Consider the following 288358-nt stretch of genomic DNA (forward strand, 5'->3'; position numbering starts at 1 on the left):
ATGAAGATATAAAAATGAAGCACAGATAATTTTAGAAAGAAAACTCATACATATTGCAATAGATGAGCAAAACAACAAGTTAGATGTATCTAAAAATAGATGTAGTAAAGTAGAAGATAGATCTGAGGAACCTACCCAGAATGCAATACTGAAAGACAAAGATAACTAAAAATGAATCTATATAAAGGATAGAGTGAGATATTCTAACATACCTCTAATCAGACTCTTAGAAAAAAAAATTAGAGAAAATGTAAGATATCCAATATTTAAAGAGAATAAAATTGTTTATACTCCAAAATGTTGAAAGACATGAATTCACAGACAGAAAAGTATAAGATATACAAAGCTGGGTGAAAAACAAAACAAAACCACATCTGTGTAAATTAGAGAACATTAAACATGAAGAGATTACCCCTAAAATAAACTAGAGGAAATGGGCTAGATAAACATGAAGAAATGGCTATCACATGGGAATCAGACTTTCTATCAGACACAAAGCAAACTGGAAGACTCAGGAATAATTTTCAAAAGGTTGAGATAATTTATTTTTATTTTTTAGGAAAAAGTATACTACAAGTACAGGGTCAAGTGAATTTATTTTGAAACAGTTAACAGCAGAATTATATTAAAGAGTTTAGAAAATGAAGAAATTAACTGGGAGGAAAGATCTGAGATAACTGAAGAGAACAGGTACTCACTAAAATAACAGATAGAATGCATAACAAAATAAAATGTATAATGTATTTTGTAGAAAAAAGGGAAAAATAGAATAAGAAAGATGATGCCTTTAGGCAATGCCAAAAGGGAAGAGCAGAATAGAGAAAATAGAAGTATAAAAAGAAAAGACATATGGGAATCAAAAGAGAATAAAAATAGAAATAAATCAAAATATATTGTCAAAAGAAACAAAGTAACCAGCATAATCAAAGCTGCAGGCTTATCAAAGGAGAAATTGCTCTAGCAGGGAGATTTCAAACCAGGGTTGCCAGAGTGAGAGTCTCAATAGCCATCTGATCAAGCTGCTTGTAAAGGCATTTAGGGAATTACCAAGCACGGGATTACAAAGAGTACCTGACATTAAAGTTCCACATAAAATGAGGGGAAAAGGAGGAGGAGGCTTTTACAAAGCAAGGAGAAAATATATGTTCATTACTATGGTTCCTTGTGCATGCTGATGAATGATCCCTACTGGAAGGAAGCCATCCCCTGCAGGAACAGAGGGGGATGTGGCACAATTCTGATCTGATGGTTGGCCAGCAAGATTGATCCTCTGGATCCTGCACTCTAGGCCCTTTCCAGACAGGAGCAAAAGGCATGGCTCCATTGATTCTAAAGGCAAAGAAACAGTGATGGAAGAAATGTGCTGAGTGACTTAGTTGACCTTGGGGTCCTGAAGACTTAAGTCTTTCTGGATAGGCACTCACAGCACTGTGGCATCATTATTTCCACCCACTTCAGAAGCAGAGGGGACAGAGGGAAAAATAAAATAAAATAAAATAAAATATTATCTTTGTAGGGCCGTGGGATACAGCTTGCCAAAGACCACCATCTGCTGGGAAGGTTGGGAAAGTGCAGTCCTGGGAAGCTGCTTTCCTGACCCTCTCTCAGGGCCTTTGGAACTGGTCTGCACCCCCTATATGGGACCCTGGTCTTGTTTTGGCTGGGAAATACTGATGAACCAAGTACCCAAGAAAGGCTTTAACATGAAACCAATCAAAAATAATATCTTAGACAAGAGAGGGAAAACTGATTTTCAGAATACCATATCAAGATAATCAGATGCCCAGACTTAAACAGAAAATTACAAGACATACTAAGACACAAGAAGATATGGATAAGCCAAAGTATAAAATAAAAAGTCAGAGGAGATACAGAATTTTGAAAAACCAAACAAAGTTATTCAAACAAATCTCCTAAACAAATTCAATGAGATGGGCAAAGAGAAAAAAGATACTAAGAAGACATTGGATGAGCATAAAGAAGAATTTAAAACATACAAAGAAAAATAACAGATCTTATGGGAATGAAAGACACAGTAGATGAAATTAAAAATACACTAGAGACATACAACAGCAGATTTGAAGAAGCAGAAGAAAGGATTGGTGAGCTAGAAGATGGAGCATCTGAATTTGAACAGACAAAAGAACAGATGGAAAAAAGAATGGAAAAATTTGAGCAGGGTCTCATGAAATGATTGACAACAAGAATTGCACAAATACATGCATCATGGGAGTTCCAGAAGGAGAAGAGAAGAGAAAGGAGCCAGAAAGAATATTTTTGGAATTAGTGGCTGAAAATTTCCCAACCATATGAAAGACGTAAGATTATAGATCCAAGAAGCCCAATTAATTTCAAAAAGAATAAAAACTGAATAGACCTACTCCTAACACATACTAATCAGAATGTCAACTGCCAAAGATAAAGAATTCCAAAAGCAGCAGGAGAAAATCAATTCATCATTTACAAGAGAACTGCTATATGGTAAACTGCATTTCTCATCAGAAACTATGGAGGAGAGAAGACAGTGGTATGGTATATTTAAGTTACTGAAAGAGAAAAACTGCCAACTCAAAATACTTTATCCCATAAAACTGTCCTTCAGAATTGAGGAAGAGTTTAAAATACCCACAGATAAACAGAAACTGAGAGAGTTCTGCTCTCTGAGAAATACTAAAAGGAATTCTACAGGCTGAAAATAAAAGACAGGAGAGAGAGGCTTGGAAGAGAGTGTAGAAATGAAGATTATCAGTAAGGGTAACTGAGAGGATAAAAAGAGAGACAAAAATAAGAAATGACATATAAAATTCAAAGGTTAAAATTGTTGAAGTAAGTACTGCCTCTACCATAATAACATTAAACACTAGTGACTAAACTCTCCAATCAAAAGACTTAGATTGTCAGAATGAATAAAAAAATATGATCCATCTGTATGCTGTCTATGAGACCTGACCTTAGATCCAGGATACAAATAGGTTGAAAATGAAAGGCTGAAAAAGATATTCCATGCAAACAGTAACCAAAAAAAAAAAAAAGAGCTGGGGTAGTTATACTAATATCAGGCAAAATAGACTTTAAATACAAAAAATGTTACAAGATAAGGAAGGGCATTATATATTAATAAAAGGTGCAGTCCATCAAGAAGGAAGAACAATCATAAATATTTATGCACCTAACCAGGGTGCTCCAAAATACATGAGGCAAACACTAGCAAAATTGAAGGCAGAAAAAAGACATTTTTACAATAATATTTATAGACTTCAATAAAACACTCTTAGCACTAGATAGAACATCTAGACAGAGGATCAATAATGAAACAAAGAACTTTAATAAAACAATAAATGAACGAGTCCTAACAGACATTTACAGAACATTACTCCCCCAAACAGCAAGAAATACATACTTTTCAATTGCTCATGGATCATTCTCCAGGATGTTGGGTCACCAAACAAGTCTCAATACATTTATAAAGATTGAAATTATACAAAGTACTTTCTCTAATCATAATGGAATGAAGCAGGAAATAAATAACAGAAGGAGAGCTGGAAAAATCACAAATATATGTAGGTTAAACAGCAAAATCTTAATCAGTGGGTCAAAGAAGAAACTGTAAGAGGAATTAGTAAATATCTTGAGATGAATGAAAAGGAGAACACAACATATCAAAACGTATGGGATGCAGTGAAGGTAGTGCTGAGAGGGAAATTTATAGCCCTAAACACCTGCACTACAAAGTAAAAAAGAGCTAAATTAAACAACTAACTGCACACCCAGGGGAACTAGAAGTAGAAGAGCAAACTAAGCCCAAAGCAAGCAGAAGAAAAGAAATAACAGAGATTATAGCATAAATAAATGAAATCAAAACAATAGAACAATAGACTAAACAAAACCAAAAGTTGCTTCTTCAAGAAGATCAATGAAATTGACAAATCCTTACCTACACTGACAAAGAAAAAGAGAAGATGCAAATAATAAAACCAAAAATAAGGGGGGGGGGCATTACTACTGACCCCACAGAAATTTAAATAAAAAGATAATGAGTCTACTATGAACATCTGTATGCCAACAAATTTGACAACTTAGATGAAATGGACAATTTCCTACAAACATATGACCAACCTGTACTGTCTGTAGAAGAAATAGAAGACTTCAAGAAGCCAATCACAAATGAATAGATTGAATTAGTCATCAAATCCTCCTAAAAAAGAAAATCCCAGAACCAGGTGGCTTCATAGGCTAATCCTACCAATCATTCCAAGAAGAACTAATATCAATCCTGCTCAAACTCTTCCAAAACATTGAAGAGAGAACACTACCTAACTCATTCTATGAAGCTAACATCACTTCAATATCAAAGCCAGATAAAGATACTGCAAGAAGGAAAATTTCAGACCAATCTCTCTAAAGAATATAGATGCAAAAATCCTCAAAAAAAAAATACTTAAAAATCGAATCCAACAGCACATTAAAAGAATCATACATCACAATCAAGTGGACTTTATTCCAAATATGCAAGCATGGTTCAACACAAGAAAATCAATGTAATATACCACATTAACAAATCAAGGGGGAAAATCCACATGATCATATCAATTGATGCAGAAAAAGCTTTTGACATAACCCAGCATCCTTTCTTAATGAAAACACTTTGAAAGATAGGAATAGAAGGAGACATCCTCAACATAATAAATGGCATATATGAAAAACCCACAGCTAACAATGTCCCCAATGGGGCAAGAATGAAAGCTTTCCCTATAAGTTTGGGAGCAAGACAAGGATGCCCACTGCCACCACTCTTATTTGGCAACATGTTAGAAGTCCTAGCCAGAGCAATTAGGCAACTAAAAGGAATAAAAAGCATCCAAATAGGAAAGGAAGAAGTAAAACTATCACTATTTGCAGATTACTTGATCCTGTATTTAGAAAGTACTGAAAAATCTATGACAAATCTACTAGAGCTAATGAGTTCATCAAAGTGGCAGGATACAAGATCAACATACGAAATCAGTAGTGTTTTATATACTAGTAATGAGCACCTTCAGGAGGAAATCAAAGAAAAAAATTCTGTTTACAATAGCAACTAAAAGAATTGAATATATAGGAATAAATTTAACCAAGGATGTAAACACTTATATACAGAAGACTATAAGGAATGCTAAAAGAAATCAAAATCTAAATAAATTGAAGGACATGCCGTGTTCATGGAGTAGAAAATTAAATATTGTTAAGACTTCAATTCTACCCAAATGTATTCACAGATTCAACACAATACCAATCCAAATTTCAACAGCCTAGTTTACAAAATTGTAAAAGCAAATTATCTAATTTATTTGGAAGGGTAAGGAGATCCAAATAGACAAAACATCTTGGAAAAAAAAAAGTTGGAGGATTCATGCTGCCTGTCTTTATGGCACATTACAAAGCTACAATGGTCTATGGCACTAGCGTCAAAATAGACATTTGATCAATGGAATTGAATAGAGAGTTCAGAAATAGACCTGCACATTTACAGTCAATTGATTTTCAACAAGGAGGTCAAGTCCACTCAACTGAGAGAGAACAGTCTCTCCAACAAATGGTGCTGTATGAACTGGATATCCATATCCAAAAGAATTAAAGAGGACCCCTGTATCTCACATCTTATGCAAAAATTAACTAAAAATGGATCAAAGAACTAAATATAAAATCCACAACCATAAAACTCCTAGAAAAAAGTGTAGGGAAGCATCTTCAAGATCTTTTGGTAGATGGTGGTTTCTTAGTCTTTACAGCCCAAGCACAAGCAATGAAAGAACATTTAAAGACTTGTGCCAAAGGTCTTTGTGAAGATAGTAAAAAGGCATCCTATTCGATGGGAGAAAATATTTGGAAACACATAGCCAACAGGGGTTTAATATCCAGAATACATAAAGAAATCCTACAACTCAACAATAAAAAAACAAACAACCCAATTAAAAAATGGGCAAAAGACTTGAATAGACATTTTTCCAAAGAGGAAATACAAATGACTAAAAACACATGAAAGATGTTCAACATCACTAGCTATCAGAGAAATCCAAATCAAAACCAAGAGATATCATTTCACACCTACTAGAATCACCATTATGAAACAAACAAACAGAAAAAACAGAGAACTACAAGTGCTGGAGAGGATATGGAGAAATAGGAACACTTACTGCTCATGGGAATGTAAAATGATGCAGCTGCTTTGGAAGGTAGTTTGGAGGTTCCTCAGGAAACTAAGTACAGAACTGCCATATGATCCAGAAATCCTGTTACTAGGTATATAACTCAAAAGAACTGAAAGCAGGGATATGAACAGACATTTGCACACTGGTGTTCATATAGACACTATTCACAATTGTCATAAGATGGAAACAACACGTGTCCATCAACTGATGAATAGTAAAGAAAATGTAGTATATATATATATATGATGGAATATTATTCAGCAGTAGGAAGGAAGTCCTGAAACATGCGACAACATGGCTGAAACTCGAGGACCTTATGTTGAATGAAATGTCAGTTGCAAAAGAGCAAATTTTGTATGATCTCACTATAAGCTAATTATAATAAGTAAACTCATAGAATTAAAACATAGAATATAGGTTAGCAGCAAATAGAATGTGGGTAGAGAATGGAGAGTGGATACTTAACATGTGCAAAATTTTTAACTAGTTTGAATTTAAATGTTTTGAAATTAAGAGAGGTGATAGCATAATATGTTGAGTATAATTAACAGTACTGAATCATGTGTGTGAATGTGGCTGAAAAGGGATGTTTAAAGTAGAGTATGTCACTAGAAGGAAAGCTAGAGGATAAAACAGGGACTGTATGACTCAGTGAATCCTGTGGCAGATGATGATTGTGATTAATAGTATAAATATAAAAATATTCTTTCCTGAATTAGAACAAATGTATGTCACTATTACAGGGAGTTAATAATAGAGTGGTATATGGGGAAAATTGCACCTATTGCAAACTACAGACTATAATAAACAGGATTATTTTAATATTTTTTCATCAACTGTTAAAAATATACCATCCCAATGCTAATAGTCAGTAATTGGGGGTGGGGGTGGGGAGGTGGATAAGGTAAATGGCATGTGTTGAGTATTTCCTTTCTGGAGTAATGAAAATGTTCTAAAATTGATTGTGGTTAGGAATGCAAAACCATATGATGAAACTGTGAACCATTGATTATATACTTTGGATGGGTTGCATGATATGTGAATATATCTTAATAAAACTGCTGAAAAAAAGGTGTATGTTGAATTCTACACTATTTAACGAATGAAGTGCTAAGCTAGAGAGCAAGTACAATGAATTAAAAAGAAATCTGTATCAAAGAGAACACTTTATCTTTCCTCAATTTAATTAAGATAGAAGTCAATAACTTAGACAAATGCAAATATTCCATTCATTTTGAAATTTCAAGAAGAAATGCTTCTTAGTAAATCAGGGGTAAAAGAAGAAATACTAATGGAAATTTAAAACTAATTATCATGGAATAATAATGAAAATGGTACATAAAAGTCTTATGAGATTCAATACAGGCAATATTTTGAAGGAAATATATAGCTGTCAATGCTTGTATTAAAAGAATAGAAAACTGAAAATTAAACATTTCATTATCTAAATGAAAAAGCTGAAAAAGAACAAAATAATCAAACCAGAAAATCAATAGAAAACAAAGATAAAAATAGAAATTAACAAAATAGAAAATTATCTCATTATCCATGTATCTAAATGTATATGTGTATGTGTATATTTAAGAGTATCACCAAAGCCAAAAGCTAGTTCTTGGATAAGACTTCCACTTAGATTTCTGTGGTAACAGAACTTCTAATTTTTAGCTGGGCACATGTTTATCCATTTTCAACCTCTCTGGCAGCTAGTTTTTCCCCTGTGATTAAGTTCTAGTGAATAAGCTGAAAGCAGAATATTCCTTATAAGACAGCTGGCACATGCCAGAGCTCCCTTTTTCTTTGTCCCTTACTCTTTCCTACTGATTGGATACAAACATGATGGCTGGAGATGAAGGCACCATTTTAGTCCACGAAGTACCTTTGGGAGTGGAGGCCAAGAAAGAGTGAGCAATGGGCCAGAGGAGACTGAGTCCCTCTGGACCTGTGGAGCAAAGACATTGTATCAACCCTGAACTGTCTGCCCTCAAACCTTAACAAAAGTAAATTAGTTTTTATCTTACTTAAGCCACTGTTATTTTAATCACTTTAACTTACATCCATAGCTAATCCTATTTGATAAAGATAGAATTTTTGTGGGAAGAGAGTGACTCTCACAAGTGATAACTTCTATTTTTTCAATTAAAAAATAAGTGGGATCATCAATTGAGAATGAATTGGGATGAAGATGAGGTTGAAGTTTGGGTCAGAACAGAGAAATTAAGTAAGAATTTCAGAAAATAAGCTTAGCAGAGAACAAGCTAGCATCCCAAAGAATTCTAAGTGACCCCAGGTGACTGTAGTGACAGTTATTTAAAGTTTCATTTATTTTCAGGTGGTATGACTTTTCTCCTGCAAGGTTCAGATGTTTGTATTCAGTACAGAGAAGGCAGATAGTTGAAATATCCAGATATGGGTTTTGCCAAGTGAATATTAAGGACAGAAATGGTGGCAAAGTTTGCAAGTATTTGCCAGAGGTTTATGATAACAAATCAAGCACAAGACCTAAATCCATCCAGAAGAAAGGAAAGGAAAGGCAGAATTAGGAAATGATAAGGTCAGTAGACCATAGATCTTAATGACATTCAAGAATTTTGTAGTAGAAGTACTTGGGAAAGAGATATGGAAACCTTGAAGAACGTGATTTGAAAGTGGGTTGATTGATGCAAAATTTTCTAATTTCTCCTCATGTGCTCAGCCCGTTTCTGTTTTCTGCCTGTTTTGGTTTGCTAAAGCTGCCAGAATGCAATATACCAGAAATGGACTGGATTTTAACAATGGGGATTTATTAGCTTACTAGTTTACTGCAATTCTAAGGCTGTGAAAATGTCCCAATTAAGGCAACAACAGAATGATACCTTCTCTGAAAACCAGGTACCAGTGAACTTGGGCTCCTCTGTCAGATAGTGTGCCAGTTTGGATGTATTATGTCCCCCAAAATGCCATGTTCTTTGATGCAGTCTTGTGGAGGCAGACGTATTAGTGTTGATGAGGTTGGAATCCATTGATTGAGTGTTTCCATGGAGATGTGACTCAATCAACTGTGAGTGAAATGTTTGGTTGAAAGTTTCCATGGAAATGTGGCCCTGCCCATTCAGGGTGGGTCTTGATGAGTTCACTGAAATCCTATAAAAAGAGCTCACAAGCAGAGGGACCTCATAGCAACTGATAGTGACATTTTGGAGAACAGCTGCAGCCGAGAGAGACATTTTGAAGACAGCTGTTGGAAGCTGACACTGACATTTTGGAACACAAGTGGGAGCAAGTGGATGCCAGCCACGTGCCTTCCCAGCTAACAGAGGTTTATGGACGCCATCGGCCATCCTTCAGTGAAGGTAGCCTATTGTTGACACCTTACCTTGGACACTTTATGGCCTTAAGACTGTAATGGTGTAACCAAATAAACCCCCTTTATAAAAGCCAGTCCATCTCTGGTGTTTTGCATAACGGCAGCATTAGCAAACCGGAACAGACAGCTAGGCACATGGTGGTGTCTGCTGATTCTTCTCTACCAGATGTTTTTGCTTCAGTTTCTGGCTTTTCTGTCTGTGACTTTTTCTCTAAATTTCTCTGGGCGTTTCTCTCTATTTCATCTCTTATCTTCTGTATTTATTTTATCCTCTTACAAAGGACTCCAGTAAGAGGATTAAGACCTTGAATGAGGTGAGTCACATCTCAATTGAAATAACCTAATCAAAAGGTCCCACCCACAGTAGGTCTGCACCCACAGGGATGGATTAAAAGACCATGGCATTTTGGGGGGGATACATAACAGCTTCAAACTACCACACTGCCCTTTGTACAAACAGAACTGGAAGGAAAGTTGGAACAAATTGCTTTATGTCATTACAAATAAAATCAATGTATTTTTAAATGAGAAAATTTTGTATTTCAAAGAAAGAAATAGAATGATCTCTCAAAATGGTCTTTAGAGAGACATATTCCCATTGGCTATACATAATATTTTCAAGAGGTTATTGGAACCATTATTATATGAAAACTCTTCCTATAAATCAGTATAAATATCTACAACTCGAACAAAAATACAGGCATCCCTCACTAAACATACTCTCCTTATGTGAAAAGCCTAGTAGTATTATATATATATATTTTTTTGAAATAGGTTCATTTGGAGAAACTGTATTCCCTGGTATCTGTGCTGTTATTGTCTGAACTCCCTTGATATATGAAATCAGGATCCAAATATACCTGTCTAGTAAGGGAATTCATTTAGGTGTATGTTACAGTTTCTTTCAATCTTCAATCCAACTGATTTTTTTTATTCCAAATGATTTGTACTGTATTAATAAATCTTAGTAAAGAATTTTAACATTTTTCTTCACATTTCTTTCTCACATTTCCATTTGATATATCTGACCTCTTCAGTGATATCCTGCAGGCTTCAGTGTTAAAAGTGTTCTGCCTCTTCAAATGTTTTTAGGCCCATCTTGCTTTGATTCTTCATTTGGCTACTTTTTAAAAGACAATCTTGACAAAAATTCAAAAAAAAAAAAGTGAAAATCTACAATCCTGATTTTTTTTTCATGCAAGTGGCTCTCATGGTTTCAAATATCTCACGTATGTCAGATGTCAGTTTCAAAGAGTGGCGTTCCATGTGCAGATGTGGGTAGCTCTATATCTCTTTAGTATTTCCTATGTAGAGTTCATTAGCATTGCCAAGAGATCTAAATTCGCTAGGTTACAAGCATAATTTTAGATGGTTGAATGTCTACAGACAAAGGAAGATCATAAATTATATATATGATTGTGGGAGTTAATTCCACTCAGAGTAGGCATAGTGTGCTGGGGACAGAAATAAGGTTTAACCTCATTATTTCCCTTAATGATAGAAGTAGAAAAAAAAATCACACCAGTGTAATGTGTACAGCATGAAGAATTAAGGACTTTGGAATTTATGAAAGGGTTGAGTTAAAATGAGCCACCAAAATTACAGGCCTCCATAGGCTATTAGCCTCAGAAACATTGGACATAGCCCAAAAGTTAGATTGTAGTCAGACACAAAATGAGTATCCTCCGCCTGAAGCGTTGTTTAATTTAAAGCTCTAAGAAAACTCAAAGACAAAGATCAAGTCTGGGAAAAATTTTTAAAGACCACAGAAACAGCTACAGGTGAAGCTGTGTCTCAGTGGCTGAGGGTTTCTTCAACAGGCAATGATGGTAGGCAGGACATATGCCAGGGAAAGGGGAAACACAAACAAAGTTACAAGGTATGAACTTATTTGGAAGTGCTCATTGCAGATACTTGAAGATAAGGGCAAAGAAAAATGACAATGAAATGGGGCCTGCTGTTTGTGATGAGCTTTCCATGTTTACTCTGAATTTTATCCTAGTGCAATGGTTAGCTGTTAAGTAGTACCCTATCATGAGAAGATTTGGATTTTAGAAAGAATATTCTAGTAGCACAATGGAGGGTGAATAGGAATGCACAAAGACTAAGGAGGGAGTCATTCAGTAGACAAAGAGAAGGAGATGGGGCCTGAGTATAGGCAGGGGCATTTAGGGGTGAGAAAGGACAGGGTTCGAGAGACACTTCAGAGAAAGTAGCAACAATTTTTTCAACTGGACAGTGCTTGGCACAGCATACTTGTTGCTAATAACAATTGATGAGGGAGGCTTTAGATATTCACTTCAGAAACAATCACAATGACTACAAATGGCTAGAAATATTATAATCTGTGCATACAAGCAATATTTCACACTCCCTAGAGATAATAAGTCAGTGCTGCACACCAGTAAAACAGGTAGTCAGGTAACTTGATTTACCTCTTCCTGTCTGTTTGACACTGGGCAAGTTACTTAACTACACTGTGCCTCAGGCTTCCCCATTGTAAAACAGACAACTTCTTAGTAGCTGTTTCATATTTTCTGTGGTAAATAAATAAATGAGTAGATCCATGCAAAATCCTTTACACATTCCCTGGCAATGTAAATCTAGCTCAATAAATGTTAACCATTATTGATAAGAAATGAACTGTGAAGGAAGGGAGGAGAGGCAGGGAAACAGCTTGAAAAGAAAATAAAAACCAACCTGGATCCTGGGTGGGCTGTAGGGGGAAGCTGATGAGAGTAAAGACTGTTCCATCAAGAAGACTACAGAGCAGAATGGAAGCTGGCTCGGGGACGATCTACTAAAGTAATTCATTCCTAAACCAGAGCCCATGAATCAGGGCTTGGCCAGACCTCAAGTCACCCTCAATAATGACCCATCATCTGTGGACAGCTAATCATCTGATGATCTGTGACACCTCCAAATACGTCTGAATATGTAGATATTGGAACCCTGTAAAGGATCATGGCATGTTGGGTTGGCTTCACCCTGTGATTAAGATGGGACTGGAGATGCACAGGCAGAAATTTCCCTGCAAGCAAGGCCAACAGTAGATACGTCACCCCTGTTACAGGTGACATCTGACAAGCAGGGCCTGACACAACTTCTCCATTTTTAAATTTAAATATCAATAAATTCAAATGGGTAAACATTCATTTGACCTGGTAGTCCCGCAGCTAGGTATATACTCCAAAGAACTTAAAGCAGGGACTTGAACAGATATCAGCACACTGATGTTCACAGTAAAATGTTATTTGCAATTTGCAATTGCCAAAGGGTGGAAGCCAAACAAGAGTTATCAACAGATTAATGGATTGACAAAATGTGGTATATAGATACAATGGAATATTGTTTGGCTGTAAACAAGAATGAAGTTTTGATGCATGTTGCAACATGGATGAACTTTGTAGACATCAGTTCGAGTAAAATATGCTAGCAGCAAAGGAACAAATATTGTATGAACTCACTTATATGAAATAATTTGAATATTCTAGTCAGAAATCAGAATATACGTCACCAGGAGTTTCTGTTGGGGGTGATGAAAATGTTTTGGTAGAGGATGGTGGTAATGGTGGCACAATGTTGTTAACATAACTAACATCACTGAATTGTATATGTGAGAGTGGACAGAATGGGAAATTTAGATTATACATATGTTGCCAGTATAAAAATTAAAATAAACAATGAAACCAAATGTAAAACTATGGACTATAGCTAATAGTATAATTGTAATAATATTGTTTCTCTTATAACAAAGTTATCATACTAATGCAATATGTAAGTAATAGGAAAAAATGTGTGAAGAAGGTTTCAATTAATGATGAATAGATTTCTATGTTGGGGGCAACATACTGAAAGGGAAGATCTTTGAATAACTTTAATCCCATATTACTCTTTTGTAAAGTGGTTAAGACCATTTTTTGGAATTGGACCAAAAATGGTTAAGATCAGTTTTTGGAATGTTTAACTCATGGCTCCATGACCTAACATGACTTTTAACAGGTTTACTTAACTTCTATGTGCTTCAGTTTCCTCATCTTTAAAATGGATTTAATAATATTATCTACTTCCTAGGGTTATAGTGAGGATTATACAAGTAATGAATATATAAAACACATAGCGCTGTGCCTGGCAAACAGTAATGTTCAAAGAATAATAGCATTATTATTAAGAACCTAATTTTGAGTCATCTCTTTCAGTTGGAATAAAGTTTAAAGCAAGGCGCATGAGTGATACATATTCTGAAACTGTGCTAGTCTAAGAATGTTTCTCTGTTGTTATCACTCATTAAAGACAAATTTACTGGGTATAAACATTCTTGGTCATAAATTTAACTTTTAGAATTGTATACATATTACTGCATTATTTTCTGTCATCTAGAGTTACAGTGGAGAAATCTAAGATTATATTGCTATTCGGTCCTTCATTGTTTGGATTCATTGTTGACTGAAACCATCTTCAGTTTCCCTTCCAATCCTACAACCTGAAAATGTGTTTCTTGTGCTGCAAACTACGTACTTTACCCCATAGTACTTTGCAAGGTTTGACTATCACCAAAGTCATTAACTGGTTTTATGCTGTTGAATCCATGCTAATAAAGGCAATTACTTGAAAATAAATATTCATAAAATTATATTAGCTAAATATACTAATATCTTAAGTGTGGTTAATTCAGGAGGCAATATTCAATGTGGCTTTTATTTTCTTCTCCTTTGCTTTCTTTCTTTCATTTACTTTTTCCTTATTTTCAGAGAAAAGCTTGCACTAATTTTATAATCATGAAACAGTCACTTCAAAACTTACCTGTAAACAATTTAGTTTGTAAATTATCACAGGTTAAAAATATACAAGATAAAAATTATATAAGAAACAAGAAAATACGACTAGCCATTATCTTTAAGCAATGAGACTATGGATAATTTTGCCTTTCTCTTTTTTCTTTATTTTTCAATATTCTACAGCATATATTTATGAAAGTTTTCCAATGCAACATCCTTCCATATTGAAGCACCAGGTACATTATACAGTAGGGGCCAAATAGGACACATCCTGCAACATGCTCTAGTTTCTGACAGGCTGACATCAGTCTTTAAAATAAGGATTCTTTTGGCTCTGATAATCAAACTTGTACTGTCTTCATGTGCCAGTTTGAATGTATTGTGTCCCCCAAATGCCATTATCTTTTATGTAATCTTGTGTGGGCGGATGTTATCAGTGTTGATTAGATTGTAATTCTTTGAGTGTTTCTTTGGAATGAGCCCCACCCAGCTGTGGATGATGACTCTGATTGTATAATTTCCATGGACGTGTTGGTCCGCCCATTCAGGGTGGGTCTAAGTTGATCAGTGGAGCCATATAGATGAGCTGACATAACAGAAGAAACTCAGTGCAGCTGAGAGTGATGTTTTGAAGAGGAACTACAGCCAAGAGGGACACTTTAAAGAAAACACAGGAGCTGCAGATGAGAGACAGTTTGAAGACGGTTGTTGAAAGCAGACTGCTGCTCTGGAGAAGCTGAGAGAGGACAAATACCCCAAGTGCAACTAAGAGTGACATTTTTGAGGATCTGCAGCCTAGAGAGGAATGTCCTGGGAGAAAGCCATTTGGAAACCAGAACTTTGAGTAGACGCCAGCCATGTGCCTTCCCAGCTAACAGAGGTTTTTCGGATGCCATTGGCCATCCTCCAGTGAAGGTACCTGATTGTTGATGACTTACCTTGGACACTTTATGGCCTTAAGACTGTAACTGTGTAACCAAATAAACCCCCTTTTATAAAAGCCAATCCAGCTCTAGTGTTTTGCATTCTAGCAGCATTAGCAAACTAGAAGACCTCACAATTGTGCTATCATTCACAACTTATTTCCCTAGCTTATTCATAAGAATTCTATGTATGGATTTTCCACCTGTCTTGCTTAAATTCAGATACATAATATTTACAGCATCTTCCTAATCCAAGCAGTACATGTCGGCTGAGTTAAATCCAAGTTGAGTTTGAAATCAGCTACCCATTTGGTATTAAAAATCTATGACTGATGTTTCTTTTGATGAAACCCCTGCTGATATGATTATACTTGTATATGTATGATTACACTTAATGTCTAGACCTCCCAATAACCAAATATTTATTTTTTTCTTTTATAATTGTCATATAATTTTTGTCTGTTTCTTTTCTCCTTCTCAAGTTTCAACTTTTTGCTATGGATGGTCTCTCGACCACTTAGCATGGTCCTAAAGTACCACTCTCTCTGCAATATAATTCAACAACCTCTCCAAACCAGCCACAGAAACTTGGATAAATAGTGCAAATGGAAACACAACTTTGACCAGTATTTTACTTTCTGGCTTTCTATCCATTAAGGATATAATGACTCACAGGATATAGTCCAGGTCTTCTCAGAGGGAGATCATCAGGAATTCATAGAGTGAAATCTTCATTAAGATTAATAATAGAATGACTGTCACAACACAATAAGATAGAGGCATACCCTGGAATTAGTAATAGCGAACATAATTTTAAAACACTACAAAAATGAGAGAGTATAAATATTGGAGAAAAGAAAAATACCCTGACTGTTAAGAGGCTTAGATACCAATTTGAACCTTAATCACACTTACCCAGTGTGATGATATCAACTCTGATCTGTCAAATTTTAATTTAAAACCTGTGTTAAAAATTCTGCATTTAATAATATGATGAGTAAAAAAAAAAAATGTTCATGTCACTGTCTTTGACTTTGACAAACTTAGTCAAGTCACAGACCAGAAAGAACCCAGGTGAAAATCAGGTAGTATATGATAATGAACACAGACTGCACAAAATACACTGAGGAAAAATAAGAAGAAAATGATTATATGTATTTAATCATAACAATAAGGTGTTATGGGGAAAAAATAAATGTGAATCTTGTCTCCTCTGAATGCAATGATATAGAAGTGGGAAAAGTCCATTAGGCTCTCTGCCAAGAGCTTCTTATGATTCCACCTGTGACTTGGTAAATTTACCTATATCTAATATCTGACTCAGAAACAAGACATGGTCAGCAGACCACTGACAGTTCCTTAATCAAAATGTGAACATGATGTACAAAATCAGAACAATCACAATGCTAACCTACAATAACAAAGAACTGTTAGAGAGGCAAGAACATTCTGAGTCCATATGTCCAACACATTGTCCACTGTAGGAAGACCTAAATAAGAAGCCAAATACTAAGTTTGCTCAGTGTAAGTAAGTAATCAGAAAAAAAGGAATATGATAAATCTAATGTCTAAATTAGGCTTTCTTTGCCTGATACAAACATTTGACAAGAGGGATGAGCTTGCCAGGATCTAGGGAGCAAGAAATTCTGACCTCTTTCCTAAGTCTTCTTCCTTTTGGGTAGAGCTTGTATGGGCACTGAAGATATTTGCTCTAAAGAGCTCCTTTTGATAGATTTCTGTGGCTAACCAACAACACTGCCAATTTAAATTTTCTATTTTGAAATGTTCAAACTTGTAATCAGGTTATAGTCAAGTCCACCTGAACTTTTTTCTGACTTTATAGTTTAATTCTCAGAGAAAAAGTTCATTTCTTTGATTTCCAGTATTTTGGGAAGTGGGGTTTGTTCCAGTTTGCTAATGCTGCCATTATGCAAAACACTAGAAATGGATTGGCTTTTAAAAGGGGGTTTATTTGATTACACAGTTATAGTCTTAAGGCCATAAAGTGTCCAAGGTAAGGCATCAACAATAGGCTACCTTCACTGAAAGACAGCCAGTGATGTCCAAAAACCTCTGTTAGCTGGGAAGGCACGTGGCTGGCATCTGCTTGCTCCCAGGTTGTGTTTCAAAGTGGCATTCTCCAAAATGTCACTGTCAGCTTTCAACAGCCTCTTCGAGATGTCTCTGTAAGCTGCTTCAGCAAGCTCCTTCTGTCTGAGTTCCTTTATAGGGCTTTAGTAAACTAATCAAGGCCTACACTAAATGGGTGGGGCCAGACCTCCATGGAAATTATCTAATTAGAGTTATTACCTACAGTTGGGTGGGCCACATCTCCATGGAAACAACCTAATCCAAAGTTACCAGTCTAATCCACACTAATACATCTGCCTCCACAAGATTGGATCAAAAGATCATGGCTTTTTCTGGGGACATAATATATCCAAACTGGTACAGGGTTTTTACCCCCATTGAACAGCCACATTTTTACATTGAAGTAAAAAGTTCTGGACCTAAACTATAATGTTAAGTCAATCATCTGATTAGTAAAATGCCATTCAGTGGACAAGGTCAATGAGCCATAGGCAAGTTTACTGTGTAATGCTTGGAATGGTCTATGAATGGTAATTGGAATCACAGAAAAAGTAGCCACATGGGCAGCCATGATCTGCTTGTTCAGGAGCTCAGCAAGACAAATCCCATTTTTCTTGACTTTTAGTCTATAATTGTTATGCCTTAAATAACCCTCTTTCTTTGTGTATTAGTTCTAATAGGCATACCCACTCATCCCATTATTCTTCACCTATGTGAACAGCTGAACTCATTACAAAAACAGAACTTTATTTCTCTTTTACAGAGAATGTGATGAGGAAATAATTTAACACATTTACAATGGTATTTGAATGAAATGGAAAAGAGGCAAGTTGTGGGTGTCTTTCAGGGCTTTCTGTTCCACCAACTACTTGCTTTCCAGTTAGCAGAGTGCTTTGAAGCCCAAGTGTTCTGTTTTGTTTGCTCTATAATTTTCTGGACAGCGTGAGCTGTTGCCTGTGCCAAAAGAACTACACACTCCATTATCTTTTCAATAGGCCTGAAAATTATTTGTTTAAAAATCTTTCCCACTGTCACTTCTGGAAGTGTTTGAAAAAGTGATTGTTATAGATTTTCCTCTAATTATAATTTCAGAGTTGCCTCATATTGATTCTCTCCTATATTTCAATAGAAGTGAACTTGAAGTTTAAAAATCAACTGCCTGCTATGGTTCTGTTTCTTTCCCAAGAGTTGTTCCTCCTTTTATTCATCAATATTTGGGACCACAAACTACTCTCTTCTTGTGCATTCAATTATGCCCTTTCATTCTCTTGAGAACAATTCACGGTGCAACTTTTGAGGGACAGATTGCACCATGCCTTTAATTTCTCTCTTCGATACCCATATAATAGTGCTGGAAATTTGTCTAGTGCAGTGTTTCATTGCTGATGTCTTTTGAATTTGAGGAACGCTATAATTCAGGGCTTCTTTTGCTGCCGCATTTGCTCGGTGTACATTTCTAAAGCATTTCATCATCCAGGTCCCTAAACATTTCTACAATTTCAAGAATTTTATAGACATTCAACTGTGATGTGTATAGAGACAATTTGTTCTTGGTTGTTTATTTTTTTTAACTTTAGCCCAGACTTCTCAATCTCCTTCCCGTTCTAGATCTATACAGCTGCTAGTGAAAAAAAACTAATTAGAAATATTATTGATTCCTGACATTATAGTATTGTAATATCTGACACATTATGTTTCTCTCCAAATAGATTCCACTTCCTGTAGTCATCCTTCCTTTCTTAATCTTTCCACAATATGGCAGATGAAAATTCGAGTTCCTGCCTTAAAGAGTTGGCATATACATCATCTCTAATCTCTTTCTCACTCAGGCCAGTTTACATTCATGACCTCAAAATGTAGTTCCACACTGACCTACCTTCATTAAGAGTAGTAGGATGGCATCAAGAAGTAAGTAGAGATCTAAGTAAAATCTTTTTGGTGCTTCTTACCAGCTATTTAATTTTCAAAAAAAAAGCTATTTTCATATAATTATGATTTTAAAAAATTGTCTATTTGAAGCAGATTTTATTTCCACTACATTAGAAATCAAAGTGTGATGAAGAATTTGGTGGATTGGATGTCAACATCGATTTCACCATACTCTGAGCATGCCTTCTTATTCTATGAGATCCAGAAGGTTAAGATTATTTTTCAGACTCTCTTACAACTAGAGTTCTGGATCTGATTTATGCTCATCCTAGCAGATGAACTTCTGTAAAGAAAAAGCAAAGAGAAGGAAGTGCATGTCCTGCTTCTGCTGTTTATTCTAGGGAAGCAGTCTAGCAGATTTTGGGTTATTCTGTAGTAACGTTTCCAGAGGCCCCACCCTCAGCTCCGTAGGACCTGAAAGGCAGAGCATGTCAAACATTTTTCTGACTTGGACTGTGACTAGTTCAGTATTCTTCTGTATTGAGCCATAATAGCTGTTAATTGCTTTTGATAGTTGATTGTTGCAGGGGTGTTAGTTCTGGTACCCACAGCTTCCTGATCATAGAAGAGATCCCAACTCATTTGGTGGCTGTTCTGCAGCGCAGTTTTAGGAGAATTTCCTTAAGCTTTAACCTAGCGCTTCTCTCCATGACCTAGGACCTATGGAAGCAAGCTCTGTATATTATTCATATCCTATAAGAAAACCATTAATGCTTAAAACAGAGTGGATTTTTTGCCTGCCTCTGAATAGTGACTAATAGAATAATTGGTAGCATGAATGTTTACAAGTAATGGATTCTTTAAAAAAAAAATGAGAATTTGGAATTGATTAAGTGATTGAGTTTTTTTTTTTTTGCTTTTTTTTTTTGAAATAAATTTAAAGTTATAGGAACAGTTGCAAAAACAACACTAACCCCATACAAAGAATTCCATCATACCCTGACCCCCCTCCCCCGATAGCTCAATCCACCAAACTTAACATGCTGTCACATCACTATTTCTTTCCCTCCCTCCCTATCTATCATCCATCATCTATTGCTCTGTCTTCTGAACATATGAGAGCTAGCTGCACACATCCTTGAACATACACTATAATCCATGTATACACTTCCCATGAACAAGAACATTCTTTTATGCAATCCCATTAATCGCAGCTAAGAAAGAAGTACAAGAGATTCAACAATGATACAAAGCTTACATTCTATATTTCCTTTACCTTATATCTCAACTGTGTCCCTTTGAGCCACCTGTCCTCTATCCTCCAATCCCATCCAAGTTCATCCTTGGCACTCAATCATCATCTATTTAGACTTTTTTTTTTTTCAGTTGTGGAAACATATATACCACCTAAATCTTCCCATTCCACCCCCTCCCTAGCCTTCCATTAGTGGGATTAATCACATTTAGAATGTTGTAATGCTCTTTCCCACCATCCATTACTAGAAATTTCCCTTCACCTCAAACAGCAACTCCACACTCATTTCTTAACTCCCCATTGCCCCTTCCCCCATTTCTCTTAACCCAAACTCTACAGTTCATCTCTATGGTTATATTCTCCGATAATTTCTTTGTGTTTGCTGTGGGCATTAGAATTAACCTCTTAAATCCATATCTATCTTGTTTTTTTTTGATACCACCTTCACTTCAACAGGACACATAAACTATGTTCCTATACTCCTCCATTCCCCCACCTTTATATAGTTGTCTAAAATTACATATTTTACACTGAGTAAACCACTGATTTGTCATTAGAGTTCATGTAATTTATATCATGTAGGAAGTAAATAGTGGAGTTACAGTTCAAAAATTATTGACTTCTATTTGTATTATATTGTGTTTGGAGAATGTGCTTTGAGTATATTCAATTTTTTTTTTTTTTTTTTTAATTTCTTGAGGATTGTTTTATGTCCCAGCTTATGGTCCCTTCTGGAGAAAGATCCGTGATCACTGGAGAAAAATGAGTGTCCTGGTGATTTGGGATGAAAGGTACTATATATGTCTGTTAAAAGTCTCTATATCTCTACTTTCTTTGTCCTTCTGTTGGTAGGGCTCCCTTTAGAATCTGAAGTAGGGCAGGTCTTTTATTGGCAAAGTCTCTCAGCATTTGTTTGTCTGTGAAAAATTTAAGCTCTCCCTCAAATTTGAAGGAGAGTTTTGCTGGATAAAGTATTCTTGGCTGGAAGTTTTTCTTTCTCAGAATTTTAAATATGTCATGCCACTGCCTTCTCGCCTCCATGGTGGCCACTGAGTAGTCACAACTTAGTCTTATGTTGTTTCCTTTGTATGTGGTGAATTGCTTTTCTCTTGCTGCTTTCAGAACTTTCTCCTTCTCTTCAGTACTTGAGAGTCTGATCAGAATATGTCTCGGAGTGGGTTTATTTGGATTTATTCTATTTGCAGTTCCCTGGGCATTTACGCTTTGTGTATTTATATTGTGTAGAAGGTTGGGGATGTTTTCCCCAACAATTTCTTTGAATACTCTTTCTAGACCTTTATCCTTCTCTTCCCGTTCTGGGACACCAATGAGTCTTAAGTTTGGACATTTTATTTTATCTATCGTATCCCTGAGATCCGTTTCGATTTTTTCAATTTTTTTCTCCATTCTTTCTTTTGTTCTTTCATTTTCTGTTCTGTGGGCTTCTAGGACACTGAGGCGTTGTTCAGCTTTCTCTAATCTTGTATTGTGAATATCCAGAGTCTTTTTAAGTTGGCCAACAGTTTCTTTTATTTCCATAAGATCATCTATTTTTTTATTTACTCTTGCAATGTCTTCTTTATGCTCTTCTAAGGTCTTCTTTATGTCGCTTATGTCCTGGGCCATGGTCTTCTTGATGTCCTTTAAATCCTCTGCCATGTTTTCATTCCTCAATTGTAGTTCTTTGATTAATTTTGCTAAGTACTGTGCTTATTCCGATATTTTGATTTGGAAGTTTGGAGTTGGATTCTCCATATTGTCTGGTTTTATCATATGCATTAAGATTTTCTGTTGTTTTTGGCCTCTTGGCATTTGCTTTGCTTGATAGGGTTCTTTCAAGTTGTAAAAAAAAAGATACCAATCTAATTTTTCAGAAACACAGTTTCTTGGCGTACACTTTCTCTAACTATCCAGCAGATGGCGTCTGCAAGTCACCTATACACCTCCAGTCAGTTCTCCCCAACTCTGTCTCTGTGGTGTGTGGGGAAATGATTCTTGTGGGGTTCAGTTGGTGAACTCAGTTTGGGTGTGTTGCTGGAGCCGTCCACCCTGAATGTGGGGCATGTGTACAGGTGGCCAGAGAAGAAGGGCAGCATTAATATTCAAATCCCCCAGGCTCCTGGAGATTCAAGGCCACAGCAAGAGTCTAAGCCTTCGTTTCAGTTTTGCCCCAGATTTTCTGTCACTGACCCACATACCACTGGCATTGACATAGCATCCCTGGGTTTTCCAAGTGGGCCCCCCTTCTCAGCTGTGATCTTCCAGGACCTCTGCTGAGGGAAGGCTGTGCACGTCATCCCTCAAGCTAAGCGCCGGGCTGCCGGGTCGTGCAGGGAGGCTGTCTGCCTGATGCAAAGATTAGCCTATAATTATTTTTTTTTATTAAATTCAGTTTTATTGAAATACATTCACACACCATACAATCATCCATGGTATACAATCCACTGTTCACAGTATGATAACATAGTTATGTGTTCATCACCACAATCTATCTCTGAACATTTTCCTTACATCAGAAAGAACCAGAACAAGAATAAAAAGTAAAAGTGAAAAAAGAACACCCAAATCATCCCCCCATCCCACCCCATTTGTCCTTTAGTTTTTATCCCCATTTTTCTACTCATCCATACACTAGATAAAGGGGGTGTGATCCACAAGGTCTTCACAATCACACTGTCACCCCTTGTAATCTACATTATTATATAATTGTCTTCAGGAGTCCAGACTGCTGGGTTGGAGTTTGGTAGTTTCAGGTATTTACTTCTAGCTATTCCAATACATTAAAGCCTAAGAGGTGTTATCTATATAGTGCATAAGAACGTCCACCAGAGTGACCTCTCGACTCCATTTGAAATCTCTCAGCCACTGAAACTATTTCATCTCATTTTGCATCCCCCTTTTGGTCAAGAAGATACTCTCAGTCCCACGATGCCAGGTCCACATTCCTCCCCGGGAGTCATATTCTGCATTGCCAGGGAGATTTACACCCCTGGGGGTCGGGTCCCACATAGGGGGGATAGCCTATAATTCTTGACTGGTGTAAGTTCTGAATGAAAGGCAGGCAGAAAAGCTGGGCCCCACCCCTTTCCTCTTTAGAGAAGATGGATGCCTTAGGGGGAGTTCATTAGCATTTCAGTGGTCTCTCTCTGCCTGTGCCACACCCTTGTCTGGGTCACAGAACTGGGAACTGAAAATGGCTGAGGCTTTCTCCACTGAGTTGAAAAAGGAACAGAGCTAGTCCAAGGCGACCCTCCAGCTCTCCAAGGTCAGTCGTCACCCAAAGCCTCTGTCTACTTGTTGGGGATATGCACTTCGTAGTGAGCAGTTCACACTCGCTAATTAAAACCCCAATTGGAGCTCAGCTGAGCTATATTCGCTCGCTGGAAGAAAGCTTCTCTCTGGCACCACGAGGCTTTGTATCTTGGGCTGTGGGGGAGGGGTCTCCCGATTTGGATCCGCAGTTCTTACTTACAGATTTTGTGCTGTGATCTCAGGCATTCCTCCCAAATCAGGTTGTGTATGATGATTGGACATTCACGTCTGTCCTCCTGCAGTTATTCTGGATTGTATACTAGTTGTTTCTGTTTTTTTTTTTTTCAGTTGTTCCAGGGGAACTACTTAGCTTCCACTCCTCTCTGTGCTGCCACCTTAGATCTCCGTGATTGAGTTTTAAGGAGAGAATGTTCCTATTAGCCTTAAAAGATGGATCATGGGTAGTATATGACATATAATAATAAAAGGTTTACTTACATTCTGAGAGGTGGTATATGGCATCGGTTAAAGTCATGGACTCCAGAGATTGAAAGCCTATGTTTGAATCCAGGTTCTATCGCGTATTAGCTGTGTGATCTTTGGAAGTTATTTAATGTATCCATGCTTCAATTTCCTCAAATGTATAATAGTACCTACCTATTTTTGTAGGTAAATTGAATTAAAATATTTAAAGTGCCTAGAAAGATGTGTGACAGGGAGTGCTGTCTTTGTTATTTTAAATATTATCATTATTATTGTTGTTAGTATCTGTCAAGAACTGTGAGTAGTCTAAAATTTTACCCTACTTGTAAGCTAACAAGTAAGCTAGCTGCAGTTCCTCATTTGCTGGGAGAAGACATAAAACTCATAAGTCAGAGACAAAAAATAATTAAATACTCACAGCAGTAGTAGTAGCCAGAATATCATCACTTTTGCCCCGTTTTCCTAGCCCCAATTCTTGCAGGGAAGCACAAAGATATTCAGAATATACCCGCACTCCCAGTAGGTAACATTACAGAAGAGCGCCCTTAAGCTTAGAGAATTAAAATCTTTTGTAATGGGAAGTAAATCTGCCTGAACTTAGCCCCAGAGAGAAACATTATTTTTTTTTATACTGGACTGCAAACAAACTTTACCTTAGCTCCAGAGAGAACAACTCTCTTTATCTTCCAAATCTCCTTGCCCTATAAACATATTTGAAAAGATAGTCTGAAATAAAGACAGCCAGTGTCTCTGCTTAGAAGATAAGAAGAAATGTGAGAGACTCGTGGATATTTTTTTCCAAGCAGTATCTACCCCATGTTTCTAAACCATTATGGCTTCTAGTGCATTTCCCATGAGTGTGGACATTTCATTGTCCTCTCTTATAAATCTGACTGACATAGGCTGAGATCACATCTGTTCAATGTGTGTCATATAGCATTTAATTAAGGTGACTCTCAACAAGACACCAAGAAGCAGGATGAAGCCAACTTGCAATATTGACCTCACCAGTTCTCCCAAACTCAACCAGTTGGACAAATCCCATAAACCACTGGGGTCTTCCTTAGAAAAAAGTTAACTTTCTCATTAAGGTTTATGTATTGACCTTCCCACTTGACCCATAGCATTAATCCAGGTAGAACAGAATGCTTTAAAATCGTACAGCTTCTGCCTTGACTCTCAAGTAGGAAATCTAAGACTTTTCTATCACCCCTAACACCACTGGCCAGTGATTTGAGGATCACCTGAATGGATTTCTGGGCTGAGGTGCTTATCATTTATCATTCCAGCTTAATTCAGGGACACATTTCCTACCCCTTTTCTAACTGGATGAGTTCCACTGTAAGGATAACTGTCTGCAGAGTACATATAAATTTTGAATCCGTTATCTCTCCAGAAAGCTCCTCTGAATAAACAAATGATAGTCTCATTTTGGAAAAGTCTCTATAGTCTGAGGGCTAAATGATCTACTGATGATGTTTTCTTAAATATCAAAAGGTCTCTAAATGCAATTTACCATATTTTCGGGGGGGGAGGCAAGATAATGCCTGGTTTCTACAAAATGTGTATAGTCCTGGAGGAATACATGGTTTCCCTGGAAAGGAAGCATATTTGCAATTGTTGAGGCCCTTCAACTGGGACCTACATAAATCAGGATGGGAGTGGGAAGCATAGACTGACAGAGCCTCCATTACGGCTGAGAATGAATTAGACACAAAATTGTCAGAGGAGGAGGGAAGTGATAATTATCAACCGTAACTTTATCAGCTGGAAAAAAGTGGACAGCATCATTTACTCGTAATTTATTCCTTGCTAATGTATATATACACACACAAATTATACACAAATTATTACCTCATCCTTTTGCCTGGTATTTTATATAAGCTGTAGTTGTGGGGAATCGCTGTACATAGTTACAGAATATCAGCTCAGAGTTATGACTCAGGATTAAGGCTTGAGACTGAATACCTCCCAGAGAAAGATGCTGTAAGTGTTAGAATTTTAGTTTTCCCTTTTGAAGAGTTATTGACTGTATTTTTCCAGTTTCATCATAGTTTCATTACATTTGACATTAGCTGACTGTTGTTCTATTGTTTTTGTTTGTTTGTTTGTTTTGTAAATTAAGTATGGGAAGAAGGGTACGTGCAGAAGTTGAGTAGCCAAATGGGTGAGCTGTGGTGAATGTGTTAGACAGTCAACACACATTCTACCTTCTTTCTAGGGATTCATCCTACAGTTGGGGAGTTTGAATGAAAATGTTATAGACCCAGTATCTGTATGATTTATGTTTGACCAATCAGATGCAGTTCTGTCATATTGGGAAGACTGAAGCAATATGGAGACTCTTCTTTTGACAGATAGAGTGTTAAAGACTTTTGATTTTACTGTGTTAGCAATAGCAGATATTGCCATCTTTACCTTCATAGATGTTAAGAGGCAGGGCACGTAGCATGAATTCATCTGGTATAGTATATGTAGTGTGGTTCTATATGTAGTGTGGTTCTGCATCAGGCAGCACTGTAGGAGCTTCCTGATTATGGTGCTTCTTCAAGTGACAGTGATGGAATAGGTTTAAAACTAATAGCTTCTTATTCATAGAAGAGGGAACAGACTTCTTGGCCTGGTTGTACAGTGGGAACATTGAAAACTTTCCTGAAAATTCATCCCATATTCTATTTAGTTAGCTTATCCAATAATTCTATAGGGGAGTTTTGAAAACCCTGTAAAAAATGTCTTCCTGCTTAAAATAGCTATCGTAGAGTCTGTTCTCTGCATTTGAAATCTGATCAATATAGTGCTATAGGTTTACTCAATAAGATCAATTATTTTCATTTTCGAAGCAGCTACCATTGATGCCCTATAAATTGTGAGCACAGCTCAGAGAAGATCAATACTCTATACATTCCTAAGCCAGTGGAAAAGGGTGAGGTAACATATTTAGCTCCACTATGAAAACTTGCTGGTGTTACAGTAGAACTAACTTCCTCTAGATAAGAATTCCTTAGAAATTAAGACAGGATTGGATCTACGGTTTACTTGTAGGATAGTTGAGGAAGGCAGACAGACAATAAATGGTATGTAGCCTAATTTTGCCCAATAACAGTTTATAAGTTTTTATGACAATTTGTCTATGGTATGGTCAAATCAAATAATAAATGATTAATTATTATCTAGTGTTTTGGTTCCATTGTTATTAAAATCTCAGCTATAGTTCATCAATTTTGGTATAATGCACTAGGAACTGAGTTGCAATATTATTAAATCTATATAATGTATGTTTAATAAGAGCTAGTCATTAATAGTGAAATCCTGTAGAAACAGAACCTTGCTCTTCTAAGTAGAAAGTGATACAAAATCATGCCTTTAGAGTGTTACATTTTACTAACTTGAAATATGCTAATCAAATAAGCTAACATTAAATATATGAAATGTTATCACTATTTCTGTATCAAAATTTCTCATAAGATAATCATTATCATCTTTGTATATGACAATATCAATATATAAAATACACATTTATCTATATAAATTAAGAGTTAATGGCAAATTCTTGCTTTTGTAAACAAGGAAGACCAAGTTTACAAATCATGATCCCTACTTCTCTTTACTCAAATTCCAAGAACATTTAGTCATCAGTTTCTGCTACTTCCAACTAAAATATAAGGGTATTCAATTCTCATGGCCTTTATTTCGCATTGTTTCTTTTATCTGATATTAGTGTGTCCCAGAATGTACCATGAGATTGTTGGATAATGAAGGCAAGGCAAAGATATTCCAGCTCCATTCTTGGTAATCAATCAGGACCCCCTTTTCTTCATTTAGAATACATGTCCCAATTCCATTTCAGTTCTACTCATCTCTTAACCCTCCTGTTCTGGCCTTGTTGTTGTAGTTTGGACCTTCAGTCATTTGTAATTGTCCTGGACTGTTCTGTACCAGAATCATTTCTGTTTGTTACTAAGCTTTCCAGTCCTGGATCCTTTAGGATGGGAAACCCAGTACCAATTCATCCTTCAGGTCCCCACATTCCAAAGCTGACACACTTGCCTGAGACAATAATCTGCCCAATGCTTCTGGAGGGAATATACAGATGGGGACAATTTTGAATTTTGTAAAACAGATGGCTTGTCATCTCAAAGAAAACTAAGCATGCATTTCTTTGATAAAAGAAATGTAAGTAATACAATATATGAAATTTCTTTGTTTTTTGCTGTACTACAAAATTAGTTTATTTTACATTATATCCATTATGCAGGCCCATAAATATTGACATTTCTGTTATAAATTATATCAATCTTAAGTAGATGGTTTGTGTCAACTGGAAAATAATTTTAGGCTATCCATTGATTATATGAATATTGAAAGCAATTGTCTATCTCTTGATTTCATCTTTTTGCATAATTTTTTATTTTATTCTCAGTTTTAAAGTTTTTCAAAGGATAAGATTCTATTTGAGGGTGGTAGAAAACATTTTTACATGTATGACAAACTTGTGCTTCTCTTTAATGGACATTAACTCTGCACTAGAGGGGTGATCAAACACATCTTCTTAAATTGATCTTCTGTTTTAAATCTATATTACCTTTTTAAATCTAGATATTATAGCTGAGTGAAGTCCGTAACCCATTTCCTATCTTTCCTGGGTTCAGGGGATTTAGTGCTTACTTACAATTGAATAAGACATCTGACAACCTTTTCCTGAATTCCTTATGTGCTCAAACTAGTTTGATGTGTCCACTGCTCTTAAGCAATGACACCATCTCTAAGGTATCAACTCTCAGGAAGCAAGGTAACTACCCTACCTTAACTTCAACACCACCTAAAGTTACCCACCAGAGTCATGAAGTTCAGTATAATTACTGGATAGGTGTTGGGGATTGAATCATGTTCCCGACAAGATATGTTCAAGTCCTAACCCCTGGTCCTGTGGGTGTAGACTCATTTCTAAATAAGATCTTTGAAGATCATGTACAAATGAGGCCACAGTCAGAGTGAGCTTTAATGCTGTATGTCTGAAGTCTTTATAACTTAAGGAAACTTGGACACCAAAGTATAAGTCACACGAGGAGACCAAAAGAGACAGATCTCCATGTGATAGAGGTAGAGATTAACTGCCAGCAAGCTGCCACCAGAACACTATAGGCTTAGGAGAAAGCATAGCCTGCTAGTACTTTGTTTTTGGACTTCCAGCCTCCAAAACTGTGAGACAATAAATTCCTGTTGTTAAGCCAATTAGTCTATGACTATATTTGTTATAGTCGCCCTGCCAAACTAAGACAATAGGATACCAGAATGCAAAAAGGAGAATGCCATGAACAATATGTGGTCAAGTTTTTTAGACGTTATTAGAGAGTTTTACATATATATTTCCTCCTCTGGTACAGCTCAGGTGTCTGGAATAGATTGAAATTTGGGATAAGCCTGAGGTTCAGCCCTGTACCTACTCCCTTGAAACCTTTACCTGTGGCAATAGAAATCCTTGTTGAAGTTATGAGTACAAAGGCTTTTAAATATTAATAAACTGTTTCAATTTTCTTCCAGCTAGTATTTCATGAGAAATTCAGTTTGGAAGTGAATATAGCCTTCAAACAGTAAGAGGAAGGGCAGTTATAAACTAATATGCCTCAATTATTAGTTTACATCTTTTTATTATTACACATTTTAAGACATGATTTAGAAATTCTTCATAAGGTAATTTTTATTGCTACATGGAAGGAATGCTATAAAATTTCAAGCACCATTAATGGAATAAGGTGCTCCACAGGAGTGAATTTTCCAGGTAAATGAACCTCATACAATTAAACTCGAAAATGTTCACTGCAATTAATGACGGAGGAAGATTTTCAAAATATAATACTCATTTCCCTGATTTCTTAAACCAAGAATACTGGATATAATTCAGCACTTTTTCAAGGGGCCAATGAAGGATTTTGGGCAACTTCTACTACTTGTATCTGGTTTTTCATTTTTCAAGTTTTCTATCTACATCTGAAATCCTATGAGATTTAATATTGACCATTGGCCTGAACATATAAAACCTTTTCAATTTAGCAGTGCAACCATCTTCACAGTATACTGTTAGTATTCGAATCTTATTGCTTTATTAACAGTCTCCTTAGCTTTAAATTTTAAAGGTGAGACAAAACTTCCTTCATAGAAGCCCTTTGGGACCTTCAGTTGATACCTTTTCAAATTCTTTCAGAACAAAGGTAACAAGAATGATTCTAATATTGCCATGCTTTCTTTTACATGATTTCAAGAAAGGCTGGTCTATAAAATTGGTTGATACTAGGGGAGACAGGCTGAATCTGAAGTATTAAACACTATGGTTGCTATAATTTCAATGAGATGTGAACTTAGAGCTGCTAACTGACACCTTTATTTAATTTGAGCATATTTCTCCCAGGCAATTACTAGCAAAACCATGTTACCATAAGTTTTTTTTTTTTAATATTGGATTTAAAAGTGTAAGCTGCAAATATTTCCATATATATATATATTCAGATTGCTCACAATTAACTACAGGAGTACGGAGTACTAATTAAGAGTAAGATAATTTTAATTGATTAATTAGAGTAAAATTTCAAGAATGATTACTTTGTTACATAAGGATTGATAATATTGTTTAAATTTACTATATGAAAAACTGATCTTGGAAAATTCGTTTAATTTTATGGTTTTTCTTCTATTCTTTAACAATAGACTAAACACAAAGCTATGAACTAGTAAGCAGAGGTATCCAGAAAGAAAGAGAGATTAGAGAGAGCTAATGAAAAGGTTTATTAAATAAAAACAGATATGAAAATAATGATAGATTGGAATTGCTTGGAGGGCTTTTTAAAAAAAAATTCTCATAAACCCTCCTCACTCAAGATACTGATTTACTTGGTCTAGCATAGGACTAATTAAAAAAAAAATACTCAAAGAATTAAAAAATGTGGCTAGGGTTGAGAACGATTGGATAAACAACCTAGCCATGTTGATGGACATTGCTTTTTTACAATAACTTTCTGCCATGTTAAAATATTTAATGTCAGTAATACTAACAATAATCAAAAGAAGAGATTATTTAAATAATATTGTACTAAATTAAGGGACTAGATCCAAAAGGAAAATTTTGCAAGATTTCTGGGTTTACAAATAGAACAATGAACTTGAGTCTATCTAAAGAAAGGAAAATCTTGTTTATTTTATATAATAGTTTCATGTAAATGTGACATTTTTTGATAGGAGGTAGCCAGATTTTTGGATGAACTTATATTTTCCATAGAAACACTTTCTTGAAGTGTTAAAAGTGATCAGTATTAGTAATTAATGATTCCCATTACCAAGAATAGAAAATTTCAGGATGTATTTATACCTTTCTCTTCACCCTATAACTTTGTATTGTAAAAATAATGTTTTAGAAACTAAAAGCACTAAAAATCAGCATTACAAAACATCAGTGTTCTATCCCATTTACATTTATAACATTTACAATAAATTCAATTCTTGTAAGCAAACATGTAATGCTCGGAGTATAAAAAGCACAATTTTCAGATCAAATGTATTTAAATCAATTTTAATAAGTACAAAAAATTAATGTTTAGCATTAATTTGCATGTTGTTAGTTTTTTATTTTAAACAGCAAGCAAAATTACACATTCAATAAAGGTCAAATTGTCTTACATTTGTAAAAAATAGTGATTTTCCCAATTAAAACAAGGTCACAAATTACAAATAATGTTAACTCCTGAATTATTTTCTGAAATCAGAAATCTACCAAATAAGCATACCGTTACCCAGAAAACTTCAAATTTCACATAATGTGAATAATCAAAGTTTAGTGCTGGAGCATTCATCTTGCAGTTCTCTGTGCATGTAATCTTATTAATTTGTAGCAAGGGAAAAGAATTTGTTCCTTTCTGTTCATTCTTTTTCTAATTTAGCAAGAAATATGAAGCATTTTAAGTTTCCTTGCACATTACTTCTAAAAGGGAATTATTTCATGAAAGGTCACATTCCTCAGCACAGAGCATATCCAAACCTGAATTTGTATTTGCTCAAGAAAATCGTAAAAACAAAATAGGATACTGACACAATTGAAATCAGTTATAACCCAAGCACCCCAAATCAATAAACAATCAACGATGAAGCCATGGATGTAAAGCTGAATTCATGAAAAATGTGTCTAAAATGTTCAGCTTCATTTAATCCTTTTTAATCAAACTTGAAGCTTCTACACACATTATGCTGGGTTTCAAGCACAGTTAAATGCTTTAACTACTACATTGAATGTTTAAACAGTAAAATAAATAAATTGGGAACAAATCTACAAGCAATTATTTCTAACGTAATTCTGTATCTGACTTCTTTGTTTTGCTTTCCTAGTACTATCTGTTTTCACAAATAACTACTGTTGGAGGTACTTGTATTTATCCAATAAAAGGCTTGCATTTTGGCAGCATGTTACGGTAAATCTTCTAAAAAAAGTCTAAAAAACTAAAATTTGTACATCAACTTAAGCTTCTTCAACATTTACAGTCCCAATAGTGGTGTTTATGTGGGATCAATTCAGGCTTCTCTCTGTAAATAGTAATTTGCAACAAATTGCTTGATGAAATAAATGCATAATCATTGCAGTTCGATGGGTCTTCTCAAAATACCAAGTTTAAATGTCAGAAAACCAACAATATTGCAAATAAAGACAAAACATCCCAATAACTTCCAAATTTGACAAAATAAGAAAAAAAATAGAGAATAAAGGGAAAAGTGCCAATTACTTTACGTGCATGTCTATACAGTATCATTATCAATGGACCACAAAAGAAAAGCAATATAGCCCAGAATCTAACTTGTAACCAATATTATTGATCAGCTTTGATAAAATGAATAAATGGTTTCTTTAGTGAAGTGTGTTCTTAGTTAGTGTTTATTGGATTTTGTCTTGTAGAAAGGCCTTCTTATTTGGCAGGTGTTCCCCAAAAGGCTTGAGCATAAATTTGAATTAAAGCAAAGAAAAATGTAGTATCTTCCATTTTTACTTTACCTAAAATTTATAAGCTGGTGTTGGTGAACAATATACTGAGGACCGAATGAGCTAATACATGTAAAGGTGTTAGAAGAATGCCTGGCATGTGTTCAGAGAACCATTTCAACTCAAACAGTAAAGTATGAGGGGGACAGATGGTGGCATAAGGAGGTATGGAACTTAGTTAGTCCTCTAGAGCAACAAGGACATAGCCAGGAACAACTAGTAAATTATCTGGGACAACTGTTTGGGGGACATGAATGACCGGACACACATTGTACACCAGTCTAGAATGAGTGGAACGGCTGAAATCTCAGCATGGAATTTAATGAAAATGTTCAAAAATTGATTGTGGTGATGAATGCACAACTATTTGATGATGCTGTGAACAAGTGACTGCACTTTGGATGACCACATGGCATGTGAATATATTTCAATGAAAATGCATAGTAAAGTATGAAACTGAACAGTAATGAACATTTGCAAATGATGAACCAAGTAGTTTTTTAATGACTTTTCACAAACCTTCTTTGAGAAAACTTGGAATTAAAAGATTTTCTAATCCTATCTTACAAAGCAGAAGTGAGAGTTCATTCTGAATTAAATGGCTCAAAAATAAATAACTAGAAATACATTGGAAAAATGGTTAAACCTATATAGGAATGATATTTATAACCGTATGTTAGGGATCAAGACTAAATTCTAACTAAATCTGTTATTTATCTATTTAAAAAGCCATTCTATTGATTAATTTAATTTCAAGTTTAATAAGAGCTATAATTGTGATTGGATCCAATAAATTATTTACATTTAATATATTTATCTGAATTTCTCAGAAAGTTCTTTCACATCTCTCTCTATATATACATATATATGCATATATATGGCTAAGGCCTTATTAAAGCTTCTTTGAGAATATTACTATAAACTGAAACATAATCCTTTTAATTGTTTTTTTTCCTATTGGGCAATATTAGTTTTTATTATGTATTAACTTGGGTATATAATGATCTGTGTAAGAAAGTGTTCTTTATAGAAACAGACAAAAATTAGTATTTCAACTAAATAAGATTGAGGATACAGTGATTTAAATATATTAATATTTAAAAATTTTAAAAAAATGATGGATGCTTCTTATAAGAAATAGATTTTTGAAGACCTTGCTATATTTTCCCTAAACACCTTTCACATGAACCTCATCTATTTTAATATTTTAATCAAAATACTTATTTTGATGGATTTGTGACTCTTAAAATATTTCTATATGTACATACATATTGTAATTTTCTCCCTGTCTTAGGAAAAAGAGAAAATGCTTCTCTTGATTTGATTAGCAATACCCTCTCATTTTCCTTGTAGGTTCTTCCCTTTGAAATTTTTTTCTGTTTTTAAGGAGTTGAATTTGTCTTTGAATTTGATGAAAATATGAGTGCTTAGATACTTATTTGAAAAATATTAGTATGCTTAATCATTTTGATGGCATGAAGATTATGGATGCTAAAGAACTTTATTCAATGCTGACCTTTGTTTTTTAAAGCAAAAATTTGATAGGGAAAAATATGTCATAATAATATTTCTTGGCCACACTATTACTACGGGTTTTGATATACTATCCATGATTTTCAAGCATGCAGATGTTAAACATAATCCCCCAGTTTAAATTCTATGCTTTAATATATATTGGATCAATAAAATGAGGCCCAACATGACTGTGGGGCATAAACTAAAAGGAAAATAAATTTCACTATAGGGTGGTAATGGGTCAGCTCATGATAACCTTGCAATTCTGAGTTTTTCAGATGAAAAATAAAAAAAAAAAAAAGCAACTGCCTCAAAAATATGCAGATGGATTTAGGAGTGGCGAAACTTAATGACAGGAATAACTTGTTTATTAAGGTTTGTTAAATGGTCCCAGATTTCAAATTAATTAATAAACATTTTTATGTTTCATAGACAGTTTCATAAGAGCATCAAGCATTGAGCATGTGAAACAAAAATTCTTAATAGATGCTGGAGACCCATGACAATGCAGAATATGACTTGAGCTACTTCCCTTCCCTTCTCATTGGAAAGCTAACAGGCCATGCCAGAGAAGCAGTATCCATTGCCCTTTGGTGCCCCTCTCCAGTCCATGAGAATATCATAGCAGAGTTCATTTCCCTCACCCAGGAATAAAAAAGAGCTAGCTAAACACATATATAATATAGAGAGAGCTACAAAAGAAAAATATAAGAGTGAAGTAATATATCATATGTGATTTTTTTTTTAATTATTATGAACTGTTTAAGAAAAGAACATTTTTGGAAACGAGGCTCATGGGGATCACTTATCCAACCCTGAGATAAATTGGAGATAGAGGGATCCCTGAAAAGAGTGTTCAACATTAAGTCTGGCACTTAAAAAAATCACTGAATGTTTTAAAAAATTTATTAAATGGTTATATTAATTACATTTTTATATTCAAACACATAGGAACATGGATAGCAGAAAAGAGCAAGACAGCTACCGTCTTAGCACATTAAGGATTACATTTTTCATTTAGTCTTTGAATTAAGTCTTTATAAGAATGAGATGTACTTTAGATGTACTAAATTCTGTAGGTGTCATATGAGTGATATTAACATCAACTGCAGGGCATGGCACATAGTAGGTGGTCAAAAAATTTGTTGAATAAGTATTAGTTGAATCAAAGCAGTAGCTATACAATGATGAGATTATGTTTCTCTCTATATATATCTATTTATCTACATTTTGTACATACCATAAGTCTTTATGTCAATGTACAAGCGCATGAAATAGGTACAACATCTATAGGCCAAAAAGACCCACATAGGATATTAAAAATGTGATTCCTAAAATATTGGTCTTATTTTGGTAAATCAATGTCATTTTTGTTTTTTGTTTTTAATTTGTCTATGGATGGGAGAATAATTGTAAGGAACATGGTTCTATAATTTTAAAAACCTTTTCCCATGAAGCATCCTCTAGCAACAGCAAAAGTCCCCTTTGATTTGTCTAAACTTGTTAAAAGAATAAGAAGTGTGCAAAAATATCCCAATGTTAGAGAAATAATAGAAAATCCTGATACATTATTGGAGCATCTGACCTGTCAGGATGTCATTAGGCTGAAATAAGATTTTAACAATTTAAACTACAAATAAGAATATGAATAAAAATAGTGAAAACTTTCTGTTCAATCTGCCATAAGCTCTGATAAAACTGGTGTCTTCAATATATGTGCAGCCCTTGGCCCAAGGTGGAGATGAGTCTTTTCTGTTGTCTTACAGAAACTGTTATTTACAAGTTTATTTACATATATACATATTTATAAATTTATAATTTATTAGTAAGACATTAAGGGGGCAGAGTAGAACTTAAAGGGAAACATTTTTAAAAATTTCTAATAGATGCATATCATAAAAGCATTTTTATTGCTTGTCTTCAAGCATCACATACTTTCTTAGGCTACTGCACACTTTTGTATACAGAAAAGCAATGCTATGTTTCAATTTATAATAAAATAGAATATCTTCTGTTTTAATGGGTGAATAAAGTTCACATTTTAAAACTGTTTAGATAACAAAGAAGGTGTACTTGGGAGGGAATTAAAGAAATATAGTTATTAGCTCATGCAACAATTTTATTTTATTAAGGATTATAGATTGCCCTCTGTAAGAGAATTTTAATGTCAAGGCTGTCTTCATGGAAAATTCTGTTAATAATATGCATTTGTGACCTTAAGATACAATCATGCAAAGCACATAATAGAATTACACTAAAACAAGTAAAACATGTCAAATTAAAAAAATAAAATAAAATTTAAATGAGGCAAAGGAAAAGCAATGTTTGCTTTGATTTTGGCTATTTCTATAAGATATTCCTTTTATTGAGTTTTTTAAACATACCTGTTTATGCACTAGACTCAAATACTATACAAAACCGCAAGAAATGTCACTGTTTGACTACTTACGTTTTTACAAAGACACCATGATAAAGGTGTATCTATTGTTAAAAGTCAACTAATAACTGCTAATGTGTATGTGAATCAAAAAGATTTTAGAGTTGTCAAAAACTTTGAATCTAGGCATGAAACACAATCATTAACTTTTATCAGTATATTCCAGGGCATAAAGAATATTTTTAAAATATTAAAAGAAAAATGAATTTTACCCATTAATAATTACTAGTTATATAAAATTGAAAATTGTGGCTTCTAATTTAGCTACTTATTTTATGTGCATGTGTGTGTGTGTGTAGGTGCATGTGAAATAATCCACAATCTGTCAGTAATGTTTTAAAGTCTCAGTTTAAAAATGTTCAACTCTTACCAAAACCTTTTCTGATATACAAAGCTGTTGTAAATTCGATTCAGCGAAATTGAAAGTTACAATTTACAAAAGCAGATTTACATTAATTCTTATCTGAAAGAGCTGCTTTCAAGACAGAAAAGTGTGCCAATTAACTGCCCTTTCCTTTTAATTAGTGGCTTCTGAGTCCTAATGAAAAGAAGCCTTAAGGCAGAATTTGCAGTAAACAGGAAAGAAGAGAATCATATAAGTGGTCATTTATATTCTGTGACACCTATGAATTCTCATCAGTGGGAGTTTTGGCACAATTTTCTAATCCAATATGAATGTTGCTTCACAGTAGCCAAACTGGATGCTTTTTTCCAGTCTCCAGCACCAAGAAATTTAGCTGATCAATTTCAATGCAACACATACCTGGAGAGATATATAGATATCTTACCCATATATATATTTAAATTTAGTATCCAACAATTAAAATAATTTGCTTGACTTCACTTATTACTTTCAAATAAACTGTGAAGCTACAAATGTTATGACCATGACATTCCAATATTTATTTAATTCCAGGCATAATTAACATCCTGTAAGTGGTGACTCATAATTTTTGAGTTCATCATGCTGTAATATGTACATGGATCTAGATACTATACAGAGTAATTAAAAGCTGATTTTGAATCTCTAGTTTTTCTTCTTATGTGAGCCAAGATTCACATTGTATTAGCACGGATGCTTAACACTCAGGAAGGGAAATTGGTGTTGCAGATATCAGTTCCTGCTACTTAGGAAAACTGATCTTCGCATGAAAATTTTACCTTACATCATAATTAGGCAATAGTAGAAAATATTTCTAGCTAATACCTAAATCAAAAGCATTCTAAATTCCTCCTCGTTTTCACCTGTCTTAGAAAACAGGAAATAAATCAGAACATCTGAAATCCTCTTTAAACAAGTTCCTATCTTTAAAAAGATAATGGCTCTTTTGGCATGGGGTGCTCTCAGCCCACAGTTTCACGAGTTAGCAAATGCGTGTCTCCATTAATTGGTAAGCTGTATCATTATATACATTCTGTACATTTTAGTTCACAAATTACCAGTTATTAGTCAGACTGTACATAGCAAAACCAGCTCTAATGTTGCTATACATCCCAAAACTAACCCTGTGTCTAGATTCAAGGACTGAACCCTAATACTGGTTCCCTGTTTAAATATGTAGCCCAGTAAACTAAATTAAATGTACCAAACAAAACCGGGAAAACTATCCTAGACATTCTGTCAATTTTGCTAACACTGTTGAATGTTTTCTTGGCTTCCGCTGGCTTGTTTTCCGGCTTCTTGCTGGGTTCTGGCGTGGTTGCGCTCTTGGAGATGGTGGAGAGAACTGGGTCCTTTGATAGATTCGGGGCATAATTCGCTACAGCCACCGCATAAGCATTGTTCTGTATCATGACAGAGGCTTTCTCTTTTTTCTATTGAAAAACACAAGAATTAAAGAATGTGGGTTGAGCCTGCTCCATAACATTTTCCAAACTCTAGTTCAAATTCTGAAGAAAAGCGTCTTGATAAACATCACTATCCTTTAGAACGAGGAATTTAGGGAATTAAAAAGGAAGCAAGTTCTAAAACCAATAGGGTAAGGAAACTGTCAGAGGAAAATCAATTGTTTTTTCCTGGAGAACCACTTTTGTTGTTTACATGGAAAAAAATTAAAAAATACACCTTTAATACATAATAGCAATTTTTGACTCCTAAGAGTCACTCAAATATTTATTGAATGAGTGAATGAATAAGTGAAATGTATAAGTATCTTAACAAGAGGAATGATCACCTATAAAATGAATGATCCCAAATTCTGAATAAAATAAATTTAATTTCTTTAACTTGGTAACAGGATTTTCCTCCCTTCATGCCAGAAATTATACAGCAATTGCTTTACCCAGATGATGAAAATAGTATCCACATATGATGGCAGTGTAATAAATGCAGAAAATGTGAAAGGGAAATAAAATACAAATTTGGATTTTTGTCTCCTTCATTCTTAATCTGTTTCTCCTTATAATCTCCGTTAACTTATTACCAACATTAGTCTGGGTCACCATTAGCTCCTACCTGTACCATGCAATAGCTTTTGTGATCTCCTTGCTTGCCCTGACACAACCCAATCATTGGACCCTCTACAACCACAGGAATCTTTTTAAAACATGAATTGGACAACACCAATCCCTTCCTAAATTTCTTATTCAGCATCTCATGGAACTTAGTACAAAATCAACAATTCTTACCATGACCTCTTTCCTTTGCTTATTATATACCAGTGCTCCTGGATTAATTTTAGTTTTCAGAATACCTTCTTGCTTTGCTGCCTTTGGCCATAGCAGTTCCTCAGCCTGGAATGCCTTCAACAGCCGTTTTTCACATGACCAGTTTTATCTCTCACATTTTGGTTTCAGTTTAAATATCATTTCCTCAGAAAGACTTTCCCTAAACACTCTAAAGAATGTAGCTCCCATTCCCCATTTAAGTCTTCCATAGCACACAATTTGTTTCCATTGTGGCATTTTTCAAAATGTGTGAATTTTTTCTTTATTTGTGTTTTACTTTGACATCTCCCTTTCCCATTAAGATCTAAGTTTAGTGAAGACTGCTGCTACTTCCCTCTTGTCAACTTTGCAATCACAGAATGATGGCTAATATTTCAGAGCGCCTAGACTGTGTCAGGCTCCGAGTTAAGTCTGTTTCAAGTGTCACCTCTCACAAACCTCACCACCAGATAGGAGGTAAGTTTCGTTATTAACCCCAAGTCATTATCTCAGAAATGGTGGGTAAAGAATATGGAACTTGACTGGGTGTCCTGCCCATTAAATGGCTGAGAAAGCACCACAAGCTAGATGCATATGACTTGGAACCTCTGCTTTTCAACATCATGCTATGTGACTTTCTGCGTGAGGAAGCTGTTTGAAATGAGGGAGTACTTTTCTCTAAAATATTCCCATTGAGGTTTATATAACTGCGTAAATTTTTCAAAAAGGACTCTAACCCATAAATTATATAATATCAAGTGTTTATATTGTTATTTCAATTAAACCAACACATCATTTAAAATGATACCAAATTGCATATATAGAGAATTGGGGCCTTGAGAAATTTCCTTAACCTCTTCATGCTTCAGCTTCTAGTTTGCAAAAAAGGGAGATAATGGTACCCAAGCCACATAGAACTGTTATGATGATCAGATGAACGAATGCATATTCTAACCACATTAAGAAACATGTAGTCTCTAAGTGGAGAATAGTGGTACTTATAACTTCACTACAAGCTAGACAATAATTACTGACATACAAGGTATATAGATAACATAACATATCTTTGGAGGAAGGAATAAGTATTTAACATCATGTGGAAGACCTCAAGGAAGGTTTCATGGAAATACTGGAATTATAGGGTAGGATTAAGACATGTGGACAACAAAATACAATGTAAATGCTCTTTGTGGCAACAGGTGGCTACAGATAGAGACTCTCTATAAACTCTTAAAAATATCCCTCCTGCCCCCCACATAAATACCCTTTAATTGTACACATACGTACATGTGATACTAAAAAAAAATATTTGACAAATGCTAGATGAAAGGAACTACCAAATCAGAACAGATACTCTGATCAATCAAGTTGAACACTGACTATAAATAACCAGAAGAGCCATACCAATATGTACCAATCAAATATCAGCTCTGGGTATCTGTATGTTGGCATTTTTGTTTCATCCCATCACTGTGGACTCTATAAAAACAATGTTAAAAATAATTCCAATATATGTTTGTAAATTTTGTTGACTTAGCTGCAAAGGACAAAATCCCATCTTATTTTGCCTTCATTGTTCAAAGAATGACTTCAATTTCTATATAAACTTCAGAAGCAGGCTAGGTATCTTTACAGGGTACTTCTGGTTTTGGCTTACAAAACTCCTTGGGAAATTGGAAAATGTACCATTTGCAAGCAAAGTGAAACCGCCATGAGTCTTATCTTCAGTCAAGAACCCAGTGGTTGGCAGCTATAATTTCTCACTAATTGATTGAGTGAAGGGCAGGGCACATCCACAGGGCTACACTTCTCAATTCCTAGCCACTGCACAGCAAAAGTTTTCTGGCTCAGAATCTTACAAAGTCTTATTTTAAAGAATAAAATAATTCTCTTCAGTACACTTGAAAATAATTATCTCAAATCTATAGTAAAGCAAACTATTCCTATCTATTTAAAATTAAAATCATGTATACAGAGAAAAATATTGAATTCATAGTTGATTTATAATTCTAGGATCTTCTAAAGTAAAATACATAGATTAAGTCCCCATAATCCATTGTTTGCTGTTTGTTATAAGACACTGACCTGCTAGGGTTTGAAAGTAACGTTAAAACCAAATTGAGGAGGGATGGGGGTAAAGAAGGCTAACTAGCACTGCTATTTTTGAGTAGACTGAAATGTGTCTTATGGCTTTTACTTTATACACAGGGACTGACATATATATCTCGAGTCAGATTTCTTAACCACTATGCTTCACTAGACTTCTCCACCTACATGCCCCACAGATACTCATCGTAACCTCACTCTCAGCTCAGAATCTGTAACCCTCCTTATTGCCTGACCTGGGAATGGTGGTACCATGACTGAACCAGGCACTGGTAATTTACTCCACATTGGTAGCTAAGTCAGGAGCATTTTACCTCCTGCCATCCGAGGCTAACACTGACTCAGCTTGGAGTCATGTCTATTGAGGCATCACATCCTACTGCTGCATTTTGTACTCCTTTCCATGTGCTTCCACAGCATGCAGGTCCTGGCCTCTATAACAGCAAACACACACACACACACACACACACACGCACGCACACTCACACACACACACACTCACACACATAGACATATATATATAAAAATATATTTTTTCATTTCTCTCTTTTTTCTTCCACTTATAAAATTATAAGTTTCTTATAGATTATGTACTGCAGCACTCCTAGCATAGTTCCTGCACAAAGAAAGCTCAAAAACTATTTGCTGGATGAATAAATGAATGATGTGTACTAGAATGATTACCTTTATCTATATCTATATCTACATCATCTATATCTATATATCTATGAAACATGAAATATAATGTAAGGAAATAAATTTAATAGAATACCATACTTTGTTAGATTAATAAAGCATAATTAAATATTTTTATTCAATTCTATTATGTAATTATTCTGAATATCCTCAATTTCACCATATATTGATGCAGGAAACTGGGAATTAATAAAATAAGCTCAACCAAAAAAAGCAACGTCTGTGGAATTTGTTTTCCTAGTGTTTGCGAATCATATAATTGGGAAATGGGGGTAAATATGGTGTATAAAAATTGATAAATGATGTATATACATTAAGGAACAGAAGAGTATTATGTTGCTATAGAGTTTGTTGTTGAAGTAGAAAGAAAAGTGAACATAACGCAAGCTAATTTAATTTAATTTTCTATTTGTTAAATGTTTATAGGACTCAGAATATTTTGAGTTTGTTGTGTTACTAGGGTCTTCTGATTACTAAAATCACAATGTCTTATACAATGGGGATGAACCAATCTTGACTTTCTTAAAGTAGTAGAGAAAACAGTGTGCTAATAACTTGAGCACATGCTTTATCTAAGATATAGACACCTATTAGTGAAGTGATCTGACATATGAATGAAAATAACAATCACATTGTTTCAGAATTTGAAGGAGCCTCAGAGGTTGTCCCTTACAATAAGGAAATGGGCTCTCATGTCAAACTCTAAATGTAACAGATGTTGAGGCAAAGAAAGAATAAATAAGTATATATGTATAAATAAAATAACAGTTCTCATATGTTGAAAACTTTTGCTTTTTTCCACCACACCTTGTTGCCTTTTTACAGTCATTGTGGGTATTAGAAAGATGCTCCCTGGTCAGATAATGCTACTGTTAACTGTCTGCTAACCATCCTGACTGAGAAAAGTGATACTTACAGAAGATCGTTTGAAGGTTATACAGTCCATCCACTTCTCTAAGTACTCTAAAGTCTTTCCTTGGATTAAATTGGGCCATGAGAAAGCTATATACTTGGACCATATTAGCTTAGCTCCTTGAAGAATTGCCTTCACTGAGTTGTATGTTAATGTAATGCCTTCAGCTTTTATTGAAGGGGACTACAAGAAACATCAATATGAAATTCATTATTGTGTTTATTGGGTACATGTTCACATTACTCGCAGCATTACCCAGCTTTCCCTAACATAAAGTCTCTATTTTTTTTTTTTTAAAGAGAATTCAATGTAAGCAAAAGTTTTTCTCTGAGGAAATTTATGAGCACATTTCTTGATTGACAAAAATAAGTTTTTCCCACCCATGTTTTACTCTGGTTGCTGAGGAGCTCAGAATTTGAAGCACAGCTACTATAGCTACTGACTATAAGTACTATGCAGTACCAAATGGTGGAAATATTTGCAGTCTACTTTCCTTCATCCTGATTTCCTACCACTATTTCTATTTTATTTTATTTCAAACTGCCTGAAATTCTTTTGGAAAAAGGCAAGCGATTTAAAAATGCAAATAAATGATAAAATGTATTTGAAATGTGATGTTTTCTGTGAATTGCATTGAGTGAACCACAAAACACTGGCATGTTCTATGATAGTCTGGACATTATGTTACTATGCTAGTGTTCTATGCTATTTATTATCTATCTTTTCTTTTTTTCAGAAAATATGCTTTCCTTGGCCATTGCAGGATTCCTGACTCAAATTTGGAAATGGAAGCAATCTCAAACAATTAACATTAATTATCTTTTTATTTAATTCAAATAAACTATGTGCCAGATGCTGTGCTAGATAATGGCAGATACAATGATGAATAAGACAAAATATTACCATTTCAGGTATTCTAACCTCATATTAGAAACAGATTTTTTTAATAAAGAAAGCTATAATTTAATGAGATGATGTAAAATAATTTATGCAAGGATTGCGGAAACATAATGGAGGAGCCAATTTGATTAATCTGGAAAGTTCCAAGATTAAGTAAATTCAGGTAAGTCTTGGGGATAAGCAGGAGTTTGTCATTTAGGGAAGAAAGGCTAGGTCTTCCTAGCCTTGTTAAGAGGCAGGGATGTTTTTGAGAAATTATGGCCTGGGATGACGAGAGGAAGAATATGAGAATGGACTTTGGATCTATGTTCAATCCTGGGTGCACCACTTATTAGATATGTGATCCTGGACAAGTAAGTTTATTTAACCAAGCCTATCTTTCCCCATTTCTAAAGTAGGGATATTCCCATACACTTTTCAGGGTTCTTTTAAGGAGTAAATTAGATAGATAACTAATCATAGTAATACTAATGCATAACAGATAATACAAACAATTGTTTATTCATCATGTAAACAAGTATATGAGAAAGTATACTTAGGCTATGTTACTTAGCTCCTTGAACAACTGTCTTCATCAATTTATTAATGAGATTAAGAATTAAATAACCTGATTTGTTTTATAAATTTAAGTCTGGTAGTAATACAAAGGATGGATTGGAGGGAGACAAAATTAGAGCAAGTGCACTACTAAGATAATGGGAGCTAGTGAGGGCATAGTCCAAGGCGTGTATGAAGGAGAATGGATAAGATATGATGACTGCTTAGCTGTTGAGGTGACACTAGGTGTGCCGATTTGAATGTATTGTGCCCCCCAAATGCCATTACCTTTGTAGTCTTGTGGGGCAGAAGTTTTGGTGCTGGTTAGATTTGCTTGGAATGTGCCCCACCCAGCTGTGGGTAATGATTCTGATGAGATGTTCCCATGGAGGCATGGCCCCGCCCATTCAGGGTGGGCCTTGATCAGTGGAGCTATATAAATGAGCTGACTCAAAGAGGGGAACTGAGTGCAGCTGGGAGTGATGTTTTGAAGAGGAGCAAGCTTGCTAGAGAGGAACGTCCTGGGAGAAAGCCATTTTGAGGCCAGAGCTTTGGAGCAGACGCCAGCTGCCTTCCTAGCTAGCAGAGGTTTTCCGGACGCCATTGGCCATCCTCCCGTGAAGGTACCCGATTGCTGAGGTGTTACCTTGGACGCTTTGTGGCCTTAAGACTGTAACTGTGTAGCAAAACAAACCCCCATTTTATAAAAGCCTATCCATCTCTGGTGTTTTGCATTCTGCAGCATTAGCAAACTAGGACACTAGGTTATACCATTAAATGAAGAATAGACTTCCTATCAATTACTGGTGTGGACTAGAGAAAGATATAAAATAAATTTAGGAGGTTTTATTTTTGTTTCTTGTTTTGTTTCTTTTATTTTTATTTCTTTAAACATGTAGGGATTGAGATGTTATGTTCAGGTAGAAATGTCTGAGGAATAGGTTGGATATATGATTCTGGAAGTAAAAAGAAAGGTCTGGGTTGTAGACTTTGATCTGGTAATTAGTTCATAATTTCATGCAAAATTTACTGAACAACTAATGTGTGCAAAATATTGTGCAAAAGGGAAAGGGATAAATGATTTATGAAAATAACATGATCTTTGTTATCATAATGAAGGAGTTGAATATCTGATTACAAACTCTGATAAGGTCTGTAATGCAAAAGCACAGGGGACTAAGTGCTTACCATGGAAGTCTAATCAGTGATGATAGGGGGAAATCAGACATTTCCTGAGGAGTTGATACTTGAGCTGAGAATGAGGGGAGAACTGTCTTGTTGGGGAGTGGAAGTGGGTGGGGAGTATGCTTAGTGCTGCAGATAATCCTGCAAACATCATCAGTAAAATCCTTAAAACGAGAAACATGCAATGAATAGTAAAAACAAAACCAGCATTAAAAAAAAAAAATTGAAATGAATGTCTTTGGGGATAAACATGAGCAGATGCTAGGGAGGCTAGATTCACTCTGAACTTGGGAAGAAAATCTCAAAGCATAGAATGAATAGTGACAGCTGCCAGGATGTGAGGAAAGGAAGTTGATATTCTTAGGTCTGCTTTAAAGAGGTAAAAGAAGAGAAAATGTTGTTGACCATGGAATTGAAATGGAGTTCTGGAGCATAACAGTGAAAATGTTCAATGGGGGTCCTTTAAGAAAAATAGAAAATTATTATCTGACCTGAAAATATGAAAGTTATTGGTGCCCTTCAGTTATAGGAGAGTAAATGGAAAAGAAATCATATTACACTGGGTTGAGAACTAAATTTCAGGTGAGATGATAGCATTATAGGCCGTGCTATCAAAGAGCATAAATGGAGAGAAATAGGGCAGAATGTGAGATTGGGGAAGACGGTGACATACAAACTGGAGAATTTTGGTTTTGTTTTTATGCTAAATGTTAGTCTTCCTCATAAGCTGAAAGGAAGGAGGCAGTTGAAAGAAGACGAGTTTGAAGACATAAGAGCAAAAATAATAACTGATGGATCAAGACTGATAATGGAAAAAGAAGGAAAAGGATCAAGAGCTGGAGTGGGGGAATTGATCTTGCACAAGATGAGCAGAGTATGAGGGAGGTTCCAGAAGGACTTGAGGATTCATATAAAGAGATGCATTTGTATATGGCAAGGCATAAAAATTTGAGTTAGATGATTTGACCGAACACTACACTTTTAGAGTGAAAAGTTGAGTTGCTCAATTTCACAACTCTGGCAACTGAGGATAAAAGTAGTGTTAAGTCTTGCCCAAGATCAGTCACAAAGCTAGGTAGAAAATGAATGAAGAAAAAAACGAAAAGGCAAAAGCCTTGTCAACTATCTTCTAATATGGACTCAAAAGTAACTTGAATATATTAATGAGAAGATTTTTTTTTTATTTGCAGAAGCTAATCTTAAAGGTCATCAGAGTACAATCTAGATGTACAGTGTATGTTAAATACATATTTTTTTTAAACATATAATCTTGGTATGTATCTCTGAGTGATTATTCTTATGAGACAAATTAATACTTGCTAGTTTAGAAACATCTAAGAACTCTTCAAATCTTTGGATTGACAGAGAATTAACTGCATCTACTCATGTTCCTTAACTTTGAAATCAGAGGAAATCCACCACACCCTACTCTGAAAGGAGACCAATAAGCTCTGTGGATAAGAACTCTGTACTTCAACAAAATAATTGTTTACCACTTAAAAACTAAATCTTGGGAAAATGAAAGCAGAAGTAGACTGCACTGAAATAGCTTTTAGGCAGATAGGTTAGTTTGGGACTTTTCTTGATTTCTTGTAGTTCTTATGACCTAGTTATTTCCAGGGTTGGTACATTCGAATTCATGAAATTGAATTCAGGACCTATTGATAAAGCCACCATATAAAGTTTTAAAAACTTTTAAATGAAGGTAAAGAAGTCCTCTTATTTGTATTCCATTGACAGATTTAGTATCATTTATTCAACAAATATTTACAAGGTGCCTACTAAGTGCCAGGCACACTAGCTATGCAGCAGTGAATGAGAACAGCTTGAAGTTCTCATTTTTTTTTTGCCTAAACTTAACCAAAGGAACTGAAATAACAGAAACAATGTTAGTTGTTATCCTGCAAATTAGGTTGGAGCATCAGTGATTTTGACAAAGATTTATCTTGGCTATGTATGGTTTGACACATTGGTAGATATAAATCAAGTATTTATCAGTATTAGGCTATTAATTTTAGAATGTGTCATCAATTTGCTTTCTCCATTTTCCAAGTTCAAGGGTTAAAGAAGGCATATTATTTGATATATCATATCATGATGCCAATTCAATTGGCACATCACAAAAAAAATAACATAACAGTAAATTTCAGTACACTGTAACAGTAAATTTGGGGCTTTTTTTTTAACCACAAAAGAATTGTGATTTAACTTTATGTGGTATTTTTATAAAAGACCAACTAGCATTTTATCTTCAAAAAATGTAAGTATAAAAGTACAAACATAACTGATACAGCTAAAAAGAAGTAATTGCATAAACAGCAATGAAAAAGCAAAACACTGCATGGGAAACAAAAACATAAATCAACAATAAAATGTAATGGGAATGGTGAAATAGTCTAGAAGTTAAACACAAAATTGATCAGATTCCCTTAAATGTTGACTTGTCAGCTTTGTTAGCAGGCAAAACACAGCTTATAAAATGAAATAAACCAGTGCTCCTATTAAAATTTGTATAGCTTACAAAATTAAGGAGAAAGAGCAAAACTTTTATATGATAGCACTCACTGTATGCTTACACGTCAATATGGACACAGAAATGAGAAAAGCTACTTATATTCTACTAATTTAAAAAGGAATCAAACCAGTAAGGATGTTATTCCAAATTTAATGGAAGAAGCATTTAGGTAGATATATTGTTAAGAGAAACCCTCAGATATAACTTTTTATTATTATAAGAATACTCTATTTCATGGTATGTACAAAGCCTCCTTTTTCAGGCAGATGAATAATAATCTAAAAATAAGAAAGGAAACATCTGTTATATCAATACACAAGACTTCCAAGAGCTTCAGTATTTGAAACCTAAGAATGAACACCAACAATTCCCAGAAACGTTAATCTTAAAAACAAATCACTTTTCCTTATAGACTATGTGAGCAACATAAAATTTCTAGGCTTTCTGGTACTTTCTTATTCCGAACTATATGGGAGAGAGAAATGTGATGCCTGGGCTTTTATATCCAAGCAACAGAGATGAGGATAGATGAAGCATACCCAACACATTCAGAAGGCCTGAAATTCTTTACAGGCAAAGGTAATGTCCTGTTTCTTTTCCCCCAACTTCTTTATTATGATTCAGTGTGATGTTAAAGTGTAATGCATGAACTTAATGGTCCAGAAGAGACAGATCTGGGTTCAAGTATACCTATTATCCAATTGTGTGATCGTTGCACAAGGTACTTTCCTAAAGACTCAGTTTCCTTGTCAAAAAAAGAGAGTTAAGACGAGACCCTACTTAAAAAGTTGCTGTGAGAATTACATGACAGAGTGCATGTAAAAGCTTAGCATACTACCTAATAATAGAGCTCAACTGATGCTAGTAAGTGGTTTAAAAGAAATATTACTTCTATAAGCACTCCTAAAGGATTTCAGGCAAGAAACACACTTTGAAAGAGATCTGTTATTGATTTTAATTCATTTCATACATCTTTTTAAGTTTGAATGCTCTTAATGTTAGCTTTAGAAACATTTCAGTTACAAACTGACTCTGTTAAGAAATTCTCTGAATTATAATGAGAAGAATGGTCTCACTTACCTTGTCATTTACTACACTCTTCCCATCCCAAGCCCATCCTCTTTTGGTGAAGTAATTAACAGTTGCAAATTCAATTAGGGCAGAGAACACAAATGCATAACAGACAGCAATAAACCAGTCCATGGCAGTTGCATAAGCCACTTTGGGGAGAGAATTCCGAGCACTGATGCTTAGAGTTGTCATTGTTAGAACAGTTGTCACTCCTGCAGAAGAAAAGATAGGGACAAAAACATCAGCAGGTACGAGCAGGAGGAGATTGGAAGTAATTTTTTTTTCTTCTAGTGCCACTCTTTTCAAAACTTTTCAATGCTACTCCTATCCACTTAAAACAATTCTGTGTGGAAGAAAACAATGCAGAGTAAATTATCTCAAAGTTATTATACACCCCAGAGTTGTAACTCTTAAAAAAAACTGCCAGGTTTCATATTTGTTCTATATGAATCACTGTTTTTTTCTTCCTTCTTCTTAAATACTGTTAGGTTAAAAAGATTGATGAAACTGAAGTAGAATTTCCTATGAGGAAGACAGCAGGCAGTTTAAACTGACCGATTGCCCATTAACATTAATTTTAAAAAGTCCATCAAAGCCTCATGTTAATTTGTTCATTATATTTGAATCATGTTAAACAATGGCAGTCATCCGCACTGGTGATCACGATGGAATGGTGATTAAACTGTTCTTCGTTCAAAGTATGGCTGTGTAAGTATGAAATAATTCTGGATTGCTTAGCATTGTAGGACATAAATTATTTCTTAGTGAAGCTTACTATCTATAGGAAATAAAACAAATAATTTAAAAATAAAACCTTATAAAAATGTAAATCATTACTTTCGAAGAACTTGTATATATTTGTTGGTTTAAAATACAATCCATTTCCTTTCATTGTATCCCTTTTCTGCCAGCAGTCACCGGAATCATTACCCTCAATTAAAAAGAAGGTAAGTTGCACTATCAGCACCCAAAATGCCTGCCATCACCAGGTTTATCAGAGAGCAAACAGAAGTTTAATTATGTAAATAGGGGGTGAATTAAATTGAAAGAATGTTAATATGTTAAAGAAATGTTCATTCTTACATTGAGATTTTTAATATTTTTTGCTTATTTTTTACTTTCCCTTCAGATAAAGCAGCTTTTTTTCTCACTTTTTTTCTCAATTACTCTATTTAATCATGAGTGAGTACATCTAGGAATATGATGGTAGAAGGAGGAAAAACAGTAGAAAAATAACTTCAGTTAAGCTATTGCTGAGTCAATACTAAAAAATGTTTATAGAAACACATTGCACTTGCATGCATCATACTGTGAAAGGTTTTAGATAGGTAAATTGTTTTCTTTTGAGAATTTGATACAGCAGAATAAATAAATAAATAGAATTCAGATATTTATGTATGCATGTATTAACAATGTAAGAAATGGCAAATGATAAATTAATACATGAAAATATATTCAACTCACTAGCTAGTGAAAGAAATACAAAAGCCACAATTAGATTGCCGTTTTAGACAACATTATCAGCAATTTATGTTAGCAAAACTTAGAGTGACGGTATGGCTGGTGTTGAAGAAGATTGTAGAGGAAATGGACACTCTGATTCAGTAAGAATATAAATTGGTTCCACCACTTTGAAAAGTTATTTGGCAGTATCCCCTAGTATTTCTTAACAGCACTATTAAGGTACAACTGACATGCAATAAACTGCCCATATTTAAAGTTTAAGTTATGACATATGTATACATCCATGAACCATAACATAATCAAGGAAATAAACATATCTATCACTCCCATTATAATCCCTCCTCTCCTCTCCTTCCTGCACCCTCCTTCTCATCCCCAGGCAACTACTGACATGCTATAACTAGAGATGGATATGCATTTCCTAGAATTTTAAATTAAATTAAATTATACAGTATGTGCTCTTTTATTACCGTAGCTTATTTCATTCAGGATAATTATTTTGAGATTCACCCATATTGTACCGTGTATTGATAGTTCAGTCTTTCTTATTTCTGAGTAATATCACATATTGATGTGCCATAGTTTATTTATCCATCTGTTGATAGACATTGTTTTGCATTCAGTTTAGGGCTATTGCAAATAAAGCTTCTCTAAGCATTTATGGTACAAGTCCTATGTACCAAAACAAGCTTTCATTTTTCTTTTCTTTTGCAATTTTAATTGAATTAAATTCACAAAACCTAAATGCACCATTTAAAGTGTATAATTCAGTGGTATTTAGTACATTCACAATGTTGGGCAGCCATCATCACTATCTAATTCCAGAACATTTCTATCACCTCCAAAAGAACAACCCCACACATGTTAGCAGTTACTTCCAATTTCCCCCTTCCCGTCCCCTAAATCACTAATCTATTTTCTGGTCTCTGAATTGAAACCCTATTGGACATTCATAAAACTGACTCATACAGTAAGCTACCTTTTGTGTTGGCTTCTTTCATTTAGCATGCTTTCAAAGTTTATCCATGTTGTAACAGAATTGGAACTTCATTTCTTTATAACGGTTGAATAATAATTCACTGCATGAATATACTAAATGTTGTTTCTCCATTCATCAGCTCATAAACATGTGGGATGTTTCCAATTTTTGGCTATTATAAATAATGCTACTATGCACATTTGTGTACAAGCTTTTTTGTGAATGTATATTTTTCAGATTGTCTTGAGTATATATCTAGAGTGGAACTGCGGCTCATAGGAAAAACTATATATATCTCATTACAGAAGAACTGCAAGATAGGCTGTAGCCAGGTTGTATATTCTTAACAGCAATGCATAAGGGTTCCAATTTCTCTACATACTGGCCAACACTGATATTTTTCTTTTTTTTCTTAATTAAAAAATATAGCTATCCTAGTGGATATGAAGTGATATATCATTGTGGTTTTGATTTGTAGTTCCATCATCACTTCTCATGTGCATCCTGGCCATCTGAGTTTCTTCTTTGGAGAACTGTATATATAAATCTTTTGACCATTTTTAAATTGGGTTATTTGTCTCTTTATTGTTGAATTTAAAGAGTTCTTTATATATTCTGGATACTTTAACACCCTTATCAGATAATATGTTTTACATATATTTGCTCTCATTCGTAGGTTTTTACTTTTTTGAAGCACAGAAGTTTTTAGCTTTGATGAAATCTAATTTATCTATATTTTTTCTTTTGTTGTTTTGTTTTGAAATTATATCTAAAAAGACATTCCTTATCCAAGGTCATGAAGATTGAGACCTGTGTTTCTTAGGAGTCTTATAGTTTTAGCTGTTATATTTAGAACATTAAAGAGAAAGTCACGTGGGAAAGCAAGAAGCTGGAAAGAGGGAGACATGGCCATGAGCTAGAAAAACCAAGGAACCCAAGGATTGCTGGCTAGCAAGAGCACCACTGATGCTGGAAGGAAGCAAGTCTGCTAGCCTCTGAAACTATGGGCCAATATTACCTGTTGTTAAGACAACCCATTACATGGTATTTGTCTTAGTATCCAGGAAAACCAAGACATAGAAACAATTTTACTTCTTTTCCAATCTGGATTTTTTTTCTTGTCTAATCGCTCTGGCTATAACTTCCAGTACTATGCTAGATAGAAGTGATGAAAGTGAACATCCTTGATTCGTTCCTGACCTTAAGGGAAAAACTATCAGATTTTCACATAAGTTTGATGTTAGTTTTGAGTTTGTTATAGAGACAGCTTTTATCAGGTTGAAGAAGTGCCCTTCTGTTCTACATTGGTTGTGTTTTTATCATGAAAGTATCTTGTATTTTGTCAAATGTGTTTTTGTGTCTATTGAGATGATTGTGTGTTTTATTAAATTTTCTATTAATTTGCTGTATTCATTGATTGCTTTCCATATGTAAAACCAGCATTGCATCCCTGGAAGAAATCCTACTTGGTCTTGGTGTATTATCCTTTTTACATGCTGCTGGATTTGATTTGCCAGTCTAATGCTGAGGATATTTGCACTCAAATGTATAATGGATACTGGTCTGTGGTTTTATTTTCTTTGTTGTTTTTGTCTGGTTTTGGTATCTTCATAGTTCCAGCCTTACAGAATGAGTTAGGAACTGTTACTTCCCACCCGATGTTTTAAAAGACTTTGAGAAGAACCAGTATTGATTCTTCTATAAATCTTTGGTAGAATTCACCAGCAAAGCCATCTGGTCTTGGATTTTATTTGTTGGAAGTTTAAATTTTTTATTACATGAAATTTAGGAGGTTTTGGAATTATTTTCTTCAAATATTCTTTTGTCCCTTTCTATCTCTTCTTTCTTTGTGACTCCCATTGCATGTATTGTGGTGTACTTCATGGTGCTGAACACTGACGGATTTTCTTTCCATTCCTCAGACTGGATAATCTCCACTGACCAATCTTCTTTCTTCTGACTGTTTGAATCTGCTATTGAGTCTCTCTAGTGAATTTTTCATTTCAGATATTTAACTTTTCAATTAAAGAATTTTGAATATCCTTTTATAATTTCTATCTCCTTATTGATATTATATGTTTGGTGATATATCATTGTCATACTTTCCTTCAATTCTTTAGACATGGTTCCCTTTGGCTTTTTAAACATATTTAAAATTGATCAATGAAAGTATGTGGCTAGTAAAACCAATGTCTGGTCTTCCTTAGGGAAGTTATTCAATGCTTTCTTCATGTGACGGGACCATATTTTCTTATTTCTTCTTCATATGTATCATAATTTTTGTTGAAACTGGACATTTTGAATATTATAATGCAGCATACTGAAAATCAGATTTTTCTACCTCTCCAGGATTTGTTGTTGCTGATATTTGATTTAGTTGTTGTTTATCAGTGACTTCTCTTAATAAAACATGCAAAGTCTGCAAGCTTTGTTGCCAAATGCTCTACATGTGGGTTGTGGCATGTTTTCAACAGCCATGCACTTCTGCTTTAACAACTCTGCTTTAGCCTTCACTTTCTGCTTGTGTAGAGTCTCAGGTTAACCACAGGTGAGAGCTTAGGGTCTTCTCAGGTCTTTCCTTGGTATGTGTCCACCCTGGGCATACACACAGCCTTCTACATTCCCAAGAATATGTCAGAGCTGTTCAAAGCTTGCATTTATATCTCACTGCCCAGCCTTTACTCCCAAGTTTTTTGTTAAGATTATTTTTGCCCCAAATTTTATCTTCTTTCTCAGGCAGCAGCAAAACCATTTTCCTGTAAATCTGTAATTGTTTTTCAATAAATACCATCTCTCCCATTAATGTCTTTGGCACTAGGCAACTTCTGAGTCAAGAGGAATAAAGACAAGCTTTGTGACAGGGTCTTTCAGGGAGACACAAGGCAGATCAAGAAATGACAATTTTTTTTTGAATGAGCTCCATTTTCCTCCCTGTTGTATGGGAGCATGAGATGCTATTTCAAGCTATCACTTAGCTGGGAAGAAAGGATAGGACAAGGGTAAGTAAAAACACAAGAAGCTCATTGTTCTTACTAAGATTCAGGGATTTTTCTTAAATAGCTCTCCATGGGTTGCTTCAAGCCTTTGGTTAATTTTCAAAGTTGTGAAAAAGTTGATTCTGACTGATTTTGCTAGTATTTTTGTTGCTTTTATGGAGAGACAGAATTCTCCAATTCTTGTGTATGTGTGTGGGTGTGATGTCATTTCTCCTAACATTTTGAGAGGGTATAAACTGGGGCCCACCAGCTTCCACTCTAAAGAAATCAAGGGCTGTGTCCTCAGATGGCCTCAGAATCACACTGCCTGTTTTTGAATCCCAGATCCACTATGTGCCACCACAGTCACCACTTTCCTCGTCAATAAAATAAGAACAGAACTTATCTTCTAGGGATAATGTGAGGGCTAAATATGACAATCTATTTAAAACACTTAGCATAAACCTGGCACATTGTAAGTATTCAGTAAATGTTAATTATTTTAATTATCATTGCTATTACTACAATGATCAGTAATATTACTGAAAAGACAGCAGGAAAATATATACAGATGAATGATATACAACACTGTTCACTTAAGCAATACTTTTAACAGCAAAAAGTGGCAATATCTGGCATACTCATTGATAGGGAAATAGTTTAATAAACTGTGGAATATCTACACTATGTATATCCTGGAAAAAATTATAAGGTATGGAGCAGGGCTATAAGTTGATTGTAAATCTGTCTACAGTGCAGTCTGATTTGATTCAATTTTCATTAAAATAAATATGTCTGGAAATGTATATTGATACAGATAGACATATAAGAACTTAGTAGAAAGCATCAGAAAGGACACTTACCTAACAGTTACACTTTGTGGGAGAAAGCAGTATATGGGTGGGTGGATTAAATAGAAGATGGACTTTTAGATTATTTTTATTGTCTTACATTTTTGGTATTATAAAATTAAATATTAGAAAGAAAACAAAAGGAAAAAAGCATAAGGATCCAAACCAAAACGGGTAGTATTACTTTACCTTTGGGAATTAACATTGAAAGAGTTTTATTATTTATGTTTTTTTCTTCCTGTTTATTTATTTTTTTCTCTGCCATGAGCCTATCTTGCTTTATGATAAGGGAAAAAAAAAAACAAAAAAACACAAAATTTTGAATTTAAACCAGGGAATCACTTTTAATTCAAGTGGGAATTCTGTAGAATGACTGACAGATGCATTAATGCTGCTTAATTAAAAAAAAATAAAAATAAAAAATGTAAATTCAGTGGTGATAAGCAAGAGTTTTATTCTGTTTCTAGGTCTAAACTACTAGTTTAAAATTATATCTGAGATATTTTTATTCAAGCCAATAAAATGTTAAGGAATCTTAACATGAATCTACTTTAAGGCTATTTTTCCCTATATTAAATTAAGGAAGAATATTTTCTCTAAATTTTTTTTTTGTCAAAATTTAGAAACTTCACAATTACATTGTTAATCCATTTGTCTATGTATTCCTTCCTTATTCACTCCCTCTGTCCCTCCCTCCCTCACTTGCTTTTATTCTTTTCGCTGGAAGGATAAGATTCCAGCCACTTTTTCTCCCTGTTGGTCAACCTACTACTGGGTAAGTAGAAGAAGCTAGGCATTAAATAAAGAGGCGATGAATTTACCTGGAAAGCTCACAAACTTCCATGTGACTGGCTTCTAATAAGGGGGTATTTTTCTACACGTAGTGGGACATTTCATAAAGGTTTCCCTTGACATTTCTTTAACAGAATCTTTCTTCCTTTCTTTAATCACCACTATGTGACCTCCGTAACTCATCTCTCTGGGAGATAGTTTCTTTCTCAGTAAAACAAAAAGGGAAGTATCTTAATGTGCTTCCCAGCACTAAAATTATATGCATATGTGTTAAACACATGTGTGACGTTTTTCCCATATACAGAAAATATCTTACAAATAGCTATACCCTTTATATTCTGGTTTTATTTTATATATTATTTATGGTGTAGGTGTTAAGAACCTTACATAATTGATATTTGAATTCATAGTAGTTGAACAAAACGTAACGAAGTGAAAGAATGCTCAGGATTGGCTCAAAATATGCACTGGAAGAAGAAAATCTTAGCAGGATCAAGAAGGTGATTTCAGCACAGAGGCTGATGCTGTGAGCTCAAGGGCCAGATGCCTGAGTTCTATTCTTGTGACCATGGGCAAATTTCCTAACCTCTTTGTACCTCAATTTCCTTATCTGCAAATTGGGGATTAAAAATAATGTTTTCCAATTGCATTGTGTTATGGACCGAATGAGTTCTTGCCTGTAAAGCATTTAGAACAGTGCCTCTATCATAAAAAAAGAATTCAATGCATGCAAGAAACAAATGTAGTGAAAGCAGATTTCAATCATAAAAATAAAATACAATAAACCTCTCCTGTCGACCTTTAGTTCCATCAAACTGTGTTTACTGCTGGGATGCGGGATGTAGAGAGAAGTCAAAACAGGCATGAAAACTGCAATAGAACAGGCATGTAAGATTGTTTGATACCACCTGCTGGTCACTGCTAGAAATGGCAGGAGCAATAGACATGCTGATAAAGTGTTCCTAAATAAATAAACTGTTACAAATATATTTTAAATTCTTGTTTAGACCAATTCATTTTGTGGTATTTGTGATTGCGGTCTACCAAAATTATGACATACCTCTATCATATATCCTTTTTGAATTTTCTGTTGGTTTACATGACTAAATCCCACAATAATTTATATTGATTAGAGCCTACTTGTCTTCTCCTCAAAAAGTAAAAAGGTACCTAGTAAAGGATAAGAGAACATTGAATGTTTTCTAAATGAATGAACAATTATTATTGAAATGACTGCATCATGGATCTATACTTGATAGCATTTAATTCTTATACTAATTGCAAGAAATATCTCTATTTCTTATTTGAAAAAACAAGCATAAATTTAGTCTCTTTTTGTGCCTGGCACTATGAAGCTGGGAACAAACACAGATAAGATATCTAAGAGATGTTAATGAAATAATAGCACAGAATAGCCTAATGTGACAACTGGGCAAGAACTATGAGAATTTATAACAGGGTGATCTGACCTAGACTAGAAATTGGGTAACGCTTCCTTAACAATAAAGGAAAGAGTTGAAGAAGTCACCTGAAAAGGGAAGATAATTCTAAACAAAGAAATTATAGGTATTGGGGACATACAGCATTTAGGAGGAAAGGAAAGAAGCCTACATAGTGGGAAGACAGAAAATAAAGGTTTCATGCAAGGAGATGAAGCGAGAGGGGAACAGGAACCAGACTATCCAGGGCATGTTCAAATACATTAAGGTGACTTAAATTGATTTTAACAACAATGGGAAGGCATGATAGAGTTAAATTTTAAACATGGTAGTGGCATGGTCATATTTATTTTTTAAAAGATCACTCTGGCTATCATTTGGAAATGGATTGCAAGAGAAAAAAAGAAGAGGCAGGATAATTAGCTGAGAGGCTATTGCAATGGTCTGCTAATTTGGACCAGGATGGAAAAACTAAAGATAAGAGAGAAGTGGACAGATGGAAAGATTTTAGGGTGTGAAAACATGATATAGTGATGGATTATGCCTGGGAGTGAAGATGAGGAAACTTTCAAGCATAATTCTTGGTGGAGCTTCAATAATCAAGCTGCATTAAAATGAAAGATAAAAGCTGTAAAATGCAAAACATCTGAAGGTCTGGGCTTCTCTGATATCATGAATCCCTCCAGTAAGGACTATCAAGGCCACCAACTTCAGGCATATCACCATTGAGGGTCGAGAGAGGCATCTGGGAGCCATGATCACCCACATCACCTTGTCTCTTTAAGCTTTGCAGGTTGAGGAGCAAAACTATGTAAAAGTAAACTTGGCTGAGTAAAAATCAACATTTTCTCTGACCCCTGAATGTGGCATGGCTTCTCTACTTTGACCTAGCTCATGAGGGTACAACCAAAGCTTTTAAAAAGAAACCAATTATATTAAAGCTTCAATTCATCCTTTCTCTATCCCTTTAATTCCAGGCTGGCAGAGGTTCTGCTTAGACAAATTTTGCAAAAACTTTGTTATCTTTGTGTGCAGTTCAAGTGAGTCCAAACCATCAGACAACAGAACTTTCCACAAATCCTTCCTGGATAACTGCATTTCCAATCCTGACTTCCACTGAAATGACTAACTAGATCCATGTTCAACCACATGATCTCAGCAAAGAGGGTACAGTTAAATCCTCACGTGGAATCCTGTAGTCTGGGGACTCAGTAGCTGAAAGCTCAGAGATGTCCCTGAGAGATCTACTTTTGCACCTAATATCAGAGTTCACTATCTGGATAGGCTGAGAATTTTCCAAACCATCAGTTTCTGGTCTCTTTAAGCTTCACAGTTCAATCCTCAATTTATCCCTTTCCTCTTGCATTTTACTGTAAGTGCAAGGAAAAGTCAAGCTACACCTTCCACACTTAGCTTGGAATTCTTAACCAAATATCCAAGTTCACTGCTTTCAAGTTACACTTTCAATGTAACATCGCAACACAATTTTGCAAAGTTCTCTTCCACTTTATAACAAGGATTGCCTTTCCTCCAGTTTCTAAACTTACAGTCATCATTGTCTTCTAAAGCCTCATTGGAGTACCCTTAACATTCATTTTTCTACCAACAGTCTCTTGAAAGCAATATAGGATTTTTCTATCAAGCACCTCACAATTGTTTCAGCCTCTACCCATGACATAATTCCAGGCATTTCCACATTTTTAGGTATTTGCAATAGCAGTATCCCACTTTCTAGTGCTAAAAACTGTTTTAGTTTCCCAGTTGCTAAAACAAATATCATATGATGGGTTGGCTCAACCAATGGAAATTTATTAGTTCATGATTTTGAGGCTGGGAAAAGTCCAATACCGAGGCATCAGCAAGATGATACTTTCTCTCCAAAGACTGTGGCATTCCGGGCCTGGCTGCCAGCAATCCTTGATCCTTAGCTTTTCTGCCACATGGCAATGCATACAATAGTGGGATCTTTCCTTTCTCTTCCAGGTTCCACTGACTTCCAGGTTCCACCAACTTCCAGCTTCTTGTTGTTCCCTGTGGCTTCTCTCTCTGTATCCTTATCTATAAGGACACCAGTAATAGGATGAAGATCCCTCCTGATTTAGTTGGGCCATACCTTAACTGATGTAATTCTCATCAAAAAGTCCTATTTACAATGGCGTCACACTCACAGGACTGGATTAAGATTCATAGCATGTTTTTTTCTGGGGTACCTAGCTCCAAGCCACAACACTTAGATCTTCAAACATAAAAAAAGATGGGTACACCGGTACAAACTCTCCTATACAACATTATCTGACTTTCAACAACAACAACAAAAATCACAATGAGCACAAATGGCATAAAAAATTCAGTCTGAAGAGACAGAGCAATCATCAGAACAAAACTCAGATAAGACATAGAAGTTACAAGTCTTAGGGAATTTAAAATAATTTTGATTAATATCTTTAAGCATCTCTTAGAATGGGTAGACTGCACACAAGAGCAGTTAGGCACTATCACTGCAAAGCACATAGTAAAACTGCAGCAGAGAGATATAAACCAAAAGAAAGAATCAAATAGAAATGCCAGGATTAAAAAAAAAAAAAAAAAAAAAAAAAGAAACAAAAGCATGACAGAGATGAGGAATATCTTTCATGGGCTCATCAGTGATTTGACACAGTCAAAGAAACAATCTGAAAACAGGTCAATACAATTACCCAAACAGAAATGCAATGTGAATAGAGAGTGGAAAACAGAAAAGAGCCTCTAAAAGTTATGGGACAATACCAGTTTGTCTAAGAAATACATAATTTGAATTCCAATTGAGAAGAAATATTTGATGAAATTATGTCTGAGAATTTTTCAAAATTATTGACATGAAACCACAGATCCGAGAAGCTCAGAAAATGTCACACCTAGGCATTTCTTGTTTTGACTGCTAAAAAGTAAAGACAAAGAGAAAATCTGAAAGCAAAGAGAAAAAAATGCATTAGCTATGCAAGAAAAAAAGAAAAAAGGTAAGAATTACAGCATACTTCTCATGATAAACCAGACAAGCAGGAAAACAATTGAATGACATCATTAAAGAAAAAAAAATAATAAACTGTCAACCCAAAATTCTATTCCCAACAAAAGTATCCTTCGAAAGGGACAGAGAAATAAAGCCATTCTCATATAAAATAAAAAACTGAGGCAATTCTTGGCAGCAGAACAAGAAACTATTTTAAAAAAAGTTAAAGAATTCTTTGGGAAGAAGTAATATGATACAGTTTAGGAACTTAGAACTACACAAAGAAATGAAAAGCATTAGAAATATAATCAGTAAAAAAAAATTCTTAATTTAAATGCTCTGAAAGAAAACTTTTTAAAGAAAAATAGTAGCTGTATCATGTATTTATAGCATATGTAAAAGTGATGTATGACAACAAAAGCACAAGGGATCGAAGGAAGGAATTGGAAACATATTGTTATAATGTACTTACACTACACATGAAATGGCATAAAATTATTTGATGTTAATCTCAGATTGTTTAAAAACAATTATTGCAAATCTTAGGGCAGCCACTAAAAAAAAAAAAAAAAAAATTCTACGTAGCCCATCCTCTATCACTTAGATTGTCCTCCTCTCAGGAAATAAAACTACTGAGATGTCAGGAAGTGAGTATATTGTAGGTATAGCAATACTTCACCCATTGCATTACTAAAGTACAAGCTATTTCACATGAGTGGATTTTTCGGTCAGAATTCTAAAGTTTTTGGATAGTAGTTTGGATTTTAGTACTGGCAGGAATTTTAGAGAGCCTTTAATTCACTTAATTTCACTATGGCCTCTCAATAAATATTTGTTCAATTTAGTTCAATTACTAAAGAGATCAGAAAGAGTAAGTATTTATCCAAGTAATGCTGCAACTCAAGGATAGAACCACAACCCAAACACAACTCCTCAGTCATTGCACTTTCCATGGCACTTCATTACTTATTTATTGAAGCATCACACTATAGTGTGTGTTTATGTCTCTGATATTTTGTCTGAAATTTGATGAATGTAATTTAAATCTGTTTATTTACTGAGTACTGAAACTTTAACATGTACTGTGCAAAACACCATAGATAACAAAATTAATAAGCCAGTATCTCAGGGGCAGGGCAATGCCCAGTACTGGAAAAGGTACATAGATGATTATGGTATATAATGTTACACACTATTTTCTACTGAATACTTACAGAAATAAACATGACAGAATGGTAAGTTTTATCTATCTACCTACCTATCTATTAAATAGAGTAATTTTTTTTTTTTTTTAAATAATGAAAAAAACACAGCTTTGAAATCGGGTACGCTGGGTCAAATCCCAGTTTGGTCACTTAGTGACCTTAGTTAAGTCGTGTAACTTGTCTGAGCCTCAGTTTTCATATTTGCAGAATGGGAATAACACATGTAAATATCTCAGAGTGCTGTGTGAGCACTAAATGCATATGATTCCCTTAGAAAGTGCTACCTAGTAAACTTTCACTAAAAGGAGTCCTTCATTTCTATGGCTACTCTATGAAGGAGGAAGCACTTAGTTCAAATGTGTATTGATGATTTGGGATACAATGTCACCAATGAGAATATCAGCGTGATGTAATACTGGATACAAAGTGGTTAAAAGCACCACATTAAGCTAAATAAAGTATGAACAGTATGAACTGTTCATGTTTCTTTTCCAGAGGAGATCCAATTTCATCATAGATGTTGATGAGGAAGTTACTCCTTCTCCCCTCTTTTGCCACAGTGCAGGAAAGTTCAGAGAGACTTAATGCCAAATGTGCAAACTCTTCAGGTTAGAGAGAAGCACTGAGCAAAAAGAAAGGAATGCCAAGTCCAAAGTAATAAATAATTAGTGGCAAGCATTTTCATGACTGCATTTGAATGAGTGAAGGCACTTAATCACATCATTTATAAAACTCAGTGCTACCAGTAAACTTTGAAAAAGCCAGGTCTGAGAAAAAGGGAACTGATCGGACATGTCAACACTCCCTCTTAGAGTATGGGATGAAACAAACAGCAAATGAGCAATGTAACATAGATAATCCAAGAGGAAAGAGAATTCTGGAGCTAAAAAGAAAAAAAAAAATTCCTTAAGCCTTGCCTGAATGTGTAATATTGCCAAAGTTTTGGTAAGTGTTGTATCGGAGCTCTACAACTACTGATTATAAATTAAGTGTAATGTGTCTATTCAGTTCTTTTTCCCCAAAGTGGATCCAGGCATTCTCAACAAATCCTTTGCAATGCCATCTTTAAGGCCTGGGAAGCAAGTGGTATACTGGCTAAGAACAAGTACTTTGGAGACACAACTCTGAGAACAACTAGGCATGGTTACCCCCATACCCTCATCTGAGATTAGATTGAATGAGATAACTCATGGAAAGTTATGTGTTTGTGACCCAAGTATTAGCTCTGATACGAGAGAGAGAGAGAGAGAGAGAGAGAGAGAGAGAGAGAGAGAGAGAGAGAGAGAGGAAGGGGGGAAGAGAAGGAGTGAGGGAAGGAGGAAGAGGAGAAAGAAAACAGAAAAGTTATGCATTAAGAAATCCTCCCAAATAAAATAATAGATAAATATTCCAATTGAGTGGCTTCAATATAACAATTGCATTCAATATTTTGAAGGAAGGTAAGCAGCACAATTTCCATATAGCAGTGAGAATCTTGTTGAATTATTCCACATCCTGCTTCAGTTAAACTATAACATAATTGTGTTCTCAAGAACAATGGGTACCTATGGAGTTATTCCTGCAGACTCCAGTACCTTTAAACACAAATATTTTGGGTTTTCTTTTTCTGTTGTCTCCCCTAGAGTTAGGGTGTCACCTATCAGTGTTTCTACTATAAAGCAACATTGCCAATTCCCTTTTAAGTTGGTATTTTTATTGGGATATAATCTGTAAGGCTAGAAAACCAACCCTTCAACAATTTCATATGAAAGTGCTCCTTCCCTTTTACTCTCATTATAGCATGTACTGACTTTACTATTTGTATCAATGTCTCCTCACTACAGCAAAGACTCACTGGAGATAGGTCGCCTGCCTTTCCATTTTGTGTCCAAGGTGTGGGGGAAATAGAAAGTATGCATAAATAGCCACAAGAATGAAGGAATCAATGAGACTGTCCAGGTAGGGGAGCAGGGTGTCAGAAACCCCGTGACCTGATTTGTATTACTTCTTGAAATGTCTGGTAGAATTCAACAGTGAAACCATGTACGCCTCAAGCTTTGTTTTTTGGAAGATTATTAATTATTGATTCAATTTCCTTAACAGATACAGGACTATTCAGGCTATTTACTTCTCCTTGTGTGAGTTTTGCTATTTTGTTTCTTTCAAATAATTTGTTCATTCTGTGGAATCAATAACTCCTCCTTCATTTTTAACACCATTCACTCTTGTCTGTTCCTTCTTTTTTCTTTGTTAGCTTGACTATAGATTTATCAATTTATTGACATTTTCAAAGAACTGTTTTTTTATTTTGTTGATTTGCTCTATTGTTTTCCTTTTTCCAATTACTGGTTTCTGCTTTAAATTTTTTTCCTTCTGCTTGCTTTGGGCTTCATTTGCTCTTCTTTCCCTAGTTTCCTAAAGTGGAAGATTAGATCATTGATTTTAGAACATTCTTTTCTAACATATGCAAATAATTTTATACATTTCCCTCCAGGCACAGCTTTTGCTGTATCCCATAAATTTTGGTAAGTTGTGTTTTCATTTTGACTTAGTTCAAAATATTTTTGACTTAGTTCAAAATATTTTTCTTTGATTTCTCTTGAGGCATCTCCTTTGATCCATGGATTATTCAGAAGTGTGTTGCATAATTTTCAATTATTTTGGGAATTTCCAGTGATCTTTCTGTTATTGATTGCTAGTTTAATTTCATTGTGGCCTGAGAGCATATTCTATGTGATTTCTGTTCTTTTACATTTGCTAAAATATGTTTTATGGCCCAGAATGTGGTTTCTCTTTGTGAATGTTCCGTATGAACTTGAGAAGACCGTATAGTCTGCTGAAAAATGGTGATGACTTTCCTACTACAATACTGAATTTGAGTATTTCTCATTGCTGTTCTGTCACTTTTGCCTCATATGTTGATGCTTTGATGCTAGTTAAATATACATTTATGATTTTTATATGTCCTTGGAGAATTTATACCTTTTTCATTATGCAATGGGCCTCTTTATTCTAGATAATCTTCCTTGTTTGAAGTTTGTTTTGTCTAAAATCAGTGCAATTACTTCAGCTCTCTTCCGATTAGTTTCAACATGGTATATCTTTCTTCATTCTTTTACTTTTAGCCCATCTGAATGTTTATATTTAAAGTATGTATTTATATTTATATTTATATTTATATTTATATTTATATTTATATTTATAAAGTCATCTTGTGGACAACAGTTGGGTCTTATTTATGCACTGTGATGATCTCTTTTTTCATTGGTATATTGATTCCATTCCCATTTAAAATGTTTTTTTTTATATAGTTGGATTAACATCTGTTATGGATTGAATCATGTCCCCCACAAGAACATGTTCAAGTTCTAACTTACGGTCCTGTGGATGTGAGCCCATTTATAAATAAGATCTTTGAATATTTACTAGTTAAGGTGAGGCCAAAGTGAATCAGGGTGAGACTTAGTCCAATGTTCCTCAAGTCCCTACATGTAGAGAAAATTTGGACACAGTAGGAGCAGACAGACAGGGAGAGAGATGGCCATGTGACATTGGCAGAGATTGTTATGGATTGCTGGCAAGCCACGGCCAGAATGTTACAGACCAAAGAAAGCATGATCCTGACAACACCTTGATTTTGGACTTCTAGCCTCCCAAACTATGAGAAAATAAATTCCTATTGTTTAAATCAATCAGTCTGTGGCATTATTTATAGGAGTCCTGGCAATCTAAGATAGCATTTACCATATCTATAACTGTTTTCTAGTCATCGTATTTGTTTTTTGTTTCTTATTTTTCCATGTTTTTCTACCTTCTCTAGATACAATTGAGCATTTTATATGATTCATTTTATCTCTTCTTTTAGGGAATCAATTATACTTATTCCTTTCCCCTCTCCCCTCTCCCTCAGTTTTAAAGGTTTCCCTTAGCTTACAATACACGTTTTCAAGTAATCTAAGTCACCCTCAAATAACTATACTGCTTTCATGTACTGCCAGAGACCTTAGTATTCCCAAATCCTCACTCCCGTCTCTTTTGGCATTGTGGTTATTCAATTCACTTATCCATATGGTATAATCACCCAACACAATGTTAATAATGTTGGTTTACATACTTATATTTCAGATTACTTAAGAATAAGAAAGACATAACATTTTGTTATCTTCATTTATTCCTTCTTCCATTCTTTAGGCAGATCCAAGTTTCTGATCAATAATATTTTACTTCTACCTGAAGAACTTCTTTTAAAATTTCTTCAGTTCTTTATTTCTCCTTCACTTTTGAAGGATAATTTCACTGGATGTAGAATTGTGCATTGGTGGTATTTTTTTTTTTTTTCTTTAAACACTAAATATTTCACTCCACTATTCTTTTGCTTGCATGGTTTCTGACAAGAAATCCACTGAAATTCTTACTCTTGTACCTCTAGAGTTAAGACATTTTTTTCCTCCTTCTCCTTTTCCTCTAGCAGTTGAAATATGATATGCCTAGTTGTTGTTGTTGTTTGTATTTAACTTTCTTGGTGTTCTTTGAGCTTCCTGGTTCTGTAGTCTGGTGTCCATCATTAATTTTTGGAAATTTATCAGTCATTATTACCTCAAATATTTCTTCTGCTCTTTTTTCTTCTTTTTTTTTTTTTTCATCTCTTTCTGGTATTTAAATTATGAATTTGCTATACCTTTTGACATTGTGCCACAGTTCTTGGATATTGGTTCTGGTATATTTTTCCCTTCTTTTTTTCAAAGTTTCAGTTTGGGGAGTTTCTATTGACATATATTGAAACTCACTGAGTCTTTCCTCAATCATATTGAGTCTGTTGATGAGCTCATTGAAGACATTCATTTCTGTCACTGTGCTTTTTACAACCAGCATTTCCTTTTGATTCTTTCTCAGTTTCCATCTCTGCTTACATTATCATCTCTTCTTACATGGTGCTTACTTTTCTCATTATGAACATTAACATATTTATCATAATTATTTTAAATTCCTTTTCAGGATAATTCCAACATCTGTGTCAGATCTGAGTCTGGTTCTGATGATTGCTTTGCCTATTCAGAACTCTGTGTGTGTGTGTTTCTTTTTTCTTTTCTTTTCTCTCTTTCTTTCCCTTCTTCCCTTCCTTCCTTCCTCCCTCCCTCCCTGCCTCCCTGCCTCCCTTTGGCATCCATGGTAATTTTTTTTGGCTGAAAGTTGGACATTTTGTATTGGGTAAGAGGAACTGATGTAAATAGGCTTGTAGTATAGGATTTATGGTAATCTGTTAGGTGTTGGGCTGTGTTTAGGTCTGCTATAGTTACATGTGCCATAAGCTTCACATTCCTCTTGTGTTCTTGTTTTTGTTTCTCCTTATGACTTGGAGCTTCCCCAAGTACTCCTCATCAGAGTTAATATGGTTGTAGAAGGGTAGGCGAGGATGAGTGCTATAATCTTTTGATTAAATCTCAGTCTTTTGTGGGTCTATGACTCAGGCTGGAACCTTCACAATTGTTTATTCTCCACTCCTCGTACTCCCTTTGCTGGCTGCAGCACTGCTACCAGTTTATGGCTCCAGTGGCTTCTGTTCCACATATAAATATCTTGGCTGTGTCTCTGAATCTACCTGCCTATCCAGATTTCAGGGTGGGTGACAGTTTGTCCATCAACTCAGTTTTCTTGTGGGTGCAAGAAAAATCTTCAATTTTCAAAGTTTTGTTTTTTTTTTTTTAAAGCTTTTTCTTATAAGGATTGGAGTGATGACTTGCAAGCTCTTCAAATGTCAGAGCTGAAACCTGAAGCTCAGTGCCCTGATTTTAATAAGATTTTTTATAACTTCCCATGTTATTAGTCAGATTCTTTTTTTTTTTTTCTTCTGGATTTTTGGTATGTTCTGGGCAATTGAGTTTGACAGATAACCAGAAAAACAGGGTCATTATTTAACAAGGACATGAATCAGTATAGGCAGCCTCCTGGAATTAAAAAATGAGCTGAAATCAGCATATGACTGATACTCAACAAGGCAAATTCACAAATCTCTGAATTTAGCTAGCTTAATTAAATTTGAAACACAGATGCTCTAACAGTTCACTGTGTTCCTGCTAACTGAATCTTAACAGGGGAACTTTGAGATCACATAAAAATGAATTGAAAAGTAATTCTAATACAATGCTAGAGGATTTTATAATACTGCTATGTCTAGGCCATTTCAAAAAAACTTGTTAAAAAATGGAAAAATTCAATAAATCAACAAAGTGTTTAATTACTATTTATTCAATTGGCTTGCCAAATCTTTTATTTTATTTTTTTTTTTCATGAATGGTTCCAGTATATTTTTGGCAAAAACATGATCTATAAGGTTTGGACAAATGATTTAATGCCTTTACCACAAGCATAGATAATGACACAGATTAAAAATAAGGAGAACATCCATACAGTTATGTTACTCACACTCATTAAACACTAGGCATGCTAGCTGTTAAATTACTGACGTTACATGACTAAAGACTGAAATTTATTTGCAGTCAGTATAAATGTGAAAGTCACACACATAAACAGACATGAATATTCAGGAACCTTGGGAAATCAGTGTGGAGCCTGAAGCTGTGAGGATGAATTAATATTCCAACTCTGGGTTGAGTGTCCCTTTTATGTTATCAGAGAGAACACTGTGTATTTCTATAACCTAACATATCATTATATTACTTTTCTCAACTAGAATAACCTAGGTAGGGTATGGATCATGTTCTTCTTGCTTACCATTGTGTCTGTAAGGCCTAGCACAGTGCCTGGCATATATTTTCAGATTAAATAAATAAATAAATATAGTTTATAAAGCATATGCACCTATTTGTGTGTATTTATATACAAAAATGTGTGGGGGGTAATACATACATGCATTTGGGGTTAAATACACAAATACACACAAATATCCAGATAAATACTATTATTTACAGAATTCATGAAAAGGAAAATGGTGCTTTGAGTAATTTGGGATTAAAGACATGCATGATCATTCACACAGAGTTCCTAAACAAACATTTTTTGTACTCAATCAGCTACTAAAAAATACATATATATATGTGTGTGTATATAGATATACACATACACATATATAAGTAGTCACTTTTTGTTATTTGTGGTAATTATGTTCTATAAAATCTCTGATCCTTGAATTAGGGAACACTAGACTATTCCCCCTAGGGAAAATACAGCCTAAGATTTCTGAAAGCCTCTGATGACAATGTTTCATCAACGAGTCTATACATAATCTTATTTTATGTGTGTCTCAGTTTAAAGACACTGTTATCTTTCTATTCCTCCTTAAAAATTCATGCAATGATTCCCTAGGAAAGTCTTTGTCTCACCATCCCTTTAGAGACTGCCCCCATTTCAACCAGTCTAAGAACAGTATCACTGCCTTCAGAACATTTTAAAACAACATTTAAACAAAGCTTCTGAATACAAATTTATGCAAGTTTAATCATAAATCACATGGGGGGCACTCCTTAGCCAACAACACCATAACTCATACTTGAGCGAAGCAAAGCTTATCTAATGCATGTATTTTCTCTGTAAGGCATATCACAGCCCACTTGAACTTAGGAAGACTGGACAGTACTTCAACATATTGCCTGGAGGACATTTTAAACAACAAAATCACTAAAGCACAGAAATATAAAACATGGCACTAAATATTCCATGAAAAGGAGACTTGTTTACATTATGTACAGAGTGTTGCCTTGTTCAACGCCAGCTGGGAATGTAGTGACTCAAATTATTCACTGCTCTGCACAGGTTCGCAAAGGAAGTGCCATAAATATGGAATTCATGGATAATGAAGACTGATAGTGGAGTACATACACATGTACACAAAAATGCATGACACACACATGTATATAGTACATATAGTGCATATATGTTATATATACACTATGTACATGTGTGGATATGTGTATATGGATATATACATATGTATACTTTCAATTCAAATACACACACATACACACACATCTTGAATTGTTTTATAAAAGGTGTTAAGCTAAGCGCTAATTAAAGACTGTTCTCTGGAGTGAGTAGGTAGGAAAGAAGACCAGATAAATGTGGGGTTTCTGTTTATTTATTTTTCCCTCTCTCATTTAACAGTTGTAGTATAAGGTATCCAAGGTTAGGATGACCTTGGTATCAGAAACCTAGGCTTCCTTTACCTTATTTCCTTGCTATTTCTAAGGTGTTTCCCATATTCTTGAGGTTCAGGAAGGCTTGCCAACGCTCTGTCTGCATCGCAGCAAGCAGAAAAGACATGTCCTTGCATTTAAGGCCACAAACCGAAAATTATACACCTGATTTTTACATTTATCTTTTTGAGAACTTATTCCTCTTGCCACATCTCACTGTAAGGGAGGCAGAGAAATGTAGTCTTGATTTGGTGTATGCAGCCAGAATCAGTACATCTAATACTACTTACGTTATTAGAAGACAACTAATTGTTTCTGACAGAGGCCTATGATTATCTAGACTGTGTTCTAAACTCGGGAAACACAGAAAGGAGTGTATATATTGACCCTCTAGAATATTAATACTACCAAATAAAACTCAACATACATAAAATCCTTGCTTCCCATGTCCTCTTTTAGTACCTTCCTCTTCTTTGTTCTTCATAGGATTCAAGCTGATTCTAGTTGTCATCACTACTCACCTTTCATTCACTCTTCAAACCACTACAATCAGATTGGTGTCCTTGGAAAGCTACTAAAAGCTCTATGGCAAAAGTCAAAATGATTCCTAATTGCTATGTCCAATGAGCTCTTTTGGTTTTCAATTTCCTCTCTCATCTGGCACCAGTGACGGCTTCCTTCCTAAATCTCTCCTTTGGGCTATTCAGAACCAAGGCTCTCCTGGCCTGTAGAAAACCTAAAGAATGATTTGGGAAGCTTTTAGCCATGTGAATAGACTACATTGGCCTTCTGCAAGCCATCCCAAAAGAACAGATAAGCTAAGAAAATAACAGGTTTGCTATGCAAATACAGCTCCACAAGCCTACTTCCAAACATTTGGCTGCATCTAATTAGAAATTCTGGAGCTGCTACTGTTGTGTGCACTTTCTGGTTCTTGGCTGCTCCTCCTTAGTCCTCTTTACAGGCTGTTCTTCACCACCAGCCTTTAATAGATGGTATTCTGCAGGGTATCATCTTGCTCCTCCACTTTTTCACTCTACAGCTCTCCCTTGACATCTCATTTACTTTCATTTTTTAACCAGCTCCCATATGATGAAGATCTTCAAGGGTGTATCTCATGAACTCCAGAGCCAAATATCTGACTGTGATTTGGATATTTCCCCATGGGTTCATTAAAAATTTATTAAACTTTCTATATTGCATTCATTTATTCAGTAAAAGTTTATCAAGTCTACTATGCGGCAGTTACTTTGCAAGATACTGAGTATATGAAATGAATTGTATGCTCAGAGAGAATATACTCTAGTAGGACATGCAGATAATTGATAGGCAAGTGACACACACAGTATAGTAAGAGATGATGAAAATACGGGGTGCTTTGAGACTACCTGAAGTGTACCTATCCAAGACTTTGGAGTCAAGAAAGGGTTTCTAGGGGAAGTGATTTTATATACACACACACACACACACACACACACACACACACACACACACACACACACACTTGAAGACTCTGGGGAATATGTTCAAGGCAAAAAACAAACAAACAAGAAAACAAAAATATACCCCAACCAGTCCCTAGGTTAGAGAAAGGGAGAGTTATTAGTTAGTCTGGGGAAGCCTCATGAAGGCCTTGTAATCCCTGGTAAGGCTTTCAATCAATGGCTGTAATGCAGAGCCATGGATGCAGGAGAGGGTTATATAATTATATTGGAATTTTAGAATGATCACTCTTGCCACATTGTGCAGAATGTACAGGAGAATGGTAAGAATAGATACAAGGAGACCAGAGAAACCTTTTATGGTAATTCAAGAGATAGGGTTCTGAAAGAAATCTCAGATTTTTAGCATTCACAATTGAATCTATAACCGAAACCAAAAATTACATCTTCCATAATTCTCTCCTGCAAGGAACAAATTCCATTTACCCATTTGCTCAATTAGAAATTTAGTATTCTGTAATGCTTGCATTTCTCTCTCATATTCACAATATCCTGCAGATTCTCCCTCTCTAGTACATCTCAAATCTATTATTTGCCTTCTTCGACATACATTGCCTTATTTCAAGTACTCCTCATTTCTCACCTACATATCAATTATCTCTTAGTCACCCTGTCTCCACTTTAATGCCCTTTCAATCTATCTTCTACAATATTCCCCAAAAGTCTTCCCCTAATTCAACAGTGCCCATTTTACTTCCTTGCCAAAAAAACCCTTGAGGTTGTTTCCATGTCCTTAGCATGGGATAAGAGTCTGTACATGACCTGGCCTCTGTCTAGCTAACCAGCCTGAGCTATACTGGCCTATAATTAACTGTTATACATTTGTCCTATGGTGCTTGTGTTACTTGTGCACCCTCTGCTTAGAACAAGGCCTTTTCCATTATGTTAACTTGCAAGGTTGGGCTTGATTTTTCTTCCCTGTGGGCTTCACCGATTACATCAGATATAATTACTTCTCCTTGTCTTGTGACCTCAGATTATTTTGGAATATTTCTCTTGCAGCACCTGTGATTCTTCACTTCACTTACTTTTTTACATATCTGTCTCATCCCTCCATGCTCTGAGAAGCTTGTAGGCATGTGGCTTATTTCATCTTTTAAAAGAACTTGGCAACAGTAAATACTTGTTGTCTGTTGGTTCATCAAATGAAAGAACTTAAAAATTGTAAACCGTAACATAGGTGGAACACAGTTACAGATTCTATAAAAAGAAATACACAATTTAAGAATCTAATATGTTTAGAATGAAACAGACGTTTAATCACAGCATAGTATAAATGTGAAGGCAGTATAAATTGATGCCTTTTGTACCTAGATCTCAATTTCTTACATTATTCCAAGTGAGGAAATAAAAACTGTCACATAAGAATTCTCACTATATGCCAGTACTGTTCTAAGAACTTTTCATGTATTAACTCTTTTAATCATTGTTAACAGCCCTGTAAGGAAGGTGTTATTATTATTATCCTCATTTTACAGATAAGAAATTGGGGCAAAGATAGGTTTAGCACCTTACTGAGGATCATACTGCTAGCAAGTAGTAGAGGTGGGATACAAACCCAAGCAGTTTGTCTCCAGAGTCCACCCTCTTTACTACTAAATTATATTGATTAATCTATAAGTAGCCATTTCTTTCAAACTCAATTGTATGCCCATATCATGTACTTTTCAATATTATTTAATCTAACTCATACATTTTACTGCTGTAGCCCATAAGGTCTTTATGAACTTTAAAGTTATATTGTGCATTAAAGTGTTTAAATTGCTTAAGAAGTGGCTATGCATAGAGAACATGGGCACTAAATTCAGGCAAGGATTTAGATTCTGCCTTTGCCATAGCGGCTCTGAGACTTTGCTGCGCTTCAGCCCCTCCCCGCATTTGCAAAATGTAAATGATATTTTGGGGGGTTGTTGGGAGGATAAGAATGAGCATATATGCCTGGTATATAGAATTGCTCAACAAATGTTAAATTTTCCCTTTCTCTTTTTTTCTTCTAAGCCTCATTGATTTTATCTCTAAAATGGGAATCATCTATCTCATACAGTTCTGAGCATTATATAATGTGTGCATATTTCCTATGCAGAACCTGGCAAGTAGAAAGGACTAGAGCTCCCCTGCTGTTTCTGAGTCCTTTAGATGATGTTGCCCAGACAGTGTGGATAAAGAAACTAAGAATCTAAACCTAGGATGCAAGAGTCCCATCTAGTGGTTGTTTAAGAAAAATCAAAGGACACTTTGGAATTACAGTGCTTAAATGGTTGAAAATTTTCCACCTTGAGAAAGAATTTAATGTGGCTTATAAGGAAAGATAAAATAAAGCTTTGGACCAGATTCCCTTCCATTCTTTTACTCCAAGAACACACAGAATTCTTGCAGAAGAATTCACATAATCTTTCCTTTTCTTTTCTTTCTTTATTCTTTTTTTTTTTATTTTTAGGTCTACCATCAGGGTTGTTTAATATCTGGGAAGTAATGCTCTCCGGTGGGGTGGTGGGTGGGTGAGAAGATTAGGCCAGTGACACACACCTCCAATCCCACATCTGAAATGAGGCTGGGCTGGGCCAGAGGCCAACCCACAGGTGGAATGGCAGATGGCCCCCCTTGGACTCCCTGCTGCCCACCCAAGGCCTGCCTCCAGGCCATGTCTCTGCCACTTGGCCAGGGAGCCATCAGGGTAGCAGCTCAACTCACATCTGGAAGGCCTGGTGTCCTCTCAGGTGGCTTGCTTATTGATCTCTCAGTGCTGTTCTTTGGTTACGATTTCCTCCAAGACCTCGCCATCACCCTTAATGAGCCTGGTGCATCCAGACTCAAGGCCACTACCTTGGGGATGACACTCTGCTGGGTGCCCCACTTCTCCTTGGTCATAGGCTTCATGGCCTGGATGTGGGACCTCTGCTCATCCATCAGGACTGGGCCATCCTCTTCCTCCTTGGCTGCCCTGTGACACCAGTCTTGTTAAATCCACAGTCTTCATGAGTGAACTACTCTTTTCCTAGATTTCCAAATGAATATGATTCAGCTGCCGAATTAGGCATAATTTGATAGTCTGATGGTATCAAATGGATTCAGTGGTGAATTATGATTTAAGACCAATCTTTAGCAAGAACTATCCATCAATTCATAATCTGCTACATTTGAGAGAGGTGATTTCCAATAAAGTCCCTTGTGTTTTACATCTAATCTCAAATGAAATCAGGAGTGAGCTGGAGGTTCTGTAATAAGATAAGGTTGGGTCAAGAAATGACTGACACTAGATTGCTCAGGGATATCACTTTGATACCCCTGATACTGCTGAATACTTCTGGGCCACTGTCATGTCTGGTGTGACTGCTAAGTGTCAGTAAGATTCTGATATCACGAGTTTAAAATAAAATAATATATTCAGTATTTGACAATAAGACAGTAAAAGAATGGAAGGCCATAGAAAACACGCTCCTGTATAAACTCCCCATTGTTAACAAGCCCTTTTGATATTTCAATCTTGTAATTGCATTGCCATAAAATGCAGGGTGAATATTCAAATGTTAATAGTTTTGGTGATTTCTTATAGCTCCCTGAGGTGATTTAACTGGGAACATATTATATTATTTGTGATGAATAATGTATTATTAGAGAATTTTTATCACAAAAAAAGTCACCCAACTGGAAATCATTTCCTTGAAAGACTAGTACATATTTGAAAATAAACAACTTTTATTAGTTTTTGAGAATTAAAAAACTAAGAATAAATATACACTCAAAGTTTTGCTGTGGTGAAACTAAATATTTAATGACCTGAACATGTATAAACTGTAAAATACTCAAGAGTGAAAAAGCCATTATTTTCCACTTTGTCATTTCACAGCTCAAGGGAAGAAAATTAAAACTATAGTTAGAAAAATAAAACACAAAACAAAATAACAACAAAAATCCCTCCTCCTGAAGTACCTGACATCTTCCTTTACTCCATAAATTAATCAAGCTCTCACAGATGAGTCACAAGAAAAATTATATAATGGAGTAATGGGCTTACAGAATGCAGTCAAAAGCAGTAATCAAATACTTCACCTCAGATTAAACAGAAATTCCTAATGACTAAGGTGATCCTATTATAAGTAGCTATACTGTTAAGTCCTAGGTTAACAAGGCTAATTTTGCTTAAAAATACAAAATAGGACACCAGGACAGGACTGAACTTTGAAAACCATTTAATGTATCAATTGTCATACCATAACCTGATAGTATCAATTTCTGGCATAGGATAAGGAAACCCAAATACTTCAATACAGATGCTATTTATAACTAACTGACTAGGAGAGCTTAAATCAGGAGGCTCATCTCAAGTTCTGATCTATGTTTAGGAAGCCTGGCTCTCAAACATAAATTACTCATGTATAAAGAAATCATCCAGGATATTTGTGACTTCAGACTCTAAAAGGAAAAAAAAAAAAGTAAAAATAGAGTCTGTTGGCTAAATGGTGCACTAGAAAGAGAGAAAGCATTAGAGTCAGAGATCTAAGGTGAGATTCTTTCTTTGGTACCCAGAAGCTGAATGATAATGGAGAAGGTTCTTAATGACTCTGGGTCTCAATGTTTTTGTCTGAAAAGAGGAGATAATGATACTTTCCTATTATTTTTCCCCCCTGGATTAAATAATGAGTAAATCTGAAGTGCTTAACACAGTACAATAAACATTAGCTTAGTTTATTCTTATCACTATTATTATATTGATTTCAGTGTAGGAAATGAGAGATTACCTGCTCTCATGATGTTAAAGTGATCATAACTGTATTAAAGAGAAATGTGCATGTCCTGGTTGAAGACTAAAAATAAATAAAAAATATTCACTAACAAAATGATAATACACAGTTTTAATTCTCCCCCCATGCCCTTACTATAAGGAATTAATTGAAAATTCAATCACATCAATGAAGCTTAATCAAGCCACCTTTTATTCCTGAAAGAACTTCTAAACCTGATTCTAGACTAGACCTAGCAAGGCTTTCTAATCTTCCTTGCCATGGCTTATTAATGTATTTTGCTTCAGTCACTTTCCTAATTGGCAGTGGGCTGATGGGGATGAGTCTCTGACCGCCAGGAGGAGGGTGGCTGGTGGGCTGGCAGCTTGCTGATTAGCACAAGCTGCCCTGTTCCAAAGTCAATTCTGCGATGCCAGGTGTGCCGCCCATTAGCACTCTGCAGCCCATGCCTTGTGGTAGACAGCAATTTGGAATGAGTTTCTTGGAGACTATTTCTACCCTGCACAGGCTTTCTGTTCATTAATTTCAGACACTGCTTCCCATCTGACATTCTACTGCCACCCTCCCACTACTTGCCAATTCAAACCATCTATTTCTTCCCCACAGACTGCACTCTTATCCTGGACAGGCTGAAGCTGTACCCAGGTGGCTCCCTGATTTTCTTTCTCTTTGCCTCTGCTTATTTTGCCAAGTTCTTATGAATGCCCTTTCCTGTCTCTGCACGCCCTGACCCAGAATCTGCAAGTTCACACGTGCACAGGTACCAAGCAGTTAAAATAAATGTGTTAGGTGGGCAATGGTGAGTAGCAGGGGTAATGGCAAGCTACAGATTCCGTGTCTAAAGGGACTGCCACTAGTCAGTTCCAGCCAAAGATGCCATAAAAGAATATGAGCCACTGTTTTACCAACTTTTTTTTGACTTTTCATTCATTCCTTTTTTTAAACAATAGGAACTAATTAACATAAACATATATGCAAATGCACACACACACATATACATATATTCCTTCATGTTCTGTGTAAGTATAAGGTCTTCAGGAGCTAGTCAGATAAAGTAAATAAAAGAACCGATCTTGTATATGAATATGGGAAGTAGATGAAACTTTACAGAACTCAGAATCTGAACCCAGGCCAAAGGAATTTGAATTCAGGAAAGAAACACACACACATAAACACATACATACAGAAACACACATACACACAGATAAACACTTGGGTTACTAGAACCTAAGAGTAAACATATATTTACTTTAAACTAAGATTTACAAAACCCTTTACATCTCATGGATTTTTTAGCTTTCTTATGAGATAGGTAACATCAATTTTATATCCATTTATAGCGGGAAAACATGAGTGCTCAGAGAGTTTACACAATTTGCTCAAACCAGAGGAGTCAGGACTTGACAGAAACTCTATTCATTCCTGGTGCAACACCTTCTCCACTGCATAGTAAGCACTTACTAGTGTTGACTGTTTATCACTAAAGGAAAACTGAGCTATATTCATTACTTTATTGAACTACAGCAACCTCATTATTAAGGGACTTTCTACCCAGTAGACAACTGGTTGCTTGAAAATAGAAACTGAATGCTCTTTTTTCTTTCTCTGCCAATATTCCTATCACCTATAATATCTGTCTGTGTTTTATATAATGGATGCACAGATCATTTCCTGTACAGCTTTCCAGAGCTATATGAAGAAGTATTTTTCACTCACTAAATTTCACTGTAAACAAGATATTTCTAAGATTAAATAAATTGTTGAACATGTTGGTGAAGGATAAAGCATGCCATATAGTAGCAATGAATATTAAATGACAAATAAGGAGAATCAGACAATAATGAGGGAAATAGGAATAAAGGGACAGTATGGGGGGCAAGTAGAAGAGTAGAAACTAAATTGCTAAAGGTATACTGATAACTAAAGAAGTAGGTATAATGAAAACTCAATATGATAATATAATAATCAGATATTCAATATTTAGTTTTAGAATGTATATTGGCTAACTTTTATTTAATTATTGCTTTGCCCAGTATTCATTCAACCTTCTTTTGGAAAGAACTTGCTTAACTCTGATTTCCTGTGCCTTCACTTTCGGTCTATATGAATTTGGTGTTGCTAACCTAATTTCTGATGAATTCAGGAATATGTATATTTATTTACTTATTACCTCTCTATCTTCTCATTTTTCCAGGTATCTATTGATCTAGTTTTCTATCGATCTATCAAAAATCATTTTCTGTTTGCTTAACCATTGTAACATGTCTATATCAGAGTTTCAAGTGCTGCAGCTTTATACCATAAAATCTGGTAAAAGAAAATCCCTCTTCGTCTCTCTTCCTTTTTCTATTTTTTCTTCTTTTGCCTCATTTCATATGAATGGTCATATGGATAAGGTACAGAAATTTCTCATTCAGCCAGAAATATGTCTCTGTATATGTATTCAAATCTTCATGCATTCCATACATAGTTTTCAGTAAAGTTTGACAGACTCATTATTTGGAGTATTCTAGGACAGTTACTGCTTTTTACTATTACAGAATGTGAAATCTGTTTTCCCCTGTAAATTATCCAACTTATTTTGCTAATATGCAGGGAATCTATGGATCTTGTGTGCTCCATGGTTCTAACCACTTTAATGAAAACAACTTACTAATTCTAAGAGTCTACAGTTGAATAATTTTTGTTTTTATACCATACTGTGATCTAGAAAAATAATACTTTTTCTCATACTTATGGAGTGGAAATTTCCTTTCTCTTACCCAGCATGTATCAATTCATTCTATCAAAAATATTTTTTGAGGGCCTACTATATGCCAAGCATTCTTCTAGGCCCTTGGCATCAGTAGAAAAAAAAAAAAAGAGATAAAAATATGCTCTCTTCTTGAATTTACATTGTATGGGGAAAACAGCAGTTAAACAAAATATATTTTTCTATATAATGTTGGAAAATGATATGAGCTATGGTGTAAAAATAAGAGTAGGGTCAGGAGGAGCAGAAGATTCAGGGTTAGGAAAGGAGTTCACAATTTTAAGTAAGGTTGACACATAGACCTTTTTCAGAAGATGACAGCTGAGAAAATCCTAAGATATCTGAAGAAAGAGAGGTCTACAGAGTGGAAATAGGCAGATCTGGTAGATCAATATCTGGCATATTCATGGGAATAAGAAGGGAGACAGTGTGGATTGAATCCAGGGAAGGGTGAGGAAGAAGAAAAAATTAACAGCAGTTGAGCTTGGTGGGGAAGGGAGTCTGTATTTCATAGGGATTTACTAACTTCTGAAAGGTCTCAGGCTCCAACTCTGAGTTATGTGGTAAGCCAAGGAATGGTTTGGATTAAAAGTGTGACGTGATCTGACTTAACATTCTGAAAGGAGCACTCTGGATGCTATGTCAGGAACAGACTTTCACAAGGGTCAAAGCACGAGGCAGTTAAGGGTCTACTGGGATCAAGTTTTGGATACTAAGAAAGCATTTCTCAATAAATTGGATATGGAGTGTATGAAAAAGGAAACATAAAGATGACTAAGATATTAGATATGGATGATCCACTGATAAGGTAAGACTGCAGGTGGATTAGATATTGAGAGGTGAGAGATCAGAAGTTCATTTTTTGTGCATGCTGAACTTGAGATATTTACTAAACATCTAATAGAATCTTTCACCGCAATCTTAGAGTTAAAGCCTGAGACCTTTCAGAAGTAAAGATGTAAGGAAGATAGTTGGAAGTAAGTGTGTGTCTTCAGGGCAGGAAAGAAGCTATAAATTTCATAATTTTCACATATAAATGGTAGGAGGCAATGATAAATGCTGAGATCACCAAAGTAGACAGTCTAGATAGAGATGAAAATGATTAATTATTGAGTCCTGGAGTATTCCATCATTGAAGAGGTCTGGAAAAAATGAACTAGCAAAGGAGACTAACAAGTTATAACATGTGACAGGTGAATCAAGAAAGTGTGACTTTCCTGAAAACAAAAAACAGAAAAATTTACCAGGAAACTTCTTCCCATTTTTCAGAAGGGATCTACTCTGCCAAAGGTTGCTGATAGTTTGAGAAAGCTTATCTGATAATTGGCCCTTGGATTTGGGATGAATGAATGTGGAGGACATTGGAACCTTGGCAGAAGCAGTTTTGGTGGACAGGTGGAAATAAAAGCCTAATTAAGGTGAGTCTAAGATATGGGAGGAGAAAAATTAGAGACAGCGAATAAACTCTTTCAAAGAAATCTGCTTAAAAGGAGAACAAAGAAATGAGGTGGTAAATGGGTGGTCAGTAGTCAGGTGATTTATTATGAGGACTGGATAAATAATATTGTATTTGGTTTGTTGCTGGGGATGATCCAGTAAGGATTACAGAGACTGATGATATTAGAGAAGGGGAGGAGAATTGCTGGAATGATGTCCTTGATCGCGTGAGAAGAGATGTGTTCTAGTACACAGGTGGTACAGCTGGCATTACATAGAGACATGATTAGGTAGTGTATGTGGGTGTAAAAGCTTGGGTCAATGATGTGGTGGTTTTCTAGGAAGATTCTATTCTAACTGCTTCAATTTTCTCAAGGAAGTAGAAATCAAGGTTATCATTACAGAGATAATGGAGATACAAATCAGATAGAAAAACAACAAAGAGTGAGGATGGGTGGAGTTTCCTCCTTCTAGTAACCATCTCCAATTCTCCTTTCTTTTAGGGAACCACCCATCCTCCACTCTCAGGCTGGATGTGATAGCACCCACTGGCTTAAGGAGCTGACCCAAGCCTGGTTAATTTGTAAGTATTTACCTGGCAGGGATAATGGCATCAAGGATGAGCACATGACCCAGGTGTCACCACAAGACTCAACTATGGGACTTTGAGATAGGATACAAACCTAAGCAGGAGTTTCTGGTGCAGTTTCTGGTAGATATCTATACATGCTCATGATTGATTAGAATAAAGTTAACAAAATGGTGTAACTCAGCTTGACCTGGGTTTCATTTCATTACAATTGAAGCAACCTTGACTAAAACTGAACACATGCTGGTGCATTTCAAATTTTCTGGAAATTCCCTTCCAACGAAACCAAGTACTGATGACATGATGTAGAGGAGGCTGGCACCCTGCCCAGAGCTATCTTCCCTAAAGGTTTATAGAGTTCAGAGCTCCTAAACTAGATCATCATGGGAGGTGATTACTGTTATTCAAACTAAAACAAGATCTGACCATCTTGTACATATTTTTGACATGAAGGAGAGAATTAAGTATTAGAGAATAAATTAATAGTAATAATAATACCAGCTACTTACATAGCATTTACTATGTGCCCATAATTGTTTTAAATGCTCTGTGTCTATGTATGCATGTGGGTGTTAATACCTTAAACTATCCTGTGATCTAGATATTATTACCCCAGTTTTACAGAGGAGTGAAACTAAGGTAGAGAGAGGTTAGGAAACTTTCCAGAAGTCCCTCACTCTGATAGTAACAGGGCCAGTCTTTGAAACAATAATGGCTATACATATGTGCCCTTAACTCCTTTATGAACTTCACGGCAACTATTTTTCTTAGGGCAGAAACTGCTAGCTACCAAGCTAATATTTATTCTACCCTTGATATTATAAAAGTGAATTTATTCAGGTGGCAATTTATCAGACTCCCAGACTATGAGACCAAGTTTTGGCTAATGACATATAAAGAGATTGCTGGGAGAAACTTAGGGGAAATCACACTATTTGGCAAAGAAAGAGCTAGAAGAGCCCTTTTGCCCTTGTTCACTTACTGCTCCCTGTTGCCTGGAATATAAATGTGGTGGCTGGTGCACGAACAGCCTTTTTGGGCTATGAAATAAAACTATCTGTTAAGGATATAAAAAATTGAAAGGTAGAAATATTTTGGGCTCTGATACCCGTGGTGTTGCCATAACAGTCTTGGACCACTTACTTCTAGGCTTCTTTTACATTTAAAAACAATACCTCTTCTGTATTTAATCCACTGAATGGTTCTTTTGTATAAACAAACTGAACAATGGAATCTGTAGAACTGAGGAGAAAAATAAACAATCCAAACATAACCCTTTTGGAGTTTTAACTATTCCAAAGTTAACATAAGACAAGCAGCCAATGACTTGCATATACCTTTTACTTTGTACTGAATATAAAGCATTTGAACTCCCTGTACTCTTTTAATAGGCAAACACTTACAACCTAATGGATGTCTGTTGATTTTAGTTTTAAATGGGAAAAAAAACTCTCTATTACATACAGAATATAATATTAACACAGAAATATAAGGATGTATTTCATATAAACTTCTAAACTTCAAAACTGATTTGGTTTCAAATATAAAGGAAATAGTCGGCAAATTCCTCATGATGATTTCTTATTCTTATAAAGGAAGAATGTATATAATATATTTAGGAAGAATTTAAGCAACTGAAAGGACAAGACACAATATCACAAAATAAGCTACATGTATAAGAAAAGGGGGTTCATATATTGCAAACGCACTATTATCAGGAACCTTGAAAACACAAAACCTAAGGTATGAGGTTAAAAGTTTTCCCAAGCACTTACTTGTACTATTATTAACAGAAAACTGCTGCCTTATCATGAAGGGAATTGTGTATGATTTTCACTCAAGGATATATCGCAAGCATCTATAGCAGTGTTAGCAAATTGGAGTTCAATAAATATTTGTTATTGTTGAATGAATTGGGCATAAACTTTCAGAAGAAGTCAAAGGAGGCTTTTATAATTACAAGACATGTGGACAGTTCCCTTGAATTGATATTTTTGAAAGACATCGAGTTGGCTCTAAATAAACACAAAATAAATGCAATATATAAGACAATAAATGGATGAATAAAACACAATACAATCAAACAAAGTCTAATACCAAGGTATGCAAATTCTAATTCAATTCCTCTGTCTACTGTCTTGTTCACTCTGTTTTCTCATTCTATTCACAGCATGCAGCCCAGGAAGACCTCAAAGGTTGAGAAGTTTGACATCTGTCTCCCAGGGCATATTAATTTCATAACTGAAGTGTTTTTTACTCAGGTGGATTATCCACCACAGAAAGCCTTGGGGGTAGGGGGGAAGGAGATGATTTAATGATCTCTCACTGAGCAGAGAGGTTGTAAACCTGACTATGAATTTAGAGAGAGAAATTTTGAGAGGGTAGAAATGTTGCTTAGGTAACTACTGTGCATCAGTTACAGATGATAATGTTCACCCTCAGGAGGAAGCAGAAAACTGTGAGGGATGGAATGAGGGTGCAGAAAAAGGAGACTGGGCAGTTTTCAAATCCCATTCCAGGCACATTTTCATAGCATTTTTGTTTGTTTTACTTGCATGTGCAGGCATACACATACACACACATTCACACTCAATTGTATTTAGTATGTGCACACACATACACAATTATATTTAGTTCAAGTTTTACCCTGAATAAATTGTAGAGAAGATTCTAAGAATGTTTTCACCATCCAACAGTCTCAATTTACATGAAAAGATGACTTTTTGGATTTTTAAACCTGAATTGTAAATAATTCAGGCAAATAATTTATACTTTCAAATATTGTCTGGATTTTTAATTTTATATATGTAGCACATATCATTTAACTTTATAAATATGTCTGTGGCTAAATTTGGTAGTCCTGATATTAACTCATTCTGCCAATTCAAAGTTAAGTTTTTATTCATCTATTTATCTGTCCTCTGAACTTGGGACAGGCAAAGGCTCCTATTGGTATCTTTAACATTTTCATCTATGAGATTTATCCTATAAAATCTTTGTTTACCTCACAAGTTTTATTAAATAAATTCATCATCATTTTATTTTATCTGGTTTGTCGCATATTTACTTGTAAATTTAGGTCTTTCTGGATATCAATAATGTCCCAATCATCTTTTTTCTTTTTAGTTACCATGTAATTATTCCTGAAAATGTTTTTTGCTGTATAATTCAAGTTCCAAAAATCATGCAATCTAATCTTCAAAGCCACAAAAATGAAAATTTTCTTGTTATTTTGGGTATATATATATATATTGTCTTTTGGCTCAATAATTTGGCAAAATTTACAAATAGATATCTGGAAAGATTCCTCTGAGTCCAAGTTCCTTGATATACTAACTCAATGCTCTTTCAACTCATGACTTTTTCTTTCATTGTTTCTTCTGTGTGTGTTTCTTTCTTTGGTATTTTCATTACTTCAAGATTAATTACAGATTCTCTGTAACAGTGTTCATCTATTTTTTTTAATATATTCCTTCTTTCCTTTCCCTATATGTTCTTCTAGTACTCTAAACACGCATTCCTCTTACAGATATAATCTTTGTAGTCTTCCAGATTTTATCATCACTTCTCTATTCTAGCTTGTGATGCATTGCTTCTCTTTTCTGAGGATACTTAACTACTTTTATAAATCTTATTCTGGATTCTGTGGGCATGAGTGTATGTATGTTTTGTTTTGTTGGCTTTATTCATAATAGTTGAAACTCATTTACTGATGCTTAAATTGAACACATTCTTATTTTCCAATACTTTTTTCTTTAGTGAGCTTAATATGGAGGAATTACTCAATGCCACGGATAACTTTATCTTCTTCCCACCCTGTTGTTGTTCATCTTATATTTCTATAGTACTTACAATGTGCTAAGCGCTGTGCTAATAATAATGTGTAGAATCTCTGACTGAAGAAAGAGAGATACAAGTAAGCAGAATAACTATAATGAAATGTTGTAAGTGCTATAATATAGATGTTTACTAAATGCCATAGAAAAACAGGAGAAAGTGGAAAGGGAGCCTTTTTTGAACTGTTCAGTGCAGTAACAGGTGAAGGTATTAATGTATTAGTATATCACATATATTTTATATTGAACATTATCCATCAGCTGAAATCAAGGACCATTACTCTCCTGAAATGTTCTGTGAAATCCTATTATACGGCCTAAGTTTAACTGCTAGCTCAAATGCCAGTATTTTATTTCTTAAATGTACAGCTCATAAAGGATCATATGCTCTGAATATTGTATTCTGCTATACAATTCAATTATGAGTTATGAAATTATCAACTGCTTATTTCACTTAGCCCAAACAATTGAAAAGGACTGTGTTTGGAAAATAACCAAGTTTTACAGTACCATGTAGCACTTTATTTAAATTGCTCTGTAATGAAAAAGAAAAAATATATCATCTGCATGTAATATTAGTACAAAGAAAATATGGATACCATTGCAACAATATGCAAATATTAACAATCTTCAATTAAATTTTGTTTTGCAGACATAAGCTGTTTGAAACTTTTTCTCTGAAAATTTTTTTGTTTTGATATTTAGGCACATACATTTTAAAGGCAAATTCTCTCCCTTCTCCCCTTTTCTTCTCCCTCGTTTCTTCCTAATGCATTAGTGTTTTGCTTAGTTCTTTATAAAGCTTTCCCATCAAATCTAGTTGCACAAAAGTTCTGCTATCAAAGTGACATAACTTTGCTGTAATGTTAACTCACCATATTGTTTCTTAAGGTTATTACAGTTTAATTCACGTTTATAACTAGTGACATAGCCTCTAAGCAAACTTGTTCCTCCAATGATGCAATAAAAGGTTTTTTTCAAGATAAATAATTTTTTTGTGTGTTCAGTAAATAGCCAGGGGAGGGTTTTGAAACAGGGAAGCACTGACAAAACCTATCTTGAGTTCTTTCCATTGTATGCTATAGAAGCAGGATTCCTTCTTTCTGCTGGTTAAACTGACCCATTCTGAGTATTCTCTTTAATAAACACCATCAGAAACCCCTTCCTCTTCAATACTGTCAATCTGCTTTCTCTTTCTTGACACCTTCCACTTAAAAGAGAAACATGAAGTCAATGTAATGTAGTTCCAGAAACTTAATCTTTAGAGTCAGGTTCTGTTTTGAGAACCTGAACAAGATAGTTAAAATCGTAGCATCTCAGCCTTCTCATCTTTGAATTGGAGATTTTATAATCTAACTCACTGAGTACAGTAAGAAGTAAAAAAGTATGTGATGCACCTAAACACATGACTTAGCATAGAAGAGTTTCTCCTGTTAACAGTTGCCATAGATATGATGATGATAATGATTTTCTACTATGACTCACCTGTCTCTCCAGCTACCTCAATCTCCCTCTTCTTCAAAGTGTGGTCTATACTACTTTCTCCCCTTTATCACTACTTATTAGCATTCTAATCTGATGTAACTCAGTTATGTTGTCACTTAATTCATTAATGTCAGTGACCTTCTACTAGTCGAATTCACTGGCTGTCTCTTAGACTTACCATACACACACACACACACACACACACACACACACACACGTGTATTTCTTTCTGCACTTCTCCTCTTTGTCTCTTACAGCACCGTTATCTCCTAGTTTCCTTTCTAATTCACTGATCATTCAAATTAGCTCCTTTGTATGTTGTAAATCATGCAATGTTATTATTTTTAAGGAGTCTGTCCTCTGTTCTCTTATTCACCTGCCTAATTTATCTGGGAACAAATTCTAAATCTACATGTTATATATCTGGTAGCTGATGAGTACCATATTTATTGACAGCCTCACTAGTCATCTGTGTTCCGCATGTGATTTCTATTGGTTTTCTGGACATCTACTTGATACCACAAGAAGCTTAAAATCAACATAACTCAAACTACATTAATTTTTGCTACATTTCCTCTTTCTTCCCTTTATTAATGGCATCATGGTACCCAAGCAAAAACCTAAATATTACCCTAAATTATTCTTTTTTCATCTTTTGCTATATATGTTCACCAAATCTACTGATTCTCTCTCCTAAACATCCTTTGACCCTTCCCCTTTTACTCTTTCGACACGGTCTTATGTTGGGATGACCTCCTTATATCTCACCTGTTCTATTTCAGAAGTCTCCCAACGTGTTTCCCTGCCTCGGATATTCGCATCTTCCAATTTATCCTCTACAAGGCTGCCAGATCTTTCTCAGGTAAAAATAGGAACAGATTAGTAAGAAGAATTAGATAACACTTACTAACTTTCAAGCATTGTTCTAAGTGCCTTACCAATCTCTAAGGTCTAAAAATACTGTGGTGGCTTGCTAGAATTATAAGATAAAGGCACACTGTATCAACATGGCCTACAAGGCTCTTCTCATCTTGGCCACCAAACTATATTCCTATCTGTATCCCCCTGACACTGAAACACTTCACCATCACTGAACATACCATGTTCTTTCATCCCTCAATGCCACTGCACAATCTATTCTGTTTGGCTGTGTTTCTTGCCCCATTTCTTCTACCTGGGAAATTCCCACTCATCCTCCAAAGCTTAGCTCAAATATTAAACCACCTACTTACTCAATAAATTCCCCTAGAGAGTATCAGTACTGCTGTTTTCTATAACCACCTGCATATGCCTCTATTACAATGCTTTCATCTTATATTTTTGTTCTCTGTTTCTATGTCTGGTTCTTCTGCATCCTCCATTGTATTGAGCTAGGTGAATGCAGGGACTGTGTTTTATTTTTATTTGCATCTCAATGGCATGGTGTTCTATCTGTCACAATAGGTTCTCAACAAAACATTCTCGAATAAGGTAATCTACTTTGTCGCAAAATGTGCTCTAGCTTAATTCATAAATCTAAAAGGCAGTAAAAGAATTCTTGTGCATGTTTTTAATCAAGAAAAACATCTATGTTATTGAACATACTAATGGAAGTGAATGAGGTCTTTATATATCTTATAATGAAGTACTAAAATCATCTTTCTTCATCTAAAAAGGAAATCAAAATAAACATACAAAACAAAAATAAAGACTAAGAAATATGGCGCTGCCACAGCCAAAATTAAGTACCCAAGGAAATTCTCCTTAACAAACATGGGGACAAGTGTTGACAAGCAATGTGATCTAACAAAAGAAAAACTAGATTTCTTTCCAGATGATTTAAGAACTGTTCCTAATTAACTGAGTCAGCATCACTGATTCTGTAGTCTACATTTCTGAGTCTCAATTTCCTCATTTATAAGGTGAAACAACGCTCTCTGCCCCACATATCATAAACACTGTAGTTAGGATGAAAAGAGGTAATGTTTTGAAAGTATGCTGTAAAATATAATGCTCTGTACAACAAAGCGTGTAGTCATTCACTCACCAAACACAGTTCTTGCAGGCACAGATTCTCTGTTAAGCCAGAATGACACTTGGGAGAGAATGACAGTCATGATGCAAGGCAGATATGTCTGAATCACAAAATACCCAATTTTTCTTTTCAAGTGGAAATGAGCTGTCATTACAGTATATTCACCTGGAAGAAAAATTTAAGAAGCTTAAAGAATCGTAATAGTCAACAATCTGAACATTATTTTTTAGAACAGAAAGGATTAGGGAAAGAAGTCTCTAATAAAAAAAAAATCACATATATGACATGGAAAGTATATTATATCATCTTTAAATGTCTCATCAGCATAGCAAGACTATTTCAAAGAGAATTTTAATATTACTAAGAAACTAGCTCTGCATGTCCCATGATTATGGTATTCGTTTATTTCTCTAAATGATATTTGTTGACCAAGGGGGTACAGAATTAATAAATGCTCTTTGCTCCGTGAATTATCTTACTTGTTCAGGTCCCTCCGACCCGCTGGCATCAACCTTAGTCTCTGCTTTGATTGTTCTAACTCAGTCCTTTCTGGCTCTTTAAACTGTTCATTTCCAACCTCACTTCCAAGACTGGCCTGGATTTTCCACTTTTAACACCATCACCAATTCTGAATTTCTATCGTTGTCTATTTTTATTCGTTTTCATCTGGTCTATCTGATCCTCATAGCTATCTTCCTTTCTGCTCTCTGGGTTTTAATTATTGCCAGATGTAAGATAATTAGTCTACACAGCTGCTTTTTCTTAGGTGAGGGTGGCCCTTAGAGAAGGCATCTGCATTTCCACACAGGCCAGTAGTAATTATCTATAAATCAGAGATGCATAATCATAAATTACCAGACTAGGGGAAAGAAGAATAGAAAACTAGGGAAATTGTAGGACTTGTTTGATGGGAAATGTGAAAATTAACTTGTATGAGAAGACATGTACTTCTTAAATAAGTAGTGGCTTTTAGGCCAGTGTTTTTAAAATTGCACTGTGCACAGTGAACCTTCCAGGAATCTTGTTAAAATACAGATCTTGATTCAGTAAGAGGTGAGATCTGAGATTCTGAATTTCTAAAAAGCTCTTAAGCACAGTCTATGCTGTTGGTCCGTGAACCACAAGAGCAGAAGGTTTTAGGATATCTGGAATATTAATTTTCTTAGGAAATGGACTTTCTTTAGACCATTTTACTAACCTGTACTAGATTTAATTGTCTCCTTTCCAATTGATTGGCCCAGAAGATCATATTGATTTAACCTGGAGCCATCAGGAGCCACCTGTACTGAATCAGATGCATTGTAAGTCCAAATATAGGTGACTTCTGAAGTTGTATATGCATCTGTAGGAAATCAGAAAAAAAAATTTAGGCACTTTAGTAAGAACCATCAATAGAATGTAACATCATAGTTGTTTATTTCAAAGAAACAGTGTTTTTATATGTGTGTGTGTATGTATGCATATATATATGTATATGTGTATATATATACAGAGAGAGAGAGAGTGAGAGAGAGAGAGAGAGAGAGAGAGAGATTACATTTATTAGGGCCAAATATATACATAGATGGCATTTATTAGGGCCAAAGTTTCCTGAGAATTTACAATTTTAATATAAAGGGTGAAACAATCATGACCATGAGATTATTTTCATTGCAACCACTGAAAGGTGAAGGACAAATTTCTCTTCATAGCATGAAAAAACATTGGGCTCTGAGATGGTTGAAATGCCCCCACTTAGTACCAAGGTAATAGATGAAGACACTGTAGTAAACAGGTTATAGATGTCCAAAGACCCACTAAACAGTTTATTTATAAAGAATAATCACTATTAAATAAGATCATAATCCAAAATGATACTGCTTTCTGGAATGAAAAGAAACCTAGTTAAGAATTTAATGACTTAGTTATCATGACACTGCATTTCATTAAGAGAATGGCAACTAATTATTGTGGACCATGCGAGTCAGAATGCTATAGCTCTATCAATTTGCAAGCCCTTTCCAAAACATGTTCACTTGAAAATTGGTTAATGCAACAGATCTCACTGGACTACACTTTCCTAGCATCCCAGTTAAGTTATGGATTGACAGGAAGAGACCAAACACATATTGACTAGATAAAACTTGCTGATTTACTTGACCAAGGATGCAGAATTTAACGGAAGAGAGATGGTTCCAGAGCTGGAGTGCAGGCAGCATTTCTTGTCTTAGCCTTCCCCCAGCACTGGCATTTGTTTTTTTTTTTTGCCTTTCTGTGTTCTGTGGGGCATAGAGCTGAACTCTCCATGCAGGTACAGTCATGCCAGAGTTGAAAATCAGGCAATTATTTGCTATATTACTGTCCTTTTAAAGAAATGTTATGTTCTTTTGCTCATGGGAATGTTTAGAAATGTTAGGTACTTCCAGTTCTTGAGCAAAGCCCAGCGTCACAGTCACATCCTCAAATGAGGGAGAGAAAGGGCCAGTTATTCATGGCAGTTATATCTGTCTCCAGCTCTCCAGGCTCCCGGAAAGCTCTTTTCCTTGCCATCTCTAAGTTTTCTAGTTTAACACCACTACGTTGAGGTGGTTCTGATACCAAACGTAACCCAAGGTTAGTGATCACGAATAAATTTCCACTCAAGCATCATTAACAATAAGGTGAATGTTTATGAATTTGAGTCTGTTTTGCTGCATGGTCTTTCAATGACATACTGCCATGTTGTTTGGTTTTCTTATTGCCACCTCAATGTTAATGTTAGTGAAATATTGTTTTTGTTGTACATGTATTCATCCACATCTGCAATAAAATTACATTATGTTAAGAATTTTAAATAGGATTATAAAACATGTATATATGCATGTATATCTTTATATCTATGTAGTTTTATATATATAAATAAAAAGAAATATTCATATAAAGCATATACATGATAAATACTAGTTATTTTATACTCTGAAATTTTTAATTACTGTTAGTTAATCATTAATGATTCTGTTGAGAGGATTAAATAAGGAGTAATATTGGGAATGCAGACAACTGGCAACTCATTTACAGGTCATCAAGTGACTTTATTTCGTAGTATGGGATAAAATTTGCCCCATGAATCCATGTCATGGTACTCTCTTCAATCTAATTTCAAATGCACAGACTATGATAAACCAGAAAGATATATCACATAGGCCACTTTACATCAAAAGGACTTCACAATAATCTGCAGTTGTGAATTTCTTAATAAATTATCAAGTTTTTAAAAAATACGTACAATTTGACCACTTTCAAATTTTGATCTGACTTTTAATATGAATAAGAAAAAGCGAAATCCCACAAAAAGACAGCATTTTAAAGAAATCATCTAACGAGATACTGAAGGACAGGAACTGTCCAATTTTATGTCCACAACTCTCAAACCTGGTACCGTGCCTGATACACAGAAAATATGCTCAGTTCATTCCAGCTGGATAGCTGAATGAACTCATACTATTTTAACTATGTGATTTGCTGTTAGAGAAGATAGAAAACTGGAAAAGAGCCCAAGAATATTTTAAAGAAAATGACTAATCCTTCACAATGTTTTTAAAATATCAGTTACTGCATTTCATTATTTAGACAAGAATATGTTTTTTAGATTTGGGGCTGGTGAGAGAGGAGACAGCAGAAAATTATTCAGAGCAGATTAGGGGGCTCTCCCCATACACTAACATACATATAAACCTAGAGGCCATTGCAATGTTTCTTAATGAACAGAGAGAAAGGCAGGCAGTTTATAACATTTTTTATCATAAATTCTATCTTCCAATAAGACAGTCATTAATTAATTATATTTAGTTATTTTAGACAATAAATATTTGAGTTCCTAAGATGTGTGAAACAACAGATGCATGCTGACTGATTCTTAACCTTTGATAGCTAAGAAAAATACTTCCAAATCACTTGCAATTACAAATTTTTATACAAAAAGGCAATTTACATTTTATTTTGGGCTAATGCAAGGTATATGCCCAGACGTCCATTCACGAGGTTTTAAGTCAAGTTAAACAACAAGGAGAAAGGTAAAGGTGTGGGACAGTAAGAATTAAAAACAAAACTGAATTAAAACTTGTAACCATTTAGAAAATATCCTTTTTTTTTTTTTTTGAGGAAAATGATATAGTTCCAGAAATTCCATCATTGTTTTGTTTACTTTTGTTTTTTTTGGGGGGAGGGGGGTTAATAAAGAGAGGAATAAATAGCTAGAAGAAAAAGTCATGGCTGTTTTTGCTAAACTTCGCTCTGCCAACTTTTTAAGATTGGGTTTGGCTTGCTGCTCTATTATTCTAAATTGATATCTATACTATATGTTTAAGATTTATCCAGCAAGCATCTACTATGGGCAAGTAAAAGTTAGAAATAAATGGAATAAATACAAATTGTTTATTCACTGTGGCAGATAATAACCATCAAGACAACAAAATTAAAAATAATATCTTAAATAGAAAATGCATAGCAAAAAACTTGTATGTTGCCCATATCACTTCTCGATATAGGAATACCTTAATTGCTAAATTCTCAAGCATACAAAATTCCATTCCTCTGTATATACAGCATAAAATATTTTTAAATTTTCATTTAAAATCTTTCAGGTGCATTTAGTTTATTTTAAGAATTAAAAACATCATACCATTTACATTTGATGTGTTAGTGACTATTCCTTGTCCACCAAAAAAATGCCTTTCCTTCTGTTCTTACATTATTACTGACTCCTGAATAAATCTTTTATTTGGTGTCAAGGCTTTTCAGTTTTCTCTTTATTTCCCCTTATGCAATGCAAATGAATTTTTCTCTGCTGCATCTGCTATAGTTTTCTCAGCATCATGTTTACATTGTATAACATGATTGACAAATTTAAATAATTTTGGAAGAGATGCCAGTATTTGAAGTGATGGTTTTCATGACAATAAAAAAGGCTTTGTGGTTAAAGTGGAGATTCTCAAAGAAAACAGAACCAACAGCTTTTGTAAGAATGTACAGAACAAACAAGATTGAACTACTCATTCCACAGAACTATGGTCATCAAAATAGGGCATTTGTATTTATATTAGCCATCATTCCTCTGTTTTCTTTTCCTTGATACTGTCTGGGAAAAGAAGGTGCACTATTCATTCATACATATTTTTTATCAGGTGAGAAAAGTGCATTTCTATTCAACAGAGAAAAAAAAGGCAAATGCCCTGAATGGACAAAGAAAGGGATGTCACAGAAAGCACAGTTTCTAAAAAAGTTAGGCAATGGGGCACTCTCACAAGAGCGAAGCTGCTTAGCTGTGCCCACAAATTCATCCCGATCCTTCCCTGAATGCCTTGTGTTCCTAGGAAGATGATTTGACCTTCCGTCTTGTCAATTATTCCAGAGATGAATGCTGCAGTTCGGCATACAAGGTGTAACCAGTTACCTAAAGAATGGCCAAAGGCAGAGGGCCTTTTCTGAGATGTTTTTGATACACAGAAGGTACCTGTGTGTAGCAGTCTGGCTGCTTCATCACTTTCAAATTTATTTTAGGTGATGAAAAACAAATCCTTTCTATTAGAAAGTAGAAAGACAATTGCTTCCGTGCTTGCCATTTGCAACAGGCTGATTGCTACTTAAATAAACACTTGAATTTGTCCTTTACAATTCATCTTAGTTGACAAAAAGAAACATAATGCATTTTTAATGCGCTAACACTTGGAAAAGAACATAAAATGGCATAGCCCTGATGGTCAAGAAGGTCATGGTTAGTTTTTTGCATGTACTAAAACACATAATGTCCTTTATAGCAATGAAGTAAATGACGATTTCAATACCATGATTAAAATATAATGATGTTTGAGAAATAGCAGAGAGCTAGCAAATTAGTTCCTTGAGGGCAATCCAATTGGCATGTCTTATAGTTCTGGATTTTACTGGACCAGTGTTAAGCATTTCATAACATGAGAAGAAAATATACAACCAAGCAGTGCTACTGACTTTTTGATTTTGATATTACTGACCCAAAACATATACATTTTTCCCTGTACTTACAGCTGCCAAATTTCAGAGGACATGAATGAGCATCCATCGGAAAATCCTCCAAGTGCATTGGACATTCAGCTTGAACTGTAAGCCTAAAAGTCAAAATTCCACTATTTTGTTTCAATAAACTGGCAAGTCAAGATAAATCACGTTACTGTTGTCAATAGAATTAATTATGTGGTAGGACCTTCCTTATAGTATCATATTAGGATATTTAAGATTTAGATGTGTTTTAGTTCTTTCATACTTACGGTGACACTTCAGAAGAGATTGACATACAAAATCTGAGCTGAAGTAATGATAATATCTTTTAAAAATATACTTTACATAGCCATTTTGTGCTTTCTGGTTGGTTAAGAAGTTATACATGCATTTTTGAAGGGCTGTGTTCCCATTAGCCTCATTAGTAATATTTGAACTCTTAAAAAAATGTAAAAAAAAAAAAAAAAACCTCCTGCATAAAACGAAAGCCATTTGTCCCATCATTTAATCAACAACTATATAGCAAAACAGATATAAAAATTTAATATTGACTCAGAGGAGTTACCTTTGAAAACATTTAAAACCTTTGAAATTTGCTAACTATTTGTTAAGTTGCACTTGGAAACTTATCACTTCTATGTACATATGTTATATTATACAATAAAAATATGATAAAAAAATTTAAAACTTAAATGAGTATCATTTATGGTATATAGATACATAGATATAAATTTAGATATAGATATGGACATATATATAGATGATTCTCCTAAAAATTTCCTTTTAACACTAGATTTTTTGTCTAAATTATGGACAAAAGTTATGAATGTTCAACAAACATTTTTCTGTATTTATAGGATAACAATAAAGTAATCATAGCAAATTTGTTAATAAGAAAGTAATCAATTATTCCATTTCACTTGGTGTTGTGTACACAAAAAGTACATACATAGCACAAAGGCAAATGTTTACGACAGGCACTAAATAGAACTGATAGAAGAATTTCTCACGATGAGCAAAGCAAATGTGGCCCACAATTCAATTATGGTTTATGTATTTCAAAGAGGGTGTTTAAATAGAATTCCATGCAATATTTTCTAAAACACTAGGTGTTCTGTGTCTGCATTTCTTTAAAAGCAAAATATTCAATCATTGCCTTGATCCATAGAAATGAACAAAGTGCAACATCAACAGGGGGACTGCATCTGAATGTACTTCAAAGTTCAGAAGAGGGACAGAAAGAATAGCTAACTTTTCCATTTCAGGCAATGGCCACCTAGGAGTCCTCAAGAGTTTTTTCATTAAAGATCAGAAACAGCACAGGATTGTATTATTGCCCTTTCTTAAATAACTTTCACAATTGAAATCCAGTGCTTAACTTTCATACGAAATGATAATACATCAAATGCTTAGCAAACTCACGTGTGTCTACATATAATGCTGAAGGATAACCATACTTTCAAGCTTTTATTAAACATTGTAATTTTAGTTTCTACATCATTTTACTACATGTGTTTTCTTTTTCTTTCTTTCATGGTACTTATTTTCTTACATAAGACTTACATTAAATGATTTGAATATTCCTAATGGAATAGTTGTTAGGGTCAATGACTGTTTATTTCTTTATATAATCGCATTAAAGTTTGAACAATATAAAATTGATTCTGTATATCACTTTTGATTTTCCAAATGACAATTTCATATGGTTCGACCTAATATATATGTTTATGATATCGATTTACTTGTAAGTCTTATTAAATAAATACTGCATCTCTGAAAGAAAAAAGAAATGAGGTTATATACTTTTTCCTTCAGAATATTTTCATCAGGAGGATCAAAATATTAAATTAGGTAAAAACTTGCATAAAATCACTTAAATGTTGACGGAATATCTGATGGTATATTGAAAGTAAATTAACATGTTGGAATACAGAAAACCTTAAATCATGATATTATGAATCAAGAAAAATAAACAGGCTACAAATCAATCCTTAATAATTAAAGCAATTCTTAAGTTCTAGCATACTAAGATAAGAGTAAAACTTTTATCTTTAACTTTTCTAAATATCTAAGCATTTATAAAGCATATCATGCATACTTCATGCATACTTTCAACTTGTGCTAATACTTAACTGTTAGATTGGCTGGTTGTTTTAATATATGAATTTCTCAGTATTCAAAAAAAACATATCAAACCTGAAACATACCCAAACAAACCTAAAAACAAACCTCATTGTGTACAGCAAAGTCCCATCATCCTGGATTCGAAGCAGCTTATTTGGCATGGTCATATTATGAGCTACTGATTTTTTCCCATTGTGAAAGAAGGTATCTGGTGTCCAGATTTTGCTGGCCATTAAATTGTTAAGTCGAAGGATGTTCATAGGACCTTTAAATTTTAACCGTTCATCTTTCCATTTTTGTCGAAAGAAGACATCTATTGTATATTCCTGAAATGCAAAATAGCATATCTTTGAAAATAGTAAATATTTTAGATACAACAAGGACACTATAAAAATTGAACAAAAATAAAATTCTAAATAATTAAAAAAGAGAGCTACATTAAGAGAAGTTAATTTGGAATCAGAAAGATTGTTCTTCTAGGTAATTAACAGTATTGCCACTTACAATGGGAAAAAGCACATGCATTTCTGCAATTGACTACATATTTTTCTGAAAAGGAAATAATTTACTTTATTTGGCCTTGTTTGGTTGAAAAAGGAAGGTCTCATTCAAACTGTTTTACTGCATAATAGTTTAAAACTGCTTGAAGAGGTAGCATATGCTTGTGTAGGGTCTGCTGGATTGTTTTAAGTATATGCCAAGAAAAGATGAGCAGGCAGTCTTCCCAGCAGCGAAAAAAAAAAAACAAAAAAGAAAAAAGAAACAACTACTAAGCACCCTGTCAAGTCTGTATGAGTCATCATCTCTCCTGTTTTCAAAGAAACTGTAGAATGTAATATTTGTTTTCTAATCCTAAAAGAACAGTGAGATATCATATTGTTAGCAAGAATGTGTTGGGAATGATGATTTCAACAGTTATTTTATGAAACTAGTTGTAACACAAGGACTGTGACAAGTTATTAGAACACTTAAAATATTATATTTTTCAAGTAAACTTTCTTCTGTTTAAATGTAGGTTAAAGTATTCATACAGACCAGTTAATGATTCATTCTGCTATTTTAACTTCCTGATACTAAAACTCAGCTGGTCCTTTTTCTCCCTTCCTTTCTCTCTTTCTCTGACTCTCTCTGCTGTCTCTCTTAAAATTAGAGAATACATTCAATTTAGATGAAAAACACAATTCACAATTGTGATGAATAATGGCAATCTATTGGGTGTTAAAATTTTGTCAATGAATGATTGTGCAAACACATTATAAACAATTAAAATATTCAATTGCACACCTTAAACTGGAAATTTAGACACTTTCTTGTGAGCATCAAACCACAGTCACCACATATTTGAAAATAACTCACATACTGGCAATTTCAGGAAACTACAATTAGGGTTAGTGAAAAAGGAGATTAAAAAGTCCAAATACTTATGAAAATATCAAATCATTTACAAATATTGAGTGGATGATTATAGTAAGTGTCAGCCACAGATAATGGCACATAAATAAGAAATAATCAGGGGCTCTGGGTTATGCTCCTACAGTGGAACAAAAGTCATAGCATACTCCACCCTCAGTCTCTGCAGTCCAATCATTATTTTTTCCCCATTTAATGTCATCTAATTGGAATTCAATTTTCAAAACCTGGATTAAGAGATGAGTCTATGCAACATAGTAAGTTTTTATGCAACCATTCCTCTCCAACTGTGGTCCCTCAAATCCCAGCTTAAAATGAATACATATGACACTATGTTTTCCAGGAAAACTAAATATATACTATAAAAAATGCCAGATTTGATTTTTCCATTTCTATAAAATTATGGTATGGGTTATATATTTCAGAAGATATTGATGTGATGATCATTTCCTAGCCACTTTCCACATAGGAGATGCTTAAGGTTTACAAACATAAAGTTTCAGATGATTTCTTTTAAAAATCTTTACAGGAACATGATCTGATTTTGAAAATTCACAGCATGCCCTGCCAACACATCTAGCATGATCTGTGCCTTTTCCTCCCCTCCCTAGCCTCACGCTCATGTTACGCTCCAGGCCATCTTAAAACTCTCCACTCCTTGCCATTCCCCAATAGGGCATGTTCCCTACCAGGCTGGATGGAAAATTGTACTCTTACCATAAAGTCTGCTCTCTTTGTATCTCTATAAATTAAAAAACTCTTCATTCCTGCAAGATCATATATTGCAATTCTATATTTTCTCCTCTGTTTCCCAACTGGCTCATAAATCTTCAAGAAAGTAACCATGGCTTTTGTTTGTGTTTCATTTTATTTTATTTTCAGATGAATAAAAGTCTATAAATAATGGACAGGTCTAGATGGTGGCATAGGAAGGTGTGGAATTTAGTTAGTCCCCTAGAGCAACTAGTAAATATACAGAAAATAGTCTGGAACAACTGATGGGGAGACATCCGTGACTGGACAACATCGTACACCAGTCAGGAATGGGTGGAATGGCTGAGATCACAGCATAGATCTGTAAGCAAAGCTCCCCAAAAGGTGGGGCTCGAGCACCTCCCCCACTGGCATGGCAGGATGAGTTGCAAAACTTCTCTGTGGGAAAAAAAAAAGCAGTACCTTCCAGGAGCAAGGGAATGTAACTCAACTAAGCTCCAATTGCATTTTTTTAAATTCATTTTTATTGAGATATAGTCACATATCATACAATCATCCAAAGTGTTCAATCAATTGTTCTCAGTACCATCATATAGTTGTGCATTCATCACCCCAATCTATTTTTTGAATATTTTCCTTGTACCAGAAAAAGTGAAAAGAAGAATAAAAAAAAAAAAGTTAAAAAAAACACCCAAATCATCCCCCCACTCTATTTTTCATTTAGTTTTTTGTTGCCATTTTTCTACTCATCCATCCATACACTGGATAAAAGGACTGCGATTCACAAGGTTTTCACAATCACACTGTCACCCCTTGTAAGCTGCATTGCTGTACAATCATCTTCAGGAGTCAAGGCTACTGGGTTGGAGTTTGATAGTTTCAGGTATTTATTTCTAGTTATTTCACTGCACTAAAACCTAAAAAGGGTTACCTATATAGTGCATAAGCGTGCCCGTGAGAGTGACCTCTCGACTCCATTTGGAATCCCTCAGCCACTGAAACTTTGTTTCATTTCATTTCACGTCACCTTTTTGGTCAAGAAGATGTTCTCAATCCCACGGTGTCTGGTCCAGATTCATTCCAGGAATCATATCCCATATTGCCAGGGAGATTTACACCCCTGGGAGTCAGATCCCATGTAGTGGGGAGGGCAGTGAGTTCACCCACCAAGTTGGCTTAGCTAAAGAGAGAAGACCACATCAGAGCAACAAAAAGTTACTCAGGGGGAGACTTTTAGGCACAATTATAAGCAGGTTTAGCCTCTCCTTTGCAGTAACGAGCCTCATAAGGGTAAGTCCTGTGATAGGGGGCTCGGCACATCAAACCTCAGGCCTCGATGTTTGCTGAGAACATCAGCAACAATCCAGGTGATGAAGCCCAACACCTCTGCATTTTCCCTTGGCTTCTCAGGGGGGCCATGCATATATATTTTTATTCTCTGCCCAAATTACTTTGGGATGTGTCACTATTTCACACTAACCTATGCAAACCTACCAGGTCTCACTTCCTCATAAAAGGTCCATGTAATTATGGTATTTGAACAAACTGTAAGAGTTAAATTGTTTAGGAAATATAGCTCTTGAACCAATGAACCATCTCTTCCCTTGGTCTCACATGGAATTTGAGGTTTTAAAATGCAGTCAGTATTGTCCTTTACCCTTTAGCTCGATTTGCCCAAGTCCTAACCACATCTGCTTCATTCATATCTCCAGTTGAAATCTGGACTCTTCTTCAGCTTTTGCAACAGATGCTAATACTGACATTTGTATCTGCCAAGTTCTAGCTCTCAGTTTAAGGTATCACATAGATACCCCAATTTCCAGGAATCAATCAGGTTATACACAAAGGGATCAGCATCTCAGAATCTGTAGATAGCCATTACAATTCAGGAACAAATGTGACTGCTATAAGAGCTTACAATCTAGGGACCATTACCATAAGCGTTCCCCTGATAAGCTGTGCTCTAAGGTTCAATGCTGAGTTTACACATTGTAGTTAGTCCATTTTGATGAGGCATTAGTGTTTGCTTTTGTTTCTGTCATAGTTCACTCAAAATGCTGTCTACACGTTCCATTCACCTCGGTATCTATCCCACAGTTTCACTCCTTCTCGCAGTTGCACAATATTCCATTGCATGCATACACAACAGTTCACCATTCTGTTCCTCAATCAATGTACCCTTCAGCCATCTCCACCCATTACAAATAATGCATACTCTCTCCATAAACACCAGTGTGCAAATGTCCATTCATGTCCCTGCTCTCAGATCCTCCAAGTAAATAACCCCTAATGTGGCTGCAGGACCTTATGACACCCACATACTTAGCTTCTTGTAGACAAACCCCACTGTCCTTCAGAAAGGCTATACCACTCTACCTCCTAACTGACAGGAAATATGTACATCCTTCTCTCCATGTTTTCTCCAGCACTTTTATCCACTTTTATTTTTCCATACAATTTTATAGAGCATATTCACAAACCATATAATTATCCATAATATACCATCAGTTGTTCATACCAGTTCACGTTAGTGAGACCATAGTATTTGTCTTCTTGTTTCTGGCTAACTTTGCTCAACATGATGTCCTCAAGGTTCATCCATGTTATTATATGTTCCATGTCTTTATTTTGTCTTACAGCTGCATAATATTCCATCATGTGTATGTACCACAGTTTGTTTATCCACTCGTCTGTTGATGAACATTTGGGCTGTATCCATCTATTGGCTATTGTGAATAATGCTGCTATAAACATCTGTTTACAAATGTCTGTTCGTGTCTTAACTTTCAGTTCCTCTGAGTATATACCTAGTAATGGAATAGCCGGGTCATATGGCAGATCTGTACTTAGCTTCCCGAGGAGACGCCACACTGTCTTCTAGAGTGGTTGCACCATTCTACATTCCCACCAACAATGAATAAGTGTGCCTCTTTCTCCACATCCTCTCCAGCACTTGTAATTTTCTGTTTTTTTGGATAATGGCCATTCTGGTAGGTGTGAGATGATCTCTCATTGTGGTTTTGATCTGCATTTCCCTAATAGCCAGTGAAGTGGAACATTTTTCCTATGTTTCTGAGCCATTTGTATTTCCTCTTCAGAACAGTATCTGTCCATGTCTTTTGCCCATTTTTTGATTGGCTTGTTTGTCTTTCTGTTGTTGAGTTGTAGGATCATTTTATATATTCGGGATATTAAAACCTTATCTGGTATCTGGTTTCCAAATATTGTCTCCCACTGTATAGACTGCTTTTTACTTTTCTGACAAAGTACTTTGATGTACAAAAGAGTTTAATCTTGAAGAGATCTGATTTGTCTATTTGTTCTTTGGTTGCTCATGCTTTGGGTATAAGGTCCAGGAAACCACCTCCTATCACAAGATCTTTAAGAAATTGCCCTACATTTTCTTCTAAGAGTCTTATGGTCTTAGTGCTAATGTTTATGTCTTTGATCCAGTTCAAGTTAATTTTTGTATAAGGTGTGTGATAGGGATCCCCTTTCATTCTTTTGGAAATGGATATCCAGTTCTCCAAACACCATTTATTGAAGAGGCTGCTCTGTCCGAGTTGCTTTGCTTGACTGCCGTATAAAAGATCAACTGTCCATAGATGCAAGAGTCTATTTCTGAACACTCCATTCAATTCCATTAGTTGGTATGTCTATCCATATACTAGTAACATGCTGTTTTGAGCCTGTAGCTTTGTAATATGCTTCAAAGCCAGGTAGTGTGAGACCTCCCACTTCATTCCTCTTTCTCAAGATATTTTTGGCTATTTGGGGCACCTTGCCATTCTGAATAAATTTGGTTATTGATTTCCTATTTCTGTAAAGTAAGTTGGTATTTTAATTGGTATTGCATTGAATCTATAAATCATTTTAGGTAGAACTGACATCTTAATTGTATTTAGTCTTCCAATCCATGAATATGGTATGTTCTTCTAATTATTTAGGTCCTGTTCAATTTCTTTTAGCAGTTTCTTGTAGTTTTCTTTGTATAGGTCTTTTGTAGCCTTTGTTAAGTGTATTCCTAAATACTTCATTCTTTTGGTTGCTATTATAAATGGAATTTTTGTCTTGATTTCCTCCTCTCATTGCACATGACTTGTGTATAAGAACACTACAGATTTTTGCATGTTGATCTCGTAGCCTGCCACTTTGCTGTATTCACTGATTAGTTCTAATAGCTTTGCTGTAGATTTTTCTGGATTTTCTACATATAGAAAACACATCTGCCAAGAGTGAAAGTTTTACTTCTTCCTCTCCAATTTGGATGCCCTTTATTTCTTTTTCTTCCCTAATTGCCCTAGCTAGAACTTCCAGCACAATTTTGAATAACAATGGTGACAGTGGGCATCCCTGTTGTGTTTCTGAGAATGGAGTATTGAAGTGTCCAACTATTATTGTAGAGTTATCTAGTTCTCCTTTCAGTGTTCTCAGTGTTTGTCTCATGAATTCTGGGGCACTCTGGTTCAGTGCATAAATATTTATGATTTTCTTGATGAACTGACCCTTTTATTAGTATATAGTGTCTTTGTCTCTTTTAATTGTTTTACTTTTGAAGCCTAATTTGTCTGATATTAATATAGCTACTGTCCTGTTTTTCTGGTTTCTGTTTGCCTGAAATATCTTTTACCAAACTTTCACTTTCAGCCTATTTTTGTCCTTGTGTCTAAAGTGAGTTTCTTGTAGACAGCATATAGATGAGTCCTGTTTTTTAATCCATTCTGCCAGTCTGTGAAGTGGCAGTTTAATCCATTAACATTTATTGTTTTTACTGTAACAGAAGTACTTACTTTTATCATTTTGTTTTTTGAATTTTATATGTCATGTCTTATTTTTTTCCTGTCTCCTTTTACTCTTCCTGATAATCTTCATTTCTACACTCTTCTCCAAAACTCTCTCCTGTCTTTTCCAATCAGCCTGTAGCACTTCCTTTAATATTTCTTGTAGTGCTGGTCTCTTATTCACAAACTCTCTCAGTATCTGATTTTATGAAAATATTTTTAATATCTCCCTTATTTTTGAAGGACAGTTATGCCAGATATAGAATTCTTGGTTGGCAGTTCTTCTCTTTCAGTATCTCAAATACATCATACCACTATCATCTCTCCTCCATGGTTTCTGCAGAGAAATCTGTACATAGTCTTATTGAGCTTCCCTTGTATGTGATGGATTGCTTTTCTCTTGCTGCTTTCAGAATCCTCTCTTTGTCTTTGGCATTGGACAATATGACCAGTAAGTGTCTTGGAGTAGGTCTATTGGGAACTATTCTGTTTGGGGTATGCTGTACCTCTTGAATCTGTAATTTTCTGCCTTTCTTAAGAGATGGGCAATTTTCAGTGACTATTTCTTCTTTTATTCTTTCTGCTGCTTTTTCCCCCTCTTCTACCTCCTGGACACATGTATATTTGTGTACTTCATGTTGTCACTCAGCTCCCTAAGACGCTGGTCATAATTTTACATTCTTTCCACCATGTGTTCTTTTGTGTGTGTGAATTCAGATATCTGGTTTTCCGATTCACTGATCCTTTCTTCTCCCTGTTCAAATATACTGTTGTATCCCTCTGTTGTCTTTTTCATCTCCTCCATTATGCCCTTCATCCCCATAAGTTCTGCCATTTGTTTTTTCAAGTTTATGAATTCTCCTTATGGTCATCCAGTGTTCTCCTTATATCCTTCATCTCTTTTGCTATGTCTTCCCTCAGTTCATTGACTTGATTTTTGAATTGATTTAGATTTGTCTGAACATCTCTAATTAGTTCTTCCTTCAGCTCACTGAACTGATTCAACAATAATGGCTTTAACTCCTATATCTCAGTTGAACTATGTTTGTTCCTTAGGCTGGTCCATATTTTCATGTTTCCTAATTTGACTCATTATCTTAAGCTGTCTAGGCATCTGACTTTCTTGATTAGTTTATCCTGGAGCTTGTTTCCACTCTTTTACCTAGGATTTTCTTGTGGGTTGGCTGTGTTCTCTAACCTTTGGTGTTTAGTTCAGCTTATTCTAGACCTTTAACTTAGATTCTGTATAGTTGATCAGAGTTTTTCACCTCTTGTTTCTCTGTTTCTTGCCCTGCCTCTGTGTAGACTTTTTGTGTGAGTGTCTCCTCAGATATGGTCAACCCCGGTCAGGTTTTCCCAGTCCAGAGAGGCCCAGGTCTCAGGAGGAGGGTATGCAGTTTCCTTGAGAATGAGACCCTCCTGTGAGTGCTTTAGACTCTGTGCTTTTCCTATGCTGTCCTGCAGGCAGCGCTTGTCAGACCACAGCTCCCCCACCAGTGTGAGGAGTTGCAGCACTTTTAGTTCTCCCGGTGACCCTGACCCTATCGCTCATGTGGATGACTGAAGCTGGTTTCTGAATTGCAGTCCCTGGGGTCTGAGTTCCCCAATGGAGGGCTGCCACTGGGGTCTGGCCACACCCCCCTTTTCTTGGGAAGTTATGGTCTTTAGCAAATTTTCTCCCCCACTAGACTTATTGCTTTGTCCCTCAGAGCTATCTTAGCTTTGCTCTTGCCTGGGCCAAAATTGCAAGTCTTTGAGGCTTTCTGTAATGGGGTAATTAGAATAGTTATTTTTTCTATTTTAAAACAAAGGCCCAGTATAGACTATTTAAAGATAAGCCCTCAATTCAGTCCCTGCAGTTCTGATAGGCTATTGAAATGCAAAAAGACAAGGCAATTGAGTAGCAAACATGAAACCAGAAAAACTGGCTTTTCAGAGAAGGGCCCTGGTTTCCCCGGTTTTCAAACATTCCAGGTTCTGTTTGTGACCAGCTGTTATCCATATTATGTTCACCCCCAACTCCAGAAGTCTCTGTTTTTGTTTTTGCTTTTTTTTTCTGCTGTTTTTGCTAGCCCTATCTCTTCTCTGCTGGGCTAACTGCTCCCAGATTCTCCAGTGTCTGGTCTCAGATTATCTATGGTTGGAGTTTTTGTTCAGCAGTCTGAGTTTGTTAATCAGTGTTGCAACTGCAGTTCTTCCTCCTGGTTCCCAGCACCGGCAGCCCCTCTTCCCTTGGGAGACCAGCGCAAAACAGTCTGTTGTGCCTGGCAGAGAGGGGTGCAGGCCTCCTGGCCACAATAACTTACAGATTTTACTGATTTCAGCTGGTCCACATGCTGGAGACTGTTGTGTGCCATGTGTCCAAACTCATATTCCTCTGCGGTGTCTGTTCCACACAGTTCCTGGCTATCTAGCAGCTGCCCCAGAGGATTAGCTAAAAGACACACCTCACCATTCCACCCTCTTGCCCCACCCCTCCAATAGTGGTTTTAATTAACAAATTTGGACTACTGAATACATGCTATGAGCACAGATAAATCCAGAACAAGCAAGAAAGGAACCTAGAGGTTTACCCTGGCAGACAGGATGCAGTGCTGATGGAAAAAATACATAAATAAATAAAAACAGAGACTTCTGGAGTCCATTGAGCTCAGAATCCTGGAAAACGGCTGTGTCCCAAGAAAAGGGGCATAAAGAACAGGGTTACCAAGTGGCAAAACTGGGGGGCTAGGGCTAGCTCTGAAAAGGGGACTTCTTGCTTTTTTCTTTCTTTAGCCTCAGGCTGTTTCAATTCTCAGCACTGACCGAAGCAAGGGTGAAATTAAGATAGTCAGTGAGTCAACAGAGAAACTCAAGTGTAGGAGACAATTCCCTAAAGGTCTTATCTTCTCTAAGAAAAGGGGAGGGCAGAGCCCAGCTCAAGTGGTGGCCCTCCCTCAGACAACTCAGACCAGAGGGCCTGGAGGAAAAAAAATACAGAAATAGCTTAAGTTTGGCTTCTGACATCCTCAGTCCCTGGCCGGGACAGGGTCCATTGTGAATTAAATACACCACACCTCTTTATGCCAGTGTGGAGCTGTGGGCTGACAAGCACCACCTGCTGGGCAGGATAGGAAAAGCACAGTGTCTAGAGGCCTCACAGGAAAATCTGACAATCTACTGGGTCTCACCCTCAGGGAAACCTGGTACTGAATACAGTCTCTTCCTAAGACCTGGCCCAGTCTGGTCTGGGAAAATCTGATTGGGGTAATCAGGGAATCCAGATGACTAGACAATAAAAAATTAGGAATTACACTAGGAAAAATGAAGATATGGCCCACTCAAAGGAACAAACTTACACTTCAACTGAGATATAGGAATTGAAACAGCTAATTATTAATCAAACAAATCTCCTAAATCAATTCAAAAATCAAATCAATGAGTTGAGGGAAGATATGGCAAAAGAGATGAAGAATATAAAGACGACATTAGGCAAACATAAGGAAGAACTTGAAAGCTTTAATAAACAATTGGCAGAACTTAAGGAAAGGAAAGGCACAACAGAAGAGATGAAAAACAAAAACAAAATGGAGACATACAACAGGAGATTTGAAGAGACAAAAGAAAAAATTCATGAACTGGAGGACATGACAGCTGAAATCCTATACACAAAAGAACAGAAAGGGAAAAGAATGGAAAAATATGAGGGTCTCAGAGAAATGATGACATGAAGCACACAAATATGCATGTCATGAGTGTCCCAGAAGGAGAAGAGAAGGGAAAGGGGGTAGAAAGAATAATGGAAGAAATAATTATGAAAATTTCCTATCTGTTATGAAAGACATAAAATTACAGGCATTGGGGATTACCATTGTGGTAGGCTGAGTCCTTAATCCTGGGGCTTGCCCTTGTGAAGTGTGTTACTGCACAGGAGAGGCTAAGCCTACCTATAATACTGCCTGGGAGTCACCTCTAGAGGACCCCTTTTGTTGCTCAGATGTGGCTTGTCTCTCTCTAAGCCCACTGGGCTGGTAAACTCACCGCCCTTCCCTCTGCATGGGACATGACTCCCAGGGGCATATATCTCTCTGCCAATGTGGGATATGACCCTTGGGGATGCGCCTGGACCTGGCATCATAGGACTGAGAAATCCTTCAGGACCAAAAGACAAAAGAGAAATGAAACAAAATGTTTCAGTGGCTGAGATAATTTAAATGGAGTTGAGAGGTCATTCTGGAGGTTATTCTTATGCATTATATATATACCGTTTTAGTTTTTAGTGTATTGAATAGCTAGAAGGAAATACCTGAAACTGTTTAACTGCAATCCAGTATCCTTGATTCTTTAAGATGATCATGTAACTACATAGCTTATAGAGTGTGACTGTATGATTGTGAAAACCTTGTGGCTCACACTCCCTTTATCCAGTGTATAGACAAATGGTTAGAAAAAAATGGGAACAAAAAGTAATGAATAAAAGGAGTATGAGATGTTTTGGGTGTTCTTTTTTACTTTCATTTTTATTTTTATTCTTATTTTTTGGAGTAATGAAAATGTTTAAGAAATTGCGAGGTTAATGCAGAACTAGGTGATGACGCTGGTGAACAACAGATTGTACACTTTGGATTTATGGTATGTGAATATATCTCAAAACTGCATTAAAAAGTCTATAAACAATATTACAAACACCTTGTAATTGTCACTAGCAGAAATGTGATTCAAATATTATTGAAGTCCTCACAGTTTATTCCTACACAAACAATCCTCCCACTCTCTGAGGAAATCATCATCTTGAATTTGTTGTTTATCACTCATAAACATGCATGCATATGTCTGGATATATATGCATGTATATATACATATTATATATGTAGTATGTTATTGCCACATTTTAAATATTTTTATAAATTGTGTCATTCTGTGTACATTTTTCTGACACTTGCTTTCTTCATTTTTGAGAATTATTTGTGGTAATGTGTCTAATACATTTTCATTCCTTTTCACTGCTATACAGTACTACATTATAAGGACAGTTCACCATAAATTCATTTTTTCCTTTTTCTTGCATTTTTGTTTTATTGGAAATCAAACAAGTAATACTGCAATGAATATTCATACATGATACTTTTAACACATTTGAAAGAGTTATTTTGGACCAGAAGTCAAAAGACATTATCTGTAAAGGGCCAGTTAGTAAATATGTTATGCTTTGTGGGCCATAGCTCACTGTAACAACTACTCACCTCTGCCTTTATAGTGCAAAAGCAGCCACACACCAATACATAAATGAATGAGTATGGCTATGTTCCAATAAAACTTTGTTTACAAGAATAGGCAGCTGATAGATTTGATCTATGGGCCAACTCCTGCTCTAGACTAAACCTACATGTGGGATTACTGGAATTTATTGCATGTGCATGTTCAAAACAACCAGATACTGTCAAGTTGAAATCCTAAAGCTGTGTAAAACTATATTGTCATTAGCAGTGTATAAAAGTTCTTGATTCTCTACATTTGGTATAGACAGACTATTTCATTTTAGCCATTTTGAGCAGTGTTAAACAGTTCATAGTGGCTGACATTTGGATTTCTCTGTTAACTAGTTGTCCTGGTTTTCTATGGTTGCCATAACAAAGTACCACACACTGGGTGGCTTAAAACAACAAATTTTTTGTCTAACAGTTCTGGAGGCTACACCTCTGAAATCAAGGTGTCAGCAAGGCATGCTTCCTCTGAGGTCTGCAGGGAAGAATCTGTTCCATGCCTCTCTTCTGACCTCTGGCAGTGGCTTTCCAGGAATGCATGGCATTCTCTGCCTCGGTCATCATATGGTGTTCTCCACTCTTTCTATCCCTCTGTGTCCAATTCTCCTTTGCTTATCAGGACACCAGTCATATTGGATTAGGAACCCTCCTTATCTACTCAGGGCTCATCTCAACTAATAACATCTTCAAAGACCCTATTTCCAAATAAGGTCACATTCAGAAATCCAGGTTGGACTTAACATGTCGTTTTAGGGCAGACAATTCGATCTATAGTACTAGTTAAATTCACCACCCTTTCATATGTTTATTAAACATTCTAGTTTTCTGTTTGATGAATTGTCCATTTCATCTGCTCAGTTTTTTTTTTTTGAGGATATTTGTCTTTTTCCTAATGAGGAACAGAAGTTCTTTAAATATTCCAGGTCTTAATCCTTTATTAAACAATTTCTGTATCTCAATAAGAAAGTATCATAAATATCATAAATATATAAAAACATCATGAAGTCTTCACTTAGATTTTTTTCTAAAGATGTGAAAATTTTGCATTTCACATTTAGGGCTTTAATCCACTTCAAATTATTGTATGGAAATGATATAAGGTCCAACTTTTTTTTGTTCACATGGAAAAGCAATTTTTCTAGTTCTACATATTGACTGGTCAATCTTCCCCAAACATATGCAATGGCATTTCTGTCATGTATCCAGCGTCCATATAGGTATGGGTCTATTTCAGAGATTTCAAATAATATTTTCTATTAGTTAATTATCTATATCTGCATCAATTCCGAAGTCATGATTTCTATAGCTATACATTATTCTTTACTTATAAGGTGTTGTGCAGAATGCTTTCATATTTTCAAATGTATTGGTTTCTTTGATTTAAATTTTTATCATTGATGCCTAAATTTACTGCACTTGTGATAACAGAATAGGCTCAATAAGATACCAGTTCTTTGTAATTTCTTGAAAATGTCTTAGGAGACATTTTGAGTTGGATCTGAACATCTCCATTTTTTAATGGTCTATTTCATTAGCACATTACATTATATTATTTAGTCCATTTACATTTGCTCTTATCACTAATATGCTGGGCATGTGTTCCAGTTTGCTAATGCTGCTGGAATGCAAAACACCAGAAATGGACTGGCTTTATAAAAGGGGGTTTATTTGGTTACACAGTTACAGTCTTAAGGCCATAAGGTGTCCAAGGTAATGCATCGACAATCGGGTACCTTCACTGGAGGGTGGCCAATGGCATCTGGAAAACCTCTGTTAGCTGGGATGGCACGTGGCCGGCATCTGCTTGCTCCCAGGTTGCATTCCAAAATGGCGTTCTCCAAAATGACTGCATCAGCTTCCAATGGCTGTCTTCAAAATGTCTGTCTCAGCTCTAGCTGCTCTCTCAGCTCCTGTATGTTCTTCAAAGTGCCCCTCTTGGCTATAGCAAGCTTGCTCCTTCTGTCTGAGCTTATATAGTGCTCCAGTAAACTAATGAAGGCCCATGCTGAATGGGCGGGGCCACAACCTCCATGGAAATTATCCAATGAAAGATCTCGCTGACAGTTGAGTGATCACATCCTCCATGGAAACATCCAATCACAAGTCTCCAACCCAATCAACACCAATATGTTTCCTGCCCACACAAGACTGCATCAAAGATAATGCTGTTTTGGGGGGACATAATACATCCAAACCAGCACAGCATGTCTTCAGGTTATATGTTTTTAGCAGTGGTAATTAAAGTGCTAATTAATACACTAATTAATTAGTATAGAAGAGATAACTTACATAGATCTGCATAATTAGATTATAAAATAAATAGGAAAGAACACTAGAAAACTGAGGAACAGAAACCAGAAAAGAACATACATACACGCACACAAAAGCAGAGGGAGGGAAAAGGAATCAAACTGAGTGAAAATAAAATTTAAGAAGCACATAGAGATCACCAGTGTCAAGTAGTGCTGAAAGATCATGAAAACCTAGGACTGGACAGTGCAGAAGCCAGCATACAATGAGTTAAGGAGTGAATAAGGGTACAAGTGGGTGAAGAGTAAAGTACTCTCCTTCACTCTGACTATAAATGTCAATAAGGGAAATCAGAATTCAATCAGTAAAATCTAAAGACTAGCTATATCAGTTAGCTATTGCTGTGTAAAAACACCCAAAATGCAATAGATTAAAATCACAACCATTTATTATTAACTCGGAAGCCATGAGGTTGGAGATAAGATGATTTCAGCTGGGCTTGATCAAGGATCTATGAATAGCTGGTCATTGGCTGATCTAGGCCAACATCATCTAGGGCCTCTGGGACAATCGACTCTGCTCCACAATCCTCTCATCCTCCTCCTGGAACCACAGGGCTGGCTTGGACATGCCTTTCCTATGGCAATGGCAGCAGTGCAAGATAGTAATCCCCAATGTACAAGTCCATCTCAAGCTTGGTTGTGCCGTGTCTTTAAACATTCCATTGGTCAAGGCAAGTCACATCATTGAGCTGAGTGACAAGTGGTATAAGAGGTCACCCCACTCTTATTGAGGGGAGCACTACAAAGTTAACTGGAAAAGGATGTGGATATAGGAATGGATGAAGAACTGGGCCTTCCTTGCTATCTATTACACTGCCTCTCTGTGAGAGAAAAATGAAAGATGATGGAGAAAGAAAAGAGTTTGAGAACATCTAAACATCAAAGAAAGTCACATGGTTTAATCTCAGGAAGGCAGGCTGGCTTATAACTTTGTAAGTGTAATTGTAATCAACTGTATTGCAACTCAGTGAAGAGGGAGCTTGTAACCCAAAGCATGATAATTAAGTTAGAGGAGTGGTTTACAAAGTGTGGTGTAAAGGCGTAGGAAGAAAATATGAAAAATTTTATTTATATATATATAAGAAGAAAATGATTTGCTAATAGGAACTATATGGAAAGATATTGGCACTCTTACTGCACCTATAAGTGGATTCATAGCCAAGTATGTAATGCATCCTATGGGATGAGAAGAGCCTCAATAGGAAATGGTTAAATGATGTCTTATTCATTTGCTTTCAGTGTACTATGATTGGTACTGACTTAGGTGAATTCACAAATTAAAATATCTAGTTTTGATTAACTCTAGTGGAAATAGGCAAATAGCTTCAAAAGATTACTGATAAGACATCATGGATTTAAAACAAAAAAACACTAATAATTACATAAGCTCAAGTGGACAACAAGAAAAAGGAAGGGATATCACTTCTTCTACCCTAATTATCAGCTCTTCAGTAGTCACATAAAGAATGATGAACTAATCAACTCTAAACACAAATCTGCAAAAGGATATCTGAAATTATTAATGAGGTTTTTTTTTAAGATATGGGTTTATGCTTTTGTTTTTAATGATGCACTTAATCTTAAGAACATATTGTATCTTGAAATAGTGGTTAATGATAGCATAAGACCATTGCAAATAGTATGTCATTTAAATACTAAGATCCAAAACATCCAAAATTGGTGGATGGATTAAAAAAAATTTACCTTCATGGTTTAGTAACTAATAACCAATGATGTACCCTTACAATTTGGATTACTGTAACTTTTTCAGCCACAATAGTCATTAAAAACAAGCATTAAAGGCCTTTGAATTGCTGTGTCAAGAAAGATTTTTAAAAATAATAAAACACATTTAAACAAATTAATTGTTAAAAATATGATCATAGACCACAATTTTAATTGGGAGCAAAAGTAAGTGTGTACCATTAATAAATATAACAATTATTCCATTAAGAAGTACTTATTTCATCTTCATCTTGTCCCCTTCTTAATTTCTGCTTTAGTGTGTATTTTATAATATTTTTAATATACTTGTACAAAAACATATAGATATAGATGAATAAAGACATAAATAGAGTTGGTTCACTAGCTGTTGCTTGTTAGTGTTGTCTAGGTTAAAAACTCAACAAAAGAGACATAAAAATATGTTTATTGTATATCCACTAAGTACAACAGGATTTCCTAATAAATCATGTGCATGTGATTCCCTTAAATGCATATTTAATGCACATTGTCAGTCTTTGAAAAGAATATTCTTCAAAAAGTTCCTTAAAATTTACTTCACGTTTTGCCATGAGTATACACTTAAAAATAGTAATTACTTGTGCATTACATGAAAACTGCCAGAAAAAGTAAAAAAGATCGAAACTTCATACAAACTTAAGACTTAGATCCATGAATCCAGTACCTAAAATAAATAAATAATAATATAACTATGTATTTCCTCAGTGAATACACAAATAACAAATGAGCAATCTAGAAACAAACAAATAAACAAATAAACCCACAAAGACATAACAGGATGCAGCTATCCTATGGACTATGAACAGGAGAAGTGAGTAGACTGTTGAGGAAGACTGAAAAGTTGAAGAATCTGTATACTCCTTAAGATTCGAAAAATTCCTTACAGGCAACTTGGTGACTTGCCCAAGATGTAGGTTGTTACGGGAAGAACCCAGACAAGGATGCAATTTCCAATCCGGGGTTTTTACCACTACTAAAAATCTGTTTATAAACTTCTCAACTATTATTTTCATAATTTGTTCTGCAACCAAGAAAATCACTATCTATTGCACAGTTTATTGTAGAAACATGATTTCAAGGACTTGTTAACTTAGTTAAGACAGAACATTCTTTAGTGACTAAGTACATTAATTGTAAGTCAGTGCTTGTAGCCAATTTTTGAAGAATTATATCTACACTCTAAAATACATCCAACTAGCAGGACTGCTCGAGGAGGGATTTCTCATTTACTTTGATTTACTAAGTATATATAAAAGTACCAAAATATATTTCATTATACACTTCTTACAAATAAGTTAGTCTCCCCTGAGTAAGGTTTCTATGGCAGTTTCTGTAATGAAGAAAAATGTGGTTTATGAAGTAGATACGTAGCAATTAACTTAACGACAGCCTTGGAATGTACAAGAATCGTTAAGCTCAAATACTTTCAGTTGTTACTTAAAAGGAGGTGGACAACAAATTTAATACAGTATTAGCATGGCAAAAGTTGCAATAAAGGTGAGGAGTTTAAGAAGCAATCAGCAGAGTGCCAATAAACCCAATTAGACAATACCTCAAAGTCCTATTATATGCAGAAGCTCACATAAGCAGAGATTGCGTACTGAGGCTAACAGATACTCTGATCATTGTGGAGGTCAAATGTTTGGACATTCTGTTTGGAAGTAGGGGCCTGGCAAGTTTTAATAACAAATTAGAAACTGATACTAAAGATTCATATTCTAATAATTGATTCCAAAATATATCTAATCAAAATATACAAAATTACTAATAGTTAAAACATGTGGATAGCAATTAATTTTGATATAACTTAAGTTATTTGTAATTCATAATAACTTTACAAGATAGGTAAAACTGTCCCCATTTAATAGATGGGGAAAATTCAAAAGTCACATACATTAAAAAAAAGCCAAAATTTAAGCTCAAACCTTATGAATCTAAACACTGTGTTCTTTACATTATACCATACAAAAAGATAATCCTTTCAGGCTGGAGATCAGGATGAAATTTCATTTTTTTATAGACCAGTAAAGGCACTAGTTATTAATTATGGAAGATTACAGAACAACGTACTAGCAGGGCTGAGACTAGAGTTTTAGAATCTCTGTTACAATCATTCCACAATTTAAAATTGACTCCAACACAAGATTAAAGAATATAAATAATAATAATAAATTGTGTAATAAGAAATAGCTATTAAGAATGTGGACTCTTGAGCCAGGTAGACCAGGGTACAAATCCTAGTTCTGCTACCCATTACCTACAGACTTTAAACAGCTTATTTACTCTCTCTTTATTTCAGTTGATTTTTCTGTAAAATGGAGACAATGTAGAATCCTTGTAAGGATGAAGTGAGATAATATGTATGAAGTGCTTAGAAAATTGAACAGCAAAGAAAGTAGCCTGGCTTGAACGGCCTTCAAAGTACCACCACCACCACCATTCCCCATACCCAACAAAAGGGGGCCTGCCAAAAGAGGGGCTCCCAGCAGCAAAAGGTCACAGAGTAAAGTGTCAAGAGGCAGAGGCTGCGTAGAGCGCCACAAGAGGCTCATCAGAGAGTATACCACCTATGTATTTGGTGATTTATTGCTGAGAAGAAATCATAAATGTACCCTGGGAGAAAGCCAGCGTTTATCTGCCAACCATACAGATGGCATTGATTGCCAAGAGAGAGCTACCACTAGAGCCATCAAAGTAAAAAAGATATTTGCCTCTTTTTAATAATCTCCCTTCCCCTTGCCTCAACTCTGGAAGACTCAGAAAGAGGAGCGAGGAATAGGACATTCATGTCTTGCTCCCAACTGTACATCCTTCAGCTGTGAGACAAGGGGTGAAAAGGAGAGGAGATCTAATTAGACAAAACCACAAAGTCCTATTATATGCAGAAGCTCAGATAAACAGAGATTGCAGAACCCTGTGAATGGATTTTCTGGAAGTGACTGCTGTTTAAATTGTACCTGTCCTTGAAAGTAAAGAGAAAGCACCGGGATGTATCGGAGATATTGTCATGGTGTGGGGAAGGGAGGGCCAAAGAATGCAATGTAGACTGAGTTTGGTCAGTTGAATTTCCAAAGCCTTGGGATGAAGTCCAAATACTTTCTCATGGCCTCAAAGGTCCTGCTTGATTTCTTCCTCCTTTACTTCTCAAGCCTCATATCCAGCAATTCTTCCCCCACACCCTATGCTGCAGCCATACTCTAATTCATGCAGGGCCTCTCACATGTTATGCTCTGTCTGGCTATACAAACTCAATGATCTCTACTTTATCACCTCACCAGCTTGCTACATCTGGACAACTTTTATTTCACAAGGAGAACAAGGACCTCAAGGACCTTCTTGAATGCTGTCTCTGCAGCATCTAACAAAGTGCCTGAAACTTAGGAAACATCCAATAATTAATCCATAAGTGAATGGATAAGGGAAGTTAGTGGAAACTAAATAGAATAACAAGGGTTCTGAGCAAGCAGAGCTCTGGTACATAGGAGGAAGGCATCAGCGGAGGTAGATGGTAGAAAAGCTCTTAGGTAACTTACGGTAAATAGTCACCTGCATGTAATATATTAATATTTAAATTCATAGGTGTGAAGAACCTGGTGTGTATGTGCATGTGTGTGCCTGTGTATCCGTGTGTCTGTGTAACTAATCACAGTAGGCTTTTATTCTGTATAGTAATGTTTAATAAATTTATATAAAATAGTTATATTTTAAGGAATCCTGTCATATCTTTTTAAAGCCATGCAATAATAAGTTCTCCAGTAACAGAAATCTAATATTTCTTAAAGTTTTATTTGAAGAAGCTTTTTTAAGTTTTTCAGACAACTGGTTATAAGACTCTTCCTGATTAGACTCTGAGTAGTTTTCCAGCCTCATTGTCCTCCAAATCCCCAAGAGCATTCGAGACTCCACTCACACATTTTACTAAAACCCACAAGCTCTTCCAATTTGGGCTAAATACTCTTTCCCTGTTATGTAGCTGGCCAATGTTTGTCAACCTCACCCATCTTCTTTTCCTAGAAATCTTCCCAAACTCTATTTTCTCTACCACATTCACTCTGCTACCTATCAATCCATAAATTACAACTGAAGCATTACCATGCTTGTTATAATTAATGACTTTTTATAATCTATCTACCCCACCACACTGTGGGAGACTTGAGGGCAAGCACTGGTTATACCCATGTATTTCAGCTCCCCTCAGTCTGAAAGACACATAGAATAAACAGGCACATGTCACAACTAGTTGCTCAGACTGCAACGATTTTTACAATCTAGTGTGCAAAGTCATACAAAAGTACAAACACTGTGTAACAAAGCACAAGGAAGGAAAAGTCTGACTCCACTTGGAGTAACCTAGAAAGGCATAAGAGAAGCTGAAATTCAAGCTTGACCTTGAATAAATAAAAGATCTCCAGGTGGCAAAGAAGGAGGAAAGCATAACAAGCATGGAGGAAAAAACATTTGCAAAGCCAGGGAGTTGTTAAGATAATGGCATGTTTAGAGAACAGTAAAAAGTTCAATACGTCTCTTTAAAAATAAAAGCTTCACTGATCATCATAATGCCTTCCAGCTACTGCCCTCTGTCTCGCCTCCTCTCGTCAGCCACATTGCTTAAAAATGGTGCCTCCACTCTTTTACCATTTCCTCACCTCCCACATGCCTCAACCCACTGCAATCTGGCTGCTTTTACAACAATCAGCAAATACCTCCTTGCTCTTAATCTAATGACACATTTAAGTCTTTTTTTGGTTTCACCATAATATATGACACTATTTTCTTTCCCTACTTTTGTAATGCTTACCTGCACTGGCTTTCTTAAATCTACAGTCTTCTGATGTGGGAAACCTTTGGAAAGATCCTTATCATGGGATCTGAAACCTTCCCTGATCTCCAACAATCTACATGTTAATAATGGCTCCTGAAAAATGTATGGAAGCAACACCAGTGGATGATTTCTATTATTCTCAAGCAAGATATACAGAATCTGTTGGCCCTTCCAGAAATATAGGTTCCATACTTACTTACAACCTGGGAAAAGAACATGTAACCTTTTCAATTTTTCCTTTAAAACTCGCATTATGTTCAGATATCACAGTTGTTTCTAATTTAGTTTCTACAAAAGATATGGGTTCCTAGGAAGCAAGGAGAACTGAATATAAAGTTCTTACAATGATCCTCCCTGATTCCTCAGGAAGCTAATGGATGGAGTCAAAACACCTCTACCTTCCCGTTTTCTGGAACAGTTATCCAACTCCCTAGTTAAGATTTGGCTATGGGCAAACTCTATGGGTCAACCCCAACACTAAATGAACAATACCACTTGCAGTGTACAGAATCACACTTTGGCAGAGGGCTGGAAATGATACAGATGATATCCAACTATTGCACATCACTGTATCTGAGAAGAAATAAAAGGAAGTAGTCTCTGACTTTTGTCATTAGGGATCAAAGCAGAGTCTAGATCAGAGAAGGAAAACACCCTTCATTTTGACTGATATCCTTGTTTGTTCCTTTTTAGGCTTCTCTGCAAGCTCTTTTATCCACTCCCTGTCCCTTCAGTAGTGCTCTTCTAGTTTCTAGACTTTTTCATCCTAATATTTTCCTTGAACAATTTTGCATATGCCCATGGTTTTCACCACCATCAGCTGGATCCCCAAACCATCTCCATTACAAATCCTCTCCTTAGCTTCAGATCTATGCCTGCTACCAAGACACCTCCCATTAAATATCTCACAGAGCTCCCGACTCAACATGGTCAAAACAAAAATATTCATACTCCTGAAGAACAAAATAAAAGAAAACAAAAACTTTCTTCCTATGCTACATAGCTTCGTGAATGGTAGCATGATTCACCGAATTCCCCAAGCCTTCTTCCTCAACCAACTCAGCCCTACATCCAATAAATCACAAGTCTTGTTGATTCTACCACATGGAGATCTTTTAAATCTTTTCAACTCTTTCCATCTTCACCTCCCTGATCCAATCCACAAGCATCTCTTCAATTTTCTAACTTGTTTTTCCTTCCACATTCTCTGAACCAAATTCTTAGATTGTAAAAAATCGGACCTTGTTACATACCCTGTAATTAACCCCTAGCCCTCTACAACTCCATAATGGTTCTTGCTGCCCTAAGAATAAAGTCAAATTCTTTAACCTGTTAAAATGTCCCATAATTGCCATGCCCCACAGTTAGCATCAGGATTCCACAGATATTATAACAGGTGCAAGAAACAATTGTTTTAATAAATACCCCAGATGATTCACATGCCAGGTGTCTATGAATCCACATTTTGAGGACCATTATTATAAACTCTGGAAGGGTGCTGAAAAATATTTGCTAAGTGAATGAATGTACCCCAAGTCAACTCCTAACCTTTAAAAACTATTGTGCTGGTTTGAAATTGTTATGGACCCCAGAAGAGCCAGGATCTTTTAATCCAATTGTTGGGTGGAACCTTTTGATTGCGTTTTTCCATGGAGATGTGAATCATCTAACTCTGGGTGAGATCTCTGACTGAGTCATTTCCATATAGATAAGACCCCGCCAATTCCAGGTGGGTCTTGATTGGATCACTGGAGACCTTTAAGAGAGCTTGCAGAGAAAAGAGCTGACAAAGATGCTTAGAGGTGCTTGGAGATGCGGACAGAAGGACATTTGGAGATACTAAGCTAAGAAATGAAGCCCAGAGTTTGCCCCGGAAAAGCTGAGAGAGGACCCCTAGATGCTTAGAGAGAAACGCCCTGGGAGAAAGAAGCAAAGATGCACAGGAGCTGAGAGAGAGAAGCTAAGACAGAAGCCCTGAGACGTTTTGGTGAAAGCCATTCTGAAAAACAGCCTAGGAGCAAAGCACCAGGAGACACCAGCCACGTGCCTTCCCAGCTGACAGAGGTGTTGCAGATGCTGGTTTGAAACTGTTCTTCAGTGAAGGTATCCTCTTGTTGATGCCTCAGTTTGGACACTTTTATGGCCTTAAAGCTGTAAATCTGTAACCTAATAAATTCCCTTATAAAACCCAATCCATTTCTGATATTTGCATAATGGCAAAAGTAGCAATCCGGAACAAATATCAATAATCTTACAGTAATCAGTGCCAGCTTTAATTTGAGAACCTTTATTGCTTTACTTTTTACATACAGTATTTGCCATGTTTTATTAACAGGTTTCCTCATCTAGCTTCAAATACAAATGGCAACTTCTCATGTTAGCAGATTAGTCCAGAGTCAATTTTCAACTGTGTATTGAGATCTAATAATTCTCAAAACTTCATAATAATGTTGACTAATAAGCTTTATAATATTTCAATAGCTTCTGGGGTCTCTAAGAGAAAATGTGCTCTGTATTTTCATAGAGACAGAAAAATATTAACCAAGGATAGAGACAGGATTAATAAACCAAGGTCAGTGCTTACTTGTTTGCCTGCGTCTAACAGTCCAATGATAAACTCTGGATCAGAAACCTGAAGGTTATTTCAAGGTGTCCATGGCTCACACTCTAACCCTAACCCTTAGCCCTGCAAGAGACAAACATTTGGGCTAAAGTCGTCATCTAGGCTTGGGTGAAATAATTGGTAGTGATGCCATTGATGCCGGAAGGATATGCATATACAGTGAGAATGTTTACTAGTATGATGAAAAGACAGCCTATATAGAAATCAAGAAAAGAGAAAAACAGATTTGAGTTACAAATTACTAAAATGCACATGCCTACTACAAACTTTGTCAATTTGTCAGCTACTAGTACATTCCAAAGTTTAATTACCTTCTTACTCATGAATTTTTTAAATGTTGAAATAAAAGTTTTTAACTTAATTGCAGCCACTGTAATTAGAATCTTTAATTATAATATAGATCTGCAACTTTCTTTGGAAAATTACACTGGTTAATGATTCTAAGATAGTAGCTTATGTGAGAGAGTGTGTGTGTGTATGTGTGCATGTTTCTTTTGGTTCTTAATTCTTTTTTTTTTAATGTTGCTTTTTCCTCTCAGGCTAATGTCACAACAAACTTACATCACTGACCTGAACAGGAAGATTTATGTGTTTAAATTTTGCTACTGAGTATGCACACTGCATAGAAATAAGAAGGAACCAGCTAAGCTACTAAAAGTGAAATTAAATTTATTCTTTCCTTTTTTCCCATTAACAAACTATTTCTATAAGGTGTTAGATATATCCATTTCCACTTTTACTTATGGGTATCCTTAGCAGTATTCTCCCTGCTCCTCATAATAACATTTCTCTCCATTTAGAGTACCACAGCTGTTTGATTTCTTGACCTGGCCATCTATACCAACGTAAATCCAAACTTTTCTCATTATGTACCTTCCTTTTTCAGTAAACTAATATCAAGATGGAAAAACTACTCCTTTTAATCATCAGGAAGACCAAATCACTTCTCTTCATAAAATGTTTACGTGCCTTTTAATTGAGCTCTATCTTTCCTAGCATACTTTCAATGTGAGCAGGTATGTGTATTTGTGTGTGTGTTTATGTGTTACATGAGAATACAGTTTATTCAAGTCTAATTTTCCTCAGCTTCATCTAGATTGTAGGAATATCAAACAGTACCTGTAGAGTGATCAAACTGTCTCCTAACCCTTACTCAATATATTTCCCATATCACACATTAGCACGTTTACTAATTATCAGTATATTGTCTTTCAGCTATAAATCCATCCTTCTTTCCCCTTCTTTATGATGTGGGATATGAGTCCTAAAAACACTGCTCCTTTGCCACTGAGTTGATATTAGTCCTTGTCAATAGACAGGGCAGAAGGGGCACTACCAAGTCACAGATAGAGAAGGGAGGGTTTTGTCTGGTTTTCTAACTGGTTCTGGTGTGTCATCATTCTTGGACACAAGATTGTGATTAATCAGACTTCCTCCAAACAGCTATTTGTAAGACTAACCAAGGTGAATAAAGATATGGAAATAAAGTAGGAAATCTGATGGGCAAAGAGAATTCTTCGTGACTGGGTTAGGCTAGGAGCACTGAGGGAAATTAATCATTAGGAAAAATGCTTAAGGCCTGAAGCCTTTCAAGAGCCTACCAAGATGTTAAATATGCATTTCATTTTGGGAAATATCTCCATATGAAGAGTCTCTCACTAAATTAAAAAAGTCAGAAAGGAATAAATTTTTATTTAAATGTCACCAACTACAATTTCATTCAACTCAATTCAACTGACATATAGTTTGCAATGTGGGTACATTTTAATGTTTAATATAATAGGGTCTTGGCCTCAATTCAATGATGAAACCAAAGTTTTGAGTTCATTTCAGATGAAAGTTAATTAAATGTGATCTGTTGCTAATCACTGTACACCTAATATCAGCTACTAGCTTTGCAAATTTACATTAGAGATCCTAAAGAATGACCAGAAGAAAGAGAGTTGGAAGGGTGAGGCCAATCCATTATCATTACCAGAAAAAATAAATAAATAAATAACTCCATAAATTTTGCCAAAAGTTTAGGTTCCGAGTTCATCTAAAACCCCAAAATATCAAACATGTCTTGTCTAAAGATACGTGTGTAATATTTTTCAATCTTCTCTTTGCAAAACAAATAAAACAGAAATGCCCTAACTGTTGTCACAAATATTCACAATGCAAAAATCAACAGCATTAAAAAATTATTGATATTTTGGGGGCCTATACAATTGCCTTTCTTTTTTGCCTAGTAATAAAACACCAATAATAACCATATAAAATCCATCATTTATATAAAACTCTAATAGTCTCTCAGAATTTTCTTGAGAAAATTCTGACTCCCTCTACTTGATTCCACATGGAAGTTAGTTACTCATTCTCACTGTGTCCCTCTAATATCTGGGAGTATTTACAAAGCAAGTTGCAGAGAAAGATTATCCTTATAGCCAGCCAATAATGTTTCAAATACACACTCTGGCTAATTAAGTCTCTGTCATCTTTTCAAGCTCCTGTACATTTAAATCGACCAATAGAAAGGGGCAGATTACTATTTTAGGTCACAATTTAAGATACTGTAAGTGGGGGAAGGGTTATGTTGAAGAGTGGAATTTTTCTTGTTCCAGAATTGGCCTAATACCCAAAGATATGAGACAGACAGAGAGAGAGAGAAAGAGAGAGAAAGGGAGAGAGGGAGAGAAACATATCTTCACATTTGAATTCGAAAGAACTTCAAAAACCTGACAGTTTTGGGAATCCCACCTCTCCAAAGGTGGGAATCACCTCCCACCTCCCACTTTCAGTCACCTGGCAAAACAGGAAATGGAATTCAGATAAGAGAAATTGTCCTGATAGAAAGAAATGCAGATTTTTGTGATTAACGTGGCATTTTCTGCTCCCTAAGCAAAAAGTAGGGCAGTCTGAGAAATTGAGTAATAATGTTTATGAGTGGCTGAAAAAGGGAAAACCTTTTTTTATCATTTGTTCATGCAAGTGTAACTTGCACCCCCCTCCCCCTCCCCCTCCCCCACACACATACAACACACACTTGTCAACATTTCCCTTGTGTTACCAAAGCAAGGAAAAATATTGGGGGGAGATGACATGCTGGGGGATGAACTCATAAAAAAAAAGGGCAAGGGCATCTTCTCTACTTCCTACACCTTGAAGCCAGAGGAAGATGGATATCTAAAGAGCCATCAAGCCTGGAGCAGGTAATGCCTGAGGGGCAGATGATATTGTGAGCCACAAACTTGCCAGGGAGGACAAATAGGGCAATTGACATGGACATTAGGAGCATGCCAAATGAGGAAGAGTCACCTGGAAAATGTGGCTGCATCTCACAAGGTACTAACAAACTAAAAATGATTTCAACAAAAGTTTCTATTACAGGATACCATAGTTAGATGTAGAAATGAAAGTCTGATTACCAAAATATTTATGCTTAATCAAGAACATATCTTTTGATGTTTCTAGTCCACCAGTCCAACCTCCTAGACCAAATTCCTTCTCCTACCCATCTCATTTAAAAAGAAAAAATTAATAAACACTATTTCCATAGAATTCAAGACTTTCAGCATTCTTTAGATGTTGATTTAAATGTACCTACTGTGTAGGCAGTTGTGTTGATAAAGATGCCTAGAAGAGCTGGTCAGCTCCTTCCACATACAGGACCTCCAGAGTAATCTCAAAGCAGCTGTTCCAGCCAACCCAGAGCAGAACTGTAAATTCCTTGAAATCATCATCTAAGGCTGCACTATCCAACACGGTTGAAATGTGGCTAGTCAAATTGAGATCTGTTCTAAGCGTAAAATAGTCTCCAGATTCAGAAGACATAGCTTAAAAAAATGTAAAATATCTCAATTTTTATATTGGTTACATGCTGAAATTATAGTATTTTGTACATAATAGTTAAATTTATAATTAAATTCATTTCATGTATTTATTTTGTTTTTGTAATGTGCTTACTATAAAATTTTAACATTTAAAAATACAGCTTGCATCATATTTCTGTTGAAAGTGCCAATTTAAGAAAACTCTCTGCTTTCCCTCTTTGATTCTGCTATCCACCAATTTCCCTCCATAAACAGAGCAGCAGAAAAGGGAATTGTGATGGTGTATTACCACAGACAATGGCTGGCTCCTTCCTCTCATTCAAGCCACTGGTCCAGCCTGAACTGGAAGGACACGAAGAGAACAGCCCTGGATAGGGGGAAGAATGAATTTATAAAATAAAAAGAAGTGAAAATGACCTTTATTTATTAAAAGTGATAAGAAAAGAAAAGAAAAGAAAAAAAAAAGAAAAGAAAAGAAAAAAAAAAGAAAAGAAAAGAAAAGAAAAGAGAAAACAGAAAAGAAAACCCTGGAATGTGGCTGAAATAACAGTAAAGTATCTGCTGTCCAATATGAAAAGACAGACCACCAGAGCATGGTTGGGGCAGTTTTTGGGGGAAAAAATCATCGTCTTATTTTTATACTCAAAACAAGTTAAAATTCTTCAGTGAGCCAGTGACATGTTACTTGTATATGTCATTGAAATTAAACATGTTCTTTGGACTTTTGTCTTAACTCAATCCTCACCAAGTATTGGTGTCCTAACTGTTTAAGAAAATCAATTGAGATGCTTATGGCTGTTGTAATAAGATGACACATTAGGCATAACAGATATATCAGTAATATTCTCTAATCTGCCCAAAGACATGTAAAGACAACAGAAGTTGCTCAAGGGCTCCCAATATTAACATTCCTTTAATACTTATTTTATTCCTATTGTTGCACAGGCTTTCATTCCTTCTAGTATCTATTTTGGTTTTACACACTGTATCTACGTTAGTTACAGATGAACCCATTATATACCATTTGCTCCTGGATATATCTACTGAGACACTTAACATACCTTAATTTTTCTGCTAAAAAACATGTTTAAATGACATGTTTTGAGTTTCCCCTAGAAATAATCATGAGTGACAGTCATTTCTTCTATTTCAGATTCTTGGTTTCTCCAACAGAACAACACTATGGTTTCCAGAACTAATTCTTAACATTTTACAGTCCTCTTCGGTAAATCCATTCAAGCCTTGTCCACCCCTACCCGTACCTTTATCATAAGAGATGTCTGTCAACAAAGCCTTCCAGAAATTACTCACAACAACCTTGCCAATTTTATTTAAATACTAAAAGCTTGAATAATTCCTGTATCAGGCTACCTGATCACAATAAATTCAACTTGTTTATAGAGTAGAAACCCTAGACCCTACATATCATTTTTAACTCTAGCATTAACATTTAGTTCTTTGTCATTTTAAGTGCATGCATATATTCAGAATAAAATCAATAAATCTGCTAAAAAGATACTTTAAAAAACACACTTATAAACACTTACTATCATCTCTAAATATACACAAAGATAAATCATCACTTTAATTGATATTAACCAGAGTATTTATTCATGGAGTATAATTTCTTAAAGTAAAAAAAAATCATACTGAAAAATGATTTCAACAGAAGTTTCTATTACATAGTACTATACTATACTTAACAGTAGAAATGGAAAATTGGTAACTAAAATGTTAAGATTAATAAAGAATTTATCTTTCCTATTTCTAGCCCACAGGTTTCTAGCTCCCCTGAATGAATTTCCCTCTCCTACCCATCTCATTTAAAAGAAAAAAGAATTAAACACTATTTTCACAGAATCAAAGAATGCTAAGATTCTGGTATTCTTTAGAAAGATTTATATGTACCTATTGTAAATGTAGATTGTGTTGATAATATGACAAGGCAGCCACCTTACTTCATTACAATCAGAAGAAGGTTATTTATAACACTGTCCATGACCACATTCTGAAACAAGCAGTTGGCTGTGAAACTGTCCAGACTTTACTTATGGAAATCCAAGCAGGTGCCTTAATCCCAGTAAGTGGTCCTCAGTAATATAATTATTTTTATTTAAACAATTGTTTGCCACACTGTAAGTAGGTAGACAAGCTTAGAAAGGAATATACATTTAGTCAAAGGGCTGATCTAAAACATTCAAGCTGGAATGAAGCACCACAAATAAAATGAGGTTAACGCCCTTAACTTCCCATGTATTCTGATAACTAAATAGTCACGGGACAGATATATAATTCTATAACACTATAAATAATTTTTTTTTCCAAATTATCCCCCACTTTCCATTATGTGAAGTAAAAATATTATTTAAAAAACAAACAAACAAAAAAACTCACCATATCTGTATCTGAGACAGGGCCAAAACTGGTCACGTAGATGTTAGTGAAGACTTCAGTAACACTGTCTGATATAAGAGAAAAGAGATTGAATATAGATATTATATAATGGGAGCCACGAAAGATACAGAAGTGGTTAAGTACATAGTGTGGTTAGAAGACTGTGTGATATTTACTTTCTTTTCACCTTTTATGACCAACAAAATATCTGTAACTGCTCATTTAATAGGTTCTAAATGCAAAATGCCTATGACATTGTTACTTGTAAGCCATACCTGATTAGATCATCCTGTTTCAATCCCTTATTGCTCATAATGAATAGTTCATTAGAAGTCATCTTAAGTTAATAAGTTTATAATAAATTTATCACCAGTATTAAAATGAAAGCATGTTTGATATGGTCCTAAATTTGATTTTTAAACTAAATTTGCAGATGGTACAGATTTTATTTGTAGATTGTATATCAGTATACTCTGCCATAAAACACTAAACTGGATTGTTAATCATCATGAACATAATCATATTAATACAAAAAGCTTGATTATTCGGTGATATAAAACACAAGAACAAATAACTTACATTAATCACAATGCACTATTTCCAAGCCAGGTTGCCTTTAAATGTATTTAAGAATGTCTTCAATGCTAAGAATGAACTGAATTGCATTCTAAAATATGTAGCTTATTAACCGCAACACAATTAACTGGATTGCTCTATTAACCTGGTGATTTAGATCTTTGATGTTAAATGCAACCAAACGGTTACAGTGAAGAAGCTCAAATAAAAGATTTTAAAAAAACAAACAAAACACTTTTAATGTTCTTGTAAGAACAAAAAATCCATGATTAATTTCTATCTTCATGAATTGAATGTCTCTACTATCAACTGTAAAATTTGTAATTCTATGCAAACAACATCATGAAATATTTTTAATATTATATTGAGCATTAATTCACAATCATCAAAGAGATGGCTGAGACATTAAACTATGTCTGGGGTATTGTATTCACTAAGGAAAATAAAAGGATTTTAAAACAAGAGAGTAAACTTTGGATGCTTACTGCATACTAAGTACTCTTCAAAGGACTTGAAATAAAATAATCTGCATGACAAATCTAGGAGCTGGATTATCTGTTATCATCACTATCCATGAGTACACTGATACACAAAATGGTAAAGGAAAGTCCAATAATCCACAACTAGTAGAGTAGATAGAGCCAGGTTTTACAACCCAAGCAATCTGGATCCTGAATCCTCAGGCTGACTCACAGAGCACTACATTACAGTCAACAATCGAGTTGAAACTAAAAGTGATTTCTTTTTTTTAACTTTATTTATCAAAAAAAATGTTTCAAAAGTAAACTCTCAGCTTCTGCCTACCCCAAAGATTTGCAAACAGTCAGACTTAAAGGCATGCAAACTGTGCAATCACACAGGGCCCCATACTCAGAAGGGCCCCATGCTTGGTTTAATGCTCTGCTTTCACTATCTTGAAATTCTTAAGTATTTTTGAGCAAGGAACCATGAATTTTCATTTTCAACTGGACCTTGAAAATTATGCAGACAGTCTTGGACCTGCATCATATATGCTATTATAAAGAAAATAAGACCCAAGTTTTCTCCTCTTATTCATACCATATCAACCAGGAACAACTGAATACATCTTTAGTAATTTTAGATATTGATTTATATAGTCCCAAAGAAGAGAAATTAAAATATAAGGTAGTGAAATCATTCCCTTAGTTTGGAGCATTGATTAGAGAAGAGAGATAAAAATTTGTGGATATTTTGATGATAAGGGCATGAATAACATCCGTTATTTGCCAAAAGGCATGCAAAAGGTAAGGGAAGATATTATCAGCGCCTAGTGCTGTAATGAGGTGTTTGTTAATTAAGAACAGGAAGAGAGAAAAATGAGGTTACCTTTAAAACTCTAAGCAGTAAGAGCAACACCTAAAGACACAGAACTAGACACACAAAGTTATGTTAAGAAGAAACTGTTTCCCTGTTTATTGACATCACAAACATAGCTAAAGGATGTATGCACTGGAAGGGGCATTCACCTGCCATGAAAGTTCAGAAGGAGGAAAATCATCAAGACAAACACTAACCATGAATCTCCAACAGCTATCTGAGCCTGAGAAAGCAATCCTTTGAAAACGAGACTGAGAATTTCTGTAGATGGATGCACAGATCTCTAACCATTCAACATGAACTGTTTCCAACACTGTTGTTACTGTCAGTCCCTGTTGTGAAATATTTTAGTATGATGCATACAAATATTTGATACATCCAGGACAACCCACGAGAGTTCTATATTCAAAATGCAAACTTAATTATGATTTGGTTTTCCAAAAAAAGAAGAGAAGAAGAAGAGAGATGAAAGACACAATGATATGGACATAGAAAATTTCTGGACCTTGTGAGAATGATTTGTCAGAGTCGATCAAAGGGTCTTCTGGTTATGTTTTGTTTTCCTTAGTGAATTTAGAATGAAGTGGAATTGTGTTATACATACCTGTTAAAATATTTGGGTCAGTTTGACAGATGTATGTCACAGAGCAAACAAGTGGACTGAAAATCTGGTGGCAACCTCAGCCTCTGTATTTCAGGTTCTGTGAGTCACCCGTTCAAGTTTCTGTTACTCTTATTGGACATATCCAGTACTGTCCTGACTCCGGGCCTTTGCAATGTCTAGTCCTTCTCCTTTTCCATTCTTGGATAATTGCTTCTATGCCTTTAGATCTCAGCTTAAAGGTTCACTATCATCCTTATCTAATATAAGTCACAGTCTCTCATTTTCTCTCTCTGATACATTTCTATTTCATAGGAAATATTAGAATTTTCCATTATGTTCATGCCTTAATCTTTTTTCTTCTTAACTTGCTTTATAGGTTGTGATTTATCTCCCCAACCAGGGTGCAAGCTCCCTAAAAGACAGGACAGTGTCCTTTCTGTTCACTGTTTCATCAGCAGTGCTTTGCACAATGCCTGGTGCATTTAAGGTACTGGATATTTGAATAAACAAGTGATTTCTAATCATGTCATGTAAAACAGATTTTTTTCCAAAATATTCACCAACCATATCCAAAAATCACCATGAATGGCTGCCACCTTTCATAGGGAAAGAGCACATGCTAGCTGTGAAGGCAGAGCCCAAAGTGGTCATTGGCAGAGGGAGCTGAAAGCCTATGGAATGAGTTCTCAGAGAAGTTACAGAAAATCAAGCAAAGGGGGTAAATGTATTAGAAGAAATCACTGATTAAGTGGGAATCAGAACTGAACTGATGAATAGTAAAGAGCTGTTAGCAGAAGCAGCCACCATGAGTTACCTCAACATAACTTTTATTCGTTAAATTAAATTTAAAATTTATTAGTTAAATTTTTGACTTTAGAAATACCAACAGTGTACTATGCAAAAGTAAGAGGATACTTTGTATTGACTTCTCCAGAGGCAAAATACCATGCATGAGGTTAATAACGTGACAATTTAGGGAAAAATGAAGTCTGTGTGTGGTAACCATAGAAGAATGTGCGATCCTTAACAACAAACAAACTCAAGATGGCAGCTACCACTGCAAGGGAAAATCTTGCAGACCCTTACTAAGTATTTATACTGTATTTATAATGTTTTCCATCATTTAACATTGATTTTAATAAATTTTGGCAAAATCTTAAGATTTGATTGTTGAATCATATTATTCTCTGTACTTTTCTGAATGTTTGAAATAATTCACAGAAAAAGTGCATGGCCCAAAAGGATATCCAAATTGAACCTATAAATAATTCCAATAAGGGTTTAAATCAATTCATTACAAACCTGTTCTGCACTGGGTAATACAGCATACAGAGGCAACAAGCTTTCTTTAAAAAATCAACTTCTGTGGCAAAATTATGAAAGAAGAAAAATATTGTTCAATTAAGGTTTCTTATTCCACAAGATTCACTTAAGATAGATATTTGAGGATAAAAAGTGAATAAAGCAAAATCTTTTCCTGTGAGTAACTCATAATATAATTGAAAAGATACATAATTATCATAGTACATTAAGTATTTGCTGTAACTCAGAAGGTAGCATGCCATGCTCAGAGAAGCATCTTAGAGAGAGATGTACAGGTAAGTTTCACTGTTTTGTGATTTTTAAAGGTTAGTAAGCATTCTCTAAACCAAGAAAGTGTAGGAAGGATATTCCAGTTATGGAAACCCCTTTGTGCCAAGGTCAAGTCTCTCAAATAATTGTTTGGTTCATGAACATTAACACTTGCAGAAGGGTGGGTTATCAGGTTGTGAAGAAAGGCAGAGGCTGTATCAAAAAACACTTGAAATATCAAAAATATTGTCTTTGTAATACATTGCAGCTGGAGAATCACTGAAGGACTTGGATATGGAAAATGCTATGGCTAAGGTTATGTTACAGAAATGTTATGTTACATTTATAATGAGGTAAGATGAATCAGAGGAGATTGAGGACAGTATACCCAGTTTGGAAGATGTGGCAATAGTTCAGGGAAAAGAAAAAAAATGAGTTTGAGACTGGGAAAGAGGAAACATCAAGGTAATAGAGTTTAATAAAAATAAAGGAAAGTGGTCAAGTGTCAAAAGACAATGAAATAGGATCTTTTGTGTAACCATCAAAAGACATATAGAGCAAGGAAATGAGCAGATTCGGTAGAGTTGTAAAGGCCTAAGCCTTTCTAAGGGTTGGAAAGTAAATGGATGGTGAGGACATGCAGAGAGCAAGTGAAAAAAAAACAAGCCTATCAAAAAATGTTTTAATGAATTCATGAATAACTGAAAACTGTACTTGTAATGTAACATACAATAGCAATAAAACCTTCCAAACAAGAGCAAACTCATGTCTTTCTGCAAATGACTGATGTACATTTGAAATTTTGCCTATTCTCTGTACAAACTCTCTCTCTCCACATGCACACACACACACACACAATTTCATATTTTTACATTTATTTTCTTGAGATAGCTATAGTCTGATATGCAACGTCAGGAAGGGAATCATAAAATTATTTCAGAGAATTTTTGTGATCATTAAATGAAAGATGGGTTGAACCCCTATGCACTACATGCAAAAGCAGCAAGTTTTTGCAAGTTCTGTATGAACAGAACCATGGCCAGTATGGACTAAAAGGGACAGAACAGGGAAAAACTGAGGGAAAAATCATTTCCAGGACAGAACCATGGAAGCTGAGTTCTGGACTGAAGACATCTTGTGCCCAAAGAGTGGACCGTCCATGCATGTGGAAAGGTTTAGTTTCTCCAAGTGTGTGGAGAGGAAGGGCATTCCACCCTATTTTTCAGGAAGAGTGTTACTACCCCAGTGTTCTCAGAGGTTTGAGCATGTGCCCCAGGGATTACTTAGAGTCTAGCCACTGCCTCAGTTTTCTCAGAGGGTGGAGCTGATTCCCTGGTTATTTTGGAGAGTGTTCTAAGAGGGTTGAGCCTGTGTCACAGGGATTGTGGAGACTCTGGTCATTACCCCAATGCTTGGACAGGGTGCGGTCTTCATCCCAGTGTTTGGAGAGAGCATGGCTGCTGTGGAAGCACTTGGAATGGGCAGGGCTACCGCTCCAACAGGCCCACAATATAAAATATCATTCCATAGATGACTCTCAGACTTCAAATTTAATGGAGTATGCTCTGCAGTGTTTCTGAATTGTTTGATACCCATTAATCTCATTTTCCTTCTAATTTCTCCCTATGGGAATGGGAATGTTTATCTTATTTCTGTCCTTCCATTGTATATTAGAAGCAGATAACTTGTTGACTAGGTATCACAGGTCCACAGGTAAAGAGGAATTGTGCCCCAGGACAGACCACACCTATAACCAATTTTGATGAGACTTTGTACTAAGTATTGTTTCTGAAATAATTTAACACTATTGGAATATTGTGATGGAATTAATGTACTTTAAAATAGGGAAAATATGTTTTTGGCAGGTCCAAAGGTGGAGCATGGTGCTGTAAAGCTGTATACACCCAAGAAAAAAAAAATGTTCTTAAATATAATCCATTCCTATGAATGTAAACCCATCGTAAGTAGTACCTTTTGATGAGACTACTTCGGTTAAGGTGTGACTCACATCATTCACGATGAATCTTAATCCTATTATAGAATCTTTTATAAATGGAAAAAATAGAGAAAGACAGAGAGAGAGAGAGAGAGAGAGAAGGTCACAAAGCAAGAAGTTGAAATCAATGAAACCCAGAAGAGAAGGGCGAGACCAGCAGACACACCCCATGTGTCTTTCCATGTGTCAGACGAGCCAAGGATTGCCAACAGCCACTTTTCAGGCAGAAAGTATTACCTTGATATTGTCTTGATGTGGACATTTTCCCAGCCTCAACCATGAGAGAATAAATTCCCATTTTTTAACCCGACCTATTTCCTGATATTTGCTTTGAGCAGCCTGGGAAACTAAAACAGATGTTTATTCAAATTTTCTATTTCTTTTTGAATCAGAGTCTAGAAACTTGTCCATTTGATATCGGTTATTTAATTTTTTGGCATACAAATGCTCAACCTATTCCTTATACTTCTTTTTATATTTTTGAAAAGTAATTATTTATGTCTGTTTTATTTCTGATATTTGTGATTTGAGGCTTCCCTTTTTTTCTGCTTCCTCTAGCTAAAGATCTATCAATTTGTTGATCTTTTCAAAGAACTAATTTTGGTTTCAATTGTTTTTATATTTTCTAATTCATTATTTTTTTCCTTAATCTTTATTATTTCCTTTCTTCTGCTTAATTTAGTTTTAGTTTTCTCTTCTATTTACAGTGTCGTAAGGTGGAAGGACAGATTATTGATTTGAGATTTCTTCTGTTTTTATTGTTTTGTTTTGTTTTTTATTATCACATTTTTTTAAATTGGATTGTTCACATACCATACAATTATCCAAAGATCCAAGGTGTACAATCAATTGCCCCTGGTACCATCAAACAGCTGTGCCTCCATCACCACATTTAATTTTTTTTCAATTTTTACAACATTTTCATTACTCCAGAAAAGAAATAGAGATGAAAAACAAGAAACACAAATCCTCCCATACCCTTAACCACCCCCCCTCCATTATTGACCCATAGTATTGGTACAGTACATTTTTTACTGTTGATGAAAGAATGTTAAAATACTACTAACTGTAATATACAGTTTGCAATAGGTATATATTTTTCTCTATTATTAACTTTTAGTTATAGTGTCATACATTTGTTCTAGCTCATGAGAGAGATTTCTAATATTTGTACAGTTAATCACGGACAATGTCCACCGCAAGATTCACTGTTTTATACAGTTTTAACCTCCAACTTTCTTTCTGGTGACATACTTGACTCTGAGCTTCCCTTTTCCACCACATTCACACACCATTCAGCACTGTTAGTTATTCTCACAATGTGCTACCATCACCTCTGTCCATTTCCAAATGTTTAAGTTCACCCCAGTTAAACATTCTGCTCATAATAAGGAACCACTCCCCATTCTTTAGCCTTGTTCTATACATTGGTAACTTATATTTCATGTCTATGAGTTTATATATTATAATTAGTTCATATCAGTAAGACTGCAATATTTGTCCTTATGTGTCTGTCTTATTTCACTCAATACAGTGCCCTCAAGGTTTCTTCATCAACCCATTTTTTTAAAGATGGCTTTGTTCACACACCATACATTCTGTCCTAAGTAAACAATCAATGGTACCCTGTAAAGTCACATATTTATGTATTCACCACCATCTCCACTATCTATACAAATCTAAATAACTTCAATGAGAGGGCTAAAGAGATAAAGGATACGAAGAAGATACTAGAAGACTGTAAAGAAGAATTTTGAAGACTAAAGTGAAAAAAATAGCAGATCTTATGGAAATGAATGATACTGTAGATGAAATTAAAAATATGCTAGAGATGAACAACAGCAGATTTGGAGAGGCAGAAGAAAGAATCAAGTGAACTAGAGAAAAGGGCAACCAAATTTGAATGCACAAAATAACAAATGGAGAAAAAAATGGAAAAAGTTGAAGTGGATCTCAGGGAAATGATTGACAACACAAAGAGCACAAATATAAGAATTATTGATGTCCCAGAAGGAGAAGAAAAGAATAAAGGGCCAGGAAGCATATTTGAGGAGATAATTGTGGAAAATTTCCCAACCCTTACAAAAGACATAAATGTGCAAATCAAAGAAGCCCAAGGCACTCCAAATACAATACATCTGAATAAACTCACTCCAAGACAAATACTAATCATACTGTCAAATTTTGAAGAGGAGAAAATCCTGAAAACAGCAAGAGAAAAGCATTTCCTCACATGCAAAGGAAGCCACATAAAATTAAGTGCTGACTGCTTGTTGGGCACCATGAAGGCGGGAAGGCAGTGGTATGGTATATTTTAAGATTCTGAAAGAGAACAATTGCCAGCCAGGAATTCTTTATCCAACAAAGCTGTACTTCAAAAGTGAGGGAGAGTTTAAAATATTCACCCATAAAGAAAAGCTGAGAGAATTTCCTAACAAAAGACCCATCCTGCAAGAAATACTAAAGGAAGTTCTGCTGGCTGAGGAAAAAGACAGGAGAGAGGGGCTTGGAGGAAAGTACAAAAATGCTGTTTATCAGTAAGGGCAATTAGATAAAAAGACAAACATAATGGACCTAACAAATAAAAGCCAAAGGATAAAACGGTTGAAGTAAGCACAGCTTTTGCAGTAACAACACTGAATACTAATGGATTAAACTCCTCAATCAAAAGACACAAATTGGTAGAATGGATAGGAAACTATGATCCATCTTTACACAGTTTACAAGAGACTCATTTTAGACCCAAAGATAGAAACAGGCTGAAAATGAATGGATGTAAAACAATATTCCATGCAAGCAGTAACAAAAACAAACAAACAAACAAACAAACAAAAAAGCAGCTGAGGTAGATATAGTAATAGAAAAAAGACTTTAAAGCAAAAATATTGTTATAAGACACAAAGAAGGGCACGGTATATTAATAAAACAGGCAATTCACCAAGAAAAAATAACAATCATAAATATTTATGCACCTAATGAAGCAAACACTAGCAAAACTGAAGGGAGAAGTAGCCAAGACCTGTCTGGAACAACTGTTTGGAGGACTTCTGTGACCAAAGACACACTGTGCACCAGTCTAGAATTGGTGAAAGGGCCAAGGGCCAAGATTGCAGCACAGAACTGTCAGTCAGTCTCCCAACCTTGGAGGCTACTGCCCCTCCCCCACTGGCATGGCAGACTGTGTTGGTGTCATTTCCCTAGGGGAAAAAGAAGCAGTCTCTACTAGGAATAAGGGAAGGAGAGCTCAAGCAAATTCCAGTTGTGGATTTAATTAACAAATTCATATTGCAGAATATAAGGTCCAGATACAGATAAACCCAGAACACACAAAAAAGGAAACCAGAGGTAGCTCTTCCACAGAGAGGAGGCAGGGAAAATGAAAAAACAAAAGAAAGAAAGAAGACTGAGAAAACTGAGGGGTTTAGAGTTGGATAAGCTCAGAATAATGGAAAAAGAGTCTGTCCCAAGAAAAGGGGCACATAGAGCTGGTTATCAAATCTGGCCCTTGAGTGGTGAACCCAGGGGCTAGGGACAGCATCTGAAAAAGATACATATGTATATATGTATATGTATGTATGTATGTATGTATGTATGTATGTATGTGTGTGTGTGTATTTAGCATGAAGAAAGCAGCAGACTTTTTCAGTTATCAGCACTACCCCAGGCAAGGGCAGAGCTAAGGTATGCCTGAAAGACAAAGTAACTAATCAGGTGAAGGAGATAATTCCCTAAAGAGCATATCTTCTCAAAGAAAGGGGATAAGACAGGGGCTAGCACAAGTGGCTGTTCTCATTCAGAAAATTCAGATCCAAGGAGCTGGAAAATAGAAAGAGTTTAAGCCTGCCTTCTAACTCAGCCTCTATCTCAATGAATCCCTGGCAGTTGACAGGGTCTGCTGAGAAGTAAAGGCATTGTACCAATTTACACCAGTGAGAAGCTGAGGGCTGACAAGTGCCACCTGCAGGGAAGAACAGGAAAAGCACAGGTTCAAGAGGTTTCACAGAAAAGACTGTAGGGTCTCTGCCCCAGGGAACTCTGATAATGATTACACCCTCTTCCTGAGTCCTGGACCTGTCTTGTCTGGGAAAATATGACAGGGGTGGGGCAGAACCTAGCACACACACAAAAAAATCCATTTAGGCAGGGCAAGAACCAGAAAATAAGAGCTGAGAAATTCTGATAAGTTAAACAAAAGCTATCCTAGAGGTCTAGAATAAGTTGAACTGAATGGCAAAAAAAAACGATCAAGAACAAAGTCAACCAACAAGAAAACTCCAGGCAAAAAAGGGAAAATGACCTCCAGAATAAACTAATCAAGGAAATCAGATGTCTAGACACCAGCAAAAAACCACAACTCATAGTAAGATGCATGAAGATATGGCCCAAAGGAACAAATTAACAGTTCAACTGAGATAAAGGAGTTGAAACAACTAACTAAAGATGTTCAAGCAAGTATTCTAAATAAATTCAACAAGTTGAAGGAGAATGTGGCAAAAGAGATGAAGAACATGAAGAAGATACAGGGTGTCCATAGAGAAGAAATTGAAAGCTTGAAGAAACAAATGGAAGAACTTATGGGAATGAAAGGCACAACAGAAGAGATGAAAAACATGATGGAGACATACAACAGCAGATTTGAAGAGGCAGAAGAAAGGATTAGTGAACTAGAAAACAGGAAATCTGAAATCCTACAAACAAAAGAACAGACAGGGAAAAGAATGGAAAAATATGAGCAGGGTCTCAGGGAACTGAATCGCAACATGAAGCACATGAATATATATGTTATTGGTGTCCCAGAAGAAGGGAAAAGAAGCAGAAAGAATACTGAAGGGAATAATAACTGAAAATTTTCCAACTCTTATGAAAGACATAAAATTACAGATCCAAGAACCATGGTATACTCCAAACAGAACAGATTCAAATAGGCCTACTCCAAGATACTTCCTAATCAGACTGTCAAATATCAGAGACAAAGAGAATTTTGAATGCAGCAAAAGAAAAACAATCCATCACACACAAGGGAAGCTGAATAAGACTATGTGCAGATTTCTTAGCAGAAACCATCGAGACTGGAAGGCAATGGTAGGATATATTTAAGATACTGAAAGAGAAAACTGCCAACCAAGAATCCTATATCGAGCAGAAATTCTCCATCCTCATTTTCTCCTTCAAAAGTGAGAGAGTTTACAATATCTTCACACAAACAGACAATGAAAGACTTTATGAAAGAGACAGGCTTTATAAGAAATACTAAAGGGAGTGCTACAGGAAGATAGAAAAAGACAGGAGAGAGAAGTTTGGAGAAGAGTGTAGAAATGGAGATTATGAGTAAGGGTAAAAAGAGAGAAACAAAAGGAGAAATATTGTATGGTCTCATTAATATGAACTAACTATAATGAGCAAACTTTGAGAGTTAAAGTTGGAAAAACAGGTTATCAGAAGATAGAAAGAGGACAGAGATCGGACATTGGATACTGAAGGAGTATAGAATGTTCAACAGGACTGACTGAATATATCCAGAAAAGAATAGCACAGTATTGTGTGATGGTGGCACAAGATTGTAAGTACGCTAAACAAAGATGACTATGAGTATGATTGAAAGAGAAAGACTAGGAGAATGTATGACACCAGTTGGACAGACAGAGGATAAAAACTGGCACTATTTAACTTAGCAAAATCAAGAGTGGACAATTATAGTGATTAAATGTACAACTATCAGAAAGTTTTTACATGAGGGAGAACAAGTGAATGTCACCCTGTAAGGTTTTGAAAATGGGATGGTATACGGAAAAAATGCAATCAATGCAAACTAGTGTCTATAGTTAACAGTAACAGTGTAATAACCTTCCATTAATTGTAACAAAGGCAATGTACCAAAGTTAAATGTCAACAGAGCATGATATAAGGGAGAAGTATGGGATTCTTATTGTTGTGGTGGTTGTCTCTCCTTTTAATTTTTTTATTATTCTTTGTTTTTTTTTTTTTTCCTTGACTTATTTCTTTGCAAAAGAAATGGAAATGTTCTCATATAGATTGTGGTGGTGAATGCATAACTATATGATTATTCCAGGGGCCCCTGATAGTTCACTAAGGATGGATCATACAGTGTGTGAATAAAACTGCTTTAAAATAAACAGAATGAAAAAATAAACAAACAGAATGATACAAGTGCTGGAGAAGATGCAGAGAGAGAGAGAGAGATAGCTATTCATTGTTGGTAGGGAAGTAAAATGGTGCAGCCCCTCTGGAGGTCAGTGTGGTGGTTCCACAGGAGGCTGGGTTTAGATCTGCCATATGATCCTACAACCCCATTATGTGGTGTATACTTGGAAGAACCGAAAGCAGGGACACAAATAGACATTTGCACATTGATGTTTATGGCAGCATTATTCACGATTTGCAATGGATGGAGGTGGCCTAAGGGTACATCGATGGATGAATGGAGGGGCAAACTGTGGTGTGTATGTACAATGGGAATATTGAGTGGCTGCAAGAGGGACTGAAGTTGCGAGGCGTACAACTAGTGAATGAATCTTGAGGACATTACGTTGAATGAAATAAGACACAAACAAAGGGACAAATATTTTAGGCCGCACTATTTAAACTAACTATAATGAGCAAACACTGAGAATTGAAATTGAGAGCACAGGTTATCCAGGGATAGACTGGGGGCAGACTAGGGCAATCAATGATCAAGGAGAATAGAATGTTCAATAAGGCTGACTGTAAAGGTTTTAGATTGTACACTCTTACAGCAATCGTATCTATTTCTGGGGTTTGACTGTCACTTCTAAATTCTGATATGATGAGCTCTTTGTGCATAACCTGGTAGTTCCTGGAAATTTGGATATCTGTATGAAACCTGAGACCCAGATTAAGTGTTCTGCAGCTCTGAAAGTCAGCATTACTCCATACAGCAACTGTTAAAGAAGATGAAAAAGAGATCAGACTACAAACAAAGATACGAATGAAACAGACTTGGTTAGGACTAAAGTAAATTAGAACACAGGGTAAAGGATGATATTGACTATATTTTGAAACTCCAATTTCTGTGTGATACCAAAGGAAGTGAGGTTTATTTGGTACAAAATTTACATTTTCCATAGCACACTATCTAACTCAACCTGTTTAGTCAGTTTTATTTAAATAACATAATTACATGGAACCTGGAGTGGGGTGTGAGATCTTGTTCAGTGCATGCTGGTGTGGTGCCCTGGTACATCCTGGAGTATTGTGGGCAGAGAATAGGAAGGTGTTTGCAGGGAAATGACTTAACCAAGGTTGTAAAGGACCTGTACATAGAAAACAACAAAATATTGCTAAAAGAAATCAAAGGACTAAATAAATGAAACGACATTCCATGTTCATGGGTAGGAAGGCTAAATGTCATTAAGATGTCAATTCTACCCAAAATGATCTACAGATTCAATGCAATACCAATCAAATTTCCAACAACCTACCTTGCAGAATTGGAAAAGCTAGTTATCAAATTTATTTGGAAGGGAAAGGGGCCTCTAATAGCCAAAAACAACCTGAAAAAGAAGAATGAAGTAGAAGGTACATACTATCTGACTTTAAAGCTTATTATAAAGCTACAGTGGTCAAAACAGCATGGTACTGGCATAAAGATAGACGTATTGACCAATGTAACCAAACTGAGAGTTCAGAAATAGACCCTCAGATCTATGGTCAATTGATTTTTAGCAAGGCCCCCAAATCCATTAAACTGGGACAGAATAGTCACTTCAATAAATGGTGTTGGGAGAACTGAATATTCATATTCAAAGTAATGAAAGAGGACCCCTACCTAACACCCTATACAAAAATTAACTCTAAGTAGATCAAAGACCTAAGTATAAGAGCCAGTACCATAAAACTCTTAAAAGAAAATGTGCAAAAACACCTTCTAGACCTAATGATAGGAGGTAGCTTCTTAGACTTTACATCCAAAGTGCAAGCAACAAAAGGAAAAATAGATGAATGCAACCTCTTCAAGAATGAATACTTCTGTGCTTCAAAGGACTTTGTCAAAAGGGTGTGTTCCGGTTTGCTGATGCTGCTGTTATGCAACACCAGAAATGGATTGGCTTTTATAAAGTGGGTTTATTTGGTTACAAAGTTGCAGTCCTAAGGCTATAAAGTATCCAAGGTAAAGCATCAACAATGGACTACCTTCACTGAAGGATGTCCATTGGCATCTGGGAAACCTCTGTTAGCTCAGAAGGCATACAGTTGGCGTCCACTTGCTCCTAGATTGCATTTCAAAATGGCATTCTCCAAAATGTTGCTCTTGGGGAATTTTGTCCTCTCCTCTTGGGGCATTTTTCAGATCCTCTTCAAAATGTCATTCTCAGTTGCTCTGAGCTCCTTCTGTTTGTCAGCTCATTTATATGGCTACAGTGATTTAATTCAGACCCAAGACTTCCACAGAAATCCAACCAAAGGTCTTGTCCACAGATGACTGAATCACATCTCCATGGAAATACTCAAAGGATTCCAATCTAATTAACACCAATATGTCTGCCCCCACAAGACTGCATCAAAGAATATGGCTTTTTCTAGGGTACATAATACATTCAAACCAGCAACAGGGTGTAAAGGCAGTCAACTCAATGGGAGAAAATATTTGGTAATCAAATACCTGATAAGGGTTTGATATCCAAAATATAAAAAGAAATCCTATAATTCAACAATAAAAGAACAAATCCAATAAAATGGACAAAAGAGATTCCAAAGAGGAAATACAAGTGGCTAAAAAGCACATGAAGAGATACTCATCTTCACTAGCTATCAGGGAAATGCAAACCAAAACCATGATGAGATATCATCTCATACCCATTAGAATGGCTGCTGTTAGACAAGCAAGCAGGAAACTACAAGTGTTGGAGAGGATGCAGAGAAATAGGAACACTCTTTCACTGCTGGTGGGAATGTAAAATGGTACAGCCTCTGTGGAGGACAGTTTGGCAGCTCCTCAGAGATCTAAATATTAAGTTGCCCTACAATCTGGTAATTCCACTATGTGGTATATACACAGAAGATCTGAAAGCAGGGACACAAACAGACATTTGCACACCAATGTTCATAGTGGAATTGTTTACAGTTGCCAAAAGATGGAAACAATCCAAGTGTCCATCAACTGACAAATGGATAAGCAAAATGTGGTAGAGATATATACACATATATATGTATGTGTATATAAATACAATGGAATATTACAGTAAGAAGGAATGAAATCCTGATGCACATGGCAATATGGATGAACCCTGAGGATATGATGCTGAGTGAAATAAGACACAAAAGAAAAAACATTGTATGATTTAACTAACATGAACTAATTAGAGTATGCAAACTCACAGTCATAAAACTTAGAATATAGGTCACCAAGAGATAGAATGAGGCTAAAGAATGGGGAGCAGTTGCCTGATATGTACAGATTTTTTTCAGGGGGTTGAACTTAAATGTTTGGAAATGGATAGACATGATGGTAGCTCATTACTGTGATTATTAAGTAGTAGTGCTGAATTGTAGGTGAATATGGTTGAAAGGGGTTGTTTAGAGTCATGTATGTCTCCAGAAGGAAAGCTAAAGTTTAAAATATGGGATTGTCTAACACACTGAACCTTGTGGTAGATGATGTTTTATGATTAACACTACAAATGTAAATATATTCTTTTGTGACCTACTACAAATATACAACACTTGTACAAAGAGTTAATAATAGAGTGGTATATGGCAAAAAAAGTACCTACTGCAAATTACTGACTGCAGTTAACAGTAATATCTTAATATTCTTTCATCAACAGTAACAAATGTACCACACCAATAGTAGAAGTAAAAAATGTGGAGGGGATAAGGGGTTTGGGGTGTTTGGCATTTTCTTTTTATATGTCTATTTGTTATTTTTCTTTTTGGAGTAATGAAAATGTTCATAGTGGCATTAATTACAGTTGCCAAAGATGACAACTAAAATTGATTGTGATGATGATTGCACAACTAGTTGATGATATTGTGAGACACTGTATACTTTGGATGGATTATATGGTGTGTGAATATATCTCAATAAAATCTGCAATTTTTAAAAAAAATATGTGTATGTATGTGTATTCTTTCACATACATATACTTATATCTGCATTGTACATATGTTTTATATATATACACACACATATATTCATATATGAATATTCATGCTGAACTGTCCTGTCAAAAAACTTACATCAGTCTATCTTAAATTTGGAACTTGAGAAGTGGGCTATGCATAGAAAGGCAGTGAGAAATAAACAAATTTTCTTTCTTCTTGCCTTTCTGTTGGGACTCCTTAAAAAAATATACTGAGCAGCTACTATACTACATCCTTATATAAAAAGACAAATAAGAACACTATTTGTAACCATCATGGTCTTAGGGGGAAGAGATATAAGTAAATAGATTACTGCCTATAAAGTATGCATAACTGGTAAAAATAATCACAAAATGCTAAGGTGTGGTGTGGTGACATAAGAGGTAGGTGATGGGAAGGGAGAGCAGTGGCACTGAACTCAGATCTGGGGAGTCAGAGAAGGCTTCCCAGAAAAGATTCAACAGATGAACCTTTCACAATACATCCCTCTATTTATTTTTTTCTTCTACTTTGAGAATCTTTTCCTTCTATCACTTCAACTCATTTTATTATAGTCTCCATAGCTGGAAGCCAAAAAAAAGAACTACAAACTTTAATGATTGCTGATACTTACAATAGGTCCCTTACATGAAATTCTAGGAGACCTAGATTTTTACTTAGGAAGTGAAAAAGCTATGGAAAAAGATGCAGCGTAGGGTTTGGACCTCAAAATGAATGCAGAAATTGATGCTAGTAGGAACTTAGAAAAGATTCACTGGACTAAGGAGAAAAATGAAAGAATGAAAAAAAAAGAATGAAATTAAAGTGATGGTAGAATTCTCTGGTGGTCTTCCAGAATTGTATTAGAGCCTACATCTAGAACTGGTCATGAAATGCTCATTTTAATTTAATGGAAGTTCTGAAACTCAGCATTCTTTGCAATTCATGACATTATTTTTTTCTAAATCTGTCCTTGGATCCTAATCTGGCCTATTTATTTTTCAGAACAATAAAATATTTTTAGTTTAAACTTCTGCTACTAAATAAAAAGCAGACACACACACACACACAAAACACATTGTTTCTTTATAATCAAAATTTTAAGTCAGGAGATTTTAAAAGAAATACATATGGATTAAAAAATTCTGAACTTTAATGCATAAAAAAGTTACCTTCCAAGGAAAATGACTCAAGACCACATTTGAAATAAAAAACTGGACTTGCTATTTATTAGTCTATAGCATATCTATAATTTCTCAGCTTTGATCATATATTTTGCATAACATATTTTAATGCAAATATCCAAGTTGCTTTATTCTTTTTTGATTTACATTTAAATTTTGTTCTTTTTACATCTCTCTTCTGAAACACAGTGGATTTTTCTTTCTCTGCCCTAAATTCAGTTTCCATCACTGCTTCTTATAAGAGTATCTGTTATATAAATTTGCAAGTTGATACATTTGGGGTTTTACCAGAAAATAATTCCCACCTGTCCACCCTTATTTGATTCTTCCATTCCTGGTAGTCTTTTAAACTGCTGTTTTAGCTCTGTGGGCAGTTTTAAAAGGCAGCTGTGGTACAACCTAGGCCAATGGATCAAAGAAATTCACCCCATGTTTGCCTTTACTGAACTCAGAACGTGGGACTCTCAGACTTTTGCTGCAAGGGCAGAGAATCACTGATAAACGAGCCTTTGTACCTCATGCAATAAAAACACATCCAGTTTGTAATCTCAGGGACAGTTATAGCTAAATCAGGGTCTTCCATTTGTGCCCTGATACTCCTTCACTCACAGCTGTCCTATTTGGAACTGAGACAACATTTGTGCTATTTACAAATGTTGGGCCTTAACATTTTGCTTATATTTATGACTGACAGATTATGAAGAAAAAATGTAAATAGTAAGTAAGCTACATAATTTATTTTCCCTTTGTTCCTCCCAGAAATAATGTTTGCTTCTCCTCTCAGTGTGAAAGTTTTTATGTATTCCAGCTGTAAATGTTCACAAGAATATATATCCAATACATAAATGAAATACATCATTTCCAAAAAGCATTGTGGCAGTTCTCTTTAATTCCTAAGGATATATCACCATGTAAAAGAACTGAGCTCCCCTTTTACCCATGTAAAGAGAAATTTTAGACAAACCTTTTGAGACTTACTTAGCCAGGTAATTTCCTCCATTGTTCATGTCTCTTGTCTATACAGAACCTGTGTTTACCTGACCAGAGAACAATGAGGCCAGACCACACTGAGGCTGGAATACCATTTTCTGCAATCAGAAACCGTAGGCACCCATATTGATTTTGGAGAATGGCTGTAGCACATTGCCTGGAGCAGACAATTTAATGGAGAATGAATAGGCAGTGTCAGACTTAGGTCCAGCTGTAAAATAAAAGGAGTTTTTCTCTGGAAGGCCTTACTGCTTTCTCTGAGCAGTAGAGCTATCCCCATACCCGTCAAAGATTCAACTCTCATTTGTTGAGCACCTACTTTGTACATATCATTTTCAATAAATGCTGTGGGAATGCAAAGAAGTGCAAATTGTGTTTGCTATTTAAAAAAATGTATAAAATTAGTACAAATCTTAAAATATAATATTCATCATGTTTATTATAATTCCTCCTGATGCTTAAGCCAAAAACCTTGCAATTATCACTCACTTTCCCCTTTCACACCCACATCCAATTCATCAGGAAATCTGTTGGCTCTACTATCAAAATGTATCCAGAATCCTATCACTTCTTAAGATCTCTAGTACTCACACCCTGGCCCAAGCCACACCACAGTCTCTCACCTGGACAACAGTAATGCCCTCTTAATTGGTCTCTCAGTTTCCAACTTTGGCCTCTGACAAGTTTACTTTTATCACAGCACAAATAGTGGGACTTACATAATATATGAGAATCAAATCATGCCATGCCTTTGCTCAGAACTCTGCAACAATTCCCCATTTCAATCAGAGCAAACGCCACAAGGCCTTCAGTGGTTTACAGGACCCTAAATGATCTGAGACCTCCTCTCCACTAAATATACAATTTCATCTCCTACTAATTTTTACCCCTATCAATTTGTCCTCCTTGCTCCAGAAACACTCTCACTTAAGGTCTCTGAATTGGCTGCATCTTCTCCCCCATTCTAGAACACTCTATTTCCCAACCATCGATATAGTTGGCTGATCCAACCTTCTTTAAGTCATTGTTGAAATGTGAACATCTTAATAAGGTCTATACTGATGACCCTATACAAATTGGAAAATGGTCTTCTTACTCCTTGTTTTCCCACTACTCATTTCCCTGCTCTACTTTCATTTTTTTTTACTCCATAGCAATCATGACTTACTAACATATTATACAATTTATTTATGTTTATTATTTTTTTCTGCTCCATCCTCTATGACTCAAACCACCAGAGGCAGGAATTAGTTCTGTTCACTAATGAATCCCAACGGATTAGATCAATTGCTGGCACACATTTTGCGTTCAATATATATTTCTTAAATGGATAAAATTATGAAAGAATGAATAAAAAATAGCTATCTTTTACTGAGTGCATATTACATGCCAGTGTTTTGCTAAGTATTTTACTCACACTATCTTATTTCCTCTCATAAATACTGTGAGGTAGGTATTATTCCTCCTTTTTAAAAATGCAGCCACTAACATTTAGAAGAGTTTGTTATTTGCCCAAGGTTACACTGAAGATAAATGGCTGAGTCAGTATTCAAACTCATACCCTACTGTAAAGCTTGGGATGTTAACCACAGACACATGTTTAAAGTAACCTGTTTCACTTCCCAGTCCTGCATAACCATGAGTCCCTGTTACATATAAGAAAGGATTTTAGCTTTGTGGACTGGAAAGCAGAAAGTAATGATCAAAAGATATGCTATCCCAGTGGAACTCTGAATAGGAAGTGAGATACGGTAGGTTAGTATAGGCTGGAGTGAAATAGGGACACATCCCAGTGTAATTTGGGCAGATAATAAAAAACATATTTACAGCCTCCCCCTCCCCAGCCCCAAGGATCTGGGGGAAGGTGCGGATGTGTTGGACATCCTCACCTGGACTGGTGTTGATGTTGTCACAAACATCGGGACTGGCGGTTTGATGTGCTGAGCCCTCGAGCATGGGACTTGCCCTTATGAAGCTCGTTACTGCAAAGGAGTCTAAACTTGCATGTAATTGTGCCTAAGAGTCTCCCCCTGAGTACCTCTTTGTTGCTCAGATGTGGCCCTCTCTCTCTCTAACTGAGCCATCTCGACAGGTGAACTCGCTGCCCTCCCCACTACGTGGGACCCGACTCCCAGGGTTGTAAATCTCCCTGGCAATGCAGAATATGACTCCCGGGGATGAATGTGGACCCGGCATCATGGGACTGAGAGTATCTTCTTGACCAAAAAGGAGATGCAAAATGAGATGAAATAGTTTCAGTGGCTGAGAGATTTCAAATGGAGTCGAGAGGTCACTCTGGTGGACATTCTTATGCACTATATAGATAACACCTCTTAGGTTTTAATGTATTGGAATAGCTAGAAGTAAATATCTGAAACTACCAAACTCCAACCCAGCAGTCTGGACTCCTGAAGACAATTATATCATAATGTAGATTACAAGGGGTGACAGTGTGATTGTGAAAACCTTGTGGATCACACCCCCTTTATCTAGTGTATGGATGAGTAGAAAAATGGGGATAAAAACTAAAGGACAAATGGGGTGGGATGGGGAGATGATTTGGGTGTTCTTTTTTCACTTTTATTTTTTATTCTTGTTCTGGTTCTTTCTGATGTAAGGAAAATGTTCAGAGATAGATTGTGGTGATGAACGTATAACTATGTTATCATACTGTGGACAGTGGATTGTATACCATGGATGATTGCATGGTGTGTGAATGTATTTCAATAAAACTGAATTTAATTAAAAAAAAAAAAAGATATGCTATCCCAGAGTCTAATCTTAATTTAGACACTTTTTCAAAATGCATGTCTGACTAAAACTGTTTACAGAAAAATGCAAGAAAAACACAGGGACCATGGATGAATTTTAGTATTTCATCATTTCGATTCATTTATCATATCCTAAATTTTCCCTGTGCATTATTCTTAAGTTTCTGTAAACCTTGACTTCTGTTCTTGACCTCCAACAAACACCATACCCAAACTGTTGGTAAAGTCAGCATTTTATAAGCATCTAGGTTATCATTTTGTTAATCACATGAGTTGGTTGCTTGGAATCATATAAATCAATCAACCAGCTAAACCTCAGCTGCTCTTGGCGGTTCCTCTTGAATTCAACCAAGTTCTCAAGAATGAAAGCCCTTGGGCCTAACTCGACAAAGCAAGGGAATCTTTTCAATTCCCTCCCTCATGGCACCAGGATATACACTTGTCCCCCTTCTTGTATGCATTATCTTATTTCAAGTATGAATTTATGTCATACCTTTGATTTGTCTCATCTATGTCATACCTGGCTCCACCTGTGCCTTTGATTACAAAACTCCCATAGGAGGAGAACCCTGGATATAACTACAAACACTGACTCACTTTATACATACCTCCCAGGTTTCCATGAACTGACTAGACTCTTAATATGTGCATTCTGATAAAAATATGCTACTCTATTCCCTTCCAAAGCACTCTTCACCCACGCCAACACTTTACTTTCTTCTTCATTTGCCTGGTGAATCATATCAGTGCTGACAATTTACTTTAAATGGTTCAATCCCAGTTTCTTGCCTTCTTTTTTTTGCCAGTATTTTCTTAACCTAAATAGTCCTTATAATTGCAACTGTTCATCTCTCGTGATGTAAACATGGAGTGGTATAAGGAGTCAACAGACTTCTAGCATTTCAAAGCACTAAACAATATTTTTTAGAGTTAAACATGCATTTTGCCTTAAAAATACTCTAACAGACTGTCTTTCTAAATGTTGCCTTAAACAGCAGTTGTCCTTTCCTTTGCAAGCTCTGTGAAGAGATAATATATCCTTTGGGGTCAAGCTATGCTCAATTTTCCCCCAGTAGACCCTTTAACTGCAAATAATTTTTCTTAAATGCATTCTCAAATTTCTTTTTAAATCAAAGTTATTATTAAATTAAAGAAAACAAGAGGCAATCTGTTATGTGTATAAAGCATTCACTTTAGTACTTGCTACAGGGTGGCTCATTTAAATGTGTAGGATTCCTGATTCTCCCATTGCCAAAGATACCCCCTGGGCCTAAGAATGTCCAAATATTCAGGGCGTTGCTAGGCACAGCACTATGAGAGCACTATTTGAAGAAAATACATTATAGCCTACTTTGCTACCAGTGCTCTGCCTTGTTTTCATTTATTCATAATTTTCTGCATTACTTTAAAAGATTACTGGGTTAAATCAGAATGGCAGTTTAATATTAAGACTATTTAAGGCTCTTTCTAAATAGATACCCCATCAGATTGCTAGATCGGTTGAAACTAAAAGCGTTTACTTTCTCATCCATTATTTTCATAATGGCATCAATTAACCATTTCAAGAGGCATATTTACTCTTCCATCTTCACTGAACCTACTAAATGTGATATTTCTTTTCTCACATAAGATGCTGACCTTACAGTCCTGCTCATTATTGGTTGGATCACTGGGCTCTGTATCCCCACCCACGTTAATCCTCATGAAAGAATATCACTTCCTTCCAAATTCACCCTTTAAACTCTTAAAATCAATTTCTTCAACCACTGCTCTACTGGGCTCCTCATAAAACTTTAATAATTCCAGAGATCACTGAAAGTCAGGATCAGCTTTTTTTCACTATGCTTTTAGTCTCCTCTCCCAAGATTTCTAATTTTATCCTCCTGTCCAGTCCCTTCCTACAGATTTGCCAAAGTCAATCCACTTGCTGATTTTCTGATTTTCTCTAAAGCTCCCATTCAAGAACGTGTTTGCCTCAGCTTCTTCACATCCTTTCCCAGGCAGAAAATGTATTTGTAATTGTCTGGGGATATGGCAAACTCACTGAGCAGAAAGCAGTCGCTGCTTTTCAGCTTCCCAAATGTGTGGCATCTAACAGCTCCTCTCCTTGAAGTTTATCAAGCAATTGCACTGTATATGGGCAGCTGAATCAGAATAAACATGCCTTTGAGGAATCTAGAACTTGCATATCAGAATCACTACTGAGATTCACAGGGACTTTGGGCCTGCAGAGATTGCCACAGGAAAACGTGGCACAGGAACTAATCTAATGATTTCAGGCTTAGCATATTCTATTTTCAAAGGGGTACAGAAGGAATAAGATAACTACCACACTGTGAAGGTTTGGTCTAATGTTAGGGAGAGCACTTATTTCCCATCAGTCACATTTTCATATCCCTTTCGCTCCTAGAGGGAACACTATTGAAGTAACACTTCCAGCTCCACTTCCTCTACTCAGTCATACTTTCCCTGAGAGAGAAGTGACTGTTGTGACAGGTGAAAATGGGAGAGGGACTTAAACATGCTCAGCTCTACCACTTTTTCTGGTTTAGGATCAACCTGCCCCAGGAGAGCTGTGTCTGTTCTCTTCTTGCTTTCATATGATAGGTACACAAGATTGGGCAAAGGCTCTATCCCTCTTCGGCTGCACTACAGAGGCTCTACACACAAGCAGTGATCAGGGGTATGTGTGTCTGTCTGCAGACCCAAATCTCCCTGAGCTGGACACTTTTAAGAGTGAAATAAGGAGAAGTATTAGGGTGCCTATGATCATGTATCTGAGACAGTCTTCAATGTAGGCTTGTCAGTAATAAAATTGATATCCTTATCTTCATATGTATGCCTTCTACATCCAGTTTTCATTTGGGTTGGGATTCAGGGAAGGGAGAAAGGGATTGTATCACAAGTCCCGTAGACACTCAACAGCTAGCACAGGAACAATCATCTGTGCTTCTCACTCAGTGTGTTGATTCCACTTGATTAAGACATGTGGAATAGGAAGACCTCAGTCTGAATCTAAATTATGTCCCTATCTTCATATAATCTTGGGCAACTTATTTAACCTCCAAGTATCTCAGTTTCCTCAATCATGCATTTAACTAATATTTAATGAGCACATACCATGTTCCAAGAACTGTTCTAGGGGCTGAGGATACACAGTGAACAGACACACATATCTGCTTTCGTGAAACATTCACTCAGTATAATAAAATAGTCCTATGGCATAAGGTTGTTATAAAGATTAAATGGGTTAACATATGAGAAGCACATACAGTGGTACACAGAGCATAGTAAGTGATGACAATGATGACGATTTGTGCTTCACTTAGGGAAATAATGCAAACTCTAACTGAACAACTCTTGCTAATAATGCAGTTCTTCTTTCTCTGTGATTGTCTCTCAGCTTCAGGAAGACCCACGATTTAATGACATCTGATGAAAATATTTTATAATATCTAATTTCCACACTCCATTCTTACATCCTGCATTCAGCTCCTTAGTGGTTACAGTTATTTAACATGCTATGCTGTCAGGAGGAATTATTTTCTGATTTTGAAAAATAAAGGGTTTTCTTTTTTTTACAAAATCCTGGTAAAATGTGCTCTGTATACCAGGTCATATTTTTTATTGGATTGTGGTAGACAATTTTGTAAAATTTATTTTCTCACAATCTTCTCTGCAACAGAAGGATTCTGCTAAAGAAATACAGCTATGAAGTCAACAAGAATGTTGCCAAACAGAATTGGCATCTTGAGACTATTCTAATCATTATCTTGGTTACACATATTGGGTAGTTAGGGATTCCAGGCTAACACATTTGCTGGGTTGTTGCCAGTATAGGGATAGCTACATTGCCATACTACTCCCCTTAGGTCTGTACAAAACCACTGTCTCCTATGCAACTGATCTAGGTTGAATCTCTGGCTGAATCTCTTCATCATAGAGTCCTTTCATCTGCATACCAAGTCAGTTATGAGGATCTCATGTACTTGCCTTGTTACTTGCTAGAATTTGTCCATTTGGTTCCTATCTAACCATCTGTGACCAATCCATTTATCTCAGACACATTAAAGTTTTATACAAAAGAAATGATGAATTATTTTTACAGGTAATAGATAAATATCAAACACAACTCATTTTTTCTTAATTTGACATCATAAACATATTCCTATTATGTACCAAATGTTGTGCTCTGCAACGTTTATCCTCATTTTAAAGCAGGAAATGAAAGACTGGAGAACTCAAATATTACAATGTATGTGAGGAAACAAAGACAGTATGTAGCAGATACAGTAACCAACATATTTTTCTCCTGATTCAAAATCAACCATAACAGACACTCATTTGAAGAAGTTTGACAAAAACTCTCCATTTATGTAGTAAAGTCTAACAAAAATCCCTCTTTCCAAATTTTAGGAGATATTCATAAACTAAATTTCATGGAATCTAACATTCTCTGACATTTTAGGGCCCACCTTCAATAGTGGATATTCATGATAATCATTATAATTAACTCTCTAGGGGCTAACCAAGGAAAGGTACTTTCAGCCCCTTCTAAAACTGCCACATATAAAATAATTGACATCACCATATTTCTCTTTACTCAGTAATGTGTTGCTAAAAAACCATCCACAATTGCCTGTTTCCAATATATTGTTAATAATTTTTTGAAATACCATTGGTGGGCTCACTATTGTAAAGAACTCAGTGTTTTTTCCAAAAGTAATTACTTTCAAAACGGAAGGACTCCTCATTTAACTATTTTGATTTTTAACATTACAATGCAGTAACAAATCAGAGGCTGAAAGAACTGTGGAAGTAGTGGAAGATCCACTCAGATTCCTGAAAAGAGAAGAGCAGGAAGAAGAAAAACAACTGGTAAAAAGAGGATCCTCCTTTCTTTCCTACTAATTCTAGGAGCAGAAATACCTTCTGCTCTTTCGGAATTTTCAAGAAACCCAACAATAATAAAGGCAACATTCCTTAATATTTGAAGAAAGAAACTTCATTTTTAAAAAAATGTGTTGTACATGTTAGAGGTTAACTTACAATCCACCCAACAAGAAAAAGGGCAGTTTGGAAATAGAATTAGCTTCAAAAATATTTAGATGAAATCATAATAACAGAATCATAATAAGCTAATAAGTTTAAGATTTAGGATTATGTCTTCAAACTTTCAATGACTGGTTCTAAGTGCCTGCCATATGGTTGCTTGGTGTTACTAATAACAGAAATTTAAGTCTTGGTAAACTTACAGGCAATGAAGCAATGGCTTGCAAAAGGACAAAAGACTATAATGTTAAACTGGTTTATTCAGTTATTAAACATTTATTGGGTGCTACTCTATGGAGAATGCTGTAGTAAGTGCTATGGCAATAAAACAATCAAGAAAACTTAGTTCATATAGTCAAGAAATTATAATCTACTTAGGGAGCTAAGGCATGAACAAAAGAAATTTACTCCACATCTTTCCTATTTAAGCATAGGTCAGCAATTTCCACCCATTTGCCTGAGTCAAAACCATTGAGCCATCCTTGAGATTTTCTCTTCTCTCACTTCATCTAGTTATATTTCCACTACCTGCAAGATATATCCCAAAACATTAGGAAAATGAAGAAAGCAGCAGTGAACAAGGTAGACAATAAAGGACAACTATAGGATTGAAGAACTGAAGAATTTCAATAGACCAGAAAGGAGATGAGTGGCATGGGACTGTTAAGAATTAGTGGAGAGAGCTAACAGGTAAGCACTAATGGACAGAGCTAGGAGGCAGAGCAAATGCGAGGTCTATAAGCCAAGAGAAGATTTTGGAATCATGTACACAGAAATGCAGCTGAATACCATGGAAGAGATGACAGCACATCAAGAATGAATGCAGTGGGGCAGGAAGGAGGTGAAGGGAAGTGTGAAATTTTGTTCATCCTCTAGGGCAGCTAGTAAATAGTCAGGAACTGTCTGGAACAACTGTTTGGAGAAATTCTATGATCAGACACACATCGTACAACAGTCTAGAACAGGTTGAAGGGCCAAGATCACAGTGCAGAACTGTCAGTCTCCCCATCTGTGGAAGCTGGTACCCCTCCCCCACTAGCACTACTGACTGGTCTGGAATAACTTCCCCATGGGAAAAAGCAGTCTCTATTAGAACAAGGGAAAGTAGCTCAACTGAGCCCCAAATGCAGATATAATTAATAAATTCAGATTGCTGAATACAAGGTTCAAGCACAGAAAAACCCGGAGAAAACACAAAAGGAATCCAGAGCTCTCCATGTGGCAGAAAGGAGGTGGGGCTGATGGAAAAAAAAAAAAACAAAAAAAAAAAACAGAGGCATTTGGAGTTGGCTGGATGCAGAATACTATAAAAAGGCTGTACCCCAAGAACAGGGACACACAGAATCCATCATCAACTCCGTCTCTTCACTGTAGGGTGGGGGTGAGGGTGGGGGTGCTAGTGACCAGTTCTGAAAAGGATTTCTTTTTAACTTTTAGCATGGAGAAAGCAGCAGGCTTTTTCATTTGTCAGCACTGCCCCAGGCAAGGGTGGAGTTAAGGAATATCTGAGAGAAAAAGTAACAAGTGTGATGAAGGAGATAATTCTCTGAAGGGTGTATATCCCCCAAGAAAGGGGGGGTGGGGTGGGCAGCACAAGTGGTGGCTCTCATTCAGAGAATTCAGACACAATGGGTGAGAAAACAAACAGTTTAAGCTCGCCCTCTGCCTCAGCCTGTATCAACCATGCCACTGGCAGGGACAGGGTCTGCTGACAATTAAAGGAACCAAAGGGAAGCTACAGGCTGATGAGCAGCACTTGCAGAGCAGGACAGGAAAAGCACAGAATCAAGAGGCTTCACAGGAAAGACTGGCAACCTGCTGGGTCTCAACCACAGGGAACCTTGATAGTGATTACACCCCCTTCCTGAGACTGGACCTATCCAGTCTCAGAAAATCTGACTGGGGCTCGTCCTATCTGGGGAGACCCTCCTGAGAAAAATCTTCCTTATAGGCAGGACAAGAACCAGAAAACCAAGAGCTAAAAATTCCTGATCAGTTAAGCGAAGCTATGCTAGAGGTCTAGAATAAGCTGAACTGAATGTCAAAGAATAGATAGAGAAGAAAGCTAGTCATAAGGAAAACCCTAGGTGTTCTGCTTTGCTAATGCTGCCACTATGCAAAATACCAGAAATGGATTGGCTTTTATGAAAGAGGACTTACTACATTACAAATTTGCAGTTCTAAGGCCACTAAAGTGTCCAAACTAAGGCATCAAGAGGATACCTTCATTGAAGAATGGCCGATGGCATATGGAAAACCTCCGTTAGCTAGGAAGACATGTGGCTGGCATCAGCTGATCCTTTGCTCCAGGGTTCTGGTTTCAAAATGCCTTTCTCCAAAATGTATCTGGGCTTGTCTCTCTTAGCTTCTCTGGAGCAAACTCCGGGATAGCATCTCTTAGCTTACCATTTTCAAACGTAATTCTCTCTGCATCTCTAAGCATTTCTAAGTGCCAGCAAGCATCTGGGTCTCTGTCGGCTCTTTTATAGGACTTTAGTGACTTAATTAAGACCTACACCTCAAAAGAAATAATTCAATCAAACCTCTCCACCCTAATCAACAGACTAATCAGTCTGCCCCCATAAGATTGCATTAAATAATATGGCTTTTGGGGGGACATAATATATCCAATCCATCACATTCCGCCCCCGGGGCCTCCAAAAGACATGTTCTCTCCAAATGCAAAAACATATTCATTCCATCACAATATAGGTAAGTACAAAGTCCTAACATTCTCCTCAGGCTGTGGACCTGTGAAACAGAGCAAGTTATCTGCTTCCAATATAAAAACGAGGGACAGTCATAGGAAAAACATTCCAACTGCCATAAGAAAAATTTGGAAGGAAAACAGGGTTCACGGGACTGAAACAGTTCCTAAAACCCACAGGGCAAACTTCCTTAGATTTCAGAGTCTGAGAGTCATTTACTGAATGAAGTTTTATACTTGGGGCTTGAGAAAGCAGCAGTCCCACACTTTTCAAAGGCAAATGCTGGGGTGAGTGCTCCAACATAAACAGCATTGGGGAGAACACCTTCTTCTTGGCCCCACCTTCCTCAAGCATCAGGTTGCCACTGAGACTCTACCTCTCCAGGGTAAAGTCTCTCCCACGTCTGAAAAGTTGGGTGGTCGCCAGGATCTCTTCAATCCCCAGGGAATGTGCTCCAGCCTTCTGAGGGCTGGGATAGCAACACTCTTCCTGAACATCCAGGCAGAAGGCCCACGCTCTGCCTCCAGAGCAAACACCCTTTCCACGTGCATGGGTTGCTCTGCTCTCCTTACCGGAGATTTCTTGACTCCAGAATTTAACTTCCAAGGTTCTGTCTTTGAAGACATGTTTCCTTTAATTTGTTCCTTCTCTGTTCTGTCCAATCCAGACTGACAGTGGTTCCATCTATACAGATCTCACAAAAAATCTGTTGGCTTGGCATGCACCTAACAGGGGTCAAAACCATCAGACAACAGGACTTTCAACAAGTACTTTGGTTAACTCCATCTCCAATCCTGGCTTGTACTAAAATGGATGACTGGTTCCAGGTTTTGGTAAATCCTCACATGGGCCCTCTGGGCTCTCACTTTCTGTAAGTGCAGAGTTCTCCAGACCACCAATTTCTGGCTTCTTTGTACCTAAGAGTTCAGTTCTCAGCTTATCTCTTTCCTCTCACATTTTACTATAAGCTACAAGAAGAAAACAGGCTGCATTTTCTGCATTTTCTTCAGCTAAGTATCCCAGCTACTCGCTTTCAAATTCTGCCTTCCATCTGACACCAAGACTCAATTTTGCCAAATTCTCCACCCCTTTAAAACAAGGATTGCTTTCATTACAGAATGCAATGTCACATTCCTCATTTCTAAGGCCTCATCAGAAGTATCTTTAGTGTCCATATTTCTACCAACAGTCTCTTCAAAGCAATCGAGGCCTTTTCTATTAAGCAACTCACAATTCCTCCAGAATCTTACCCTTATCCATTTAAAAAGCCATTCCAACATGTTTGGTATTTGCAAACCCGTCAACAACCCATTTCTCTGGTACCAAAATCTGTATGACCCACAAGATTGCATTAAATAATATGGCTCTTGGGGGGACATAATATATCCAATTCAACACACTAGGCAAAAAATAGAAAAAGACAGAATAAAGAAATCAAGGACATCAGATGCCTAAACACCAGGAAAAAATCAAGAGGCATACCAGGAGGCACAAAGATATGGCTCAGTCAAAGGAAAAACTAACACTTGAGATAAGATACAGGAGTTGAAACAACTAATTAAAGATGCTCAAACAAATCTTCTAAATCAAATCAACAAATTGACAGAAAATGTGGCAAAAGAGATGAAGGATATATAAAAGACACTGTGTGACCATACAGAAGAACTTGAAAGCTTGAGAAAAGAAATTGCAGAACTTAGGGGAATGAAAGGCACAATAGAAGAGATGAAAAATACACTGGAGATATACAACAGCAGATTTAAAGAGATCTGAATAGACCTACTCCAAAATACTTAATAATCAAATGTCAAAGACAAAGAGAGAATTCTGAAAGCAGCAAGAGAAAAGTGATTCATCACATACAAGGGAAGCTTGTTAAGACTATGTGTGGATTTCTCAGCAGAAACCATGGAGGCAAGAGGCAGTGGTATAACATATTTAAAATAACAAAAGAGAAAAACTGCCATCCAAGAATTCTGTATCTGACAAAACTGTCTGCCAGTTTGGATGCACTATGTCCCCCAAAATGCCATTATCTTCTATGCAATCTTGTGGGAGCAGTTTTATCAGTGTTGATTAGGTTGAAACCTATTGGTTCAGTGTTTCCATGGAGATGTGACTCAATCAACTGTGGGTGAGACCTTTCATTGGATTATTATTCCATGGAGGTGTTGCCCCCCATTCAGGGTGGGTCTTTATTGGATCACTGGAGTACTTTAAAAAGAGCCACACAGGCCCAGATGCAGAGAAATTGAGAGTGACATTCTGAAGAGGAGCCACAGCTAAGAGAGGACAAAATGCCCCAAAGCAACATTTGGGAGAACACCATTTTGAAATGCAACCTGGGAGCAAGCAGACACCAGTCACGTGCCTTCCTAGCTAACAGAGGTTTTCCGGACACCAGTGGCCTTTCTTCAGGGAAGGGACCCCATTGTTGATGCCTTCCCTTGGATACTTTATGGACTTAAGACTGTAACTTTGTAACCAGATAAACCCCCTTTATAAAAGCCAATCCATTTCTGGTGTTTTGCAAAACAGCAGCATTAACAAACGAGAATACTGTCCTTCAAAAATGAAAGAGAATTTAAAATATTTTCAGACAAACAGACATTGAGAGAGTCTGTGAATGGGAGACCTGCCCTATAAGAAATACAAAAGGGAGAAAGAACTAAAGGCAGATAGGAAAAGACAGGAGAGAGAGGTTTGGAGAAGAGTGTAGAAATAAAGATTATCAGTAAGGGGAAAAGAGATGGAAAAAAATAAGATATGAAATATAAAATCCAAAAGACGAAATGGTAGAAGAAAGTACTTCCATTAAAGTAATAACATTAAATGTTGATGAATTGAATTCCCCAAAGAAAAGACATAGACTGACAGAATGGTCAAAAACAGGATCCACCTATACACTGTCTACAAGAGACACACTTGAAACACAAGGACAACATAGGTTGTAAGCGAAAGGCTGGAAAAAGGCATTTCATGCAAACCACAACCAGAAAAGACCAGAGATGGCCGTACTAATATCAAACATATTGGACTTCAAATGTGAAGCAATTCAAGAGACAAAGATGCACACTATGCATTAATAAAAGGGACAATTTAGCAAGAAGACATAACAATCTTAAATATTTAGGCACCAACCTAGAGTGCCCAAAATACATGAGGCAAACAATGACAACACTGAAGGGAGAAGTAGACACCTCTACAATAATAGTTGGAGACTTCTCAACAATAGGTAGAAGATCTATACAGAGGATCAACATGGAAACAGAGATAGCGAATGGTGTGAAAAATGACTTCATCATAACAGATATTACAGACCATTGCACCTGAAAACAACAACATATACATTTATCTCAAGTGCTAACAAATCATTCCCAAGTATAGACCACATGCTGGGACACAAAGCAAATCTCAGCGAACTTAAAAAGATCAAACATTTTACAAAAAACTTTCTCAGATCATAATGGAATAAAGCTAGAAATCAATAATAGGCAGAAAGCTGGAAAATTCCCAAATATATGGAGGCTAAACAACAAACTCTTAGACAACCAATGGGTAAATGAAGAAATAACAAAAGAAATCAGTAAAATCAGTAAATATCTCAACACAAATGAAAAAGAGAAAACAACATATCAAAATATATGGTATGCAGCAAAAGCAGTGCTGAGAGGGAAATTTATTGCCCTCAATGCCTATATTAACAAATAACAGAGCAAAAATTGAGCAATTAACTGCTCACTTGAAGGGCTAGAGGAAGAACAGCAAACAAATGCAGAAGCAAACAGAAAGAAAGAAATAACAAAGTTTAGAGCAGAAATAAATGAAATTGAGAACATGGAAACAAGAGCGAGAATTAGAGAGAAACAACAAAGAAGAAGTTCGTTCTTTGAGAAAATCAATAAAATCGTTGGACCCTTAGCTACATTGACAAAGAAAAAAAAGAGAGAGGATGCAAATAAATAAAATCAGAAATGGTATGGGGTACATAATTACTTACCCCAAAGAGAAAAAGGAAACAATGAGAAGATACTATGAGCAACTATATGCTAACAAACTAGATAACATAGATAAAATGGACAACTTCCTAGAAAAGCAGGAACAACCAACATTGACTCAAGAAGAAACAGACCTCAACAAATCAATTGCAAGTAAAGAATCATAAAAAAAAAAAAACCTCCCCCAAAAGAAAGTCCAGGACCATATGGCTTCACATGTGAATTCTACTAAGCAATAAAGATGGAATTAGTACCAATCCTGCTCAAACTCTTCAAAAATATTGAAGAGGAGGGAAAGCTACCTAACTCATTCTGTAAAGCTAATATCACCCTAATACCAAAGCCAGACAAAGATACTACAAGAAAAGAACATTACAGACCAATCTCTTTAATGAATATAGATGAAAAAATTCTCAACAAAATACTTGCAAATTGAATCCAGCAGCATATTAAAAGAATTATACACCAGGACCAAGTGGGTTTTATTTCAAGTATGCAAGGGTTTGTCAACACAAGAAAATCAATTAATGTAATACACCACATCAATAAATCAAAGTGGTAGAACAACATGATCATCTTGATTGATGTAGAAAAGGCATCTGAAAAAATTAAACATCCTTTCTTGATGAAAATATCAAGGGACAGGAATAGAAGGAAACTTCCTTAACCTGATAAAGGGAATATATGAAAAACGCACACCTAACATCATACCCAATAGGTAAAGACTGAAAGCTTTCCCTTTAAGATCAGAACAATTATTCAACATTGTGCTGGAAGTTCTAGCTAGAGTAATACAGCAAGAAAAAGAAATAAAAGGCATCCAAATTGGAAATGAATAAGTAAAACTTTCAGCATTTGCAGATGACATGATCCTATATGTAGGAAATCCAGAAGAATCTACAGCAGCACTACTACAGCTAAATAAATGAGTACAGCAAAGTGGCAACATACAAGACAAATATGCAAAAATCAGTAGTGTTTTGATACACTAGTAAGGAGCAATCTGAGGAAGAAATCAAGAAGAAAATCCCATTTACAATAGCAACTAAAAGAATAAAATATTTAGGAATAAATTTAACAAAGGACATAACCTTACCCAGAAAACTAAAAAATATTGCTGAAACAAATCAAGGAAGACCCAAATAAATAGAAGGACATACTATGTTCATGGATTGGAAGACTATATATGGATAAGTTACAAATTCTACCAAAATTGATTTATAGATTCAATGAAATACCAATTAAAATCCCAACAACTTATTTGCAGGAATTGAAAAAAACATAGTCAAATTTATTTGGAAGGGTAGGGTACCCCAAATAGAAAAAAATATCTTGAGAAAGAAAAATGAAGTGGCAAGTCTCACACTATGTGACAGTAAAGCATATAACAAGGCTAGAGTGGTCAAAACCACTGTATCAGATATGGGTTTAATATCCAGAATAATATAATATCACATATCAGATATGGGTTTAATATCCAGAATATATAAAAAGATCCTACAACTCAACAACAAAAAGACAAACAACCCAATTAAAAAATGGGCAAAAGTCATGGAAAGGCACTTTTCCAAAGAGGAAATACAAATGGCTAAGAAACGTATGAAAAGATGCTCAACTTCACTAGCTATTAGGGAAATGCATCAAAACCACAATGAGATATCATCTCACACCTACTAGAATGGTCAGTATCAAAAAAAACAGAAAACTACAAGTGTTGGGAAGGATGTGGAGAAAGAGGTACACTTATTCATTGTTGGTAGGAATGCAGAATGGTGCAAACACTCTGTAAAGCAGTTTGGTAGTTCCTCAGGAAGCTAAGAATAGAATTGCCATATGATCCAGCAATCCCTTTACTAGGTATATACTCAGAGGAACTGAAGGTTAGGACCTGAACAGACATATGTAAACTGATGTTTATAGTGGCATTATTCATGATGGGTAAGAGATGGAAACAGCCCAAATTTCCAACAATAGATGAATGGATAAACAAACTGTGGTATATACATATGATGGAAAAAATATGCAGCTGTAAGACAGAATAAATCATGATGCATGCAACAACACGGGTGAACCTTGAGGACATTATGTTGAGCGAAATTAGCCAGAAACAAAAGGACAAATACTGTACGGTCTCACTGATATGAACTAACTATAATGAGCAAACTCTGAGAGTTAAAGTTAAGAACACAGGAAGTAGTAAGAGGGTAGAGAATAGGCATTTGATGCTGAAGGAGCAAAGAATGTTCAACAGGACTGAATGTAAAGACCTAAAAATGGGTAGACAAATACTATGTGATGGTAGCACAATATTGTAAGTATAACGAACAAAGCTGACTGTGAGTATGGTTCAAAGAGGAAGACTAGGGGCATGTGAGACACCAGGAGGAATGATAGAGGATAAATACTGGGACTATATAACAGCAAAACCTAGAGTGGGCAATGTTGGTGATTAAACTTAGAAATATAAGAAAGTTTTTACATGAGGAAGAACAAATGAATGTCAACATTGCCAGGTGTTGAAAATGGAATGGCATATGGGAAAAAACACAATCAATGCAAATTAGGTTCTACAGTTAACAGTAACACTGTAATATTTTTCTATCAATTGTAACAAAGGCATTACACCAAAGGCAAATGTCAAAAGAGGGGAATATAAGGGATGGGTATGGGAGTCTTGTTGTCGTTCTTGTTTCTCTTTTTTAATTTTTTTTATTCTTTACTCTTTTATTTTTTTTTCTCTTTTTTTGTGGAAGAAATGGAAATATTCTCATACAGATTGTGGTGGTGAATGCATAATTGTGATTTTAGGAATCACTGATTGTTTATTCAGGGTGGATTGTATGGTATGTGAATAAAACTTTAAAAAAAAATAGACAAAGGTATACAAGTGCTGAAGAAGAGGTAGAGAGACAGATATACCTATTTACTCATGGTAGGGAAGTAGAATGGTGCAGTCCCTCTGGGGGGCACAGGAAGCTAAGTATGTGGTTACCATGTGATCCTGCAAACCCGTTATTTGGTATACTTGAAAGAACTGAAAGCAGGGACATGAATAGGCATTTGCACACTGGTGTTTATGGTGGCGGTATTCATGATTTGCAATGGATGGAGGTAGCCAAAGGGTACACTGGTGGGTGACCGAAAGGGTGAATGGTGGTATATACATACAACGGAATATTGAGTGGCTGCAAGAAGGATTGAAGTTATGAGGCATGCAACTAGGTGAATGAAGACATTATGTTAAGTGATACAAGCCAGAAACAAAAGGACAAATATTGTAAGTCCTTGCTAATATAAACTAACTATAATGAGCAAATGCTCAGAATTGAATTCGAGGGCATAGGTTATCAGGGGAGAGAACATAGACAGAGATTAGGTAACTGATGATGCAAGAGTAAAGAATTTTCAATAAGCCTTATTATAAAGGTTCCTAGATTGTAAGCTGTTACAGCTGTCACATCTATTCCTTAGTTTTAACTGTTATTTAAGATTTGTTCAATTGATACAAAATTTATCTTCTCTGTAGCACACTATCTAATATAACCTGTATGGTCAATTTATTTAAACAACATAATTATATAGAACCTAGAATAGGGAATGAGATCTTGTTATTCTGTCCAGGTTAATGTAATATCCTGATACACCCCAGAGCATTTTGGGCAGAAAATAAAAAGTATTTGCAAAGTTCCCTTGAGGATCTGGGGGAAATGTGGAAATATTAAACTTCCTAACCTGGGGAATTCCTGATATTCTTGGAAGCATTAGGGACTCCCAATTTAATAAGTAAAGCCCTCTTTTCCGGTTTGCTAATGTTGCTGTTATGCAAAATACCAGAAATGGATTGGCTTTTATAAGGGGGGTTTATTTGGTTATAAATTTACAGTCTGAAGGCCAAGAAAATGTCCAAATTAAGGCACCAACATGAGTATACATTCACCAAAGGAAGGCCAATGGCATTCGGAAAACCTCTGATAGCTGAGAAGGCACATGGCTGACATCTGCTGATCCCGGGTTGTGTTCCAGCTCCTTTGCGTTATTCAAAATGTTGTTCTTGGGGCGTTTTGTTCTCTTAGCTTCTCCGAAATGTCAGCAAAACTCTGCTTTCAAAATGTGTCTCACAGCTGATCTCTAAAATGTCACTCTCAGCTGTTCGGAGGTCCTTCTGTTTGTGAGCTCTTTTACAGGACCCCAGTGATTAAGTCAAGATCCACCCTGAATGGTCAGGGTCCATATCTCCATGGATATTAACCAATCAAACGTTTCACTCAGTTGATTGCATCACATCTCCATGGAAACACTCCATCAAAGGATTCCAACCTAATCAACACTAATACGTCTGCCCCTACAAGACTGCATCAAAGAACATGGTATTTGGGGGACATAATACATCCAAACCAGCATACCCTCAAACTTGGGGCTTGCTCTTAGGAAATTTATTCCCGCAAAGGAGAAACTAAGATGACTTATAATTACGCCTAAAAGTCACTCCCAGAGAACCTCTTTTTTTGCTCAGATATGGCCTCTCCCTCTCCCAGCCAACTCTGCAAATAAACTCACTACCCTCCCCACTACAAATGGGACACGACTCCCAGGAGTGCAAGTCTCCCTGGCTACATGGGACATGACTCCCAATGATGAGCCTGGCCCTGGCATCTTGGGATTGAGAATGCCTTCTTGACCAAAAGTGGGAAAAGAAACAAAATTTCCATAGCTAAGAGGTCTCAGATAGAGTTGAGAAGTCATTCTGGAGGTTATTCTTATGCATTATGTAGCTATTACTTTTTAGTTTTTAGTGTATTGGAATAGCTAGAAGTTAATACCAGAGTCTGCTGAACTATAATCCAGTGGACTTGATTCTTGATGATGACTGTATAACTATATAGCTTTTATTGTTGGACCAGAGATTGTGAAAATCTTGTGACTGATACTCCCTCAATCCAGTGTATAGGCAGATGAGTAATAAAATAAAGACAAACAATATATTAACAATAGGGAAGAAAACAGGTATGGGATGTTTTGGGTGTTCTTTTTTATTTTTATTTTTTTATTTTGGAGTAATGAAAATGTTCTAAAATTGATTGTTGTGATGAATGCACAACTATATGATACTGTGAGCCACTGATTGTGTCCTTTGCATGGATCATATGGTATGCAAATATTTCTCAATAAAATTGCATTTAAAAAAAAATAATGGGATGGAAGAAGATGGCAGCATAGAGAGGACTTGAAGTTAGTTTGTCCCCCTGGAACAACTAATAAACAGCCAGGAACAACAAGCAAATAACCTGGAATAAGTGCTGGGGACAAACATGACTGTCCACTCATCATACACCAACATGAATTGGGAGGAATGTCTGAGATGGTGGCATAAAATCTATAAGTAAAAACAGCAGATCCAAGCCGGGAGCCCCCTCCCCTCCCCAACAGCCTGAACTGAAAAGCCTCACAGTGCTAGAGAGCATCATTCTCCAAGTAAGCAAATACAGCTCAGCTGAGCTCCATCTGGGGTTTTAATCAACAAGCATGGACTGTTCAGTACAAACTACAAATCTCCAATAAGCAGACAGAGGCTTTTGGTGATGACTGACCTTGGAGAGCCGGTGGATGGCGGTGGATTTTCTGTCCCTGTTTTGGCTCAGTGGAGAAAGTCTCAGCCATTTTCAATTCCCAATGCTGTAAGCCAGACAAGGGTGGAGATACCACAGGCAGAGAGTCTATTCAAATGCTAATGACGTCTCCCTAAGGGGGTATCTTCCCTAAAAGGAAAGAGGTGAAGCCCAGCTCTACTACCCGCCCTCCATTAAGAACCAGACCCCAGAGCTTGGTGGAAAACAGCCACAGGCCACACCTCCTTACACCAGTCTGGAGCTACAGGCTGACAGGCACCACCTGCTGGGTGAAAAAGCACACTGACTTGAGGCCTCACAGGGTGCACCAATCTTCTAAGACACACCCTCAAGGAGATGTGATACTATTGCCTTCTTCTAAGGCCTGAGCTCATTCTGGTCTGGGAAAACCAGATTGGGGTAACCAAGGAAACCAGATGCCTAGAAAACAGAAAACTAAAACCCACACAAGAAAAACAAAGTTATGGCCCAGTCAAAAGAAGAAACTTACAATTCAACTGATCAGAAACAGGAATTTAAACAACTAATACTAAGTCAATTCAAAAAGTTTAGGGAAGACATGTCAAAAGAGATGAAGTGTATAATGAAAACATTGGGTATACATAAGGTAGAAATCAAAAGTTCACAGAAACAACAGACAGAGTCTATGGAAATGAAAGGCACAACACAAGAAATGAAAGACACAATGGAGACATACAACAGCAGATCTCAAGAGGCAGAAGAAAACACTCAGAAATTGAAGAACAAGTCACCTGAAAGCCTACACACAAAAAAACAGATAGAGAAAAGAATGGAAAAATATGAGCAATGTCTCTGGGAACTTAAGGGCAAAATGAAATGCAGGAATGTATGTGTCATGGGTGTCCCAGAAGGAGAAGAGAAGAGAAAAGGGGTAGAAGCAATAATAGAGGAAATAATCAATGAAAATTTCCCATCTCTTATGAAAGCCATAAAATTACGGATCCAAGAAGCACAGTATAGCCCAAACAGAATAATCTGAATAGGCCTACATCAAGACACTCAATAATCAGATTATCAAATGTCAAAGATAAAGAGAGAATCCTGAAAGCAGCAAGAGAAAAGCGATCCATCATGTACAAAGGAAACTTGGTAAGACTATGTGCATATTTCTCAATAGAAACCATGGAGGCAAGTAGGAAGTGGGGTGATATATTTAAGATACTGAAAGAGGAAAATCACCAACCAAGGATCCTATATCCAGCAAAACTGTCCTTCAAATATGAGGGAGAGCTTAAAATATTCTCTGACAAACAAGCATTGACAGAGTTTGTGAACAAGATACATGCTTTTGTGAACAAGATACCTGCTTTACAGGAAACACTAAAGGAAGCACTGCAGACAGAAAGGAAAAGACAGGAGCGAGAGGTTTGGGAAACAGTTTTGGGAGATAGTAGCACAACAATGTGAGTACACTGAACAAAGATGACTGTGAGCATGGCTGAAAGAGGAAGATTAGGACTATATGGGAAACCAGAAAGAAAGAGGAAAGATAAAGACTGGGACTGTATAACTCAGTGAAACCTAGGGTGCTCAACAATTGTAATAAAAGGTACAAATATGTTTTTACATGAGGTAGAACAAATGAATGTCAACATTGCAAGGTGTTAAAAATAGGGTGGGATTGGGGGGAAAATACAATCAATGCAAACTAGAGACTATAATTAACAGAAACATTGTATTATGCTTCCTTTAATGTAACAATGGCAATATACAAAAGCTAAATACATATGGGTAGGGCAGGGGGAATAGGGGAAGGGTATGGGACTCCTGGCATTGGTGATATTGTCTGACTCTTTATTCTACTTTAGTTTAATGCTATCTTTCCTTGTGTTGCTTTCTAGCTGTCATTTTTTTCTCTCTTTCTCTCTTTTTTCTTTTCCATTTGTCCCTCTGCCTTCTTTGACTCTTTCTCCTTCTTTGTGGAAGAAATGGAGATGTCCTTATATAGATAGTGGTGATGGTGGTGAATACATAAATATGTGACTATACAGAGAAACAACAATTATTTACTTAGGATGCAATGTATGGTGTGTGAACAAAGCTGTCTTTATAAAAATGGATTGATGAAGAAATCTTGAGGCATTATATTGAGGGAAATAAGACAAACACATAAGGACAAATATTGCAGGGTCTCAGTGATATGAACTAATTATAATTTGTAAACTCATAGACATGAAATATAAGTTACCAGGATATAGAACGAGGCTAAAGAATGGGGAGCAGTTGCTTATTATGAGCAGAATGTTTAACTAGGGTGAACTTAAAACATTTGGAAATGGACAGAGGTGATGGTAGCACTTTGTGGGAATAACTAACAGTGCTGAATGGTGTGTGAAGGTGGTGGAAAGGGTAAGCTCAGAGTCACATATGTCACCAGAAGGAAAGTTGGAGGTTAAAAGATGGGAATGTATAAAACAGTGAATCTTGTGGTGGACAATGTCTGTGATTAACTGTACAAATATTAGAAATCTTTCTCATGAACTAGAACAAATGTATGACACTATAATTAGAATTTAATAATAGAGGGGCATATAGGAAAAAAAATACATATTGAAAACTATATACTATAGTTAGTAGTATTTTCACATTCTTTCTTCAACAGTAACAAATGTACTATACCAAAACTATGAGTCAATAATGGAGGGGGGGTGTTTAGGGGTATGGGAGGATTTTGAGTTTCCTTTTCTGGTCTTTATTTCTTTTCTGGAGTAATGAAATTGTTTTAAAAATTGAAAAAAAGTTAATTGTGGTGATGTATGCACAGCTGTATGATGGTACCATGGGCAATTGATAGCACACCTTGGATCTTTGGATAATTGTATGGTTTGTGAACAATCTCAATAAAAAAAATAATAATTAAAAAAAGCAGCTAACAGGATTGAGAAACCCCTCTGGACCAAAAAGGGGAAGAGAAATGAAACAAAATAAAGTTTCAGTGGCTGACAGATTTGAAAAGATGTTGAGAGGTCACTCTGGAGGGCATTCTTATTCATTATACAGATATCCCTTTTCAGTTTTTAGTGTATTGGGGCTAGAATGAAATACCTGAAACTGCTGAACTGCAACCCAGTAGCCTTGATTCTTGAAGATAATTGTATAACTTCATAACTTATACAGTGTGACTGTATGATTATGAAAACCTTATGGCTCCCACTCACTTTATCCAGTGTATGGACAGAAGAGTAGAAAGATGAAGACAAAAAGTACATGAATAATAGGGAAGGGGTGAGGCTATGGGATGTTTTGGGTGTTCTTTTTTACTTTAACTTTTATTCTTATTCTTTTTTTGTGTGGTAATGAAAATACTCAAAAATTTATTGTGATAATGAATGTGCAACCATATAATGGTACTGGGAACAACTGATTGTACACTCTGGGAGACTGTATGGTTTATGAATATATATGAATAAAACTGAATTAATAAAAAAATAATGAATGCTGGAGCAAGCAATATCTACATTTATTGAAGAAAAGAGAGAAAAGGCCATCCAAGAATAAAGAGGCATGAACACACTAATAATAATGAATAAATATAAGATAAATAGCCTACTTGAGAATATATAATAATTCACACTACTTTAAAGAACAATTTAGCAATGGAATGTTTAAAGAAAAAATAAACTTGATTATACAGAATTTCTAATTATAACATTTTAGCTTTTTAACTATATAGTAAATATTCTGGAAAAATTACATATGATATCTAATAAAAGCACAAGAACATTAAAAATCTTAATATGGTTTTAAAATAAATTTATTCAATATAAGAGTGATAAAATTGAACACTATGAATATATAAATATTGTACTTTAAAAGTTAGTCATTTCTGAGTATGTAATCTTATTCAGATTAATAACAACTTTAAGCCATAACTGATATCCAAAGACATTTGCTGATATAGTTAAACTTTCCCATAACAATTTTAAAGTAAAAATTCATTCACATTGTGGTAGACTGAATTATGTTCCCCAAGAAAGGACATGTCCTTAAACTTAATCCATGTTCCTGTGGGTGCAAAAACATTTGTAATTAGTATCTTTTAATATATTAAGGTGAGTCAGAGTGTGGACTCATTTGTGAATAAGATCGTCAAAGATCCTACTTAGATGTGGCCCAAATGCATTAGGGCAGGGCTTAATCCATATTACTGGAGGCCTTAAAGAGCAAAAGTCACATAGTAGAGTCAGAACCCAGATGTCAGTGGAAAACAGAAGAGCAGACACAAGAAGAGAGAAGTTGCCACCTTGACAGGAGGCAGAGATGCAAGCCAAGGAATGACAAAGATTGTAGCAAGCCAGCACCAGACCACTACAGATTCGGGGAAGACAGCATGGACTTGCTGATGCTTCAGGTTTGGACTTCCAGCCTTCTAAACCATCAGCCAACAAATTCCTGTTCTTAAGCCTACCTGGTGTGTGGTATCTGTCACAGCAGCCTAGCAAACTAAGACAATTTATTATAGTATAAAAACATACCAACTACAACTAGCAATGTTGTCACATAAAAGGGCAAATGAAACTTTGCTATCTCTTGTTGAAGGTCCAGAAATAAGCTATTTTGTAGATCAAGTGACACATCAGGCTTTATTCTTATTTGGTAGGTGGTATATTATCTCCTTTATGAGATATATGTTTCTATATAGGGCTATGAGACCCTTGAGGGACATCTTAGAATTGTCTCCCAGACCAGTTGTGGTAAAAGTCTTAATTTTTCTATTGTACAATGCTTTTGGTCAGCTCCTTTTTTTAAACTTTGAATAAATCATAAGTAATCTAGAAGTCTTTAAAAACCTTGTTTTTATACCCGTAATGTTTAACTATATTTCTAGATAGGAGATACAACATATTTGTGGGAGTTCAGATTTCTACAGAAGAAGCTAGACTATCTGTTTCTCAAGTGCCAAAGTTCTCTCAGAAACACCTTATTCTCCAGTTTTGTTCTGGGCTTCCATGCCTGCAAATGTATTCTTGAAAGCCTGCAGTTCCCTTTCATCTAATTCCAATGCATGACAAGAAATGCCATGCAATTCACAGATTTTGAGCAGGTCCTCCCACAACCTTTCAATGGAAAGTCACCCCTAATAGGAGTTTAATCACTAGTCACCAGAGGATTAGTATTTAAAGATCATCCAAATCCATGGATTTCCTTAGTAAAAATATCTTAGGTTTTTTTTAACAGGATTTCTCATTTTAACACCTTATTTCCTAAGTTGGGGACAAATTTCCACATTATGACTTATTTGCAAAAATCAAAGGGTGTTAAGGAGCTGACCATCTACAGACACCTACCACCTGCCAGGTACTTTATGGGTATGTTACATACATAGTTTCATTTAGTCTTCTTAACATCACCATGAATGCTGGTCATTCTGTATCTAATTTATGAGGATAATGAGTCTCAGGGAAGATGATTACTATGTACAAAACCTCATAGTGAGAAGATGCTAGAGCCAGAATATAAACCCAGGTTTATCAGACTCCAAAGTCTGATTTCTTTTCAAAGTACACTATGATGCCTCATAAAATTGAGCATAGGTCAAGTGGGGACAAAGGAAAATGAAGAAATCTTAACCCAATGCATCTAAAGGGAGAAAGAACTCTTGCATGTACTATTCCTTCATTTTTTGGCTTTCATAGGCTTATCTCTCTTTCACGTGCCACACTCTTTAAATGTGACTTACAGTAAGTCTATCATAGTTGCAATTTATATGACTTATTGCATCACTGAATTATTAATTCTATAAACAGTCTAAGTAGCTACCTATTATGTACCAAGAAATGTGGGAATTATCTACCTAGGTCATATGAGCATTCTCACTAGTCATTCTTGAGCATAACAAGAGCAAAAGCTCTGATTTACAGCAAGTTAAGGGTAAAATCAGCAGCGAGAGACAAACATTCTGGCTTTATTTCATAATACGCTAAGGTGTTTTCTACTAATCACTGTCCTTACTGTCCTCTAAACCCAAGTACAGATTGTATGCCAAAGTCAAGGGTTTCACTGAGATAATGAGACTCTCTAAGCAAATATGAGTGGGGTTGCAAACAATTCTCCCCCTTCAGGAGGTACTTTACAGAGGCTAATGATTCCACAATTATAAAAATTAGTGACCTCCAGACTCCCACAGCAGAGATGTTCTCAGGGCCACTCACCACTTTTATGAAGGGGGTTCTTAATTCTGACTGAGCCAAAGGCTCTGGAGAAAGATACTTTGGTTTGAATGCCCACTCTCACAAAATAGTCTTATGACAAAAGGCAAGTCACTAGTCTCTAGCTCTCATTTTCCTAATGGTAAAGTAGGGGATCATCAAAGAACCTACCTCATGAGCATTAAATCATATAACCTGGCACTTGAAATAGATGAGATATTATTAACCTACTATGATTAGCATTATTTTATCAAGTTAGTATCTGATTACAATGTCTCTGCAAGACAACTGAAACATTTAAATGGCTCTTATGAAACTAATAAGAGTTCTGCATAATTCTAATGAATACAAACATTTTAGCTGTATGCTACTCAGGCTTTTAAAAAGTTTTTGATGTGATTTCACACACACACACACACACACACACACACACACATATCTTAACATTTACCATTTTACCATTTTTAAACCTACAATTCAGTGGCATTAACTATATTCACAATGTTGTGCAACCATCACACCAATCATTTTCTAAACTTTTTCATCACTCCAAACAGAAACTCAATACATGTTGAGCAATAATTTCCATTCTTTCCTCCCACGCACAGCTCGATAGCCTATAATCTTTCTCTCTCTATGAATTTGCCTATCTAGATATTTCATGTAAGTGGAACCATATAATATGTGTCCTTTTGTGACTGCCTTATTTCACTTTACCTAATGTATTCAAGGTTCATCCATGTTTTAGCATGTACAGGAACTTCATTCTTTTATATGGTGGAAAAACACTGCATTGTATGGATATACCACATTTTGTTAATCCATTCATCTGTTGTTGGGCACTTGGGTTGTTTCCACCTTTTGTGTATTATGAACAGTGTTCAAGTATCTGTTTGAGTCCCTCTTTTCAATTCTTTGAGTTATATACTTAGGGAGTGGCTACTTGGGCTTGTGAAATACATTTGGTATGTTTGTTTTTGTTTCTTTCATGTGTATCTAGTGGCTGTTCCAGAGCTTTTGTTTCTACTTTACTATGCAGTAGTGTATACCCTATGGACCACAGAAATTATGGTGACTTTTGTTCATGATCATTGCTCATATGGCCCCAAATTCAGTAACAGAAAGGGCCACTCAGTCCATTTCACTGTGTTAAATCCAAACTCATGCTAATGGTTTTAATTTTATATGTTACTGAATTAAACTTCAGCACAGCAACTGAAACCACATATCAATCAACATTGTTTTCGAGAAGTATGACTCATTGTTAGCAATGTCAGAAATCTAAACCACTAAGATTTAGAGCTAAAACTGATTGCTAAGTGCCCAAAATGTATCTGAGACTCAAAAATAGATAGCTATCCAAAGGATACATATGTCTATGTATTTTTATGTATATGAGTGTTGGGTTCACATGCATAATCAGTTTTCACATAGTGAGTTTTAGATATTGTGCCAGTATCTAATAAAGCCTCAGCAGCAAACAAAATGGGCACCATCTCTTCTTCTCACTCACACAATTCCACTCGCAATGGCAATTACTATTCCAGAGGCTGAGATTTCAGGCTGACACTTCAAAGACCATCTCCTACTAAATACCTGCATTCATGCTATGGCTTCCCAGCCCAACTGGCAAAGCTCTATATTCTTGGGAGATGGGAAAGAAGGCTTGGAATATACATCAAATCAATTAGGTCAAAAAAGTATCACAATTAACTTCATAAACACTATGCATGTTGCACACAAAACAGTTGCTGAATTATTTATCTTGAAAAAAAATATGGCCTCCATCACCAAGGAATGTTTACAACCAGCTACAGTTGAATATGAGTTACACTCTAAGATCCTTCTTGCTAAGTGTGTTAGTCATTAGGCTACTTACTAAATATTTTCAATTCTTCTACTTTGAAAAAAATGTTAAAATTGCAATTCCCAGGCAATTTAAACATGGGTGTACATCTTCCCTTGACAAATGGAATGTGAGGAAAAAATGACATGAGTCATGTCTGGGCAGAAGCTTTAAGTGACAGTGTGCAACTGATCACAGCCCCTTTTCCTGCAATGTTTTAGATGGTGGAGGTTCATCAGCCTGGAATGCTAAATGCAGATGATGTTTGGGGTAACCCAGCCCTACACACTCATCCAATCTCAGTGGCCAGAGTTGAGTCATGAGCAAGATACATCATGAAAGAGAAATAAAACATTATTATTTTAAGCAGATGGTTGTTACTGCAGCATAGGGTAGTTCATTCTGCAATAGTTAGTAAACAAAAGTAATATGACTCTATAAAACTGAGAGCTAGTTCAAGGCAATGGTGCACAAAAGCCACTCTTTGAGGTTATTGAGTAAAAAGTTAGCCAGACTTATCTGATGGCAGAACAGTCTTGATATTTACATATTTTCCCCTTTTACCTTAAAAGAAAATAAAGTGCTATGAAAGTACAGAGGGGGAAAAAAAAACAATTTTTAATGAGAAACTTGAAGACAGAGGATTCGGGCCAGTGTTAGACCAAATCCCTTAGAATAGAGAAACATACTAGATAAAGTGCAGATTCCTGGGTCTAATCAAAACCATATAGATCTTTGAAGATAAGGTCTCCAAACTTGTATTTAACCAGTTCTCCAATTGATTCCTGTGCCGGTTTGAATGTATTGTGTCCCCCAAATGCCATTATCTTTGTGGTCTTGTGGGACAGACGTTTTGGTGCTGGTTAGATTTGCTTGGAATGTGCCCCACCCAGCTGTGGGTGGTGACTTTGGTGGGATACTCCCATGGAGGTGTGGCCCCACCCATTCAGGGTGGGCCTTGATCAGTGGAGCCATATAAAACATGCCGACTCAAAGAGACTGAACGGAGTGCAGCTGTGAGTGACGTGTTGAAGAAGAGCAAGCTTGCTAGAGAGGAACATCCCGGGAGAAAGCCATTTTGAAACCAGAACTTTGGAGCAGACACCAGCCATGTGCCTTCCCAGTTAACAGAGGTTTTCCGGACGCCATTGGCCATCTCCAGTGAGGGTACCCGATTACTGATGTGTTACCTTGGACGTTTTGTGGCCTTAAGACTGTAACTGTGTAGTGAAATAAACCCCCATTTTATAAAAGCCTATCCATCTCTGGTGTTTTGCATTCTGCAGCATTAGCAAACTAGAACAATTCCTTCATACCCCAGTTTATGAGAGCTCTTGGTTAAGGGCCAGAGGCTGCAAACCAATAATGCTCAGGTGTGTTTTGTTTGAGCAGAACAAAATTTTGTTTGGTTTGTTTTAAATTAAAATTGGTTGGCCTTTAAACATTAGCACAAAAATTGAAATCACCAACAACTTTTGAAAAATAATTGGAAAAGCTGGCAACTCTAAACTCAAATGCTTATGTATATCAGGTAAAACGTAGGCCCCCCACTCCCACCCCCTTCAGACAGGGAATGCTCTCTCAGCTTCTTCACAGTCTCCATAATGCCCAAATCATTCTTTTATCTGTCCAGGCCATGAGACACATTTGTATTTGGGCCTCCTTACTGTGATTCCGGAATGCTATGTTATACAGCCTGGAGATTATGCTCTGGAAAGAGGGAAAATGGGAAGCCATTGAAGGATGTGGAGCAAAGGTTGTTAATCAAATGCAATTAAAAAATAAAAATCTAGCAATAAGGAAAATAGAATAGGGTAGGCTTTACATACTCAAAATGTTTTATTTAGGCAGCATGATATTTACATGGCCAGCCAAGTAACATGACTAATTGACCTGGACTGAATGGAATCTCTGCCTAAATGGAGAGACTACACCCTCTTTAATAGGGAAAGCTGCTATACAGTTCCAATGAATTACTGTCATGGAAAATTTCTGGTTGGGGTCACCATATATGCCATTTTTGGAATCCACATTTTTATGGGTAATGTCCTGATTTCTAAATGTTTTAAATTAATTATCTATTTAAAAACAGAAGCAGATCAATTAATCAGTTTTCTGCCTGTGCATTAGAGGATAGCCAGGGGCTGAAAAGGAATAAAGAGAATTGGAAAAACAATTCCCAGATGGAGTTTTAGCTCTCACAGTTTTATAGATATTGATATAATTAACCATGCAAGAGAATCACAGGATAAAAAGCAGTTTCAAGTGACAGAATTATGATTTCTGTTTTCTAGAAGTTGAATTTGAGAAATTCATATAGAAAAAAAACACAGTTCATCATTTTTCTACTCATTTATTCAGCACATGTTGTATAAGAATTATGCACTGTACTAGCAAAAGAACAGCAAAAAGGAGTCATAAATTTCCATCCTTAGAGATCTTAGATTCCAATAGGTGGGTCATAGAATTACAATTCAGCACAGCAATGTTATAACAAACATAGTAATGGATGCTTTTTAGGTAGGAGTAGAGGATGACATTTTTGGAAAGCTTCTAGAAAGTAGCAGCATCTAAGACAGAATCTGATGAAAGGAAACTATGCTCTCAATAGAGATAACTGGGTGTATAAAGGCCACAGGTTAGAGAAAGCCAAGTACATTAAAAACCAAAATCTGAAACACAGTGAATCTGGAACACTAAGTACAAGATATGACAAGTAGTAAGAGACGAGATCAGAAAAGAAAACAGTAGCCAGAGAATTCACAGCTATGCTGACCACTTTAAGGTTCTGAACTTAATCCTAAAAATAGTGGGTGATCATAGGAGGGAGTTCATTCAGGCAGTACCATGAGTAAATCTGCTTCAGAAAACAGGACGAGAACTAGAGATACTGATTTGGAAATTAGCAACATGTAAGTTGATACTTGAGGTTGTGGCATTGAATGAAATTGTTCTGGGAAAACAAAGTGAAAAAATCAGAGTTAAAAGCATAAAACCTTGAAGAGCCCACACAATAAAGTCCTGAGAAGATAAAGAGGAACCAAAGAATAAAACTGGTAAGAGGCAAATAACCAGGAAATTGTAAAGATACAGCGACAAGGCAGGCATGAGTTTCAAGAGGAGATGGGATCTATGGTGTTAGTGATGAGAATTGAAAGAGGATGAGCCTTAGAGATGCTTTCATTTGCATAACACATATAGAATGTAGAGCAAACTTTGGAAACAGAAACACTGGTAAATATAAATTGGTACACTCATCACTACCTCACTTCTACCGAATTCTTTGTAATCAAATCTTACTCTATTTTAAGAGAAGCTCTTAATTAGTAATCCTATGTAATGAAAGTAACTAGTTTGTACAAACTCCTAATTAAAAGGGACTAAAAAACTAAAGAGCCTTTGTAGTCTTCTGCCTGGATGGACTGTAGAGTCTACATCTTGTTTCTTGTTTTTGTGTTTTTTTTTATTAACTTTATCTATGCAAAAAAATAAAAAAAAAAAAAATTAAGAAACATTTCAGATAAAATATTTCCCAAAAAAAGTATTTCCAGATAAAATAGAGTCTGTATCTTGTATTCAGCCCCATACTCTGTCCCTCTATTTCTCTACAATGAAGGAAAAATTGGCTTTACATTTCTGTTCCAAGAACCTTATTTTCCACTCTGTTTGCCTTGAACAAGCAACAAAAGATGGGAGAGATTTTAGATGGAAAAGACATTTAAGGTCATTGGCTACAGTCCCTTCATCTTCATGTTTGGGAAACTGAGGCACAGAAATAATGATTGGCTTGCACAAGGTCATCCAGCTTTTATGGAAAAAAGAGACGGATTTTCATGCATAAACTAGTATTTATATACTTGTACACTGAGTTGCCACCACAGACTCCCCAGATTAGAGCAAAGCCCCTTTTTCCTCTTAGCAAGTATTTAACATTAAAATACAATTAGTTCTTTACCAATTTAGGACCCTCAAGTTTTATAATCTGGTCTCTGCCAGGCACTCTAATACAAATCACTTAGAATGTCTTTTAAAGGAAATCACTTCTTATCGGTCCAAAAAGATAATTTTTTAACATCTTATATAGAACATAGAATTCAAAGAAATATCTATTTTTCTACTCTCGGGGTTACACATGGTAAAATTTTATTTACCATAATACCATATACAGAATTAATTTTTTTAATAATCAATTATTTATATAGTTTGGTTTACAAACTTCATGCCAGTTTTTTTTTCACAACTAGTTAACTGCAACATTTCTATGAAGCAAAGCTCAAATACCAGCATGATGTTATCACAGATTAGTTTTAATTTTTTCAACATATCTTTCTATATGCCTATGTCTATATATAGATAGATATGTTCTTATTTATAAAGTGTGATGCAATAAAAGTGTACTGATGACTCAACTGGGTAGAAAAATCAAACTTAATATTATGCAGCATATCCACAGAAACTAATGGTCAATCTAAAATTAACTAGCATTTTTTCAAAAGCATATTTCAAGGAATAAATCTGTCTATGTTACATTCTGATAAAGATGAGGTTTATCACTGCCAATCTTTAGAAACATAAGTCTGGAATTCCAAATTGTCAGGGAAAACTGTGGTAATAAAAACAAAAAAATTACAATTTTTAAAAATAATAACAAAAATAATAGTACACTTAGTGAACACTTAAAGGGCCTCTTGTCTTCAATGCATTATATTCTTTAACAATGTCCCTGTAGTTGTACAATTCAGCCTTAGCTGAGCACTTCCCTGCTTTTCAAAGTGTGGCCGAAGAACCAGCAGCACTGGCATCACCAGGGAGCTTGTTAGAAATGCAGAATCTTGATCTCCACTTAGTCATAATGAATCAAAATTTGCATTTTAACAATCACCACCCAGGTGATTCATATGCAAATTAAAATTTTAAGTGCTTTGGATATATTAACTCATCACTGGAACTATTATTTTTCCATTTACAGAGAAGGAAATAGAGGTACAGAAAAATAACTTTTCTGTTACAGAGTTAGGACCTATGACAGATTTTCAGATGTATATCCAACACATCCTCCTATCCTTCTTTTTTCTCATAAATTCCCATTTTTTTAGGGCATAAATGTACCCAACCCCATATAGGGCACTCTTTTTCCCAGATGTCCCTTTAGCTGCAAAGGACTATGAGATAACGGTGGAAATCAATCGCAAATGCTAGGAAGACGTGTTTTTCTAATAAAAGTAACAAATGGAGCTGGAGTCATCCCTTCCTTTTATTCCAACCTTAACCATGATGGCTGGAGCTGCAGTAGACACCTTGGGGCCATGAGATGACAAGCATAAGGACAGAAGTCAACATTATGGAAAAGGAGGTGGAAAGACAGAGTCAGGATTCTTGACGGCATCATTTGGGACATCAGCCAATGCTAGCAGCCACCTACCTCTAGGCTCCTTGTTGGTTACAAAATTGATGCCTATCGAAGTCACTATAGATTAGGCTTTCTGTTACTTTCAGCCAAACACATGTCTGACCGATGAAGATTTCTATGGACTTCTTTTCCTTTTTCACTTATATTTTATTATTTCATTCTAGTGCTAGGGAGCAAGATTTCCTTTGTTCCCAACTGGCATTAAAATTGCACTATAATAAGCCACTTGAGATTATTATATCCACTTCTAATATTTTTAGACAGAAGAATGTAAAGTGCCACACCTCCCTTGAGCGGGTAGGGAAAATTACAGAGATGACAGGTCACAAAACAGTTCCCTAAAGGGAATGGGATTTGATGAAGAGACATCTGCTTTCTGCCCCACTAACTTTCAAATCCACTCACTTAAACGTGCACCTGCCCCCTTCCTTTTCTGCTGATACATTTTGCTTACCCTCTCAGCTGTTCCGAGGCAACGGCAGCAGAAACTGCAGCTGCTGCCCTGCAACTGGGCAGACGATTTGTCTGAGGGTGAGAAGGCCTGTAGTAGAAGCTGTCACCAAGATGACAAAGTCCAGATTGGGTGTAGTAGCAGCTAAAAGAGAATGACAAACTCAGGCAACGTCGGTTGGAATAGGCACAACCGCACGTAAAAGTAAACGTCTCCAGTCTGAGTCAGCAACCTCGGCCTTATGGAAATTCTCATCACCCCTGTATTTCAAAAATAATAACGTAAAAAACTAAATAACCCTCCCTGCTAAAGTCATGAGTCATACCATCAGTTTGGTAGCAGCCAAAAATACCTCCAAGAGATCTTCAGATTATATGGGAAGCTTGACAGAATGAAAGTTGAAAGGAGTTCTGCCATAGCAATATTCCCCCCACTACTTCATCTGCCTGATCTTCTCATTTAAGAATTCAGCGACTGCTTTTCTAATTTATACGTTTTAAGAAGGAGTCAATTTTTGATATTTAAAGTACTTTAATTGTGAGACACAAGCACTACTAGTAATATGGCTCTATATATGGTTTTCTTATTAGTTATCCTTGAACCTGATATCACCAGTAGGCCAAAAATTACTCAAAACAATAAAAAGGACACTTAGTTTTACTTTTTACTTATCAAAGGACTTCACCTTAAAAGTGGCTCTACATTCATCCCCATTTTTTTTTATAACATGTTTACAACCTAGGCCCACTCCACTTGCTTAACATTAAGAATCTTTTAAGATTCTGAAGTTTCCTTTACTCTACTATCTGCTGGAAGATTTTTTTGCTATTGTACCAAGCACAATCATCAACCTCACATTTTTCGCTTTGACGATTATCCTTTTACTAGATAACTAATTAAATCTATCCTTCCATATTCCCCTCTACCCAATCTGAACACAGTCTTGCAATGCCCTTTTCTTTTAATTAAGACTTCCTCTCTCAGTATTCAAATTTTAATCTTCCTTGAAAATCTGGCTGGCATTTCAGCCCACTATTTCCCTACTTGAGAAATTGAAGAATTTCTCTATATAATCACAGTAACGAAAATTAATTTGTTCCATTTACCCTTAATTCTCTGACTATAGATGGCTTGCTTAATTCTACTGTGCCAGCTTCTCAAAATTCATATAATTGAAAACATTTGTTCTCTACAACCTGAAGATCTGAGTTGGAACTCAGCGTCTTTTGATCTAAAATTTAAAATCTTCTCATGAGTAATTAGTGATAGCAGAAAACCTCACATCTCTTTCTAAATGTTTCCCTTGACAATTGTCTTCCTCCTCCAAACTAGTCCTCCAATTCAAGTCTGACATTCTTCTCCGTCCAGGAAAGCTTTTTAACTTACAGCATTTTAAAAGCACCTGATCCTTTTATCTTCTTAACGGAAACTGAACGCCTTCACAACACTTACTAAAATACTTCTGGTGCCATTACAAAACAATCTAAACAATGGGTTTAGGAATGCTATTAGTAGACACTAATAATGTTTAGCCTTTCTTCAACCTTCCTTAACGTTGTGACCTAACTCTACTCAGACAAAACCCAGTAGTACTATTCATTACAACATGTTCCTGAAACACCCATAAAAATTTATTAGACTATGCTAACCATATCCACAAACAGATGAAAATAGCATTTAATTTTTGACATTTATTTCTATGAATACTATATTAGAAGAGGAAAGCCTTATATTTTATTTTATTAATTTTAAATCAAATTAAGAATACTTCAACCGAACATATCCTTTAAAGATATTAAAATGATTCTATACAGAAAGAATAGCACCACACACATTCCTGGAAAAGTCATTGTGCTACATTTTGTATTCATTCCACTAAAAAGTAGTTGACACCATGAATATTAACTAATAAAAGGCTGCTCTTCTACAGAGTACTATTTTTTTCTAACTACATGTAAACCTATATTTTGTTTATACCATTTTTCAGAACTGAAATAAAGAGAAAGAAGATGAAATAAAAATCCACATCACAACTCAAATATCAAATTAAGATGGAGACGGGCTCATGCTTGTCTACATGCTAATTTTTTCATTTATTAAAAATATATATTTAAAACATACAAAGATATCAAAACTACTACCTAGTATAGGTTATTTAAACTGTGAATACAATGGAAAATGTGAAGGTATCTATACCTCATGATAAGTTGATAGATCCCAATTTGATGCGCTTCTATATAATATACTTCTAGATTTAACATCGATTTTATTCTTATCATGTCTTACTTCTAAATGATAAGGTCTGTACCTCAGAGAATGAGGGTATCTTAAGTTAAAAAGAAGTTTTTAGAATACTATTTTGTGCCAAGAACATTACATTTAAGATTCAGTACATTGTACCCTATATCATTTATGGCTTTTTTTATTTACACAGGACATCTCTCACTATTCTTTCATTCACCTTTAGCACAAAGGAAATTAAGAAAAGGCAGAAGGCAAGTTTTCCTTGAAAAGAAAGCTAGAGAACCTCCAGAAGTTTCAACTGGAATTAACACTCATTTTACAGCTCTAGAAGTGCCACCATTAACATAAACACCCCAACACATCCGCCACAGGTGCAGAACCATGTGCTCTCTGGGGTGTTACACTCTTCTATAGATATCATAAGTCTCAGCCCCACAGTAAATATGCCAGAAAACACTCTTCCCTTTCTGAGAAAAGACTTACAGTTCAATAAGAAAACACAGGGTATGTCTACAGTATTTTTAATTACGAAGGGGAAGAAGAAACAAGTACCTCAAAAGGCAAAAAGAGCCAAAGTAGGATGCGATACAAATTCACACAAAGACTGGGTCTGGTTCTTAATAGAATTCTTTGATTTAGAATAGTACCCAGCAAATCCTCAGCCCTCAGTAAGAAGGAGCTGAACGAATAAACTATTCTTATAGCAACAGAACATGGCTAACTCCAGTTATATCATACAAATAAAAGTGATTTCTGGCACCCATGAACTTCAGCAGTATGTTCTTATAATGGAAGCTGTGTAGTATTGTTTGGAGTCTCAAAAGCCTTCTGAGGGACTGCATCTCCTATAAGATCAACACCACACTTTGTGCATCTTTATATCCTGCAGAATGTCTGGCACATCATAAGACTGCAATACACATGGTCTTAAAGAATAGAATACCAGAATAATTTCATTTGACTTTCCGTGTTAACACATGGGAAAGTAATGAATTGCCAATCAGCCAAGCTGTTCATTTTGGCCATCTCCACTATCAATATAGATTTCTGCAATATGATTGAGCTGTAGCAATCAAAAAATGACGCCAAAACAAATGGATCGGTCATGCCTCAAGTCCAATTTATCCACTGTGTATTCAGGGGAAAAAAAAAAAACAACTTTGCACCTGAGCTTAACCATGAGAGAGGAAAAGGACAGTGGATGAGGTAGACCTGTGTCTGAAAGAGCAGAAATAAATAGACCCTCAAAATTATGACTGAGGGCAACAACTTCCTAACTGCAAAGGTAGAGAAAGCAAATGTTGCTAACTAAAAACTTTTTGAGGTGAAAACAAAGCTGTACTGTTATTTCATTAAAACAGGGGTAGTATTCTCGGGGCCTATGCACATCCTTGATGTCAACTTGAATTTTTCCCAGGAGATGCTGTTTGAGGAGAAAGTACCACCATCCATTCGCTGCTTAACAGTGCTGCCATGTAGCCATGACTGCCTCTCCTATAAAATAAGCACAAGCTAGTCACAACAATGAACTGAGAAACTGTTCTGCCAAAATACCATAACTTAACCAGTTCCTGAAGGAGCCTGTCTTAGTAACATTCTCCAACAGGGAGTCGGCAAGGAAGCAACACACGTCATTAGTGAGGCTGTGTAGAGGATGTCTGTTAACTCTGCTTCAAAATATTAAAAGAATCCAAAACTCTGTACATAACATTACCATGGTATCTAGCCAAACCTTGCATGCACTGTGATGAAAATCTTCATCAGCACATTATTTCTGTGCCACATGGAAAGAAGGAGGGCCAGCCCCAGACAAAACAAAAGGAAATGTCTTTGAAAGTCCTGTCCAGGGTCTCTAGCCTCCCCACTGGCATCTCACTTCCAGCTATCAGTACTGTAATTTTCTGCTTTCTCAGTTTCATGCCTCCCACAAAATAAATGGGGAATGACAAAGGACTTGCTATCAGTCATTTACACTTTTATTGAAAGCCATTTACACACCTATGTGAAATTGCCTTTATCTCCACTTTCTCACTCATAAAGTAATCAAATGTGCTCCCTGTGACGCAAGCGGGTGGAAAGATCTAGCCGTAGGGAGCAAAAATGGCCCTGAAATTTTCTAGGCCTAAGGCTTGTTGTGAAGTTTGCCCTAGTCCAGGCACTTTAGGGGACCCCAGAAGGCTGAGTCCAAAGGGAAGGGAGAGTGGAATCTCAGGTGCCTCATGCCTCTGGGGAGCATCAGCCTCTAGGCAGGTTTTTAATGAGGAGGGGATTGCCAAACATAACAGCTTTGCAAGAAGGAGGGCCCCAGGACCTGGAGATTACCCTGCTTCCGTGTGAGACTAGCATAACTTAATAGCCCAGTCCCTTCTCTTCTGCTCTTCTTGCCCCTTCAATCCACTTAATCTCCCCTCTTCAATTCTATATATTGAGATTTAAAACCATTCTCAGTGTGTTCTCTCCCTTCCTGAAGCCTCCACCACCCTTGAATTTAAAGACAAATAGGAAGCTAGCAAGCCTGAGGCATAAAATATATAGTTGCAAGACCCAGAAATTTTGCCATTCAGATACCTAGAACCCAAGGTTAGGTCAGTGGACATATTTTTAGTCTTATTTCCATTACTATCAATTTTACACAATGAGTTTTATTCTATAAATATAACTGTGTTATTAGAGATGAATTCTCTATCATGATGCCAAATAGCTAAATGCCATGATAATGATTATGAATGGCAATAAATATATCATCTTTCTTTCATTATTAGTTTTATTTTCATAAATTCTGTGCATGTACAAAGGTGTGCCACAGAATGAGACTGCTTACATAAGATATTCACAAAAGTCTCCTCTCTTTAAAACTGTATTATGTATGCTCCAAATATGTCACTCTTTAGAAGTTACAGCTCTTATAGATTAAGTGAAAAATTGGGTGATGCCTTCTATTGCAGTCATAGTAGAAGGAGTATTAAGGTCAAAAATAATAGCAAGAACATCTACAAATAATAGCAAGAATATTTACATGAATTGAGATCCTATTCTGTTTGCCAGACACTGTCCAAAGAACTCAGATGCATAAAAAAGGTTTAAACCTTTAACAAACCAATGAAGTTGTATACATTTACCCCTACTTCACAAAGAAACCAAAGCAAGGAGTAACATGTTAGAAGTTATAATACACGGAGCCAGCAGAATTCAAATCCAAACCCATTGGTTTTCTATATAACCATAAATTTATAAAATAATTCAATACTATTTCAAGGTCAGCTTCCCTGGGAGAAACCAGACTTTTCTTTTTTATTTTTTTGTCCACTCAATAGCCAATTTTTTTATAAATATGAGGTAATAAAACTCACAGAAACATGTTAATATCCGTCTACAACCTGAGGATAAAAAGCCAAGAGTGAGATTGGAAATTGACCCTCAAACACTAAGTCTATATTCTGACTTCATGTTTTTGGCTTTAGAAATAAAGCTCCTTCAAGTTTCAAAGCATAAAACAATAGCACTGAGGAAAAAATAAATTCTACACAGCTCCTCTAAAGGCAGTTAAGCACGGTGCTCATTCTAGATTTTCCAAACTGAATCTGTAATTTAGATACCAAGCCTTATCATTTCTCATAGCTGTCACTGTTGGACATTGTAGATGTTAATTATCATAAATATATGAAGTCTGTCTACACATTCATCTTCCCAATGACCCTATAAAATTTGTTCAAAAACAAACATTACCCTTCTTATTCAGTTAACATTTTGAAAGCTACTCAAGAAATGTGAAAACCCATGGGGGGTTGGTGGCCTGAGCTGTTAGTTTCAATAATTAAAATGTAGACAAAAGGAAAAATTGATTCAGTAATTAGTTTTAGCTAATATGAATGTAAGGGCTTGGTAGATAAAATATCAAGGCAAACTCACCTCAGATTTCTAAGCTCACAAAGAAGTAGGCACACCGAAAGCACGAGACCTACCAATGTTCTCTTGGCATATTTAAAAGAACACTATCTCTTAAGATGATTTTAAGAACTCTCCTCTGCTGTTTCTCACAATAACTAACGCCTATCAATTATATGGTATATTATGCTTTATTAAAATTTTTAATTTACTTGAGCCATGCAATATCCTTGTGAGATACAAATGGAATAAGTAGAACCCCTCCCACCATTTCACAGATGAGTAAATTAAGAAACAGATGGGAGAAATGACTCAGCCAAAATTATACAATGAATTCATGGCAGAATTACACATAATGTTAGGTCAGAAGTTTCAGTAATTGGTGTAATAATTGTTCCAGATCACCAAGAAGCCAGCCTAAAATATGCCGATTTAAACAGTGAAAGAACAATGAGGTAATTAAACAATAACTGCTCCACTGATTTTCAGGATAAGGGAAGTTCTCTAGTTGATTCTTTCCAGGGTGGCATACTAAAATAGTAATTAAATAAATAAAGTTCATTTAAGCAATATTTAATTGAGTGCTTACGACATGCCATGCATAGTTCTAGATTGTTGGGATAAACACATCATTGAACCAAGCATTAAAACAGACAAAAATCCCTGATCTCATAAAGCCTACACTCTAGCAAAAGAGACAAAACAAGCAATTGACATAATGGTAATAATAAATAAATAATCTTGCATTTTAAAAGACATTATGAGCTCTCACACCCAATAGAATGGCTATTATTTAAAAAATAGAAAACAAGCGTTGGCAAGGATGTACAAAGACAGAACTCTCGTGCAGTGTTGGTGAGAATGTAAAATGATACAGCCTCTGTGGAAAACTCATATGGTACCACAAAAAGTTAAGGATTTAATGACCCAGAAATTCCACTTCGAGGTATATACCCAAAAGGATCAAAAGCAGAGAATCTGACAGACATTTGAACACCAATGTTCACAGCAGCATTATTCACAACAGCCAAAAGGTAGAAACAACGCAAGTGTCCATCAACAGATGAAAGGATAAACAAAATGTGATATATACACACAGTGGAATATTACTTGACCATAAAAAGGAATGAAGTTTTGATACATGCTTTAATATGGATGAACCTTGAAGACATCATGTTGAGTGAAATAGACACAAAGGAACAAATATTGTATGATTCCACTGACATATAATAACTAGAATATGTAAATTCATAGGAACAGAAAGTGGAGTGCAGGCTACCAGGGACAGAAGGTATAGGAAATGGGGAGTTACTGCAAAATAGGTGCAGGGTTTGTTTGGAGTATGAAGAGTTCTCATAATGGATGGTGGTGAGGGTTGTGCAACATAGTGAATGTGATTAATCCTACTGGATGGTATGCTTAGTCATGGTTGAGATGGGAAAGCCGATATTGAATATGTTTCCACAATTAAAATAAAACAAAAGAGCAACAAAAAAAAGACAGTGACAATTAAATGCAGTATGTGATCTTGGACTGGATCTAATAATGGAGGAGAAAAGGCACAAAAGGACATCACTATTGGGACATATGAAAAAAACTGGAATGTAGACTATAAGCTTTATAGCAATGATATATTCCTTGAACTTGATAACTGTACTTAAGGTGGTTACAAATGGGAATGTCCTGATTCTTAGCAAATGCCCATGAAGTATTACTTGTTCAAGGAGCATGATGTATACAACCTACTCTCAAAAGATTTGGAAAATAGATCGATAAATAGACAAGCGGGCAAACAGACAGACAGATGGATGAACAGATAGGGATGGGTAGATGGATGGATGGTTAGAAAGATATATGGATAGAATGATATGGCAAATGTGGCAAAATGTTAAAAGTTGGTGGATATGGGTATCTGGGTGCAGAGTACACTGAAGTTCTCTGTATGGGTTTTGTATTATTTTTTCAAGCCTTCTGCAATTTTTAAATTACTTCAAATAAAATTTATTAAAAAGATAAGTGCTAAAGAATAAAAGTGAGGCTGGGGAAGGGGAATCAAGATTGCTAGGGTGGGGTGGGGTGGACAGGTTGCACTATTTATTAGGTTCCGCAGGTCAGGCCTCATTAAGAAGGTGGGAATTGTGGCTATCTGGGGTAGAAGGGAACAGCTAGAGCAAAAGACCCAGCAAAATATCCTGGTATGTTCAAAGAATAGAGGGAAGCCAATGTACCTGAAGCAGGGTTAACAAGAGGGAGAGGTGTGGGATGTGAGGTCAGAGAAGGAATGGAAGAGTGGTAATGCAGAGCCTCAGGGGCCACCATAAGAAATATGACTTTTATTCTGAATGAAATAGAACACCAATGCAGGGCTTTGAGCAGTAGAATGGCATCATCTGACAAATTTTAAAGAGATTCTATTATTAATTATTACTATTGTTAATTCTTAAATACCTTAAATTTTATAATCCAATATAATGCATAATCTTTGTCATATACTTGGATCCCAATTTTCTCTCCTCTTCTCATAGTAAGCTATTATTATTCCCATTTTCCAAAGAAAATATCAAGTCTCAGAATGGCTAAGTAACTTGTCTAAGGTAAAATCTAGAAAGTGGAAGACAGATAAAAAGAACAATTTTTTAAACTCCTGGTTCACAACTGATTCCTGTTTCCTATGCTCTCATTTATATTAAAGCTATAAAGGAAAGAACACACTAATTGAGATTAATTATCCAGAAAATTCAATAAATAGAGATGTTCCATTTGATAAATTAAAATGGAATCATACCTTGTCCCTATTATTAATTTCTGGGACCTAATAATACAAGTACTTTCCTTCAACTTTCTATTCACCATAGCTTATGCATATTTTGGATGTAGAAATAATCAGAGTAATTTAAATTTATAGCAATACATTCAGAAAGATTTTTTAAAGACTGACTCATCATTTATTGTCTACTATATGCCAGTAACCATGCTAAATTCTTTGCATATATCATCTCCTTTAATATTTATCAAAAACTGTAAGATGAGTATTAGTTATCCCATTTTATAGCTGAGAAATGTAAACCCAAAGAGTCTAAATATTGGAAGGTCAGATGATTGCTAAAATCAGAGTGGGAATTTTACCCAAATCTCCACAAGCTAAAGTTAGGTTTTCTTTACTAAGACACACTGCCTTCCTGCAGCATGATGCTCAACGTGTCATCTAGACACTTTCTAACTAAAAGTTCAGCTAAATATTACTAGCTCCATTTTACAGATGAATAACTGGTGACAGAAAAGTTAATCAAGCAATCAACATTTATTTTACGGCCACAATATGCAAATAATATTTAGTTGCTGAGACCACAGAGGATTTATAACATATGTAGCCTCAATGAGCTTACAATCTTGTTAAGGCAATAAGAGACACATAAAAAGATAATAAATAGTACAAGATAGCTTATAATGAGTACCAAATGAGACACGGAGTCAACAACTGCTAAAGAAATTCAGTAGAGAGGAAACTGAACCTGGGATTCTTCAATTCAATCAAGACAGATCTTTTCTAAAGAGGACTGCCGTTTAGTTGATCTTTACAGGAAGGACAGGGTTTAGATCATCAGAGAGGATGAAGAGAAATAACCCCAGGAAAAAGCAAAATATGATCAAAGGCCAAGGGAGCAGATGTGGATTATCAAGGGGAAAATGAATAGATGAATATGAAGCAGAGGACTGTGAGGCGGCAAAGTGGTAAATGAAGCCAGAAAGGGAGATTATAGAAAACCTTGATTGTTAAATCAGGAATCTAAGGGAATAAGGAAAGAATTAATATCTGTTGAACTGCCAGTATATGGCACATACTTTGCAAACACTTTTTGTTTGTTTAATCCTCTCAACAACCCAACAAGGTAATAAAATAGATACATCATGGCTCTGTGAACGCAAAGGACACAGATTATCTACCCAAAGCACAAGCCTTGTAAATGTGGAAGAAGCAGAAACTCCAATTTGGATCTATCTGCCTCCAAGGCCTGTGTTCCTTCCACTACGCCTCATCAATGGCTACCAAAGTTAGAAAAGTTAGAAAAGAGTGACATGAAAAGCAATGCAAGACGGAAAGAAGACAATCTGACTGTGAGATATTAGACCCTAATCTGTCCAATACTTAAAGGATCAGGGAGGGAAGACAGTAAGGCAAGAAAGGTCATTTGCACTATCACATTAACTCAAACAGCAAGATAATGAGGACTATATTTAAGTGCTGGTAATGAAATAAAAGGAATACAAAGGACAGGACCAAAGAAGTATGAAGAGATCAATGATAATACCCAGATACTGCAACAGGTACTTTCTACCACCCAACCACACCCAGAGTATAAACACTCCTCTTAAAAACTCAGAGAGACAAAGTCCAAGATCTCTTCTAGCTCCAATACTTTAAGATTTTTTCACAGCATAGGATTTCTTTAAAATAATAAAATATATAGCCTAGGCAAAAGATCTAAGTGCATTCTACCTCTTAATCCACCATTATGAATTATGAAAGCCTTCTGCTTATATAAATTTGGCATTGGCTCATTGCCACATATACTAATAAGGGTGGTAATTTCTTATATTTATGCTCATTAGGCATATTAATTACTAAGGAGACATTTTTCCCTTTTTGTTTTCCTTTTAGAAAAATAAGTGATTTTTATTAAACATTTGAATTCTCCGTGAGAAACAAATGTATCGCATTAACTTTATCCCTCCATAGGACTTCTCTCTTAAAATGCAAAATATCATCCAGGGATTCAAGTCGAAATCTAATAATAATTAAGCAGTATGCCACCCAACAAGTTGGGTCTCTTCTTACTTTTTCTGAACTCCGGATAATCCAAACCATACAGTGCCAACGACAGATGCAGAATTAGCAACCACATACATTTTTCAAAACAACTATTTATGTAAACATCCAGACATTTAGTCAATCCAAATCTTTTCAAGCAACTAAATATCACAAAATTGCCAGCCTGGTAATAACAAGGCTAATCGTATAAATTTGTGATTAGTATCGAGTGTTTAATCTGTCTTAATTTTTAATTAATTATTAAACGGAACAACCAAGTAAGTATTAAGCACATATGTGATAAATAAACTTGTATATGTGTGTGTATCTATCTATCCATCTATTATATATCTATCTATCTATCATCTGTCTATCTAGCTCATGTAAGAATTGACTAATAATATTTGACTCAGAATTCTTCTAGGAATTTCACTAATTATATAGTCACCTGATTTTATTAGTACCAACTGGCTATGCTACAGGATAACTAAAATTCAACATATTAGCCAAGTCTAATTTCCCTTGCTTTTAAGAATGTATATATATTTTTCTGTGTTGAAAATTAATGCTTAAATTTGAAATCAAACCATGTCACAGCCCAAAACATTTAGCCCTACAGCTCATATAAATATCAAATGTCTTCAAAAGTTTAAACAATGCAAACCTTTGCTGTACTCTAGAACTATTACAAGTGTGTGTAAAGAAATATCATCATAAGATCCTCAAAAGTGCATTTGTTTCAATGAAACACAAATACTCTTTTCTAGGTTCCTCCTTTCTGCATATTCATAGTGATGTAAAAATAAGTGTCTGTAAGATATGATAAAAGAAACCAAAGATACTATACAAACATATCTGCTCAATGATGATAGGTTTTAAAATACTCGAAGTATGAAACAAGTTAGACATTAGAAATAAATTAACTGAAAAACTATTCATGCAGAAAGTTTGAGTCCCATATGATTTAGGCATTCTATAAAAGATGTGTTAAATACATTATGTGTGTATGAAAGGAATCACAGATAATGTTTATTTCATACACCTTATTTTCTATTATCTATGGCTTTTAATACATAGTGATGCATTCATACATAAAATGTATTAAAATATGAATATTACCCTTAATTTTATAGGCATTATTCTTTGAGAGTTTAACAAAAGTAAAACTATTTTTACCTCCCAGTCCTGGTCTAAGCCGATTATCGTAACCATCCAGAAGTCTGTCTAGAATTCTTGTAAAGATGGTAATGTTATTTTTAGCCTCATCTTCTTGGATGTTAGCCAGCACCAACCTAAACAGATAATTTTACAAGCTGATATATAAAAATACGTGTGTTTTGCAAGTGCCAACACGCTCTCCTTCCTTGAATTCAATTTTAAGGCTTTCTAAGCTATTAGTGCCACCCACTTTCCTCCTTCTTTTCATTTCTATAAATACCAGAATGTCCATGGAGAAGATAAAGCATGCTATTGAAAATGGATGCTAAATAGCAGATTATCAAAAAGTGTGATAAAATTATTTCCAATTTTTATCACTTATCATTCTGTGTGGACTATTCTTTCTAAAAATCCATTTCCTAGAGTGTGTTATGATTGAAGATTATCACATGCAGACCCTATTAGTCACATTACTCCGCAATTAGAAAGGTATGATAATCAAAGAGCTTCAAGAAATAATTCCTCAGTGATTTGAACATTAACTGGAAAATAAATTGCCTCCTTGGAGATACAAAATTTCTCTATCTCCCTCATAACTGTTTTTCTTTTTCTCTTTACGTCTTTCTCTCTCTTAAACCAAGATCATTTTCTTACTTTGGGTATACCTCCACCCAATGGCCAAGTGCAATATAGACATCAGGGAAATTCCGCTGGCGGTGCTCCAGGCTCCACAGATGCCAGGGAGGTGGAGCTGGGATCTGAAAGGATCAGCAGCAGCAGCACAAGCAAGGCTGCAGAGAGCCTTGAAAGAACAATCCCTCCTGACTGGTATCCGAGGAAAGCAATAGGGGTCATGTAAAGATTAAAATGAGCAGCCACTTTTTTTGTGATAAATTTGTAGAAAGAACAAATGGCCTTAAAATATCCCCAGAAAAGGAGAAACGGTAGTTCTCTCCCTCATAAAACCAGATATCTGATTTTGTGACATCTAGCAATTTGATGCAGAAGCAACTGTATATGTAAAACAGAATGTCCCTTTTTACTGTCATTTTCTCCCTAATGATTCAGAGATTAAATTACTGCTTCCCCCTCCAAAGAATCATTTCTATAATATAATAAAATACTGCCTATAGCATTACTATTTGTCAAATATGGAACAGAAAACTAGTGGAAAGAAATATGCTTAAGCACTGAGGATTTTCAGTGATTATTTATCAGTTATGACTTGTTCACTCCTGATTTTGATTTCAAAATCAAAGATGATATGTAATTGCATCCTGATCAAGGGTGTATTTGTAATAAAATATCATAGACACAGCCTATTTGCATTAACAACTACAGAGCTAGTAGCTAAAAGTACTCATAGTATATTAAAAATTGGTAACCAAATTCAAACAAATATTGCTCTGACAGCAGAGAAAATATTAAAACACTAATGTGAAGAGAAACATTTAAAATTATATAAATAAATTAGTTCATACACTCTAGCCTCATAGTTTCTAGACTGCCAACTTAAGCGAATTTTAAAACCAATCACTATAGCAGTCATGCAGTTCCACATGGAGATTTTCACTCAAAACTGTTTTATTAATCATTGGTTATATTTTTCTTCTAAAGTCAATATTTAGATATCATATGAGAGCTATTTTCCAATTTTAAAATAAGGCTTTATAAATAGATTTCTTCTTCTCAATTCTAGGAAATATTATTTGCATCCTTTGATAATTACTTGAACCAAAAAAGGAAAGTTTAAAAGGGAAATAAAGGTATGACAAACACATTGATTTTAAAAAAGGAATAGTTAAACTTGTATTTTAGGTCCTCTGGTATTTCAAAAATGATATCCTAATGGCAATAAATAAAAGATGCCCCTTGATATCATAAATCAGGATAGACTACAACTAAGATGAAGTTAATGACCAGCAATATAAAACCTAATTGCATGCTTATAGCACATAGGTGAACCAAAATTAGTTATACATTTAAAATAAGCTCTCTTTATGACAATATCCATTTTAGGCATAAAAGATCTCTAAATTAATAATATGAGACATTGATTAATAAATCAAGCTTTTGTTTTATTTTTTGTGGATATGAAGTTGTATACTACCTCCACCTAGAGGTTTAAGCCTCACATATCATTTGAGTTCTCTGCACTGACTACAAGAGCCAAGACCATTTAAAAAAAAGAAAAAGAAAATTTTAAGTTGACACTCAAATCATTTCAGCTTGTGCTTTTCTGTTTGGCTTGAAGGAAAACTATCGGCTTCCTTCCTGAATTTTAGTATTTGTGATTATAAACACATATAACTTAACCACTTCAATTCCTTGTAAGGTCATTTCTTTCTTCAGTCGATTTTTTTTTTCCTTAGAAAATGTTTCTGTTCACTTATGTATTTTATCGTTAAAAACAAGTAGCAGTAAACTTTTCATAGTCTCTATCACTTCATAGTTCACTTCATAGTTCAACCATTTTTCATTAGAAATAGTTCTTCAAAATAACCCATATTCTCAAAAGGCACCCCAGTGTTGATGGAATTCAAGAGACACACCTTCACCTTGAATTAAAACAGTTAAATATAATAAATGCCTCACCTGGCTGGGACCCACACCAAGAAAATGAGAAGCAGTAACTGCATGTTGGAGACGTTTAATTTCATCTTCATCGCTGCTCTTTGCAAAGCCACGGAAGAAAAACAAAAGGCACTTAAAATTACACTCGGTCCCCATCATCCCACTAACCCCAAAGAATGCCATTTCAATTGGCAATTGGAACTAAAGCTATGGAGATTACTCCAGTGGAGTGAGTGTAGGACGTGGTGATTGGAGGAAGATTTTTTTTTTTTCTTTTTCTTTCTTCCTTCCTTTCTTTTCTTATTATTGGCAGCAAGATGGCCAAGTAACCAGACTTTTGCCCTACTAGGAACTTCCACCATCCCCATTTTCAGCACACATGTTTTGGGAACACATGTATTAATAACACCAAGGATCCTAAACGGACCTATGAGCTGGAGAAGGAAATGGGTTAGAAGCAGAGAGTGGAAAGGGGGAGGAGAGATGAGTAAGTCCTGCTACAACCCCACAACCCACACCACCCCCGCAACCATAGCAGGAGAAGCGAGGGGCAGCCAGCCCACTTTTTCAATTATTCTTATCATTACAGTGAGCTGCATTCCTTCTGTCTTCAGTTCTTCACTCCCCCCAAAATAAAATAAAGTAAAATAAAATAATCTCCTTTCCTACTCATCCATAGTTGCCCAAGATCACGTCTTGGAGGCTGCTGGGCTCGGATCAATTGCTACGAAACGACGCGTTTGACAGCGGTTCAAGAAGCCGGTAACCACCATAGAAGGAGCGTGAGGCTCCCGGATCAAACACCAGTCAGGCAGGCAGCGGCAATCACAGAGTGCAAAGTTGAAGACTATAAAAGGGCCAGAAGGGAAACGTGCCGCCGGGCGGGCGTCTTGGGTCTTATTGTAGTTGTTTCTGGTGATGAGTACCGAAATTATTTTTTAAATGGGCTGAAGAGAGGGGGAGGGACCTGAGCCCCTTTGGTTTCCAGAGAGCGTCGGAGAGTGGGAAAGGGGAAGATGAGATATGCACCGGAGGCGCAGGCAAATGGCAAATGGTCCCTGTTGAACCAAAGCGTGCGACCCTACCTGAAGCAGCAAGCAGAATTCGATGTTTTCGTCCCTTTGCCCAGATCTTGAGGAGACAGGAAAACTTGAGAGAGAAAATGAGAGAGAGAGAGAGAGAGACTGCAGCAGCAGCAGCCGAGTGAGCTGGGAGCGATCCGCTGGTTGGAAGCCTGAGGGGAGCGCGAGGAGCTGCGGCGGCGGCGGCGGCGAGAGGAGTAGGAGGCGAAGGCGTCGGTAGTGGCGGTGATGGGCCGAGGAGGAGGAGGAGGAAAGGGAGGAGGGGGAGCGACGGCAGGGGAGGGCGGGGCGGGGGGAGGGGGTGCGGGCGAGGCGCGGTGCGCGCAGGCGGTGGCGGGCACGAGCCCCGCGCCTAGAGGAGGAGGAGTTAGGACTGGGAGGAGGGCTAATGAGATTCCCCGCGAACTCGGGGCACCCCCAACCCCCACCGACCCCAGGTGAACGACAGTCCCTCGCCGGGTACCTGCAGTAGCTCAGCCCCAGGAGGCGGCGGACGCGCTGGCGCTTCCGGAGTGCTGCTCTCCGCGCCCACGCGGTACGGGAGGAGCGGAGCCCACCCGCCGCCCGGGCTGCTCCCCGCGGCCACCCGCCGGCGCTCCCCCTGGGCCGGGTGGTTCCTGGGGCGGGGTGCCGCTGGGTGTTAGTGCGAAGTCGGAATGCAGCTTGTGTGCGCGGCCCTAGCCCCGGGCGCCGCCCCCGTCGCCCGCCCCCCAACATCCCTGGCTTTGGAACGACGTGGCTGCGGAGAAGAGGTAAAGAGGTATCGCTCCCGCAGGGGGGCGAGGGGACTAATCACGCCTTTACTTAGTCATCAGAGCATCCACGCAGGACCGGGTTCAGCGCATTTTGCGTGGATACAGGCAGCAGGAAGTTTTATTTTTTTTTGGTTGTACCAGATATGCTGTCAGGCTCCTGCAAGCTGGACTGATTTCCCCTAAAAGCTCTTGAGGGCTAGAGACTCACTTGAGCCCTTCAGTAAAGTGCATTTGCACATTATACACCTTGGGAAACGTCCGGTTCACTCTCACCAATTCTTTTTCTCATCCTCTTTTCACATAAGTCCTGTCTTCCTGGTGATCAGACTCAATCAACAGCTATAAAAAGTTTACATTACCCCTGAACAAAAGGGGACCTGCTGTGTTTCCACTGTATCTGCCCTTCATTTCCCGGTAGGGGGTGGGGGGCAGGGTTTCTCCCCTTTAGGACTTTTTGATGGCAAAAGGACCTGTTGTAATTCCAGCCCCATCTTATACTTTCAGCATTGTATGTTTGATCTGTCTCATTTCTCTTCTTTTTTATCTGAGGTGATAAAATTCAAACGTGCGGCTTGAACACAAAAGATACATTTTCCTTTTCTTACCTCACCTAAGACAGAATGTTGCGCACGTTCTGCTATGGCAAAGTGGAGCCAGTGTTTATCTCTTCAAGAAGTTGCCATAAACGTCAGGCATTTTAAAGCGGTGGGGATGGAAAGCTAAGTATGCTACGATTCTGTCATTTTACATTGAGTCAATATGTGCCAGTTTTGTTAGTTGTGCATCAAAAATTCAGCTGCTTTTTTCTAGATTGTGCAGTTTTAGAAACAGGGACTGCTAATCTACAGTAAATTTTAGCTTTGCTTGGAAGATTATGTGATGAGTGTAAGAACCTTTACCTTGTAAATAATTTTAAGCTGCCCTTTTTAACCTATTAACAACCACTTTCTGAATGTGCACTTAATATGCTACAACCTAAATAAACATTTGCTCTGTTATTTAGCTTGCTCTGTGAAGAATAGAACACCCTCTAGCTTTCTCCTCCATCATTAATATTCCCTTCCTGACTTGCCCATTGCAGTCTAATTGAAATTCACAAAGATAAAAAGCATGCCATTTAAAACCTTGCAGCCAGGGAATCCGAACATCTACTTGGCGTGAACACTTCACTTACTACTGTATGTTCCTGTTTTCCATTTCTACAAGTCAATCTTCATTAAGATCTCCATTACTTCTCCATTTATACTACTACTAAATTGTTTATACTCTGATATTGAAAACTGAGCAGTGCATGGCTTCTTCCCAGCCTTTATTGTTAGGCTCTAGTAGAACTTCTCTTTCATGAATGTCAATGATTTTTACAAATATCTTCATAGATTAGTCTTATACTTACCTCTGTAGTCTTTTCTCTTGATTCAAATACCGAGTTATGGATCGTAGTTTTAATTGCCTTATTCAATAAATTTCTATCTGTTGGAAAGACTTTATGAGTCTTTCTGATTAACACCCCTATTAAGTTTGTAATTCCATTGCAGTATGACCCTAACTTCACAAAGTTCAAATTGTTTTGGATCATTTTCACCATTTGCTTTTTTTTTTTTCCTCAAGTGTTTGTTAGGATAGCCCATAGATTTAGACGTGCATTTACTTATGAATGACCCACAGTAAAACTATGTTTAAAAGATCATTATAAAATTCTGATTTTTAGTTCTTCCCCAAAAATGCTTTGCCATTTTATTAATGTTGTATAGCTGTGGTTTAAACATCAAAGCACATTAAAGGAACTGGAGATCAGAAAAACTTCCAGATCTAGAATTACAGGCTGTGAGCCACGAATTTTATTGTTTCTATGCTGGTATTTCATTGTGTAACTGATCCAGCCAAATTTCTTCTGGGATTGCTCAGTTTCCCCAAATATCTGACAAAGGCAACCTGATTGTCTTCTCCCCTTTCTGCGATGGAGTGCAGGTTTACTGCCTGAGATTGAGAGCCAGCCTGTGTGGGATGTGACTAAGCCTGTCCTACCCACTCCTTCTGTGTCATGTCCTAAGGCACCCAGTCCTGTGGAAGAATTGATAATTAGTTGGTTGCCAGTAAATCCGTTCCCACCCAGGCTAGGGCAGTACAAAGCCTTCTGTTTGAACCTGTTTGAATTACAGATTGAATTTTTGGGGTCTCCTCTATTCCCCACTCCCAGCTCTCCAAGGAAAGTTTCATATGAGGGCCAAGAATAAAAGAAAGCTGAAGAATTGGGGGATCAGAGTTTTGTCTGATTTTTCTTTCTCAGTATCTCACAATAACATGCAGTTTTAAAATCTGTCACAAACACTGTTCATATTTTCAACAATGGTATTTTGTAGAGCTTTCCTTTGAGGAAGGCTATATAGAGTCTTGACACTTCTGCTCCAAGGAGCTAATGCACAATATGCCCTAGGGGGCTTCTTGAATTTTTAAGCTTTCTATAAGATAATATGTGTATATAAGTACATAGTATATATAATATACATATACACACATACAGTCTGAACTAATAATCACAGGCATGAGGATTTAAATAAGAGAACAGCATGTAAAAACCACATTTCTTCAAAATACATTTTGTCTCACTACTACCTGATTTGATCATGGTGATTTGAAATATCAGAAGAGAAATACCAGAATTACTTCAGAAAAGAATATCATTTCACTAAATTTACAAATGAAAAAATACCAGCATGTACGCCATGCAATAAATGTGTGTGCATTTTAACTGCATAGCTTTTCATGTGATTCATTCATTCAAACTGAGTATATAAACATTCAACATTAGGAACTAAAACAGAGATTTGCTTGTTTTCACAGAATTAAATACTATCTTGCACTTTTCCCCAGAATGCCTTACTAATTTCAAAATATGCTTGAAATACATGTCTGTTCTCATATATTCACCACTTTAATGTTAAAAAAAGAAAGAAAGAAACTGGAGCAAATACACATTTGGAGGTATTATAGAATTCTCAAGTCATAACTGTGATTTAGTCAAGCCCTATTTTTCCTGTAAGTTGAATTTAGATGGATGGTACTAATATGTCCACTAGGCTCCAAGATTCTGAAAGAACAAACAGTTGAAAAGTGGGAGTAAATATTCTTATAAACAAATAATTCCAAAACTACTCTTGCATTTATGTATCTAGGTCACATTTCATTAGAGTTAAATATATCATGTACACCAGCTTGGATAAAAAATGCGCATTACCTTCTTCAACAGACTCAGTAGCTTTCTGTTTATAAGTAATTTTACAAATCTTTATCAAAGTTGCAAGTCAAATATATCATGCATTCAGGATATCCTAGGGATTTCTAGGACTTTAAAAAGCCATCTATTACACCTTAGACACACATGCAGAGTAACTTATAATGAAATTCTTTTGCCTTCCTTTTGTAAGAGAATTTATGTGGAGAAAATTTATTTTCAGGTTATTTAATTGCTTCTTAAAACAAAGACAAGTCTCCAGTCATTCAAACCAAAACTCTTTCATTAGAAATTATACTGTGCATTTTTGTGAAGAGTAAGCTGCTGCATGATGGATTGCTTTTGCCTGTAAGCCATGCTCCCTAAATAATAATCATAGTAATAAAAATAATAAAAGTAAACTTTTAATGTCATTCATTGTATAGCAGCTCAGGTGCCAGTACTTTGCATGTTATAACTCATTTAATCTTCCCAGGTAAGAATTAGTTTACTATTATTCCCACTTCGCTAACAAGAAGCTTGAGGCACAAAAGATTCAGTACCTGGCTCAGGGTCTCCCAGTGGTGAAATCAGGAGGAGAGCCTAAGTAATTTGGCTCCAGTGTTTTTGCTTAACCACTATGCTCTTGTTTCTAAGCCATTCCATGGCCATCAAAATTCTAGCTGCTTGAGTGCATTGTCAACATTGAAGCTTTGAACAAACTTGTTTAACTGTCGATGTGTTGGTGCTTCCTTAATAGTGTCAATCAGACAAGTCTTTATGAATGTATACTATACACAAGCTACTCTAAGTTCTACATCAGATATGTAAAATGATTAGTTTATGGCCCCTATCCTTGAGGAACTAACAGCAAAATGAAAAAGTATGAAATAGCAAGTGTTTTGAATTGTAAACAAATTAAAGTATTGTAAAAACTTGTAATGTTTCCAAAACAATACCACTTTTACTAAGTAGTAACATGAAGCTTAAAGAAAATAATTCAATATAGGGTACTTTTCCTTTAGTTACTAATTTACAAATCTAGTTGTTACCACATAACAGTTAATAAGTATAGTATCAAGTACATTAATAAGTATTTTCTGTGATACAAAAAGCCATTTAAATAAGCCCCTAAGACTTTGAAAACTTTATGTCCAGAATGAACAGGAATCTATTTTACATGGAAGTTTTCTGAATAACACCTCACCATGCAAAATTATACAGAAGTAGTTAACAATAACAATAAAATCAGAGGATAGAGGGAGGTCATGACCTAATTTGGACCCATTTACATACATTTCAGGGAAAATATTGGTCCCCTCTGAGGGATTATTTCAATGTAATTATTTTTGGCATCAAAACTTCCATCTTTAGAGGAAAAGAGGGTATATATATTGTAAAGAAATAAATGAAAATGTAATAGGCTATGAGCATTTCATGGTCAGTCAGAAAGACATGGAAGAGAAAATGGAACACAATTATTCCTAAGGAAAAAATGAGTAATGCCATGACAAATTAATTATGGTTTAACAAATGATTTAAAATAATGATATATAGATCCTTATCTCCTTGGTAAAGACATTTTTGTATTTCTCAGAGTCCCTTGCCAATGATGCTCAACAAATAATTGCTGATTTCATTGTAGAGTTAAGCACTTTGGAATATAAATTGGAAACTTTAGTTCCAGCAGTTAAAAATGGCTTGACCTTTGGTGACTTCAGTTGTAATATATGCTAGTAACTCCCAAAGCTCTCTCTGTCTCAGAGATGCCTAACATCTCATTGGGCATCTCTGCTCAGATACCTTTCCTCAGAAAACATCTTCACTGCATTTTCTATTTTACCCCCATCCCAACACCAAAATCCTGAAAACTAGGAGTCAACTATTATCTCATCTGTCCATTACCAATTCCATAGCTTTAGCTCTGGACTCTCTTGGATTAACCTAGACTACTATAGTAGCAATAAGCAGAAGCCTGCCAACTTGTGCCGCCTCTGCCTCTAATCTCAACTTTCTCCCGTTTGTCCTCCACAGGGCTGGCAAGAGTCTTTCTAAAACCTCTTTTGAAAAGGGCCGAACACTTCTCCATGTCATCTGACCCCTGCCTGTATCTCCAGCCTCTCTTCCCCCACCCCCACCACCTCTCCCCTCACCTCTCTCACACAGACACACATCCAGGATTCATCTCTCAAGAATCATCCCTTCCTTATGTTCCCTACAAATGAAAATGTTTGCATTTCTCTCGACATCCAAGAGTTTCATGCCTCTACACTTTCGGTTCTTATTGCCACCTCTATTGGAATACCCCTTTCATGCTGTCTATCTGGTGAACCCTTTAAGCTTCTGTCCTATAAATTATTTCTGGCCCATCCAGATAAAATTGGCTATGTCTGCGTTCATGTTCCTGCTGAGCTTTGCACAGGCATTTAACAGTAAACCTAAAGTATTTGATTGAACTTATTTATTAAATTTTCTATCTCACCCTGTTAGACCATGAGCTCTCTAAAAGGCACATTCTCATCTTAATCATCTTTACCTTCCCAATGCATTATAGAGAGCTAGGCATAAATATTCTTTCACGAAATTCTTGAGGAATAAGTGAAAGAATTAATCAGTGAATGAATGAAGTAGCAAATGAATAAATGAAAAAGACATGAGTAGCTGTACCTTCTTATGTTTATGGGAATCATAATAGCTCCTTCACAGAAGAAATGTGATTCAGAAGATACTGATGGTTAAGAGCCCAGATGCTGGTGCTAACCACCTCAGTTCAAATCCTAGTTCCATTACTAGGAAACTTGGACAAATTCCTTAGTCTCACTATGTCTTACTTTCCCCTGTAAAAAAAGAGGTAATAATAGAACCTACCTTATAAGGCATCGTGAGTACACTATGAGTTGATGTTTGTGCACAGAACATCACCTGAATTATAGACAACACTACACAGTGTTTGCTGATATTACTGAAGTGTTTGAAAGCTGCCAGTTCACTGACTATGTTTCATAGATGAAATTTAGTTGCACCCCTCATCCTTGAAATTGACTCTTTTAGCTCTTACCTTTTCCCTTTGTGTCCCCATCCACTCTATTCCACCCACATTCAGTTTCCCACCTTCATAGAATGATCTGTCAGACCCCAACCCACATACCCACATTCTCTTATGTTCCCTTAATTTTTTTTCTCATAAATATAATGTTTCCTTTATTCTCTGATTTTTTACATTCTTTTTTTTATTTTTTTTTTGTTCCTGTCCTCCTTTCAGTATACCATGCCCTCCTTTTTATTCCAGCTTGGCCTGTATTTCTGTCTTTTGTTAGTTCTCCAGTGTCCCCTTTTCCTCCCTCTTTCTCATTAGTATTCTCATGTAGCATATGTATGCATTTGTGTACACACTTGTATGTCAGTGTTTGGAAGAATGTGTGTTTATAAGACACCATACGGATAAGCAAGGTGTCTACTTAAGCAAAAAGACTGAGGGCTTACATTGCACATAAATGGGCATCCCTGTCTGTGTTTATGTGGGTAGGACTCAGTAAGCAGTGCTACTAAATACACTAAGTTGGTTAAATATATTAATTGACTGGGAAAGTGAAGTGGTTTTTCTCTTTTGAATTGACAACTGGTTTGTCCGAAATAAATAAATTGCCACATGTCGGTTCTGTTTATAAAATGCCCATCTGTGACGTCCAGAGATCCAAAGTCCTGGTCAGTGTGGAAGCTTCAGCTGCCTTCCTATCAATGCTTAGATTAAAATATGGTTAGATGTTGCTCTTTCTTTTTCTGTGACTTTGGGTGTGCAGTATCTTCATGCTACTCAGTTAGAAGAGAGAAATATGAGAACTCTTTTTGTATTATTGGTTAGGAGTTAAACTATCTCTCAAGGATTTTTTTAAGGTGAACATTTTTAAAGAGGCTTAAGACAGACCTGAGTGCTGTCTTTCATATATTGCCAGTTCTCCCAGGTGCATGAAAAGATTGAATTTCCTTACTCATCTTGAAATTAGAGGTGGCAATGAGACTCTCTCTGACCCATATGAAAGAAGTAAAAGAGACATGGACTACTTTCAGATGGACGCTGTGAAGGTGCATGTGCGGTTCACCATACTATCTCATTCCCTGTGTCGCTGTAGCCAGTGATACCACACATGGTAGTTACTCACTGAGTCCTTAAGTGAGGACAACAGAGATCGGAGCTCATAGTTAACCTGTGCTGGATGTAAAGCATGAACTAGAAATAAAACTGTAGTTTTAAGACTAAAATTTGGAGTGGTATGCTACCTAGAAGAGCTTGGTCTATCCTGACTGCTGAAGGATGAAGAGAGATGACGGTGCTATTGTTGCTGTTATTTTATGATGAATGTTGGAGTGGCACATAAAATATTTGCTGGCAGGGGAAGACTTTCTTAATGATCCTAATATCATGGCACATAGAGAGCTGCTTGCCTATGTCTGAAGCAATTGAGTTCCTTGATCTTTGGCAACGCTTGTGCCTTATTTCCATCTCTTAACTGTTCTCTGTCTTTCTCCACCTAAACACCCAGAGGGGTTGAGGCAGAGTCTGAGGTTGTTCTTTACAAAGAGTTCTGAACCTGTTTCATCCTTCCCCACAGTGACACAGACATTGGGTGTAGTGGTGATGGGCTGGGAGTGGGGTAGGGGTGTATCATTAAGTTCCAGCAGGAGTTCTGATTATGTAAACATCTGACAACTACTAGAAATATGACAGAAAATTGGTGAAAAGGGAAGGATTGAATAAAAAAGGCCTGATTCTGACAGCAGCCACTAGGTGCTGAAGAGGAAGAGAAATGGACATGAAAATCATTTCTCAGTAAGAATTCATGTAAGAGATATATCTCCATATCCCTACTACATAGAGAAAAGCAAAAGAAATTGACTCTGACCTAAGTTTGAGAATTTTAAAGCCATATTTGAGAGATTTCCAACAAGGTAGAATCAAACACAGTTAGTTATAGATTTTAAAATGAATTCTATTGTTGTCATTACACAGTTCACCAGAGCCAAATTTTCTAGGTTCAAGTTGCTTTTAGCTAGTCAGTCAACATCATTCAAGTACAAACCATTGCAACAATTTAGCATTCAAATTGTGAGAAGAAAAATTTACTTGTCTTTAATAAGCTCTTGAGGAAGGAGAAGCTAAGATTTATCCCTCTTTATATCCTTTACAGTGTGGCACATATAGTAGATACTCAATAAGTGCTAATAGAAGGGAGAATACATGAGTGAATAAATGAATGAATGAATGAAGAAGTGACTGCAAGGTGGAGTTTATAGCAGAGCTATGTATTTTCTTGGTTTTCTTTTCTAATGATAGCAAAGGTTCTGGTCCATTAAATAGCATGATATTAGAGAAGGCTGAAAATGTCTGATGGGTAAAGAATCATACACTCACAAGTTATAAAGACCACTTCATACTTACTAGGGTGGCTATTATCCAAAAAAAAGGAAAATAACAAGTGTGGTGAGGATGTCAAGAAACTGGAACCTTTGTGCTTTGCTGATGGAAATATAAAATGGTGCAGCCACTGTGGAAAACAGTTTGGCATTTACTCAAAAAGTTAAACATAGAATTATATGACTCAGAAATTCCACTCCTGTGCATATACCCAAAATAATTGAAAACAGGGACTCAAGCACATACATGTTCGCCAGTGTTCATAGCGATATTGTTCTGAATAACCAAAAGGTGGAAACAACCCAAGGGTCTATCAACAGATGAATGGATAAACATGTTGTGTGTATACATACAGTGGAACATCATTCAGTCATAAAAAGGAGTGAAGTTGTGACTCGTGCTACTACATGGACGAACCTTGAAAATTTTATGCTAAGTGAAATAATCCAGATGCAAAAGGACTAATGTTTTATGATTCCACTTATATCAGATATCTAGAGAGGCAAAATCATAGAGACAGTAAGTAGACTACAGTGTGCCGAGGGCTAGGGGAGGGAGAGATGGGGAGTTATTGCTTAATGGGTACAGTGTTTCTGTTTGGAATGTTGAAAAAGTTATGGAAATAGATGGTGGTGATGATTCCACAAGATTGTGAATGTAATTAATGCCACTGAATTTTACACTTAACAGTGGTTAAAATGGAAAATTTATATTATCTATATGCATATGTATATATCTAAACAATAAAGTTTTTTAAGAAAGAATTACAATGGACTTCAAATGCCATCTAAACTTATGCTGCCATCCACTTCTACCTAGGACTAGGTCTGGGATAGAAAGCAGAATACCTTCAAGATCCCACTGAATTTATTCATTGTCATCCATCTTCAGAAGCTCACTGAAGAACCCTCTCACCCCACCACCAGCTGGTTTGCTCATTATATTTTCTGTGAGTAATTAACTTTAAATATTTCAGAGTAAATAGTACAACATATGTGTATGGACAAGTTAATTCTAACTCACCCCCTAGAGGGGGTTAATTAACCTATGAAGTGTTTCAATATAAATCACCCACTTTGGGTTAATTAATTAGTGCAAGACCTATGAGAAATAACCTTTTGTTGATGATATTAATGGGGTTTGCGATATGTGTAAAGTTAAGAGGGGGTTAAGAGAACCCACTGTCCTTGCATTAATAATGTGTGACACAAGCAAGCTTAGCCACAGTCTGTGCCCAGAGTGCAGCACTCATGCTAGGGCCTATTTACCAGAGACATCCTGCCATAGGATCCAATTACAAGGCCTGCAGAGTCTGCCATTAGAACATCCTGTGTCCCACTCAAAGTGAGCATTTCATGAAAGGCACTGGTCAGTGGGCCTGGTGGCAACAGAATGGACCTCTCTCAAGCTAAAAAAAAAAATTTGAAGAGAGGCTAAGCCTATTATAAATGCACCTAAAAGTCTCCCCCAGAGTACCTCTTTTATTGCTCAGGTGTGGCCTCTCTCTCTAAGCCCTCTGGCAGGTAAACTCACTGCCCTCCCCCCTACATGAGACATGACTCCCAGGGGTGTAAATCTCCTTGGTAATGAGAGACAGGACTCCCAGGGTTGAGCCTGGGATTAAGAAATTCTTCTTGACCAAAAGGGAAAAGAGAAATGTAACAAAATAAAGTTTCAGTGGCTGAGAGATTTCAAATAGAGTTGAGAGGTCATTCTGTAGGTTATTCTGCACTATTTAGATATCCCTTTTTAGTTTTTAGTGTATTGGAATAGCTAGAAGGAAATACCTGAAACTGTTGAACTGCAACTCAGTAGCCTTGATTCTTGAAAATGATTGTGTAACTACGTATCTTACACAGTATGACTGTGTGCTTGTGAAAATCTTGTGGCTCACACTCCCTTTATCCAGTGTATGGACAGATGAGTAGAAAAATGGGAACAAAAATTAAATGAATAATAAGGGGTTGGGAGTGATGAGATGTTTTGGATGCTCCTCTTGTATTTTTATTCTTACTTTTTTTTGGGAGACGTGAAAAGTTTCAAAAACTGATTTTGGTGATGAATGCACAACTAAGTGATGGTACTATGAACAATTGATTGTACACTGTGGATGACTGTAGGGTATGTGAATATATCTCAATAAAACTGAATTGAAAAAGAAATTGTGTTTGTGCCTAGTTGTTAATAAATGTCTTTGGTTTGGTGTGATTTGGCCTGAGATTTGCTTTTATTGTGATGTTCACCAAAAGAACCTGACATTCACTGCAGGACCAAATTGATTTTGGCACACTTAAACCAGCTGGACGATCTGGAATGGTTCACAGGAACTGTAGCATTTGGTAGTGAAAGAACACAGAGTGAGAAGCTAGTATTGAAAAAAGTGCTGCCAGGGCTTCATGTTTTTCATAGAGCAAAAGGTAGCAATATGGACACAGGTTGGCTAGAACTGGTACTGAAAGCTAAGGCTTACTCATTCCTCAGCCTACACTTTTCAACTCACAAGGCTTACCTAAGAAAATGTTTATACAACAGGTAGAAGATCTTGAGGCAGAAAAGGTGCTTTATTTCTAGAACACTTGAATATAGAAAGTGACTGCTTGAACATGGTTGTTGGTAAACCCAATCAGAGCTAGGATATTTTAGGTCTCATCATCCTTCCCCAAGGAAAGTTCACCATGGTACATACTGACATGAGTAGGACTAGAATTGGAAGATCATAGATAGATAGGCGTGGACCAGAGGGCCAAGAGAAAGCTGAAAGTTCAGCGAGCGAAAGCTACTAGCCAAGGAATCGTTCGATTCCATTAGATTCACTCCTGGGGAAAGAGTTAATAATCAGGACCAGGAAGGCTAGAATATTGTGAGAACTGAAATCCAAACAGATTGTCAGTTCTTGGGAAGATCTACATTGTCCTCACTTACAGATTAACATTTTTATCAGAATTTATTTGGAGAAGATCAATATTCAGGCACGTCTCCCCTCCCCACTCCCATCTTCTCTCTCTTCCAAAAGCAGCAGATAAAACGGAAATTTTTCTGTTCTTTCTACTTGACTGAAGCCCTGGCTGTCATTACTGGGTACTAGAGAAGGAAAAGTACTAAGACTTTATTTTCTTTACTCAATTGCATTTCATATGAATTCTACCACACTTCATATAGTAGAAGTGAAGAGTTTGAAAACATTTGTATTTACATTTAAAACAAATTGTTTATACTTATTTTTTTAAGTGCTTGGCCAAAAACTTAGTTTTTCACCCATGTATGCAAGAATCTAATAAAACTAAATTTATACGGACACAAAGGCCCTGTGGTACATTGCGCAGGTATTTCAGTTTAACAGCTAAGAAGTTAAAAGAAAGCAGTTCATTTATAGCTATCAATCATCTTCACAAAGAACTTTCCTGATTGAATTTGCCAAACCTCTTAATCAGCTTCATCCAGTAGCAATGTAGCAAGGAGTAGTGTCACCTTAAGTCAAAAAAAAAAAAAAAAAAAATCAACTCCTTATGCCATTTGCTGTGGTACCAGGAGACAATTCCTCCATTTTTAGTAAAAATAATAGCATTACTGAGCCCTTCCACTGTGCATGACACTGTACAGAGAACTTTATACACAGCATCTCCATGATTTTTCCTAACAGCCCTCTCAGATATTATCTCTGCTTTAAAGATTAGTAAGTGATTAACATTAAGCCTGGTTAAGTTATTCTGTTATTTATTCCAGATGACACAATTATTCAGAGCTGCATTATGACTTTCATGGACCCCAAGCACTTTTGCCTCTGTCATACCTCCATGAAAAAAAAAAAAAACATTAAAAATTATGTTTTATGACTAAGTAGGTATAAAGACAATTATAATCCAAGCTGGATTCATACTACATATTCATTATTATTACATTTTTTTCTTCTGTTTTGAAAATTAACATATTTCATGGGCTTCTAAGAAATAATAAGCCCTAGGCACCAGGCCAACTGTGCCTAAAAAGTAGGTGGGCCTTGCCCAGGCAGGATTCAATTGAGGCTGAAACCTTTGTCTTTCCGCTCACTCCACTCACCTCAACGACAATCAGTTTATCAATCCCACATTTTTTTTTTCCACTTCTCCCAAATATTTTTAAAAATATGAATTTAACACCCTTGTTTCAATTTACTAAAGCTGCCAGAATGCAACCAGAGATGGGTTGGCTTTTACAATGGGAATTTATTAGCTTACAATTTACAGTTCTGAGGCTGTGAAAATACCAAAATTAAGGCATCAACAGGACTGATAACTTTTCTAAAGAAAGGCTGCTGGCACCCAGGATTCCTCTGTCATACAGCAAGACGCATGGCTGGTGTCTGCTGGTCCTTTGCTCCGGGGTCCCATTGCTTTCAGCTTCTGTTCCCAGTGGCCTCATCTCTGAGCTTCTGTGGGTCCTCTTTTAGCACCTCCAGGCCTTTCTTTCCAAGCTCTCTGCAAGTTTCTCTGTATTTCTCTGGCTTTTTTCTGTCCTTTATCCTTTCATAAAGGTTTCCAGTAAAGGATTAAGACCCACCTTGAATGGGGTGGGTCACATCTCAATTGAAACAACCTAAATCAAAAGGTCTCACCCATAATAGGTCTGCACCCACAAGAATGGATTAAAAGAACATGGCCTTTTCTGGGGTACATAGCAGCTTCAAGCTGGCAGAAACCTTGATTAACCTAAATTCTACAAGTTTGTAGAACTCCAACTTACTTGCTTCCAAGATAGAACACTCCAGAATTCAGCAATTTACAAAGAGAACTCTCATAGTATATGCAGTGCTGCAAAGTGAAAGTAGATATTTTAGTTATTTGAACCCTTAAAGCCATAAAGAACAAAGATGCCCAACCTATCTTTTTCATTCACTTCTGTATTATTGAACTAAAACTGCCTGCAGGTGCATGTGGCTATTTGTAAATTGCTTTCATATCTCACTAATGTAGTTAGGGTGTATAAATAGTTGCACATGGCAGATAATTAGTTTATGCCAACACATCATTGTGCTTATGAGCATCTGGATATCAACTACTTGGCACAGGAGCTAAAGGAAGTTATTGCTAACAAAATACTATGAAGCCGTTTGCCAAATGCTGAGTGGCAAATATTTTAGTGGCAAAAGGAATATGTTAAACTTGTGCTTACGGATAAGATTTAATTTAAATAAAGAAATTCAGAGAAAAAGTATCCATGCTTGAAAATTATGTAATAGTATGTTTAATATTAATGTTTATTGGGAATTTTTGTTTTTCTTTTATTATTTTCTTATAAAATAATGGAGAACAAATGAACAGAGATAAACGTATTGTGTGGATTATATATTTTCTATTTTGTATAGAAATATACTATTAACATATAAATGTTTTTGATGTTATGTGAAAGTTCTTTGGGTGATGAGGCACAAACACAAATAGCTAGCCAGCCAAGAATGCATGAACGACAGCTTTGTCAGATCAAAGGCCCTGGAGGTGGGAGAAGGAGAATGAAGGTGGTACAGGGTCTGCTGGGGTTACATAACCTAGGCTCCTGCAAGGGTCTTTGGAGGAGGGGATAGTGGGAAGCACAGGTGGGTTTCTGGCTTTTGCCTTTATTGTGACCCAGAAGGGAGGGGTGGGGCTTTCCCACAGATACTGGGTATTGGAAGTTTCAAACTATATGGCAGGAAAAGCAGAAGTGGCAAGGGACATTTGGAGAAGCTAATGGCAGCTAATAATTGTCAAAGTCATATAGAGATACAGGCCTTGCTAGCAAATTTTGCAGTGTGAAAGGACAAGGAGCCCTTTGGAGAAGAACCAGCAAGGGCCATTCAGAAAAGCGAGGGGTGACTCTTACCATCCTTATCATGTGGAGATACGGGCACTGCTAGTCATGTTTACACCCAGGGCAGGGCTAACTGGGGTGGTCGCTCAAAGGGAAACTTATGACTAAGCCAGGCAAGATGGTGAGGCATCAAATATAATTTATTTTATGCCATTACAATAAATAATATAAATTGTATCCACGACCATGACCTTTATAAATTCTAAAAGAAATTCTAAGATGAATTGCCATTCTTTCTCTTGTCAGGCAGTCTGAAACCTGCCCATCCATAAAGGAGTCTAAATTGTCTCGAGCCCTCATAAGCTGTGGCTGTTTTATTCTCTTATATCCCATGTACCACACTGGATTTGGAAATAAATAGGTCTCATATTTGATCCTCATTGCAACTTGTAGACCACTGTTCCTCCCTCCTATCTAAATTTCCCGGATCATTTAGTATACCAACTACTCCAACTACTGCCCTCATTGTTCTCATTTTCTCTTTTCACCCTTTATTCTAGTCTCTCCACTCTCAAAATTATCTTACTGCACATGCATCTGAGACTTACTGACCCTACCAGCTTTTCTTTGATCGTGATCTTGCCTTTCCTTATCTGACTTAGATTTTAGGGTGCATTATCATAATCCCTTCCCTGCATAGATTTTCTCTCATCACCCTTTATTCCTCTCTTATTTTGTTGAACTAATTTGGGAAAACCCCAATCCTGGTTGAACCCAACTCTCCATAAACTTGGCATCCACACCTGAGGTGCTGTATGTGGTTGGAGTGAAATGCACAACATCATGGTCAAAAACCTCCAATGGAGCAGATGCCACCACCCGCCTCCGCAGTCTTTCGCCCACTGCCATGGTCAACCCCACTGCGTCCCTCGACATCACTGTCGACGGCAAGCCCTTGGGCCGCGTCGCCTTCGAGTTGTTTGCAGACAAAGTTCCAAAAACAGCAGAAAATTTTCACACTCTGAACACTGGGGAGAAAGTATTTGGCTATAAAGGTTACTGCTTTCACAGAATTATTCCTGGGTTTATGTGCCAGGGTGGTGACTTCACATGCCATAACGGCACTAGTGGCAAGTCCATCTACGGGGAGAGGTTTGATGATGATAACTTCATCCTGAAGCATACAGGTCCTGGCATCTTGTCCATGGCCAGTGATGGACCCAACATAAATGGTTCCCACTTTTTCATCTGCACTGCTAAGACTGAGTGGTTGGATGGCAAGCACATGATCTTTGGCAAGATGAAAGAGAGCACAAACATTGTGGAAGTCATGGAGCACTTTGGGTCCAGGAATGGCAAGATCAGCAAGAAAATCACCATTGCCTACCATGGAGAAGTCTCATAAATTTGATTTGTGTTTTCTCTTAACCGCCAGACCATTCCGTCCTATCTCCCCCGGTCTGCTCTCAGTATCCTAGCATCTTTGTACTCTCACTGCTGTTCTTTGGGTTCTGTATTATCCACCCCCTTCCAAGTCTAGCTGGATTGCAGAGTTAAGTTTATGATTATGAAATAAAAAGTTAAACAACAACTCTCCAATGGACTTTCAGAGCTCCAGGGCAATACCACTCTATTTCTTTAGGCATTTTTCTCTCTCTCACTCTGCTAGATGGTTATTTCATTTCTACTTTCTCCTCAAGCATCTACACCTCCTCCCAGTCTCACTCTCTGCTGATTATTTGGCTCCCTGTTTCTCAGGGAAAAGAAAAGCAAAAAAGAGAAGAGACCATTCACTTGTTCCCACCACCAAATCTAAAAATTGGAATGTGTTCATATCCTCTGTGTGTGCACTAGTTCTCATTCCCTCTTATCTACTCAAAAACATCCTTCCCCATTTGCAGATTTTCCATTTGCTCCTCCAGAAAGTATTTTTCTCTCACTACAAGCTCAACCCCACCAGCACACAAACATACTTTAACACACCTCATCTTAAAAACAATAAAAAATACCTTACATTCTCCTACAGCTACTGCCTAATACCTAATAACTTTGCTTCCCTTTCAGCAATAAACCTCAGGAAAGATATCAATACTCAAAGTTTCCTCTCTCTGCCTTCCTGCATCTTTTTTTGGCCTCATTTTGCCCCCAATCACATTATTCAATAAGCTCTTGCTAAAGTCACCAATGACTTCCAGGTTGCTCTGTCAGGATCAATTAATTCCCAATCTTCACTTAATCCTTCAACAGCATTTGGAATAGTTACTCATTGCCACCTCCTCAAAATACTTTTTGCACTTGAGTTCTTGGACACCATTTTATCTACTTATCCTCCTATTTCTCTAACCATTATTTCTTTGTCTATCTTGCTGGATCCTATCTCTAAACTTCAGAGTGACCCATCACTCTTCCCTCAGACTGTTCTTCACTGTCTCTGCTCACTTATTACGTGGCCCCATACATTCATATCTTTAAATACCATCTCTACACTAATTTTCCTATTTCCATCTCCATCTTAGCACTCTTTCCTGAATTCCATTTTCATATATCTAAGTGCTTGCCTGACATTTCTACTTGGATGTTTGATAGGCATAGCAAATGTATACTCCAGGTTTCCATCCCCAAAATCTGTACCTCACAAAGTCTTCTCCATCTGTATAAATGCCATTTCATTCTTCACATTGTTGAGATCCAAACTTTAGAGTCCTTGCTGACTCCTCCATTTATCTGACACGCAATATCTAACCCATCTGAAAATTTTGTTTCTACCTTTAAAACATAGAATCCTTCCTATTCCCACTGACTCTCCTGCAAGCACTCTAATCCAAATTTAAACTCTGATTTGTACTAGCATAGCTCCTGAATGTTCTCTCTGTACCTATTCTCGCCTCATTTCAGTCTATTCCCCACACACCTGTATCTCTGCGTAAGAGGAGCTTATGCTTCCATCCTAGCCATGCCGGAGTTGGGTTAACTGAATGTGATGGTTAGGCTCATGGATCAGCTTGGCCAGGTGATAGTACCCAGGTGTCTGGTCAAGCAAGCACTGGTCTAACCATTACTGCAAGGACATTTATGGCTGGTTAATAAACCAGAAGGCTGGTTTTTAAAATCATGTCAATTGACTTCACCTGTGAGGTGATGACATCAACAAAGGGTGCGTCTTCTACAATGAGAGAATTAAATCAGCTGGGATTAATCCAATTAGTTGAAGACTTTTTTTTTAATTCATTTTATTGAGATATATTCACATACCATGCAGTCATACAAAACAAATCGTACATTTGATTGTTCACAGTACCATTACATAATTGTGCATTCATCACCAAAATCAATCCCTGACACCTTCATTACCACATACACAAAAATAACAAGAATAATAATTAAAGTGAAAAAGAGCAATTAAAGTAAAAAAGAACACTGGGTGCCTTTGTTTGTTCGTTTTTTTCCTTCCCCCATTTTTCTACTCATCCATTCATAAACTAGACAAAGTGGAGTGTGGTCCATATGGCTTTCCCAATCACATTGTCACCCATCATAAGCTACATTTTTATACAATCGTCTTTAAGATTCATGGGTTCTGGGTTGTAGTTTGATAGTTTCAGGTATCCACCACCAGCTACCCCAATTCATTAGAACCTAAAAAGGGTTGTCTAAATTGTGCATAAGAGTGCCCACCAGAGTGACCTCTCGGCTCCTTTTGGAATCTCTCTGCCATTGAAGCTTATTTCATTTCCTTTCACATCCCCCTTTTGGTCAAGAAGATGTTCTCCATCCCACGATGCCGGGTCTGCATTTCTCCCCGGAGTCATATTCCACGTTGCCAGGGAGATTCACTCCCCTGGGTGTCTGATCCCACGTAGGGGGGAGGGCAGTGATTTCACCTGCCAAGTCGGCTTAGCTAGAGAGAGAGGGCCACATCTGAGCAACAAAGAGGCATTCGAGAGGAAGCTCTTAGGCACAATTATAGGGAGGCCTAGCCTCTCCTTTGCAGCAACAGTCTTCCCAAGAGCAAGTCCTGTGGTAGAGGACTCAACCCATAAAACCACCAGTCCCCTATGTCTGTGAGCACATTAGCAACCATCGAGGTGGGACAGCCCTATACCCCTGCATTCTCCACCAGCTCCTCAAAGGGGCTCTACATATTTTTTTCCTTGTTTTTCTTTTTTTAATTAACTCTTTTTTTTTAAAATCAACTGTATAAAAAATAAAAAATTTAAAAAAATTTAAAAAAACATACAATAAAAGAACATTTCAAACAAACCATAACAAGGGAGTAAGAAAAAGACAACTAACCTAAGATAACTACTTTACTTCCAACATATTCCTACTCTACCCCAAGAAAGTAACCTAATATAGCAACATTTCTGTGAATTTGTTCCTACTATACCCCTCAGGAATTAACAGACCATAGTCATTCCTGGGCATTCCCAGAACATTAAATTTACCTATGATAGCTTATCTGTTCTTATTGGATTATCATTCCCCCTTCCTTAATTGCTCTCTATTGCTAGTTCCCCTACATTCTACATTATAAACCGTTTGTTTTACATTTTTCAATGTTCACATTAGTGGTAGCATATAATATTTCTCTCTTTCTGCCTGGCTTATTTCACTCAGCATTATGCCTTCAAGGTTCATCCATGTTGTCATATGTTTCATGACATCATTCCTTCTTACTGCTGTGTAGCATTCCATCGTGTGTATATACCACATTTTATTTATCCACTCATCTGCTGAAGGACATCTGGGTTGTTTCCATCTCTTGGCAATTGTGAATAATGCTGCTATGAACATTGGTGTGCAGATGTCTGTTCGTGTCACTGCTTTCCGATCTTCAGGGTATATACCAAGAAGTGCAACCGCTGGATTGAATGGTAACTCTATATCTAGTTTTCTAAGGAACTGCCAGACTGACTTCCAGAGTGGCTGAACCATTATACAGTCCCACCAACAATGAATAAGAGTTCCAATTTCTCCACATCCCCTCCAGCATTTGTAGTTTCCTGTTTGTTTAATGGCAGCCATTCTAATTGGTGTGAGATGGTATCTCATTTGCATCTCTCTAATAGCTAGTGAAGCTGAACATTTTTCATGTGTTTCTTGGCCATTTGTATTTCCCCTTCAGAGAACTGTCTTTTCATATCTTTGCCCATTTTATAATTGGGCTGTCTGTACTATTGTCACTGAGTGGTAGGATTTCTTTATATATGCAAAATATCAGTCTTTTGTCAGATACATGGTTTCCAAAAATTTGTTACCATTGAGTTGCCTGTCTCTTTACCTTTTTGAGAAATTCCTTTGAGGTACAGAAACTGCTAAGCTTGAGGAGTTCCCATTTATCTATTTTTCCTTTTGTTGCTTGTGCTTTGGGTGTAAAGTCTAGGAAGTGGCTGCCTAATACAAAGTCTTGAAGATGTTTCCCTACATTATCTTCTAGGAGTTTTATGGTACTTACTTTTATATTGAGATCTTTGGTCCATTTTGAGTTAATTTTTGTGTAGGGTGTGAGGTAGGGGTCCTCTTTCATTCTTTTGGATATGGATATCCAACTCTCCCAACCCCATTTGTTGGAAAGACTGTTATGACCCAGTTCAGTGACTTTGGGGGCCTTATCAAAGATCAGTCAGCCATAGATCTGGGGGTCTATCTCCGAATTCTCAATTCGATTCCATTGATCAATATGTCTATCTTTGTGCCAGTACCATGCTGTCTTGACAACTTGGCTTTATAATAAGCTTCAAAGTCAGGGAGTGTAAGTCCTCCTGCTTCATTTTTCTTTTTTAGAGTGTCTTTAGCAATTCGAGGCAACTTCCCTTTCCAAATAAATTTGATAACTAGCTTTTCCAAGTCTGCAAAGTAGGTTGTTGGAATTTTGATTGGGATTGCATTGAATCTGTAGATGAGTTTGGGTAGAATTGACATCTTAATGACATTTAGCCTTCCTATCCATGAACATGGAATATTTTTCCATCTTTTAAGGTTCCCTTCTTTTAGTAGAGTTATGTAGTTTTCTTTGTATAGGTCTTTTACATCTTTGGTTGAGTTTATTCCTAGGTACTTGAATTTTTAGTTGCTATTGAAAAAGGTATCTTTTTCTTGAGTGTCTCTTCATTTTGTTCATTTCTAGCATATAGAAACATTGCTGACTTATGTGCATTAATCTTGTATCCCACTACTTTGCTAAATTTGTTTATTAGCTCTAGTAGCTGTGTCATCGATTTCTCAGGGTTTTCCAGATATAAGATCATATCATCTGCAAACAATGATAGTTTTACTTCTTCCTTTCCAATTTGGATGACTTTTATTTCTTTGTCTTGCGGAATTGCCCTGGCTAGCACTTCCAGCACTATGGCATGTTGGATAACATTGGATAACAATGTTGAATAACAGTGGTGATAGTGGGCATCCTTGTCTTGTTCCTGATCTTAGAGGGAAGGCTTTCAGTCTCTCACCATTGAATACTATGCTGGCTGTGGGGTTTTCATATATGCTTTTTATCATTGAGGAAGTTTCCTTAAATTCCTACCTTTTGAAGTGTTTTTATCAAAAAGGGATGTTGGATTTTGTTGAATGCTTTTTCAGCATTTATTAAGATGATCATTTGAGTTTTCTCTTTTGATTTGTTAATGCATTGTAATACATTGATTGATTTTCTTATGTTGAACCATCCTTGCATGCCTGGAATGAACCCCACTTCGTCATAGTGTATGATTTTTTTTAATGTGTCTTTGGATTCAATTTGCAAGTATTTTGTTGAGAATTTTTGCATCTATATTCATTAGGAAGATTGCCCAGTAGTTTTCCTTTTTTGTAGTATCTTTGCCTGGTTTTTGTATTAGATTGATGTTAGCTTCATAAAATGAGTTAGGTAGTGTTTCATTTTCTTTGATGCTTTGAAAGAGTTTAAGTAAAATTGGTGTCAGTTCTTTTTGGAAAGTTTGGTAGAATTCCCCTGTGAAGCCATCTGGCCCTGGGCATTTATTTGTGGGAAGAATTTGATGACTGATTGGATTTCTTTGCTTGTGATTGGTTGGTTGATGTCTTCTGTTTCTTCTCTGGTCAGTCTAGGTTGTTCATATGTTTCCAGGAAATTGTCCATTTCCTCTACATTATCCAGTTTGTTGGCATACAGTTGTCCATAGTATCCTCTTATAATTTTTTAAATTTCTTCGGGATCTACAGTAATGTCACCTTTCTCATTCATTATTTTTTTTTATGTGGGTCTTCTCTATTTTGATTTTGTCAGTCTAGCTAGGGGCTTGTCAATCTTGTTGATCTTCTCAAAGAACCAACTTTTGGTGATATTTATCCTCTCTATTGTTTTTTTGTTCTCTATGTCACTTATTCCTGCTTTAATCCTTGTTATTTCTTTTCTTCTACTTGGTTTAGGATTGGTTTGCTGTTCATTTTCTAGCTTCTTCAGTTGATCCATTAGTTCTTTGATTTTGGCTCTTTCTTCCTTTTTAGTATATGCATTTAGTGCTATAAATTTCCCCCTCGGTACTGCTTTTGCTGCATCCCATAGGTTTTGGTATGTTGTGTGTTCTCAGTTTTATTCATCTCTATATATTTAGCAACTTCTCTTGCTATTTCTTCTTTAACCCACTGATTGTTTAGGAGTGTGTTGTTTAACCTCTAGGTATTTGTGAATTTTCTAAGTTTCTGATGGTTATTGACTTCTAATTGTATTCCATTGTGGTCAGAGAATGTGCTTTGAGTAATTTCATTTTTTTTTTCAATTTATTAAGGCTTGTTTTATGTCCCAGCATATGATCTATTCTGGATTAAGTTCCATAAGCACTAGAGAAGAATGTGTATCCTGGTGATTTGGGATGTAATGTTCTATATATATCTATTAAATCCAATTCATTTATCAGATTGTTTAGATTTTCAATTTCCTTATTGGTCTTCTGTCTGGTTGATCTATCTATAGAAGAGAGTGATGTGTTGAAGTCTCTCACAACTATTGTGGAAACATCAATTGCTTCCTTTAGTTTTGCCAATGTTTGTCTCATGTATTTTGTGGCACCTTGATTGGGTGAATAAACATTTATGATTATTTCTTCTTGTTGAATTGCCCCTTTTATTAGTATGCAGTGGCCTTCTTTGTCTCTCATAACATCCTTGCATTTAAAGTCTATTTTATCTGAGATTAATATTGCTACTCCTGCTTTCTTTTGGCAGGAGTAGCAATAGCATGAAATATTTTTTTCCATCCTTTCACTTTCAGTTTCTTTGTGTCCCTGTGTCTAAGATGAGTCTCTTGTATGCAACATTCTGATGGTTCATTTTTTTTTATCCATTTTGCGAATCTATATCTTTGAATTGGGGAGTTTAATCCATTTACATTCAATGTTAAAACCATGGAGGCATTTCTTGAATCAGCCATCTTATCCTTTGGTTTATGTTTGTCATACATATTTTTTCCCTCTCTCTATTAATGTCCTTTAATGTACCCATACTGAATCTCTTTAGTACTGAACCTTTCTCCAAGTCTCTCCTTTCTTTGTTTCTCTTTTGGTAGGGCTCTCTTTAGTATCTCCAGTAGGGCAGGTCTCTTGTTAGCAAATTCTCTCAGCATTTGTTTGTCTGTGAAAAATGTAAGCTCTCCCTCAAATTTGAAGGAGATTTTTGCTGGATAAAGAATTCTTGATTGGCAATTTTTCTCTTTCAGAATTGTAAATACGTCATGCCACTGCCTTCTCACCTCTATGGTGGCTGCTGAGTAGTCACTACTTAGTCTTATGTTGTTTCCTTTGTGTGTGGTGAATTGCTTTTCTCTTGCTGCTTTCAGAATTTGCTCCTTCTCTTCTGTATTTGACAGTGTGATGAGAATATGTGTTGGATTGGGTTTATTTGGATTTATTCTATTTGGAGTTTGCTGGGCATTTATGATTTGTGTATTTATGGTATTTAGAAGATTCGGGATATTTCTCCCAACAATTTCTTTGAATACTCTTCCTAGACCTTTACCCTTCTCTTCCCCTTCTGGAACACCACTGAGTCTTATATTTGGACATTTTATATTATCTATCATATCCCTGAGGTCCATTTCAATTTTTTCAATTTTTTTCCCCATTCTTTCTTTTGTTCTTTCATTTTCTGTTTTTTCATCTTCCAGGTCACTGACTCGTTGTTCAACTTCCTCTAGTCTTGTACTATGAGTATCCAGAATCTTTTTAATTTGGTCAACAGTTCCTTTAATTTCCATAAGATCGTCTTTTTGTTTATTTACTCTTGCAATTTCTTCTTTATGCTCTTCTAGGGTCTTCATGTCCTTTATATCCTGTGCCATGCTCTTGTTGCTTGTCTTTAGTTCTCTGTTTAATTGCTCCAAGTACTGTCTCCTCTGATCTTTTGATTTGGGTGCTTGGGTTTGGGTTATCCATATCATCTAGTTTTTTCATATGCTTTAAAATTTTCTGTTGTTTTTTGCCTTTTGGCATTTGCTTAACTTGATAGGGTTCTTTTAGGATCTGTAGACCGATTAAAATTCTTATTTCTAATTTGTCAGATCTACAACTTCTTGGAGTACACTTTCTTTAACTAACCAGCAAGTGGCATCCACAAGCCACCTATTCCCCTCAAGCCAGTTCCCCCCTCCCCTGCTTTGTTTTTGTGGTGAGTAGGAGAGTGAGTCCTGTGGGGTCCAATTGGTGTACCAAGCTTGCGTGTGTAGTTGGTGTTGCCCACCTTGTATATGGGGCGTGTGTCTGGGTGGTCAGGGAGGGGGGGCGGCTCTAACAATCAAATCTCCCTGGTGTTCCTGGAGATTTAAAGCTGCCAAAATAGTCTAATCCTTCAGTTCAGTCCTGCCACAGTTTGTCTCTGCTGCTGACCCACAAGTCCTTGGTATTGGCATATGGCCCCTGAGACTTGCGAGTGGATCCCCCTTCCAGGCTGTGCAGCCCCAGGTCCTCTGTTGAGGGATGACTGTGCTATGTCACAGGTGAGCACCATCCCCCCCAGGGTGTTTCTGGGCTGCAGGGCTGTGTAGGGCAGTTCCCATTCTGCTGAAAGGATGGCTGAATGCGGCATGTTAATTTACACTGCTCCGCCTTCCCAACTCTGGGACAACCAGCTAAGGGTGCAGGGAAGGCTAATGTCCACGCCCAATTTTGTGGCATGTGCATGTGTTATTGGAGGTACTTCCTGTCATACTGGGTTGTCTGAGGTAGCTCTGGGCTATGGGGCCAGCGACGGGCAGGGGCAGGAGTGTTCCCTGTCCACCAGGATGATGGCTGTGAGAGGATGTCCTCCTTTTCTTGGGAAGTTGTGGTGTTTAGTGAATTTTCTCAGTCTCTGAACTTATTGCCTTCTGTCTCAGAGCTCTCTTAGTTCTGCTCTTGTCTTGACCTGCCCAAATTGCAAGTCTTTGAGGCTTTCTGTATTGGGCTTCTTAGAGTAATTGCTTTAGAAAAAGAGAAAAAGATGAAAAAAAAAAAAAAAAAGAAAGGGAAAGGCCCTCCTTGCAGATCTAATGGGTTATTAAATGCTAAGAGACATAGCAATTAGGGCCATTAAGGAAGGGTCCAGGGGGCAGAGAAACCATTTTTTCTGCTGGATTTGCATATGAGCCTGACTCTACCTGAGCTCTGCCCTTTCCCTTTCTATGTTCACCAGAACTCCAAAAAGCCTCCGCTTTTATTTTTGGGTTTTTCTTGCTGTTTTTGCTATCCCTATCTCCTCTCCACCAGACTGGCTGCTCCTGGTTTCTCTGGTGTCTGGTCTCAGTCTATCTATGATTGGAGTTTGGATCAGTAGAAGGAGTTTCCAATAGCAGCTGCAACTGTACTTCTCCCTCCTTGTTCCCAGTGCTGACAGCCCCTTCTCCCACAGGACTGAGCCTGGTGGTGGTGGTGGCGGGGTGGGAGGGGAGGACATGGGTCCCCTGGCCACAAAAACTTACAGATTTCGCTGAACTCAGCAGTTCCACATGTTCATGAGTGTTGTATGAAGTATGCCCAAAGTCAGATTGCTCTGTGGTGTCTGGTCCACGCAGTTCCTGGCTTTCTACCTACTGCCCTGGAGGAGTAACTAAAACGTACACCTCACCACTCCGCCATCTTGCCCCGCCTCCAGTTGATGACTTTTAAGGGAGAGAGAGAGAGGATCTTCACTTCTTCTTTGGCTAGGCAGTGTCTCCTGAGGAGTTCATTGAACACCTTAATTGGAGTTGCCAGTTTGCTTCCTGCCCTGTAGAATTTGGACTTGTGCATCCCCATGGTTGTGTGAGACACTTTTATAAAATCTTTTATTTACAGATCTCTCTCATTGGCTCTGTTTTCCTAGAAAACCCTAACTAATACACTGTTCAACCAGGTCTATGTATATTATTCTGACTAGAATTAAACTTTTTGAATCTCTTATAGTCAAAAATAAATGATATTTGTAGTCATATATATATATGAATATATATTTATGATTAAAAACCCAATATTCCTGAGAGGTATACTGAAAACCTAAACTCTGCTTCTCAGCCCTGATAAAGACTACCACTTCTAACCCTTTTATGTGTATTTCTCCAGCAACTAGTTCTCTCTATATAAACAGCATACATAGACTGACATTTCCTGATCAGTTGATTTCAAATATTATCCACAGAGTTCTTACTCTTTTGGATAAGAATTTAGGTCTCTTACAACTCAAGACTAACTCTCTATCTCATGAGCCCTATATTGCTTTATTACTAGTCCTAGTTGAATGAATACATAGTATGTACATGATTATGGCTAGGTAAACATTTTATACTAGAGAGCCAAGCACGGTGATTCTTATTCCATTTTATTTCTTTTATAGCATTTTCTTTTTCCCTAAAGGTTTTAATTATCTCTCGTTTTCCTGACTGCATTCTCAAATGCTTTTTCAAACATTCATGATATCAGACATTCTATGGAGATAGCCTGCCTCTTTACCTTCTCTCTTTTTTTTTCCTAAAAGAACTCCCTCCTGGAGTCCTCATTCTCCTATTCCAAATTAGATGATCAGATGTTGGACAAACCTATTTATCTAAGGTTCAGTTTCATGGATAGGACAAATCTTCTATATATCACACGTTTATTGTAAGAATTAAATAATCATATAAGAAAATATGTCATCAACTGAAAAGTTCTCAAAATGCATAATAGTATTTTATTGTTGTTGCTGTTGTTAAAATTACCTTTCTCATGGTAAATTGCAGAATTTCTACTTCACAGATACAAGATTCTAACTTCAGGACTGCAGAAAGGAGAAGCTCTTCCCCCAGTACTCTGCCTGGCCAACCCAGATAGCGGTTTAGTGGGAGCAATGTTCAAAGGAGCATGACTTCTGTAATCAAAAGACCTGCACTGGAAATCTGGGCTCTTTACTCTCTGACATTAGTTAAATCATTTAATTTTCCACATTTCAATTTCTGTAATATGCTATAAGAGCAAGAGTTGTTTTTTAATTAGTTTAGGTCACAATAGTTCTGTAACAAACTCAGTCTCAGGGGCTTAATTGCAATAATTGTTTCCTTCTTGCACATTTATCAGTCCATTGTGGGTTTTCCAGGTTGTCGGTGAGCCTCTCTCTAAGCTGAACCAGGTTTTTCCCACATTACAGCTCTGCCTATTGTCTATTGTAGCAGAAAGGGTAGAGCCTTGGCTCAGAAGTGATAGTCCTCAATTCCACTCATATTCCATTAGTGAAAAATAGGCACATGTAGATATGAGGGATGAAGAGGTACTGAGAAATATATCTTCTGCCTAGATAGTGACTTTCCATCAACTACTGAATATTATGAATGAGACAATACAAATTTTGGTGGACAGCTAGCCATTTTCCCAATGTTATTTTATAGGTTTTGATGGGGATAAAACCTGACAATAAATGTAAAATAATTTTATAAACTCCAACTTGCTATTAAAATATCAGCTCCATGTGTGAATATGCATGTATATGTTAAGTGTACATATTTAATTGTTAGGAACACATACCTGACTAAGTATCATCCAAGCAACAATTATTCTTGTTCCATTCAGTTCAACAAATTCGTATTGAGCATCCATTGCATGCCAGCTACTGTACTAGGTGCTGGACATACTACTAAGAAAGAGATGATGGACACAAGATCCCCTGCCTATCAAGTGCCTACAGGCAAGAACAATGTGAATGAGATAACAAATTAGTCCCAATGCATCACAACTATGTACGCAAGTATTCAGGAAGCTACTAATTAGTGTTCCATCTGGAAAAAAAAAAAAAAGTGTCTTCAGTTGGGAAAAAAAAAATATGAGAAATCCTGGGCCAAACGACTATAGATTTCTTTATTGCATGACTTCTCAAACCTTGTGAATAGCCAAAGAAAAACGAAAATACAGATTCCTCAGCTTATTTGATCACTTACAAGTACTCCTACTAAAATCGTGTGACACTGACATTTGGGAATTTCACATGAAGAGCATCTTCTTTCACAATTATTAAATAGTACTTTCCTGAGTCAGAAATGTAATAAAAGTCCAACTCCAAATATTGTTTGATCTTTTGTGATTTGGCTTGAATTTTACATTTAAAAGATTTGATTTGTTTTTCAGCTAACCGTCTTGGAAAATGTTCTCCTTTTGGGCACTGTGGGAAACTAGAAGAAACACTTCTCTGTTGCCACTGTGAGATTAGGAACCTCAGGCTGGAACTTGTAAACTTCTTTTTTGTTTGTTTGTTTATCTGTTATTTATTCCCTTTATTTCCTGTCTCTCTAGTCCACCTCTTCCCTGAAGTATCAAGACAAAACTATTATGTCATGTGTGGAAAAAAATAGTTGTATGGTTTACCCTATTATAGGGTTTCCTGAAAGACATGATCCTGACAAATGTCTTAAGCTCTCTCTTGGGGATCATTTACATACTATTACTGTTCACATTATCTGCCCTAAAACTGACTCCTTGGTGTATCTTCTTCAATCCTGCTTAATGAAATGTCAATCACTAATTACCCCTAAGCCAGTTTCTGTCTAGCCATCCATTTGACTTCTAACCTCTGAAATATTTTACTGTTGAATATAATCAAGGACTGCTTAGTTTGGTGACAAATTTAAGAATCTGAATTATTAAACCTCGTTGAAAAGGCATTAAACTTTCTTATTCCTCACTCAGGTTGTTTTTTTTTTTTTTCCTAAATAAACCCAGGTTTGTTTGTTTTTGTTTTTTGAAAACTTACATGTCTCATCATTGAGGCCAAACTTTAATAAAAACAGGCATTTGTTTAAATGTATTCTCAAAGTAGTGTTCATACGATTGACCTAATAGACATCTGGAATGTTTGTTTTATCATTTCCATTTATCAGGAATTTCTGCTGAGTAGGCAAGACATAAGAATAGGCATGCCTGCTGACAGATGGTCAATGGCCAGCGGTTCTCTGGCCCCTGAAAATCATAACTGGGCCTTAAGCAGCCTCTAGTGCTGCCTTTGTGCAAAATGAAGTTACCTGGAAAGGTCATCTGCCAGATTCTCTGACCCACTGATAAGCAGTACAATAATGCAAGAGAATTCATTCAGCCTGATGGAACCCTTGCTAGAGCTGAGGAGGTTGGTGGTATGGGTAGTAGAACAGGGCAGATTGGAAGCACTGGGCTAGCTTGAAAACTGAACACATTTCCATTTTCTCTAGGATATGCTTCTACATCAAGTTTTTCTCCAACTGCTCTCCGACTTCTTTTGAGAGGTATTAGTAACAGTAAACACTATGTGACATTTTCATAGCACTGGGCGTTTTTTACATTCTTCATTTCATTTGTCATTCTATGGGGAAGGCAGATGACTTTACCCCCAATTTACAGCAGAAGTTGTCAATCCATGAGCAGATGAGGTGAGACTGTGGTGTGGTTAAAAATACAGCTTGCTTTTTCAGATGTAGGGCAGTTCATACCCAGTTCTGCCGGTGATTGTGTGTTAAGCCTCTTTTTGTGTGTTAAGCCTCTTTCTAAGCCTCTATTTCTCATGTAGAAAATGGGGATGACATTATTTACCTGGAAGGATTGTTGGGAGGATTACATGGGATATATATATTGCCTGGCTTAGAGTAAATGCTCAAAAATGGTGACTGTCTCACTGAGGGGTCATGATAGAGCTAATATTGGAGCTACTGCACTCAAGTCATTAAGCCACACAGAAGGCAGTTTATACAGATTCTCAAATTAAAAATAGGACCAATAATAAATGTCTGCAGGATTCTCTTCCAGGCTAGATACAAACCCTTTTTATTTGGGGCATTTGAAATTGAGACAGAAACCATATATCCTCTTCTGTAGTTCTCTCTGCTATTTCTTTTCATTTCTAAATCAACTTTCCTTCTCTTATTTTGGAAAACTCATCTGTTTCATTTTATGTTTTTTGAAATAAGCATTTAAGTTGGTATTTTTCTTATTTTTTTCAAAGTTAAACAGGAAACTGGTAAATGTTGCTGACTATATACTATGTCAAATTTTGGATAAGTACCATCTATGTTTTAAATTCATTTAAACAGTAATATTAAATATATATTTCTTTGGAAAATAAAAGGAATTGTTCCTCCAATATTTTCCTGTTTCCCCTGCTAGGTACTGAATCTTTTTTTTTTCCCCCTAGGACATCAAATAATAGCTTTTTTTAAAATGTTGATATAGAAATTCTTGGCCAAAAATTGGAAGGATGTTTCAAAAAGACATAGGTCAACTGATTCTTAAATTGTCTCATCAGAGTAAGCTATTTTGCAGAGAAATAGGCACTTTGCCTTGGTTGGTTGACATCAAGATTGACCCTTTTAAAATAAAACTAAACAAGCACTTCCAAGTCACAAATAAATACATATACATAAATACCAGTATGGTAGGGAAAGAGAGTAGTAGGTAATAAAAAGCAATTTTACCATGAATTCAGTAAAAATGAAACAACTCTTAAACATTTTTATTTTAACTTAAAACATAACCATTAGCATTCATTTGCCAATATTTTAATATAGAAATGCAGACATGCACTTCCTTTGAGTGTGTTGAATCCCATTCAAAATTCATCACTGCTGATTCCAATTAATTACTTTTTTATTTCTTCTCTCTTCTTTCTTTCTTTATGTATTTCTTTTTGTCTTCCCTTTCTTCCAAGATCCCTTATACTATTGTACACCCTCTCTTAACTGATACCTAGAACTTTATGCACATAAATCCAAAATGATCTTCCTTCTGCCATTAGAGATTAATGTTTAATGCAAATATTCCAGGTACTGGTAACATGTGGACAAATTCACCCCCCAGTGGATATGACTGGCATCAGAACCCTTCTAAAAGAAGGTTTTCACATACCTCTGAGCCACTGAAGAAAAGGTTCAAAGTCACCATGTTAGGTGTAAGAAAGAAGCATAAAGTGGAGGTGGGATGACTGAGCATAAAGTCTTTCTACTTTATGAGCTGGCTTAGGAATCCATCTGGTCTAAAATGTATTATTTTGAAAAGATGCCCCAGAGAAACCTCTGGGCTTACTCATAGCCAATATTTTAATGCAAACAATGTATGCAATTTATGATCATTAAGACTATTAAAATGTTTTGGCAGAGGATTCTAACCACTGATTCCCAAGAGTCAGGGAATGCTTTGGCGTATTCAATCCTTTGAAAACAAATAGGAGCGGGAGGAACATTGCTTACTTTTTTGAGAGGGGTTGTTGGCTAATATTGTATTTGAATCTGAGGGACAATCTCTTGGTTGCCCCCCAGCAGTTGTTTCACCTTCTTCCATGCTGGAAGAGTTTCTGTTTTGTTTTGATATCCATTTATCTCCTTCCCTCCAGGTGATCAGAATTTTGACTTGCCCAAGAAAATATGATACTCTTATCCTTTCTTCCAGTTATTTGTGAGCATGTACCAGTTTCAGCTAATATGGTGTCTTAGTTTCCAGACTGCTATACAAGTACCACACAATGGGTTGGCTTAACAAGAAGAATTTATTGGTTCACAGTTTCAGAGGATAGAAAACTTGATTCTTCCCAGGGTTGGTGGCCTTCTGGCTGGCTGGCAATCTTTGGGTTCCTTGGCTTTCCCATCACATGGTGATGTTCTCTCCTTTCTCTTTGGGGTCCCTGCTACTTCTGCTTCCCACTCCTTTCCTGACATTCTGAGTCCTCCATTAATAGGATTAAGACCCATCCTGATTCAGTTGGCCACACCTTGACTAAAAACAACATCTACAAAGGTCCTATTGATAACAGGTTCACACTCACAGGAACGGGATTAAGATGAAGAACATGTTTTTCTGGGGTACATAATTCAACCTACCACATATGGCTTAAGGAGAAATCTGTTGGTAGCTCTGGAAAAGGTTTCTTCACTGTTAAATAGAGACATTATTTAGAGCAGGATTCTTTTTCTCCCACTGGACATTGTGGTATCTTCAATAGAGGCATGAATCAGCCATTTTGCAATTTAAAAGGGACTCTTCTGAGGAGATTAATAGGGAACATGAAAAGAGAAAGATAGAAGAAACGTTATCCCAGGTGACCTCCCTGATTTACATAATTAACCAAACCAGAAACCGCTGTCCTTTTGTTTTATTTCTACTGGTAAGAGTATGTCCTTATAGTCTTAGTCATTTCTGTTACTTGCAACTAACACCATGTCGTCTGATATAAAAATCACAAGGAAGACTCATTCATCATAATTTAAACATTTGCTATTAAAATACAAGAAGGTACAAACCCCAGGTTTATTCACTGCACTTCAAACTGAAATTTCTTTATTACTAATTCCCACACCCAGATGAGGAAAATACATTGCAAACTCATTTGCAGCTACTGAATGACACAGCCCAGCAAATTTCCCGTCTGGAATTATGTGCTTCTCTGAGCACCTCTAATGATATATTCACCCCAGGGCTTAAGTATATACATTCAACAGCTATTTATTAGACACTCATTATTGAAACTAGGAACCACGGGGAATACTGTAGAGGTCAAAGACATGGTTTCTGACTAAGGATGCTGACCATCCTGTCAAGAAAATAAGGCAGGAATAGATGAAAAATGAAAATACAAGGAAACAATGCCACAAGTAGTATAAAACTAATTGTGAAAGGCAACAAAATAAGGTTTCAGTGGCTGAGACTTAATACAGAGTTGAGAGGTTGTCCTGGAGTTTACTCCTATGCAAGTTTCAGCTAGATATGCCAAATGGCCACAGCATGATAAATCCGAGTCAACAGTAGTCCCCCAAACCCTAAAAATACCTGGATCTCTAACTGAGACTCTATAAAAGTCTCACTCACTAAGTTTATTCATCAGAAACTTAAATCCTCCAGAGAGCTCCTATGCCAGCTAAGTCCCAAAACCCAGAGGCAACAGCCACTTCAAGAACATCAACCAGAAGAGTCCCCTTTTCCCAAAATGTCAACACCCCTTTTCAACATGAACAAGTTAGGGTGGTCACTGCCTAGACATCCCTGAAGATTGGGATAATCTGTTTTGGTTGATTACACTAGAGGAAGGGGTAGCAACAGACAAGATGGACTTTATCAAAGGATTATGAATACTGAATCTCTACATAATTTTCTTTTTCTGAGTTGCTAGGATATGAGAATAGCTAGAAGGAAAGAACTGAAATGGCGGAAATTTAACCCGTAACATTCTTTTAAATTTGCTGTATAGCTACTTGTTAAATTGTAATTTAAAAGTTATCACCTCAATGTATATATGTTATATTTCACAATAAGGAAATAACTGAAATAACCCATAATATTCTTGTAAATTTCCTGTATAACTACTTGTTAAATTGTACTTTTAAAGTCATTACCTTTTTGCATATATGATACGTTTCCAAATAAGGAAATAACTGAAACTGTAGAACTGTAACCCATAACATTCTTTGAAATTTGCTTTCTAACTACTTGTTCAATTCCACTTGGAAAGTTATCACTTCTATGTATATATGTTATATTCCACAATAAAAAATATGATTAAAAAAACACAAAAAACCATTTGTGAAATAAATCATGTCAAAAATAAATCCCACAAGCAAAAAAGTGGGGAAGCATAATCTAGAGGGCAAGGTACAGAAGATGGAGTGCTTACTAGACCTATTGGACAAGCAGAATATGTAGAGTCAGAAAGGAGAATGAAAGGCTTCAGTGTTAATTTTAAATCTGCCTGGTACCATGTTGAAGTGAGCAAGGTATGTCCATAGACCATAAAAGAGAAGAATGATGTAAAGGAGTCAGTTATAAGGGGATTGCACTAGTTTGGACTGACTGGGAAAGGCCTTGAGCAGGGAAATGCAATGGTGAAAACAGTCTTCATGAAAGAGAAATCTGCTATCTGTTCACAGAATTGGAAGAACTGGGGCCAGGGGCCAGTTAGTAGATTATTGCCACAATCTGTTCTCATGAGGAACAAGCTATACTTATAATCCACATTCGTAAGTAAGCAAGGTTGCCACTAAATAGAAATAAATTGACTTGACTAATTTTGGCAGTTCAGTAAAAGTAGGAAACACAGTACAAGGTATTTGGTACCATATAGATTAATAAACAAGATACTGATTGATTTTTGTCTTTCAGAACTATCATTATTATAAGGTGTAGGTAGAACTTTGTGCTCAATGTGGGAGTTTCCAGTTGGTACAAAGAGAGAAATGTAGACCAATGGCAGACAACCCCTCATTTCATTGTTGCTATAAATTCATGTTTGCTGCTCCATTGTTCCATACTACGAGAGAAATAACCCTCATTAACCACATAGAAAAACAAATATGTCACTTCTTCCTAACAAGAGTTTTGTTACTATTTATAGTCTTTAATTATGAGATTCATTTATTCTGCCTTTAAGTATACAGTCTTTAATTATGAGATTCATTCATTCGTACAAGCATTTATTCATTTACACTTGTATTCAACGAATATTTATTGAGTGTCTTTTCTGCACTAGATGTTAGATGCTTATTACTGTAGATACTTAAAAACAGAAACACACCCTCTCTGCCTCCCTAGGATTAATAGTCTAGTTGAGGAAGGACTTCACAAGTCCAGACTATCTCCAATTCAAATGGAAAACATCCCCAAATTACATTCAAATATTTGCCTGTATGCATTTACAACCCTTCTTTTCTAGGAAAGAATCAATTATTTTTTTCATCACTTTCTCACAGGGTCACTGACCACAAACAATTTGCTCCAAAAGTTAGTGGTAAACCTGGGACATCCATCACTATAAATGTGGGTAAAGCCTAATGTTTCATCAACTTTAAAATGATTTACAGTTCTTTTATACCTATTTAGGTTTGCAGCCTATGATATCTTCTGGGACATTAAATTCCACAAGGATACTCGCCACTAGAGAAAATAATTCTTTCCTTTTTTTTTTTTTTTTTGGTACAAAAAAGTCCTCCAAGCATCAAGCTATTTCCATAAGTTCTAGCATTATAAGATCTTGGGAATAAGCCCTAGTGAGAAGCTCTGTAAGGCAGTGCTTCTCAAATTATCTGTGAGGAAGGCCCAGGTGTTGTCTTTTGTTCACCTACGAGCAGTTGCAGAATGATACTGTTGTAAAGTAAATTTTTTAATAATGTTGTGGCACTGTCAAATTTCTGTAAAAATTTCTAAAGGCATACTCTCAATTTTAGTACTTAGCTTGTCAGAAATCAGTAGCAAATAGTTCATAGACCAGCATCAGTATTTGGACCACATTTTGAGTAGCACTGCTTTAGGGTGCTGGAGGTAGTATATTGCCTTTTAGGGATACTTGCATTATATAAGTAAGTTTGTAAAGATTGAAATGCCTACATGATTCAAAGAAGTTATATTAATGTTAAAAATTCAGTCCTATGAAGATGAGAGGAATGAAGGACAAATTTCCAGCCTCATCTCAATGTGCTTATGGAATCATTAAATTAATCAAATGGCAGGACTCATAAGAATAATGAACCCAGTAAAAATTATTTTGCTTTCCTATCTCCTGAGATACTGTGATGACGGTAGTTGTCTTTTTCACACTCAAGATCAACTATTCCCTATGACATATTATAGAATTCACTTTTATACACCTTCTTTTAGACATTTGGATCTTAATACAACCCCCCTTCAAATACATTTCATTCAATCCTTATGGAATGATCTGTATCTAAACAAGAATTATGAAAAATGAAGCCAGATTTTAAGGTGTTTCCTTATTCAAGCAAGAAGAGAAACAAAATAAATCCAACAAAAGGCATTGCAGGACAGGCATCTTATGAAACATACAGAAAACAAGAATTAAAGATGTTCAGGGGAACAAGCAAACACTTTTTTCTAGGGTGAAGGTTAATGTGTATAACTTTGTTTTGTTTCATTATTGTGTTATCCTGTGCATTTTAATATCTGGGAGAGATAATTTTACTATTTTTTATCTTAAGATACACATTACTGTGCAGTGATTAAGAAACTATAGACCAGATATGTTTCAGGGCAGAAGTCATGGAATTGTGGATGCTAAAGTGAAGAAATAACTAGAGGGCTAGATCTTGGAGGAGTTTTGGAAGGGCATATTTTCAAGGCATATCAAAATGGGTCTATCAATAAATGGGTAGAAGACCCATTAAGCAAGTTATTGTGAAGTGAGGTGAAGATTAGGGGAGATGAGAGAGATCACACCAATAGAATTTGTCTATGTAAATAGACAAGATTGATGAATCTCATACTCATTTTTTCATAAGAAAGAACAAGTTTCTAAAAGAAACTTCTGAAAGAGAAATAATACAAAAGGGACAAGCGAAGGAGTTGAATGGGAGGTTGAGGAAAGTAGTGACATTTTACAGTGACTGTGCTGGTAAATGACCAAGAAAAGAATAATTTATTCACATTGAGAGCCCAGTTAAAGCCAAATAACCCAGTTTCGTTTTTGGTGTCATCCATATTGGGAAAGTTCTCTGAATTGATTATGGGGAAATTCCCTGAGTCATCTTTGGTGCTCCTGGGATAATTGAAACATTTTGCTACAGAAGAATATGAACAAAATTATGTCTGCATTCCTTTTCCAAATAAGCATACAATATGATTATATAAGTCTAGGAAATGACTCAGAGTCTGTGTCTATGAGGCTAAAAATTCTGAGTTTTAAAATAGTTTATGTCTTTGATTAGATGTTATTAAAGATTGACTTAGATTCCTGTGTGATAATGATGATCAGCGTATTGGAAATTACCCATTGGATAAAAATAAAAATAAGAATACAGGTATCTGATCAAATCTTCTCATAGCCTATTTATAACATGATGAGTAGGCAGCTCACTCTTGAGCACCAGACCCACAGTTCCAACTGCCTACTGCGTAAGTTCTACCTGGACATCCCACCTACTCTTCAAACAAAGTATGTAACACAAAATTAACTTCTTATCTTCCCTCCTACAACTCTTCTGCCTCTTGTGTTCTCAAATTCTGTTGATGTCATTCTTATTCTGGGCATTCAAGCCTGAAGTCTTAGGATCCTTCTCCACTCTTTTTTCTGTCTTGACGTGTACACAGGCAATAAGCTGTCAATTCCTTTTTCTTTTACAATGTTAACAATGCAATAGATACTTTTTCTTGAGCACTTACTTTGGGCTAGTTTCTATGCATGTATTATTTTATTAATTCCTCATGCAAATCTGTAATTGGCACCTTTATTATTCTCATTGTATAAATGAGGAAAATAAGGCTTAGAGTAATTAAGTAATTTGTCCAAATCCATGTTGTTAGAAAGGCATAGAGTTGGAATATGATTGTTTTCTCTTACCACTATACTGTACTCCTTCACCCCCTTTCCATTCCCTCTTAGCTCTCTCGTTCACTCTTGCCTAGCTGTATTTCTACAGCACCAAGTCACTTTCTTATTCCAATATTATCAATATTTTCCAATTGTTTAATAAAAGCAATCCAAATTTTATAGCCTAAAGGTTAAAACCTTTCATATTATGTCTCCTATACAACCAGCTCCAGACAAATTAACAATTTTGCTCCCATCAGAGGACCTATTTATATGCAAAGTGTGGGAAGTGTGGAGCGTTTGGGAAAAGGGTGCATCATGAACACAGGGTAGTATAGTGCAGGGATGAGGATGGAAAGCCAGGCTGTGACCAGGTTGCAAAGGCACTTGAGTCTTGGGCAAGTAAGTTTGATGGTTAACTTAGAGGACCCAGGGTTAGGAAGAGGGTGTGGTGGAGTCAGTGTGTGCATGTCGGGGCACATCCTCTATTCTCACATGTTTTATTGATATTCTGTCTGGAGAAACAAGCTATCTTTGTTCATTTTTGTTTACATTTGCATGATTACAAAAACTGGGTCATATAGCAATATCAGTTAAGTTGACTTGCTTCAGATAACTCACTTGTTAATGTTGACTGTGAGACTATCTTCAACCAAAGTGTTTCTCCTCAGGATTTTAAGTATCAGGGTAGTAAAAATGTCAAAAGAACTTTAAAGAAAAGCTCATTATATAAAAGTGCTTTCAAACAATAAAAGTAATAAAAATTCACCTAGAATTAGTTGTTTTTATGAAATATGATAGTCAAATCAATGTTATAGGGCATACGATTTGCTGGCAATAATTTCATTATACAATTTGGAAATTCCAATTAAAAATTTCTCATCTTTCAAGACATTTAGTCTCTTAACTTTCTAGGAAAATCCAGATAGAATATATCTATTTGTGCAACAAATTTATGTTGTTTTATATAGGATGTAAAGTCAAATGCATATGTTAAAGTATCTGTATTTATTAGTAAGTATCCTCACATTTATATTCTGAATAATGAACCATGTTTTTTTTTTTTGCTGTTACATTTTATAAAAAGAAGTTCAATGGTAGGTTTCTTTAAAAGAATATTTTTCAAAACACCACATAGGTTCTTTAGGGTGATTTAGAAAATAACTTACATACATCACATGAAAGTGTTCCTTGTCTTGCATTCCATGCATGTAAGAAAAGAACTGGAGGCTAGTGCATGTTTCTGGAAGACTGAGAATTCTATGGGCATGACATTTTCTAGCCAGATAAAAATACACATTCATATGTCTGTATGACTCATTTCACACAACTCAAAATTGCTGGAGTGTGGGTGTAGCTATGAATATTACTGCACAATGTAGTTTTCAAAGAAGAAAACATATTTGGCAGCTTCCAATCTTCCTGGATAACTTTAGATTAATTGAAATTTCAGTTAATAAAATGTCCAACTAGAAATGCATTAAAAGCAAGTCAAATGCTAGAGAACAAATGAGCAAGAAGGAATAATACAAAACCAAGTTGATAACCGTTCTGTAAATGCACATATTTCATTTGTTTGCCTGACTGTATTTCAACTGACTTAGGCCATGTCTCAGCAGGCAAATCGAAATAGGCAGTTGAATTCTGGGTCTGTGCTTCAACTTCATTGTATTTCAGATCCAAATTGTGAGAACCTGAATTGTGCAGAGTATTTTTTTTTTTTCAATTTCAAACATTTCTTTATAAGTTGCTACTTGGTTATTTGTTGTGATTGAGTCAGGTCCCAATAGATAGGAAAATACAATAAAGCTAGCTTTAATAGCTTCATTTTTGAGGACTTTCTTCTGCCAGTTACTGTGATAAGTGATTTCACATGCATTATCTTCTTTAGACCTAAAAACAACCATATGTAGTTGTTACTATTATTACCCTTTTTAATTTCAGATTAAAAAAATAAGATAAAATAGTAGAGCCCATGCCACACGGTTAATAAATGACATGGGGTTAGGTTTCAGTCCCATGTTTGTATGATACCAAATCCTTGCCCTAAACTAGTCTACTATTCAGGATCTCTAGGTAAGTATTGCTTCAGTTTAACAAAGGTGATGGGCCATTATTAAGAATTAAAAGACAGATGTGTGGAGTGGTCAAAGGCATACCCACATGGGCTCAAAAAGGTAGCTGAAAAGGTTAATATGTAAACAATTATATATTTATATACATACAGTTAATTCACAGCATATTCCTTTTTTATAGGAATCAGATAATCCACTTAACTGTCCATGTAGCAAAACCAATATTATCATTTCATTTTACTCATACAAACAGAGCTATGTACAGAAGTTGGGTGGCAAGCTTGTTGGAGAGGTTATTAAGCAGCTAATTATTTTCCATAACAGAGCCCAGGGCATACATCTTTTGTATTGAAAATCACTTCATTTTATTTTTTTTAAAATGGTTGGTTAGTAAAGTTTAAGTTTATCTGGACCAATAGTTAATAAATCCACTTCCTGAGATCCTGGCTATGTGTGGGGGAGAAAATTGGACAATGGTATAGAAAAAAGCCTACATGGTTCATCTCTGAGCTTCCTAATAGTCAGTGTCAGTCACTGCAGCGTTTGCTACTGCTATTGATTATGAAATTGGCATTGTGAACCACGAAGGCTTTTCTTGCTTGTCCTAACATCTCTTTTATTGACTTGAGACAATAGTGAGCTTCAAACACCAGATATTCACTTTGTGCGTGTTGAACAAAGCAAAGAGCAAACAAGCAAGCAGCATTACTCTTTCCTCTAACACCTGTGCTCTACTAACCTAGCCTCAAAAGCTTCATTCACAAACTCATAGCTGTCTGAGTATTTGCAACCTGAAAACTCTGGTTCACATGGCTCTCACCCCTCCTGACTTATAGTCCTATTTATCTAAATAATACATTTGACATTTACCATTAGTCTGACTTGAATTTCCCAGTTGCTTCACAAGTGTGCTTCTTTCCCCAGATAGCAAATATTCCCTAAATGGTAAATATAAATGACTTAAGGGCAGGATGTGTCATATTAATTTATTTATTCATGCATGCAAGCACTTTTCCATTCATTGAAAAAGTATTTATTATCATGAAATGATCAACTCCACCATGGACTAACTGTAATGGCTGATTGTTTTTAACCCAAAGTTACTTAGTCATCCTGAGCTTCACTTTTCTCATTTCTGCAATGTGGCTAATAGCATTATAGTGAAAGTTAAATGAAAAAATTTCTGGAAAGTGCCGAAAATATGGCCCAGAAAGTCCTCAGTGTATGGAGGTTCCTACATTTTCTTGAGTAAGTCCTTGATAAAAGCTGAATCAGATATTATCAACTGGTTAATAATAACTTAACAATGGTCAAATAAAATGATCTGTTTAGACCTTGACATTCACTTCTATAACTCCTTTATAAAATTGGACTTTAAAAATGAAAATAAATTGTGCTCACCTGATATATCAGGAAAATATATCAAATGCACTGGAGAAAGTAACTTTGGGAAGTGGGAGAGGAAAGTGAGTGGGATCAGGGATAAGTTGGGGATGGGGATTGTGATAAAATAGGACAGGGACCTTACATTGGTCAATGATAACAGCATGCTGTGGCCTGAGACTCAAGATTAACCTCCTGCTCCTGAGAAAGTAAAAAGAGAGAAATTGTATTCCTTTTGTTTGCAGGTACCAAAAAAATAAATAATGCATTTTCATAAGTAAGTAAAGAGAGCAAATATACGTGTTTGTAGAGTTTATGTAGTGTCCCTCTGTCTCTCTCTCTCTCTTTCTTCCCATCTATCCATGTGAGTGATGCATGGCATTCAAATTATCAGCTCCTTTAATTTGCACAGCTATTTCAGGCTTATTGATTCTTACTTTCTACCTTTCCCAACAAGCTACAGGTATTGAAGAAAGACTCCCTTTGACCTCCAAACAATGATGAACATGGATACTATTGATAAAAATATGATGTCTTCTAAACCCTGATTTGAAACCAGAGATTGAAATGTAGAGATGCCCCACAATGGATTATAATAAGTAAGTTATATAATATTATTTTGAATACTAACATAACTTTAAAACTAGAAATACTTTCCTTTAAGAACTTAAGTCCTAAGTTTTAGTGGTACCATTCAGTGATTTATAATGGCAGATATCATGGCAATCAGTGTGGGTATGGACATTGAGTTAAAATTATTTTGAACTCAGAAGAATATATTTTATATAAAATATAATAATGATGCTGTTTTTATCTCTAGGAAGAGATTATCAAAGCCAAACATCCATGATCTACATTCTCCCATTTATAAAATTTACCTTCTCTACTACATTTATGGCAAAAACTTCTCAGATTTCTGATCTACTTAACATTATTTAATGTAGGCTCTTCAGCCAAAAAAAGGACTATGTACATATGTACAATAACTACATTTCTGAGAACGGTTTCCATCGTTGTTTGTCTATGATGCCCTTCTGGCACATAACAGATATCTAGGCAACTAGAAGTTTTGAACAGGGTAATGTGAATTAGTTTTATCCCGTTAGTCAAAATGGACTTGTAAATATCCTTTTCCAGAGTATAGAGAAGCCAATCAATCTCCACAGAACATACCTTAAATAATATTCATCAAAAATACTTAAAGAAAATTGCAATTTTATGTTGTGCTTATGCATTTTCAAGGAAGTGTCAAATTTAAACCAATGTCTAAATAAATATACAAAGTCAAAGACATCGAGGCCAAGGTATGTCTGCTTTGTTCCTTAGGTTACTGTATTGCTTTCATCACCTGCTTTCTTAAAAAAAGAAATGTCTACATAATTTCAGTGAAATGATTTCCTTAATAAAGAACATAGTTTGTACAATGAATCTATTGATTTGGATTGAATCTTGGGTATTGTATTTGCTTGAGCATAAAAATTTGCAAAGAAATACACTGCAAGTATAATGACGAGGAATGAGTATTCTCTATAAAGTTTTGGCTTAAAATGAAAGAACTCTGCTGTTAAGAAAAGAGTTTTCTGTTCTTAATATTTGATTGTGTGGGAAATTTTATACCAATTTGTCCATGGGAAAAAGAAATTTGATAAGATTGGGCTATTACCAGGAGAAGCCTGATGACTGTAGAATAAGAAAACTTAGAAGGTGGCATTTTCTTGGTGTTATAGGGACTATGTTCCTTTATGTGTGCATGACATCATGGAGCACAGGGTAGCAGACAGCTACAGGGCTTCATGCGTGAAGATTCCCATGCATTGGATCAAAATTCAAGGCTCTTGCCCAGAGGATTCTGTGGCTGTTTGCCCTTTGATCACACTTGGAGAAACACTGGCTTAGAGTCAAATTCTTGCAGGCACAGACAGCTGTAAAAACCTTATGTATATTAAGTGTGGTTGCATCTGTCTGGCACATAGTCATATCCACCTGAGTTGACAGAGGTTCACGTATATAACAACCTAGTAACATATTAATTAAAATGAGAACCATAAATTTCATGCAAAGTGGTAAGTACACTTAAGTCAACAAGGCAGGGAAATTATAATCAAAATTCATCTAGTAAATATGGACTCAAAGCATAATGGCCCATGGGATTCAAATAAATGACATCAAAGTATAAACTGTTACTTATCTCACAAAATTCTATGTATTATGCAGAATATTGTCATCTTCATTTTAATAATGCAATGCAAATATACAAAAATGTATATAGGGAGACAATATTCCTTCATATTTCCACCACTAAGAATTAACAAATGTTAAAGATTTAATACATTTTATTCCTAAATTCTTTAATTACTTGATACTTAAACATCACAAAATTTATATGCATACATTACAAACAACATATGCACATATTATCCCTTAGCCTCTAAAGCATTGCAGATAAAATCCCCTGTGAATACCATTAGTCCTTCTCTTATTGATAGTATACTGCAAGTTGTTTTCTTGAGTCATATAAGCTACTAGAAATAATGCTCATTTCTATGAAAATACCAAGTGTCAGTTGCAATTCTGTCACTATCAGCTGTTGGCTGATCATGTTGCTGCTGTCCATTTAAAGTGTATCCAAGGATATTGGCAGCTTGCATCCTCAATATAGCAGCTTGAATGTTTTTCAAAAATATTTTTAGGTATCAAGAAATAATATATGAGGGAATATCATACAAAAGAACATTATTTTTAGCAACTCATGTTAGCAACAATAAGCATAAATAAACAGTACAAATTAAGCAAACGAAATAATTAAAAAGTCATACCTCCAAAAGGAGCTTACAGTGCAATCAGAAAGCCAAGACTGATATATGACAGTATATAATTCTTTGATGGAAGAGTAAAAATTCTGCATATTTACTATGGCACTAAAATAAAGGCATGATAACCTATAATGAACATAATTTTGAAAGGCTCTTTTAGGGCTAAGAATCTTGACCTAAATCATAGCAGTCCTGGGCAAAAATCAGTGAAGAAGAAAAGGGAAGTGTTCTTGGAAGAGGCACAGCATGTACAAAATCACAGAAGTGGAAAAGAGCAAGCCGTGTGTAGGCCAATACACAAGATCACCTAGACTGTGGGTGCTTAATAGTCAGACATTAACAACGGGCTCTTACAAATGATTTCCACAGATTAGCATTCCTTCAGTGGTTTTTGTTAAATGTTGGTATTCTGTTAGATATTAATACTATCTCCCTCTCCATCCAAAATAATAATGGATTCTGCATGGGGAATGCTTCTTACTATATACCATCATGGCAACGTACGGCACATATTGGCATATCATATTTTCCAAGATATTGCATGGCAAAGAAATTTATTTACAAATTTTCACTTAGTTAACATAAATCTTGTTCATAAGAATAACACTGTGGTTTGGTAAAAGTTGCAAGAGATGGTTAGAATGAGTGTGGATTCTTGGAGAAGGGAGCCACATGATAAAAATCATGCTTGAGAGATTGGAACTGGGTGGAGGAAATGTGTGGAAATGGGGGCAGCTGATTCCTTAGTGCAGGTGTGAGGCAGTAAGGAAGAGAGCCACTCCAGGCTGAGGAGATGATAAGGAGAGGTGCATTCTGAGAGACATTGAGGTAGATGAAAGGAGCATACCAATTGCCTGCACAGAAGGAATGAGCAAAAGTGAGTGTCAAAAACACTAAAAATTACCTGTTAGTTTTTTGTCTTTATTACTTCACAAAGTCAAAAGGCTTAAAGAGGTCAGTGGTGGCAAAATAGAAGTGCTATGAATGTAAGAGGATAATTTTAGAGATAATGAATTCAAAGAGAGTGGAATATCATTGCCCAGGTAATTAATTATTTACATATGTGTTTAACTGGAACTCTGCAAATTAAAAGAGATATTGATATTGAAGTTCAGAGGACAATATTAAGCTGAGGGAAGTATACATCAAATAAATATGGGAAACATATACTGAGATGTCTGATAATTCAAGGAATGGTGTTCATAGACAAAGATATTGCTATAATTAATTTTCTTGAAGCTTTTAATGCAACTAAGTGAAAGAAGAAACATCATCTAATTATCTACTGCCAATACTGGCTTCCTGTGGAATGATGAAGTGAGAGAAGTCAGGCAATAGCAATTTTAATCACCTCAAGATTGATTTATTTTCAATTGCAAGTTCAGTCTGGTGAAAGGTGTTATAACGGCAGTTTGAGATCCCCGAAGTAAAGTCAAGCATGAGATGCAGTAATTTAAACTATTCCACACATAGACTTCTATCTTGACCTAGAGAGTGTTGCTTTGGGCATTCAATTATTAGACTCATCTTTTGTTTGCACTAATGCTACTTAACTTGAATCTTGTCTGTAGAGTGAAGTGTCCTTTATGTAATTTCTATCTTTGCCTTCAGCAGATAAAATATACAATGTATTGTCCTTCAGTTACAATGAAGTGACACTGGACCATCATCACTAGGAAATGTGGGCTATTTAGGAAGATGATAATATGAACAATGTGCATAGCACTAAATCACTTTACAAAATACTTCTGCATTATTATCTCATTCAGCATTCAGCATTAACAATATTATGTCTAAAATTACTTAATTGAGTGCCTTTTCTGTGACTCTGCCAAGGACTATGTAACTATATAAGTTACACCAATATTTCTCAAACTTGGATCAGTGGCACCCCAGGTATCAGCAAGTTCATAATTTTTTTTAAATTTTCAATTTCATTTTGTTGATAAACAATTACTATGAACTATTCTGAATTATCTGAAAGATCATCTTATAACTGAATATAAGAAATTTCTGTTGCTGCCTTGGAATTTGGGTTGCAATCACACATTATTTAACAGGGAAGCCCCTAATACAATGACATTTAACATGAAATGCCATGTTTCTTAAAGTGGAGTCCAAAGATAGAGACATCTGAAGATATGTTGTTCAAAGCTAAATACTTGGGCTTCGGGTTTCAGTTTAAAGAACAGAATCCACTGAAGCTAGTTTAAGCAGAGAAAGGATTTAGTACAGAGTATGATGAAATGGTTTGCAGGATCATTGGGAGATCTAAAGAAATACATTGCAATAGGAATGATTCTCAAAGAGCCTGCAGAAATAATCAGCCAAGCTTGCTGCTGCTCCCACCATAGGAGAGCAACCTGCTGATTCAGCAGTTGGATGCTACAGCTGCTGACTCCACCACCACACGACCTTGGCTAACATCCACCCCAGCACTGGTGCAATTCATCGTCAACGTGCCCAGTAAACACAGTATTTAGCACAAGGGAGGTGCTCAATAAATATTTGTGGAACAGATGAATAGCTATTCTTGCTCCTCTATTATACTGCACCATGCATGCATTCTCACTCAGGCATTCTTTTGAGTCTATTTAAACAGATGCCTATGGGAATTAAGAGAGTTACCTATTGCTGTGGAGGACAACAGGGCATCAATACTGTCAGACATATTGTTACAGACTCTTGTATTATTTAATGTAATTATGATAAAACACAATCCCTGAAATCTTGGTGACTTAAGGGAATAGCAATTTAGTTTTTACAGTCAAATAAACTTCATAGGCAGTGGTGGAATGAGGGCTGCTCTGCTTCAAAGATGAGAAGGCTTTGGAAGCAATGAATTGAAGTTAGCTGCAACTTCTGCAGCCTGGATCAACATTCAATTGATGGACCGGAGTAGGGGGTAAGAAGTTTGCACCTGGGAGGTATTTATGGTCCAGGCCTGGACGTGGTATGCACATCTTCTATTCCCATCAATCCATGGGACAAAGCATAGTCACATAGCTCCATCTGACTTCAGTGGAGACAAAGAGTACAGTCTAGCTATTTATTTTATTTCCAGGAAGAATAGGAAATGGGTTTTGATAGACGTAGCTGACTCTCTGTCAGAGTTGGAAGAGAAACCATAGCATTTGGTTCACTAATTTCATTATGTTAAATTTTACCATGAGTTCTATTCTTCAAAAAATTCACAAATAATATACAGGAAAAAATTTATTCCTTGTAAAAGTAATAATGAGAGGACTTTAGATATCCCTCTAAGTCCACAGTGTTGTGAAGTAATACATCTCTGGGTGTATTACATATACATATACATATACATATACATATACATATGCACATAGTACATAGTACATATAATAGCTTGTGAGATGTATCCTTTTCTACACAACAGGCCAAGGGAATTTCCATTGTGTAAAGACCTTAAGCAGTTTCCAAGGGTAGAAGGTCACTGTTGCCACTTCTCAATAAGTGAGGCATTCAAAGTCATGTTCTTTAATTAATGGAGATACAAATTTATTATCTGTAAGTACAAACCCTTAAAAAAGTAGGTTGATTTTGAATCTAAGTATATGTATGCAAAAAAAAAAAAAAGAATAGATGAATATTTCGAGGAGTTGAAATGCAAAGGTAAGTGACAGAGACCTTTAGAAAGGGTGCAAATGTGGAAAGACGGAAATGCAGGTCTGTGGATATAATGAGGTGCTTAGAAAACCAATCACAGAGAAGTTTCAAAGGAAGTAAAAGAAAAATGAAATAGAGCAATAAAGTAAATGAAAAGTACTTTCCCTTGAATCTGGGTGTTATTCCTAAAGGTAAAATGGTATAGAACAGAGTAAGGAAACTTATTTACTAATTTCTATTCTACAGGCACTTTTATACATAAAGTCTTCTCTTTTCTATGTATTTTTATTTTCTTAAGTGCTTCCAATAGAGTAAAATAGTTTCTGACAGTAGCTGGATTTAAATAATTACTTGGAAGATATATGTAACAGTATAGAAAGAAGTGGAAGGAAGAGGAAAACCAGGGTTTACTCTGAACACTAGATTTGTAGGAAGGTGACTTTTTGGTTAGCCATGGAGTTTTTTTTTCCTGTGCTCCTCCTAAAAGTAAAGAAAGTTCAGAAAACCCATAGGCAAAAGCTTAATTTGCAAAAATAACTTTATTTTTGATCTATAAGAAAATCTAACTTTCTTCCATTAGAAATTAAGAATTAGGAATATGATTCTCATGATATAAATTTGGCTATAACAATACCTTGAATTTATGTTGACAGTGTACTTTTACTTAATAATAGTGATTTTTACACAGGTCTCTCTCCCCAATTTTTCTATTTGCTTTCTGAAAATAGTAACATCTCTCATTTATTATTTTCACAAATAAGATGTTGTTTATGTATAAATTCATACATTTCTTTCTTCTGTCATCAGAATGTTGTCAGACAAAAGCATAGTGTTTCCACAAATCATATGATTTAAAAAAATTCTCATTCATTTACAAGAAATTTGCTTAGAGTTGCATATTTCCCTTCAATCAGTAATATACATTTCAGATGCAAGAACCACCAACTTTTTTTATTGTCACTGGCCCTGAAACAATTAAATTCAAGTGTCAATAGACGATTAACACAAAGTTAGAGGTTTTACAGAACTAGAAAGGTGTTCCCCAACATGGATGTGGTTTTTCCTTGGGATTCCTTAAGATGCTAATGTGTGTAAAAAGTGGCATTGACTTAACCCAATTATTAGTCATCCAGTCAATAAATAAATTTCTCATCCGCTATTCATTGTCCATTGGTCTGGGATAAAGCAGTGAGAAAACACTGATCTTAAATTCTAATGAGGTAATGCAATAAAAATATAAATGTATAAATAAACGGATAACGCAGATAGTGCTCTATGCATAGAGAAAATAATGCAGGTTAATGTGATAGAGACTGACTGTGGTAGTGTACGGCATTACATAGAGGAGTCATAAAAGATCTCCTATGTGGTCACATTCCTGCTAAGATCTGAATGACAAAGTTGTCAGCCATGTGGAAATCTGGATGGACTTTCCAGGGAAAAGCAAGTGTAGAGGTTGTGATGAGAGAATGAGCTTGTTACAGAACCAAAAGAAAGTGAATGTGGCGAGAGCCTAGAATGAGGGGGAGAGGACTGGAAGAAGAGATTGGAAAGGAAGCCAGGGCCCTATCTTCAGTAATCATTCCTTTATCTCTTGTGCTATGTTGGATAACTTTGGGAAAAAAGCAGCTTTCTAGAACTAATGGTATAAGATTATTCATAGAGATTCTATAGATGAGTTATTTTTATTTTATTTTATTTTCCAGTTTCTTCCAAATATAGCTGTAGCATCTATTCATTATGGAAATTTTCAAAAGAAAATAAATGATAAAAAATAAAAGTCACATCAAATCCCAAACCAACATGTAACTACTAAGAGAGTTTTGGTTTTTGCCTAGTTATCATAGGTGTTCAGACCAGGGTATGAGCAAACTCTTTCTGCAAAGTTCTAGATAGCAAATAATTTAGGCTTTGTGGGCCATTGTGGACATTATCACTAGTACTCAGCTCTACTGTTATACTTGGAAATCAAACATAGACAACATATAAATGTATGAGCTTGGCTGTATATCAAATAAAACTTTATTTATGAACACTAGAACTGGGATATCATGTATCACAAAATATTACTCTTCTTTTAATATATTTCAACCACTTAAAAATGTAAAAACCATTCTTAGCTGGCAGGCTGTACAAAACCAGTTAACAAGCCAGATTAGGTCTTGGCTATAGGAAGCTGACTCATGGTTTAGACACACAGAAAGATATATAGCTTTATCCATCAATGTACATAAACATACATGGTATAAACAACTAATAAAAATTGGACCAAATAATATATACATGTTTTAGAGACTTCTAGTTATCACTAGTTTTGTTTCATTCTATGGCACATAGAAGGACAGTATTTCCCATCCCTTTTGTTGTTACCCAGATGGCTAGGTGAGGTTACCAGATTTAGGCACTGAAGCTTGCAGATGAATCCTGAAGCCTCAGGTTGGGGTGACGGAGCTGCCAAATGGAAGCAGACTGAGGCCCAGAGCACCATGTGCTGTGGGGGCCTGATAAACCCACAGCAGATTTTTTCTGTATGAAAAATAAATCTGTATATTTTAAGCTTCTGAGTTTTGATGTTTATTATTGCATCATAATATTTTGTATTTGACTTTTAGGCTTACATAATGTAGTCTGAAAAACCGTCTTTTAAAACAGCATCTGGCATGGTTAATTTTATGTGTTCACTTGGCTGGATGATGATGGTTGTTTGGTCAAATACTGGCCTGATTGCTACTATGAAGGTGTTTGTTAGATGGGATTTGCACCTACAATCAGGTGACCGTAAGTAAAGGAGATTGCTCTCCATTATGGGGGTAGGCCTCAAATTAATTTGAGGTCTTAAAAGCAAGAATTGAGGGTTCCAGAGGTCAGAAAATCTTCAGTCTCAGAACTTCAACATCAACTCTTACCAGAATTCACAGTCTTCCAGATTCCCCTAACGAAATTGGACTCGAGATTTCAACATCTCCTTTGCTGGAATTTCCAGCCTACTGCATGACCTACAGAATTTGGACTTGCCAGCCCTCACAATTGCATGAGCCAATTCATTATAATAAATCTCTCTCTCTTGCTTGCTTTATTGCTAAAGAATTTGGTTGTGTTGTCTATTCCTCTGGAGAACACTGACTGACACAGCATCTTTATGGCAATGTGTTTTCTTATGTAAGGTTCCACTATAATGCATACAACCAATCATTTAAGTGGTTTTCAAACTGGAGTTCTTTTTCAATTTTTTGCTAATATCAGTTAAGCACAACTTTTATTATTTTATCTTACAGTAATATAAGAAATTGAGTATTACTGCTATAGCTTAGTGTCTGTACATTTCCATTTTTCTGGCTATTTCTCCCTTCTATTATGCTTTTTTTTTTAGTGCACACTCTTCTCTCTTCTCCTTCTCTTCTCTCAGCAAGGAGAGCTTTGTGCAGTGGTTCAGTGGAGTTTTTTAATCAGACTGCCTGGTTTGACTCTTGTTGCACCATAATAGGTTTGCAACATTAGGTAACATTTTTAACATCAGTTAAAATAGAAACAATAATAGGACTTATGGACTTACATCATATTGATAATGTGAAGCTTAACTTAGATAATAAATGTAAAATATTTTGGACAGTGTCAAATGCAGAGTCCTTGCTCAGTTATTATTATTTTTTTTAATAGAGAAGTAGGTTTTCAGAAAAATCATGCATGAAATAGAGTTCCCATATACCACTGTGCTGGTTTGAATATATTATGTCCCCCACAAAAGCTGTGTTCTTTAATGCAATCTGTGGAGGCGGACTTGTTAGACTTTTGATTAGGGTGGAAACTTTTGATTGTTTCCATGGAGATGTGACTCACTCAACTATGGGTGATATATTTGATTAAATTCTTTCCATGGAGGTGTGGACCCTGCCCATTCAGGGTGGGTCTTGATTAGTTCACTGGACTACTTCAGAAAGCTCCAGTTGACACAGATTCAGACGCTTGGAGATGCTTGGAGATGTGGACAGAAGGATGTTTGGAGATGCTAAGCTAAGGGATGAAGCCAAGAGTTTGCCCTGGAGATAATGAGAGGACCCCCAGATGCATAGAAACACCCTGGGAGAAAGAAGCAAAGATGTCCAGGAACTGCGAGAGAGGAGTTGAGACAAAAGCCCAGAGACATTCTGGAGAAAGCCATTCTGAAACACAGCTCAGGAGCAAAGGACCAACGGATGCCAGCCGTGTGCCTTCCCCACTGACAGAGGAGTTTCAGATGCCATTGGCCTATCCTCGTGTTGATGTCTTAGTTTGGACACTTTTATGGCCTTAGAACTATAAATCTGTAACCTAATAAATCCCCTTTATAAAAGTCAATCCATTTCTGGTATTTTGCATAATAGCAGCATTAGCAAGCCACAACAACCGCCCTATTATTAACACCTTGCATTAGTGTTATACATTCATTATAATTCATGAAAGAACATTTTTATAATTGTACTATTAACTTTTGTTCACTGTTTACAATAGGGCTCACTGTTTGTATTGTGCAGTCCTATGCTTTTTTTTTAAATTTTTATTCTAGTAACATATATGCAACTTAAAATTTCTCCTTTTAATCACATTAAGAATTGTTAATTATGTTCATAATCTTATGCTGCCATCATCACCATTCATTACCAAAACTTTACAATCAACCCAAATAGAATCTCTGTACAATTGAAACAGTAACCCCTCATTCCCTACCACCACCCCTTCCCCTGGTAAACCATATTCTACAGTCTGATTCTAAACTTGCTTATCCTAATTATTTCATATCAGTGAGGTCATACAATATTTGTCCTTCTGTGTCCAGCTTACCCCTCTCAACACAAAACCTTCAAGCTCATTCAAGCCACATACATCAGATATTCACTCCTTTCCACAGACAAACAACATTCCATTATATGTATATACCACATTTTTTCTATCTATTCATTGGTTGATGGACATTTGGGTTGCTTTCATCTCTTGGCAACTGTGACCAAGGCCACCATGAACGTTGGTGTGCAAGTATCTGTTTGAGTCCCTGCTCCCAAATCTTTTGGGTATATGCCTAGAAGTGAGATTGCTTGCATACCTGGGATGAATCCCACTTGATCATGATATATACATCTTTTGATTTGCTGTTGCATTCAGAATTTTGTTGAGGACTTTTCCCATCTGTATTCAGAAGGGCAGAAGGGATATTGTTCTGTAATTTTCTTTCTTTTTTTTTTTAGTATCTTTATCTGGGTTTGGTATGAGGGAAACATTGTCATAGAATGAATTAGGGAGTGTTCCCTCCTCTGTAATTTTTTGAGAAGGATAGGTGTTAATTCATCTTGGAATGTTCCATAAAATTCACCTGTGAAGCCGTCTAGTCTCAGGCTTTTCTTTGCTGGGAGGTTTATGATGACCGATTCAATCTCTTTACTTGTGAATGGTTTGCTGAGGTCTTCTATTCCTTCTCAAGTCAGTGTAGCTTGTTAGTATGTTTCTAGGAAATTGTCCATTTCATCTAAGTTGTCTAGTTTGCTGGCATACAATTGTTCATAGTATCCTCTTATGATCTTGTTTATTTCTTCAGGGTCTGTGGTAATGACCCCCCTCTTGTTTCTGATTTTATTTGTGTCCTCTCTCTTTTTTTCCTTATTATTCTAGCTAAAGGTCTGTCAATTTTATTGATCTTTTCAAAGAACAAACTTTTGGTTTTGTTGATTCTCTGTATTTTTTAATTCTCTATCTCATTTATCTCTACTCAAATCTTTGTTATTTCCTTCCTTCTGCTTGCTTTGGGTTTAGTGTGTTCTTCTTTATCTAGATCCTCTAATTTTGAAGTAAGGTCTCTGATTTGACATCTTTCTTCTTTTTTAATGTAAGCATTTAGAGCTATGAATTTCCTTCTTAGCACTGCCTTTGTTGCATTCCATAAGATTTTTTTAAATTTTATTTTGTCGAGATTGTTCACATACCATACAATTATCCAAAGATCCAACGTGCACAATCAGTTGCTCGTGGTACCATCATACAGCTATGCATCCATCACCAAAATTAATTTTTTTCCAATTTTTAGAACATTTTCATTACTCTGGAAAAGAAATAAAGACAAAAAAGAAAACTCAATTCCTCCCCTACCCCTAGTCACCCCCCCTCCATTATTGACTCATGCTATTGGTATAGTACACTTGCTACCATTGAAAGAATGTTAAAATTCTGTTAATTGTAGTACATAGTTTGCAATAGGTATAGTTTTTCCCTGTATACCCCTCTATCATTAGCTTCTAGTTCTAGTGTCATGCATTTGTTCTGGTTCATAAAAGAGATTTCTAATATTTGTACAGTTAATCATGGACATTGTCCACCACAAGATTCACTGTTTTATACATTCCCATCTTTTAGCCTCCAACTTTCCTTGAGAAACATGACTCTAAGCTTCCCCTTCCACCACATTCACACACCATTCAGCACTGTTAGTTATTCTCACAATAACATGCTACCATCACCTCTGTCCATTTCCAAACATTTAGGTTCAATCTAGTTGACCATTCTGCTCATAATAAACAACCACTCCCCATTCTTTAGCCTTGTTCTATATCCTGGTAACTTGTACTTCATGTCTATGTGTTTACATATTATAATTAGTTCATATCAGTGAGACCATGCAATATTTGTCCTTATGTGTCTGACTTATTTCACTCAATGTAGTGCTCTCAAGGTTTCTTCATCAACCCATGTTTTAAAGATGGTTTTGTTCATCTACCATACTTTCCATCCTAAATAAATGATCGATGGTTCTGTGTATAGTTACATATTTATGTATTCACCACCATCACCACTATCTATATAAGGACATCTCCATTTCTTCCCTAAAGAAGGAAGAAGAGTCAAAGAAGGTAGAGAGCCAAAAGAAAAAGGAAAAGAAATAAAAAAAGACAACTAAAAAGCAATGAAAGGAAAGATAGAATTAAACTAAAGTAGAATAAAAGAGTCTGACACCATCACCAATGCCTAGATTCCTATAGCCCTCCTTTATGTCCCCTTCTTATAGGCATTTAGCTTTGGTATATTGCCTTTGTTACATTAAAAGAAGCATAATACAAAGTTTCTGTTAACTATAGTCTCTGGTTTGCATTGACTGTATTTTTTCCAATACCACCCTATTTTTAACATTGCAAGGTTGACATTCATTTGTTCTGCCTCATGTAAAAAATATTTGTATATTTTATCACAGTTGTTGAGCGCTCTAGGTTTCACTGAGTTATACAGTCCCAGTCTTTAAATTTCCTCTTTCCTACTGGTGTCCCACATGCTCCTAACCTTCCTCTTTCAACCATACTCACAGTCATCTTTGTTCAGTGTACTTATATTGTTGTCTACCATCACCCCAAGTTGTGTTCCAAACTTCTCACTCCTGTCTTTTCCTATCTGTCTGTAGTGCTCCCTTTAGTAAATATTTCCTGTAGTGAGGGTATCTTGTTCACATACTCTTTCATTGTCTGTCAGAGAATATTTAAACTCTCCCTTATATTTGAAGGACAGTTTTGCTGGATATAGGATTCTTGGTTGGTGGTTTTCTCTTTCAGTGTCTTAACTATATCACACCACTTCCTTCTTGCCTCCATGGTTTCTATTGAGAAATCCACACATAGTCTTATCAAGCTTCTTTTGCATGTGATGGATCCCTTTTCTCTTGCTGCTTTCAGGATTCTCTCTGTCTTTGATGTTTGATAATCTGATTATTAAGTGTCTTGGTGTAGGTCTATTCAGATCTATTCTGTTTGGGGGATGCTGCACATTTTGGATCTGCAATTTTATGTCTTTCATAAGAGATGGGAAGTTTTCATTGATTATTTCCTCTATTATTGCTTCTGCCCCTTTTACCTTCTCTTCTCCTTCTGGGACACCCATGACATGTACATTTTTGCACTTCATATTTTCATTTAATTCCCTGAGCCGTTGCTCCTATTTTTCCATTCTTTTCCCTGTCTGTTCCTGTCTGAAATCCTGTGTATAGAATTTCAGGTGTCTTGTTCTCCAGTTCCTGAGTGTTTTCTTCTGCCTCTTAAGATCTGCTGTTGTTATGTCTCCATTGTGTTTTTCATCTCTTGTGTTGTGCTTTTCATTTCCACAGTTTGTGCCAGTTGTTTTTTCAAATTTTCAATTTCTACCTTATGTTCACCCAGTGTTTTCTTGATAGCCTTCATCTCTTTTGTTATATCTTCCTTGAACTCATTGATCTGGCTTTTGATTTGATTTAGCATATTTCTTTGAAAATCTTTAATAGATTGTTTCATTAATGTAAAACAATATCTCAATTGTATCTTGATTGAGGTGTAAGTTTGTTCCTTTGACTGGGCTATATCTTTACTTCTACTAGTATAGATTGTAGTGCTCTCTTGTCTAGGCATCTGGTTTCCTTGGTTAACCCAGTCAGATTTTCCCAGACAACAATAGGTTCAGGTCTCAGAATGGTGTTATATTCAGGGTGTATCTTAGAGGAAAAACAGATTTTCCTGCAAGGTTTCCAATCACTCTGCTTTTCTTAACCTGCCCAGCAGGTGACACATCTCAGTCTGTTGCTCCCGACTGGTGTATGGAAGTGTGGCCTCCTTATTTTCTGTTTTGGTTGTTTCCCCTGGGCCCTGGGGTCTGGTTCTGAAGGGAAAGCTGGACCCCATCTCCTTCCTCTTAGGGAAGATACACCCCCTACAGAGTTATCATTTGCATTTAAATAGTCTCTCTGACTCTCTTATCTCTATCCCTGTGTGTGTCAGAGTGCTGTGGACTGAAAATGGCTGTGATTTTCTTTTCTGAGCCTCTCAGGTTGACAGAGAGAAAAAGGGACAGTACATGGCACCCCAGTTTCACTCGTCAGCCAGAGGTAACACCTGGTATTCCGGGCTCCCCCTCCCAGGACAGATGAGTCTTCTGGTTCTTTAAGGTCAGTTGTCAATAAAAGCCTCTGTCTACCTGTTGGGGGTTTGTAGCTTGTATTCAGCAGTCCACATTTGTTAATTAAAACCCCAATTAGAGCTCAGCTGAGCTATATTCACTCGCTCTGCTCAGAGAGTGCTGCTAGTTTCTACCACAGCAAGGTTTTGCAGCTCAGCCTGCCATGGGGAAAGGGGCTCTCAGTGTGGTTCTGCAGCTTTTACTTACAGATTCTATGCTGTGATCTCAGGCATTCCTCCCAATCCAGGTTAGTGTACAATGTCTGGACAGTCATGTTTTTCCCCCAGCAGTTATTCCAAATTATTTACTAGTTGTTACTTGTTGTTTATTAGTTGTTCTGGGGGACTGACTAAATTCCACTCCTCTCTATGCTGCCATCTTGCCCCTCCTCTCTGCATCCCATAAGTTTTGATACATTGTGTTTTCATTTTCATTCACCTCAAGATAGTATCTAATTTCCCTTGTGATTTCCTCTTTGACCCATAGGTTGTTTAAGAATACATTGTTTGATTTCCACATTTGTGAATTTCCATTTCTTCCTCTGTAGGTGATGCCCAGCTTCAGAGTCAGAAAAGATACATTTTGTGATTTCAATATTTTTTAATTCATTTTAACTTGTTTTGTTATCTAACGTTTGGTCTTTCCTGGGGAATGATCTATGGGCACTAGAGAAGAATGTTTACTCAACTACTTTTAGGTGAAGTGTTTTATATATGTCTGTTAGGTCTAGCTGGTTTACAATATCATTCAAATTTTCTATTTTTTAAATTTATCTTCTTTCCAGAGGCTCTAGCCATTATTAATGGTGGTGTACTTAAATCTCCTCTTAATAATGTAGTACTATCTGTTTCTCCCTCCATATTTGTAAATATTTGCTTCCTATATTTTGGGACTCTACCATTAGGTGCATGCATGTGTATAATTATTATGTCTTATTGTTGAATTGACCCCTTTATCAGTATATAGTGACCTCTTGGTGACTCCTGATGGTTTGTGACTTAAAGTCTATTTAATTTGATATTTTTATAGCTACTCCAGTTTTCTTTTGGTTACTACTTGCATGGTACATAATTTTTCTATCATTTCTCACTCAATTTTGATCATTTATTCTTCCTTTCTCCTCTCACCCATTTCAACCTTTAACCAATTTCAACCAATTCAACCAATACTTCAATACTTCAATTTAACCATTAAATACTTTAACCATTAAATACCATTAAATACAGTAATACAGTTAAATACTTCAATTTAACTATTTCAACCAATACTTCAATACCCAACATAATCATAATACAAAACTTACTTCTGAGCACCAGAAGCTATACAACTCTCTCCTTCACTGAAACTTCTACAAAATATTTTTAACTCATTGTGTATATAATAGTACATTGCTTTTTTTTATTTTCAATTTTTAACCTTTTTATTCAGAATATACATTTAATAACAAGCAATTGAATTGTGATTTACAGAAACTTATTTGATCTCTCTGCAGCTCAGTTTCCTCATATGTAAAGTGTGGATACTAATAGTATTTATAGTCTTATTGTGAAAATTAAATGAGTTTATTATGTAAAAATCTTTGGACAATGCCTGCCACATAATAAGTGCTCTATAAACATTAATTTCTACCAGAATTATTATTATATTTAAAACACTATAAAATTAAACATACAAAAAGACTATATGCTTCCTTAAATCACTATATCTCCTATAACTTCCTTATACAACATTGTAAGTCTTTTAAGATAGCAAGGCAATGAATGAAAAAAATATAAAAATAAGTTGTCAAAATTAATATTTGTGCATAGAATCATTTCAGAGAAAATTTGATATGTGATTAGACATATGAGGGTATATATCCTTCAAAAGAAAGAAAAAAGAATGCAAAATTTACAAACATTATACTTTTTCTGCACACAACTGATGGAGAGGATTCTGGATGTCTGTCTACAAATGTAATAGGGATGAACACAATAGCAGCAATAACAAATGATCTATATAAGCAAGTAGCTGGAAAAGATCTGAAAGAGTAAAGGATGATAATATATTATTTGCATACCCATGGTAGCACTCTGCAACAAATTCTGTAAAAAAGTAGATACGAAAGAAGAATTGATAGGATTTGTGTAAGACAGAATTTAGCTTGTAATATATGAAAGAAGCTCCCTTTTCTTATAATGCCATGGCAAAAGCAGAAATTTCTCAAAAGCTTAAAAATTTGGCAGACATATAATTTGGAAAAAGGCCAGAAAGGAAGTTTCTGGAGATAACAAAGGATAACTCTAAAGCACACACTAATTATTTGTGCCCAGATATTTTTAGTCAAAGTTTCCTCTGGAAGGTCTGTTCCTTTCTAGATATAGCTGCCAATTAGAAGGAGAAAAAGAGAGCAACCCAGCCTCTGGGAAGTTCCCATTCTTACAGATTCCAGATTATATGCACTATTTTCTGTTGCTAGATTATTAATCTGAGGGTATTATTTTCAAGGTTGTTTGTTCTTTCATAATTCATTTATTCAACAAACATTGATTAAGCACTTATTATATGCCAGACATTTTGTTAGATATTCTGGTAATGTGTTTATGACTACTAGTATTTCTGTCACTACTACCACTCCTACTCCTACTACTTATTATTATTATTATAGTAAACTCTACAACAAACTTTGTATAGTATCTACTATGAGCCAGACTGAGGACTGCTCTATTCATTGATTCTCATGAACAAAACATTACCAGGCAAGTACTAATAATATCCCTGATATGTTAGTTTTCCCGACTGCTATGACAAATACCACACAATGGGCTGGCTTAACAACAGAAGTGTATTGACTCAATGTAAAAATGTTTGGACAAGCCTGTCACAAAGTAAGTGCTCTATAAACATTAATTTATACCAGAATTATTATTATTATATTTAAAACACTATAAAATTAAACATACAAAAAGACTATAGTTTTCCTTAAATCACTATATCTCTATATCTCCTCTTGGGGAAAATAACCTTCTAGCTGGCCGGCAATCCTTGGGTTCCTTGGCTTTTCTATCACATGGTGGTATCCTTTCCTTTCTCTTCTTGGCTTCCTATCCCTACCTCTGGGTTTCTATTTTGATGTCTGAATTTAGTTTGCTTATAAAAGACACTAGTAATCCATATTAAGGCACAATCTCATTCAGTTAGACCACAACTTAACCAAAGAGATTCTATTTATAATAGGGTCATACCCACAGGAATGCAGACAAAGATTGAGAATGGGTCTAAACTGGGCTACATAATTCAACCCACCACACCTGATTTACAGTTGAGGAAACAAGGCACAGAGAGGTAAGTGACTGTCACAAATCCACACACTAGTGAATGTCAAAACTGGTATGGCTGAAGTCTGTACCCTTACCCAATGTGCTGTAGATGCCTATGAGATGAACTTGTGTTCTCAGAAAACTTACATTGTGGCACAGGAGCCAAAAAGTTGCAATAAACCACACTGAAAGCTGAACTGGGGTAAATATAAGATGTTACAGAAACTCAAATGAAAAGTATTCCAACTATATTTGAAAGACCAGGAAATCAGTAAGGAAAGAGCTCATCTAAATTAAAGCTTGAAGTATACAGTGGAGTTACTCAGATGTTGGATGGGAGATGAAACTGTTCCTGGAAGAGCAGACAACAGGTATGAAGACCCAATGATGACAGCAGAAAAGATCTGGTCTGTCTGAGAAACAGTTCTCTGAGCCCAGTGGGGAGAAATGACAAGGATGAAGCCCAAAGATTTAGAAGCAAGATTCTAGAGCTGAAGACTGAATCCTTCACTTTTAGGGCCTTCAAAAAAGGTTATGTTATATATGCTTCCAAAACCTCACTTGTAATAAGAAATGAAATGTGCACTTATTTGAAGGTGACACTACCTTGCCAGACACAACCATTCCAGGCTACTTTTATGTCCCAGTCCTTTACCTTCTGGAGAATTCTCTTGTTTGCCTTCTTTTATAATCAAAAGTAGACAATTTTCTCTTTGAAAAAAGTCTGCAAAGATTTTTTCAAAACAATTTTAAAGCTAAAGGAACTAATTTATGAGGGTAATTGTAGATGCAATGTTAGAAAAGGAAGAACTTATAAGGGGATTGATTAAGGGAGGGAAACTTGGATGTTCTTTGAAGTCAAAGAGTGACTGAAAAAGTTAATGATTTTAACTTAGAAGAATGATTTTAAAAGTGCAAAAGTAAAGACAAGACTTTCAAGAAGAAAGTCAACATTCCATAAGGCTACAGAAACATTTTGTGGAGAACAAGGGTAGAAAAACAAAGAGGAGGAGATTGAAAGTAATACAGCAAAAATCATAGTATAGGTGAGAAAATTTTTTATACTATCAAGGTAAAAAGAGTAAAAAAGAAAATGTCAGACAAGAGTAAATAATTTGTCTACAGAAAATGTAGAACCTGCAGAGACAAGAAGTTAGCAGTGGATTTAAGAGATTAAAAATAGGCTTTAGGATAGCACAGAAAGAAATTAGAAATCAAGGAAAGTTTCCTTAAGAAAGAAAAATACAAGCCATTTAAAAGAGAAGTAATGTGTGGTGCAATGCCAAGGTAAAAATCAAGGGGTTAAAAATTATTATTTCTAGCAATAATATGTATATTTTTTATTTTTAACAAAGCAGATACATCAACTTAAAAACTGAGCAGAGTGATTAAGTCAGGATTTGGTGTCTTTCTTGAGTTTGATATTTGATGGTTTTCTGCTGAGAGCTTTAAAAAAAAATTTGAAGCAAACCTTTGGCTTAAGGGTATGTGGATAAAAGGTTAAAAGATCAGTACAAGGAAAATTACCAATAACAATTATAAGGGAGAGGGAGAGATGATAGAATCTGGAGACAGTAGCATTACTGAGCACTGATCACAAGACTTACGTAGGAATCTGACTGCAAAGGTTGGCAAACTTAGCAGAAGCATAACACACAGGGCAAATAATATGCCACAGAGCCAAAAATAGATAATTATGAATTTCAGAGGAGAGCTGAAACAGGCCAAAATGGAGAGGTGGGAAATTATTAATTAGTTTATTCAAAAATATGGATTTGCTGACTAACCATAATTCTTTCTTTAAATCTGGATCCAAAATAACATTTGCCAGATAAGCTGCAGAAATAAGTGAGGATGTTATATATCATAGTGACCCACATTCTAATGCTCTATAGGTGGGGAGAGAGATAAATTAATGTGACAAGGAGGGTGAGGCAAGTCTGCCCTCATATTCCTTTATTCTCATGTGTGTTCTATAGACCCTCTCAAAAGAAAATAGATAACAAATTTGAAAGAAGACTAACGAAAATGATTTTTTCTAAATGATGTTGTTAAAGGTTAAAAAGTCCAGGTGCCTTTGCAGATAACATTACTTGACAATAGCAGACAAACCAAAGATGAGAATATTTAAAATTTGAAAAAGCTGAAGCAAAAGTCCGCAAAACACAGTGCTATAAAATGAGACAAAGGAGATCTGATAATAGTGAAGATATCAAAGTGCATGTGGGGCCAGTAGCAATGCTTGACTTGCTTTGGAGACGAAGATGCAAAATGACATTGGTACAGTTAAAATAAGAAAGCAGAATATTAAAATAAACATGGGGGATCTGAAAATTATTAGAAAGCAGGATAGACATAATTAAGCATTTTTCCAGTGCCAGTTCATATTTACACATTACGACTCCCACCAATTGCATTCAGTGCCTCATTAATGAGTCAGTCTAAAGTCCTTATCAAACAAGGGCAAGAAAGCTTAATAGGAAGCTGCGTGCTGCTTCTCACAAGAGGATGGCATGATTAATGTCAAAGTATTTTATGTTAATGTTATTTTCTTTCAAATACACGAAGATAGAAGGTGGTAAGAAGTGCAACACTGTGAAACAGCACCAGCTTTGGAAGCCACAGAGCTCTGGTTTGGGATCAGCTCCGTAAGCCTGGGCCAGTTATACAACTGTAGTCTCTTTCTTTTTCATATATAAAAAAAAGATAACAGTAGTAAACATATCCTAAGGTTGTGGTGAGAATTAAATGAAATAAAATATACAAAGTTCTTAAAATGTAGGTGCCCAAATATTTCGGTAGATTTTAGTAAAAGCAGTATTTTAAAATCTAAAGGCTCAGAAAGGGGGAAAAAAGACAACAGTGAAATAATAAAACAAAATTGAAGAATTTGAGGGTGGAGACTTTAGAAATGTCTCTAGTTACTAGAAATAGTAATGATACAGAATGCTTTACTGGGGGGAGGCGGTGCACCATGCAAGCATAAGAAATGTGAAAAAAAGAGAAAAAGCAACATAATAGGAGACATCTGAGCCACTTGGCTGGTTGAGGGGTGGGGGTGGGGGGTCAATGACTTCCAGTTGCAGCCACAGCATTTAAAGGACATTATTAAAGGAGAGGAGGAAAAAGAGTAAACAAAGGTGATACTCTGTACCATAGCACAAGAGTGAGATGCTAATAATTTGATGATTCATTTATCCATTCATTCATAGATTCAACAAATATTTAGTATGTTAATGCATTATATTTAGAAGAGGAACTAAAAGGGAAAACAAGTTACCAAGGAAAATAAGATTGAGTGTATTAGTTTGCCAGGGCTTTATGTCAAATACCACAAGCTGGCTGGCTTAAACAACAGGAATTTATTGGCTGACATCAGCAAGTCCATGATTTCTCCCAGAGACTGTAGTGTTCTAGTTATGTCTTTCCAGCAATCCTCCATCATATGGTGATCTGTCTTTTCCTGTCTCCTCTTAGTCCTACTTCTGTGTCCAATTACCTTTCTTTATAAGGACTTCAGCCATATTGTATTAAGGCCCACCATTCTTCAGTTTGGCCACTTCCTGATTAATAATCTTCAAATGTACCATTTACAGATGGGTTGACACATATAGAACCAGGGGTTAGAACTTGAACTTGTCTTTTTGGGGGGACATGATTTAATCCCCAATGAGTGAAAGAGCACCACACACATTTGAAAGGTTTACATCACATTAAATTATGGTATGCTTGATTGTAGCAGGATAAGGATCTACCTAAAGAAAATTATTACATTTTGTTACAACCTCCTGTGAAAATGACAGGTCTGAATTTCAATTTGAGCGGAGGTTTTGGAAGGTTTGACTCAACATCAAAGTTGCACTTGAGAAATAGGGAAGGAGGGACGCTTCACATAAGCTTTTTACTTGCCTTTGAGTTGCTTTGTGTATCCACAACCACGAGTCCTGAGTGGAGGAGGAGGAATAGAACTTTACGAATTTAACAAAGGTTAATGCTCCTTCAGGAGAATGCCTGAGAGTCCAGCTAGTTATGAATCATACATGAATATGCTTTATTCACTTCATGGTGGATATAAAAGATCATTGAAATATATAAATCATGAAAATTATAAGGGATTATTATTTGCTACTGGCTTCTGAACTGCACAAAAACAGGGCTGTTCGTATTCATCTTTGCATAGCTAGCATGCAGCCCAGTGCTCAGCACAGAACTGGCACGTAGCATTTGTGGCATTTAACTTTTTATTCAGTGTTTGTTTGATGTTAGTGAACCTTTGTTTACTTTTGTCTATATACCACTGGAAATATATTTTATACTTTTGGGCTAGCAAAATAAATTCCAGAGTATCCTTTTAAGGATATTTCTAGCTGAAAAGGGAAAGCTGAAATCAAAATGTCTGACATCTTTCTGTAAGGGAAACATTAAGCACCAGAAAAAAAATTCCTCAAAATTAAAAAAAAAAAAAATGATTGGATTAAATAGTGTTTGTCAGCCAAGCAACATAGTTGACTAATCTAGTTAAATACCACTTTATGGGCTATTCTCACCAAAGCAAAATCTAAACAAGAAAAAATAAAGTATTACTGTACTTAAAAAATACTTATAATGTCAAGATAGCATACAGTTCCTGAAGCTGCAATGTTGCTATCACTAAGCAAGTACCTGAATAAATTAGAAATAGAGCACAATATTATCCTTATTTTTAAAAATAACCCAACACAAAAGGTTGCCAAGATACTGAGCTTTTATCATTTCTAAAGCTTGTTCTCCTGGTTACTTTTGTTCGGTCTACCCCATGTGACAATGTTTGTTGCTATAGTTGAATCCAGTTTTCATTTACAGTGCTGTTGCATGCTGCTGAGATGCACAAAAGGTTAACAACACTGTGTCTTTAGGCAAAATTCCTATCATGGAGCAACTTAAGCTTATTTCCCATAATAAATTTTAATGTCTAGATGGCACCAGGATTGCTTAGCTTGTGCCAATTTTTTTTCCAGGCACATATATAATCTTACTTCTTTGGTAATTGTGCCATGGGATACAATTTTTGTTTTTACCCTAACATATGATTTCTATATGATATGCAATACTAACTACATATTGAGCTTTTGTCTCAATCTCATCTTCATACAGACTCCACCTTCAATCATGGGTTTGGCAATCTTGAACATAATCCTTACAGCCCAAAAGGAGGGATGGACCCAGACAAGTAAATTGCAATGATTTTCTCTGGGAAATAGAATTGGTAGGGAGGAAAGGAGAACTTTACTATTTATGTCATAATGGAGATATATATATATATATATATATATATATATATATAAATTGAGATCAAAGGTGCTTTTCTGTACCTTCATCATTTTCATTAATAAATTGCTTTTGTTTTGGAAAAAATAATAAACAATATATGTTGAAAAAATACAGTCTGAAAGTTAGTGTAATTAGGTTCTAGTGTGCTCTGCAGATAAATACAAGGAGCAATTCCACTTTTTTTATGGGGGGGGAGGTGCAAGGAATATTTCTGAAAGAAATTAATGTCTCAGCTAAAATCTCATTCAACATTACTCACTATTTTGTTTCCTTGTTTTCAGCAAGCATTTCTTTTTATCTTCCATACATGCCATTTGCTAATTCCTATCTCCATGACTTTCTTCCTTCCATCCTTCCATTAGAAAACATTCCCTCTTCTTCATTATAAATAGTGTCCATCATCTCTTTCAAGCCTTGCTCAACAAGATACATGTCCATTAATGTTTCATGAAACAGCTGTAAATGTCTTTTTGAAGCCTATCCTGAATAATCACATCTTATTACTAAATCCTACACTCAGTTAAAAAAAATAGCAAACAAAAAATTCAGGGTTAGAGAAAACTCAGATTTATATCGGTACTTGTGTGCCAAAATTGTGATACAGCTGCTGAAAATTAATGCATCCATGAGCTGTATCTTAGGTTGACTTCGTAGAAGTGCACAGTCTTGTCTCAGAAAAATAGCAGCGTCATTGTATGCTAAGCTGGCATGATCACTTTTGAAGTATTGTAACTAAATTTCAAAATGACATATTTAAACATATTCATATAAGATAGACCAAGATGGTAATGATCCAGAACTCCAAAAAAGTGGGAATATTTTATCTAAAAGAGAAGAGTTGAAAGATGCAATCGCTTTCTTTACACATTTGAAAGATTTTCATATGAAAGAGGGAATGGAAATGTTATTCATATCTCTAAAAGAAAATTGCTAGGACTGGTGGAAGGAAATAAGTTTTTCAGCTCAACATAAAGGAGAACCTTCTAATAATAAGATGCGATGATGATGATAATGATGTTGACAATATCATCTTCATTTAACAAATGAGAAAACTGAGCCTTACAAAGGTTAGGTGATCTCCCCAAAGTCACTCAGCTAGTGAAGGTCAAAACTGGGATTCCACACTCAGGCAGGTATAAATCCAGAACTCAAGCTCTTAACCATGATGCACTATTACTTCTTCCTTAGGACTAACCCAAAGTGAGGAAGCTGCTTTATAAGATAGAGAACTCCTTCTCATGGTAAGTTTTGAGCTAGAGGTTATTTAATCAATGATACTGAAGTAGAATTTTTGAACTGAGCAATCACTGAGGTATGTTTTAACTTAAGTGTCTGTGGTTTTATGATTTTATGATGATTGTCATGGTTTTGAATCTGAGCTAGAAGGAAACTAAAGACAATTTTAGAGTGATAAAACTGATACTATGAAGTATAAAGTGTATTGTCCACAATCACATAGTAGATTTGTGACAGAGCAGAGAAGGAGCAAGTCCAGACTCATAGGCCTAAAGTCATGTTTATGTATTATTTTGTAATGATCTAAGCAATACCCCATACTCCTCACTGACTGACTAATTTTCCTTAAACAGTCCTTTTTCTCTCCTACTTAAGAAAGTGCAGTGGTTCACTATTGCCTAACATCGCACCCTCAAAGGCTGCATTTCAAGATATTCCAAAGCTTGATCTCTAACTATCCTCAGAGTGGACGAATATTGTTCTGTATTGGGAAAAAATATGATTGAAAGGTTTTTCCCAATAAGGTATTGACCGCTTAATTGGTCCAGGGTATTTGCACTTTAAAAGACGACATGCTAATCTAAATGAAACTGAAAGAAGAGTTTCTGTTGGTGTGACTTTGCTATTTAAATGAAAGGAGAGGAGATATTTCAGCATAAAGATATCTTTCACCCTGTATCAGAAATGAAATGTTTTGTCTTCCCACGGGCTCCCAAGTTACTGATCCAGCTCAAGTTAATCACATGCAACATATATTCTCCTTACATCTGACTAGACATACTGAGATATTCCAGATGCTAAAGGCCTTTCTCAAATTCAGCTCTATCTAGTTTAGTTTGTTCACCTGGGGGTTATGCTGTGCATAGATGGACAGTCTTTGGCTTCAGTCTACTGTTTCCATCAGTTGCTGCTGGAAGTTCCCTGTGACACCTAGTCAGAGAGTTTACTTTCTGGGAGGTGGGCTTGGAATCTGGAAAATGGGATGGTCAGCATAGCAAACTTCTTCCCAAAATATTAAATAATATCTGCCCATGTATGTTTGCTGTTTACATATTGTTAATCATGAAAATTGAACATCTAGGGTCAATTAAACAAACAGGCAAACAAATTTGTTTAGAGCCTCTTTTCTAAAGTAGCTTATGAAGCTAAATTATTTAGCTAATCTTAGAACAAAAAGCAAAGAACTGGGAACAATGACAATGAATCTTGTTTTTTCTGGATATTGGACTTAATAAATAATTTATTTTGTTTTGACCAAATTCCTAAGATTTTTCTGGTAATTTCATACTGCTGGACTACAGTAAACAACAATAATTTCTAAAGTGCCTACTTCAAAAATAGGAGCTAAAAATGTTAGTTTTAATTATAGCTTAAATTATTGCTAATAACAAGAAAGAGCAAGAACAATACTTAAGAAAAGCTTTTACACAACTGAGACAAAAGATTGCAAGTTGGGCTTTCTTAAAATGTATGACTCATAGGAACATGGGATAAATTATGCCTTTCCAGTCCCAGTAATGCTCAATTTCTAAGTTAAAAGTAATACTTTGTATTTTGGATGGATGATAAAAGGGCTACACAGGTGCTTCATGACTTCCTCAGGGAACTAGGTCTCAGAACTAGTGGGGAAATAATTCTGAAGAATTCCCTATAAAGGGACTGTCAGCACTTCTGGGTTAAATACAGTGGGTGGACTTTAAACAGAGGAATGGGTAGCTGATCCAGAGTGGTGATGATTGTGTTGGAGAGTTAGAGTCCTCTGATCCTATATTGTACTGTCTTGAAGAATATTTAGAAAAATTTAGAGGAGTTTATCAAGTGCTAATTATGTATATCCACTGCCATTTTCAAAAGAACAGGGTGCTTGGCAGCAGGTTAGTTAGCAAAATGGAAAAAGCACTGCATTTAGATTCAAAGGACAGACCTAGATAGATTCTGCTCCAGTTCTGCCACGTCCGAACAGGGCATCTTTGACAAAGGTATCTTCTCCTGCCTCCTTAATTTTTTCTTATCTTTAAAGAGAAGAAAAGAATGTCAATCTTACCTTTTCCAAATTTTTGTAAGGATCAAAAGAAAAAATATAGGTTAACTATAAACTATGAAGAGTTATGATAAATCATTTTTAAATATTTATTTTATTATGAAAGTCGTCAGTATTTGAAATGGTAAATACTAAAAGAGGTATATACATTTAGTTATGTGTTGATGAAAAAGCTGCTAGTGACCCTGAATTTGCTTGTTTCCATGACCACCCCCAATTTCCTTGTTTCAAATTCATCACTTGTTACATTCATCCTAAATATATAGTGGTTTAGGGTACTGGCTCTGAATCCAAACTAATGAGATTGATTTCATACTAGTGGTTTCTAGTGACTGAATTTAAGTTACTTTACCTTTCTCTGCCTTAGTTTCTTTTTCTATAAAATGGAGATGATAATAATGGCACTTAACCAACAAGTTTATTTGGAGGATTGAATGAGATATTGCGGTCGCAGTTGAATTGTCTGGGGGGGGGCGGCCGGTTGCTGAACCCTCGGCTCTCGGCGTTGCTCGGAGGGTACCGGCGGCGGGGGCTCTTTCCCGGAGGCGAGGGCGAGGCGGGGGACTGGGCCCGGTCCCCGGCGGAGGCGTGCAAGGTGTGGAGGGCGGCGAGAAGGGAAAGACAAGACACTCTTCCTCCAGTAGGGGTAGAACAAAAGGGCAAAAGGGTCTGTATTCAGGGGGGTAAAGCCAAGAGCGTTTATTAGGGGTGAGCACAGGTTATATAGGCTGGCATAGAGGGCGGGGGTTGTTACAAGCCAATGCTGAGGGGATAAAGGCTAGGATTGGTTCTGAGAGGGTGCGGAGGTTAGGATTGGTTCTAAGAGAGTACGGAGGTTGTTTGAAAAGGGGCGGGAGTTGCTCTGGCAACGGTGTCTGGCAACAATGTATGCGCACTGGTGGTGATGGGAGTTGCACTGGCAACGGGGAGTGTCCGGGCAAGATAAGGGGGTGGGGAAAAGGCGGTTCCCTCTGGCAAGCCTCCCCTAACAGTGGTATTTTGGGTGAGGAAATGGGGCCTGCCTCCGGCCTCACTTTCCCAGGCCCGGGGGGCTGTGAAGGGCGCTGTTCACCCGTACCCACTACCCTCCCCAGGGGTGGCCGATCCCCTGGCCCAGGCCCGCCAAGTCGAAGCACGTAATCAGTGTCCCGCAAGATATGTCAACCACTTAGTAAAATGCTTCCCACATAGTAAGGATTCAGTAAATACTGGCTGTTTTTATTATTTTCACACCAACCTACAGAGTCAAATAAAGTGGAAACCCTTATCTTGGCTAAATCTAATCTAATTCCTCCACCGGCATCACTCATCCCACTCATTCTTGGTTTGAAAAAGACTTACTTTATTTCTACACAAATTTCCTTTCCCCTTTCCTTGAGCATCTCAGATTTCCAGTGCTTACTTTTTGCCATCTTTAAACTTCATGCGTCTTTTCAATAATCTTCATCACTAAATGACACTTTTGAAAGACCCTAAAAATTGATATAAAATATATAAAAAATTAACTTTTTTTCCATTCTCTCTATTCTTGTTCTCTTTCATGGCTTAGCCAACCCTAAAGAAAGTGTCTTTGGTAAATAACAATTCTGTGATGATTGATAGATAGATAGATAGATAGATAGATAGATAGATAGATAGATAGATAGATAGATGATAATCATAACTGCATATCTAACTTTTTGATTCTTTAATTTCTTTGCCCCTTTCTGACCCCTGAACATGACTTTTCTCTTGATCTTCTTTTACATTTGTTCTAAACTGTCTCAGGAACCAAATGCATTTTCTTGGCTTCAACAATAACCCCTGGGTAGGTGACACAAATTTACATCACCAGGCCTGATCTCTGACCCAAACAGTAGAACTCTAACTTTCAACTGGATGGATCAAATATCTAAAACTTCATATGTCCATTCCTAATGCATGATGTTTTCACTCAAAATGAGCCCTTTCTTCTAATTTCTCCATGTTTGTTCATTTTGTTCCCATTGTTCCAGTCCCTCAGATTTGAAACTATGGAATCATCTTTGACTCATTCCTTTTGCTTATTCTCTATATTCAGTATAGAGAACTCTATATTCTTACTTGTAAATAATTATTTTGTTCTTCACCTCCTTTTTATCTCTACTGGGAACATCAAATATGGGCCCATTATGTCACCCATAATTGAAAGACTACTATAGTTCATCATCTTCTCAAGAATTTCTTTTGCCCCATTCCAAATCAATTATCCTTGCCTACAACAGCCAAATTAGTTATTTTTACGTGCAATTTTCATCTGTATGCCTTTCCTGAAAAAACATCCTAAATAGTTCATTAACTTTACTATATCAAGTCTACACCCCCATGCCTGGTTTTCAGATTCCCCATTATCTGAAAAAGATCTACACACAAATGTTCATACCACACCTCTTTGTAACATATTCTTCTGCTCTATTCAAGCATACCTCCTCATTCCTCCTCAAAAATATTCCTGCATCTTCCTTTTACCCATGACTACTGTTGTTATATGAGTACATGTTTTTCCTTCCACCAACACATCTTACTGTATATCAGTCAGCTTGTTGTGGGAAAACTGAACAAACTGTACTCACAGCAATAGCAATAAGAGCCATCATTGCTGCCATCAGGTTAGAACCAGTCATAGACAGCTTGTCTCATTGGACTTGTTTTTCAGCATCCTAACATAATTTCTTTATCCGCCCCCAAGTTGGATATCGGGCTTCCCTAGTTCGGGGTGTTGTCTTCAGTGTCAGACCCTGGAACTGCATCACTGGTGGCTCGATGTCCCATAGAAATTTTCTTTTCTTTGCTGGGTTCATGGTATGGCTTCAGTCCTCGAGCACGTATCCAAAGTGGTGCTCGTCCATCACCTGGGGAAACACAAGCATAACCTCTTCCCCATGTTAATAAAGTAACCCTGCGGGTTATACGGAATACCTGTGGTGTGAAAAATCTGCCAAGCAGCTGTGAAAGCTGCAAATTTAGTGGATGCAAATTTTTTTTTTATCTTGATTTGCTAAAGGGATGGAAAAGAAACAGTCTTTAATATCAATAACCACTAAAGCCCAGTTTTCAGGAATCATGCTAGGATTGGGGAGCCCAGGTTGTAAAGGTCCCATGGGCTGAATGACAGCATATTCACCAAGTCTTAAATTGATTAGCATCTTGGCCAGGAGGCACGTCCTCAGTAACCGTGACTGGGAAAGCAACAGGATAACTCATAGCTCCCGAACTTCCACGCCGCTTCACCTCCGCAAGACCCGCCGAGCACCCAACAAACAGGCCGGCCTGGTCAGCGGAGCGCCTCCAGGCACAGGAAGGGGGGGGGGGCAGAGGCCACTCCCCACAACAAGGCGCAGAAAGAGGTCTGGGGCACTGACAAGAACAAAAAACCTGAGATTTCACTGGATCTTTTTTACCCTTATCATCATCAGAAAGAGGATTGGGACCAGTATCATCATCAGACTCATATTCTTCCTCATCATCCTCAGCCCCCAAAGCTTCAAGAACAGACTCAACCAAAGACCATGTAGACCAAATAGTAGCAGGTAAATCAATTCCTTGCATATGTTTTTGTTTCAATTCCTTACCTACCCACTCCCAGTCATGCAGTTCAAGGGAGCCAAGAGTAGGGAACAAGGAACAATATTTTTCAATAACCTGCAATAATTCCAAAATCTGTGATTTCCCCACCTTAACGCCACCGGCCCACAGCCACTGCCGTAACAGGGAAATATAGAAAACATATTCATTGTGTCCTTCAGCATTACCCATTACCCTGCTTATAATGCTCGGGGTCGTTCTACAAGGAACGCATACAAAACACGCGGCCACTACCTCCACCCGAGTTCCTGCACCATTGTACCTCCTTTGTTCAAGCAATTCTTCTGTCAGGAACCAGATCCGGTTCTTAAGTCCCTGTTCGGGCGCCACTTATTGCTGACAGGGCGACGCAGGAATGAGACATGGACACAAAGCTAAGTATCCAGGGAACAGGGGGCCCACTTGCCTCTTGGGCTAAGTGAACCACAATGCCGAGTTGCTCCAGCTATTTATTAGAGCAGATCACATGCATATGCTAAAGATCCTCGGGCTCGGGAGAGCCCACCAGATACCTACGTTCACATCAGGTGCATTTACATCAGGTGTTTACAGAAGTGTCATCATCATAGTCACAAGACTTACATCAGGTGTATATTGTCATCACAGTCACAAGACACACATCTTTACAGGGTGGGCCTGCATGGCATTCTATGCAGGCCTGTGGCTTGGCGTTCTAAGTCCCCACCCTAGATATGCCTCAGGCAACATGGAAGACTCAGTTTCCCACAGCTTGTCTCAATTATGCTGCAATAATAAACAACTTACAGTTCTCAATGGCTCACAATAATAAAATTTATTTCTCACTCATGCTATATTAATCTCAATGTACCTGTGGTACTCTCTATATCCTCTCCATTCTAGAACCCACACTTATAGAGTAGTCTCCCTTGAGACATTGATATTTTTGTGAGAGAGGGGAAATAACAACACAGTAAGGGATTTTCAAAGCTTTTGCTTAGAATTGGCACATTTCCTATCTCACTCAATTTTACTCGGCAAAGAAAGTCATGTGATATCAGTGAGATCAGAATGCATCATTTCATCACATGGAGCAGCATCACAAATCCCATGGCTAAACTCTGATGTCAGCAAAGATGGGATGTATAATACCTCCATAAGGAGGTACAGGTATTTTGAAAGGTAAAAAATTATATTTCACAAAATGTACTCAGTCCCTCTCCAAGGGAGATGACCTGAAAGTCCCATCCACACACCATGCCAGGCTCAAAGACTTTTCATCTTGTGATATGCTATTTATATCTACATTAGTTCTGGATGTGGCTACTCTTGATTGATAGATTTTTTGAAATACAAAGTATATGCCCATGAAATATCCAACAAGCAATGGTAGTACAGGGACAGGAAAATGCCAATAAATATTCACATTTGGAAAGGAGAAGAATAGATTGAATTAAGCAAAAACATTGCACAGGAATTCTCAAATCTTGCTGGTGAGGTACTATGAGATGCACTTTCCAGGGAAGGAGCATGCTCCCTGATTAGACCTGGGTCCATGCCTTAAAGGAGCTCTCTAGTCCACTGTTCTTTTCTGTCTTCTTCAGGGAACACTGATTCTCTCTTTTATGAATTCATGTAGCACTAGTATTCATTATCACATTTTATACATTTTATTTTAGATATTTTCTATTATTTCATGTATATTAATATTATCTCCCCAACAGTTATAGACTCCTTAACTCAGGAAGGCTGAATCTTTTCTGTTTGTTTCTAGATTGTGTATTTTTTTTCTTTTTCAGAGAAGTTTTAGGTTTATATAACAATAATACGTAAAATATAAGAGTCCCATATATAACCCTATTATTAACATCCTGCAAGGTGTGAAACATTTGTTACAATTGATGACAGCACATTTATATAAATACACTACTAACTATAGCCTGTGGTTTAACTTACAGTTCACTGTATATGTAATGTAGTATCATGGATTTTTTAAATACTTTCATTGTTACCATATATACAATCTAACATTTTCCCTTTTAATCATATTCAGATGTATATTTCAGTGCTATTAATTACATTCACAATGCTGTGATACCATCACCACCTTCCATTACCAAAACACTTCCATCATTCCAAGTAAGAACCCTGTACATTTTAAGCCTTAACTTCCCATACCCTGTCTCCACTCTACCCTGGTAACCTATATTTTAGATTCTGACTGGATGAGTTTTCTTATTCTAGTTGTTTCCAACCAGTGAGATCATACAATATTTTGCCTCTTGTGTCAGGCTTATTTCATTCAAAACGATGTCTTCAAGGTTCATGCATGTTGTTGCATGTATCAGAACTTCATTCCTTTTTATGGCTAAATAATATTCCATAGTATATATATAGCACAATTTGTTTATCCAGTCATTGGTTGATGGACACTTGGATTGCTTCCATCTTTTGGCAAGTGTGAATAATGCTGCTACAAACTTTGGTGTGCAAATGTCTGTTTGCATCCCTGCTTTCAATTCTTTTGGGTATACACCCAGTAGTGGGATTGCTGGGTCATATGGTAGCTCTGTACGTAGCTTTCTGAGGAACAACCAAATGTCTTCCACAGTGGCTGCACCATTTTACATTGCCACCAGCAATGAATGAGTGTTCCTATTTCATCCACTTTAAAACTTGTTATTTTCTTTCCTTTTATTAACAGTCATTCTAATGGATGTGAAATAGTATCTCATTGTGGTTTTAATTTGCATTTTCCTGATAGCTAAATATGTTGAGCACCTTTTCATGTACTTTATGGCCATTTGTATATCTTCTTTAAAGAGATGCTTATTCAAGTCTTTTGACCATTTTTTAAGGTTCTTTGTCTTTTTATTGTTAAGTTGAAAGATTTCTTTATATATTCTGGGTATAAAACCTTTATAAGGTACGTGGTTTCCAAATATTTTCTCCCATTGTATAGGTTGTTATTTTAATTTCATGATAAAGTCTTTTGAGTTGCAAAAGGTTTTAATTTTTATGAGTTCCAATTTATCTATTTTTTCTTTTGTTCCTTGTACTTTGGGTGTAAAATATAGGAAACAATTGCCTAATACAAGGTCCTGAAGATGCTTCCCTCCATATTCTTGTAGAATTTTCATACTTCTGACTCTTATATTTAGGTCTTTGATTCACTTTGAGTTGATTTTTGTATATGGTGTGAAGTAGGGTCCTCATTTTGTTTTGCAAATGGAGATCCAATTTTCCCAGCACCATTTTTTGAAGAGATGATTCTTTCCCAATTGAGTGGTCTTTGATCCCGTGTCAAAAATCAGTTGACCTTAAATGTGAGGGTTGATTTCTGAGCTCTCAATTGGATTCCATTGATCTATACATCTGTCCTTGTGCCAGTACAATGCTGTTTTGATTATTGTGGCTTTGTAATAAGTTTTAAGATTGGGAAGCATGAATCCTTAACCTTCATTCTTCTTTTCCAAGGTCTCTTTAGCTATCTGGGGCCCCATACCATTCCATATAAATTTAACGATTGGATTTCCATTTCTAGAAAGAAGTTTGTTGGAATTTTGGTTGGAATTGCATTGTATCTATAAATTGTTTTGGGTAATATTGACATCTTATTGATATCTAGTCTCCAATCCATTAATATGGAATGTCCTTCCATTAATTTAGGTCCTCTTTCATTTCTTTTATCAGTGTTTTGTAGTTTTCTATGTATAAGTCATTTTCATCCTTGGCTAGATTTATTCCTAGATATTTGATTCTTTTATTTGCTTTTGTGAATGGAATATTTTTCTTGATTTCTTCTTCTGATTGTTGCCTGTTTATATAAACCTACTGATGTTTAGGTTTTGATCTCATACTCCACCACTTTGCTGAGTTCATTTATTAGCTCTAATAGCTTTCTTGTGGATTTTTTCAGGATTTTCTGTATATAGAACCATACCAGCTGCAAATAGGGAAAATTTTTACCTCTTCCTTTCCAATTTGGATGCTTTTCATTTCTTTTTCATGACTAATTTGTCTGCCATGAACTTCCAACAGTGGTTATATTTGGGCATCCTTGTCTTGTTCTTGATCCTAGAGGAAAAGTTTTCAGTCTTTCTTTATTAAAAGTAGGATGTTAGCTGTGGGCTTTTCATATACACCCTTCATTTTGTTGAGGAAATTTCATTCTATTACTAGTGTTATAACTGTTTTTATTGAGAAAGGATGCTAGATTTAATCAAATGCCTTTTTTGCATTGAGATGATCATTTTAATATTTTCTTTTATTTGATTAATGTGGTGTATTACATTAATTTATTTTCTTATGCTAAACCGTCTTACCAGGATAACTCCCACTTGATCATGGTGTATAATTTTTAAATAAGCTGTTGGATTCCATTTGCTAGTATTTTCTTGAGGATTTTTACTTCTGTATTCATAGGAAGCATTTGTTTGTAGTTTTCTTTTCTTGTAGTGGCTTTATCTGGCTTTGGTAGAGGGTGTTGTTGGCCTCATATACCTAAATTAGGGAGTGTAATCTCGTCTTCAAATTTTTTGAAGAATTTGAGCAGAATTGGAGTGTGCCAGTTTGAATGTATTTTGTCCCCCAAACGCCATTATCTTTGATGTAGTCTTGTGGGACAGACTTTTGGTGCTGGTTAGATTTGCTTGGAATGTGCCCCACCCAGCTGTGGGTGGTGACTTTGGTGGGATACTCCCATGGAGGCATGACCCCACCCATTCAGGGTGGGCCTTGATCAGTGGAGCCATATAAAACATGCTGACTCAAAGAGACTGAACGGAGTGCAGCTGTGAGTGACGTTTTGAAGAAGAGCAAGCTTGCTAGAGAGGAATGTCCTGGGAGAAAGCCATTTTGAAACCAGAACTTTGGAGCAGACGCCAGCCACGTGCCTTCCCAGCTAACAGAGGTTTTCCGGACACCATTTGCCATCTCCAGTGAAGGTACCCGATTACTGATGTGTTACCTTGGACGTTTTGTGGCCTTAAGACTGTAACTGTGTAGTGAAATAAACCCCCATTTTATAAAAGCCTATCCATCTCTGGTGTTTTGCATTCTGCAGCATTAGCAAACTAGAACATGGAGTTACATCTTCTTGAAATGTTTAGTAGAATTCTCTAGTAAAGCCATCTGGTAGTGGGCTTTTCCTTATTGGGAGGTTTTTGATTACAGATTCAATCTAGTACTTGGTTTGTTGGGATCTTATTTTTTTAACTTTTTGAATTATGGAAGGTGTGAGTTTACAGACAATCACATAAAAATGGCACTCCCATATATCCCCCTACTTATGACACTTTGCACTGGTGTGGTAACTTTGTTACAATTGATGTAAGAATATTAAAATTGTACTAAATTAACTATATTCCATAGTTTATATTTGGTGTATTTTTACCCATATGCTACTCAATTATTAATACCTTGCATACAGTGGATGTGGCAGCTCTGCCAAAAATCAGTTAGCCATAGATGTGATGGTCTATTTCTGAGCTCTCAATTCAATTCCATTGGTCAATATTTCTGTCCTTTTGCCAGTACCATGCTGTTTTGACCACTTTGTAATAAGTTTAAAGCCAGGAAATGTGAGTCCTCCAACTTCGTTATTCTTTTTCAAGAAGTTTATGGCTATTCAGGGCATCTTACACTTCCAAATAAATTTGATAATTGTCTTTTCCATTTCTGCATATTAGGCTTTGGGAATTTTGACTGAGATTCTGTTCAGTCTGTAAATCATTTTGGGTAGAATCAACATCTTAATGACATTTAGTTTTCCAATCCATGATTACAGAATGTACTTCCATTTATTTAGGTCTTCTTTGATTTCTTTCAGCAATATATTGTAGTTTTCTCTGTACAGGTCCTTCACATCCTTGGTTAAGTTTATCCCTAGATATTTGATTCTTTTAGTTGCTATTTTAATTGGACATTTCTTCTCAATTTCCTCCTCAGATTGCTCATTACTAGTGTATAGATAAACTACTAATTTTCCTGTGTTGATCTTATATACACCAATTTGCTAAATTTCTCTATTAGCGCTAGTATCTTTCTTGCAGATACTTTTTGGGAAACTTCTATATATAGGTTCATGTCATCTACAAACAGCAAAAATTTTACTTCTTCCTTTCCAACTTGGATGCAATTTATTTATGTTTTTTGCCTAATTGTTTTGGTTACAATTTCCAGTAAAATGTTGAAGAGTGGTGACTGTGGGCATCCTTGTCTTATTCCAGATCTTCGATGGGAAGTTTTCAGTGTTTCATCATTCATTATGATGCTATCCATGGATTTTTCATATATATATGCCCTTTATCATGTTGAAGGACTTTCCTTCTATTCTGCTTTTTCTATGTGATTTTATCAAGAAAGGATGCTGAATTTTGTCATATGCCTTTTTGGCATCAGTTGTGAGGATCATCTGGTTTTTCTCCTTTGTTTTGTTAATGTAGTATATTACATTTATTGGTTTTCTTATGGTGAACTACCCTTGCATACCTGGGATAAAACCACTTGATCATGGTATATAATTCTTTTGATGTGTTATTGGATTTGATTTGCAAGTATTTTGTTGAGGATTTTTGCATCTGTATTCATAAGAGAAATTGGTCTGAAATTTTCCCTTGTAATATTTCTATCTGGCTTTGGTTTAACAGTGATCTTGGCATCATAGAATGCATTAGGTAGTGGTCCATCCTCTTCAATTTCTTGAAAGAGTTTGAGCAGAACTGATATTAATTCTTCTTGGAATGATTGACAGAATTCAGCTATGAAGTCTTCAGGTCCTGGGCTTTCTTTGTTGGGAGGTTTTTGATGACTAATTCAATCTCTCTTTTTCTAAATGCTCTGTTGAGGTCTTCTATTTCTTCTAGAGTCATTACAGGTTTTTCATGTGTTTCTAGGAATTTGTCCATTTCACCTAGGTTGTCTAATTTTTTGGCACACAGTTGTTCATAGTATCCTCTGATGATCCTTTTTATTTCTGTGGGGTCAGTAGTTTTGCATTTCTGTTTTTTTTTTTTTTTTTTTTTTGCATCTTTTCTCTTTTTTCTTTGTCAGTCCAGCTAATGGTTTGTCAATTTTGTTGATCTTTTCAACGAATCAACTTTGGGTTTTGTTAATGCTCTCTATTGTTTCTTTGTTCTCAATTTCATTTATTTCTGCTCTAATCTTTGTTATTTCTTTCCTTCTTGTTTTGGGATTAATTTGCTGTTCTTTTTCTAGTTCCTCCAGATGTGCAGTTAGGTCCTTGATTTTAACTCTTTCTTCTTTTTTAATGTAAGCATTTACAGCTATAAATTTCCCTCCCCCTTCCCTGCATCCCATATGTTTTGATATTTTGTTTTCTCATTTTCATTCTTCTCAAGATATTTATTTATTTCCCTTGCAATTTCTTCTTTGACCACTTGTTTAAGAATATCTTAGCTTCCATATACTTGTGGATTTTCCAGTTCTCCACCTGTTATTAATTTCCAACTTCATTCCATTGTGGTCAGAGAAGATGCTATGTAAAATTTAAATCTTTTTAAATTTATTGAGACTTGTTGTTACCAAATATATGGTCTTTCCTGGAGAATGATCCATGTGCATTTGAGAAGAATGTACATCCTACTGTTTTGGTGTGCAGTGTTCTCCACATGTCTCTTAGGTTTAGTTCATTTATCATACTATTCACCTTCTCTGTTTCCTTATTGGTATTCTGTCTAGTTGTTCTATCTATTCATAAAAGTGGTATTTTGAAGTCTCCAACTATTATTGTAGAGGTGTCTTTTTCTCCCTTCAGTTTTACCAGTGTTCGTCTCGTGTATTTTGGAGCACCCTTAGATGCATAAATGTTTATGATTGTTATTTCTTCTTGGTTGAAAAAAGTGCCCTTTTTATTTATATATAATGTTCTTCTTTGTCCCTTGTAACAGCTTTTGATTAAAGTCTATTTTGTCTGATATTGTTACAGCCACCACTGCTCTTTTTTGTTGTTGTTGTTGCTGTTACTATTTGTATGGAATAGCTTCTTCCTTCCTTTCTCTTTCAATTTATTTATGTCTTTGGTCTAAGATGAGCCTCTTAGACCAAAGACATAAATCTAAGGTGATCCAACAATGCATAGTTGGATCATGCCTTTTAATCATTCTGCCAATCTGTGTCTTTTGATTTGTGAGTTTAATCCATTAACATTCAGTGTTACTACTGTAAAGGCAGTAGTTACTTCAGACATTTTTCCTTTGGTTTTTATGTAATCTTTCCCTCTTTTTTTTTTTCTTTTTTTTTTTTTTTGCTTTCTTCCTTTATTGTAACCTCCTTTTCTGTATAGTTGATCTTTTGTGATGTACCTGATCCCTTTCTCTTTTCTGTTACTGTATATTTTAAAAATATATTTTCTGTGGTTACACTGGGGTTTATATTGGACAACCCACATCTATAACCTACTAGTTTGAAAAGATTCCAAGTTATCTTCAATGCATACAAGTTCTCTGCTCCTATATCCATGTTTCTCCTATTTAGGTTGTTTTCGTCTGATTTTTCCACTTTTATTTTGCATGCCCATTATCAAGAAATATGACTTCTTTTTCAATCGTATTCTAACACTTATAGGAATTAAAGTAGAGTTGTATATTGATGATACAGTACTATTGGGTTTTACTTTACCCTTTTATTTACCCTTACAGATGATCTTCATTTCTTCACACTACTCCAAGCCCATGTCCCCTGTCTTTTAACTTTTAGAGCTCCCTTTAGTAATTCTCATAGGGCAGGTCCTATGCTCAAGAACTCACTCAGTTTCTGTTTATCTGTAAATATTTTAAATGCTACTTCATGTTGAAGGACATTTTTTCTGGATAAAGAATTTTTGGCAGGCAGTTTTTTTCTTTTTCAGTACTTAAACATATCATACCTCTGCCTTCTTGCCTCCATGGTTTCTGATGAGGAATCAGCTGTTGGTTTTATTAAGGATCCCTGGTTTGCAATGAATTGCTTTTCTCTTGCTACTTTCAGGTTTCACTCTTTACCTTTAAAATTAACATTCTGATTAGTATATGTCTCAGAATAAGTCTATTAAGATTTATTCTGTTTGAAGTATGTTGTACTTCTTGGACATGTGTATTTATCTTTTTCATAAGACTTGGGAAATTTGGGGCCATTATTTCCTCAAATATTCTTTCTGTCCCTTTTCCCTTCTCTTCTCCTTCTGAGGCACCCATAACCTCCTTTATGTTTGTTTGATTCATGCTGCCACTCAAATCTCTGAGACGCAGCTCAATTTTTTTTTTATAATTTTTTTGCTATCATTTCTTCCGACCAAATGGTTTTGAATTTCGTGACTTCTAATTCCCGGATTCTTTCTTCTGCCTGTTCAAATCTGCTGCCATGTGCCTCTAGTGTATTTCTTTTTTTGGTTATGTGTTTATATGTGTGTTATTTTTAAGATACAATTTCCAGTATACACAATTTAAGAAAAATTCTATGAATTGTTTTAAAGTAACTGTTACTTTACCTTTTGGTCTTAAATATCATTTAGACAGTTTCAGAATTTAAACCTTCAATAATTTTGCATGTTAAATTAGTGTATTTTTAATCTCTATTATTGTGCCTTTCATCCCCATATTTTCTGTTATGTTTCTTCTTGTAATTTCATATTCTTCCTTATGCTCACACATTGTCTTCTTAATATCTTTTAGCTTTATGTCCATGTTTTCCTTCATCTCCTTGCATTGATTTAGATTTGTTTCACCTTCTATGATTAGTTGTTCCAAATTCTGTGTTTTCTATGACGTTTTAATTTTCTCTATTGTCTGGGCCATATTTTCCTGTTTTTTAGCATTGATTATAATTTTTTTCTGATATCTGGCATCTTATTATCTTGATGAGATTACTCTGAAGGTCATGTTCTCCTTTTCTAAGGTTTTATTGTTGATTGACTTTCTGTTAAGGCTCTTCTTTGATGCTTGGTCCAACTTATTCTGGACTTTTTGAGTTGCTCATGTTTAACTGTTCAGATTTTCTCAGCTTTTCTTCATCTTCTTCTCGCCATGGATATGTAGTATGGTTTTTTAAGATTCCATTTTTCATGCAATTGTTTCACCTCCAGGAGAAAGCTTCCTCTCCTCTGTTTCTCTTCTGGGAATCTTGATCTGTTTATTTCTGTGCAGAAATTTGACTACAGAATTTGACAGCTTTTGACTTGAAGTCAATTTTGTCCAATATTATTATCTCTACCCCAACTCTTTTTTCATTACTACCTGGATGGTGTATTTTTTCCATGCTTTCATTTTCAACCTTGTTTCTTTGAATTTAAGGTGAGTCTCTTGTATACAGCATATAATTGGGTCAAGCTTTTTCATCCATTCTGCAGTCTCTACCTTTTGACTGGAGAGTTTAATCCATTTTCATTTAAAGTTGCTATTGATAATGCAGGACTTTCTTCTGCCATTTTGCTATTTAGCTTTCCTATATCTTATATACCTTTTTTCCCCTCAATTCTTCTGATACTGCCTACTTTTATATTTATTTGTTTTTGTGTATTTTTTAGCATATTGAGTTCATTCTCTTTTCTATCTGGATTTATTTTTTATCTATTTTTCTTGTGATTACCATGGGGCTAATATTTAATATACTAAATATAGAATAATCACATTTGATTTCTAATAGCTAAATTGCAATAGCTTATACATATACTTTTTCCTATACCCTTCCATCCCTCCACCTTTTTTTTACTTGTATCCACTTAAACCTTTGTACATTGCATGTACAAAACCATAGATTTACCCTTACTTGTTACTCATTTGCATTTTAGCATCTGCTGGAAGTAAGAAGTGGAGTTACATACCAAACAATACACTACAATAATACTAGGATTTATATGTACCCAAATGGTTAATTTTAGCACAGGTCTTTATTTCTTTATGCTGCTTTGAACAACTGCCTAGTGTCCTTTCATTTCAGTCTGAAGTACTCACTTTAGCATTGCTTGTAAGTCAGGTCTAATGATGGGGAACTCCATCGCTTTTTTTAATCTAGTAATTTCTTAGTCTCTCCTTGACTTTTTAAAGAAATTTTGGCCAGATATAGAATTCTTGGTTGGCAGTTAATTTCTTTCTGTGCTTTAATTATTTCAGCCCACTGCCTTCTTGCCTCCATGATTTCTGGTGAGAAATTGGCACTCTAACTAACTGTGACCCCCTTTTACATAGCACATTGCTTTTCTATTGCAGCTTTCAGAACTCTCCTACTTTGCATTTGATATTGTGATCAATATAAGACGGGGTGTATTATTCTTCACTTTTATACTGTTTGGTGTTCACTGGGCTTCTTGGATGTTCATATTCATATCTCTTGCTAAGTTTGGGAAATCCTGTTATTTTATCTTTGACTATTCCTTCTTCTACTTTCTCTCTTTCTTCTCCTTCTGGGACTCCCATAATGTGTGTATTAGTATGTTTGATGGTGGAAGAAGGTGTCTTATGCTATTTTCTCTTTCTATAATTCTTTTCTCTTTTGGATCTTCAGCCTGACCCATTTCAAGTGTCTTATCTGTGAGCTCACTGATTCTTTCTTCTGCCTGCTCCAGTCTGCTCTTGTAACCCTCCTGGGAATTTTTCATTTCAGTTATTGTGGTCTTCAACTCCAGTAGTTCTCTTTGGTTCCTTTTTAAAATTTCTGTCTCTTTACCTAGACTCTTAAATTACTCATACATTTTTTTTCCTGATATCCTTTATTTCTCTCTCTGTATTTTCCTTCATCTCCTTGAACATTTTTAATATCATTTTTTAAAAGGCCTGTTCAGTATGTCCACATTATCATCTTCTTCATTGATGGTTTCTGTGTTTTTATCCTCTTTGTTTGGATGGGCTATCATTTTCTGTTTCTTTGTTTGTCTTGTACTCTTGTGTTGCACACTGTACATTTTAATAGTTTAAAATGTTAATTCTGGGTTTTACTCCCTGGGATGTCTGTTTCTTATTTTGTAACCAACTGGTGATAAGAAGAGATTTTCTTGAGCTTTAGCCTTTCTAGAAGGAAGGTCTGCCCAAGACAAGTGCAGTGTGCTGGATTTTCTCTGTATTTCTGGGCCTTTGTCTTATCCTAGGCTTTTGTTTGTTAGTGTTGGAATTCCTCTATTTACAGGAGTTTGTTGTACCCCCTGTTCTCCAGCAGACAGATCTCATTCTTCTGGTTGTGTGAATCCGGCAGGCCTTTGTCCTAACTATTTGCCTCTGTAGTGTCTTAAATCCCTTACATTGTTTCAAGCTGCTTGTCTGGAGGGCAAATTCTGGAAGGAGGGGTATGTCAGAGAGAACTTTCCCAAGTTAGTCTTTCTCAGACAAAGCAGGGCCAGGTACCCACAAATGGGGTGCAGCTCTGCTCCAAAGTTGCCTGCCAAGGGGATCAGGAAGGGTGCCAAGAGTTTCTCCAAAAGTTCCCCAAAGCTGAGCTTTCCTGGCATGCCCAGCAGATGCAGCCCTTCAGCTAACTGTCTCCTACAGCCCTGAGGAAGTGCTGCATCTTTAATTCTCTACCACCCTGGCCCCTGTCCTGGGCGGTTTGAAACAATGGTGGCTGCTGCCTTTGTCCATGCAGGTTGAAACAATTATTGCTGCCATCTTTGTCTGAGTATGGTTAAAACAATGGCTACCCTCAGAGCCAGGGATCAGTGGTCTGAAGTCACTAATTAAAATCTGTGATCATTGATCAGCTGTGCCCACCCCTGGTTCTGGGGAAGAGAATTTTTATGTCCTTTTCTGTGATCAGCGAGCTAACCAGGGACTGGACCCACAGCAGCCTGCTGCTAGAGTTGGGGATGTGTGGCAGTCATGGCTATGTGGAAAGAGCAATTTATTGTCCTTTGTAGAACATTATGAGTCTGTTCCTGCTGCTCTTCCCTGGGTGCTGTACAATGTTATTCTGGCTTCTGGAGTTTCCAAATAGTTGTTGCAGACAGTTCCTGCCTGTTTAATAGTTGTTCTGGTAGAAAGACTGAGTCCCAGGGCTCCGTACTCCACCATTTTCCGACAGTCTTCAGGTAGACTGAATTTTATCAATGTAACAAATACTACATCTAATAGGTTGAAACTCACATTTTCTTAAGTGAGGCCATTCCCTGCAGGATATTTTTCTTGATTTCACACATTTTTTATAATATAGAAAGTGGTTTGTTTGTTAGACTTAGGTTTGCTTATGTTTTTATTATGGAGTCACTATTGTACTGGACAGTCCTTGGAGCAGTAAGTAAAACTCCAGAAGACAGTTGTCTTAGTACCTGTTTCACCCTCAGACTGTAATGTGACCTTGAAAACTGTAATAAGTTTATTAGTTCTCCATTTGTGGATTGGGGAAAACTTGTTCTGCCTTTCACTGTTTCCATGGTGTCATGAGACTACTTGAGGTGACATGATCTACTATTTTGAATCCTTCAGAGTAAGTCAAATTTCATAATTGTTATGGAGGTCAGGTCTAGATAAAGATGTGAAGTAAGCAAGTATGCTTTTAGGTTCCTTGTTCTCTCTATTCATTTCTAAGTGTTTAAAAAGGAAGGAATACTGGAGAAATACATATCTTTGGTTGTGTAGATAAGGTCAATGGGCCATTTATGGCCCCCTCAAAGATACCACCAAAGTAGTTCCCGTCATTTATATGGCATAGAATAATATCTCCCCACACAATCCAGTGAGGTATATGGTGTTAAGAATTGTTAATAATGCCAAGATCCAATATTAATAATTGGCACAGATTAGACTGAACTGCACTTAAAGGCAGATGGCTTGGGAATCTGAACTTTTTCCTTTTTCTCCTTCATTCTAACTCAGAGTCCTCATTAAGTTATATGTTTCCCATGGCCTTGTTATCTCATAATGACCTTCCTTAGTTTTATTCTGTTAAGTTTATTATAATGCTTTTTACTACATTCTGGGTGTTTCTTATCTTGATAGATAGTATGGGGACTTTCTAGTTTACCATTTTATATCGATAAAACATGGAAATGAGAAAGTTAGCAAGATGTTCTATAATTGAGGAATCTGGATGTGTGAAAATTAGACATTGGGAGAACACATATGGACTTTAGTATTATGAGGTGCCAAGCAGTACAGGAAGATTGCAGACTGTGAATTAATTTTTGGTTCTTTGGATCATGAAATATCAATGAAGAAATTATCACCTTCCAAGAGGAAAACATTAAAAGCCTGATTTTTTTGTTAAGATCTCTGTTTCTTATAAGGGAAATCTAATAATAGCTAACATTTGTGGAAGGTTTGCTATATGCCAGGTACAATTCTCAGCACTTTGTGTGTATTAACTCATGTAATCCTTATTACAACAGTATGAGGTATGTACTATTATTATTCTCATTTTTAGATGTGAACCTGAATTACAGAAGGATTAAGTAACCTGCCCAAGATTTTTCTGCCAGAATCCAATCCAAGACATTTGATTTTATAGCCTTTGTTCTTGATCACTAGGCAAAATGGCTTTCCAAAGGAGGGGAATTATTTTAGGAGAATTGCAGAGGAAACCTGGATATAATATTGTAATTTTGGACTAAAGCTCATCATTATCATATGAATGAAAATATCATTCTCTGAGTCAGCTCTGAATCCAGGGCCAGCCTGTTCCCAGTGGGCTCCACGCTTCATGGTATATGTAAAATTTCCTAGAGGTCTGTGAGCTGGAGTGTCTTTCTGTGTGTGTCCCTACAGGCCCAAGTATGCTATGGGGAATCAGAGGAAAGAATAGTTTATGATTAGATGCATTAACATTTCATTTTAGACAGCATCATCTAAAATGTGTGACACTAGAAATCTGTGGTTTTCTATTGCAAGGATATATGGCAGAAAGTCTGCAAGGCAAATTAATAGTGTATTATATTCTAATGAGAATGTTTAACAGCTGGAAGTGTGGAGTGCTAAAAAGCGTGGATCCTGGTATTAGTTACAGGTTGTTTAAAATCTTGCTCCTCTAACTCAAAACACTACTGCTATTATCTGAACTTGGAGTAAATCTTTCTTCCGTACTCACTTCCTCTTCATTCTAGAGTTATGGAACTAACTTCCCACTGCTCTTTTCACTTAATTATAGTGGTTGCTGTCTGCTAACTTGACATTCACCCTCAGTGGAGCTCTGAAATGTATTCTTGCTCTCACCATGTTCTGTCTAAGACTCCGTCTCTTCAGTTCTTATCTGGTTGTATATACTTTGGGGCTGGGTTTTGCTTTTCCATTTCCTTATATTTATCTAAAAATATTGTAAATGTAGCATGATGCAATATTTCAGCCTTTTTCACATTAAGATATGCATAAAAAATATTTGTATGATACTCTGGTTATCTGCCGAGACTTTTTATATCTAGGGCAATAGTCCAGGGACTCTAGCTGACCCCCCATTCAGGCCTGGTTCATGTTACTGGTTTGTGATCTTTCTTCTTTTTATTTAAATGTAAAAATATACTGTTATAAATTCCCTTCTTAGCCTGCCTTCACTGCATCTCCTACATTTTGGTATGCTATGTTTTAATTTGTCTCAAGATATTGCCTAATTTACTTGTGTTTTCTTCTTTGGCCCATTAGTTTTTAAAGAATGCATTGTGTAGTTTCCACAAATTTTTTAATTTTCTCGTCTTTCTCTGTTATTGCTTCCTAGCTTTATTCAATCATGGTTGGAAAAGATATTTAGTATGATACCACTCTTTTTAAATTCATTGAGACTTGTTTTGTGACCTAACATATAGTCTATCCTAGAGAATGATCCATGTGCACTTGAGAAGAATGTGTATTCTGTTTTTTTTTGAGTGACGTATTGTGTGTGTGTGTGTGTGTGTGTGTGTGTGTGTGTCTGTGTATACATATTTGTTCTACTTGGTTTATAGTATCAATGAAGTCCTCTATTTCCTTATTAATTTTCTGTCTGGATATTCTATCCACTATTGAAAGTGGTATACTGAATTATCCTACTATTAAAATAGAACCATTATTTCTCCCTTCAAATTGATCAGTGTTTGCTTCATACATTTTTGGGCTCTGTTGTCAGGTACATATATGTTTACAATTGTAATATCTTCTGTGCTAATTTGAAGCTGTGTGTACTCCAGAAAAACATTTTCTTAAATCTAATCCATTCCTATGTGTGTAAACCCACTGTAAGTAGGACATTTTGATGAAGCTACTTCAGTTAAGGTATGACCCACCTCATTCAGGATGGGTCTTAATCCTATTACTGGAGTCCTTTGTAAATGGAATGAATTCAGAGAGAGAGAGAGAGAGAGAGAGAGCCTCAGAAGCAAGAAGCTGAAAGCAGTGAGACATGGACAAGAAGGGAGAGACCAGCAGATACTGCCATGTGCCTTGCTATATGACAGAGGAGCCAAGTATCTTCAACAGCTGGTCTTGGGGAAGAAAGCATTGCCTTGATGATGCCTTGATTTGGACATTTTCCAGGTCTCAAATTGTAAGCTAATAAATTCCCATTGTTTAAGCTGACCTATTTCATGGTATTTGCTTTAAGCAGCCTAGGAAACTAAAATACCTTCTTGATGAATTAACCCTTTGATCAATATATAATGTCTTTCTTTGTCCCTGCAACAATTTTTGACATAAAATCCATTTTGTCTGATATTAGTGTAGTCACCCCCACTTTCTTTTGATTATTATTTGCATGGAATATTTTTCTATCCTTTAAATTTTTAACCTGCTTGTGTCTTTGAATTTAAGGTGTATCTTGTAAACAGTGTATAGTTGGATCATGCTTTTTTATCCATTCTGCCAATCTCTGCCTTTTGACTAGTTTAACTCATTTAAAGCAATACTTACTTCTACCATTTTGCTACCTATGTTTTGTAAGTCTTATACCATTTTCCCTCTCAATTCCTCCTTCATTGCATATCTTTTATTTACTTGACCTTTTGCAGTGAACCATATAGAATCCCTTCTCATTTCCTTTTGTGCATATCTAATATTTTCTTTTGGTTTACCATGGGGCTTAAATTTAACATCCTAAATTTTTAACAGTCCCATTTGGCCTGATACCAACTTAACTTCAATAGCGTACATAAACTATTTTACTCTAAACACCCTTTCCTCCCCCCCCACTTTTATGTTGTTCTTGTCAAAAATTACATATTTATACATTATAAGTCCAAAACCATAGGGTTATTACTACATTTTATGTTTTTGTATTTTAGAACCTTTAAGAAGTACAAAGTGTAGTTACAAAGCAAAAATAAAATTTTACTGGCATTTGTATTCATACATGTCATTACTTTTATGGAGATCTTGGACATATTTATTTCTTCATGCAGCTTCAATCTGTTGTTTAGTATCCTTTCCTTTCAATTTGAAGAACTCACTTCAGCATTTCTTGTAGGGCCAGTTTAGTGGTGATGAACTCCCTCAACTTTTGTTTATCTGGGAATGTCTTAATCTCTCCCTCACTTTTTGGAAGACAGTTTTGACAGATATAGGATTTTGGGTAGGCTATTTTTATCTTACAGCACTTTGAATATGGTATCCCACTACCTTCTTGCTTCCATGGTTTCTGATAAGAAACGACATTTAAACTTATCAAGGATCCCTTTTATATGTTATGTTGCTTCTTTCTTGAGGTTCTCAGGATTCTTTTCCTTGGCATTCAGAAGATTGGTTATAATGTGTCTTGGTGTGAGTCTAAATGGGTTTGTCCTGTTTGGAGTTCATTGAGGTTCTTAGATGTGTTTGTTTGTGTCTTTCATTAAGCTTTGGAAGTTTTCAACCATTATTTCTTTGTTAAGTCTTTCTGCTCCTTTCTCTCTTTCTTTGTTTTCTGGGACTCTCTCAGTGCATATATTGGTATGCTTGACAGGGTCCCATATGTATCTCAGGATGTGTCCATTTTTCTTCAGTTTTTTTCATTCTGCTCCTTAGATTGAATAATTTCTATAGTCTTATCTTCAAGTTCACTACTTCTTTTTTCTTCCAGTTCCAAACTTCTGTTGAAACCCTCTAGGGAATTTTTTTTATTTCTGTTACTGTGGTTTTCAGCACTCTTTGGTTCCTTTTTATGATTTCTATCTCTTTATTAATATTCTATTTTTGTTCACCTTTCATTTTCCTGATTTCCTTTAGTTCTTTGTCTTTGTTTTCTTTTAGCTCTTTGAGCATATTTAGGACTATTTTTTAAAGTCTTTTTCTGGCATGTTCAAAGTTTGATTCTCCACATAGGTGGTTTCTAATTCTTTATCTTGTACCTTTGAAAGAGCCATTATTTACTGTTTCTTTGCATACCTTGCATTTTTTATTACACATTAGACATTTTGATATTTTATGTGTTGTCTCTAGAATTTAGTCACTGAGGCATCTGTTCTTAAGTTTGTTTACAGTCATTGCTATGATAGAGATTTCCTTAAATCACAAGTGCTAGAAAAATAAAAGGAAAAGACAAGAAAACACCTTTCCCAATTTTGATGGCTTGGAGCTGGGTACCCAGAAGTACATTTTCTTAAACTTAATCCATTCTTGTGGGTGTGCCTTGTAAATATGACCTTTTGATGAGGTAATTTCAGTTAAGGTGTGGCCCAACTGAATCAGGATGAGTCTTAGTCCTTGTTCCAGTTTGCTAATGCTGCCATTATACAAAGTACCAGAAGTGGACTGGCTGTTATAAAGGGGGGCTATTTGGTTATAAAATTACAGTCATAAGGCCATAAAAATGTCCATATTAAGGCATCAACACAAGTATACCTTCACCAAAGGAAGGCCAATGGCATCTGGAAAACTTCTGTTCCCTGGGAAGGCACATGGCTGGCATCTGCTGATCCCAGATTGTGTTCCAGCCCCTCTCTCAGCTCCTCTGCATTATTCAAAATGTTGTTCTTGGGGTGTTTTGTCATCTCTTAGCTTCTTTGGAGCAAAGTGTCAGCAAAAGTCTGCTTTAAATGGCTGTTTCCAAAATGTCTCTCTTGGTTGTAGCAGCACTGAGCTCCTTCTGTCTGTGCTTTTACAGGGCTCTGGTAAACTAATCAAAACCCACACTGAATGGGCAGAGCCACACTTCCATGGAAATGAATATAATAAAAGGTATTACCCACAGATGGGTGGGTCATAATTTCATGGAAACAACCCAATCCAAAGATTCTAACCTAATCAACGCTAATATGTCTGCCCCCAAAAATTGGATTGAAGAACATGGCATTTTGGGGGACATAATACATCAAAACCAGCACAGCCCTATTACTTAATGCCATATAGGGAATGTCATATATAGAGAGAAAGACACAGGAAGCAAGAAGAAGCTAAAAGTCAATGGAACTGAGAAACTAGGAGTAGCTTCCATGGGCATTGTGAGACCCAGAACACCACAGTCCTCTGGGAGAAACTATGACCTTGATGATACCTTAATTTTGGACTTCTCTTATCCTCAACACTGTGAGCCAATAACCTCCCGTTGTTTAAGGAAGCCCATTGCATGATATTTGCTTTAGCAGCCAGGAAACTAGAATACCAATCTTCATGAATTGGCCTGTGTGGGTACCTAAAACGAGCTTAAAGAACAGCCTTAGGTGAATGCATAGGGACCTCTCTGGTCTTTTCTGAGCAGGTGTTTTGTCCTGGGATGTGCATTTAGCCCTAGGAATTCCCCTGTTTACATGGATCTGAATATCTCCTTTTCCCTTAGGAGATAGTGTTTCTTTCTGATCTAGGATGCTACACTGTATGTCCCACAACTGGCAATCCTTTGTTCCACCTATGATTTGACATTTCTCCTACAGTGTTTCACTTTTCCAGTGCTTTCTCCACTAACTTCTGGGCAATTTCTGGGATGGTGAGCCTGAAATGAGTGTCCTGGTTCAATTTATCAGGTTGCCACCAAACAAATTGGCACAGACATACATGCATACCTTAGTAAAAGCACAAGGGTTACTCTTCTCCCTCTGGAATCAGGACCAGGGCTTTACACTGGGAGCATGTGCCAGCTCTACAGAGAGCCAGGGAAGGGGTCAAGGAAAGGGCGAACATGGGTGCCACGATGTTTTCTTACCATTTTTGCATTCCCTTGTCTTGATTGGCACTTGCCAGTTGCTACAACCCTTAACTGCTTTCTGGATTCTTGAGAAAGATGGATTTGCAAGATTTTGCTCATTGTTTAATGCTTCTGCAGAGGAATGGCATCCTGGAGCACCTCACTCCACCACTTCGGTGATGTACTCCTGCATTGAAATTTTTAAGTTGATTATTTATTTGAATACCTAGCATGCCACTGATATGGTATAAGTCACGGGGGATTAAAAAAAGGCGGGGGGGGGATTCAGCTTCTGTTTTCAGGTATCTTAAGGCTTATCCAAGAGAGAATGCAAATAGGAAATAATTGAAATAAAATTTTATAATTGCTATGATCTAAGTGTGGACAGAAAACCAGGTAGACAATATAAGAAAGGGCATTCCAGGCAGGAGTGCAACAACATCACTACAAGATATCTAGTGCATGCTTTCAATCTCGCTATCCCCCTGCGATGTCTGTACACTTTTCCAGGTAAGAGGATGTTTTTTCTGCTCCCTCCAGAAGTTTTAAGTGAACAGAACTCTATAAGATTGCCCACAGGCCCTTCAGATTAACGCTTCATACAGTCATTTATACCATCCTGGTATTAGTGTCCTGTTTGACTATGGGCTTCTCTCCAAGGGTTACAATTATCCTTAGGCTACACCTTGGAAACATGTTGCCTTTAGTCCCAGAGTCTTCAGATTTACTTAGAGTTCTAGTGTGCCCTGATAGGAGGGGAGAAGGATTCAGGACCCTTCTCAAAAAGTAACACACTAGCAACTTCCAATCTGGTTCAAGTCTCTGCTTCCTATCTCAGTTAGCATGGGCAACCTTATCTTGTCTCTCTTTGCAATCCACCATTCATGGCATATGCATTATACTCTTATTCCTTCAGAGTTAATGTCTGATAAGCAAAATCAAGATTTTAGCACACAAATAGCTTTAAACTTAAAAAGCTTAATTCTCACAAATCAAAATCCTAAGCTTTTTAAATGTTTTGAAAACTCAAAAAATTAATCCTGCTATAAAATATTAATCTTTTCTGAGATATTGGATTGAGGTGGGCAGGTTCAGGGATTTATGGAAGGTGGGTTTGGAAATCTTGGTACACATCCAAGTTATTTTCTCCTGAGGCAAATCACACATACCAACAAAATCAAAGGAGTTGCTACTGATTCCCAGGAAGGTCAACTCACGCTGAGTTCGAAAATTAAAATTCTATGAGCTTGGAGGAATAT

The 288358-nt window shown here is 36.2% G+C and overlaps 2 protein-coding genes and 1 long non-coding RNA gene across 7 annotated transcripts; 2 read left to right on the forward strand and 1 right to left on the reverse strand.

Annotated features, from left to right (window-relative positions):
• Window positions 1-35601: 35601 nt before the first annotated feature.
• GABRA2 (gamma-aminobutyric acid type A receptor subunit alpha2) lies at window positions 35602-195510 on the reverse strand. Of its 5 annotated transcripts, XM_037829719.1 has the most exons (11): window positions 195479-195510; window positions 195019-195082; window positions 193955-194027; window positions 191378-191493; window positions 126869-126936; window positions 97120-97340; window positions 94918-95000; window positions 90098-90241; window positions 88912-89064; window positions 49729-49931; window positions 35602-38965 (listed from the first exon to the last, which is right to left on the reverse strand). In XM_037829719.1, the coding sequence occupies exons 3-11, from the start codon at window positions 194023-194025 to the stop codon at window positions 38669-38671; spliced, it is 1356 nt and encodes a 451-aa protein (XP_037685647.1). In that variant the 5' UTR covers window positions 194026-194027; window positions 195019-195082; window positions 195479-195510; the 3' UTR covers window positions 35602-38668. The 5 variants fall into 5 exon arrangements, with proteins under 5 accessions (XP_037685647.1, XP_037685649.1, XP_037685648.1 ...); XM_037829721.1 differs by lacking the exon at window positions 195479-195510 and having other exon boundaries at window positions 195019-195228; XM_037829720.1 differs by lacking the exon at window positions 195479-195510 and having other exon boundaries at window positions 193955-194032; window positions 195019-195088.
• Window positions 195511-196323: 813 nt separating this feature from the next.
• LOC119529373 lies at window positions 196324-224262 on the forward strand. The gene is made up of 3 exons (XR_005215849.1): window positions 196324-196493; window positions 205214-205343; window positions 222355-224262. It is a non-coding gene; the product is annotated as an uncharacterized LOC119529373 (long non-coding RNA).
• On the forward strand, window positions 211065-211562 carry LOC119529370 (peptidyl-prolyl cis-trans isomerase A-like). Its single transcript, XM_037829724.1, has one exon. The coding sequence runs from the start codon at window positions 211065-211067 to the stop codon at window positions 211560-211562; it is 498 nt and encodes a 165-aa protein (XP_037685652.1).
• Window positions 224263-288358: the final 64096 nt, after the last annotated feature.

This window comes from Choloepus didactylus, chromosome 3, assembly GCF_015220235.1.
Source record: "Choloepus didactylus isolate mChoDid1 chromosome 3, mChoDid1.pri, whole genome shotgun sequence".
NCBI classification, from domain to species: Eukaryota; Metazoa; Chordata; class Mammalia; order Pilosa; family Megalonychidae; genus Choloepus; species Choloepus didactylus.

Excerpts from the sequence above, each read along its gene's own strand:
- GABRA2 (XM_037829723.1), bottom strand. The coding sequence starts at position 194,025 with ATGAAGATGAAATTAAACGTCTCCAACATGCAGTTACTGCTTCTCATT. Across the intron at positions 97,341-126,868 it reads CTGTCTCAGATACAGATATG|GAATATACAATAGATGTCTT; the intron begins GTGAGTTTTTTT and ends TTTGCATTTCAG. Across the intron at positions 38,966-43,514 it reads TAACCTTCAAACGATCTTCT|AAAAAAGAGAAAGCCTCTGT; the intron begins GTAAGTATCACT and ends GTTTTTCAATAG.
- LOC119529370 (XM_037829724.1), top strand. The coding sequence starts at position 211,065 with ATGGTCAACCCCACTGCGTCCCTCGACATCACTGTCGACGGCAAGCCC.